Below are 204,499 nucleotides of genomic sequence, written 5' to 3'. Positions count from 1 at the left end.
GCAGCCATCAGTTACCTGAGGTTAGGCCTCTCCTCCTGATACACTTACGTCCGTGCACGCTGGCCAGGCGGCGGCCCCGGGCTCGCGCCCTCGGACGGTGCTACCCAGTGTGCTGGGCAGGGAGGGCGGCCTCTGCTTGTGAGGAGGCCCACGTGTGGCGTCCCCTCCTTCCAACACGGCAGCCACAGTAAGGCGACAGCATGACGTGTGGGCGGAGTCAGCCAGGTAACGCTGTGCGCAAGTGAACTACCTCAAGGTACGGAGTTACCTCAGCAATTACTTTCCTTTTTGTTCCCCCCACCTCTTTTTTTTTTTTTTTTAATCTTTTTTTTTTCCCCCTTGCGGCTTGCTGATATTTTATATAAAAAAGAAAAGCAAAGCAAAAGAGAAGCTGATAGTCTTGAATATTTTATTTTTTTAATGAAAAGAAAAAAATGAGAGTTATGTTTCGTAATTTCTTAATTTCTTACAACGTGAGCCAGTGCAGCCCTTTAGGAACTCCCTGGAACGGGCCCTGTGAGAATGGCCTGGGGGGCTGGCTCCTTGGGCCCTGGGAGGAGACGGGGGCTGACAGGGAAGGTCCAAGCCGGAGGCCCCAGGGTGAGGCTCTGACCTCTGACCTCGGTCTCCTGGGCACTCCTGCCTGGCGAGAGTCGGAGGGAGGCTCACCGGGCTTCTCTGGTGCCCCCTCTCTCCCCTTTGGTTAAAGGGCATCCCAGCCGGTCTTTCCCACCAGTGGTGCTGTTGAGATATTTTAAAATATTGCCTCCGTTTTATCGAGGAGAGAAATAAAACTAAAAGATATATACCCTTTAAAATTTATATTTCTCTGTCTAAAATATGGGAGCCAAGATCCTGTTGGTGGAAGAGACAAAGCGGCCCCTCGAACCCTCCGAGAGGTCCGCCTGGTCTGCTATCGCAATGCTGTCATCTCTCTTGTCTCGTTTCAGTTCCATCTTGTTATTCTTCTTGGTCTGTTTCAATGGCCCAGGAGGCAAGCAGATTCTTGGGTAACTGCTCCTCTCCGTCCCCCTATCTTTAGGTTGATCTGATGGTGGACCCAAACTTAGGGAACTCTTGACTTAGGTTGGGGGGTGTAAGGGAAGGGGCAGGGGATATGGGAACGTGATTGGGGGCAGGCTCCTGCCTCATTCGTCATGTCTTACCACTTTCTCACTGCGATGTTCCCTGTTAGCCCCGGAACTGCCTGCTCTACAGAGAGGAGGAAGCAGGGACGCATTTCGGGGAAATGTCAGGCCAGTAATAGTTAAGCTCCCCACCTGTCCTAGCCACAGCGAAGGGTCTCCCGACGACCATCTCTGGCTCTACATGCTTCATCCCAGAATGAGGCAGACAGCGTTCAGACATCGGCCACTTAGTGATTGAAGGTGAATTCCCAGCAGCAAGCATGCTTTCTGACCTGGTTCAAACTGCCGTCGGAAAAGAGGCCCCCGGCCCCCGAAATGTGGTGGTTGCAGCGCGCAGTTTCCTTGGGGGGCTGCTCCCCTCACCTTCAGCCCAGGCCCTTTTCCTTCGGCTGATTCAGCTCCTGGGAGAGGCCAGGGCGTGTGGAAGGGACCGTCCAACTTGACGAGGATGAGGCACAGCTCCACTCACTGCTGATACTTGCCCAGCAGGAAAATCGTGAAAGTCACACCACTAGGGAGCAAGGGAATGTGGTTTGGCGGTTGAGGTTTAGCGGGATGAAGGGCTTGTCTCGGTGGGTCCACCTTTGACCCCCGTAGGCCGGGTCTTGGGGCGGGTCCTCGCCCGTCTGCCCGTCACCTCCGTGTCCCCATCCTTGGTGAGATGACAAGCTAACATGAAAAGCACTCGGGAGATTTGCACGACCTGAGAAAAGCGACTTCCGTGCTCTCAGATGTGTGTGTGTGTGTGTGTGCTGCATATGTATTTGTAAGAAAGGACCATCTCTAGGATCTATTTTTTAATTCTGTGGAACATGGAAAACCAAACGGTTTGGTTCACTGACTTGGAAGCTGCATCTGACAGTTACACCCCAATGGCTTTCATCCCCGTGAGGGTCTGGTTGCCTTTTGCCATTTGGGTTGTGGGCTCGGCTCCTCGGAGGGGTGTGGGTAGTAGGGAGCCATGTCTAGGGACGGAGTTTTATCACTTCCTGCCCTTTCCTCCTCTCCTCCCGGTCCTCACGCTTCTTTCCTCTCACCGTTGGCAGAAAGACCCCATGTCACACCCAGAGAACCCGGATGAGACGCTCCAGTTGGTTCTTTGGGTCCACTTTCCTCTGTGCCAAAGACAGACAGACAGAGGCTGAGAGCCGTTTCTGAATCCAAACAACAGCCATCTTTCGACATAGACCTGGGCTGTCTGGGAAGGAGAGGGCGCCTGGACACTGTGAGCTAAAGGCAGGACCCCTCCTTTCTGAGGCTCCTGGGTGGTGTGGGGGCCACAATTGGTGCCAAGGGGTAGGGAGCTGAGGAAGGGGTCCGACGGCTCCTGGTTGCACTTTGGGGACGGAGGGGGAGTTGGGGGCCCCTCCACGGGGGACGGCTCTTTGTCCCCTGCCCCCACTGCAGAGATGGCACAGTTCCCTTCAGGCCTGGCAGACTGGCAGTGAGGAGGGGCCTCAGTTAGCTCTCAAGGGTGCCTTCCCCTCCTCCCACTCCAGACATACCCTCTGCCAAACTGGGAACTAGTGGTGCTACGTAACTACCTCACAGAGCCCCTGCCTCCCGCCCCTCCTCCAGGGGTGGGGGACTCCTTCCATCTCCCCACCCCCAAAGTGTTTATGGGGAGATCCTAGTGGCTTTGACATTCAAACCACGCAACTCTTGGGCCTGTTGGTTGAAAACTGGCAGAAGGAGAGCAGCACAGCCTGACACAGGCATTGCAGGAGGAGGGGAGGAGAATCCCCAGTGCCAGGGGACAGAAAGCCATTTCCCTCCCAGACACTCGGTGTAGACGCAGAGCATTTTCTGTTGTATTCAGACTGAGAGCAACACCAGCTGAGCACTTCAGGTTCTTTCCTTTGGATGCATCAGGCTTCTCTGTGGGGTGGGGGACAGGAGGCCTAATGACCGAAGGTGCGTTTGGAGGGTGCGGGCCACAGCCCCAACCCTGACTCGGCCCTCCTTGGGGGCAGAGTCTGATGGCACCGCTGGTGCCTTAGCATGGTGAGTCCGGACTGACAAGACAGAAGGAAGACTTTTTTTTCTTAAATGAACTGGCAGGAAGCTCCTCGGAGCATGTGTTTTGAGGCGTCACAGATGATTCTGTGCTACGAGTACAAATGGATGAACTACCTCAGTCCTTACAGTAAAGTTGGAGCCCAGGGCAGGACTCGGGCATGAGAGCTGAGGCCTGTGCCACGAACGGTGTGTCCTTGAGCAGGCAGGCCTGCCAGCACCCCCCACTCGTACCAGTTGGGTTGGGAGGGCTGACCTTTCTGCCTTCTTTGTCCTGGGGTCCCCTGTTTCCCCCCTTTCCCTCCAGCTTGTCCCTCTCACCTGCTATTTCTTTGTTGGACCAGAGGATGAGGAGAGGAGGGGGGTTGGCTGGAGGTGAGATCTGGGGTGTGGCCTGGAAGCCACCACTCAGCTGGGGAGCCGGGGACAGGGGCAGCCAGAGGAAGACCTTAGACAGGGTTTCTTTGAGATGCTCCGCCCCCTGCATGTGCTTCTCCGTCTCCACGGAGACGTGGCTGTAGAAGGGAAAGAGGTGGAGCAGGATCCTTTGTCCTGCGAGTCTGAGGGCCAGGTCCTCTGGTCGCTCAGGTGTCTGTGTAGTCTGGGGAGTTCCACTGGGCCCTCCCAGCCCCTCCCCACCCTGTAATGAATGGACCTCCTCCTAGAAGCCCCAATTTCACGTTTGTTTTATCTACCTCTTAGGAAGACAATAGAGAAAAATTAGGTAGTGGCAACTCCACTTGCTTAGATTAGGGGGGCGGGAAAAGATTTCTTTTTCCAAAGGAAAATAAAAATATTACCTTAAAAACACTTTCCAAAAGATTTTAAAAACCAAAAAAAAAAGTTAAAAAAAAAAGAGGGAGACATTTTCCAGGATCTGCTGGATTATTTTAATTCCCCAAACTTATCTTTTCCCCCATAAATAAGTTTCACTCTTTGGCAAATTTCTCCACTCGTTTAAGATGACATGCTACACTAACAGGTACAGCTTTCACGTCGGGCCCCTGGCCTGCCCCTGCCCCCACACCCCATTCCTGCCTGATACCCCCAACCCCACCAGGTGACTTCCAGTCACTCAGCAAGAACTAAGGCTTCGTGTGTGTGTGTTGGGGTGCTTAGATCTTGATTTACCGTTTTCCCCTGTGGGGGTTGGGGGGCCACTTGTAACGCTTCTGTAAGTTTTATGTAACCCACTGCAATAGAAAGGTAAGATGAATTTCAGCAGATCTTGAGTTAGCATCGTGAATAAATATCTGCCACCATTTGGAGTCTGCCCTGTCTCCAGCATCTTGATCTTGGTCCCAGGAACCAAAATAAAAGAGCCCCTCCTCTGAGGCAGAGTGAATGGTATATAGAGAGGCCTCTTACTCAGGACAGTGAAAAATGTATTGTTGTGAGTGCGATCACAGTGGGGGCTGGAGCGGGGACTCAAGTTTGTGATTACGCGACCCTCTTCTGTAAACGTGGCCACTGTGGAAATTGTACTTTGCTGGAAATTAGCCAGCTGTCACCACCCGGATTTTGATTGTACCCTTTGTCCCACCCTTTAATCTGGTATTGACTTTGTCGGGGGCGGGGGGGAGGGGGGGAGGTGGAGCAGCTGGCTCAGACTTTTTGGAGTTTGTTCTTTTGCTGGATGAGCACTCCAGTGTCAGTCACGAACCACTCTATTCCACTATCTCAATTTCAAAATAAAAGGAAACTTACATGGAAAGCTGAGTGTGTCTGTGTCTCAGAGGAGGGTTTTCTGGGCGGGGGAGCTGAGCTGCGACCTCAGGGTGAGAGCCCGGATTTCCAAGGACAAGAGTCACTCGAGTACGAAGTAGGCATTTTGTTTACATTTACAGCAACAGAGGAGTGGCTTCTACAAGGTGCCTTGTTCTTAATTCCCTTTGCATGTGAGAATAAGGCCTCCATGAAAAATGTTGAGCCCTAGCCGGTGTGGTTCAGTGGATAGAGCGTCGGCCTGCGGACTGAAGGGTCCCTGGTTCATTTCCAGTCAAGGGCACATGCCCGGGTTGCGGGCTCAATCCCCAATCGGGGGTGTGCAGGAGGCAGCCGATCAATGAGTCTCATCATTGATGTTTCTCCCTCCCTCTCTGAAGTCAATAAAAATATAGTTTAGAAAAAAGATGTTGAGATGACTGTGCAGAGGGTTGCAGTTGCTCCGGAAATGAGGGAGTATTGCTGGGTCAGGAAACAGTAAGGGTATATTGCTCTTCTGGCACCTGCCCGAGGAGAGGGAGCTCGGTCACCATTTGCTGTGGCCCTGCTCTCCTATATTTTTCCTTTTTGAGGGCTGGATTGGTGGAGAGACAGCCTCATGTGACATGACCTGGACTCCAACTTGGCACTCCTGGTTCTTGGTCCAGCCCTTTCTACTATATCACCTGTCATAAAGAGACAACAGGAGGGGACTGGCCAATGCCATGCTTAAAGGAATGTTCCAGGCCATCGAGTGAGTAGATGTGCCTGGCATGTGACGGCGTTCTGAAGTCTGGTGCACAAGGAACACACTAAGAATTGCGCCTCCCTCCCAGTTAGGTTTTATGCTTGCCCCGGCAACTGAGCAGATCAGTGAAATCTTCACTTCCACAGGGAACAGTGGGGAGAATTTTGCCTTTCTTTCCTCCTACCCACCCTCTCCCTCTGCATCTTTCTTCTTCCTTCCTTCCTTCCTTCCTTCCTTCCTTCCTTCCTTCCTTCCTTCCTTCCTTCCTTCCTTCCTTCTCCTCCTCCTCCTCCTCCTCCTCCTCCTCCTTCTTCTTCTTCTTCTTTCTCTCTCTCTCTCTCTCTCTCTCTCTCTCTCTCTCTCTCTCTCTCTCCTTTTCTTTCTACTTAATCCAATCTTGTTTGCAAAAGCTTAAAAGTGAGTCAGGGTGGGCTAAGGTTATTAGGCTGGTATCGGTGTTGCTGTTATGTTTGCTATGCCAAACAACTGGGTACAAGTCAGGATGTGATCTTTAAGTCCTGGTGGAAGCTTTGTATAGAAGGTGAATTCTTACTGTTCCTTGCCTTGTTTCAGAAATAAAGGTTTAAACATGGGAATGAAACTTTTCTAATAATGGCCAATATCTGTTGAGATACTATAAATATTGCGCTTCTTACACATCTATAAGATCTATAAGGTATTAAATCAGCGGTTCTCAACCTGTGGGTCGCGACCCCTTTGGCGGTCGAACGACCCTTTCACAGGGGTCGCCTAAGACCATCCTGCATATCAGATATTTACATGACGATTCATAACAGTAGCAACATGACAGTTATGAAGTAGCAACGGAAATAATTTTATGGTTGGGGGTCACAACATGAGGAAGTGTTGTAAAGGGCCAGAAGGTTGAGAACCACTGTAGTAAAGGTTTTACATGATGGGTTACTTACCCTCACAACATTCTTAAAATGACGACGACTCCCATTTTATAGATGAAGACATTGAAGATCAGAGAGGTCATGTTACTGACGTCATAGACATCTGATTCTGGAGTCTGTACCTTTAACGATACCGCGCATCAGAAATCTTAATTGGTGCACGTGAGACAAGATGGAAACTCAGCCCTGGCCTGTGTGGCTCAGTTGATGGAGTGTCGTCCCGTGTACCGAAAGGCAGCTAATTCTGTTCTTGGTTAGAGCACATGCCCCGGTTGTGGGTTCAATCCCCGGTCGGGGTGCCTACAGGAGGTAACTGATTGATGTTTCTCCCTCTCTGAAATCAATTTTTAAAATACATTAAAAAAAAAAAAAGATGGAAACTCATTTCAGCTGGTCAAATCCGTTAGACCTTGGCCTTGCCTTGTCACGTAGGCGTGAGCTTGACAAATTTGGTGTCCAGCCTTGGGACCCATAAGTTACAGGGCCCCTAAGACTGGCGGCTGCATGGGTCAGGTTAGGGGGTAACATGCATGTCCCAGGACCTGGTAGCACAGCCCTCACCCAAGTGGCGGGTGAGCGGGGTGGCTTTTTATCCACGGACTGTACAGATCAAGGCCAGGTTAGGGGATAGGACTTCCGGGACCTGATAGCTAATGTACCTGTTGGTAAACATTTGGAGGTCATATGGCTAGAGGTAGGGTTGGTGCCTTCAGGTGTGAGTGATTTTTAGGCTGAGTTAAGAGCCACTTAAAACCTAAAGTCAGTGCAAAGCTCAGTTTACTGACGCAAGTTGCTCCCTCAGCTTCCAGCTACTGCATTATTCCTGCAGTGTCTGTGTTAAAAGTCCTTGTCTATGTTTCTGTAAAAAAAAAAAAAAAAAAAAAAAGCCCCTAGTAGAGTTTGGGCAAGAAACTTGATGTGAAGAGAGAGGAGGAAAAAAAAAAAGATCAAGTAAACTTCACAAATGAAGGGTCCAACCCATTCATTGTATCAACTATTGCAAAAGATGTAATTGGTATTGAAATGCATCACGTTTGAATTGTGAATGTGCGTGAAGTATTAGAAAATTCCTCTGGTGTCCAAAATTTTCATTATAATGATGTCTTGTCCGGCCAAGTTAAAATCTCATTCTTAGTGGCCTTGGCTGCCTGCCAGCAGGGTGACCACAACCCGAAAGCCTCCACAAGACTCAGGGCCTGCTTGCCAAGTAAAGTGCCTCGAAACAATGGATTTCTCTGACAGTCAAGGAAAAACCGCTGTTGGTCTTTATGTTTTTGTGTTGTGTGTGCTTTTTTTTAACAAAGTAAAAAATATTCTTCAGTCAAAAAAACTTCTCATTCTTGGCAAAGTTGGCCTGTGCGTCTTGCTATAAAAAATTAATTTCCTAGGGCTGCTGTAACAAACTCCCCCAACGCTGGCGGCTTAAAACTACAGTTCTGGAGGCCACAAGGCTGAAATCCAGGCGTCAGCGGCCAGTTCCTCTTGGCGGCTCTCAGGGTCCTTCCCATGCTTTTCTCGGCTTGTAGAGGTTGACGGCACTCCATGCTCCTCTCTGTGGCTCGGTCTCTCTTTTTCTGCCTCCTGAAGACAGTCCTTGGGTTTAGGGCTTCATTCAGAATGATCTCATCCTGAGGTCCTGCGATACACATCTGCGCCAGACCCTTATTCCAATGACAGTGACAGACCTTGGTTGCAGGCACATCCCCAGTGGGGGGCGTGCAGGAGGCAGCTGATCGATGTTTCTCTCTCATGCATGTGCCTAACTGTCTATCCCTCTCCCTTCCTCTCTGTAAAAAACCAATAAAAATAAATAAATAAATAAATAAATAAATAAATAAATAAATAAATAGTGTGGCTCTTGCCCTAACCCATTTAAAAAAAAAAAAAAAGAAACAAACGGACTGTCTAGGCCAGCTGTGGGCAAACTACGGCCCGCGGGCCGGATCCGGCCCGTTCGGCTGTTCTATCCGGCCCGCGGAGCCGAAAGAGCGGAGGGGAGGGTTCTCTTGCTCTCCCCTCCGCTCCTTCACCAGCAGCAGTGTTAACATGGCAACGTCGGGAAACATGGCCACAACTCCTTCTTCTGAGTGGGCGGATTTATATCCGCCCATTCAGTAGAAGGAACAACCTCTCAATCTTCCAGAGGCTCCTTGTAATGCCCGCGGACGCGTCTCCCGACATCACCCTGGGAATGCGTGGACACGTTATCGTGGTGATGAGGGAGACACGCCCCTGGAGAGCACAGTATCAGAGCCTTTCTGAGGTGAGATTAAGAGCTCTACTCAAACACAGTTTTTTCCTGTTCCCACATTCTGTGCATCACAATGACGTGTTAATAAAACAACAAAGACTTTCAGCTGTAAAAATGCGTGCTACAGGGCATTTGTGTTAACATGCACCACTGCACATTAGCATCAACGCAAACATGATGGAAACCTGTGTACCCTGCATTAACCCTAGCTGCGCTGCATTGCAGTACTGCACCACACTGCAACGGCAGCACGGCTAGTGTGAACGGACCCTAATTCAGTGGGTTGAACAAAAAGATTGTATAGAAATGTGATGAACTAAAGATTTTATTACAAAATCGCTTAATTTCAGGGTTTCAGAAGTAATTGGACAAATGAAAAACTGAAAATCAAATGTTCATATCTAATACTTGGATGAAACCCTTTCCTGGTAATGATAGCCTGAAGTCTTGTACTTATGGACATCACCAGATGCTGGGGTTTCTCCTTTGTTATGCTCTGCCAGGCTGTCACAGTAGGGGTATATATATAAATATCCTGCCATTTCCAGCTTTTAATAAGAAAAACTGTTGCAATGGGCATTTAAAAGTGGCACTTGGTTGTTTTTATAGAGTCCAGTGGATGCAATCTGACATTGATAATGGGCTCTTTCACACTATGTGCACTGCGGCTGTTTTTTGCCAGTAACGGAAGTGCTAGTGGTAACTACTGGTTACCCATGTTTTGCACTGCCCTAGCACCTCCCATACAAGTGTGTCTGGAAGACACAGCAATGTGCAGCTATGTGTGTTACCATAAACAAAGGGCCTGTGTGAATGATACACAGGTTTCCTGTGGAGGAAAGGGGTTGTTCTCTATGGTCAGGGTGTGCCTCTGTCCCATGTCTGAACTTTTTCAGATGATTTTGTTATATATATATTTTTTAGAAGACCAAAAATGTTATAGTAGAGCAAATTTAATCACTTGTTTTTATACTTTACTATCTTATTTTAGTAAAGAATTTAGCCGAAACCGGTTTGGCTCAGTGGATAGAGCGTCGGCCTGCGGACTGAAAGGTCCCGGGTTCGATTCCGGTCAAGGGCATGTACCTGGGTTGCGGGCACATCCCCAGTGGGGGATGTGCGGGAGGCAGCTGATCAATGTTTCTCTCTCATCGATGTTTCTGACTCTCTATCTCTCTCCCTTCCTCTCTGTAAAAAATCAATAAAATATATTTTTTAAAAAAAGAATTTAATAAGAGAACGGTACTGTTGGTTTTAGCCCAATATTAAACATGAGTGGACCAAAGAAAAAGAAAGTGGACAGTGAATGCCGAGTGTTTAAGAGGGAGTGGACAACAAAATATTGCAGGACTGCAACATTTTCACCGAAGTCCGATCAATGCCGGTATGTCTGATATGCCAGGAAACACTTGCAGTCTTCAAAGAGTACAATCTCAGCCGTCACTTTGCCACAAAGCATGGCAACTATGCTAGCAAGCAGTCACCTCAAGAACGGGAGGCTACTGCACAGAGGTTGATGGCTAAATTACAGGCTCAGCAAAATGTCTTTCACAGACAAACTGCAATTCAAGAGACAACTACCAAAGCAAGTTTTATGCTATCATTCAAATTAGCAAAAGCTAGCAAACCTCTCTCTGAAGGCGAGTTTTTGAAAGAATGTATGATAGAGACAGCAGGTCTCTTGTGTCCAGAGAGCAAAGGCAAGTTTGAAAAACTCAGCTTATCGTGCAGGACAGTGACTCGTCGAGTGGAACTGATTGATGAAGACTTGGCCAGCAAATTAAATAGTAAGGCAGAGTTAAGTTTTATTCACTAGCATTGGATGAAAGTAATGATGTAAAGGACACTGCTCAGCTCTTAATTTTTATCCGAGGGATTAGTGACAATTTTGAAATTACGGAGGAGTTTTTAGCCATGGAGCCACTGAAAGGAAAAACACGGGGAGAGGACTTGTATGACCGGGCGTCTACTGTCATCGAGAAAATGAAGCTACCATGGAGTAAACTTGCTAATGTCACGACAGATGGATCTCCAAATTTAACTGGAAAAAATGTTGGACTGCTAAAAAGAATTCAGGATAAAGTGAAAGAGGAGAACCCTAACTAAGATGTTATTTTTCTTCACTGTATTATTCACCAGGAATCATTGTGCAAGTCTATATTACAACTTAATCATGTTGTTAATCCAGTCGTAAAGCTTGTTAATTTCATTCGAGCAAAGGGACTTCAGCACCGTCAGTTTATTAAGTTTCTGGAGGAAACTGATGCGGATCACCACGACTTACTTTACCACTCTCGTGTCTGCTGGTTGAGTTTGGGCAAAGTTTTCCAACGAGTGTGGGAGCTCAAAGAAGAGATTGGTGCATTTTTGAAATTAAAGGGGAAGTCTGACGAATTTATTGAGCTGAGTGACAAGAATTGGCTGTGTGACTTTGCATTTGCTATAGATATATTTTCACATTTGAATGAGCTAAATGTGAAGCTACAGGGAACAGATCAGTATGTACATGACATGTACACTAATGTGAAAGCCTTTAAATCGAAGCTGATTTTCTTTTCCAGACAAATTTCAGACAAAGTCTTCACTCATTTTGCCACACTAGCCACACAGAAGGAGACCATCCAAAACGTGAAGAAATACAGCAAATCACTGGATGACCTGCATGCAGAATTCTGTCGTCGGTTTTCTGATGTTGAAAAAATTGACCAGTCACTTCAACTGGTGGCCTGTCCTTTGTCACAAAACCCTGAAACAGCACCAGAAGAGGTGCAACTGGAACTCATCGATCTTCAGTCTGACTTTGTCCTAAAGGAGAAATTCAGCTCTCTTGAACTAAGAGACTTTTATGCTTCACTTAATGAAGCCACTTTTCCAAACATCCGGAGGATGGCACAGAAGATACTGGTGCTGTTTGGGTCAACCTATGTTTGTGAGCAGACATTTAGCGTCACGAACATCAACAAAGCCCCTCACAGATCCAGCTTCACTGACGAACACCGCAGATCTATCCTGAGAATAGCCACAACAAAACTAACTCCAGACTTTGATGCATTAGCTAAAAAAGGAGACCAACAACACTGTTCCCACTGAAGTTGATGTTTTAAAGACCAAAAACCTTTCAACCCAGTCTACATTGCCATCTACATCTACGTCCCGGGCATAACTTGGAAGTTGCACTAAAGAAAATGTTTAATTTACTGTTTACACATTTTGTTCTTTTCTATTTGTTTTAGTTTTAAATTATTTTATTATATTTAAGTTTAATTTGAAAGGCTTTTGTACCTTTCCTTTGTTAGGCAATTTTATTTTGCCTTTGCCATCTTCAATATAAGGTATGTTATTGTTCTATGATTCCTCCATTTTTTGAAGTTTCAAATTATAATAATTAGTGTTTACATTCTTCTTGTTAAAATGTTTGAAATGAATAAAACTATTGAAATAAAAAAGAAAAGAAAAGACCGTACCCTTTTATGTAATGATGTTTACTTTGAATTTATATTAGTTCACACAAACACTCCATCCATGCTTTTGTTCCGGCCCTCCGGTCCAGTTTAAGAACCCATTGTGGCCCTCGAGTCAAGAAGTTTGCCCACCCCTGGTCTAGGCTGTAGGACAACATGAGCTGGGCATTTACACCAGGAAATCCCCAAAGAGGAGATAGATGGTTTGCCCGTGAGGGAAATTCTCACAGTGAGGCCATGAGAAGGTCACAAAATTTAAAGATCTGGGCTATGGCAGCTGAAGGTGCCCGCCAGCTTAGGCATTTCCTGTAGACAAACAGGAAGACCAAGAGGACCTGGAGCCCCTGCTGAGGTCTGTGCTGTTCAGACTGGTGTAGGTTCCACGCCTTCACACCACCTCTACCCAGACATTACCTCCTTCAAGAACAAATAGGATTAGGGCAGAAGCCAAGGTCCCTTCTTCCCCAAGGAGCGCTGGAGGGTATATGCATTTGTCGAGGTCTACGGGAGACTTGATGGCAGCCAAGGTTGTCAAACTTTTGCAGTCCTTTTGGACAAGTCATGGGCATGGTTGGAAAAGGCACGCATGGGCATGGTTGGAAAAATACTGCAGCTGGATTTGAAAACAACTCTCAGATTAGATGATGGACCACTGCCACTTTATAAGTGGGTCTTTTGAGCCCATGTTCACACAAGTGGTTGTCACTTAACTTTCATGTCTCTTAATCTATGTTTCATTCCCCCCCCCCCCCCAAGTGCTTTAACTCTAGCATTCTGGAGGATTTCTTCAGATCTATCTTCCAGTTTAGAGAACCTTTTTAGCTAAATCTAAATTAATTATTTTGTTAATCTTTACCTGAGGATATTTTTCCATTGATTTTTAGAGAGAGTGGAAGGAAGGGAGAGAGACAGACAGAGAGGGAAACATAGATGTGAGAGAGACACATCAATTGGCAGCCTCCTGCATGGGTCCTGATCAGAGCCGGGAATGGAGCCTGCAACCGAGGTACACGCCCTTGACCGAATCGAACCAGGGACCCTTCAATCCACAGGCCAACTCTCTATCCACTGAGCCAAACTGGCTTGGGCAAGTCTAAATTATTTTTATCTGTCCAATTTGTTTTTATTTTGATGCTTTTTTTCTATTTACAAACCTATTTGAATCTTTTTCAGATACACCTGTTGTTTTTTTTCGTAATGTTCTGGCTTTAAGGATTCGATGTTTTCTTTATTATCTTTGAAAAATGCACACACACTCATTTTAAAGTCTACTTCAAAATGCATATTATTCCTAGTTCACAATTTGTTGCATCTGCTAACTATTTCTCATGGTGTTGGGTGTCCTACACTTAACAATTTTTATTTATGAGTTTATCTTTGGGATAATCTCTCTCTGGATTTCCTCTTGTGAAATACTCATCATTATCCTGGATTATGAATATGCCCTATTATGTTACCTTTTATAGTTGCCTCTTTTGAAGTCATACAAGATCTACTTGTTGTGAATCAGTTTTTACAGTAGTTTGTCAGCTGGAAGTTTCTGTATTGCAAACTCAGTCTGTGACATCTATAGAGAAAGGGTGAGGCTCAACAGAGGGCTCAAATTCAAACCCTTAAAGGAGACATCTCCCACCAAGGGAATGAATGCCAACTTCTCCCCTTAGGTATTATATGTGTCCCAAAGACCTAGTGGCAAAGTCTTCTCTGGGTGTGACAGGGACTGTGGGGTGCCTTCCAATATTCATTCTCTCTTCCTTCATGGCAGGATCTCAGTTTTATTCAGGCTGCCACTCAGTTCAGCTAAAAACAAACAACCCCACCACATGTTACAGCCCATCTTAAAGGTAGGGTGTTCATGTCACACAATTCTGGCCAGTGAGATGTCAGTGGAAGTCACTGGCTTCTTAATGAGGGGCTGACTCTACTGGGAGATTCAGCTTTTTGTATTTGGTCCTTCTTCCCTCCTCCAGGAATGTGGGGTTGAGTGCTCGGACCCTAGCAGTCATGGTGTAAGCATGAGGAGAAGCCTCACCTTGGGCATAGCAGAGTGGAGAGCGGGAGGGAGCTGGAGGAACCTGGGTCCCGGGTGTTGTAAAGCCTCCTTCCCAACTCTAGGTGACCTGCCTCTGGTTTCTTGTTATATAAGATACATAAAGCTTCTCCTTTGTTCAAGCCACCCTTTTTTTTTTTTTAAATTTCAAAGAGGAAGGGAGAGGGAGAGAGAGAGAAACATCAATGATGAGAGAGCCCTGACCAGTTTGGCTCAGTGGATAGAGCGTTGGCCTGCGGACTCAAGGGTCCCAGGTTCGGTTCCGGTCAAGGGCATGTACCTTGGTTGCGGGCACCTCCCCAGTGGGGAGTGTGCAGCAGGCAGCTGATCGGTGTTTCTCTCATCGATGTTTCTAACTCTCTATCCCTCTCCCTTCCTCTCTGTAAAAAATCAATAAAATGTATTTTTAAAAAAATGATGAGAGAGAATCATTGATGGGCTGCCTTCTGCATGTCCCCTACTGGGGATTGAGCCCACAACCCAGGCATGTGCCCTTGACCAGAATCGAACCCAGGACCGTTCAGTCTGCAGGTTGATGCTCTATTCACTGAGCAAAATCAGCTAGGGCGAAGCCACACTTTAAAAAAAATATGTTTTTATTTCAGATTTCAGAGAGAGGAAGGGAGAGAGAGAGAGAGAGACAGAAACATCAATGATGAGAGAATTATCGATCGGTTGCCCCTACTGGGGATCGAGCCCGCAAACCAGGCATGTGCCTTGGCCCTGGTTCTTGGATGGATACTCAACCACTGAGCCACACCTGAGGCAGGGCTTGAATTTGAGCCCTCTGTTGAGCCTCACCCTTTCTCTATAGATGTCACAGACTTGAGTTACAATGCAGGAACTTCCAGTTGGCAAACGAATGTAAAAAATGATTCAGAACAAGTAGCTCTTGTATGACTTCAAAAGAGGCAACTATAGCCCGCCCAGCATGGCTCCGAGGTTGAACGTTGACTCATGAACCATGAGGTCACGGTTCATTCCCGATCAGGGCACATGCCCGGGTTGCAGGCTCGATCTCCAGTGTGGGGTGTGCAGGAGGCAGCGATCAATGATTCCCCCTCATCACTGATGTTACCATCTCTCCCTCTCCCTTCCTCTCTGAAATCAATAAAAGTATATATTTTTTTAAAAAAAGGCAACTATTAAAGGTAACATAATAGGGCATATTCATAATCCAGGATAATAATGAAGATCCCACAAGAAGAAACACCCAAGGCAAACCACACTTTTGAGAGTCTGTTAATTGCAGAATCTCTCAATGCCTAACATATTTAGCATATCTTCTTCCTACTGCTTGGTATGTGGACAGCTTGGTTGGGCTCCAGCAGCTTTCTTGTAAGTGCCTGACTGCCAGAGGAGCTTCGGGTCCTGAGGACGTGTGTATAAGCTAAGACCAGGTATATATGACCTGGAGAATGGGACAGCTGACTCCTGCTTTGCTAATGTATCAGAAGCTCCCAGAGCTTTTCCTGTGCTGCAATCCACACACCGTGGCAAAGCTCCACTCCAGCTCACCCCCTCTGTGTGGTCCTTCTGCTACTCCCAGGCCTGGGACCTTACCACACTGCCAACAGGTACCCAGCCAGACTCTGTGGTGTCAGGTACCCCAAGGCTTACGCAGTGCCACCTGGTTGAATAAAGCACCTTTGTGAAGTGCTCACAAAGAACTTCAAACAGGCTCTACACACAAATCACCTGGCTATCTGGGTCTCCACGGAGCCTCTGAATTGACTACAGGACCAACGCAAATGGGTGGTATTCTCAGAGGAGTCAGATTATCGGCAAACAATGCAGATTATCGGCAAACAATGCCACTAGGTGTGAAGTCATTCTGTCCGTTGGCACAGCAGCGCTAGAGAAGTTGGGAGCCAGGAGTGGGGGGAGAGCACTGGGTAACGGATGAATGGTTCCAAGCACAAATGAAGCCGCCTCCGCAGCTCTGGTGGAAATTGTGACTTGTTCACCTCGTACCATGTTCCCTGTATTTGTTCTCTCTTTTATTTTATTGTTTAAAGCAGCGGTTCTCAACCTGTGGGATGCGACCCCTTTGGCGGTCAAATGACCCTTTCACAGGGGTCGCCTAAGACCATCCTGCATATCAGATATTTACATTACATTTCATAACAGTAGCAACATTACAGTGATGAAGTAGCAACGAAAATAATTTTATGTTTGGGTCACAACATGAGGAACTGTATTTAAAGGGCCGGAAGGTTGAGAACCACTGGTTTAAAGTATTACAAATAGTAGTACGTAAGTCTCCTTTTTTTTCCCCCCAATTGACCTTCCCCCAGCTGTATTTGCTCTTGAAAGAGAATGTCAGGTCCAGGTGGTAAAAAACTATCCCTAAAACATCTCTGCCCTTGCTTTCTGCCTGAGCCTGTGCCACTGGGGAGACTGGAACCATTTGAATCTCAGCTTTAAGAAACCACCGCTTTTCTTAACTTGTCTGGGGGACATGAGTAGAACTTGGAGTCAGTGGTATCTGGAGAGCTGGGGGTTTATGAATGGGTGAATATTTAACAGGTTTTCCAAACCCAGGCAATGGGACTGAAATTCACAGGCAAGATGGCATAAGGACCGTGTGGTCCCACAACACAGACCTAGGCCTGGTGAGGGAGCTGCAGGCACTGGTTAGGGCAAAATCCATCCAAACAATGAGGAAATTAGATGCAATCTTGGTGAGAGTGAAAACTTCAATATTATGCAGGGGTCTCTTTTCCACATCCAGCGCGGCTAGAGAGTGGTCCGGTTCTTTGAGTAGGGGCGGCTGGGGATTGAGAAAATGAAAGCAAGACAGACACAGAGATGGAAGAAAAAGCTGGGACCGGGTGGGACCGCTGTCCTCTCCTGATGGGGAGACAGAGACCCAGTACCTATACGGCGTGTTTATTTTATACCCCAAACACCAGGAAGTTTCACCAAAAGTCAAGACAAAAGGAGATTATTTGCATTCTTGTGTTTGGCTGGATTTACATAATAAAACCCACTCGGGGGCACCTGGGCAAAATGAAGGTCAAGCTGAGAACACGTCTGCCTTTTTGGCAAAATGCATATCCAGGATGTGGCTTTGCCTATGGCCCTGGATTCAGCTGACAATTTATTAAAGAAATGCCCATGTGCCTTCCCAGGTGCTCTCTACACAGTATATTCAAATTTAATGAAAGAATTAGATAATGATGTAGCATGTAACTCAAAGGGATAAGTCGATGAGAATTCCCCAATTATAGGATATAGATTTGCATGTCCTAGCTGGCCAATCATTTATTTAAATTTGAGAGAGTCAAGTTTTGCCTCCTTTTAAAAAAAAAATCCAGCTGATAAACAGCTCAACCTGAATCGGCACCCCTAGTCATTGCTGAGTAGAGGGAAATTGTTTTTTTAGTAATGAAGTTTATTTGAACTCCTGGAGAGTTCAGAGTTAAATATAGAGGTGGTAAAATAAATAAAACCCATTGCATGAGTACATTTTGTCACATTCAGGAATAATTTGTGTGTTAGAAAGCATTTGGGGAATTGACTCTAGACTTGTGATTTTTCAGAGTAATGTATAAGACTATGTTAAGTTTATGAATAGTGATGGGATGATTTAAGAGTACTTGAGATTGACTATGTTTTATCAATTTAATTGATTAGGTTTTCCTGGGAGATTAAAGTAATTAGAGAAGTTTGGTTTGCCAAATCAGACGAGTGAAGTACTTAAAAAAGAGGAAAAAATAAATGTGAACCTAGTGCCATTGAGAATGCAACTAGAAATGTTTTAAGGACTTTAATGAACTAAGTTTGTTATGGAAAACAGGCTATCTGACACAAAAAGGCTGGGCTCCCCTTGCACAGTGGAAAGTCCACTGGAGCTTGTTGCTAGGGTTGTTGCCAAGCATGCCCCAGGCTGCCCCTGTGGTTAGGTGGTTAGGTGGTTAGGTGACCACCTGTAATGGGGGGAAGGGAGTAGAAGTTATGTGTCCTCTCTGGGTCAGGGAGGTGAGGTATCTGCCTTGCCTTTCCCATGAGCTTTTTTCTATTTAGTGGTAACCTTAGAGGTCACAGGTTGATGACAGAGACTGTACAAGATGGAAAGAGCCAGAGTCCCTGAAGCTCCCAACCAAGAACATCCATAATGGTCTTTACATGAGCAAGAAATAAACTTTTACTGTGTTCAGTCACTAGGATTTGGGGGTTGTTTCTTAACTATTGTCCTATGCGGTCCAACCCAGTTTTGAATGAGACTGTACTGCTTGTTCTGTTTCTCCAGCCCTACCCTCCACCCATCTCTGCCTTATCCTGTGCTCTGGGAAGACACCTATAGTCAGTATGATTCATGTTCCCTTGTCTTCCTGCTTCCCGTTGGGTTCCATCAATGGGAGGAACTAGGAAGAAATTTAGAGTGGAGGAAGAAAGAGATCAGAATATTTATTCCTTAAGAGATCAACCGAAGGACTTGTATGCATGCATATAAGCATAACCAATGGACATAAGACACTGGGGGGTAGGGGAGGCCAGGGGATTGTCAAGGGCGGGGGGGGGGGGGGGAAAGGACACATATGTAATACCCTTTGTAATACTTTAAGCAATAAAATAAATAAATAAAAAGTTAAAAAAGCCGAAACCGGTTTGGCTCAGTGGATAGAGCCTCAGCCTGCGGACTGAAGGGTCCCGGGTTCGATTCCGGTCAGGGGCATGTACCTGGGTTGCGGGCACATCCCCAGTGGGAGATGTGCAGGAGGCAGCTGATCGACGTTTCTCTCTCATCGATGTTTCTAACTCTCTATCTCTCTCCCTTCCTCTCTGTAAAAAATCAATAAAATATATTTTTTTAAAAAAAAGTTAAAAAAAATAAAATTTCATTATGGTTTCTAAAAAAAAAAAAAGAATATTTATTCCTCTGGCTCACTCTCTCTGTGGCTAGGCATTGGCCGGCTTCCTCCGCCTAAGGCTACAGCTCTTGCTGAATTCAGATACTCCTCATCCCTCCTGGCAGGGTAGCTCTGTTAGTTAGAGTACTGTCCTGATATGCCAAGGTTGCCAGGTTTGATCCCAGGTCAGGGCAAAGCAACCAAGGAATGCATAAATAAGTTTCTCTCTCTAAAAAATAATTAAATCAATAAAAAAATTTTAAATTCAATGTACTTTCCCAAAGTCCTCACTCCTATAAATAATTACTTGCAAAATACCTACTTGGTACAGAGAAAGCATAATGCCAGGAGCCACAAAAAAAAATTTTTTTTTTAAATATATAAAATAAAGCATATCCCTACCACAGAGAACTTAGTACAAAATGTGTGGGTTAATCTAGAAAATAACTGAAGACAGCATATGCCTACCCTTTGCCCCTCAGCCTAAGGGTGGTAACAGCTACTGAGGACTTGATGATCCCTTGTTGGTTTCCTTGATCCTACTTCTGTAAACAGTCCCTTATTTAACTTCATTCAGTCAAACCCTTTTGAATGAACCATATGTTTTTGCCTGTGAAGTTGACATTGACTGACGCAGATGATTGTTAAGGAAATTTCAATATTAACCAAAGTTTTCTGGAATTTAGGATTAAAATTTACTGGTTTTATTATTAATAGAAAGAATCGTCTTTATAATGAATAGAAATGAAAGTCTTAGTTAACTTTTGTCACAATAGTGCTGTATAACAAACTGCTCCAGCCCTAGCTGGTTTGGCTCAGTGGACAGAGCATCGGCCTGTGGATTGAAGGATCCCAGGTTCGATTCTGATCAAGGGCACATACCCAGGTTGCAGGGCTCCGTCCCCAGTAGGGGGCATGCAGGAGGCAGCCAATCAATAATTCTCTCTCATCATTGATGTTTCTATCTCTCTCTCCCTCTCCCTTCCTCTCTGAAATCAATAAAAATATATTAACAAAAGCAAAAAACAAACCACTCCAACAATGCTTATAAGAAACATTTATTCTTGGGCTTTTGAGTCCAAAGATCAACTCTGAGTTAGCAGGTCTAGGCTGGGCTCAGCTGGACGACTCTGCCATAGCCTGCTGGTTAGCTAGGTTTGGCTCCAGGTCGTGAGTTTGGTTGCATTGTCTTGCTGGGCTGCTTCTGGCACCACAGCTGAAGGGGACAACAGCTACCTGGGGCATGTTCTTCTAATGGCAGGTCATTGGAATTCAAGGGAAAAAAGTCAATCCATGCAAAGATATTCAGCCTCTTCTAACATCCGTTTGGCTAAAACAAATGTTATGGCTAAGCCCCAGGTGCAGGGCATGGCCACCCTGAGGCCATTGTGAGAGTGTGATGTATAACTCTATTACAGGGGAGTGAAGTATTGGAAGCAATAATTCATTCCATCACAAATAAGATCTCTTCATTGAATATAGGGCTAACTTAAACCCTAGTAATCACAGAGACGTCAATGCACTAGAGCTTCCCTTCAAATAATTGCTAACACTTGCTGGGGTCTAACCCCAGCAGGTCCAGGGGTTCCCAAAGGTGTAGACGGAGTCAGCGAAGAAGGAAGGACACGGAGACAGCGTTCAGTTGGTCAGCAGCCTAGCCAGGATCTCTAGCCAGGATCTCCAGCCAAGTTCTGGTCTGGATCTCCAGCCAAGTTCTGTTCAGGATCTCCAGCAAAGTTCTGGTTAGGATCTCCAGCCAGGTTCTGTGTCCATGTTCTCTTGCTAGGTTCTCCAGCCAGGTTCTCCAGGTTCTCCAGCCAGGTTCTGTAGCCATGTTCCCTTGCTAGGTTCTCCAGCCAAGTTCAGTCACCAGGTTCTAGTCAGGTTCTCTTGCCATGTTCTATCCAGGTTCTGTCTCTAGGATCTTCAGTCAGGTTCTCTCGCTAGGTTCTGTCTCTAGGTTCTGTGGCCAGTTTCTGTCCAGGATCTTTTGCCATGTTCTCTCCAGCAAAGTTCTTCTGTCTCTAGGTTCTGTGTTGGTTCTGTGTCTAGGTTCTGTGTCTCTTGGTTCTGTCTTGTAAGTTCTGTCTCCTGTTGTCTTGTTACACCTGTATTTATACCAGTTGATTCAATCCTATCAATCTCTATTCCAAAGGTTAGGGCGTTTCTTATCTCCATTCCAGGGAGTAAAGATTATGTAGCTTAAGCATGATTGTTCGTAGTTAAAGTGATTAACTACCCGCCTGGCACTTAGTTAAGGGGTTTTATTCCCTCCCTAACTTCGGGGGGAAATCCTTACCTGGGGAAACAACCTTTCTTGGAGAGGTAACCTTGGTTAAAACACATAACGCCAAGAAGGTGAGCAAACATATTAAGAACAGTATGCCATATATGCCAGGTCCCTTGAAACAGCAAGGATGGACCGGCTCCCGGCAACACTTACTATAGGAGCATTATTTCCTAATTGTGTTTGAAGCACTGAAGTGCACTTTACATGCATTAACTCACTTAATTCTGTTACAGGGTGTGGGACTGAGCCATGGAAGGGTTACAGAAGGTTACAGAATGTGCTAAGGGGAGGAAATGAAACATGAGAAACTGAATGTGCTGGGAGGGGGGATTGACGTATAGAGAGGGATTGTCAGGGTTAGGAACCATGGAAAAAAAATTGCTAGATTGTCTTAGAAAAACAATGTGTTATGATATGCTCCAGCCAGGTGTGACTCTGTTTACCCCCCCTTTGTTCTTATGAACTTTCTGTGAACTTCTAAGGCAGCCGTGGGCAAACTACGGCCCGCGGGCCGGAATCCGGCCCGTTTGAAATGAATACAACTAAAAAAAAAAAAAGACCGTACCCTTTTATGTAATGATGTTTACTTTGAATTTATATTAGTTCACACAAACACTCCATCCATGCTTTTGTTCCGGCCCTCCGGTCCAGTTTAAGAACCCATTGTGGCCCTCGAGTCAGAAAGTTTGCCCACCCCTGTTCTAAGGTAACACTGTTTTGCTATAAAGGATCATACTGCACCCTTGATCTCTGCCAAATGCTCCGAAGCTCCCAGAGGGGGAGATAGGTGCTGTGGTCAGCTGGCCAGCTTAATAAAGGCTCTTAAATTTAAATTCTGAGTCGGTGGTCTATCTCACTGGGCCAACCCATAACAATTCTTTTTTTAGAATACATTTTTATTGATTTTAGAGAGGAAGTGAAGTGAGAGGGAGAGTGTGTGTGTAAATGTGTATGTGTTTGTCCCCCCACGTCCTGCGTGGTTTAGGGTTCAGGATCTGGAAGCTGGCCACACACAAATGAAAGAGATGAGACAAGTAATAATTTGGAAATATTGGGGGGCCAGACGGGCAAGTCCAACTCAAGGGGAAGGACTTCCACTGGTGCTCAGGCCTCACCAACCTTTTATTGGTTTGGGATACACCCATAGCCCTTAGGCAAGCAATTCCCAGTAACAGGCAGACTTGCCCTTTAGCAAGGATTTACATAATAATAAATGGGGAAGTTGCTTCAGCTATCATTGTCTGGACTAACAGTGGGTACACAGCCCTGGCCTTTGCCAGGGCTTCAAGGATCACCAGCCTTTCGGGTTCCTTGTCCACACCTCTCTGCTAGTGAAGACAATAGGTGGCTTCCCACAGAGTGATAGAAACATCAATGATGAGAGTGTCACTGATGGGCTGCCTCCTGCACACCCACTACTGGAGATCAAGCCTGCAACCTGAGCCATGTGCCCTGATGGGGAATTGAACCCAGGACCTCTTGGTTCATAGGCTGATGCTCAACCACTGAGCCACGACAGCTGGGCAACTCACTTAATTCTTTTTTAAAAAAATATATTTTATTGATTTTTTTACAGAGAGGAAGGGAGAGGGATAGAGAGTTAGAAACATCAATGAGGAAGCATCGATCAGCTGCCTCCTGCACACCCCCTACGGGGGATGTGCCTGCAACCAAAGTATATGCCCTTGACAGGAATCGAACCTGGGACTCTTCAGTCCCCAGGCCGATGCTCTATCCAGTGAGCCAAACCGGCTAGGGCCTCACTTAATTCTTAAAACAGCCAGGACCGGTTTGGCTCAGTGGATAGAGCGTGGGCCTGCGGACTGAAAGGTGCCAGGTTCGATTCCGGTCAAGGGCATGTACCTTGGTTGCGGGCACATCCCCAGTGGGGAGTGTGCAGGAGCCAGCTGATTGATGTTTCTAACTCTCTATCTCTCTCCTTTCCTCTCTGTAAAAAATCAATAAAATATGTTTAAAAAAAAAAATTCTTAAAACAACCTCATGGGATAGGTGCTATTATCATGTGCAGTTTTATAAGTGAGGAAACTGAGGCACAGAGATATTAAATAACTTAATCCGTGGTCAACACAGCAGGTAGGGGGGCAGAAGCAAAGCCAGGCTCTGGAGTTCATCTTTTTTTTTTTTTCCAAAAAAATATATTTATTGATTTTTTACAGAGAAGAAGGGAGAGGGATAGAGAGTTAGAAACATTGATGAGAGAGAAACATTGATCAGCTGCCTCCTGCACACCTCCCACTGGACAGGGCTCAGTGACACTTCTTGACTGCCAAGGTCAGGCCGAAACCAGCACTGTAGCACCCTTGACTTCTGTCCTTGCTTCATTGTTCCAGACTGGGCCCTGGTCCTTCCTGACTTTCTGTCTCTTCTGTGTCTCTCCCATATTGACTAACCTGGACCTTCCCCTACACCCAGGCACGACACTGTACTGCCTGATATAAGGGAGGTGGAGGGCTTTTCAGGGAACATGGGAAAGAGGCCACACACACACACACACACACACACACACACACACACACACGCAATTACAAACTCTGACCAGGACTGTGACCATAAAGTACTGGGACACCAAAAGAGGAATCTGACCTGGTCTAAAAGAGGCCACTTTTAGGAAGTGACATTTAACCAGAGAAGTAAAAACCAGACAAAAGCAACATGGGCATGTGAAAGAGTCTTTCTTAGAGGGAATAACATGTGAGAGCTTAAACAATCTTAACAGCTCACTGAGATCCTAATGCAATCTGCTTCCTCAAGAGCCTAACCCAGCACATCCCCATAGCTTGATTCTTATTCTCAAGCAAGTGACATCACTTCTTTTTTCCTCGAGTTTATGGCAAGCCAGGTGATGAAAGAGGTCATCAGAGGCCTGCTTGCTGACTCTCGAGCTGGACCTGGGCTCCTCACCCTGTCCTATCCTGGGAATGTATCCCCCACCCCACCATCTCACAGTGGGGGCTGTCCCAAGGACACGGCCTTAAAGGAAGTTGTTGAGACCATCTGGACACTATACACGACTGACCCTAGTTAAGGTCTCTACACGGACGGTAAGATTCTGGTGGGTGGATGCGAAGTTCTACTCACTTTGCAGCCACCCAAGACAATCCTCTCGTTAAGTCCCCTTGTTTATTAAACCTGCCACCTATGAAGCAGCAAGAGAAAAGCAGTTAGTTACTTATAAGACTGTCAGCTGATTTCTCATTAGAAACTCTGAAGTCCAGAAGGGACTGGCACAAAATATTCAAAGTGATTAAAAGCAAGGCCCTACAACCAAGGTTACTCTATTCGGCAAAGCTATCATTTAGAATCAAAAGAAAGATAATGAGCTTCATACACAAGAAAAAGTTCATCATCAAATGAGTACTACAAGAAATGTTAAAGGGTGTTCTTTAAGAAGAAGAAGAAGAAGAAGAAGAAGAAGAAGAAGAAGAAAAAGAAGAAGAAGAAGAAGAAGAAGAAGAAGAAGAAGAAGAAGAAGAAGAAGAAGAAGAAGAAGAAGAAGAAGAAGGAGAAGGAGAAAAAGATAAAAATATGAATAATAAAATGGTGGTAAATACATATCTATCAATAATTCTTTTAAATGCAAATGGATTAAATGCTCCATTCAAAAGACATACAGTGGCTGAATGGATAACAAAAGATCAAAAGATGCACACAAAGGTGAAAGGATTTAGGAAGATGTTTCATGAAAGTGGAAACAACAAAAAAAGCTGAGGTAGCAATACTTATACCAGACAAAATAGACTTTAAAACAAAGGCTATAACAAGAGACAAAAAGGACCCAGCAATTCCACTTCTGGATACTAGTATTTATCTGAAGAAACCCAAAGCATTAACTGGAAAAGATGTATTCATCCATATGTTCACTGCAGCATATTCACAACTAGTGGCCTGGTGCACAAAATTCATGCATGAGAGGGGGGGGGTGTCCCTCAGCCTGGCCTGCACCCTCTCCAATCTGAGACCCCTGTGGGATCAGGCCTAAACCAGCAGTCAGACATCCCCCTTGCAATCTGGGACCGCTGGCTCCTAACTGTTCACTTGCCTGCCTGCCTGATCACCCCTAACCACTCTGCATACCGGCCTGATTGCCCTAACTGCCCCCCTCTTCTGGTCTGAGCACCCCTAACTGTCCCTCCCTGCCAGCCTGATCACCCCCAACTGCGCCCCCCCCGGCCTCCTCTCCCCAACTGTCCCCCCACCAGCCTGCTTGCCCCCAACTGCCCCCTTCCCCCCCACCCCCCGCTGGCCTGCTTGCCCCTAACTGCCTCTATCTCAGCCCCACCACCATGGCTTTGTCCTCCTGGAAGGTCTCCTGGTCTAATTAGCATATTACCCTTTTATTAGTATAGATAGCCCAGTTGTGTGGTACATATATACAATGGAATATGATTCAGCCATAAAAACAAGCACCTTTCCCTAGCTGGTTTGGCTCAGTGGATAGAGTGTCAGCCTGTGGACTGAAGGGTCCCTGGTTCAATTCCGGTCAAGGGCACATGCCTGAGTTGCAGGTTTGATCCCTGGTGGGGGATGTGCAGGAGGCAGCTGATCAATGATTCTCTCGCATCATTGATGTTTCTGTCTCTCTTTTTGTCTCTGAAATCAATAAAGATATATTTTTAAAAAATAATAAAATAAAAACTAATATCTTGCCATCTACAACAACATGGATGGACATGGAAGGTATTGTGCTGAGTGAAATAAACCAGACAGGGAAAGACAAATGCCATATGATTTCATTTATATGTGGAATTTAAAAAACAAAAAATGGCCGAAACCGGTTTGGCTCAGTGGATAGAGCGTCGGCCTGCGGACTCAAGGGTCCCAGGTTCGATTCCGGTCAAGGGCATGTACCTGGGTTGCGGGCACATCCCCAGTGGGAGATGTGCAGGAGGCAGCTGGTCGATGTTTCTCTCTCATCAATGTTTCTAACTCTCTATCTCTCTCCCTTCCTCTCTGTAAAAAAATCAATAAAATATATATTAAAAAAAAAATGAACAAGCAGAACAGAAACAGACTCAACGTTTTGATGGTTGCCAGATGGGGGATGGGTGAAGAAGCTAAAGGGATTAAGAAGTACAAATTGGTAGTTACAGAATAGTCATGGGAATGTAAAGCACAGCATAGGGAATATAGTTAATATATTGTAATAACTATATAGGGTGTCAGATGGGTGCTGGATTTATTGGGGGTGGTCACTTTGTGTTACATAAATGTCTAATTACTATGTTGTACACCTGAAATGAATATAATATTGTATGTCAACTGTAACTGGAAAATAAAAAATATTTAAAAATAAATTGCCAGAGAAACCAAGATGGTGGCATAGGTAAACACCGGAGTTTGCTGCCTCGAACAACCACTTCAAAAATACAACTAAAAGACGGAACAATAAGAAAAAGCTAAAGGAGTTCATCACCACCAAACCAGTATTATATGAAATGCTGAAAGGTATCCTTTAAGAAGAGGAAGAAGAAGATAAAGGTAAAGATACAAATTATGAACAACAAATATGCATCTATCAACAGGTGAATCTAAAAATCAAGGGAATAAATAATCTGATGAACAGAATGAACTGGTGATTGTAATAGAATCAGGGACATAGAAAGGGAATGGACTGACTATTCTTGGGAGGAGGAAGGGGTGTGGGGGGGAGGGAAGAGATTGGACAATAATCGTGCACCTATGGATGAGGACAGTGGGTGGGGAGTGAGGGCGGAGGGTGGGGTGGGAACTGGGTGGAGGGGAGTTATGGGGGGAAAAAAGAGTAAATAATGTAATAATCTGAACAATAAAGATTTAATTAAAATAAATAAAAAATAAATTGCCTAGTTATCTTATGAATAGTATAATTATATTGTTGGATGCTGTCATCTGTGATAGAACATTAAGACAAAGTTAACTCAAAAAAAAAAAAAAAAAGGAAAAAGCCTGCCACCTGCCAGTTTGGAGTTGTCTGTCTCTTTCTTTGGTCTTTCCTCGCCCTCCAAGTACAGGGCCAGTTTGCACACCAGCACCAGTGTTTTTTGTCCCTACTTCAGTCCTCCGAGCACTTGACCCCAATCTTCTTTTTTCTTTCCACATACATTTATTGAACACCAGCAAGGACTGGATTTGAGAAGGAGGAAGGTCTAGTGACTATGTGGGCGGGAAAACAATCTCCCCACTCAATGCAATCATTCACTCAGTCAAGGAGCAGTCCTGTGTGAAGCTCTGACAATAGAAAAGTGAATAGGACATGGCCACACTCCTTTGGAGCTTGGAAGTGCCTATCAGGCACGAATTCTTTGATAGAGTATCAGAAATCATTTGACTTCCCTGAGTGCCACTCCTCTTGGCTGAGAGCACTGTTTTAATAAGACCAGGGTGCAAAGCTGGCTTAATCTATCTTTTAACTCCACCTTTCAGAAGGCTCAGATATGGCACCAGGATCTGCTCAGATATGTTCCAAGTATGCAGCTGAGTTCCCTGTGGACCACTGGAAGCTTCTCTCACAAGGAACAAGTAGACAAGAGCTCAATTGTCAAGAATAAAGAATTTGGCCTTTGGCTCAAGGACACCAGTGCCAGCTGGGAGTGGCTGGGATGATCAAAGACAGAGGAGATTCAAATTACATTAAGAACTGGCCGATTTGTCAAAGTGACAACCAGAAATGGGCCAGCAGCCCATTCACCCCAGGGAGAAGTGGAGGTCTTGTCATGGTGGAAAATAGTAACCAGCCATAGTGAAAAAGTTGAGGTCACCCACTGGAAGAGACCACCCTCAGGCTGACTCCAGATGTGAACAGGCCTGGCCACCCTCAGGGCTCTAGGTAATCTTTATTTTTTCTTTCTTTCTTTTTTTGTTTATCCTCACCCTAGGGTATTTTTCCATTGATTTCTAGGGAGAGTGAAAGAGAGACAGAAATATCGATGTGAAAGACACACATCAATTGGTTGTCTCCTGCATGAGCCCGGACCAGGGCCCTGGGCTGGGGAGGAGCCTACAACCAAGGTACGTGCCCTTGACCAGAACTGAACCTGTGGGATCCTTTGGTCTGCAGGCCGATGCTCTATCCATTGAGCCAAACCAGCTAGGGCTAGTCTTTTTAAAATTTATACTCATTGTTGTTGTTTTTTCAAGTTTGACTTGAACTTTTTTATTTTTTACATTTTTATTTATTTTTTATTTTTTAATATATTTTATTGATTTCTTACAGAGAGGAAGGGAGAGGGATAGAGAGCCAGAAACATCCATGAGAGAGAAACATGGATCAGCTGCCTCCTGCACGCCCCCCACTGGGGAGGTGCCCGCAACCAAGGTACATGCCCTTGACCGGAATCGAACCCGGGGCCCTTGAGTCCGCAGGCCGAAGCTTTATCCACTGAGCTAAACCGGTTCTGGCTATTTTTTACATTTTTTAAAAAAATATATATTTTATTGATATTTTACAGAGAGGAAGGGAGAGGGATAGAGAGTTAGAAACATCGATCAGCTGCCTCCTGCACACCCCCTACTGGGGATGTGCCCGCAACCAAGGTACATGCCCCTGACTGGAATCGAACGTGGGACCCTTGTGTCCACAGGCCGACGCTCTATCCACTGAGCCAAACCAGTCAGGGCCACTTAATTCTTTTTTTTTTTTTATACATATTTTTATTGATTTTTTACAGAGAGGAAGGGAGAGAGATAGAGAGTCAGAAACATCAATGAGAGAGAAACATCGATCAGCTGCCTCCTGCACATCTCCCACTGGGGATGTGCCCGCAACCCAGGTACATGCCCTTGACCAGAATCGAACCTGGGACCTTTCAGTCCTCAGGCTGACGCTCTATCCACTGAGCCAAACCGGTTTCGGCCATCTTTTTTTTTTTTCAAAAAAATATATTTATTGATTTTTTACAGAGAAGAAGGGAGAGGGATAGAGAGTTAGAAACATTGATGAGAGAGAAACATTGATCAGCTGCCTCCTGCACACCTCCCACTGGACAGGGCTCAGTGACACTTCTTGACTGCCAAGGTCAGGCCGAAACCAGCACTGTAGAACCCTTGACTTCTGTCCTTGCTTCATTGTTCCAGACTGGGCCCTGGTCCTTCCTGACTTTCTGTCTCTTCTGTGTCTCTCCCATATTGACTAACCTGGACCTTCCCCTACACCCAGGCAGGACACTGTAGTGCCTGATATAAGGGAGGTGGAGGGCTTTTCAGGGAACATGGGAAAGAGGCCACACACACACACACACACACACACACACACACACACATGCAATTACAAACTCTGACCAGGACTGTGACCATAAAGTACTGGGACACCAAAAGAAGAATCTGACTGTTAAGCCCAGATTTCAGGATCCTCAGTAGACCACCAGGGAGCCAGCTGAGTCCGGTGCAAAAACAGAAAGAGTCTTTATTCGAGCTAGCCCGGGCTCCCCGACCACACTCGCCGACGCAGCGGTAGGGGGCAGAGAGAGCTAGCCCTGTGGGAAGAGGGGTTTTATAGGGGGGTTGGAGTAAGGGGAGGAGAGAGGGCTGTGGGCCCTGCCGATTGGCCAGGCGCAAGTCTGGGTCTTGTTAGACAGGATGTGATTGTGTCTATGGCGCACATTTCCCTTGATTGTCATTGGTTAGTTTCCAGGAAGAAGCTCCTTGCTGAGCACATGGCTAATGGCTGCTGGCCAAAAATGGAGGATCCGGGGTAAGATGGAGGGCGTAGCCCTCACCCTTTCACTGACCTGGTCTAAAAGAGGCCACTTTTAGGAAGTGACATTTAACCAGAGGAGTAAAAACCAGACAAAAGCAACATGGGCATGTGGAAGAGTCTTTCTTAGAGGGAATAACATGTGAGAGCTTAAACAATCTTAACAGCTCACTGAGATCCTAATGCAATCTGCTTAGGACCTTCCTCCCTCGAGAGCCTAACCCAGCACATCCCCATAGCTTGATTCTTATTCTCAAGCAAGTGACATCACTTCTTTTTTCCTCGAGTATATGGCAAGCCAGGTGATGAAAGAGGTCATCAGAGGCCTGCTTGTTGACTCTTGAGCTGGACCTGGGCTCCTGACCCAGGCGGTCTGCAGACCACGATTGGACAAACATCACTTTTTAAAAGTTCCTACAAAAGATTTGATGTCCGAGAGGAGACATAAGCCAGTAGAGTGGTTACCTCTGGGAAGGGAAGCAGGAGGCCTGGGGGCACGTGAGGGCAGAAACTTGCCTCTCACTGTGTTCTCTTTTATACATTTTGAATTTTGTACCCCATGCATGTACATGTACATGTAGATGGATAACATGTATATGCATGTATGTACAAGTTAACCATCTACATAATAAATGTATATTTATTTGAGAAAATAAATTTTAAACGTTTAGAGCATTTTTCAGGTTCAAGGTCGAACACCAAACGCCCCACATAGGACCATTCCTGGTTTCTTTGGGGAGAATCGCACAGGGTGACCCAGGGACCCCCAGGAGAAGGGGACAGAGAGTCACCCAATAAACCTCTCCCGTAGGCGTGTCACCCAAGCTGGGTGAAGGGTGGCAGGTCCTGAGCTGTGACTGTTTCTCTTAGGGGAGATGCCCGAGGATGCCAGAGATGTTAAAACCAAGCAGAGCAAGACAAATCAACACCCAGTGCACAGGGAGGGGAGGGAGCAGCAGGGCCACATACCTGACGGAAACCGCCTGGAGGTGTGTGGCAATCCCAGGACTCGGTGTTCCCTGCCTCCAGTGTCAGTTCCTCCCGGCGAAGGCCATATCTCATTCATCTTGTGTGTCTAGTGCCTATGCCCAGCCCTGTTTATGAGCCAGATGCAAATGCCCAAGGAAAGAACACTTCTCACAGCCCCGCTCCGGCATCGGCGTCACTGCTGCCACCCTGTCAGGCCCCAGCTCCCAACCCGTCTTCCCTTCTCTTCCAGCGGAGCTTCCCACAGTCCTGTGAAACAAGCATGACTATTCTTTTCTTTTCTTTTTGAAAGATGTAAGTTTTTTTTAAAAAATATATTTTTATTGATTTCAGAGAGAGAAAGGGAGAGGGAGAGAGAGAAACATCAATGATGAGAGAGAATCCTCGATCGGCTGCCTCTTGCATTGAGCCCACAACACTGGCATGTGCCCTTGACCGGAATCAAACCCGGGACCCTTCAGTCCGCAGGCCGACGCTCTGAGCTAAACCGGTTCGGGCTCTAGGTAATCTTTTTTTTTTCCTTTTCTTTCTTTTTATGTTTATCCTCACCCGAGGGTATTTTTCCATTGATTTCTAGGGAGAGTGAAAGAGAGAGAGAAAGACAGAGAGAAATATCGATGTGAAAGACACACATCAATTGGTTGTCTCCAGCATGAGCCCGGACCAGGGCCCTGGGCTGGGGAGGAGCCTGCAACCAAGGTACGTGCCCTTGACCAGAACTGAACCCGTGGGATCCTTTGGTCTGCAGGCCAATGCTCTATCCATTGAGCCAAACCAGCTAGGGCTAGTCTTTTTAAAATTTATACTCATTGTTGTTGTTTTTTCAAGTTTGACTTGAACTTAATTTTATTTTTTACATTTTTTTTATTGATTTCAGAGAGGAAGGGAGAGGAGGAGAGAGAAACATCAATGATGAGAGAGAATCATTGACTGGCTGCCTCCTGCATGCTCCCTACTAGTGATCAAGCCCTCAACCCGGGCATGTGACCTTGACAAGAATCAAACCCAGGACCCTTCAATCCACCGGCCAGTGCTCTATCCACTGAGCCAAACCAGCTAGGGCTTGAACTTTATATTTTAAAAATTAAATCTTTATTGTCGGAAGTATTACATATGTCCCCTTTTTTCCCCATTGACTCCTTCTAGCCCACCCTCTCCCCCCACCCAGGCCTTCACCACACTATTGTCCTTGTCCATGGGTTCTTTGGTTAATCTCTTCCCACCCACTCACCCCCTTCCCTCTGAGATTCACCAGTCTGTTCCATATTTCAGGGCTCCAGGTAGTCTTGAGGGACCATTTCTTCTCTACCACTCAGGGCAGTAGCACAGAGGCTTCTTGGTTCTGCATCTTGACACCCAGGGACTCCAGCATGGCTGCCCTGGGGAACTGGTGTTAGCAAATCCTCACTTAGCTAACTTTCCCTTCCTTTCCTTTCCCTTTTCCTCACCCTCAGAGCAGGCAGAGGCACTCACAATCACAGAGAATTCTCCTAGGAACGGAAATCACAGGTCACAACACTTCTGTAAGGCAGAAGATAACCTCATCCCCACTTCTAAGCCACAAGAGTTTTCCCATTTTGATAAAGCTGGTGAGGCAGGGTGTACAGTGGAGCCAGCACTGACTGGCCTTAAGGACACAACTCTGGGGACAAGTCCTAGCTCCATTGCAGGCCACAAAGGTTTGAACAAGTCATGAAATCTTTCATAAGCTGGATCTTCACATCTTTTAAACAGCTCACAGTGTTATTAGGAGGGTTGAATTAAGGAGGATATTGTGGAGACAACCAAGATGGTGGTGTAGGTAAATGCTGGTACTCGCGCCGGTACTAGCACCTATCTGCCTTGCTTCACAGCTGGGCCTCGCCTCCTGCACAGCAGCTCTCCCACTTTAGCTGGTCCTCATGGCCAATTGGCCTAGAAATCAATTCCTCCCAGAGATACCAATAACAATGAAGGCTCAACTAAAAGACTGTTCAGACAGCCCACACAGGGGCCCACCTAGAGTGCCCAACTCAGGGGACTAGAGAGGCTGAGCCTCTGGCCCTATGGGACACCTACTACAAAAGGCCACTCTACCAATTCCAGGAGACATAGCAGCTCTACCTAATACATGGGAACAAACATAGGGAAGCAGCCAAAATGTGGAGACAAAGAAACATGTCACAAATAAAGAAACGGAAGCAAGCCAACTACTGGATACAGAGTTCAATACCATGGTTATAAGGTTATTCTAGGATCTTCATGAGACTTTCAAGGAACTCAGCGAGAATGTCAAAGACATGAAAAAGGACCAGTCAGAAATTAAGCATATACTAACTGAAATAAAGAACAATTAAAAAAAATTTACAGGGATTCAACAGTAGAGTAGAGGATTCTGAGAATCAAATCAATGATTTGGAATATGAGGAAGCAAAAACATCCAATCAGAAGAGCAAAAAGAAAAAAAAAATGAAGACAGTTTAAAGAGCCTCTGGGACAACTTCAAGGGTACCAACATCCGCATTATGGGGGTTCCAGAAGAAGAAGAGAGAGCCAGATATTGAAAACCTATTTGAAGAAATAATGACAGAAAACTTCCCCCACCTGGTGAAAGAAATAGACTTACAGGTCCAGGAAGCACAGAGAACCCCAAACAAGAGGAACTCAAAGAGCCCCACACCAAGACACATCATAATTAAAATGCCAAGAGCAAAAGACAAAGAGAGAATCTTAAAAGCAGCAAGAGAAAGAAACTCAGTTACCTACAAGGGAATACCCATACGACTGTCAGCTGATTTCTCAACAGAAACTTTGCAGGCCAGAAGGGAGTGGCAAGAAATATTCAAAGTGATGAATACCAAGAACCTACAACCAAGATTACTTTATCCAGCAAAGGTATCATTCAGAACAGAAGGTCAGATAAAGAGCTTCACAGATAAGGAAAAGCTAAAGGAGTTCATCACCACCAAACCAGTATTATATGAAATGCTGAAAAGTATCCTTTAAGAAGAGGAAGAAGAAGAAAAAGGTAAAGATACAAATTATGAACAACAAACATGCATCTATCAACAAGTGAATCTAAGAATCAAGTGAATAAATAATCTGGTGATCATATTAATCAGGGACATAGAAAGGGAATGGACTGACTATTCTTGGGGGGGAAAGGGGTGTGGGAGATGCGGGAAGAGACTGGACAAAAATCATGCACCTATGGATGAGGACAGTGGGTGGGGAGTGAGGGCGGAGGGTGGGGCGGGAACTGGGAAGAGGGGAGTTATGGGGGGAAAAAAGAGGAACAAATGTAATAATCTGAACAATAAAGATTTAATTTAAAAATAAAATAAAATAAAATAAAATGCCAAAGGTTAAAGACAAAGAAAGAATCTTATAGGCAGCAAGAGAAAAGCAGTTAGTTACCTATAAGGGATTGCCCATAGGACTATCAGCTGATTTCTAAACAGCAACTTGGCAGGCCAGAGGGGGGTGGCAAGAAATATTCAAAGTGATGAATAGCAAGGACCTACAACCAAGATTACTCACCCAGAAATGCTATTTAGAATTGAAGGTTAGATAAAGAGCTTCATAGACAAGAAGCCTGTATTACATGAAATGTTAAAGGATATTCAAGGAAGAGGAAGAAGGAAAGAGAAGGAGGAAGAGGAGGAGGAGGAGAAATATGAACAATAAAAAGGCAATAAATACATATATGTCAAAAATTGAATCTAGCCGAAACCGGTTTGGCTCAGTGGATAGAGCATCGGCCTGCGGACCGAAAGGTCCCGGGTTTGATTCCGGTCAAGGGCATGTACCTGGGTTGCGGGCACATCCCCACTGGGAGATGTGCAGGAGGCAGCTGATCTATGTTTCTCTCTCATCGATGTTTCTGACTCTCTATCTCTCTCCCTTCCTCTCTGTAAAAAAATCAATAAAATATATTTTTAAAAAATTGAATCTAAAAATCAAAATAAATAAGCAAGGAATCTAATAAACAAAATAAACCGATGAATAAAATAGAACCAGAGGCATGGAAACAGAGAACAGACTGATGAATCTCAGAGGGAAGGGGGGCAGGGGAGGCGGGAAGAGATTAACCAAAGAACTTATATGCATATATGCATTACCTATGTGTTGTAGAAGACCGAGGAAACCCAAGCGACGCTTAGAGAAATGGAGTTACACAGCTTTATTACACCGGCGGTCTCAGAGGAGTCGCCTCCAGAGTCTAAGCCAGTGGTTCTCAACCTTCTAGCCCTTTAAATACAGTTCCTCATGTTGTGACCCAAACATAAAATTATTTTCATTGCTACTTCATAACTGTAATGTTGCTACTGTTATGAATCGTCATGTAAATATCTGATATGCAGGATGGTCTTAGGCGACCCCTGTGAAAGGGTCGTACAACCCCCAAAGGGGTCACGACCCACAGGTTGAGAACCGCTGGTCTAAGCAAACCAATATGGTGGAAGCCCTCCTTACCCTTTGGTTTCTTTTGTCTCCCAAATATGGATGGGGACTTCCGGACCTCTCGTGGGCTTTGCAAAAAGCCCCGTGGGTTGGGATGGGGGCGTTGAGGCCATATCTAAGGGCCTGGCCTGGCGCCAGTGCTGAAAACCCCCTCTGGGGATTGTGAACTGTTACTTAATGATAGGTTATCAAGAATGATCATTAGGTTACTGGCACAGATTCAGATTGCTAGCCCCCCAAACATCAGGGTTACATGGAATTAGCCTTTTAGCTTTCTTGTATGGACATAGACAATAGGGTGGTGAAGGCCTGGGGTGGGGTGGGAACGGGGTGGAAGGAGTGAATGAGGGGGAAAGAGGGGACATCTGTAAACTCTCACAATAAGGAGTACAAAAGAAAAAGGAGGAAACTGTACATGAAATCCCTTTGTCAGCACGGAGGTCATTGTACTGCGTGGACATGGTAAGTGCGGTGCTTTGATGAGTGCTGTCCAGGAAAGCATAACACCCTTCTTGGTGCTGTTTCTAGGAAACAGTTCCCTGCAGTTGCTACTCCAGAGCTCCCCTCCCGCAGGGCTTCTCTTCTGCTGGCTGCCCAGGCCCAGAGCTGAATCTGGGCCTCTCCTACACCAAGGCTGTCCATCCTTCTGGCGTTTCTTTCTACTCACTTTCCTGAATTACTTGGTTCGATTCATTTCTCTCATTCTTTACACCACCTTTGTGCATCTCTGTCTTAAATTCTTCGGGGGACAAAGCAGGCCACAATTAAGTACACACTGTTACACATAGAAACACTATTTTGCACGCCACTGTTTTGTGTACTTAAAAAAAAAAGTCATGCTTGTGACTCCTAAGTCATAGTGAAATACAACAAAATCATAACTGAGATGACCCACAAGAAGCAGCCCAACACGCCGCCTGGCTTGTGAAAAGGGTCCCGCACATGCTAATTTCATCAGACATTCACCAGACACTTCCAGGCGCCAAGGCAGTAAGTGGCTGCTAGGGTCTGTTGCAGGGATTCAGCCTACTCCAGCTTTCTTTCCTCCGGCGTCTTTTGCCGGAGCAATTCCGGTGGGGTAAGGGGTGAACTGGAGTGCTGAGGTGGATGGAGCAAAGGCCGTTAAGCTGGTGAACCCAAGCATGAGGTGGGGAGTGGAGGGAAGGGAAAAGGCCGTGAGGCTCTGGACCTGTGAACCCGTGGGGGGGGGGGCGGGGGGGGAGGGAGACTAGAAGTGGGCACAGGGATTTTGTTCTTTTTTAAAATTGTTTTCAGAGAGGAAGGGAGAGGGGGAGAGATGTAAAAACATCAATGATGATAACCATCTTTCGGCTGCCTCCTGCACGCCCCCTACTGGGGATCGAGCCTGCAACCCGGGCATGTACCCTAGACCTGGGAGCTTTCAGTCCGCAGGCAGGCGCTCTATCCACTGAGTCGAACAGGCTAGGGCCCTAGCCGGTAGGGCTGTTGTTCTTTCAAGATGGAGAGAAAAGTCCGATTACCTGATTACCTGCCGAGAAGGAGGAAGGCCCCTGCTAGAGGCTGGGAGGTCTGAGAGCCGCGCGGGAGCCGGGCGGCAGCCGTCCTGCAGGGTGCGCCCCGGGTTCCAAGCGCGGTTCGCCCCCTGGGTCCCGCAGCCCCGGAAGGGAGAAGGGAAGTGAGGGTGCCCCCGCGCGCTCTTGTCCGAGAGGGGGCACATGGCCGTGCTCCTGTCCAGCCTCTCCCTGCCCCGGACCATCCAGAGGTTTGGGTACACGGCTGAGTCCGCGCGCTCCTCCGCAGACAGGCCCCTTCAATTAACTCGGACCTCCGACGGGGTGGAGCCTGGGGGGCTCCGCGACCGACCGAGGGGCACACATTGCTCGATTCGCCGCGCCGGCTTCCGAGTCACCCAGACGCGGGTGGAATCCCAGCTCCACTTCCCAGCTCATCATCCCCGCGTTGCCTCAGTTTCCTTTTCCTAAAAGTGGAGCTGATAACAGGACTCACCTCTTAGGGCTGTTGTGACGAATAAATGGCACCACGTCAATAAGGCGGCCAGTGCCGAGCCCGTACCTGGTATCCTCAACAGGGCTGTGGGCATTACTGGCACCCTCTCCACCTCTCCGGGGCGCGCGCCAGGGGCTGGTCTGTCCCGGTGAGGGTTGGGACTCCCCAGTCGCCGGCACGCAGGTTTGGACTTGCTGCCGCCCAGCTAGGCTCCTCGACAGACCCAGAGGTGGGCGGGGGTTGGTGGTGACGTGGACTTGGGGACCTACCCGAGCTCTCCGGGCCTCCTCCACCTGCCCTGCTTGAGGCTTTGCGGTTGGTGCCAGGCGGGGCAATCGGCGGGGAGGCTGCCGGGCTGGGCTCCAGCAGCTCGGCCGGTCCTTCCGAGGCGGCGTGATTCAGAATGACCTTGTGCGGGTGAGTGGCCCGCGAGCGCAGAGAAGCGGGAGGTGAAACTCGGCCGGGCGGGCGCGCCGTCGGAGAGCGCCAGGCGCGGGGGCTGAGAACGCCGGGGCGGGGGAGGCGCTGGTTGGTCCTCTAAATTGAGTCCAGCCCGCGCCCCCTCCCCCGCAGGTGAGGGCAGCGGGAAGGGGACGGCGCCTGGGGACGCTGTTGCTGTGAACATTTTTTTTCTGTTGAAAAATTCGACGTGGAGGCTGCCTCTCGAGGCCGGGAAGGTGGAAAGGGGCCTTCGGAGCGCAGGATTCGGGTCTCTGGGTGGAACCCGGAGGCTCTGACCCAGGAGGGCTGAGGCGTCTTTCCTGCGCCCGGAAACGACCGCCTCGGGGACTGGGGTCTCCGCGCGAGGGCCGCGGGCTCTGGACGGTCGGGGAGCGGAGGCTGCGTCCACTCCGCGGTTTCAGAAAGCACCCGAACGGGAAGGATTTGGGAAGCCCATTTCCAGCTCCATGCGCACAGCCCCTCGCCACGGAGTGAACGTCTGTGTGTGCCCCGGAGCGCTGTGGAGCCTCTGAGTAGCGTGATAATTAACGGAGAAAGGAGACTTGGAGGTTTATCAACTACTTCGAAGGATCAGAAATACAGTTTGTGCCTCTTTATCCCCAAAGTTTCTTCCCCTTGTAATTGCCCACACTGGAACAATCATTTAGTACAAGGAAGTCATCTCGTGAAAATATGGCGAGATGATGCTTGTTTTTTTATTTGCCCGCAACCAAGGTACATGCCCTTGACTGGAATCGAACCTGGGACCTTTCAGTCCGCAGGCCGACGCTCTATCCACTGAGCCAAATCGGTCAGGGCTGTTTTTTATTTTTTGCCTGGGACGGGAATGGAAAAGGAAAAGAGAAAGGCTCTGCTGGCTCCCAGGAGGGAGAGCGAGTCTAATGTTTGTTTGTTTCTTTATTGATTAAGGTATTACATCTGTGTCCTAGTCTGATGTGTTTCGAGCGTTAAAACAAAGGACAATTGATCAATCGGACAGCTGGACTCATACACAAAAGGACTGGGTTTAACTGATGTTTGCTAACTTTATCTCTCTACCATCTTAAAGCTGCAGGCTGGTGTGACCTTAGGGGAACTAGAGTTCCTCTCTCCAAAGTAACTTCTTTTATTTATTTATTTGTTAATTCTCACCCGAGGATATTTAAAAATTTTTTTTATTGATTTCAGAGAGGATGGGAGAGAGAGAGAGATAGAAACATCAATGATGAGAGGGAACCATTGATCGGCGCCTCCTGCACACCCCACACCTGCAACCCAGGCATGTGCCCCACCCGCAATCAACTGTGACTTCCTGGTTCATAGTTCGGTGTTCAACCACTGAGCTACGCCCGCTGGGCAACCCAAGGATATTTTGTCCATTGATTTTTAGAGTGTAATGGAGGGAGGACGGGGGAAGAGAGAGAGAGAGAGATTGATTGGTTGCGTCCCTCCAGCACTCGCCCGGGGCTTGGGGTCAAACCCATGACCAAGGTGTGTGCCCATGACTGGGAATCCGACCCGTGACCCTTCAGTCCATGGATGAACGCTCTAACCACTGAGCAGACCAGCCAGGGCCAAAGAAACTTCTTTTAAACTTTCCTTTGCTTCTAAGTTTACTTTTTCATTCAAAAAATGTCTGAATTTGAAATGGGTACATTTGGTGCCCATTTATTAATTGGTGTCCTGGTTGTTTTTTCTCATAAATGAACTAAGATTAGATCTTTGCTCTCGTAATAGTCCAATTACCATTTTAATTTCAGTGTTGATTTTCAATGTGCAGACATTTTTAAAAGTTCGGATGCAGACACAAAGATAAAGCCCACAGAAACCATGAGACTACCTTCCTAGGCAAAATAAAAATCGAGGCTATTGGTTAACTGGCTTCCGTGGTCTGCAGGGCCATCCCTGCTCGGGTACAGGAGTCCCTCAGGGCAATGAGGATCACCATCTTCTTACTCAGGACTAAACTGCCCTCCAGTCTCTGTATCTGGACTAGGAGAACTGCTTGGCAGCGCTAAACAGCTGCACCTGCCTGGAAGGGTCGAGTGGCCATCAGCTGACACAGATGCCTGGCTCATTTCCTTATTTCTCACTGACTTTATAAATTGGACTTTGACTCTTTATTGAATGTTTCTCAAATATGGTCCAACCAGAATATAAGACCCATACAATTATAAGTTTAACACCCCCACTTAGGCACAAAAACAGTCAGTTTTACTGGGGTAGAACGTTTGTCGTTACTGTTGATTCAGCTGTTGAACATTTTATTGGCCATCTTTATCCACATAATTCCTATTAATGACTGCTTTAAAATGCTGTCCCTAGCTGGAACCAGGTTTGATAGAAAGAACTCCAAGCCGAGGCAGATCTGATCACATGGTCAAACTTGACTAAGAGTTAAGTAAAAGTCTGTTTTTTGGCCAGTGCTTCTATAACTTGATTACCTCAAATACACCTATCTTTTTTTGAATACCACTTTGGAAAATCAGATGCTACAGAAATATATAACAAAGTAGTGAAAATTCCACCTAAATTTTTAAAAAATATATTTTATTGATTTTTTACAGAGAGGAAGGGAGAGGGATAGAGAGTTAGAAACATCCATGAGAGAGAAACATCCACCAGCTGCCTCCTGCACACCCCCTACTGGGGATGTGCCTGCAACCAAAGTACATGCCCTTGACCGGAATCGAACCTGGAACTCTTCAACCACCTAAAATTTTTGTATATATTCATTTTTTTGTTTATTCCACCCACTTATTTGCTTATTTCAGAACCAGCATCGTACTTTTAATAATTATAACTTTATAATAATTTTATTATGTAGTGGTAGCCCAGCCTGGTACACAGCCATTCCTCTTATTTGTAATATTTTCCATGTTATTCTCATGTGCTACTTCCAATACACTTTAGAAACATTCTGAAATTTAAAAAATCCTGTTGTGGTTTCATGTATGTGATTATTATATTGAATTTATAGAGTAATATAGGGTGAAGTTACACCAGTACAATATTGAGTTATTCTCATCAAGAATAAGGAATTTATCTTCATTTTATTTATATCTCCCTAAGGTAGAGGTGACTTGCTTAATGCTTAATTCTTTATTTGTTCAAAGACAGAATTAATACTTGATCACTGCAAATAAAAAAAAAAGAGAATATAGGAATATGTTGATATAAAAATATGTTGAGCCGTAGCCATTTGGCTCAGTGGATAGAGCATCGGCCTGTGGACTGAAGGATCCTGGGGGTGGAGGGGAAGGACGATGTTTATTTCATAACTAGCTACTTTTAGGCCTATAGGGTAATACAATCCTTATCAGCCATTTGTAAGTTTCCCGCCACAGGAGAACAAAAGACCAGGAAAAATTCGCTGGACACCAGGAGGTAGACCATACAAGGAGTGAAAACTGTCGTGAAGGCATCTGATTGCACACCTGCATTCCATCTCATTCCAACCCCACCAGCTCAGCCCCCAAACCCCACTAATGACAAGTTTCCCAACAGTGACTGCATGTAAGGATGAAACTCCAGCTCCTGGGTGCTGCTGTCATTGACCCAATGTCCCCTTGGCTCGGTGCTGTGCAGCTTTTCCCTTCGGATATCCCACCCTCACCCCCACCCCCACCCTTAAATAAATTCAGTTTTTCTTTTCTTTTTAAAAAAATATTTTTTTATTGATTTCAGAGAGGAAGGGAGAGGGAGAGAGATATGGAAACATCAATGATGCACACCCTCTACTGGGATCGAGCCCGAAACCTGGTCATGTGCCGCCCTTGATTGGAATCAAACCCTGGACCCTTCAGTCCGCAGGCAGACACTCTATCCACTGAGCCAAACCAATTAGGGCTGATTCAATTTTTCTTTATCCACTGAGATGGCTATTTAGCCTGCCCGCATGCACCATCCACCAGGTTCACCTTCCAGCTACTCTAAAAAAATCTTACTATGACAAGGACAGGTTGAAGAAAAAAAAAAAAGGCCGAACCGGTTTGGCTCAGTGGATAGAGCGTCGGCCTGCGGACTCAAGGGTCCCAGGTTCGATTCCGGTCAAGGGCATGTACCTTGTTTGCGGGCACATCCCCAGTGGGGGTTGTGCAGGAGGCAGCTGGTCGATCTCTCTCATCAATGTTTCTAACTCTCTAGCCCTCTCCCTTCTTCTCTGTAAAAAATCAATAAAATATATTTTTTAAAAAATCTTACTGTTTCTAATAGTTTCTCAATGAATACATTTTCATTTCCCAGTATCCTATATAATAAAGAGCTAATATGCAAATGGTTGTCATGCCCTCATGCCATCACGCTCAGACACTCAACACTGGGGAGAGAGGAATAGGGACCAGCCAGCCTTTGGCCCTGGGAGAGGGACAAGCCACCCACTCCGTGATCCTGGGTGCCAGTGGCTGCACCTGTGCCTGTGCCTGCAGCCCAGGAGAGGGACAAGCCGCCTGCCCTGCAGTCCTGGGCACCAGCACCTGCAGCTGCAGCCTGGGCAAAGCTGCCTGCCCACGGTCCCCTGTGGCTGCGGCCAGCCCAGGTGAAGCCAGCCTGGGTCCCGGGTGCCTGTGGCCGGCCAGAGGGAGGGAAGCCCGGGTCCCGAGTGCAGGGCGAGGCAGAGGTGGTTAAGGGTGATCAGGCCAGCAGGGGAGCAGTTAGGGGCAATCAGACAGGCAGAGGTGGTTAGGCGTGATCAGGCAGGCAGGCAGAGGGGTTAGGGGCGATTAGGCAGACAGGCAGGCGAGCAGTTAGGAGCCAGCAGTCCCGGATTGCGAGAGGCAGTTGGACATCCCCTGAGGGGTCCCAGATTGGAGAGGGTGCAGGCCAGTGCACGAATTTTGTGCACTGGGCCTCTAGGGCAATTACAAAAAATCATGCTTCCTATTCCATTATTGTCAGGAACAAGATAAGTATGCCCACTGCCATCACTTAACATTGTCAGGAAAGCACTAGTCAATGCAGCAAAATTAGCTGATGGAATAAATAAGATGTAACAAAAAGGGGGATGAGAGGCATAATTTTTTTACTGATGAAATAATTGCATACTACAAAACTAACACTGTATTAAATGGAGAACTGTTGGACCAGGGGCGGGGACAGAAGTCTGTATAAGTCAGCTCCCCTCTGGCTCTGGGAGCACGGTTTCCCTTTCCACCAAGACTGTTTCCCAGGCTGGAGCTGGAGCTGAAATACAATGACGTCTTGCAGGAGCAGAATGGGGCGGACCAGACCAGTGCAGGGCAGCGGGGCCCTGTGCTGTTTTCACAGCCCTGCTAGGTCACAACGGAGTGATTTGCAGTAAATAGTCTCCTTCGTCTCTACACCCCAAAATAGTTATTCCTGTGGGTGTTGATTAAATGACCATCAAGTCATTTAATAACTAATCAAGAAAAAAAGATTTTAATGAAATGTGCTTTTTTGTGCCCCAACAGCTATAACTCGCTGTGGCTCCTCAAGATGTCTACCTTCGTCTTAGGATTCGGCCTGGTTTTGTTTATGTTCAGAAGTGTGTACCTTCATGAAGAGTTCAGCCTCCACCCAGTGCTCCCTCATCCCAATCCAGTGCTCCCTCGTTCCAATCCGGCTGTCCAGATGCCAAAACTTCTACCCGAGGAACGTCTCCGGTCCCTCTTTTCCTACGATGGAATCTGGTGAGCTAGCACGCCTTTCTCTCCCACCTTGGTCTGACAGCTCCCTTGCTTACAGATGATTCCCTACCTTCCTGACCTGTGTGGGTTGTTCAAATAATTCCCTCCTGTGGGACCAGGAGAGGGCTTGGTCTCCGGGGCACAGCCTCTGTTCTCTGCAACACTCAGTCAAGTCCCTTAAAACCTTGGAGGGCCCATTTAACTGCCAGCTCTTTGTCCCTCCAGCTTCCTCTGCTGGTGAGCTGAGATGCCGCTGGCATTTCTGTGATTCTCAAGTGTAAAGAAGTTCGGTGCAGGGGATAAGTCAAGAGAGCGGCTCTTCCTCCCATTCCCCGCTCCTTCCCCTCCCTGGGTCTTGGTCAGAGGCCTCTGCTAATATTCCAGGACAGAGGGTCTGGGAAAGGCGGTTTCTCAGAGGGACACACGTGGGATAAGGTCTCAGGTTCCCCCTCACTCATCAACCCCCCTCCTCCCACCCAGTCACGTTCACAGTCTTCTTGCTTGTTTTAGGCTGTTCCCGAAAAATCAGTGCCATTGTGAAACTAAAGGCCAGGGCTACAACTTTGAGGGTGCCTATGGCCAGAAAGACCTCCCTGCAGTGAAAGCGAGGAGACAGGCGGAATTTGCACACTTTCAGAGGAGGTAATGTAGACCGCCAGGGCTCTCGATCCGAGGAGGAGCAAAAGCTCTACTTTGTCCTGAGGGTATGGGTTCAAAGAGAGAAGGAGGGAGCTGCCCCTCTTGCAAGGGTGCCTGGGAGGAACTATTAGGAATAAACCTAGAAAAGAGAATGGAGGAAATAGCCCTTAAATGAAGATTTATAAACTTTGCATGCATCAAACATCTATACTAATAAAAGCCTAGGTGGTGTCAAGCCCTCGTGCATGACATCATCACAAGATGGCCACCACAAAGATGGCCACAAGATGGCCATGTGCACAGCGGAGGCGGGGGCCCAGTGGCCACTCTACGCGGTGAGGCCTGGGGGGCCTGCAGCTCTGTGCAGCGCGGAGGAGGCCAGTCCCAGTGTCTCCGCCACCTTGCTCAGAGGAGGCAGGTCCCAGAAGAGGAGGTGGGTTGCAGCAGGGGAGGGCAGTTGGGGGCGATCAGGCCAGCAGGGGAGGGCAGTTGTGGGCAATCAGGCCGGCACAGGAGGCAGTTGGGGGTGATCGGGCCAGCAGGGAAGGGCAGTTGGGGGGATCGGGCCGAAACCAGCAGTCGGACATCCCCCAAGGGGTCCCAGATTGGAGAGGGTGCAGGCTGGGCTGAGGGACACCTCCCCCCACTGCACGAATTTTGTGCACTGGGCCTCTAGTAATAAAATAATAGCATTTGTGATTGAGGACTTTAACTTTGGAACAAGCTGGGTGCCAAGTTACTTAACCTCATAGCACTTCAGTATCTTATATGAAAAATTATAATAGATACCTCCCTCCAAAGCTTATTGTGGGGGGAGCAGGAGGTCCTAATATAAGGTCACAGAAGATTTAACTTTGGGTGATGAGCACATGGTGCAATACACAGATCTTGTAACTCAGAAACCCACACCTGAAACCTATATGTTCATGTTGACCAATGCCCCCCCCCAATCAATTTAATTAATAAATATTTTTAAGAAGCTTATTGTAAGGTGAATTGTATTAACATACAGAGAACTAGTAACTCAAAAAGGACCTGACATATAGAAGCACTGCAAAAATATTACCTACTATTATTGTTGTGATTTATTATATCATCATTCTTTTAAAAAAGTTTTTCATGTATTGATCTTAGAGAGAGAGGAATGGAGAGGAGAGAGAGAGAGAGAGAGAGAGAGAGAGAAACATTGAGTTGCTCCACTTATTGATGCATTCATTGGTTGATTCTTGTATATGCCTCAGATCGAACCTGAAACCTTGGGAGGTCAGGATGACCTTACATAGCCCTTACCTTTAAACTTTAATGAAAAGGTAGTTGTTTTTTAAAGTTGCATTTCCCTGAGTAATATTGATGCTGAGCATGTTTCATGTATTTATTTTCCATTTGCATTTCCTCTTTTGGTTGCCTCGTTAGGTCCTTTTCCATTTTTAAATGTTGTCTTTTTCACATTCCCATAAATACTCGCTCCCATAGTCTGATCTCTCTTGCAGGTAATCTGGGTGGTGGTATCTTTGGTTAAACTGGGTCCCTCAAGGCTACATTTCAGCCGTGTTACCTTAGTCCAGTGGTTCTCAACCTTCTGGCCCTTTAAATACAGATCCTCATGTTGTGACCCAACCATAAAATTATTTTCGTTGCTACTTCATAACTGTAAGGTTGCTACTGTTATGAATCGTCATGTACATATCTGATATGCAGGACGGTCTTAGGCGACCCCTGTGAAAGGGTCGTTCAACCGCCAAAGGGGTCGCGACCCACAGGTTGAGAACCGCTGCCTTAGTCCCTCAAAGAGCCCATCTCACTGGGTTGTGTTATGCACTTGCCTTTGACTGAAGGTCGTTACAACAACAAAACCATCTGAAAGTCATCACTGTGTTTGCTCTGAAAATATGGGGACGGCAACCACTCGCACACACCGTTTCCTGTGATACACTTTGTGTTCTGGTGCAGAGCCAGGGAAAGTTTGACTTCCCTCCAGGAATTGGTCTCCTCTGCCCCTTTAAGAAGACCCGAGTCCTGACCATCATTTTATACCCTGGCTACCAGGCGACTTTAAATGAAATCATTAAAACCACAGGTGACTTTGGTGCTCAGCGGCTGCAGCTGTGCTGGCCCCTACAGCCTGGTTATTTTGTTTCTTCTTTTTTGCTGGTCATGATTTTTGATTTTTGTGCGCGTTGTTGTAAACTGCTCAGTTTGTTTGTGGAGTTAAGAGTCTGGGCGACATGGAGGAGGGGAGGGCGGAGGGGAGATGGGTACAATCTACTTTCCATTTCTCCGCATTGGCCGCCCAAGGCTGGGGGCACAGGCACCACTTTAAGAACTAACCAGGGAAGGGAGTCAGGGCAGCTGTTAACAGTTCCTTTTCTCTGCAGGGAAGGGCTGCCCCGCCCACCGCCCCTGCTGGCTCCGCCCAACCTCCCCTTTGGGTACCCGGTCCACGGGGTGGAGGTGATGCCCCTGCATACGGTTCCCATCCCAGGTAGGTGCGCCCCATCCTGAGTGGACTTGGGCAACTTTCCTATTCCTTCTTAAGCAAAAGAGGGAGCAATCATTCACTGAGTACCTGCTGGGTACCAGCACCAGGCAAAAAGTTTGAAATGATTTCATTTAATGTTAATATCACTGTTTCCACCACTGGAGATCACCCTAGTAGCTGTGACCTCCCTGGGGCTATGAGATGACACCGAAGAGGACAGATATCTGTGAGCCTCAAGGAATCTTAGGACATAATTGGCTTTTTGGTGTCCTACAGCAGTGGTCGGCAAACCGCGGCTCGTGGCTCGCGAGCCACATGCGGCTCTTTGGCACCTTGAGTGTGGCTCTTCCACAAAATACCATGTGCGGGCGCACACGTACAGTGCGATTGAAACTTCGTGGCCCATGCGCAGAAGTCAGTTTTCGGAAAGGAGATAGACCAGTGACACGCGAACTCATTTTTTGGGTTGATTTTTCTTTGTTAAATGGCATTTAAATATATAAAATAAGTATCAAAAATATAAATCTTTGTTTTACTGTGGTTGCAAATATCAAAAAATTTCTATATGTGACACGGCACCAGAGTTAAGTTAGGGTCTTTCAAAATGCTGGCACGCCGAGCTCAAAAGGTTCGCCATCACTGAGATAGACGAAACAAGTATACAAGAGGAGTGTGGATGGGAGAGTTGGAAGGGGTTGACCTCAGCGAACGTAACACTATAGCTCTAAGTTTTGAAAAAAGGTTGTGTGCTCTCTCTTTGTGACAGTTTTGGGTAGGTAGGTATATTTATTGCCATCTCTCAGATGAAGCTGAGAAATTGACTAAATTGCCTATACTCTTAAATGGTAGACTTGGGATTTGAATGTAGGGGTTTCTGTTTGTTTAAACTAACTTTCAAGCCCATGATTTTCTCTCAGCGCCATTTTGTGATTAAGAAAAAATAACATCAGAAGTGTTTGTTTTTTTTTAATATATATTTTATTGATTTTTTACAGAGAGGCAGGGAGAGAGATAGAGAGTCAGAAACATCAATGAGAGAGAAACATCGATCAGCTGCCTCCCGCACATCCCCCAGTGGGGATGTGCCCGCAACCCAGGTACATGCCCTTGACCGGAATCGAACCTGGGACCTTTCAGTCCGCAGGCCGACGCTCTATCCACTGAGCCAATCCAGTTTCGGCAGAAGTGTGTTTTTTGTAGTAAGTTGGCAAAACCACACTATAGGAAGGAACCAAGGCCGAAGGAAGACTGTAAAGATGACCTCGTTGATCAGAAAGCCAAGTGAGGTTCTTTTGTTTTTGAGTAGCTTAAGCAGAATTTGTAAACCATCAGTGGCTATGAGACAGATGAGCTGACAGCTGAGGAAATATCCTGGCTGCAGTTTAAATGCTAACTGACCCCGGCCTCTGGAGGTGCAAAGTCCAAGAAAGATTCAGGGTAAGTTAGTTTAATGAACTTACTCTTTAGATCAGTGGTCGGCAAACTGCGGCTCTCGAGCCACATGCGGCTCTTTGGCCCCTTGAGTGTGGCTCTTCCTCAGCCTTAGGAGTACCCTAATTAAATTAATAACAATGTACCTACCTATATAGTTTCAGTTTAAAAAATGTGGCTCTCAAAAGACATTTCAATCGTCGTCCTGTTGATATTTGGCTCTGTTGACTAAGGAGTTTGCCGAGCGCTGTCCTACAGCATCTAGGGAGCAGGCAAAGCGCAGGCCATCTCCAGGAATTAACGCTCCTCAGCTTGAGGGCCTGGCTGATCCAGGGTGCTTACTTGGACCCCCCTTGGGGGGTGGTCTGCCCTGGTGCTCCCAGGCCCCCCTCACGCAGGGTGGAGGTGGGGAGAAGGTGCAGGGGGGTCGGCATCAGACCTGAGGAAGGAAGCGTCCATGCCGGGCCTGGCTCTCTAGGCACCTGCTGCACACACAGGGCCCCTGACATCCCCACCCTAGAGGAAGAGCTGATGGTTGAGGGGGGCTCTGGCCCCGATACAAGCAGCACTATTTTCTAGAAGCAAAGTAACTATTTGTGTTTTAAACAACTAAAAAGCTTTTACACACTCCTCTAGTCCAGCAGCACAGCCCTGTGAGGTAAATGTGATTTTGCCAATTTCCCAGATGAGCTCAGTAAGGTCCCTATGGCCACAGAGGAGGGTATGTTTGAAGGAGAGCTTGAACTAGTCATATGATAAGATGCTAAAGTAAATACACTTGGGGTTCATTGTTAGTGTTTTTGAATGGTTATTTAAAAATAATATGACCCTTTGGATGATCCATGTTTTGTTGTGGTAAAGTATGCATAACAGAATTTACTCTTTTAACCATTTTAAGTGCACAGTTCTAGTGCATTGAATACATGCACATTGTTCTGCAGCCGGCACCACCATCCATCTCTAGAACTTTTTCATCTCCCCCCTGGAACTCTGCACCTATTTAACATTACCTCCCCTCTCCCTCCCGCCCCTGGCAACCACCATTCTACTTCCTGTCTTGATGGGTTTGACTACTCTAGGTGCTCCATATATGGATGATTCATTATTCTTATTTTTTTAATGATTTCAGAGAGGAAGGGAGAAGGAGAGAGAGATAGAAACATCAATGATGAGAGAGAGTCACTGTTTGGTTGCCCCCTGCATATGCCACACTGGGGACTGAGCCCACAACCTGGGCATGTGCCCTGACCGGGATCGAACCATGACCTCCTGGTTCATAGGTCGCCGTTCAACCTCTGAGCCATGCAGACCGGGCAGGCTGGTTCATTATTAACCCATTGCTTCCTTCCCTTCAGTAACAGATACCTGGAAGGGACTGGATTAATTCACAGCACCCATCCAAAGCTGAGGGTGGCATCAGGGGTTTTAGAACCGCTGGAAGGACCTTGGAAAGCGTCTAGCAGAACCCTGGGGAGAGGGGAGTCTGCCAGCAGACACCCTGGGTAGGAGGGAACACTTGAAGGGGCTCTGGAAGGACATGGAGGCAGCCAAGAAGGTGTGAGCCTCAGAGAGCCCATGGAATCCTCCCAGATGACTTTTTGTTTTGTTTTCCTTTTCCCTGTGTCCTCCAGGTCTGCAGTTTGATGGACCCAGTGCCCCCAACTATAAGGCAAGAGCCCCCCCCTCCCAGTCCCTTTGTGCACTTGGCATCCTGTCCTTGGCTCACTGCCCACCCCCTCCCCCCAGTGGTGGCTGGTCTCGGATTTTCACGGAGCCCCCATCCAGATGAAACATCAGACGCGAGTCTGAGGTGAGGGGGAGGGGAGGGTGCCTATGCAAGGCCCACGTTTTCCAGCCGAGGGAGTGGCTGGAGTTCCAGGGAGGCCTTCCGAGACCGCGCCAAGGCACTGAGCCACGGCCAGTGCTGCTGCTTCCGCTGCGAGAGGACGCTGCTGCCACAGCCATGGCTCCGGCTCCTGCGTTGTGCTGCCTCTGCCAGGGCTAGCGCCTCTGAGATGGATGCCCTGTGCCCTGCCCGCTTTCCCCACTTAACAGAGCTCCAAATCAAGGTCTCTGCAAGTACATGCGACTGGTGGGACGTAGATCACAAGAGCCCTAACTAAAAAGGAGCCTGGGAAATGTAGTTTTCGTTTTCTCACCTCTGTATGTTAAACAGAGGTTGGAATGACTAGAAGCCTCCTCTGTCTCCACCCCCAGCTACCAGTAAGCCCTCTGCCACCTGCTTCTGTCACTTTCTCAGTTCTCTGTTACCTTCTTTTTTTAAAATATATTTTATTGATTTTTTACAGAGAGGAAGGGAGAGAGATAGTTAGAAACATCGATGAGAGAGAAACATTGATCAGCTGCCTTCTGCACATCTCCTATTGGGGAGGTGCCCGCAACCCAGGTACATGCCCCTGACCGGAATCGAACCTGGGACCTTTCAGTCCACAGGCCAACACTCTATCCACTGAGTCAAACAGGTTTCGGCCTCTGTTATCTTCTAATAGCACTTATCTGTACCTGAACTACCTCATATGCGTTGTGATATGCTTATGGCCTCTCTTCCCCAATCCTATATAATAAAAGCCTAATATGCAAATTGACCAAATAGGGGACCAACCAGTGGAATGACTGGTAGCTATGACGTGCACTGACCACCAGGGGGCAGATGCAAGCTGCTCCCAGCCCATAGGCCCCAGGCCAGCCAAGGCAGGTGCAGCGGGGTGGGCCCCCAATTGCCCCGCCAGTCACCTCACAGATCGGCCCTGATCGCCGGCCAGGCCTAGGGACCCTACCCATGCATGAATTTCATGCACCAGGCCTTTAGTAGACTATAAGTTTCTTGAAGGCAAGGAATCTGTCTTATTCACAACTTTCCCCGCTGTGCCTGTAATTTGGATCTCAGAATATATATCCATTGACTGACTGAAGTGCTTTCAGCAAGGCCCTAGCTGGTTTGGCTCCGTGGATAGTGTGTTGGCCTGCAGACCAAAGGGTCCTGGGTTTGATTCTGGTCAAGGGCAGATTGGCTGTAGGTGTGAGGGAACTGGCAGAACAGCAACGACTTCCACTTGGGGACTTGAGCAGTTGAGCGGATGAAGGTGCCATTCACGAGGCAGGGAGAGGCTTATAGAGAGAAATCAATAGTTCCATTTTGAAGATATCAGTTTGATTTGCTTGTGAAACTTCCTAGCAGGGCAACCAACCAGAGAGTTGGATCTCAGAAAGAGATGAACTGTAGACACAAATGTTGAAACCATCAGCAGAGGGGTGGTATTTAAAGCCATGGGAACGGATGAAATCTTCTAGCAAGAAGGTGTTAGAATAAGAAGGCAAAGAGTGCAGAGTCAAGCCCTGAACAGCTCCATTCTGAGTTTTATTTATTTTTGTTAATATACTTTTATTGATTTCAGAGAGGAAGAGAGGGGGAGAATGAGATAGAAACATCAGTGATGAGAGAGAGTCATTGATTTGCTGCCTCCTGCACAGCCCCCAATGGGGACGGAGCTCACAACCCAGGCATGTGCCCTTAACCAGAATCGAACCTGGGATCCTTCGGTCTGCAGGCCAACGCACTGTCCACTGAGCCAAACCAGCTAGGGCCATTTGGAGGTCTTATAGAGGAGGAGCTGGCAAACTGAAGTCAAAAGAATGGTGTTCTGCAAGCCAACAGATAAGAAGAGAAAAGGAACTGCCCTTGAATGCACCAGGCCCCAGGGCTAAATTCTCCTTTGCTGTGACCAGAGCAGGGACACATGCAGAGCCAGGCCCTAGCTTCTGGGGCACCCATGAGCTTCTCCTCTCACCCTAATACGCTCTGCCCCCTGCAGGCCATGTTGGGTATGTGCCTTTCCTTGCATTTAGCTTCTTTGTATTTCACCCACCTTAGGTCACCCTGACAGCTTCTCTGGGGACACTCAACACCCTCGCTGACCTCCCAGACAGTGTGGTGCGGGGAAGAGGCCAGAAGCAGCTGACCATTTCGACCAGTGACCGGAAGCTTTTGAATTTCGTCCTCCAGCACGTGACCTACACCAGCACGGTGTACCAGCACCACAGGGTGGATGTGGGTGAGATCCTGTCCTTGGATGGCAACATGCTGAGGGAGCCGGGAAACACCACTGGGCCCTCTCCAAGTCTTCCTCCTCCAGGAAGCCTGCCTGCATGGAAGATGCTTCCCTTGCTCCTATTTCTAACCTAGACACCTAACTTCCAAATTACTGTACCCAATACTATCCCCACGTTGCTACTGACCCCATAGAAGGGACTCCAGGCAAGGACAGGTGAAGAGCCTCCTCTCGTCTATAAGGACGGATCTTTCATGCTGTGCACCTGGAAACCTCCAGTTCTGTTCCCTATTCTCTATCGCTCTCAAAGCTGAAGACTTCAGCTGCGGTAGAGGAGGGGGCCAGTCTATGCATCCGTTTATTGTCCTGGGTATTAACCGGAAAGGGGATGTGGGGAAACTCCCAGTCCAAAGGACAGTGGCTTTGACTCCTCCTTCCCAATCAACCCCCTCCCCCAAGCTCCACCCCAGGAATTCCCTGGAGAACAATTCCTGCCATCCTCAGGGCAGCCCCGTTTCTTTCTGGATGAATCAGTCACCCCTTTCTGTCTCTCTTTTTAATTTATATATTTTTATTGATTTCAGAGAGGAAGGGAGAGGGAGAGATAGAAACAACAATGATGAGAGAGAATCCACTGATCAGCTGCCTTCTGCACTTCCCCAACTGGGGATCAAGCCCGCAACCTGGGCATGTGCCCTTGACCGGAATTGAACCTGGGTCCCTTCAGTCCTCAGGCCGACACTCTATCCACTGAGCCAAACTGGGCACCCCTTTCTCTTTTGACTAGCTACACAGAATGCATTCCCAGGACCTCAACAAAAAGAAATGAAACATGGGGCAGATGACCCGTGACCGCACACTAAAGAGCCAGTTCTCCCGGCCTTCGGGTGTTCAAACGCTTCCTTTCACAGAATGACCCTGTGAAAGAAAATAGGGCGGGTATTATTATCCTGGTCTTGTAGCTGGAGGAGACTGAGCGATTTACCCAAGGCATTTCAGATAACAATGGCAAAGTCAAAGATAATCCGGACTCTGTGACTCCACACCCTGTCCACCCCAGTAGATTCTCACAAGGGCAAGAAACGTGAGTTTGGGAGGTGCTCAGCAGGTGGCCCCAGGGACACACAGTAAATCAGGAGCCAGAAGGCCACCGACTCCATTAGGTCCTCAGTCTCACCCCAGCCAGGACACTGTCTACCAAACCTTCACTCCCGCGTTGCATGGGTTTCCCTGGGGCAGCATGGGGAGCGACCCAGACACGGTGCTGCCCGCCCTGACCTTATTTCTCCCTCCAGTGAGTCTGATGTCCAAGTCCTCAATAGCCAAGTTTCCAGTGACCATTCGCCATCCCGTCATACCCAAGTTATATGACCCTGGACCAGGTAAGGCCCTTGCCCCGGGGCTGCATGGTGGCATCCTGTAGAGCTATTGGTGAAATTCAGGTCCCCTGAGATGGAGATGAGAATGGACCAAAATAACAGTTTATTTTATTTATTTTTTTTAAAATATATTTTATTGATTTTTTACAGAGAGGAAGGGAGAGAGATAGAGAGTCAGAAACATCGATGAGAGAGAAACATCGATCAGCCGCCTCCTGCACATCGCCCACTGGGGATGTGCCCGCAACCCAGGTACATGCCCTTGACCGGAATCGAACCTGGGACCTTTCAGTCCGCAGGCTGACGCTCTATCCACTGAGCCAAACCGGTTTTGGCCAAAATAACAGTTTAGATATGATTCCTGACACGCTTGTTGGGAGGAAAACAATTCTAGGACACATTGCTCTAATATTGCTTAATTACATTTAACTTTTTATATGGTTGTGCTTATTTTGAAAAAGACCTAAGGAATGATAACATTTTAATAGGTAATAGCGCCAGCTGGCGTGGCTCTGTGGTTGAGCATTGACCTATGAAACAGGATGTCACAGTTCAATTCTGTTCCGGGCTGGATCCCTAGTAGAGGGTTTGCAAGGGGCAGCTGATCAATGATTCTCTCTCATCATTGATGTTTCTCTCTCTCTCCCTCTCCCTTCCTCTCTGAAATCAATAAAAAATATATTATATTTAAAAAAATAAGTAATAAAAACAGAATAGTACTGGAGCATGAATAGATAGATATATCAGTGGAATCAAATTGAAATCCCAGAAATAAACATGTTGGAATTTTACCAGTCTGAATCGGCTTTGTTAGCTTGCACTGGTCTGTTTATTGTTGGGCTAATTCCATTATGTTTTTTTAAAAATATTTTTATTAATTTCAGAGAGGAAGTGAAAGAGAGAGAGATAGAAACATCAGTGATGAGAGGGAATCATTGATCAGCTGCCTCCTGCACACCCCCATACTGGGAATCAAGCCCGCAACCCAGGCATGTGCCCTGACTGGGAATTGAACTGTGACCTCCTGCTTCATAGGTCGATACTCAACCACTGAGCCTTGCTGGCCAAGCTAAGTGTACACTTTGATAATACATCATCTGTGTATTGTATTGTATGTTCACCACCTAAAGTCATGTCTCCTTCCATCACCATATATTTGAACCCCTATCCCTCTGGTAACCAACATACTATTGTCTGTGTCTATGAACTTTTGCTTGTCTTGTTTGTTCATTTATTGCTTTCAGTTTTATATCCCACAAATGAGTGATATCACAAAGGGTTCCTGACTTTTTTGTCTGATTTATTTTGCTTAGCATGATACTCTCAAGATCCATCCGTGTTGTCACAAATGGCAGTATTTCGTCTTTGCTTATGGCTGACTCGTATTCCATTGTATATGACGACCACATCGTCTTTATCCACTCATCTAGTGCAGGACATCTTGGTTGTTTTCTTGTCTTAGCTACCATGAAGGAAGTCCATGTCTCTGAGACACGGACTCCCTTTAACTCAGTGCTTCAGTAAATGTAGGGATACATAAATATATTTATTTTCTAACCCGACAAACAAGCCCTTGTTAAGCACCTACTGAGGCATGAGGCCCACAAACACTGAGAGGTTGTGGCATAAAAACAATGTAAGCTAAGACAGCGAGGCTTCCCCTAACACAGTGCCCTGACATCCACCCTTTCTTGACCAGAGAGGAAGCTCAGAGACCTGGTGACCATCGCCACCAAAACGTTCCTCCGTCCCCACAAGCTCATGACCATGCTCCGGAGCGTTCGTGAGTATTATCCAGACTTGACCGTGATCGTGGCGGATGACAGCAAGGAGCCTTTGAAAATTAATGACAGCCATGTGGAGTACTACAGCATGCCCTTTGGGAAGGTATGTCCCTCCCTCCCGGATGGGAGACACCTGGGTCCTGGGACAAGAGGTCCCCAGAGTCAGGTCCCACCCTGGATGGGGCTGCTTCAGTGGCCTCCCCAAGGAAGCAGGGTCCTGGGGCGGGAAAGGGTAGGACTCTCCCCCGAGTCCCCTTGCTGACGCCAAACTCACAGAGAAGTCAGGCCACGCTCACTTTGCTGTATTAATGGGCGGTTAATCTGCCTTTCCTCACACTTGGCGTGGAGGTTGATTGAGGTCCTTCTGAGTGATTCGAGGTGTCTGACGTCCCAAGGATTCCTGACATACAGATCCAACTGGAATCATCGCTATGATTCCAGCCAAGTGGGGGCAGCTATCTCTCTCTCTGTCTCCCCACCCCCCCAGCTTCCTCCAAGGACACACAGAAAAAAATAGATACTGTACATACCAGAGTGTATGCTGGGTTGTGCTCTGCCCTTTTGACTTGGTGTTGAGTGCTTTCTGCTCCCACCAAACATCTCCTGGGCGACATAAGGGGAAATGGGAGGAGAGCCACGGAGACTCGATCGGATGGAGAACCTGTCCACATTGGCACAGGGCTGAGGAAGGGCTTCCTGGCCTTTCAATCTCGGACCCAGGAAGTCACTGTCCTTCTCCAGGTGCCTCTGAGACGTGGACTCCCTTTAACCCAGTGCTCCTCCATCTCAGCCGTATATTGGAGTCACCCTCACAAATTCTGACTTAATTCGTCTGGGGTGCAGTCTGGCTAGTGGGAACTGAGAAAGTGCCCCAAGTGATTATTCTTTTTTTAAAAAATATATTTTATTGTATTTTTACAGAGAGGAAGGGAGAGGGATAGAGAGTTAGAAACATCAATGAGAGAGAAACATCGATCAGCTGCCTCCTGCACACCTTCTGCTGGGGATGTGCCCGCAACCAAGGTACATGCCCTTGACCGGAATCAAACCTGGGACCCTTGAGTTTGCAGGCCGACGCTCTATCCACTGAGCCAAACCGGTTAGGGCCCAAGTGACTATTCTAATGGTAACCACTGATCTAACCTCATTCCACCTACAGGGCTGGTTTGCTGGCAGGAACCTCGCCATATCTCAGGTCACCACCAAATATGTTCTCTGGGTGGACGATGACTTTCTCTTCACCAACAAGACCAAGATTGAGAGGCTGGTGGACGTTCTGGAGAAAACGGAGCTGGATGTGGTAAGGGATAGTTGCCAGTTTGATCCCAGTTGCAACCCGTAGAAAGAGTCATGAGAAGGAAGGAGAGGAGAAGAGAAGAGAGGAAAGTATGTGAGAGAAGAGGAGAAAATAAAAGAAAAAAGAAAGAAAGAGGAGAGAAGAGGGAAGGAAGGTGAGGGAGAGGGGCTGATGCAAGAGATGAATAGCCAGCCCAACTCTGGGCTTGAGGGTGTCACACCAGGACTCAGGAGATGTGCTTGAATTTTGTCTCTGCCTCCATACTTACTTTTTAAAAAAAATACATTTTTATTGATTTTATTTTTTAGAGCGAGAGGAAGGTGAGGGATAGAGAGATAGAAACATCAATGGGAGAGGAACATCATCGATCTGCTGCCTCCTGCAAGCACCCCTACTGGGGATCGAGTCTGCAACCCGGGCATGTGCCCTGACTGGAATCAAACCAGCGACCTCTTGGTTCCTGGGTCGCCGCTCAAGTGCTGAGCTACACCTGTGAGCACTGGGCTTCTTTTTTTTCATACTTACTTTTTTTTGATGAAATAAAAAAAATCCACCATTGTTTCATCTTTTTTTAAAATATATATATATTTCTTTATTGATTTCAGAGAGGAAAGGAGAAGGAGAGAGAGATAGAAACATCAATGATGAGGGAGAATCATTGATTGGCTGCCTCCTGCACACCCCGTACTGGGGATCCAGCCTGCAACCCAGGCATGTGCCCTTGGCTGGCATCAAACCTGGGACCCTTCAGTCCGCAGGCTGATGCTCTATCCACTGAGCCAAGCTGGCTAGAGCTGTTTCATCTTTATTTTTATTTTTTTAAATATATTTTATTGATTTTTTACAGAGAGGAAGGGAGAGAGATAGAGAGTTAGAAACATCGATGAGAGAGAAACATCGATCAGCTGCCTCCTGCACACCTCCTACTGGGGATGTGCCTGCAACCCAGGTACATGCCCTTGACCGGAATCGAACCCGGGACCTTTCAGTCCACAGGCCGACGCTCTATCCACTGAGCCAAACCGGTTTCGGCGAGCTGTTTCATCTTTAAATGGTGTGTGTGTATACATCACTTTAACCTCCTCCCTGGAATGGTGTGATGAAAGAGAGGAGTGCTCTGGGTCTGTCACACACCATTTGAAAAAAAAAAAAAAAGTCAATGGCTGCCCTAACCGGTTTGGCTCAGTGGATAGAGCCTCGGACTCCAGGGTCCCAGGTTCAATTCCGGTCAAGAGCATGTACCTTGGTTGTGGGCACATCCCCAGTAGGGGGTGTGCAAGAGGCAGCTGATAGATGTTTCTCTTTCATTGATGTTTCTAACTATCCCTCTCCCTTCCTCTCTGTAAAAAATCAATAAAAAATATATATTTTTTAAAAAAGGTCAATGGTCCCAGGCTTTACAAGCACACATATCCTGAAGGACATTTTATTTTTTTTCTGAAGGACATTTTAAACAGAAGAAAATAATAAAACCATCAAAAGTCAATTCACATATAAAAAAGAGAAGGAAAAGGTGTTTGTAGGTAACAATATGTATTGTATTCTTGAAATTTGGGGCGAGGACAGATCTTAAATCTTTGCACCACACACAATGGTACTTAGGTTAAGGCAACTGATATGCTAATGAGCCGGATTGTGGTGATCTTTTCACAACGTAAACATATATCAAAACATCAAGCTGCATACCTTAAACATATACAATTTTAATATGTCTCAACGAAGCTATCAGAAAGAAAGAAAGAAAGAAAGGAAGGAAGGAAGGAAGGAAGGAAGGAAGGAAGGAAGGAAGGAAGGAAGGAAGGAAGGGAGGAAGGAAGGGAGAAAGAAAGAAAGAAAGAAAGAAAGAAAGAAAGAAAGAAAGAAAGAAAGAAAGAAAGAAAAAGAAAAAAGAAAGAGGTCATGACATTGTGACCAGAGTTAACTCTTACTCCGGATGGACAATCCCCAAACCATCCAAGAAATCTCTTGGCTACTTTTCTGGAGACTGAATCACAATAGCATAAACGAGAGAGAAGGTGTAGGTCCCACTCATGTCAAAATCCGAGCTGGCACTTGACTGCTTCCAAGGTCATCCTGGACCCGCTTCCTTCCCTTGTTGCTCCGTCATCCTTGTGGGCCTCAGCGGCAAGGCCAGAGTAAAAGGGGGCGCGAGGAAGTGGAGGACCATCTATCTAAATCAGTGCCATTCAGCCAGGACTTAGCCACATGGCCAGACCTTGCAAAGGAAATGGGGAAATATCTTCTTTAGCTGGATAGTGAACTGTATCTTAATCTAATCCACTTAAAAGTCCAAGCGTTCGTTTACTAAAAGGAAGAAGGGCCGAAACCGGTTTGGTTCAGTGGATAGAGCGTCGGCCTATGGACTGAAGGGTCCCAGGTTCGATTCCGGTCAAGGGCATGTACCTTGGTTGCAGTCACATCCCCGGTAGGGGGTGTGCAGGAGGCAGCATATCGATATTTCTCTCTCATCGATGTTTCTAACTCTCTATCCCTCTCCTTTCTTCTCTGTAAAAAATCAATAAGATATATTTTAAAAAAATAAAAATAAAAGGAAGAAGGAAAGCACAGGTGATGGGGGATGGTAGCAGGCTTTCCCCATGCCATCCTGGACGCTGGGTCAGGAAGAGATGTTCTGGCTGGTTCTGTTCGGCTTGGGCTCAGACATATAAATGCACGTGTCTCCCATGAGCATGTGGACAGCTGCTCAGAGAGTTGAGTGGGGAGCAGAGAATGGGAGGAAGACAGCTTGAGACAAACTGGGAAAAGCTGCGAGAAGCCTGGCCAGGGAGACTCCACATAGAGACCACTGTACGTACGCGCAGGCTGTCTCTTGCCTGCACCCAAATACTGCGCCTCCTGATGGAAGGGCGTGAGTTAGCTTCTTCTGGAAGGGGTGAGCTTGCTGTATGGTAAGCAGAGCAGGGAACTTGTCTGCCCTTTTGGCTTGGTGTTGAGTGCTTTCTGCTCCCACCAAAGAGATTTTTCTGGGGTGAGTAGGAATGAAGGATCAAAGGACCCTGCAATATATGCTGAAGGCTGTGGCCGCAATAGCAACAAGAGTAACGGAGGACAGCATGAAGGGTAGATAGAGAAAGGGTGTGATTCTTTTATATATATATATATTTCTTTTTATTGATTTCAGAGAAGAAGGGAGAAGGAGAGAGAGATAGGATGAGAGACCATCATTGATCAGCTGCCTCCTGCACGCCCCCTACTGGGGACCGAGCCCACAACCCAGGCATGTGCCCTTGGCCGGAATCGAACCTGGGACCCTTCAGTCCACAGCAGGCTGACGCTTTATCCACTGAGCCAAGTCGGCTAGGGCAAGGGTGTGATTCTTTTTTTTTTTTTTTTTTTTTTTGCCCAACAATAACTATGTTTAATTTTCTTTTTTTTTTTTTTGAAATTTAAATTAGATTATTAATTCTGTCAGTTTTAGCAGCTGTCTTGTAATTCCTTCCCACAGATCTAACACACAGTTCTGTGAATAAAGGAAACAACATATTTATTCTATGAGGCGGATAACTATGTTTAATACATGGTATACATATGAATGCAGATAAAGGCTGCTGAGTGGACACTAGGTTTAAATAATGGTATCATTATAATGTATTTTATGAATAAGAAAAAAGGCACTGTCTGAAGAGAGAGAGATTTATTTTCCTATGGATCCCCCATCCCACTCCCTGCCAACTGAGCTGACTTCCCACCATTAGTAGAAAGCGACGACCCTCTGCCAGGCAATGCAGCACGCCGCACCACCAGCCCCTGGTTCAGAGGCAAGTGTGTTTGGCCTGTTACTCTACAGGCTTTATGCTAACCTGGTGCCAGCTTCAGGAGCACACAACTCAAGCCTTTGGTCACTTGAGACCTTTAAACAGCACCAACTGGCACTCAAGCTTATTTGGACCTTAAATGCCACCAACTCTCACTAGATTCCAAATGTTATTTAAATTATGTATCAAGAATTTTTTAAAAAGACAGAGGGAACCAAAACCGGTTTGGCTCAGTGGATAGAGCGTCAGCCTGCAGACTGAAAGGTCCCAGGTTCGATTCCAGTCAAGGGCATGTACCTGGGTTGCGGGCACATCCCCAGTGGGAGATGTGCAGGAGGCAGCTGATCGATGTTTCTCTCTCATCAATGTTTCTAACTCTCTATCTCTCTCCTTTCCTCTCTGTAAAAAATCAATAAAATATTTTTTAAAAAAACAAAAAAAACCCCAAAAGACAGAGGGAGAGAAGAAGCTTATCAGAATAAGAGCATCCTAGGAATGTTCTGAAAGTCTCTATTCAGCTTTTGGCTGACATATGAAATTATAGACAATAACTATAGCCCCCTTCCCCAGGTGTGAAGCTAAACCCGCTTCTGGGGCCTGGTTACAGTGCTCATAAAGGTAAACTGCCTTCAAAGTCAGACTAATGACGCCGTGGCCCCAGTGGCCTCTCAAGTGAGGCCTTGCCATCCACTGGTAGACAAGACGCGTCGTGTCTGGCATCAGTCCCTGGCGCCCCGGCCTCCTGTCTCAGGGAGCAGCCCGTACTTCCTCTGGAGGACATCTGTAGTGTTTTCCCGGGCACAGCCTGCACGAATGATGCCAACCTTTCCAGGCACAGACAAGTCCACCACAGTTGAGCCGAGGTGACACTTGGGGCTCTTGCCATCCCCACTTGGCGCCCCATCGATTACCAAGGACAGCTGAGGCCAGAGGTCCTGGAACTCCTCCGCATTCAGAGAACTGGGCTGGGGGCTGAGGTTGGCACTGGTGAGAGCAAGTGGCCCCCCACACATCTGGGTCAAGCCCTGCATGAAGGCATGGTCAGGAATCCGGATGCCCACAAGGGGAGTGAAGGGGTTCAGGTCCTTACGGAGCTCCTCCGAGCGTTCCATCACCAGGGTCACTGGTCCTGGTAACAGGTCTTTGCGGAGCCCCCGGTACGTTCACATGACAGAACCTGGAGACGTGGACCACGCGGCCCAGGCACAGGGCCAGCGGCCCTTGAGGCGGTACACGGCGTCCAGTGCCGCCGAGCACGCCAGGCCGGACAGCATATCCGTGGGGACGGCCACCATGGCGCCAGAGCACAGCCCGCCCCCGGCGCCGGCCCCTCACTCAATCCCACGCTGGCAGCCACCGCGGCCCTCAGTCCCCTCAAGGGTGTGATTCTCGCTGAAGTTCAATCCAGTAAGGCTTTGCGGCAGAGGCAGCGTGGATGGCGAGTATGTTCTCTAATGTGGGTTTCTCCGCCCGCGGGCCAGGTAGGCGGCAGTGTGCTTGGCAACGTGTTCCAGTTCAAGCTGCTGCTGGAGCAGGGTGAGAACGGGGACTGTATCCACCGGCGGTCAGGATCTTTCCAGCCCCTGGACGGCTTCCCCAGCTGCGTAGTGACCAGTGGCGTTGTCAACTTCTTCCTGGCCCACACGGAGCGGCTGCTGAGAGTTGGCTTCGACCCCCGTCTGCAGCGAGTGGCTCATTCAGGTGGGGAGGCTGACGGGCGCGGCTGGAGCTGGGCTATGAACGGACCCTAGACGTGTGTTCTTTCAAGGGCGAGCCCCACTGATCACGGGCACTTGCCCAACAACAGTGGGTTTCCTTTCCCTTTCCCCCCAAATGAAGGAGCTCATGGTCTCTCTTGCCTCCCCATTCACCCTCTCTTTGATTTCTTGCCTCCGGTTTTATGAGATACCCTCTCCATCCTTTCCCTACAGCTCTGTCCCCTCCCTTCCCCCCACCCTGCTTCCTATTCTCATTTTCCAGAAGTCCTTTCCTGTTTAACTGCAACTGGTTAACTGCCCCCTCTCTCTTTTCTCTTATTCCCTCAGTCCGGGAGTCCACAGTTCTGTCCAGCTAGAAGGCCAATCCGTGTTTCTCTGCCTCTCTGCGCGTATCTCTGTCGAGAAATGAGCTTGTTTATGGCCTTCCAAATATGGGGCAGGTGGCTTTGCTTGGGGCTGAACCCCGCAGGGGTATAAACTGTGTTTCCTCCCCCTGACGCTCCTCCCAGATGTGGAATATGGTCCTGGATCTCGGGCCCAATCTCACATTTCTTTCTCATGTTCTTCCTGTCTTGGCAGAGTTCTTTATTGATGGGCTCGGGAGCCTGTTCGTGGGTTCGTGCCCAGACGTGATTATAGGTCACCAGGCCCATTCTCCAGAGGTGGACCTGGAGCTGGCTGCCCTGGAGAAGACCTACAGCAAGTACCGGGCCAATACCAATGCCCAGATCCAGTTCAAGCTGGCTCTCCACTACTTCAAGAACCATCTCCAATGCTCCACATAAAGGTGCCCGGGCATCGGGAAAGCGCTAGGCTGACTGGTGTGGGCATCTGGAACAGTGGAACTCGTGGTCAGGCTACCAAATCATGGACTCCTAAAAAAGATAAATATCATAATAAACCATATAGTGTGTTTGGCAAATGGGATGGGTTCAATTACTGGAAAGACCAATCAAAGGCTAGAGGTCATTAGAAGTGGGCCAATCAGGAGAAACCAAGATGGCGGCATAGGTTAACACCGGAAATTGCTGCCTCATACAACCACTTCGAAAATACAACTAAAAGACAAAACGGACGCCGAAACCAGTTTGGCTCAGTGGATAGAGCGTCGGCTTGCGGACTGAGGGGTCCCGGGTTTGATTCCGGTCAAGGACATGTACCTGGGTTGCAGGCACATCCCCAGTGGGAGATGTGCAGGAGGCAGCTGATCGATGTTTCTCTCCCATCGATGTTTCTAACTCTCTATCTCTCTCCCTTCCTCTCTGTAAAAAATCAATAAAATATATTTTAAAAAAAAAAGAATGCATTTCTTTAAAAAAAAAAAAAAAAGACAAAACGGACATCATCCAGAACCACAGGAAGGCTGGCTGAGTGGAAATTCTACAACTAGAAGGAAAGAGAAAAGCACACTGAGACTCAAGAAATATTCAAAGTGATGAATAGCAAGAACCTACAACCAAGATTACTTTACCCAGCAAAGCTATCATTCAGAATTGAAGGTCAGATAAAGAGCTTCACAGATAAGAAAATGCTAAAGGAGTTCAAACCAGTATTATATGAAATGCTGAAAGGTATTCTTTAAGAAGAGGAAGAAGAAGAAGAAGAAGAAGAAAAAGGTAAAGATACAAATTATGAACAACAAATACACATCTATCAACAAGTGAATCTAAAAATCAAGTTAATAAATAACCTGATGAACAGAATAAACTGGTGAATATAACAGAATCAGGGTCATAGAAAGGGAATTGACTGACTATTCTCAGGGAGAAAGGGGTGTGGGGGGTGCGGGAAGAGACTGGACAAAAATCGTACACCTATGGATGAGGCCAGTGCGGGGGGAGGTAAGGGCAGAGGGTGGGAACCAGGTGGAGGGGAGCTATGGGGGGAAAAAAGAGGAACAACTGTAATAATCTGAATAATAAAGATTTAATTAAAAAAAAAAGAAATGGACCAATCTCTGACCAGGGCAATGAAAACCATATCAATAATGATTATTTATTTGTATGATGCTTTACTGTTTATGAAGCATTTGCACGTACAGCAGCTCACATCATTTCCTTAGATGTCACAAGAAAGAGGGTTGGTATCTTCAGTCAAAAGAATGGCTGGCTGTTGGGTCCTTGAGTGTTATTGGGTGGCAATGTTGTGGGCTGGTCTTTTTGCTCACAGTCAGAAGCATCATCTCCAGCATCATTGCCATCCACAAATTTTTATTTGGCTCTGCCTGTGGGCTCAGTGTGAATAACCTAGGGTCCTTGTCTTGAGGCGGTTGCAGCCTGGTTCAGTTCAGTCCACTAGCATCATTGGGCAGCCAGGGCCAGAGGGTCCGAGGAGGGAGAAGTCACCCTGGCCTAGGCAGTTGAGGGAGGCTCAGTGGATAGACCAGGGGTGGGCAAACTTTTTGACTCGAGGGCCACAATGGGTTCTCAAACTGGACCGGAGGGCCGGAACAAAAGCATGGATGGAGTGTTTGTGTGAACGCATATAAATTCAAAGTAAACATCATGACATAAAAGGGTACGGTCTTTTTTTTTCAATAGTTTTATTCATTTCAAATGGGCCAGATCCAGCCCACAGGCCGTAGTTTGCCCATGGCTGAGTTAGCTTATCCGGAGTCTGGAAGATGGATGGGATTTGGGCAGTTGAAGGGAGAGAAAAGAGCATTGGGTAGTCCACTGTCTTTCATAACAAAGGTGTTCCTGGCATCAGAGTTGCTACCATAAAGACACATTCCAGAATGCCAGGCATTGAACTTGGCCCCCCACGCTAAGGTGCCATGATAAACAGTATAAGTGTGGTGGCAAGCCACTGCATTCCAGGGACTTGAGACCAGTTGCTGACTCTTCAAGACCCATGTCATCTACAGAATGGAGCATCACATGTTGAGGAAAGCCCTCTGTTATCGTCGGAGTCAGCAGATTCTATAACTGGTCTAGCCCTGCCCTTAGGGCAGAGAGTAACTCAGGGTCTCTGAAGATGTGTCTGTGAGATATTAATAAAATTTAATGAAAAATATTTTAGTGGTCAAATAATTTTCAAAAAAATTGCAAGTCACATTAGTATAGTAAAGGCTCTGAGAAGTTCTGTAGTAAAGGAATTGGTTTAAATTTAATTCAGCATTTCTCAGATATGGATATAGACTGGCAGTCATTTTTTATTCTCCCAAATTGGAAGTGAACACACCTACCTCATTCCATTGTTGTCATAAAGATTCTATTGCAAAAGCTTTTCCAGCTTTAACTAATATGCACAATCACTCGTGTAATAGTACATGCATTTTATGTACAACTAGAGGCCCAGTGCATGAAATTTGTGCACTTGGGGCGGAGGTCCCTCAGCCCGGCCTGCGCCCTCTCACAGTCTGGGAGCCCTTGGGGGATGTCTGACTGCTGGCTTAGGCCCAACTCCCCCTGGACCAGCCTACAAAAAGGCCTTCAGTCAGACATCCTTAGCGCTGCCACCAAGGCGGGAGAGGCTCCCATCACTGCCACTGCCCCCGCCAGCTGTGAGCCTGGCTCAGGGCTTCTGGCTGAGCAGCGCTTCCCTTGTGGGAGAACACTGACCACCAGGGGGCAGCTTCTGCATTGAGCGCCTGCCCCCCTGGTGGTCAGTGCGCATCATAACTACCAGTCGTTCTGCTGTTTGGTCGATTTGCATATTAGCCTTTTATTATATAGGATCATGTTAGATAGGACAAAGGTCTCAAGGTCTGAGCAGTTCTTACTAAGTGCAATTCTTGCTAAATGTTAAAATGTAGCATGGTATTTTGCAGATGCAGCTGTAACCCCATGAACTTGACCCAAATCCAACCAGATAGGTTTAGCCAACTGCACAGAAGAAATCAACATTAACATTAACCAGATAGTGTATATAAGCAATGGCTAAGCCTCCCTTCTGGGCGACAGAGCTTTGGATATGAACCCCATCTCCGGAACTACCTAATGACAATTACGTCTTGTTCTTGGCCAGAACACTCAAGTGGCGAACCCCTTGAGTCGGGTAGCAGTCACAGGTCTGGGGATGGCCACAGGAGTTAAGACTCACTGGCTATTATCAGTCAGATTTTTAAAGAAACTGAGTTTCCAATGAGACCTCAAGAACTTACAGGGTTTCTGATAACTCCAGTCAAGTTCAGACATCTTGTCTAGACATAGTCTCTGAGACTGGGAAATCCATTCCGGTAACTGCAGGCCTCTGCCTATTCTCTGGCACTCGGTTAAGCCGCCTCTGCCTGGAGGCTATTCAAAATTGGCGTCTAAGGTACAGAGAGACCGTCTATAATCTGTTTTTTGCCCCCACGTTTTTCCTCATCGTGGGCAGAAAGTGCTTTTTTTTTTTAGAAAATGTTTACAGCTTTGCAATGTTGTAGGCTGGTCTTTTTGCTCAAACTGATCTCTGGCTAAGTCTCCTGTGTCTGCTGGTGCTTTCTCTTGGGGCAGAGAATTCAGCTTTTCCAGCCCTGCAAGGCTCCCAATGATAGGACTTCCAGTAAATTCGGACTGAAAACCACTCTCAGCAAAATCATATTCTACCTGCTTTTAAATATATATATACAGGGAGACTGACTATGTAAAAATGCATTTTTTTGTTTTTCATATTTTTAAAAATTTTTTATTAAGTTATTACATATGTGTCCTTATCCCCACGTTACCCCCTATCCCCACCCCCACCCCCCCCTCCTGCCCTCACTCCCCTGTTGTCTGTGTCCATTGTTTAGGCCTATATGCTTACATATAAGTCCTTTGGTTGATCTCTAAAAATGCATTTTTTTTATTAATATATTTTTTATTGATTAAGATATTACATATGTGTCCTTGTCCCCACGTTACCCTCTACCCCCCCACCCCCCGCTCATGCCCTCACACCCCGCCCCCCCGTTGTCCGTGTCCATTGGTTAGGCCTATATGCCTGCATGTAAGTCCTTTGGTTGATCTTTCCCCCTTACCCCCACCCTCCCCTACCCTCCCTCCAAAGCCCGACAGTCCAATCAATGCCTCTCCATGTTGTTCATTATATTCCACAAATGAGTGAGATCATGTGGTATTTATCCGCTCTCCAGTTCCATCCATGCTGTGGCAAATGGTAAGAGTTCCTTTTTCTTCTTCCTCTTCTTAAAGAATCCCTTTCAGCATTTCATATAATGCTGGTTTGGTGGTGATGAACTCCTTTAGCTTTTTCTTATCCGTGAAGCTCTTTATCTGACCTTCTATTCTGAATGATAGCTTTGCTGGATAAAGTAATCTTGGTTGCAGGTTCTTGCTATTCATCACTTTGAATATTTCTTGCCACTCTCTTCTGGCCTGCATGGTTTCTGTTGAGAAATCAGCTGACAGTCGTATGGGTACTCCCTTGTAGGTAACTGACTGTCTTTCTCTTGCTGCTTTTAAGATTCTCTCTTTGTCTTTTGCTCTTGGCATTTTAATTATGATGTGTCTTGGTGTGGTCCTCTTTGGATTCCTTTTGTTTGGGGTTCTCTGTGCTTCCTGGACTTGTAAGTCTATCTCTTTCACCAGGTAGGGGAAGTTTTCTGTCATTATTTCTTCAAATAGGTTTTCAATATCTTGCCCTCTCTCTTCTTCTGGTACCCCTATAATTCTGATGTTGGTACGCTTGAAGTTGTCCCAGAGGCTCCTTACACTATCTTCATATTTTTGGAATCTCTTTTCTTTTTTCTTTTTCGGTTGGGTATTTTTTGTTTCTTTGTATTTCAAATCTTTGACTTGATTCTTGGGATCCTCTTGTCTGCTGTTGGATCTCTGTAAATTATTCTTTATTTCAGTCAGTGTATGCTTAATTTCTAGTTGGTCCTTTTTCATGTCCTCCATGGTCTCACTATACTTATTGAGGGACTCATTAAATTTATCGGCGTTTTCCATAAAATTCTTGAAAAACCTTATAAACGTGGCCTTGAACTCTATATCCAGTCGTTTGCTTTCCTCCGTTTCTGCCATTTGTGACCTGTTTCTTTGTCTCCGCATTTTGGCTGCTTCCCTGTGTTGATAGAGTGGCTTTGTGTGCTAGGTGTCCTGTAGGGCCCAGTGGCTCAGCCTCCCCAGTTACCTGAGGTGGACACTCTTGGTGCACCCCCTTGTGGGCTTTGTGCACAGTCTTGTTGTAGCTATGCCTTGGTTGTTGTAGGATCACTGGGAGGAATTGACCTCCAGGCCAATTGGCAGTGAGAATCAGCTGTGTCTGCAGTGGGAGAACTTCTGTGCTGGAGACACCCTTCTGGGGCAAGACTTGCTTCAGTGGGGCTTTGGTGCTCACTGAGACTGCACCCTGAGTGTGTCCCTTATGGATCTGAGGAGTTGTGATCTGGATGGTCCCCCTCTGACCACTGGGTACAGTGGCTCTTGGATCTAAGGAGGTGCTAATTTAGCCTCTGCCTGAGGTTACACAGCAGGAACTGCGAAGAGAACTGCAGATTCCCCTTCCCTTTTTTTGGAGTTTGGAAGTGCCCTGATGCTGCTCAGCTGTGTAGCAATGCAAGCCGCTGTGGGGCCTTGGGCCTTCTCTTGGAAGCTCTGGGTCTATCTGGCTCGGCTGCAGTTAGGTAATTACAGGTTGCAAATGGCCGGGGCATTCATATGCAAAAGCCTCTGCCGCAGCCTGGGCGGGGCGGGGTCTCAAGGAGTCAAAGGGTGGAGCAAGCAGCTATGGCGAAGCCTCAGCCCCGCCCTAAGGAGTCGCAAGTCCCAGTGTCCCAGCAATGGCTGCAGGCACCTCTGAGGGAAAGCCGCCCTCAAGATCGCCCGCTGCCAGACAGACCAGTTTCTCCCGGTATGAGTCCTGGGTCCCCAGAGACTTCCCGGAACTGGATTTCAGAGCCGTCGGGAGCTTGTGTCTCCCTCGGGATTCAAAAAGACAGCCGCGTCCTCAGGTGCCAGACCCTTTCCGCGCGCGCGCGGGCCCCTGTACCTCTGCACTCCACCTCCGCAGCTCCTCTGGCTCTCAGTGTGCTTTTCTTTCCTTCTACTTGTAGAATTTACACTCAGCCAGCCTTCCTGAAGTTCTGGATGATGTCCGTTTTGTGTTTTTGATGTAATTTTCAATTGTTGTGGGAGGCAGCAATTTCCCGGTGTTTATCTATGCCGCCATCTTAGTTTCTCCCAAAAATGCATTTTTTAAAAAGGAAATGAAACATATCAAATGTTAAAAGTGCTTGTTGGGACTGTGGTTATTTTAATTTTATTTTTTAAAATATATTTTTATTGATTTCAGAGAGGAAGGGAGAGAGAGATAGGAACATCAATGATGAGAAAGAATCATGGATTGGCTGCCTCCTGCACGCCCCTCACTGGAGATCGAGCCCACAACCTGGGCATGTGCCCTTGACCAGAATCAAACCTGGGACCCTTCAGTCCACTGAGCCAAACTGGCCAGGCTGTGGTTATTTTTAAATCTTCTCTGTGCTTTACTGTATTTTCTACATTTTCCATCATAAATGTCTTATCTTTATAATCTGAAAATATAAAATAATTCATTTTTAAAAATAAAGTGAAAACACTCAAGAAAAAGATAAAATGTGGATGCTGCTTTTTAAAAAGTAAGTGGCCAGATTCCCCCATCAGATTTTCCTGGGGAATGCCAGAGCTGCCAAGGCAAAGTGGGGATTTGTGGCAGATATCACCTAACCTGGGTGGTGAGGGTGCTGAGCAAGGCAGATTCCATCCCAGCTCACTGTGAGGGGCCTCTGCTTGGATAAAGGAAATCGATGAACCTAGCCTTGATAGTGAATATGAATATTTTTTATGTTAACTACTGTACTCAAAGCATCATTGTACCCGTTACCCCATTCATTATCCACTTATTCAGGCTCACAAAAAAATTGGGGGAATATCTTAAAAGTCTTGTATCCTGGACTTTCGCCCTCTTTTCTGAACCCCTGGCCTCACTGTACTTTCTGGGGTGCACTCTGCCAAAGGTCAGCCCTCAGATTGAACCCCACTGACCCTAACCACACCTGATCCCCCACGCTGCAGGGGCCACCTTGTGGGGGCTTATTGTGGAGTCTGTTCTCAAAGATGTCGAAGACTTCTTTGGGATGTTGTGCACCGTGGATTTATGTTAAAAGAAACTAGTGCTGCTGGGACAAGGGGATTGCATATTATCTCTGTTTTCTCTGATCTCTGAACACAAAACTGTAAAGTTGTTTCTCCCTCCTAAGGTCTCCTGGGCCCTCCAGAGGGGTGCAGTGAAGTGTTTGGTAAGGCGCTCGTCACATTCAACGAGCAGTCTGTCCTGGGCCCGGGCCCCCAGAGCGCTCACAGCCTAGCCCAGGAGGGGCGGAAAGATGGGAGAGACCGAACCATAGAACACCATGACCTATCATTCCAGCGAGTAACCTCAAAAGCTGTGAGGGAGAGGATCCTTTCATGCACTTGAGGAATGCATGAGTAGAGGGGTTTCAGCAGGGTCTCACTTGGTAAGATTTTTCTGAGGCGGAGAAAGAGGGAGGTGGGAACTGCAAAAGAACTAGGGAGTGGGAGTCCGGAGAAGTGGGAAGAGGAAGCCACTCCTTTATCCTTGTACTAGACAGAAGGAACTCTCCTATACTCTTTCAAAGGCTGTAATCATCACCTTTTAGGGTTTCTACAGTAGCTTTTGAAAATTTAATAGCAATACACTCACACACTCACAGAGCCCCTGTAAGAAGGAAACAGATGGGAAAGCTGAGGCCCAGGGACATTAAATCAATTCCATATGAAGTCGCTCCAGCCTTAACAGAGGGACCCCTCTATCTCACCAGACGAGCTCAAGGGGAGTTTGGTTCCGTCCTCAAAATGGAAAATTGGTAATGTTTCTCTCGACAATATACAAGCGTTAGAACAATTTTTTTTTTCAAGCAGCGCAGAAAAACAGGCCCTCAAAAATGTACTCCCCTGAGATAACTGTCATCAACAAGCCTTTTCCAATCTGGGCTAGGAAGGTTCTGGACTGTACGAAACAGAAACAGACTCTACGTGCCTTAAGCAGAGAAGGGGTTCATTGGACAGGGGCCAGATAATTCACAGGGAAAGCAAAGCCAGGAAAATGGGCAAGAAGGAAGGGGAACCAGGCAACCAGGAACCCAGCCAAGGTCAGGATCCCAGACAGTCCGGTTAGGATGCCACTTCTGCTGCCAGTGAACATGGAATGGCTGCCATCACTGGTCCTGTGACCCTCCACTTGTTTTAGGACAAGTTATAAAGCATCCCTGCTTCTGGGATTCTAAGTCCTGTTGGCCAGCTAAGGACACACACGTTCACTCTGGCTACCAGAAGCCTGGAGCATACATCTGTCTTGGGGGACAGTCCTGGTGTCACCCAGACCCACAATGTTGGATCCTTCAAGAAAGGGAGTCAGAGGTCACAGAGCAAATAAATGGCAACTCTTTATGACATAGGTACACAGCTTTTCTGTTTGTATACGTGAGATTTTATTATACACTAGAGGCCCGGAGCACGAAATTCATGCAAGGGGCTCTGCCCCTTGCAGCCCCGGCTTCATCTGGAAGGTCGTCTGGACAGTTGGTCTGCTGTTTGGTCTAATTAGCATATTAGCTCTTTATTATATAGGATACTAATTGGTAAGTAGATTAGTTTTTGTTTGGTTTATTTAGGCCTGTGTCTTTTTTTCATGATAATACAATAACCTATGCCTTAAATTCCTGCACAGTATTTATTGTATTGATAGTCGATATTTATTTAATCAATATTCACTTAAAGGACATTTCGCTTCTGTTCTTTATTGTTATAAACAACACAGCTGAGACCGTCCTGCACACTTGGCGCTTGTCCCAGTAGCTCCGTGGATAAAGTTCCAAAGCGAAAACGGCTGGATCGAACGGCATACAAAATTTTATCTGTCGCCCGACTGGCCTGAAGGAACAGTACCCAGTTCTGCTCTTAGTTAAACTTAGTTTCAAAAGCCCGAGGGGGACCGTCTCTTTCACTGAGCGGATGGTGACCTGCAGGTTAAAAGGAAACACCTACCAGGTACCTTTACAAGCTACACCCGGAACTGGAAGTGAAACCCTCCGTGCAGAGCTCAGCTGGGTCCAGCCGCGTGGAGCTCCAGGCACCAATTGGGGTGCACCCCCTGCTCCAAAATGCGCGCCTGGCGCGCTGGGGCCTGGAACTGTGGTCCCTCCGCGCTCAGCCAAAATATTCCCTGCAAGACACACGTGTGTAAATAAAGAAAGCAAACAAGCCGGAAGCCCAGGAGGCGGCGCGGAGCTTCCCGCTGGGGAGCTGGGAGCAGGAGCCGCCCGCCCGGCCTCCAGCCCCGCCCAGCATCCAGGGCCCCCAACCCCCATCCCACCTCCGCCCCGAGAGCGCCCCCGCCGGCTCCCCGCCCTCCGACTTCCCCCGGACGCCGGCCAGGACACCCAGGACAGCAGGGAGAGTGGCGGCTAGACAGGACACCCCGGGACCGGAACGTCCGGGACGCCGAGGCCCCCGCTGCTTCGTTCCCGCTCGCCCCTGCGACCTCGGGCTCAGCGCCCACGCCAGGTGAACCCGACATTGGCCGCGGTTCTGGAAAGACTGTTCATCCCCCAGTTATATGGTTTGAGAAGACTCATGGCCGCCTAGAGCAGCCAGCGGGTCCCATGGTGTAATGGTTAGCACTCTGGACTTTGAATCCAGCGATCCGAGTTCAAATCTCGGTGGGACCTCTCAGAACCTTTTGGTTCTCCAACTCCCGTTTTGGGGGGCTGCTGGCGGCCGCGGCCAGCTCGGTCTGCGCCGTGCCCCCGGTGACCTGCCCGGCCGCAGTTTAGGGTCCCTCCCCTTCTCTCAAGATGTTTTCTTTTCAGCGCTTGCCTGAGGGTCCCAGTGCGCATGCGTGAGAGTCGGGGCGGAAAAGTCAATGTCTGTCCCCGGGAGACCGACACACGGTTACTTAACCCGGGAGGGGACAGCGGAGGGACCTGACCCGTCCGGGGGTCCTGCTTCGGGTGGGCTGCAGCGGCCGTTTCGGGACTGGGAGACCCCCCTTCTCCCCAAAAGCTGCCGGGGATCCTTCCTCCTATTGGCCAGTGTGCAGAGTGCGATGCATTTCTGTTGTATAAACCGGGGCCAATGGGTCCCGCCAGGCGAACGGGCGCCGCCGAGCCGAGCCGAGGGGCGCGGGAAGGAACGCCGGGCTGGGGAGGGAGGCGAGGGTTTGGGCGTCCGTCCGGCTGTGAATCGGTCCGATACTGAAGTGTGTGTGTCTGTTTTGGTTGTCTGTTATTCAGGCAGTGGACAGTGAGGTTTTCTGTCGTTTTCTTTTAGATTCTTAAAAAAAAAAAAAAATTCTTTTTTCAATTACAGTTTACATTCCATTTTATTTTGTATTAGTTTCGGGTAGAGCATAGTGTTTAGACAATCATATACGTTACAGGTGTTCCTTCCTCCTGGTTTTTCCGGTACCCAAGTGGCACCATACACAGTTATTACAATATTGTTGACTATAGTTCCTATACCACACACTCTGTGTCTTTCAATCAGGAAAACAAACAAACAACAAAAACTTCCTGAGCATACCGGTTCTTCAGTCTGTCTCAGCGGGTCGGAGCATCTCTGCTATCTGTTTCTCATCTGATTTTTCCATGCATGATTTCTCCCGAGAGGGGGCTAGGGATCTCTACAGGGTTTACCAACAGGATTGAGCGAGATCTATTGACGAGTCGGTCCTGGATCCAGGTTTTCGGTGCTGACCAGGCCCCGGGTGATTTGCAGGAAAGGGTGCACTTCTGGGAGGGCAGGGGAAAGACGTGCATGTCGTGTTGTTTTCTTTGGATTGGTATCTGGGTTTTGAGAGCTGTCTGTCCCTCGGGGATAAGTGACAAGGGCCGATGACGCATGTGTGATCTCCCTGCAGGGTGATTGGCACTGTGGTTATACATTCTTGTCCCTTGGGAAAATGCCATGGTAACAGAAAGGATCCTGGCACTGCTCTGAACCTCTCCCGTGAGCTGCCTCTCTGCACCCCACCCCAACCCACCCCACGCACTCCTTAAAGATGCAAATGGCTTTGTGTGTATGAGCCATCTCAGCCTCAAAAGTACATAGGCATAAAGTGGGAGAACTTGCTCTCTCAGATAGTAAAGCTTATTGTCAACTATAAACTATAGGGATTGAGATAGTGTGATACTGGTGCAAGGTTACTGGCGCAAACATACCAATGGAACAGAAGAGAGATGCAGCCCCGCACATACTTGGACAACTGATATATGACAAAGGGAAGTGGGGGAAAGGACTGACTTTTCAATACATTATTCTGGGACAATGGGTGTCATATGGAAAAATATGAAATCAAATTCTTCCCAACTTACACTAAGCAGAGCAATACCTTCTGTGTGAACTGTAGACCTTTGAAAGGAAACGCAATAAAGCTTTTGGAAAACAATATAGGAGAATCTTTTCATGATGCCAGAGCAGGGAAAATCTTGACACAGAAGATTCTAAAATTTTGATATATGTCATCATCTGTATATATAAAAGCCTAAGCAACCATTACAACCTATGGTCACTGTGGTGTGCACTGACCACCAGGGGGCAGACACTCAATGCAGGAGCTGCCCCCTGGTGGTCAGTGCACTCCCACAGCCAACCTCCTGCAGCCAACCAACCTCCTTCAGTCCTTCTCCCAGGCCAGCTGCCTGGCTGGCTGGCCAGCCCCAATGGGGACTGGGTGAGATGGCCCCGATCACCTGCCAGGCCAAGGGACCCCACCCATGCACGAGTTCGTGCACCAGACCTCTAGAATTAATATAATATTCTATGTTCTTATCAAAGACTCCAATAAGAAAGTGAAAAGGTAAGCCATAGGCCCTAGCCAATTTGGCTCAATGGATACAGCGTTGGCCCACAGACTGAAGGGTCGTGGGTTCGATTTCTTTCAAGGGCATGTACCTAGGTTGCAGGCTCAATCCCAGGCCCTGGTCAGGGCAAGTACAGGAGGCAACCAACCCATGTGTTTCTCCCACATCGATGTTTCTCTGTATTTCCTCCTCCCTTCCATTCTCTCTAAAAAATCAATGGAAAAATATCCTCCGGTGAGGATTAACTAACTAACTAAATAAATAAAATGGATAAATAAAAAACAAAAAAGGTAAGCCACAGAGAGGGACTCAGGATAAAGATCCTTTACTCTGAGCCAGCCTGATGCATTTGGAGGATCAGGTTCCATTCCAGGCATCACACAGAGACACTGATAAATTTCATCCTGCCACTAACTTCTGGGTGCAGTTGGGTACAAAAGTTAAATGTTCAGAAGTTGTAACGTTTTTCAATGTGAGGTCATGGATGTGTTAACTAAACTTGTCATGGTAATCACTGTAATTTATACAGTCATATGTCAATTATATCTCAATAAGGCTAGAAAAAATTAAAAATAGATATTCTGAGCCTTAGCTGTAAAAGGACAGTTATGGCGCCTTTTGAATAGCGGTGTTGCAAGAATCAGCAAAATGGTAATTGAAAAGTCCTTTTCTCTGCGTCCGATCCACGGTTGGCTCAGTATTGGTATCTGCTAGAAAGACAACCAAGAGAGTGGAGACTAAGGAAGCTCAGATTCTTGAGAAAAGAACACGTTTCCATGGGGAAGAAAACACGCTTGGAGGGCTGCCACAGAGGCCGAGGAGAACTCGCGGGTGGATGTTAGAGAGGCAAGCAGGAAGAACTTTCTAACCATTTGAGCTGTCCATCAACAGAACAGGCTTGAGACATTCTGAGCTTCTGATGCCTGCAAGCCTCCTGGGGGGTCTCCACGGTCGTTGCTACTTGGGGGTGTCGGAAGATTTCTGTACGGAAGTGGAAGTTGGGGGCTCCACGGAAGTGGCCTTGCCTTCTGCTCTGAGGTTTGATTCTGCTGTGAATCCTCACGCACACGCGGCTTTTACTCACGCCCACTCAGGACCTTTCTCATCATTTATCCAGTGGCTTTCACCATTTTTTTGTTTGTTTGTTCATTTGTTTCTACCCAGATCCTCGGTAAGACACCTGTTTACACCACAATCCAGTACACACATACACAAAACTGAAACAAAAGTTTAAGAAATAAACTGACCGGCGTGGCTCAGTGGTTGAGCGTGGACCTGGGAACCAGGAGGTCACAGCTTGATTCCCCGTCAGGGCACATGCCTGGGTTGCGGGCTCGATCCCCAGTGTGGGGCGTGCAGGAAGCAGCCGATCAGTGATTCTCTCTCATCATTGATGTTTCTATCTCTCTCTCTTCCTCTCCCTTCCTCTCTGTAATCAGTAAAAAATATATTTTTTAAAACTTTAAGAAACAGTATTCACCTTTACTACATGTAAAAGTACTGTACACTCACATTCTTTTTAAAAGTTGGTTACAATCTACTGAATTGATTTCATAACTCACTAATGGTACTTAACTCGCATTTAGTAAAACACTAATGAGCTCGCCACCACCCCTCCTGCCCTCCCCCTCGACACCCCGACCTCTTGCTCCAGCCTCTGAAACCCCCTCCACATTTCCTTCTGTTCCAGCCCCAGTAGCTCAGGGTAGAACCCCTCGTCCTCCCCAACAGCAGTTCCCTTGAAGGAACTGCCCCCAAGAGCAGCATTTTCCAGAAGATGGCGCCTGCAGAACGTTGTCCCTGACCAAAGCCACCCACAGAGAGCAAAGCGCCAGGACCTCCCGAAGCAGGTCTGTCTCTTTCCTCTTCTGTGGCTGAGAGAAGGTGGAAATTCACGGACTCTCTGGGCGTCCAGGACAGGTTGTGGGGGAGGAGAGGGGCCGAGGAGGGACAGGAGGTCAGGGCGAGGGGCCCTGGGACCATCAGTTTATCACACAAGTGCCTTTCTCCTTGAAGGGGTTTTTGTCCTCAGAGATGCCTTAGAGAAGAGGGTCGTTTCCTGCGAGGGCCTCCACATAATCCTTGATTTCCTTTCCTGTCTTGGAAATCTGGGGGAAAGCAAAGCCAGGTCCCAACCTTGTTTATTGCTCCGGATCCATGACTCGGTCAGCCCCCCCCCCCAAATCGGCTCTGGACGGGGTGGAGACAGAGGCCAGAGAGGAGAACGATGAGGGGGACAGGCAGGTGTGAGAGGGGTGGCAGTTCCTTGTCCAGAACCACAAAGCCTGACTTACCTGCAAGGGATGCTGGCCCAGAGCCAGGGCTGGGCAGGCGCTGACGGTCTGTCCTGTGCCTCTCCATGGGGTCCAACCCCAGCCTCCTTACCCCCTCCCAGAGGCACCTCCTGCTCCTTCTGCTGCCCTAGAGAGGGCCCACCACCCCACTGTCCCTCACTTCCTCCTCCGAGTTCCAGCTGCAGGAGAACTAGGAGGGATGGAGCAGAGGAGCAGGGCAGGGAGAGGAGACTCACCGGAGCTCTTGGGTTCTTCACTTCCTTCAGCTGCTCCACCTCCATCCTCAGTAGCTCCTTCTCGCCGAGCTCCTGGGCCATCCCGCCCCGGAGAGGCCTGGTCCTGGAAAGGATTTTGCAGCCAGAATTGCAAATCCCCTGGGCTCCCCCAGCTCCCCCCTCTGTACTGTCTGCACCTCAACTTCTACCCTCTTCCCTGCCATGTCCCCCGGTTCAGGCCCCTCATTGCTCACCATTTCTTCACTGCATCCTCCCCACCCCACCTCTGGCATGAGTCTAGGCTCAGGGTGAAAGGATGACCCCAATCTGGTGGGGGAGGCACACTCTGTCCTCAGGTAAGGACCTGTCTATGGAGGAAACAGCAGTCAGAGAATGGGGAAGGGAGAGAAAAAGAGTTTCTTTCCTCCCTGGCTGGTTTGGCTCAGTGGACAGAGCAGCGGCCTGCGGACTGAAGGGTCCCAGGTTTGACTCCAGTCAAGGGCACATACCTGGGTTGCAGACTCGATCCCCAGTGTGGTGTGTGCCGATGGCAGCCCATCAGTGATTCTCTCTCATCATTGATATTTCTATCTCTCTCTCCCTTTCCCTTCCTCTCTGAAGTAAAATTTTAAAAAAAAGAGTCTTTTCCTGTGAGGGAGATTTGGGGAGCAAAGTGTTGTTGCACATACTACACAGGCAGAAGTTTTAAGGAGCTCCAGGTCCTGTCAGGGGAGAGGGAACCCTAGTGGTTAGGAGAAGAGCGCTGGAACCTGTTAGACTCCAGCTCTGATGCCAGCTCTGCTGCTTCCAAGCTACGAGGCCTTAGGCAAGTCACTCAACCTCCCTGAGCCTTAGTTTCCCCTTCTGCAAAATGGGTATAATAATGGTACCTACCTTATACGAGTATTGTGAGCACTAACAAATAATGCCTTTAAAATATTTTAGTACATTGCCTGGCACATAACGAACACAATACATTGATGATTATTTCTATTATCATCACCATCATCCTTACACAGTTATCAGAAAGGCCTGTCAGGTGCCTAACTTCAACAATTCCAAGACTAGATCCCAGCCCACTACAGCCCCAGCCCCTCTCACCTGCCAAGAAAGAGCGTGCACTTCGAGTCGCCTGTGCCCAACCCAGACAGGATGGTGTTCGAGCCTCCCAGCTTCTCTTCAGCGGAACGTCTTTGGACAAAGCAGATGGTTGGAAGCCCGAATCTCTGATGCCTAAGCTGATCATAGGCTCAAGGTCCTAAGCCCATCCATCGGCCTGAGCCGCCAACTCTCAGTGCCACCAGAGCAGACTCCCTGCCCCCTGCATAAGCTCCACCCCTTTGGTGGCCCCCCTGGCTTAGAACCTTTTTCCCCAGTCCTCACCCTCCGGCCCTACATGCTCCCCTTGAAGCAATAAAGCACAGTAAGATTCATCTTGGGTAAGAACGGCTGTTTGAATTTTAACCCTGCTGTTCTGGCTTCTCTACATCTGCTTGCCTAAACAATAGGGTAGTTGCCTCAGTTTCCAGATTGAGACCTGGAAACTCACATAAATCACCCCATTCTGTTGCCAGCCCACATGCCAAAGGCTGTTCTCCTGTGTCTGAGGACCAGACCCACAAAATTGCTTTCCTTAACTCAGTGGCTCCGGGAATCCTTTCTGGTGACTCGGTGGCTCCAGGAGCTGAAACTATGCATAACCTTTAAAGATTGTTAACTTTGCTCTATTCTGCTTCTGTAAAACTGCTTTCACAAGATAATTCCACATTCCAGTGTCTAGCAGGATGTGGGTTTTGCCTTGATAAGATGGCTACTGCCCTCACTCAGGTACTACAGATTTGGAGAGCATTTGCCCCCTCGTAGTCCCGGCTTTGAAAGAAATGTGGCTCCTTAATTCAACTTCTTGAGGTGTCCTTGTGTGATTCGCGGGGTACACTACAACACCCTCCCCCTGCCTCCTCTCCCAAGCCCTCCCCTCCCCTACCTCTGAGACTGCACTAAGGCGATTCTCCCCAGGGAGGCAAGTCCTAGAGCAGCTCCTAACTTTCCTCACCCAAGAAGCCTTTGTGTCCCTGACTGGAGCCCCACAATTTCACTTTATAAGCTTTTCCCCGCTCACTCGTCATTCACTCATTCAATAACGTGTTCACGTAGGGTGCTGTGTCAACTAGCGCTGGTGGCCATGGGCACCTCTAACACCCATTTCCAGGCCTCTTTGCCTCCATGCCTCCCTGAGCCTGGGTGTGGGTCTCCCTCAGCGGTCCCCCAGCATCGGGCATAGGGCACGTATCCGATCTTTCTCTTGGTCTCCTCCTAGGACCACCCAAGGTGACAGACACTGAGCTCCTGCTCAGGCGGATGCCTGTCCAATGACAAGGCAATGGAGGAGCAGATGTTAGGGGACCAACATGGTCAGTGAGCGATCCTCTTTTTCTCCTGCCTCTAGGGCAGCCGTGGGCAAACTATGGCCCGCGGGCTGGATCCGGCCCGTTTGAAATGAATAAAAATAAAAAAAAAAATAAAAAAAAATGACCGTACCCTTTTATGTAATGATGTTTACTTTGAATTTATATTAGTTCACACAAACACTCCATCCATGCTTTTGTTCCAGCCCTCCGGTCCAGTTTAAGAACCCATTGTGGCCCTCAAGTCAAAAAGTTTGCCCACCCCTGCTCTAGGGTGACAGGCTGGGTGCTCAGAGGGGCCAGGAGGAGGCCCGGGATCTATCCTAACTTTCCCTGCTCCAGGATTTCTAAGAATTTGCGACCAGGACAGGACCCTGGAGGCCATCTAGCCACCTCCCTGCTAATGCAGGAAATAGAGCACCTACCTCCGGAGGCCGGCTCAGTGTCTAGCCACCGCTGCGTCCTAAACCCGAGCAGTTCATCAGGATCTTGAACCTGGTGCTTCTCACAGCCAAGTCCTTCCTGTTGTCTAACCTGAGTCCCTCACACGACACCTGGTCCATTTCACCTCATCCTGCCTCCATCGAGCACAGAGCATGCGCACCACATCGTCATCCCATGGAGCCCTGCAGAGGCTCGTACACACTTCCTAGGGGACTCTGGCTGTATCTTCCTGCTGCCCCGTCTGATCCTTCTTACTGTTGCATTGTCTGTCTTTCGTTGTTGCTGCTCCGCCACCCTACAGGCCCCCGGCAGGACTGGTCTCCATATCCTCCCCACCCTCCACTGCTGTCCCTGGTGACTCATCCCTGAGCTTCCCAAGGAAGCCCCCACCCTCTGCCCTTTCCTCCCTATCCATGAGTGGAAAATCTGTCTCCACGGCCCCCCCTCCCCGCAGGCCACCCCCCTTCCTCCGCAATCAACCCCCCCCCCCCACCCAACAGTTTCCTCTCCAGGCCCAGGGAGCAATCACAGACGCCCCGACCTTGACTTCCTCTGCGGGGAGAGGTTGGGAGGCTGGGCCTGCAAAGGGACCATTGGCTGTCCCCTTCCTCTGGGCAGGGGACAGAACGGCGCAGGCACTGACTTCCTCTTGTCCCGGAATGAGCATGCCTGCCCTTTGCAAGCAGGTTTCGGTCTCTCACGAAGAGGAAACCAAAAGCGGTGAGAGCGGGGAGGCAGAGCGACCAATCACGGGAGGGGTGAGGCACAAAACCAGTCGCTCCCACGGAGCCGGCAGAGCCGGGGCGATGGCAGAGCTGCAGCAACTGCAGGAGTTCGAGATCCCCACGGGCCGGGAGGCTCTGCGGGGCAACCACAGCGCCCTGTTGCGAGTCGCCGATTACTGCGAAGACAACTACGCACAGGTAGGGCGGGCAGCGGCCCGACACCCAGTCCCTCGAGGGGCCCTAGGCAAGGCCATCCCCCGGGCCAGGCCCTGGGGACCATCCTGACAGGTGCTTGTCCGGGGCTTTGGCTGAGAACTCCTCCCGCTCCAGGCCTCAGCTTCAACCCAGTCCCCCAAACTTTAACCGTGACCCTGTGCTGCCCAAGCCCCCGCTGTGCCCCTTTTCTCTCCCCAAGCCTCAGATGTGTGGGTGCACTACGCCGTCATTCTCAGCCTCCCAGCCTCTCACTCAGATCCACAGGCCCAAAGGCTTGTCCTCACACACACATTGGCGCCATCTGTCCTTGTCAGGCTGGCTCTAGGTGAGACTTCCAAAGGACTTCCTGAGACTTGAGATGGGCCAGGGAGAGCGAGGGAGCACGGAGATGAGGCCGGGCTCAAGAGAGGGGTCTGGCCCTGACTGGTTTGGCTCAGTGGATAGAGCGTCGGCCTGTGGACCCAAGGGTCCCAGGTTCGATTCCAGTCAAGGGCATGTACCTTGGTTGCGGGCACATCCCCAGTGGGGGGTGTGCAGGAGGCAGCTGATCGATGTTTCTGACTCTCTATACTTCTCCCTTCCTCTCTGTAAAAAATCAATAAAATATATTAAAAAAAGAGAAGAGGAAGGAGAAAGACTTAGTGACTGAGCACCTCTGTTATTTCATGAATCCTGGTGACCACCTTGCGAGACAGCAGTGCAGGGAGGCCAGGGGACCCGCTGAAGGTCACGCCACCTGGAAGCAGTAGAGCCGGGCATCAGCCCAGGCCTCCTGATTCTGAAGCCGAGCTCCCCACCTCCCCGCCTGCCTGACATGCTGTATGACTTTAAGACGATTTATCCGCACTCTCTGTCCTCGGTTTCCTCCGCTCCCTTAAGGGCTACAGACTAATCCTCTTATCCCGTCAGCAAAACTTCATTCTTCTAACCTGTTCTGATCAAACTGTGAGAGGAGGCACGGGGACTCCCAGGTTGATAAGAGCATTGAAAAATAATCATCCTAAAAGGAGCAAGTGCTTATGGGAAAGAGAGAGTCAATGAGCCTGGCCAGTGTGGCTGAATGGTTGAGCATCCACCCATGAGCCAAGAGGTCACTGGTTGGATTTCCGGTCAGGGCACATGCCCGGGTTCCAGGCTCGATCCCCAGTGAGGGATGGATGTGCAAGAGGCAGCCGACTGATGATGTTTCTCATCAATGTTTCCATCTCCCTGTCCTTTCCCTTCCTCTTTCTAAAAATCAATAAAACATATTTTTGAAAAAGAGAGAGAGAGAGTCAATGATAATAATAGTTAAAACCTTAGGCCTCCTTACTTTGGGGAAGTGGGCTGCTTCCTTTAGTCCTCACCCCGGTCCTGTGAGGGGAGAACCACTCCCACTTCGCAACCAGAGGCCTTGGTCCAGAAAGGTTAACTCACTTTCCCAAGGTTTTCAAGATAGTGGCAGAACCTGGATTCAAACCCGTACCTCCGACTCCAGATGTCATTTCTGACTGCGTGGGTGTTGACTGGCCTGCACACCAGCTCTGTTCTCCTAGCGCTGCAGGCGCGCGCCTCCTGATGACTGGGTGGAAGTATTCCTCCCCATTCCTTCAATCAGTTCTGCACAACGCAAAGCACTTTCCGTGGGCTCTCATTTGCCCACAGTGTGCACCCAGGATTTGAGGGCACAAAGGCCTGAGTCCAATTTCCAACTCTGCCAACTACCAACTATAGGACCTGTGGCAACTTTCCCCTTAATTCAGTACAATGTGATAATGTATTGGAGCATTTAGCCCAGTGCCTGCCCCTTAAACAGGCCAGGATACATGGCAGCTGTTATTATTATTATTATCACCATCATCATCCTCTTATTCATCAGAAGGATGAGAGGGACAGGTAGATAACTAGTCAAGTCTAGTGAGGTGGAGCAGCCCTTGCAAAACACTCCGGGGATAGGAAGCTCTGGCCCCGGTCGGCATTCCCGGACTCCTGCTTCGGGCAGAACACTAACCGTGAGACCGCAGAACCAATTCCCTTTTCTGGCCTCTCTGAAGATTTTTGTCTGGAGAGCAAATGCCTGAGAAAGGTATGGATGACTTCTTAGAACTGCTTTTTAACAAGGCCTGGTTCCTAGGCTTTCTGTCCTCTCCCAGCCCCCTCCCTCTACCACAAGCAGGTGTCAGGAAACCCTTGGGGAATGAGGTCAACTGCAGAGTTCTCTGTCAGGGTCTGGGGAGTTTACAGATGGGGTAATTTGCATAATAAATAAGCAGTCAGTCATGAAGATAGGTCCCAAACCCTTGACCTCCAGACCTGACTTTGGTCTAAGACCCAGGGGTTAGTAGGCACCCAGGCTCTAGCCTGCCAGAATTGGGGCCAAGCAGACATTTTTCCTATTTAGGATGATAGAAGAAATCCAGTGATAAATTCTACACGCCAGTCCAGGGAGGGAACAGTACAGGAGAGTTGAGCTAACAAATTTGGGTGGAGACCAAAGGAATGGTCCCTGATCCCTCTGGGCCTTCATTTCCTCACCTATTAAAGGGAGGTCTTGAACTAGAACAAGACCTGTAATTCTTTCTGGTTTTAACTTCCTGGGTTAGCCTGGCCAGTGTGGCTCAGTTGGTTGAAGAGTCATCCTATACACCAAAAGGTAGCAGGTTTGATCCCTGGTCAGGCACATACCTGGTTGCAGATCTCTCTCTCTCTCTCTCTCTCTCTCTCTCTCTCTCTCTCTCTCTCTCTCTCTCTCTCTCTCCCCCCTCAGTAAAAACTTATCTTTGGTTAAGGATTTAAAAAAAACAAACACAAAAAAAATCCTAATTGCTTTGCTTTGTCAAGGCACTTGGTTGCATATGCTAATGAATGTACATTGCTTGCAAATGAGCATCTCCTAACTGGTGTGGAACAGAAAGGCAGGAAGGGACCCCTGAGAGGAGTGACACAGGAGGGGCAGCTCAGAAGATTCTGGGTCTGCCCTTTGGCTCCAGCCTAACTCAAGCTACTTTGGAGGCACCCAGATCTCTCTGAGCACCCTGCTCTGATAGGCTCCAGGTGTGTTCTCCACTGACGGGCCTTGAGGAGCACCTCAGTGCTGAGACCCCATGGTGCAGCCTTGTCTGCCCTGGACTTACCTCCCCATCCCCACAACGGTACAGGCTAGAATGCAGCAACTCCATGATCCAACCAAACATGAGGAAGCTGCCTGGGGAACCACAGAAGTTTTGTCCCAATCACCACAGTGGGATTTGGGACTGAAAAAAATCCCTCTTCTGTCTTAAGCCACTCCTTGCCCACCCCTTCACCACTGACTGGCAGTGTGACCCTGCTCAGCCCCTGGCACAGTGCCTGGAAGACAGTGGGAAGATGCCCAGCAAGTATTTAGGTTTACATGAAATCCATTAATTAATTCACAAATGCATATTTATTATCATCTGCGTCAGGGACACTATACCAAGATGGGATAGAGAATAAAACAGAAAAGCTCCTTGCCCTCACTGTGCTTACATTTTAGTGTGTATGTGTGTGTGTGTGTGCATCTGTGTAGTAGATATAAAGTAAATCTATACTAATAAAAGGGTAATATGCTAATTAGACCAGGTCAACTGAACATCTTCTGGTCATCCTGCCTTCCTTCCGGACAAAGCCACGGTGGCGGGGGCCAAGGCAGAGGCGGTTAGGGGCGATCAGGCTGGCAGGGGAGAGCAGTTAGGGGCGATCAGGCAGGCAGGCAGGTGAGAGGTTAGGAGCCAGGGGTCCCGGATTGTGAGAGGGATGTCTAACATCCCCCAAGGGGTCCTGGATTGGAGAGGGTACAGGCTGGGCTGAGGGACCCTCCTACCCCCTGCACGAATTTTGTGCACCAGGCCTCTAGTAGATAAATAATTGCTGATAGTGATAATTGCTTTGAAGAAAAGAGAACAGGGTAAATATGTTCATCGATACAGAAGTGGGCTGGGGAAAATCATAGGGTGGTGGGGGAGGTGTCTCTGAGGAGCTGAGACTTAACAATAAGAAGTTTTCTAGAAATAAGTACAAGTGCAAAGACCTGAGGTAGAAACAATCTTAGCTTGATCAGGAACAGAAACCCATGGCCAATGTGGCTGGAGGGGAGTAAGTGAGAGAGGGAGTGGTAGGGGATGAGGGTAGGGGATGTGGGGATCCTATAAAGGCCATAGTTAGTTAGTAGTTTGGATTTCATCTTCCATGTGCTGGAAGCTATTGGAAGGAAGGAATGAATGAGGTAACTATCTTTGGGCCTCAATTTTCTTATCGATAAAATGGACCAAGTCAGCCAAAACCGGTTTGGCTCAGTGGATAGAGCGTCGGCCTGCGGACTGAAAGGTCCCAGGTTCGATTCCGGTCAAGGGCATGTACCTGGGTTGCGGGCACATCCCCAGTGGGAGATGTGCAGGAGGCAGCTGATCGATGTTTCTCTCTCATCGATGTTTCTAACTCTCTATCTCTCTCCCTTCCTCTCTGTAAAAAATCAATAAAATATATTAAAAAAAAAAAAAAATGGACCAAGTCATTATTCCCCAAATACCCACCTGCAAACTGGAGCTAAACAAAGAGCACAAGAGTCCCCTGTGGAGCTTTTAAAGGCACAGACTACTCAGCCTCACTCCCACAGGATCCTGGTTAGAAGGTCTGGGATGAGGGCCTGACCTTCCCAGAAGGTCAGGTGGGTCTTAAGTTTGAGATCTCCTTCAATCAGTATTGCCTTTCCCTCTCATTTCTATTATTTACCCTTTACCCCCACCTCCCAAGAGGTCCTCAAAAAGGTGGTAGAGTTAATCCTCAGCTTGACTATTTGAGAAGGGGCATCTTTCTCTTTCCTGGCCTCCATTCCCTGGGGCTACAGACTTGCTTTTCTGATGTCCTGAGTCCACCTACTGTCACATCATTCTTATGGAAAACACTGGTAAAACACCTAAGGGCTGTTGCTTTTCCCAATCCAAGCCCCGCCTTCCCTAGACCCTCTCCCATCCCAGCTGTCCAGCAAAGAATCAGTGGAAGGTGCTGGCCTCCGACCAGGACTGTGTGTATTTCAGGCCACAGACAAGCGGAAGGCACTGGAGGAGACCATGGCCTTTACCACCCAGGCGCTGGCCAGCGTGGCCTACCAGGTGGGCAACCTGGCCGGGAACACCGTGCGCATGCTGGACCTGCAGGCAGTCGCTCTGCGGCAGGTGGAAGCCGGCGTAAGCACGCTGGGCCAGGTGAGGAATGTGGGGCGGCTTCTTGCATCATCCCCCTAGTCTTCAGCCCCACGAGGGCATTTTCTGTAGTAATGTTTCTTTGCTGCCTTTTTCCAAATCTCTGACTTTGTCACAGAAGCTTGGCAATTCCCAATTGAACCTCCTTGTCTTTGTGGCTGTGTCAGTGCTGGGCCTTGCTGCCCCATCAGACTAGGTACTCCCTGAAGGCAAAGCTCTTTCCTTCTCTGACTTCTACCCTGCGTAGTAGCAGGAAGCAGGTTCTACCCATCACGTGGCTGCGTAGTCCAGGAAAGAGGCAAAATGGACCCTGTTTCCATCTAAACATGGGCAATCTATATAATAAAAGCCTAAGCGACCGTTATGGCCGAACGACCAGAATGACCGGTTGCTATGATGTGCACTGACCACCAGGGGGCAGATGCTCAACACAGGAGCTGCCCCCTGGTGGTCAGTGCGCTCCCACAGGGGGAGTGCCACTCAGCCAGAAGCTGGGCTCACGGCTGGCGAGCACAGTGGCGGTGGCAGGAGCCTCTCCCGCCTCTGTGGCAGCGCTAACAGCAGTGAGCCAAGCGGTAAGGAGCAGAGAGCAGGCAGGCGGTAAGGAGTGAGGGGTCCCGGACTGCGAGGGCGCGGGCCAGGCTGAGGGACCCTCCCCCCCCTCCAGTGCACGAATTTCGTGCACTGGGCCTCTAGTAACTTAATAAATATCCTAGACCCAGAGTGCTTGCTTGGCAAGGTCATGCTCAGCTCTGGAAGCACTGCCACCACCCTAGTGTCCCCTGCCCACCTATCACCCCCCCTCCTTCCTTCCTGGATCCTTGGCTGAGGAGTTAATTGCCCCATAATCCACACCCAGATCCAATTACACATCAGCCTGGCCTGTGCAGCAGCCCCGTGTTCAGTGTGGGGGTGCCTTCCTCTCATCCCGGCAGAGGGGAGTTCCTACCCTCTCAGTGCTGTAGGTTTCTCCACAAAACATCCCAAGAGAAATTAATTCACTTATTTGTCCCTCAAAAGGGAGAGCTGACCCTGCCACAACTCTCAGCCACCTCCGCGTTCTCCCTCTTTGCTCCCAAGCCACCCCGCTCTCTCCCCGACATCCCCAGGGATGCAGTTTTCTCTTTTCCTCTGGTTCCTGCTCAGCTAATAATAACCCCCATTCTCTTCCACCAGGAAGTTGCTCCAAAGGGGCTCCATCCTCCCAGGGCAACTCTTTCCAAATGCTGTGTGTCCTTGGGGACAAAGCTCACTCTTTCTCTGGACCTCCCCACTTCCCTACCCCCACCCCAAAGTCGCTAGCCTCTTCCTCCCTTAAGGGGAAGGGTGCTGTAGAGCCTCCCCTCGCTGTCACCTCAAACCCTGTCACACAGATGGTGAACATGCATATGGAGAAGGTGGCCCGGAGGGAGATCGGCACCCTAGCCACTGTCCAGCGGCTGCACCCCAGCCAGAAAGTCATCGCCCCCAAGAGCCTACCTCCCCTGACGCCCTACTTCAGGAAACCCCTCAACTTCGGTTGCCTGGATGACATTGGCCATGGGATCAAGGTAGAGATAGGGCCCCTCCTCTTTCTCCACCACCTCCCCCCCCTCACTTTCTCTTCCACATCCATGTTCCTGTCCCCGCTTCCTGAAGCCAACCCCCTCCTTAAAAACCTCCATGACCGGCCTTCACCCTGTGCCCAGATGATCTGCTGAGACTGACATTTGAGCCGGGGTCCTGGCGTGTGTGAAGGGCAAGAGGAGGAAGGGCGGTTGTCAGGGTGTGCATGAGAATGGCTCCCCGGCCGCATGAGAACAGCAACTTCCTCTGTCTGGAGGTTTGAGGTCACAGCACTGAGAAGTCACCCCAGAGCTACTGTGGGGCGAGAAGGGGCAGGCATGCAGCCACTCTAAGGGGACATGGTGAAGGCAGGGGAGCAGGACGCTGGCATTTTCTTCTGGGCCCATCTACTGAGAGGGGGGCGAGGACACCCCTCCCTCCCCACCCCATTCGATCAATTCCTGGCCCCACACTCCAGCGTTCCAGGTTAGATGAAAGCCCCTCTGTATCTAAACGGCCCCTCCTCCTCCTCCCATATCCTTACCATACCTTTCCCTCAAAAAGGGGGGAACGAAATCTCCCCTGCAGGCACCAGGCCTCCCACCTGTGAGTCCTTCCCGCTGTCCAGCTTAAATGCTTTAGGATTCGGCTAAGTCCCTGCGTCTTGACCCCAGTGAGGAAGAGAAGAGGAAGTGACTTCCTGTGGCCCCTCTCCTGGGGAAATCCTATCATCACAGAGGGGCTCTCTTGCGCGGGCTTGCACCTTGTCATGGGTACACCCCACTCTATGGTGTATGTTCTGCTCCTCTCTGCCCTGAACCCCCCAGAGCCAGGGCCACAGGCCTGCCAGGTGGGACTTTCCTAAGCGTGACGGCCCCCTGCTTTCCCACGCCTTCCTCAGCGCCACGCCGAGGCTGGGGTCGGAGTTAGGAGCCACCAGGCTGGGCGCTGAGACGCTGTGGAGGGGGGGGGAGGGCCCCCCCACCCCCCCGCAGCCGCGGAGGCCGTGCAGAGGAAGTGGCCTTCAGACTGTCTGTGCTCTGAGGTTTCCGCGGGGCCGCGGCAGACTTGGCGCCCAGGCTGTGAGCAAGACGGGGTGGGGTGGGCGGAGGGGCTGGGAAGTGGAAGTGGGAACTTAGGGCCTCGCTCTTCCTCCCAGTCCCTGTCCGCCCCTCCCCCCTTCTCCTGTCTCCCCGGTGGGATGGGGGAGCTGGAGGGGGGCGGGGGACTCAGCGTCAGCCCAGCCCCGTCTCCCCGCAGGACCTGAGCACGCAGCTGTCGAGGACCGGGACCCTGTCTCGAAAGAGCATCAAGGCGCCCGCCACACCCACCTCTGCGACTCTGGGGTGAGGCCACGCCCGCCGAGACCCAAGCCGGCCTCACGTGATCCCTTCCCCTGCCCTCCCCTCCCCTCCCACTTCCTCCTCCGCCGCCGCCCCCTCCTCCCCGCACCTGACCGCACCCTCCCCCCTCCTACCCCCAGGCGCGCGCCCAGGATCCCGGAGCCCGTGCAGCTCCCCGTGGTGCCCGACGGCAAACTCTCCGCAGCCTCTTCTGCCTCTTCCCTGGCCTCGGCTGGGTGAGCCCCCCAAGCCCAAGCCGGGAGTGGCTGTGGTGGGAGTTGAGGGGCCTCCTGCCAGCTGTCACGATGGGTCATAGGGGCGGGGCCCGTTGGGGAAGGGGTCCCCCAAACTAAACGCCCCTGCTTCCCCTGACCTCCAGCAGTGCCGAAGGTGTCGGTGGGGCCTCCACGACCAAGGGGCAGGCAGCACCCCCGCCCCCTCCTCTTCCCAGCTCCATGGCCCCACCCCCTCCGCCAGCCTCGGACATCGACCTGCTGCCCCCTCCGCTGGAGGAACTGTCCCTGCCCCCTCCAGGTAAGGGACTCCGCCCTCTCCTCCTAGCTCCACTGTGGGGTCCGTCTCACCCCCAATACCCCTCCCCAGCCCTCTTGGATCTAACCCGCCCACCTCAGTGAAAGGAGAAAGGAGGCGAACTAACAACTTAGGGCCTGCTTTATACCAGGCGGTGGGGTCGAAGCTTCTCATCCATTTTCCAGCTTAAATCTAACCCTAAGAGGATCTTCACACCCCCATTTAACAGATGAAAGGTTAGGTCACGTGCCCAATGGTTACCCAGCTAAGCGGCAGTCTGACTACCCTACATTGTCCAAAGGTTCAGTGTTTACTGGGCACCTACTCCGCGCTGGCGGCATTGTGGGAGGACCAGGCTGGGCAAGGGCTGGAGGAAGATTTCATAAAATGGGCAGATCCGGTGCCCTCCTCTTGAACAGCAGTTTCCTGGGGTGAGTGGACGGGGTTCCCTGTGCACAGGGCAGACTTTGTTTTCCCTCCCAGCCCCAGAGCTGCCCCCGCCCCTGGACCTGCCCCCTCCTCCAATCCTGGATGTAGATGAATTGGAGCTACCACCTCCACCTCCACCAGGCTTTGGGCCAGAAGAGCCCAGCTGGGTCCCTGCTTCATACTTGGAGAAAGGTAGGCACCTTTCCGGGCCTGAAGGACCCCAGGTCCCACCACCAGGGTTCCCATTCCACCCCAGATGCATTCTGGGCCTACTGTCAACCCCCGCCCCACCCCCCATTTCCTGGTGAACTGAGCAAATGTTTACCCAGTCCTTCAGATCCAAGCTGGGAAGACAGCAGCTGGCCTGCGATTGTTTAACTGAGCTGGGGAAGGGTTCGGTCCCCAGGGCTTGGGAGAAGGCACCTCTTGCCCCACAGCTTGCACCCTTTCTCCCCTACGTGCTCCCCAGAATCATGCAGGCCCCTGTATCGCCATGGCTGGGCAGGAGGCTCTTCTCATGGCGCCCTCTCCTCCGCCCTGCAGTGGTGACACTGTACCCGTACACCGGCCAGAAGGACAACGAGCTCTCCTTCTCCGAGGGCACCGTCATCTGCATCACCCGCCGCCACTCCGATGGCTGGTGTGAGGGTGTCACCGCGGAGGGGGCGGGATTCTTCCCGGGTAACTACGTGGCCCCCGGCTGCTGACAGACGACCTGGGGCTCTTCCCTGCGTGAACCTCGAGGCCCAGGCAAAAGCCAGTTCCAAGATCAAGCAAGACTTGGACTAGAGGAGGTACCCAGAGGTCTGCTTCAGACCGGAAAGAACTGGAAGCCGAGGAGTTGTCCACACAGAGGACCCCTATCCCATGGAGGGTGGGGTCTCCAGCTGCAAGTGGCAACTTTGAATAAAACTCTGATGAACTCCTGATGGCTGCCCTGGAGGGCTGGGCTGGGGGAGGAGGCAGAGAGAACGGACTAAAAGGCATTTCAGTTCTAAGGCTCCTAGTTATTGAGCCCCCTCTGCCTGCTCCTAGCAAGTCTGTCTCACATCTCCACCTTCATTAAGGGCCCTCTCTACTGGCGCCCCTGGTGCCCTCTGCCATCCTGTTCTTTTGCCTGCTGTGTATTCAGTCTTGGTGCCTCAAGCTGGGCCCTCCGCGAAAAGTGGGGACCAATCCCTCACATAAGTGGGGCTCCCTAAGAGCAGAGACCACCTTACCCTCACCCTCACCCCTCCGATGGCAGCACCAGAGACCTGTCCACTCTTCCCCCTTCACCTGCTTTAATAGTTCTAAAACACCAAGGGGGAGGGGCTTGGGGTTCGCTGGCTCTGCTTTAAAACATCATGGCTTTCTGTTCCATAGGAGAGGAGGGGGCCGCAGAGGGCCCAGCCCACGGGGGTGACTTTGGTTGTCCCTGGTCTTGTTGCATAGACGAGGCTGGGGTACGAGAAGACACCGAGGCACCGCTGCGAGGTTCCTGGCTGGTCCGACCCAAGCCAGACAGTGTGCTACCTCGTTCCACCACCAGGAGGCGACTGTTCCGTCTGGCTTTTCTTCCTTTGGGGTTGCTGGCCGGATGGGCGGGGAAGGGAGGCCAGAAAAGGGATGTAGTGTGGCATCGCGGTAGGTGAAGCGAAATCTAGGCCTGGGGCTGTGCGCAGAAAGCTTCCTCTCTCCGCGGGGCGTCGATGCGGGAGGATTCCTCCCTGACCTAAGCCTGGAAGAAGGGAAGTTACGGGCCAGGCAGCAGTTAAAGTTCTCTCGCGCACAAGGGCACCTCTTCCTCCCAGTTCAGAGGACGAGCTTTTAGGAAACGCTGCTGCCTTCCCAGGAATGCGCGTCACCCGGGTTGGGCCACCGTCCAGAATGTAACTGTTTGCTGTGGCTCTGAGGGGGGCGGCCGCGCTGGTTTAACTGCATGGATAGTTCGGATTGGCTCTGAACTCCCTCCTTCAGCCCCCGCATGGACGGGCCTGGAATTCTAGAAATTCCACACCAAAGGGGGACATACCAAAGCGAAAGGGAAAGGAAGTTAAAAAACTAGACTGTCTTTCCCGATCTCCCTTCCTCACTCCTGGTCGGGGCGCCCCCTGCTGGCCGCCGTCTCAGCACGCCTTCAGCACCTGCTGCAGATGGAGGCGCACGTCGTGGGCGGTCTCCCAGGGCACCACGGTGGCGCGGAACGAGCTGGGCTCGGCCTTCTGCGCCTCCTGGATCAGGCGGTGCATGGGGTAGCCGCGGCGCGGGAAGGCCACGTCGCCGCCGGCCAGCAGCCCCATGGGGCAGAAGTCATTGGCGCCGTCGCCCACGTAGAAGAGGCGCTCGAAGTGCACGCCGTCCTGGGCCCGCTCGCGCAGGTAGTCGCTGAGCACCTTGTGCTTGCACATGTTGCTGGGGCACCGCGCGCAGCTGTGCGCGTGGAAGGGCCGCAGCGCCAGCAGCCCCCGCGCGTCGGGCCCCGACGGGTTGCTGAGGATGCGGCGGAACAGGCCCAGGTGGCCGGCGGCGCGCAGCGCGCTCTCCACGCCGAAGGTGTTGGCATCGGAGATGAGGATCACCTCGAAGCAGGCTCCCTGCTTGGCCACGAACTGCAGCAGGTCGCCCATGCCCGGGGACAGGGGGATGGCCTCGTAGACGGCGCGCAGGTCCCGCGGCCGCACGCCCTGCTCGCCCAGGTACTTGAAGACCCGCTGCATGTACTCGTTGTAGAAGCCCTCGCGGTAGGTGGCGCGCAGGCTCTCCGGCAGCCGCTGGCCCGGCGCGGCGCGCACGATCGAGTCGTCGCTGTTTTCGTCCACGATGGTCTCGTCAAAGTCGAAGGTCAGGAGGAAGCGCGGCGCGCCCTGCACCGCCATCCCGCCGTCCTGGGAGCAGGGGGAGGAAGAGCAGCAGGAGGAGGGAGCAAGCGAGAGCGGGCGCGGCGGGCGCCGACCCGGGAGAGGCTGGTTAGCGGGCCGCGGCCAGAGGCGCTGGCACATCCAAGACCTGAGGAGGACCCAAGGCTGGTTAAGCCGGGGAGCACCCAACGCCGCGGCCCCCACCCCAGCTCCCTGCCCGCCCCCTGGGCACCTCTCAGCTGACCGCGCTGGGATTTATCCTCAGAGGACCAGCCTCCTCCTGAGCCGGGGAGGGCTTCCTTGGCACCTCTTGCTGCTACTCTCATCCGGGGCCATTGGGACTTAACATGGGGCAGCGGAAAGGAGGGGACACCCTTTGGGGACGTTTCTGGACTAGACTTTCTAGAAACTTCTGACCCCAGTTGATGGTGTGGATACAGGGAGGGTGGAGGGGACTCCACTCCTTTCCAGCGACAGGGAAACCACCCATTCACTCAAAGGGAACACCTCCACAATGCCCCTGGGCGATGGCTGTGGACGGTCGTGGACAATAAGGAGCTTGTCTCTAGGGCAGACGAGTTGACACTATGCAAAGCACGTGGACCATGAGTGCCAGACCTCAGGCCTGGAGAGTAGGTGCTGGGCCTGGGCACAGGCCAGGGAGCTGGGTTTGAGCTCAGAATAACCCGCTTGGTAGAGGCTCAAGGCCCAGGGAGGCTCTCTGGGAGCCGCTTCCAGCCAGATGGCTCTGGGCAGGGGTCCAGGGATGGGACTCAGCTTTTCCAGGGAGTTTTAGGGGCCTGTGCTGACAGCTCATCACTAGTCACTTGCCAATTCCCCAGAAGGACCGTGTCAGCGGGTGGGGCTCGTGCCAGAGTCCGAAGCGAGCGAGCAGCCGAAGCAATGGGGCTTGGGGAGGTAGGAGCCTCCCGCGCCAGGCCACGGCATACCTGAGGCAGGTAAGGGAGAGGAAAGAGAGCAGCAGTGGCTGAAAAGGTGAAGAAGGTAGTGGGGACGGGGACGGTATGAGGCAGCGGTGGGGGAAGAGGGCCTAGGGGGAAGTAATGATGGGGGAGCGTGGAGACAGACTGGACGGGAAGACAGAGTGGGGGTGAGGAGCTCCAGGAAGTGGAGACCTTGGAGGGAATGGAGACAACAGGGCAAGTGTGAGGCACAAAGAAAGGCAAGCAAACGGAGGCAGAAGCCCTCGGCAGCCAGTCCCTGCCGCCTCTGCCTGCCAACCGCTGGATGGATGGAGGGGCAGGGTGAGCAAGTCATGCAAAGCTCACTACGCACTGCATTGCCTGCCTCCCTCCCCCCTTCCAGCCTCCACCCAATTAGTCCAGACGAAAGCTCTCCTCTTTCTGGTGTCTTCCGAACGCCCTCATATTTCTGTGATGTTTATGGCCTGGCATACCTTGTGAAACAGCAGTCCAGGCTCCTAACTTCAGAGCTGGGATTTGAACTTGGCCTTCTGCCTCCCTAACGTTAACTGTCCCTTGGACCTCATCCTAGACCAGTGGTTCTCAACCTTCCCAATGCCGCGACCCTTTAATGCAGTTCCTCATGTTGTGGTGACCCCCAATTTCATTGTTACAAATTGAACATAATTAAAGCATAGTGATTAATCACAAAACAATATGTAATTATATATGTGTTTTCTGATGGTCTTAGATGACCCCTGTGAAAAGGTCGTTCGACCCCCAAAGGGGTCGTGACCCACAGGTTGAGAACCGCTGCCCTAGAGTCACCCACTGGTCTCAGCACCATCCACCCGGGAGTCTCCGTGGCCCAGGCTCTCTGAAGTTGAGGATGTAAAGCATTAGGACCCTCACCTGGGATGGAAGCTTCTAGGGATTAGAGGCCCAGTAGAGGTGAGGGCAAGCCTAAAAGGGGCTAGATAGGGTCCCTGCCACCCCAGGGTGGAAACATGGAAGTTGAGGCCTTACCCTAAGAGACCACTAGAGGGACCCACTTACCCTAGACAGGCATCGGAGGCCAGCAACCGGAAAACACCCGCTCATTGTTGGTGCACCACCCCAGCACCACCTGTAGGGACTGCTGGGCTCTAGCCGTCGTCCAGAGCTCCTGACAACCACACAAGGTCCGTTGGAGGGCGCCCAGTCAGCTGGCTTTGTTCCCACCGCTGATGCTACCAGGCCTTAGCCCCGCTGCTGGGCCCCAGGAACCACTCCCAGGAGCTCAGTAAGAACAACCCCTCAGCTGGGCAGTGCTTGCAGCGCACAAAGCCCTGGGTAGGCATCCTCTTAGCGATCCACTAGGATGCTGGAGGGGTTACAGATGATAGAGTTGGAGACCCAGAGAGGGGAACTGACTTGCTCAAAGGTCACCACTGTAAACGCAGACAGATTCAAAACCAGATCTGAGCCCTCGCTGGTGTGGCTCCGTGGTTAGAGCATCAGCACCCCACACCAAAGGTTCAAGGGTTCGATTCACGGCGAAGGGCATGCACCTGGATTGCAGGTTCCATCCCTGGCCCTGGTCAGAGCGAGGGTGGGAGGCAGCAGATTATGTCTGTCTCTCTCTCTCCCTCCCTTCCACACTCTAAAAAAAATCAATGGGAAAAATATCCTCAGGTGAGGATTATCAACAGCACCAAGAAACAGATCTGACTCTGAGACCAGTGCTTTTCTCTCTAGTATAATCATTGTCCCTCTCTGTGTAGTTTACAGATCACCTTCATTCATATTCTCTCCCTGCTCATCAGTTTCATGAATTCAGCAGATGAGAAAGGCTCAGAGAGGTGAAATAACTTGCCCATGGCCTTGCTGTTCCCGCAGGCAGACCCTGGATCATGAGCACCAGGCCGCAGCCTTGCCTGCCCTCTGTCCTCGCAAGGGTAGGGGAAGGTGATCAGGCTCATTGTACCACAGCTGCGGGGCAGGGACCCCCCAGCACCACAGGTGATCTGGGACTGGAGAGTCAGATTGACATTTCTGCTGGACTTTGCTATGTGGCTTTGGGGACAGGCCTTTGCCAACGCGGCTATAAAGGACACCACCTGCGGCTCCCAGTGCCCTTCTCTACCCCTGGCCCCCTCCACCCTGGGGTTGAATAAGAGACCAGAGGCATCTGGGGCAGATCTGGAAAGACATTGAGAGCCAGGAAGACTAGACAAGGAGCAAAGGGCTGGCTGGCTGCTGCCCTCTGGTGGCGACAATGAGTGACACTGGAAACACCTGACTGTCAAGGTGACACTCTCCCCAGACCAGTGGTCGGCAAACTCATTAGTCAACAGAGCCAAATATCAACAGCACAACGATTGAAATTTCTTTTGAGAGCCAAATTTTTTAAACTGAAACTATACAGGTAGGTACATTGTTATTAATTTAATTAGGGTACTCCTAAGGCTTAGGAAGAGCCACACTCAAGGGGCCAAAGAGCCGCATGTGGCTCGCGAGCCGCAGTTTGCCGACCACGGCCCCAGACCATCCCAGGATAGCAGGGAGAAGCTATTTCCCCCCAAAACACAGACTGGGACATCCCAGGAGCAGGGCTCCGCTCAGAAGGCAGGCCCCCCATCCCTCTCCACTAGACCACACATGCATGAAACCCTTTCGGTCAAGAAGGGACGTGGGTATCAGCCTTTTCTCTAAGAACTTTTCATCTAGGAATTGGGAGAAGCAGTGGGCAAAAGAGGGAGGGGGTCATAGAGGAGACAAGGTGGAGGAGATGATGGGAGAGAAGGGGAGGGAGGTACAGGGACAAGGAACTGACAGGTTTTAGAGGGTGGGAGGGCTCTCCTAGGCCTTATCTGGAGGGAGTTCCGGCTTCCAGAATCCCGGCTAATACTTTTATCCCATAGAAAAGGGTCTCCTTACTTTGCCTTCATTTCTTTATCGTTTGCTAGTTTGGTGGAGCATGCTACTGATCTAATCATCCTCAAATCTCTTACAGAAAAAGACAGTTACTTTTTTGCATATACGAATAATAGTATTTAGGGAAATCGGTTAAAAATGTATTATTTCTGTCCTTGTTTCTTTTAGTCCCCATAGCAGAAAGCCAGGCTCCTGGGTTTCCTCCCCTGGAAATGGAGAAAACCACACTGTGGCCCCCCGCCCCTAGCCCGGCCCCACAGTAGTCAGAGGGGCCCCACTGCAACCTGGTTCCCATGATGTTCACAAATGACTCACCTCTAGAGCAGTTTTGTCCTGAATGATCAAATCATTGTGTGTCGTCCAAAAGAGTTCCTCAAATAAAAGGGGCAAGGATCTCTGAGCTTCGCCGGCAGGCTAGAACAGAGAGAGGAGAGAAAGGTTTCTTCGGGGTGACAGGAAGTCCATAACTAGTCCCAGCTAAAAGTGGTGCCTGGCCCTAGCTGATTTGGCTCAGTGGATAGAGCGGCCTGCGGACTGAAGGGTCCCAGGCTTGATTCCCGTCAAGGGTGCAAAAGGCAGCCGATCAATGGTTCTCTCTCATCACTGAAGTTTCTATCTCTCCCCCTCTCCCTTCCTCTCTGAAACCAATAAAAAAAATATATTTTTTAAAAATGGAGCCCTATCTGGTTTGGCTAGCGGATAGAGCGTTGGCCTGCGGACCTAAGGGTCCCAGGTTCGATTCCTCTCAAAGACACGTACCTTAGTTGCAGGCTCCTCCCTGGCACCCTGGTCGGGGCTTGTGCAGGAGGCAACCAGTCGACGTGTTCCTCTCACATCGATATTTCTCTCTGTCTTTCCATCTCTCTTCCACTCTCCTTAAAAACCAATGGAGACATATCCTCAGGTGAGGATTAACAACAACAAAGATCAGGTCTCCTTGTATCAATCACTAGAAATCAGATTCAGGCACTAGGCGGGATTCTTTTCCTCCCCCCGACAGCACTCCCAACCTCACTGCCACCAGCAGCAAATGGGAAAAACAGAGGCCAAAGGGGTCAAGCGAACATCTGGGGCCACACAGAATCAGAATCAGGATTGGAACTCAGGGTCTCTGGTGCCACTTGCATTTAAAATTGCCGGATTTAAAACTGTCAGGCCCTAGCCGGTTTGGCTCAGTGGATGGAGCACAGGCCTGGGGACTGAAGGTTCCCGGTTGGATTCTGGTCAAGGGCACGTGCCTCAGTTGCCCATGTGGGAGGCAACCAATCAGTGTGTCTCTCTCACATCGATGTTTCTCTCACTGTGCCTCTCCCCCTCCCACTGTCTAAAAATCCTTGGGTGAGGATGAACAACAACAACAAAATCGCAGCCTGATGCCGGGCTAGTGTGGCTCAGTGGTTGAGCGCACACCCATGCACCAAAAGATCACTGGTTAGATTCCTGAGCCCGAGACATGCCTGGGTTGTCCGCTGGATCCCCAGTAGGGGGCGTGCAGAAGGCAGCCAATAGATGATGTTTCTCACTGATGTTTCTGTTGATCCCTCTCCCTTCCTCTCTAAACATCAATAGAAGTCACATATATTAAAATTGCAGCCAGAGCTTCCCTGGTTGCCCTGGAGCCCCCCCTGGGCTCGGAGCTTCCTGCCCTACTGGCTGCAGGCGCTGACCCGGGCCCTGGTGCCGGTGAAGACGCGGGACCTGGAATCACCTCTGGGCTTGCCCTGCGGGAGGGATCCTCCTTGGGCAGGGAGGTGGCAGCTGCGGGTGGAAGGAGGGGGGGTAGATATTTTTAGAGGTGGCTGCAAGGCAGGCACTCTGGCACCCCCCCAGCTGGCGGGCTTTTCCCTCCAATGCGGGGCGGAGGGTGCGCAGCTCAGGGAGCTGAGGGGGCCAGCGGATGGCGGGGAGCAAGGGGGCACCGAGTCTTTCGCTTTGACCGAGTCGGGACGGCGGATACACGCGGGCATCACCGCCCGTTCCTGGGGCAGGAGGCAGGGGGACGCGTTCCTCTGTTCCAGGGGCTCCCCCACTGACACCCGCGTGCAGGAGCGCCCTCAAACTCTACACAGCCCCCACTCCGCCCTCGGACCCCAGCCCTCCCCGATCGCGGGGAACCCAGGACTCACGTGCGGAGCAGCGGCGGCGGCGGAAGTCTGTCCCGGCTGAGTTTGAAGCGCAGAGAGTGGAGAGAGGGGCTCGTGGCGGTATTGGGGCGCAGGATGGAGCTGGGGGTGCTTGCGGGAGCTGGAGGGGACGCGGTGTCTCGTCCACCCTCGGGTTTCTGGGCTGCGGCTCACGAGTGCCTCCGGTCCGGAGGGGCCGTGGGTGATGTGCGTCTGGGCCGTCCCCTCCACCTGCCTTCCATCCCCCCAGCCCGGGCCGCCGCGCGTCCCCTTTAAATGCCCGGGAGCCGGAGCCCGAGCCGCGCTGGCTCTGCGGCTGCCGCAGCGCCCGGGCCACCGCAGTCCCCGCACGTCACAAGCGGCCGTCCAATCACCGCGGCGCCGGCGCACATGAAAAGGGGCGGGCCACGCCCCGCGGCTGCCCCGGAGGCTCCGGGAGCGCCCGCTCGGGTGGGATTGGGTGCCGCGGGGAAGGGTAGGGACGTGGGTGGGGGCACCCTCGTGGGAGTGGACGCACGGTCCTGCGTAAGCCCCGCCCCCATGCCCTGGGGTGCCAAGGCTGCGGGCTTGCTACTCCGCCCAGGGCGGGGATCCCGGAGATGTGCAGGGACGCACCCCCACCTCCAGCTCCGCAGCTCCCGTGTTCCTCTCCCACGTGCGCGCAGCGAGCGGCCCTCTGCCCCCGGGCGGAGTCACGGCGCCCCATCCCGGCCCTGGGGACCCTTCCCCGGCTGCAGGCTACGGAGAGGGGGGCCTGCGGACCGAATAGCGTGCCCTTGGCCAGGGCTGCTGCACCCGAAATACCCACCTTCTTTGCTTCCTTAGAGTCTGCTCCCAGCCGCCTCCCCCACCCGCCTTCTGCCCTCCCAGCCGGGTGGCGAGGAGCGAAGATCCTGTTTCGAGAGGAAAGGGGTGAAGCTTATAGTTATTGCGAACGTCCTGCGAACAGGGCACCGGACTTGGTCGCCGCACTCGTGGCTGAACGTTCACAACCCTCAGGGGAAACCTTTGCCTGCGTTCAAGTCCATGCACACCTGACTCATGGGAACACAAAGGGGCTGTGTGAGTGGGGGGCACGCAGGTGCCCCCAGCCCGGTTCTACCGTCAGTCCTCCCTCCGTCTCCCCTGCTCCACTCCTTGAAGACAGCCAGCAAAGTTAAAGGCCCCAAGCGACCTGAAAGCCATGGGCCTGGAAACCAGAGGAAGTGAGGGTCTGCAGGGAGTTGCCCTAATCTCCGTGCCAGGGGCGGGGGCTACGGTCATGAACAGGGCACATGTGTGTCATAGTTCTGTTGCTGGAAAGGGTACCTGGCCCTGAGCGGGTCTGCCTAGGGCCAGACGGTCGTGTGTGGGTTCTTGACTTCGTGCAGGAAACATTTCTTAGCGCGAGTCTGGGTGACTCTAGAGGACAGTTATTAAAGCTGGGGGCAGCGAGACAAGGAAGGCTGGGAAATGGTTCTAGGCTGGTCTGCGTTGACTCGCCAAAACGAGAAAAGGGGGCCTTGGGGACAAGTTGGGGGGGGTTCTCATGGGATGAACTGCCGCTGCCCATTGCAGCCCTGATTGCAAGGCTGCTGGGACTATTAGAGTTAGTAGATGCATGCCTGCCGGGAGGGGTCGGGGAGGAGGAGGGGGAGGGGGAGGGGGAGGAGGAGGAGGTGCTGGCGTGCCCCTGGAAGGTAGAGCTCGAGGCAAGACCCTCTTTTTGAGGGGTTTTAAAGGCTGGGCGTTCAGGGAAGGTCTTAAGGAGCATCTCTACAGAATGGTCACCAGCTTTATGCCGATGTTCATTCTCTTCATCTGTCCTTGGGTGTGGTTGGCAGTATCGCTACTTGGATTTCTGCCGTCTCCTCTGGGTTCAGGGAAGATAGGATTTACTAATCTGTCTTGTTTCCACACACACAAAGGGGAACAAGTGCTTTAAAGCTGCCAACCTGATCCTTCAAACCCTTGACAGCAACTCCAGGGTCCCAGCCGCTGAAACACTTGCTGGTTCACTTCCTCTGAGCCCTGTCTTTACCCCTCACCCTTTCCCTCCAGCTCCCAGCACACCCTGCTCTCTCCCGGGGACCACCCTCTTCAGAACGTGCCTGTCCCATTTGCTGGTGTCGCTGAGCCTCGACATCATCTCTTGCCCAGTTATCCCACAGCTCCTTTTAGTGCACTCGTCATGTGTGTGCTGCCAGAGCACATGGTAGGTGCTATACATACGGTATTTTCCCATGTTTCCACTCATGTAATCCTCACATCCTATGACTTGGGTGTATGGCTCATTTTATTGTTGAGAAATGAAGGCACAGAAAATTGAGGTGACTCAGGGTCACCCCGCTGGTAAATGATAGAGCTGGGCTTCCAAGCTGGTTGCCTCCACTGTTACCTACACCATCCCTCACAATCAATGTCACCCCTACTAGGGTGTAAGCAACACGAGGGTGGAGAGTGTGTTTTATTTATTGATTTTTAAATTAATTTTTTTTTATTCATTTCAGAGAGGAAGGGAGGGGGGGGGAGAGAGAGAGAGAGAGAGAGAGAGAGAGAGAGAGAGAGAGAGAGAGAGAAATATCAGTGGTGAGAGAGAATCATTGATTGGCTGCCTCCTGCACACCCCCACTGGGGATTGAGCCCACAACCCAGGCATGGGTCCTGACGGGGAATCAAACCACGACCTCCGGGTTCATAGGTCGACACTCAACCACTGAGCCATGCTGGCCAGGCTTATTGATTTTGAGAGAGAGAGGAAGGGTTTTTAGAAAGAGAGGAAGGGAGAGGGAAAGAGAAAGATGGCTGTGAGAGCAGAACATCGAATCGGTAACTTCTCGGTGTCCTGTGCAACCATCACACCGGCTGGGGTGTTTTATTTATTAATGTCCTCCTAGTCCCTAGCATATAGACCCTGCACACAGTAGGTCTTGGATATTTGTTGTTGAATAATAATAATAATAAAAAAATCTGCTGCTTTCCATTTCATCTTCACACTAATGAGTCACTCCCCGTACCATTCGTTTTACAACAGGGAAATGAGATTCAGATCAAATGACTTGCCCAGGGTCATCCTCTCCCCCCCCCCCCGCCCCCTCCCCAGATTCAAATGCTGAGGCTTGGATGCAATTAGCAGCCATTTTCACCTTGTTTCCAAAGTCGCTGATCGCTGATCGCTGATCGGGTGGGGAACGGGTGTGGCACGGGTGTGGCCGATGACTGTGTTGCCACCCATAGTGAGTGAGTTCTTACTGCTCAACTCTGCCTCCAGCGATGGGAACACTGAAGTCCTCAGGAACTGTAGGGAAAGGCTTCTGTGGGAGTACCCTCTGTTCTTCCAGGACACAATCCTATGTGTGCCGCGCCAGCACGGCCAAGGGTGAACCTGAGGAGGGGCGGTGAAGGATTAAAGAAGACAGACAAAGAGAATACAGCTGGGGCTCGGTGGATCTCCCATGCCTGGATGAGGACACAGAAGACCCAGCCTGCAAGCAGATGCTTTATTTTATTTTATTTTTTAAAAATATATTTTATTGATTTTTTACTGAGAGGAAGGGAGAGGGATAGTGAGTTAGAAACATCGGTCAGCTTTCTCCTGCACACCCCCTACTGGGGAGGTACCTGCAACTAAGGTCCATGCCCTTAACCGGAATCGAACCTGGGACCCTTCAGTCCCCAGGCTGACGCTCTATCTATCCACTGAGCCAAACTAGTTAGGGCAGATGCTTTATTTTATAGTCTGATTAAAACAAGGGTAGATTAGCATGTATACAAAGGTTCTTGTTTTGGCAACACTTGCTGCACCTCCCACAGCCCATTAGCTACTTAGGAAGGAATTAGGGAGGGCTACAAGGTCAGGCTGAATTATGCAAGGAGGGCTCTGCCCTCCAGGCTGGGACTGGACTGTGGCCCTGCCACAGGTCAGCCACTTGACCCTAGCCACTCCCTACCCCTATCTATCTTCACACATCCCCCTTTCACTGTGCCAGTGAGGAAGTTGAATGATCAGCCACATGCCTAAAGATGGGGACAGAAATGGGGTGGGGATCCCACCTCCCACCCCATCCCAGCCCCCAGCAGGCGGAGGCCTTTGCCTAGTGCTCAGGCTGCCCATGTCTGCTCCTGTGGGGGTCACTTTAGGACTCAGGTCAGTCACTCTGGCAGGGAGCTGTGACAGGGACAGAAGTTCCTGCCGAACCCTGACTCGGGCAGCCAGGGATGGGGCTCTCAGGCTGGTCTTCACAGAAGGTGTGACTCTGGTTCAAGGTTTGGGTTAGAGCCAGGGAGGCCAGGACCCCAGGAATGTGGTGGCTCTTGCTCTCCAATCAGCTTGGTGGTGATGGGCAGGGCAAGGGTGAGAGGGAGGGGCAGGTCTGCACACATCTGTCCACTGGAGGAAGGACCAACCGGGTGCCCAGCACACAGTCCCCACAACAACCCTAGTGGGTGGGTTTTGGTGTTTCTGTTTTTACAAGTGAGAAAGCAGAAGCTTGGGGACATTGAGAAAGCAGCTTGCCCAAGGGCGCTGTGTAGCAAGTGGCAGTCAGCCCAGATGTTGAAGTCTCCACTTCTGTCTGCAGAAGACAAAGGGCCTTCGGTGACCCGGTGGCTGGTGTGGGTAGGCCCAGTGGAGAAGGCCACGGGGTGGGGTGGGGTGGGGTCTGCTTTTAGGTCTGCTGTAGGGTGCTCTGGGTGTAAGGCATTGTGTGGAGGCCAAGGCTGAACAAATCCCTTTCCAGGTGTCTGTCTCCTTCCTAGACTGCAGTCACTAACACTGACGGAGCACCTCCCCAGTGCCAGGCAGTGTTCCAAAAGGCTCCGCTCTCTTCATTCTCAGTAATCCTGCGATCGATTAGTTCTCCCATTTTACAGATGAGAATAATGAGGCACAAGGTGGCAATGTGATTGGTACAAGATCCCAGAGCTAGGAAGTTGCAGAGCTCCTCCCCCCACCCCTTTTTTCAACATTGTTTTTTTTTTTTTTAACACACCTACAATTTTAATCAGATCATCACATGTCCTGCCTTTGAAATGTCCAGATTTTTTTTTTAATCCAAAATATGTCATCTTGAGCCAGGGTGCTTTTAGTGCTGCTTCCCCCTGAGGAGCATCCTCTCCTGTAGGGCTCACACAGGACAGTGGGGACAACCTCACCGGCGTCTGTCCCTCCCTGCTGTCCCCAGTCCCAGCCCTGTCCCATACAACAGACTTCCGCGGCCATAGCTGTTAAAGAGAAAACCGCAGGCCCCAAAATGACCTCACACCGGACCTAATCGCAGTTCCAACCTTTCCCAGAAATGTAATCGTCATCAGCCAGTCTGGAATTTCCTGGACAGGCGCCAGGAAGGTAATCTGTCACCTGAGTCCCCTCCATCCTCCACAGAAAGAAGAGGCAATCCGCAGGACGAAAACCCTTCCCTTTCTCTTCCCCACAAGAAAAAGAGGTTCCAACCAGAAGATAATCCTTTCTCTTCTTTTGCTAAAACAGCGGTTCTCAACCTGTGGGTCGCGACCCCTTTGGGGGTCGAACGACCCTTTCACAGGGGTCGCCTAAGACCATCGGAAAACACATATATAATTACATATTGTTTTTGTGATTAATCACTATGCTTTATTTTTTTTAATTAAATCTTTATTGTTCAGATTATTACATTTGTTCCTCTTTTTTTTCCCCCCATAACTCCCCTCCTCCCAGTTCCCGCCCCACCCTCCGCCCTCACTCCCCACCCACTGTCCTCATCCATAGGTGCACGATTTTTGTCCAGTCTCTTCCCACATCTCCCACACCCCTTTCCCCCCCAAGAATAGTCAGTCCATTCCCTTTCTATGTCCCTGATTCTATTATAATCACCAGTTCATTCTGTTCATCAGATTATTTATTCACTTGATTCTTAGATTCACTTGTTGATAGATGCATATTTGTTGTTCATAATTTGTATCTTTACTATGCTTTAATTATGTTCAATTTGTAACAATGAAAATACATCCTGCATATCAGATACTTACATGACGATTCATCACAGTAGCAACATTACAGTTACGACGTAGCCACGAAAATAATTTTCTGGTTGGGGGTCACCACCACGTGAGGAACTGTATGAGAGGGTCGCGGCATGAGGAAGGTTGAGAACCGCTGTGCTAAAAGCTCCCTTGCCCCACCCTTCTTCTTGTAAACCCTCCCTCTGTACAAGCGCTGGGAGTGCCCTTCTAGTTGCTAGGTGGGAAGCTGCCTGCTTCATGAATCAGCTAGAAAGCCAATTAGACGTTCAAAAATGTACTTGGTTGAATTTTGTGTTTGAACAGAGCTGTCCACTGTTCTCCCTCACCAAGCGGCAGGGATGAGGAGTAACAGGGCAGAGGGAGGGGGACAGAGAAGAGAATGAGCAAACAAACAAACAACCCCCTTTCTGCAGGCACAAGTGAAATGGAGAAGGCAAGCCCGCGGCCTCGCGTCTGGGCCAGCAAGTCCTTTCTCTCTGACTCCAACCCACTTGCTGGGCTATTTGCTCTCTTTGGCTTCTGAGTGTCCAAAGAATTAAATAAGAGCCTGGCCCGGCCTGCGTGGCTCGGGGCTTGGGCATCGGCCTGTGAACCAAGAGGTCACTGGTTCAGTTCCGGTCAGGGCACATGCCTGGGTTGAGGGCTCAATCCCCAGTAGGGGACGTGCAGAGGCAGCCGATCAATGATTCTCTCTCATCATTGCTGTTTCTATCTCTCTGTCTCCCTTCCTCTCTGAAATCAATAAAAATATATTAAAAACAAACACAAAACAAAGCCTGGAGGCTTTGTTCCAAAGAAGAAAAGAAGGCTGAGTTCTCACAGTAAAAAGCACGTTCTTTGAGGAGAATCAGACTTCACTCTCACCCTCTGGATGACCAGCGATCTGGATAATGGGTGCCAGGTGGTCTGGATACCTAAACCTGCTTTCCTTCGTCCTTCATCGGGGTAACCAGAGGGTCACCTGGAGAGGTGATGCAAATCCAGGCACTGACAGGACTGAAAAGATAAAAAATTAAAATTTCCAGTTAAAACAAGAACAGAATCCTGTCCTCATGCCTCAACTTACTTGGTGTTAGTAATTCGGCAGCTTGACGGTAGCGACTCAATTTTCTGTCTTCACCCTGTTCCGCATGAGGCCTCTCCTTCAGAGGTTTGAAATCTGCCACTCCAGTTCGCCGTCTTTGCAAATGTCACATGAGAGAGAACGGGGCGAGTTAGCCTCTGCCTGCCACGTATCGTATCCCTGGTTACTTCTCCGACTGCGTCTCACAGCCCGCGCCTTCTCACCCTGCTGTGTGCTGGGTCAGACACCGTGACATGCTCTGTCCACAGTGCTTCCCGCTCCACCCGTGGCCTCTCTGAGCTCAGGGTTAAGCTCATACGTCACTTCTAAAGGGAATTTGTCCTGTGCCTCCCCCACCCCGCGCCCCCGCCCCCCATATCAGAACCTCCCATGACACATGTGCCTGCACAGTGCCCTGTATTTCTTCTGGGTGGTTGATATCTGTTTTCCATCAGACTGTCAGCTCCGAGGGAATAGGGGCCACAGTGGGTTTACTCCCATGGTAACCCCAGCACCTAGCACAGGCCTTGACCTAGAATAGCTGCTCAATTTGCTGCCTGAATGATTGCAGGCTCCGCAGTCTAGTCCACTTGTGTAGGCTGTGGCCTTAGGCCTGGAATGAGCCTGGAGCCAGCCTTCCGAGCCTTGGTTGTGTGGTAACTTGGCCAACTGACTGTGGACAGGCTAAGGAAAGCCCTGGCCGCTCAGCTTGCTCTTACCTTCCTCTGAGCACACTGCCCCACCCGGAACCTCCCCGTCCGTCCGTCCGTCCGTCCATCCGTCTGTCTGTAAGGCAGGTCTGCGCTGAGGGAGAGCCTAGAGGGCAGGTGGGTAGGAGGATTCCATTACTTTTGCCAATCCAGATACTGCACGCACAGAGTAAGAGGCCTTCTTGTTTTGAGCACTTCAGTAGGCTTTGTAGCTTGCAAAACACTCTCTGTAATTCACATTCATTTCCTGATGAGGCAAATGAGGCTGAGAGAGGTTGGGTGACAAGTGCAAGGTCATATAGTTAGTAAGGCGGGTAAGGCAAAACTTGAATGCAGTTCTTTTGAATCCAGCCAGTGTTTTGGGAGGCAATTATACAAGTGGAGAAGGTGTGCTGCTAACCAGCAAGAATTCCAGGATTCTGGCTTTTTTTGGCAGTTATGTGATTCTTTCATTCTTTTTTAATTCATTCCTTCATGCGTGCATTCATTCATTTGTTCCGGAGACACAAGCCCCAGTCATTGCCTTTCAGGAGCCACAGTCCAGTGCTAGCATTTGGAAGCGATGGTCCGTCATGGATGTCCTGAGCTTATTACATGTACTTCGTGTGTGTGTGTGTTTATGTACAAATTTGCACTTTTCATGTAAACTTTCAAAAGGTTCCATGACTCCGGTTCCCCTCCCCTCCCAGCCCTGCAAAAAGTTTAAGAACCATTAGTGTAACACCTACTGTTCAGAGTAAAAGGACGCAGCCCCAGTGCCCATCAGTCTCTCCCGCCTGTCTGGGTGACTGAGGCCTCAGCACGTGACCATCTCGGGCCCAAGTGATAAGCCCGGTGTCTGGACCACGTGGCCGACCTTGGACAGCTCCTCTCAGCCTCGGCTCGTGGAAAACCACACAGAGAAACACGCATCCACACACATTTACACCAACACCCACACGGCACTGCGCCCGAGGACCGCTTTGGAGGGCTTGTGTGTGTCAACATTGTGACACGTAAACGCTCATCTCTCTCATCCCCACAGCAGGCCTGTGAGTTTGGGAACTTGCCCAAGTTCACACAGCTGGAAAGAGGCGGAGCTGGCTTATAAGAGGGCGTCGTGGGGCTGGGGAAAGCTGGCCGTGCTCTGATCCTTCAGGGATGAGGCAGTGGTCAGGGCTACTAGTTCCTCGTGGGTACTGGAACCCACACCAGACATTCTGCTGAGAGCATTCCTTCTTTCCTCCCACAGCTATTTCGTGAGATCTTCTTTTTTTAAAAAAAAATGTTTTTATAGATTTTAGAGAGAGGAAGGAAGAGGGAGAGAGAGAGAAACATAGATGTGATAGAGAAATGTCCATCAGCTGCCTCCTTCATGCACCCCAACTGGGTACCAAACCCAAAACCTGGGCATGTGCCCTGACTGGGAATCGAATCAGAGACCTTTTGGTGCACAGGAAGATGCTCAACCCATTGAGCCACCCCGGCCAGGGCTGGAGCATCTCCTAGGTGTGTGCTGGGGGCTGTGGTGGCCAGCCTCCAAGATGGCCTCAGGGTCTGTGCCTGGTGTCTACACCTCCGTGCAGTCCCTCCCCAGGGTGGGTCTGCGTGAGGGCGGCATGCCAAGGTACTTCTCCGATGTAGGTGATAGGACGGCGCCTTCTGCCCTGGGTGCTCTCTCACTCTCCTGCCGCCTCCGTTTTAAATCACTTGCTCTAGCGCAGCGGTTCTCAACCTTCCTAATGCCGCGACCCTTTAATACAGTTCCTCATGTTGTGGTGACCCCCAACCATGAAATTATTTCCGTTGCTACTTCATCACTGTAAGGTTGCTACTGTTATGAATCGTAATGTAAATATCTGATGTGCAGGATGTATTTAGGCGACCCCTGTGAAAGGGTCGTTTGACCGCCAACGGGGTCGAGACCCACAGGTTGAGAACTGCTGCTCTGGGGGAAGCAAGATGCCATGTTGGGGGCAGCCCTGTAGGGAGGCCCACAGGGAACGGAACTGAACCCCCAGCCAGCAGCCTGCAGACGTGAGGCCCACACCATACCAACAAGCAAGCTTTGATGCAGACCCTCCAGCCCCTGTCAGGCCTTAAGATGACTGCAACTCAGGAGGGTTCCTGGCCCGCAGGAACCGTGGAAGATAACAGGTGCTTGTTTTAAGAAATGTTTCAATACCACTGGCCAGTGTTTAGCTGTTGCTGGGAAGAAGCAAGCTGGAGAGCCCAGGAAGGCTAAGAAAAGGGACTCTAGGCTCCCCAAGAGGCAGCTGTACCCTGACCTTGCTGCCACACCCTTGTGCTTTGAAGAGAGGGCTTGGGCTAGGTGTGCATCCAAGCCTCTCACACGCATTTCAGTGTCCGCAGAGGGTGCACCGGGAAGAAACAACAGACCTTCTGCTCCCAGGAGTGAGCATTTTCTGCAGCTCCTTGGCTGGCCTACCTCGGGAGGGCTCCACCCCACCCATGTACAGGGTGGGGCAAAAGTAGCTTTACAGTTGGTCGTAGGAAAGAGTCATACAATAATTAATACAAAATAATACAAGCATGAACTCTGTGCTTCGCACACACCTTCGACTGCAGATCTATGCCATCTGCTTTATCGCGGCTCTTTATTTTTTGAAAGGAAACATCTTTGGTGACCAGCATTCCACGTCAAAATTGAGATTGTGTGACCAAGGGGGCCTGGGACTTGGGGAATTCTGGCCAACATCAGTCTCTGCCAGATTATTTTCCCAGGATCCCAGGTACTAATTGTGTCAGTCATCTTCTCATAAACTCTATGACTTCCAGCCACCAACCAAATAAAGTCCAACGCAGGCGTCTGCAGATCTAGCACTACGATCGGACCCCAATGCAGTGCGACACGACCGGGAATTAGTGCAGACTCTACAGGCTCAGAGCACTGTCCCCAGCAAGACTGCCCTCACGTCAGACACCAGCCACAGTTTTTTAAAAATATTTTTTTACTGATTTCAGAGAAGAAGGGAGAGGGAGGGAGAAATAGAAGCATCAATGATGCTGCCCTAGGGAGCAAAGTCATGGAAAACCTAAGAGCACAGGATCCTTCTGAGGTCTGGACCATGCCGACCAGTGAAACTGGCGTTGAGACCTGTCCTTCTGATGCTACAGTGAAGATTCTCATGACCACAGAGCCACCCAGTCTCCGAACACTGGGCCCAGAACTCCATTTGGACCTCCAGGTGTTGCAGAGGGCCTTAGCAGCCATCCGACACGCTCACTGGTGTCAAGAAAATGCTTCTCAGTCCACAGTTAATTTCCAAGATTTCCAAAAGTTCCTACACCTGTCCTGTTTTACCCCCAAAATTCCTGTTTTAACAAGAAGATGGCCATCTGCAGGCCAGGAAGAGAGATCCGCATTATTAACCGCTAAATATTCATTTAAAAATCCACATTAACCGGTAAATATTCACTTAAAAATCCACATTAACCGGTAAATATTCATTTAAAAATCTGCACTACTAACCGGTAAGTATTTATTTTAAAATCCGCACTATTAATCAGTAAATATTTATTTTAAATATGTTTTAAAAATCTGCACTACTAACTGGTAAATATTTATCTTAAAAAACCGCACTACTAACCGGTAAATATTTTTTTAAAAATCCGCTTTATTAGCCAGCATGACTATTAGCAGGTGTACCGGTTAATAATATGAATTTTTCCATAATATGTGCCGGTTAATAATGCGGATTTTTTCAATGAAATATATACTGGTATATTTATAAAAAGACTCACTTTAATCCTTCCCTAACGTATCTCACATAAAGACACAGCCCAGAGACTGATTTATTTCTACTCTGTTGGGAAACATCATGACACCAGCTCCTGGGAGCCGTGTGGAAGCCCCACTCTTTTCATCCTGGGAGGAGGCTGTCTCTCCCCCTTTCCACTCCGAGGCATCTTCTCCCTGGTTCCTCGTCTATTTCCAGCCACTGTTCAAACCCGAGTGCAAAATCTTTCTTAAGCTGCTAAAATTTTCGGGTAATCCATTATATATATTTATTTTTTAAAAATATATATTTTATTGATTTTAGAGAGGAAGGGATAGGGAGAGATAGAAACATCAACAATGAGAGATCGACTGCCTCCTGCATGCCCCCTCCTGGGGATCGAGCCTGCAACCTGGGCATGTGCAGGAATCAAACCTGGGACCCTTCAGTCTGCAGGCAGACGCTCTATCCACTGAGCCACACCAGCTAGGGGCAGGCTAATCTATTAGAGAGTAAGAGAGAAGTAAGCCAGAGTTACGTCTGTAAACACAATTGCTGTGGTTCTTCCGGTACATTCTATGGAAAAGAGGCAGACAATGGAAGGAAAAAGTAAGGGAGGGAAGGATGGGGAGGAAGAACCCAGTGTGTCAGATGGCAGTAAGTGCTCTGGAGAACAACCACACAGGGAAATGGGGTGGGAGTGAGGGAGGTCAATTTCAATAGGTGACCAGGGAAGGTCTGCCTGAGCGGGGGCCGATTACACGAAGGCCTGAGGGAGTGAGCCTTATAGAAATCCGAGGGGAACAGCATCCAGGCGGAGGAACAGCAAGTGCAAAGGCCTTGAGGTGAGAGTATGTCTGGGTCATGTGACCCGTCCAGAGCGTGCACTTTGTATATAGTTGCCACTAGATTGGTTGTCCTCACCAGGGCTGGCTCTGGCCACCTCGTGATGGGGCCTCCAGGAGCGTGGGGGCAGGGTGCCGAGCCCCCACTGCTCTCCTGTTCCCTCTCTAAAAGGCCTGGGCCCCAGACCCTGGCTTCATGGCTGTGTCCTAGCGGTGGGCCTCATGGTCTCAGGAGGTGGAAACAGACGCAGTGACCATATTCTCCCAGCCTCCAGCCGCTCTGGGATACATCTAAGTGAAACGGCAGGGCGACAGAAATGACACAGGAAGTGCACGCCGGATGCGGAAAGACTAAAAGTTGCAGAAGTCCTCCACTATTTACAGGGACGACGGGCGGAGGACTGGAACCCCAGCCTCGTTGCTGTGGTTGTAGGTTATTCTTTGCCGTCTCCCCTCTGGAGCCAGCAAAATACACAGCGGATCTCGGTGTCACAGCAGAAAGTGCCCAAACCACCTGCCCTGCCCACTGGGCATGCACACCGACCGCCCTGCCTCTCGGGAACAGATTGGTGGCCCGTGAGCGACTCATGGCCTGAGGACTCCCTTTTCCTGTGCTCTCCTCCCTCTCAACGCAGAGATGCCCTGCTGTTTGCAGTTCATCCTCAGAGCTCTTGGGGCTCCCGCCAGCCGGCTCAGGGCCATAGCAACCCTATTTTCCAGATCAGATGGACGGACAGTGCGACAGACCTGATGTTAGAGGACAAAGGGACGGAACACTGAAGCCAAGGCTTTCTGGGGAAAAGCAGCGAACACCCTCCCCCCACAAGAGACCCACTCATCCCGGAGGGGCAGAGCAGTCATGCATTTATTCCTCCCTGAGCGCTTTCAACAAATCTCTCTTGAACACCTACCGTATGTCAGGCCTGGGCTGGGCTGGGTGCTGGAGAGACGACGTGAGCAGAGTTCCTGTCCTGGAACGTTCGTAGTCAGCTAGAGAGACGGACAGGTGCACAGGCGAGGGCCTGGTGCCCCCGGTGACCCTGGGAGGGACACTCATCCCAGGCCAAGGGGAGGACCAGGGAGAGCGTGTCTGCGCGGCGATGTCAGGGGAAGGCTCCACGAGAAGTGACTTCTACGCCAAGACCTGCAGGATGAGTAGGAGTTAGACCAGGGGTGGGCAAACTTTTTGACTCGAGGGCCACAATGGGTTCTTAAACTGGACCGGAGGGCCGGAACAAAAGCATGGATGGAGTGTTTGTGTGAACTCATATAAATTCAAAGTAAACATCATGACATAAAAGGGTACGGTCTTTTTTTTCAACAGTTTTATTCATTTCAAACGGGCCGGATCCGGCCCGAGGGCCGTAGTTTGCCCACGGCTGAGTTAGACGAAGAGGAGAGCTGTGTCCGGGCACAGGGAAGGCTTGTGCAAAGGTCCTGAGGCGAGAGACGTGTCGGGAGGGCAGAGGAGGAGGGTCCTGTGAGCTTCATCCCTAAGGGCCATGGGGAACCACAGAAAGTTGGGAGCTAGAGAGAGACGCAGTCACATTTGCATCTTAGAAACATCACTTTTGTTGCTGCTGTTGATCCCCCCTCCATGCTTGTCATGGCCCTGTGGCTGAGCATGCCTCGCTGAGCTAGAGGCCTGTGGGGAGACTGTGACCCAGCCTGACCCAGTCCCCAGGGCGCTGCGGGGGTAATGACAGGCTCTCCTCTATCCTGCAGCCCAGCCCACCCCAGCAGGCTCAGGGTCAGGCTCTGAGGGCTGCTATACTGGGCCCGTGGGTGAGGGTTTCACCCCGCCGCTGCCCACATCTGGCCGGCTTTCCCCCCAGGATTGAAGAGTCATTTGTATCTCCAGGGTGGCAGGGCCTCCTCCCCAGAGCCACGGCGCCCAAGATAACAGGGCAGCCTGGGAGCTGTTGATGAAAAGGCTGCCAGGCAGCGGGTGGGCAGGGCCCTCGGACCCGTGAGTGCTGCCACAGATAGCAACTGGGGCGGGGAAGGCTGGCTAATTACAGCTCCCAGAATAGAGGGGCCAGAGGCGTGGCGGGGCACCCTACCAAGGAGCACTGGCCGCCGGCCAGGCACGTCCCGGCTCCAGTCCCTGCCACAGGCAGAGGCGGGTGACCGCACGCCAGCGGGGCCATGGGGATGCCATTCATCCTTGGCCAAGGCAGCTGGCAGCTGCGAGGTGGGGTCAGGTGGTGGCAGGGAGGCTCCTGGGGGTTGGGAGAGAGAACCAGCCCAGTGTGACCTGGCAGGGGTGAGGGTGGTGAGGGGAGGGAAAGGCTGAGCTAAAGGGGGGGGGGGCATCTTGCCTGACCCCAGAGGAGACGCTCCCTTCACATGGCTCTGGATATATCGCATAAGGTGTGTGAGATACCGTAAAAATAACAAGAACGAAAGGCAAATATTAGCAGCCATGTGCCAGGCACTGCTCTATGCGACAATATACATCACTTCAGTGCACCCTCACTGTTATGCCCACTTTATAGATGAGGAAACCGAGGCCCATAGAGGTCCAGTACATGACAAGCAGAGCCCACGAGTGGTAAACCTAGCACGACTCCCAAACCTGGGTTCCTGAGTCCGGGAAGCTGTGAGAGGCCCTCGCGGCGCCCGTTTTCTCAGCCACAGCCCAGGCCAGGCTCTTGCGCTGCATCAACCCCCCGGAGCTGTTGCGGGGACCCCATGGGGACAGCGTGCTGTGCAGGGAAAAGCTTCAGATCCGAGGCCTGGCTGAGCTGCGCGCCTCACCCACCCCAGGCCTCTGCTTTCTCATCTGCAGGACGGGGGTCATTATAGGCACCTCCTCGTGTCCTCCGAGAGCGGGATGTGCCCCAGGTCAAGAGATAATTATGTGGAAGCTGATATCCATAAAGGCTATGTTTGCAGTTGACGAGGAGCGCTCACGCACGCACAGCGTACCCCAGGAGCAGCCTTCTTTAAAACCGGGAATGGTTGCCCTGGCTGGGCACCGTCCTGTGCCCCGAAAGGTTGCTGGTTCGACTCTCGGTCAGGGCACACGCCCGGGTTGTGGGCTCGAGCCCCAGGAGGAGGCAGCTGATCGATGCTTCCCGCTCACATTTATGTTTCCCTCTCTCTAAAAAAATATTTTTAAAATGAGGAATGACTCCCCCCTTTTTATCCTCAGTAAATATTTGATTTTCTTATAAATAGTGACTTAAAGCAAGTCACACCTGAATCAATTTTCTGTGAGGATTTGCTGCCTTGAAACTGTTTTTTCTTCAGTTGCTTGTACTGAGGTGCTGATTTTCAGCTCAGGATGGGGACCCCCCCGGCCCCCCAAGTTCCCAGCACCAGCTGTTTCCCAGGCTGGGGCTCCCCACACAGAGCTGCAAGCTGGGACGGCTGTGTGACCCTTGCCCCAGGCTGTAGGCTTTTGGAGCCTCCTGCCCTCCTATGGGTGTTTCTTAATGCCGCGCAAGATCCTCGGTCCGACCCAGGGGAAGTGTTGCAATGAACCCCCGGGGCTGGAACTCGCTGACTCATCTGCGGAGCCAAGGGCAGGTTAAGGGCACTGAGGTTGGGGCACTGAGGTCTGACGCTCCCAACATGCATGACCATCTCCTCCCTGCCTGGTCCCTGGTTCAGTGTCTGTGGTGACCGAGCACATGCAGGGAGCAGGGGACCGCACCTGCCACCTGCTCCGCCCAAACTCTATGTCAGTCCCTCTCCAAGGCCCGTCTTCCCCTCTCCCCGTAGGAGCTGGCTCAACTGGGCGCCCGTACCTTCGGTGAGGTTTCTAATGATCCTATGATGACTGCTCGTGGCACGGTGACATCGCACCACGTGCTGGCTCCCACTGTTGTCCACAAAGGCGAAGCTGCTGGCCACCATGAGTACCCCTCTCCGTCCTAGGGAGGAATCGGAGGAGAGGGAGTCTACTAAGAGGGAGCCACTCACCCAGCTGGTGGGGCTCAGTGATTGAGTGTCAACCTATGAACCAGGAGATCATGGTTCGATTCCTGGTCAGGGCGCATGGCCAGGTTGCAGGCTCAATCCCCAGTGGGAGGTGTGCAGGAAGCAGCCGATCAATGATTCTCTCTCATCATTGATGTTTCTCTCTCTCCTTCTCCCTTCCTCTCTGAAATCAATAAAAATATATTTAAACAAAAGAAGATTTATGGAGAGGGGATGGAGGTTTTTGCTGTGGAGATCTTCCTAAACTCTAACTCGAGTCCCTCAAGCCAGTCAGTCGAATTAAGCTGGGGGCAGGGTTCAGGTCCCTCTTTGCCTGAACCACACCTCCAGAGGCAGTGGCCCAGCGTCCCCGGAAGGCATGTCTCCTGCAGCGTCTTTCTGCCTTCCCTGGCCCTCCCCCCCCACCCCCCCCCCCCCGCCTTCTCCGCCCCAGGCATCCGGAGATGACCTACCTGCCTTTACCTGCCTTTACCTGCCTAATGTCCCATCTGTTCTTTTTTTTTATTTTATTTTTTAATATATTGGTTGGAATCGAACCTGGGACCCTTCAGTCCACAGGCCGATGCTCTAGCCACGGAGCTAAACTGGCTAGGGCCTATCTGTTCTTTTCATATCTTCTCTCTCCAGCTATAATGAGCGCCATGGGAGGAAGGGACTACTTTAAAACTGCTTGGAGTTTATTGCGCTGGGCAGTGACTGCCCGAGGTCTCCATAACTGCTCGTGGATTGACAAGACGTGGATGCTCAAAGGAGGCCACCTCTCTTCCTGGGGGCACAGGGCTCCAAACAGCGTTCTCTGTACCACAGCCCGCCGTGGGATTCGAGGAGACCTGGCTTTACGAGGCACGGCGTGAAGTGGGGGTGGGGTGGGGGTGAGGCGGGGGTGAGGTGGAGGTGGGGGTGGTGACCCAGGGCTCACATCCAGAGAGCTGAGCAGGAACCTCTGGGTCCCTCCTCCCACCTTGGACTTGGCCATTTGAATACCAGGCTCCTGTTCCCTTAGGATGTCACCTAAGATGAGACTCCAGTCTTTTCGCCCCAAGTTGGCTCCCTGAGTTCCTACCCCCCACCCCCCACCCCCCAGCCCCGCCCTCCCTACTTCCACAGGAGGAGGGGCTCTGCTTTTATTCCACATGTGTTTACGGGGGTGATTTCATTTCAAAAATGGATTTGTTTCTAAGGACACACACAGTCTGCAAAATCCTGGTGCAGCGGAAAGCGTTGAAAAGTCTGTTTCTAGACCTGGCATGATTCGGCCGGGCCTGGCCTCAGTCTCCTCACCTAGAAATAGGAACAAATGGAAATAGCTTTCCAACCACAGGGTGAGAGCTGTCAGTTCTTCAAAGCTGCGCTCGCCAGCCTTCAGGCGGCCCCTGGGGAGCAGACACTGGTGATTCTGCCAGGAGGTCTGCAGACCACGACTGGACAAACATCACTTTTTAAAAGTTCCTACAAAAGAAGCTTTGATGTCCGAGAGGAGACACAAGCCGGTAGAGTGGTTACCTCTGGGGAAGGGAAGCAGGAGGCCTGGGGGCACATGAGGGCAGAGACTTGCCTTTCTGTGTTCTCTTTTATACCTTTTGAATGTTGTACCCCATGCATGTGCATGTACATGTAGATGGATAACATGTATATGCATGTATGTACAAGTTAACCATCTACATAATAAATGTACATTTATTTGAGAAAATAAATTTTAAACGTTTAGAGCATTTTTCGGGTTCAAGGTCGAACACCAAACGCCCCACATAGGACCATTCCTGGTTTCTTTGGGGAGAATCACACAGGGTGACCCAGGGACCCCCAGGAGAAGGGGACGGAGAGTCACCCAATAAACCTCTCCCGTAGGCGTGTCACCCAAGCTGGGTGAAGGGTGGCAGGTCCTGAGCTGTGACTGTTTCTCTTAGGGGAGATGCCCGAGGATGCCAGAGATGTTAAAACCAAGCAGAGCAAGACAAATCAACACCCAGTGCACAGGGAGGGGAGGGAGCAGCAGGGCCACATACCTGACGGAAACCGCCTGGAGGTGTGTGGCAATCCCAGGACTCGGTGTTCCCTGCCTCCAGTGTCAGTTCCTCCCGGCGAAGGCCGTATCTCATTCATCTTGTGTGTCTGGTGCCTATGCCCAGCCCTGTTTATGAGCCAGATGCAAATGCCCAAGGAAAGAACACTTCTCACAGCCCCGCGCCCGGCATCGGCGTCACTGCTGCCACCCCGTCAGGCCCCAGCTCCCAAACCGCCTTCCCTTCTCTTCCAGCGGAGCTTCCCACAGTCCTGTGAAACAGGCATGACTATTCTTTTCTTTTTGAAAGATGTAAACTTTAAAAATATATATATTTTTATTGACTTCAGAGAGAGAAAGGGAGAGGGAGAGAAACATCAATGATGAGAAAGAATCATTGATCGGCTGCCTCCTGCATGTCCCCCCACGGGGGATCGAGCCCACAACCCCGGCATGTGCCCTTGACCGGAATCGAACCCGGGACCCTTCGGTCTGCAGGCCAACGCTCTATCCACTGAGCCAAACCGGCCAGGGCTCTTATTTTCAATGAACCCATGAGGGAACGGTCTTGCGTGTACCACCTCGTGTTTTGTGGTGAGCTCTTGGCCAAGTCAGTTCACTTCGTTGGTATTTGTCATCTGTAAAATGGGAGCCGCTGTTGCTGATATATCCACAGGCCAGGGAACCAGAAGAATGGCAAGGTTCAAAAAGGTGACTGGCCAGAGGCAGCACGGGAGGGGCAGAGATCAAATTCAAACGCAGCTTCCCAACAAAAATCTTTTTGCTCCCCCCAGCCTCGGAGGCGGAGGCGGCTCCTCATGGGGCCAGGTGGTGCAGAGCGCCTTGGGAAGGGTGGGTAAGCCCACTTACTTTTCTCTTCTTGCTTTTGGTCATCATTAGGAATATGCGAGGAGAAAGGGGTCAGGCAAAGGCATACCTTCATACTTACTTAATAACCTTTTTTGGTTGTTGTTTGCTTAATATATTTTTATTGATTTCAGAGAGGAAGGGAGAAGGAGAGAGAGAGAGATGGAAGCATCAATGATGAGAGAGAATCACTGACTGGCTGCCTCCTGCACGCCCCCTAGGGGATTGAGCCCACAACTTGGGCATGTGCCCTTGATCCGAGTCAAACCGGGAACCTTCAGTCCCCAGGCTGACGACACTCTCCAGGGTTGGGCAAACTTTTTGACTGAGGGCCACAATGGGTTCTTAAACTGGACCGGAGGGCCGGAACAAAAGCATGGATGGAGTGTTTGTGTGAACTAATATAAATTCAAAGTAAACATCATTACATAAAAGGGTACGGTCTTTTTTTTTTTTTTTTTTTTAGTTTTATTCATTTCAAGCGGCTGTAGTTTGCCCACGGCTGCATCCACTGAGCCAAACCAGCAAGGGCTATTACTATTATTTTTTACTTGTTAGTATATGTGCTACCAAAGCAAGCACAGATTTCTCTTATTGTTGTTAGTTATATCTCTCGATGTGCTTTTGGCCAACTGACTACACCCCTCAGTTTTGCCATCTGTAAAATGGGGCCATTGTCCCTGCCGCCTCGCCGGCCGGGGCAGAATTAAAGGCTACAAGGAAAGAGAGCAGGGGCGAGGCTATTTGTGCCTGGCTTTTCCTACAAACAGACTTCTCCCTCCTCCCCCAGGATCTGTCCCAAAGAGGCATCTGGAAAGTCAACAGAGCCAGCCGGTCTGGGACTAAACAATCAGCAGCCGACGCGGCGTCCGCGGGGACAGAACAGCTATTCAGACGGTGGGGGCGGCGAGCGGGGGCCCAGCCGCGAAATGTGGAGAAAGAAGCGCCTCGCACGCGTCCGCTCCGGGCCCACGCCGGTTGCCATGGCCGCCCCGCCCCGGGCCGCGCGCGGAATCCCGGCCTCGCGGGGCCTCGGCGCCGCCGGGCGTCCCGGCTTCCTGGTCCGGTCACGTCCAGGAAGGACGAGGGGCACGTGGCGCGGACCGGCGTCCCGCGGGCAGCAGCCCCGCCCCGCGTCTGCCGGCGCCGCGTCCGGGACACGCGACACCCCGCGGGGCGGGCAAGGGGAGCCCCGCGACTGGGACGGGAGCCCAGGTCCCTGCCCCGCCCGCCGCACCCGCGTCCCGCCGCGCCCCGGACTCGGAGCTCCGCGTCCCTGCCACGCCCGTGACCCAGTGGCCGCGGGTCCAGTGGGGCAGGAGGGACCAGCCCTGTGCGGGGAAGAATCCCTGACCCAGGGTCCGCGTCTGGCTCGCAGTCGGGGTGCACGGCCTCCCACTGACCTCCTTTTCCAGCTCCGGACACTTGCTCAACGGAGAGTTCACCACCTGGGCCTGAAGCAGGGAGGCGGCCCAAACCACCGGCCGGGGTCCGAGAGCGGTTCCCCTGCGCTCGGCTAGCGCTCCGGCCCCAGCCCGGGTAGGAGCCAATGGAGGAGCCATGGGAGGGCAGCCTCTGCGGGAGGAGGGTGCAGAGCACCTAGGAGGCACCTGTGCGTTTTCCTGATGAAGGAACCTTGGCGCAGAGGGAGGGAGAGGGGGCTGACTGGTTCAGGGTCAAGGTCCCACTGTAAGTTACAGCACCGCCGGGCCTGGAGCCCACGTTTCTGTCCGCCCAGCCCAATGCCCTTTGTCCACACTCCCATCCCCCGCCCGCCTGGAATGAAATCACATCCCCCTGGGGCTAAGGACAGCCAGACTGTTTGCCAGCGGTGGTTTGGCTAGCGTAGGGACATGCCAGAGAAATGGAAGGTTTCTAATAAAAGCTGCCTCCACAGGCCCGGAGTGTTATAAGGCGCTGGCCCACCGGCTCCACAAACCACCTGCACAGCCTTCCCCAACATTGGCAGCCTGGCAGCTCCAGGGGGACAGGCCTCCCCCCAGCGCTCCAACCCCACCCTGTGGTGTTTTCCCTTCTGGCACCCGGGAGGGGCAGACATGTCCGGAGCCCGGTTTGACCTCCACAGCTGGGGTTTTTCCCTCCCTTCTCTACCTGGGTGGCGCTCGGGGCTGGGACAGGGGGATGGGTGGTGGATTTGATTTTCCTGCTATCTTATACCTCTAGGTGAGGTTCTTCCATGCGACCCACAGGCAGTTCTCAAACGGTGTCCCATGGTTATACTTAGACATCCTTCATTCCCAGCCTTCTTGGAGGGCTAATGCAGACGTTATCCAAACACACAATGACAGTGTTTGAAACCACACCGAGGAGGAGCCTCTGCTTAAAAGTCCCACATCACACGTAGCTTTGCCTAGATGCCGGCCCTGCCCCCCAACAGTTCAGAGAGAACGCGGCCAGCTGCGGCTCCTGTGGTAGATTGCAGACCTCCGCCCGCCCGGCCCAGGCTTTCTTCGGTCAGGAGAACCCAGAGGCGGAGCCGAGGCCAGCTGAGAAGATGGATCGCCCTCCACCTGTGTGGGCTGTAATCGGACTTATTGGGAGGGAAATAGGGGTGTTAGTCCTTGCCTCCTCTGCCACCCAGACCCCTCTAGAGATGCTTTGCCCCCGTCCCCAGTCCCTGGGAGAACCACCCCATCTTCTCACCTGCTGGAGAAGCACCATCTCCAGGGACCACTAGGTTGGGACACGCGTGGTTTGGGGATTTAGGGATCCTGGGACTGTCACTTCTCTGTGCCTCTCAGGCAGTAGGGCCCGATGCTGCAAGTGAGATTGAGGTTATCACAGACTCTTAAATAAGGAAGCCACCTTCAAGATCAGCCAGCCTGGCCCTCTCACTTTGGTGTGATTCCATAATTACTTATTTGTATACTAGAGGCCTGGTGCATGAAAATTTGTGCACTGGAGGGGGGGTCCCGGCCCCCTCTCACAGTCTGGGAGCCCTCAGGGGATGTCCTACTGACGGCTTAGGCCCGCTGCTGCCACTGCCGGCCGCCTGCTCTCCTTGGCCCTCACAGCTGCTTTGGCTTTGCCCGGAAGGATGTCCAGAAGACATCCGGTCTATCGGGTCTAATTAGCATATTATCCTTTTATTAGTATAGATGGAGTACCTGCCATGTGCTAGAGCTAGAAATATGAAATGGTCAAGACCATTCTCTTCCCTCGAGGGCCAGAAATAGGACGAAGAGACAAGCAGGTCTGCCAGTAATTAGAAACACTGTGATAAGAACGGTGACCGTTCTGTACAGAGTGCAGGAGGGACCAGCCCTGTGCGGGGAAGAATCACATACACAGAGCAGGTGGTGGCTGAGCTGAGTTGTGAAGAAAGGTGGGTGAGGATAGAGGCTGAATGAGGACTAAAACCCCAATGTCTAGGCTGGTGCTCTTTCCCTACAGGGTCACTGTTCCTATCACCTGGAGATGACTTACTGAGGAGGCTGGAGACCTGAGTTCCCAGCTGCCTGCGGTGAGGCACCCAGAGCAGCATGCCTTGACTCAGCATCCATCAGCAGGACGGGATCTGCCTGGGCAGTAGGGGGAGGAACTGAGAGACAGCCCTCCAGGCAGACAGCAATGAAGATGCAAATCCTTCAAAACCTTAGGTTGGCTGGGAGGGACAACAGGGCCCAGTGGTTCCATTTGTCCTAGGCACAATGCCTGGTCCCTGGGATGCTCAGAGGGTGCAAATGTCTTCGCACAAGACAAACCCAACTCAGAATGACAACTTGCCGCATGAAGCATGCAGTTAATTACAGAGTGACTATCCAGTAAAGATGAAGTTGGAAAAAAATAAGTGAAGTTGAAACCTATTGCTCTTTTTCTTTATTAATCTCTATATTGATAATCCCTCCTTTAAAATATGAATGAATCAGCATTTTTATACTCGTCTGGGTGACTGAAATAAGAGAAATAAGAACAGGCAGGCGAAAGGCTGAGAAAGGAGTGCTACAGGGAGGTACTGGGATTGCTTGAGTTCCGCCGTGACCTTGCCATGGGGCCTTCCGTGGCCCCCTCTCTCCCGGAGTCAGTTTCCTCACCTGTACAATGAAGGCTGGGACACCAAGGCACGTGCACGTCGAGTTTTAACTTGGAGACTTTTGACTCTTGAACCTAACACCTCAGACCATGACTGTATCCCTGCCGCCGGTGAGGTGGAAAACAGTATCTCCTGGTGATCATCTTGCACGTCACTTGAGGGAAGGAACATAGCCAGGGTGGAGGAGAAGCATATGCCCAGGGCTCAGGCCTGGGGGAGCATGCGGGGATGGGCTCAGGGGCCGGAGCGGGGTCGTGTGGTGGTGAGAGGGCTGGTCTGGAGGAAAACAAGGGCGGCAGAAGGGGCTGTGGCTAGTTTTGCCAGTTACTGGTCAGGTGGCCTTGAGCGAGCCTGCTCTCCTGCTCTCCATTCCCCCAACCTGTGGTTTAATTTGGGGGGAGGGGGACAGCTCTCGGGATTCACTGGGGTGGTCCCTGAGCTGGATGGAGGTTACAGACACTCCACCATTGGTCTCCTAAGCTGAAGTCCCCAGCTGTCTCCTTCACCGCTTCCTAGGGTCTGGAAACTTGGATCATACAGATGTGGAAAAAAACAAATCCTTTGAAAAGGGCCCTGTTCTTTCATTTGAGACAGCGGGTGTGAGTCCCAATAGGCCCGACCCAAACATGGCCTAACACCTAATTCTATTTAGTCTCCTTGCGGTAGCAACCTGGGCAGAGAGATGTGGCTCCCCGAGGGCAAGGAAGGTAAATAAAAGAGTCTTAATTTGTAGCTAGCTCATGTTTGAAGTTCTAATTTTGTAGCTTTCCAGGGTGAGCCCTATTTTGTGGTCTCAGATGGTCTGGGGTATTATTTGCTAACCCAAGCCACCCTCATCCACCTCAGCCTGCCTGCATTCCTCTTCTTTAAAACTGCTGCTGCTCCCGGCCTGCGCTGGGCTGGCACCTTCCCACCGAGCCGGCTCAGTAATGACTATCCTCTCACCTGGGCCCAGCACGGGCCCAAATAAAAACCCAGCTGCGAAACCGATGCAGCAGTCACACAGCCGTGGCTTCCTACGCTGATTTTTGCCAAGTCACCACCAGAAAGCAAGAAGAGTCGTCTCCGCACGCTGAGTACTGACTGTTCTCATTTTCAGTTCAATATTCCTGACTCCAGGGAGGCATCCCTCCTGCCTCCGACTGGCTGGTCTATCCATCCTCTGCTTCTGACCCCTTTCGGGGCTTGGTCTGGCCACCTCGCGCTTGAGGGACTGGTAGGGGACTGTGCTTCTGCATCCAACCTACAAGGACCCCCAAACCCCACCCCCCACATCAACATTTGTCCATTTCCTCAAGGGGGAGATTTCTCAGCAAAAGTCTTCTTTGGATCAGTCTGTACCCGCCCACTCGGGCTGGCCACACTCTGTAGCTACCATTCCTGTCACCCATTGACAACATTACACAGTGTGATTTACCACCATCTGTGGTTATTAACACGGCCGTGGGCAGCACAGAGGACCAGCCCCAAGAGCTGTGGTCCTGAATAGCTTTCTTACGTCCTGGGATTGTCTTTAACGTCAATTCCAGGTTAATGAATGCCACACACACCACAGGTGCCTAGGACAAGGCGTGGCCTTAAGTGGGGTTCCCTGGAAACTGGTGATTTGGGAGTGGGAGACATTACTGCCTGTTCCCACTCCTCTTTTTTTTTTTTTTTTACATTTTTTTAAAATTAATTGTTCAGATTATTACATTTGTTCCTCTTTTTTCCCCCCCATAACTCCCCTCCTCCCAGTTCCCACCCCACCCTCCGTCCTCACTCCCCACCCACTGTCCTCATCCATAGGTACACGATTTTTGTCCAGTCTCTTCCCGAATCTCCCACACCCCTTTCCCCCCCAAGAATAGTTAGTCCATTCCCTTTCTATGTCCCTGATTCTATTATAATCACCAGTTCATTCTGTTCATCAGATTATTTATTCACTTGATTCTTAGATTCACTTGTTGATAGATGCATATTTGTTGTTCATAATTTGTATCTTTACCTTTTTCTTCCTCTTCCTCTTCTTAAAGGATACCTTTCAGCATTTCATATAATCCTGGTTTGGTGGTGATGAACTCCTTTAGCTTTTCCTTATCTGTGAAGCTCTTTATCTGACCTTCAATTCTGAATGATAGCTTTGCTGGATAAAGTAATCTTGGTTGTAGGTTCTTGGTATTCATCACTTTGAATATTTCTTGCCACTCCCTTCTGGCCTGCAAAGTTTCTGTTGAGAAATCAGCTGACAGTCGTATGGGTATTCCCTTGTAGGTAACTGAGTTACTTTCTCTTGCTGTTTTTAAGATTCTCTCTTTATCTTTTGCTCTTGGCATTTTAATTATGATGTGTCTTGGTGTGGTCCTCTTTGGATTCCTTTTGTTTGGGGTTCTCCGCGCTTCTTGGACCTGTAAGTCCATTTCTTTCACCAGGTGGGGGAAGTTTTCTGTCATTATTTCTTCAAATAGGTTTTCAATATCTTGGTCTCTCTCATCTTCTGGCACCCCTATAATTCTGATGTTGGTACGCTTGAAGCTGTCCCAGAGGCTCCTTACACTATCCTCGCATTTTTGGATTCTTTTTTCATTTTGCTTTTCCGGTTGGGTGTTTTTTGCTTCCTCGCATTTCAAATCATTGACTTGATTCTTGCGCTCCTCTGGTTTGCTGTCGGGAGTCTGTATAATATTCGTTATTTCAGTCCGTGTATGCTTAATTTCTAGTAGGTTCCCCAATATAACATCGAGGGTCTCATTAGTTTTCTTGTAGATCTCATTAAGTTTATCGGCGGCTTCTAAACAGTTCTTGAGAGACCTTAAAAGTGTGGTTCTGAACTCTATATCTTCCATTGACAATTTTGTCCTGTTTCTTTGTCTCCGCATTTTGTTATGCTTCCTTGGTGCACCCCCTAGTGGTCTTTGTTCACAGTCTTATAGTTAAACCTTGATTGTTGTAGCTAATCCCAGGGAGGGTTTGACCTCCAGGCCAAGTGGCTATGAGAATCAGCTGTGTCAGCAGTGAGAGAACTTCTGTTCTCTAGGGAGGTGCTAATCTAGCCTTTGCCTGAGGCTATCCGGCAAATGCCTCTGTGCAGGGCGTGGGTAGGGCGGGTTGCACAGGATCAACAGGGTGGGCCGGGGAGAGCAGTTATGGCGGCTCTCAGTCCTGTCCCCAGGGGCTCTGCCTCTCTGAGTCCCAGCACCCGCTGCAAAGCTCGGAGAGAAAGCTGCACTCGCTCTGACCGAAGCCAGACAGTCCGCTTCTCCCGTTTGAGCCTGGGTCCCTAAAGACTCGCCTGTGTCTGGAGCTCTGAGTCTGCGACTCCTTCCCGATTGAAAACGCCAAGGCGCCCTCCGCCGCCAGCCTGCTCCGCGCATTCCGCACCTCAGAATTTGACTTCAGCACTGCGCCTCCTCTGAGTGTCCGTATGCGTTTCTCTTTCCTCCTAGTTGTAGGACTTCCACTCAGCCAGTGTTCCTGTGGTTCTGGGTGATGTCCGTTCCGTCTTTTAGTTTCACTTTTTTTTTTTTTTTTAAATATATTTTATTGACTTTTTACAGAGAGGAAGGGAGAGCGATAGAGAGTCAGAAACATCGATGAGAGAGAAACATCGATCAGCTGCCTCCTGCACATCTCCCACTGGGGATGTGCCCGCAACCAAGGTACATGCCCCTGACCGGAATCGAACCCGGGACCTCTCAGTCTGCAGGCCGACGCTCTATCCACTGAGCCAAACCGGTTTCGGCATAGTTTCACTTTTGAAGTAGTTGTTCAAAGCAGCAAACTCCGGCGTTAACCTATGCCGCCATCTTGGTTCTCTCCCCACTCCTCTTTTTTGAAAATAAGCCCCCAGATAGTGATGCTGGCACAGGCCCTATGTCAGGCAGCACTCCCCCAGAGAAACAGAATCAGTAGGTGATGTGTGTGAGTTTTATATATACTTTTTAATATACAGGTTAGTTTTAGATGTAGATAGACATTCTTTTTTTAAAAAATATATTTTATTGATATTTTACAGAGAGGAAGGGAGAGGGATAGAGAGTTAGAAATATCAGTGAGAGAGAAACATTGATCAGCTGCCTCCTGCACACTCCCTACTGGGGATATGCCCACAACCAAGGTACATGCCCTTGACCGGAATCGAACCTGGGACCCTTGAATCCGCAGGCTGACCCTCTATCCACTGAGCCAAACCGGTTTGGGCTAGCTAGACATTCTTTTTTTTTTTCTTTCTTTCTTTTTTTTTTTTAATTAAATCTTTATTGTTCAGATTATTACATTTGTTCCTTTTTTTCCCCCCCCCATAACTCCCCTCCTCCCAGTTCCCACCCCACCCTCCGCCCTCACTCCCCACCCACTGTCCTCATCCATAGGTGCATGATTTTTGTCCAGTCTCTTCCCACATCTCCCACACCCCTTTCCCCCCCAAGAATAGTCAGTCCATTCCCTTTCTATGTCCCTGATTCTATTATAATCAACAGTTCATTCTGTTCATCAGATTATTTATTCACTTGATTCTTAGATTCACTTGTTGATAGATGCATATTTGTTGTTCATAATTTGTATCTTTACCTTTTTCTTCCTCTTCCTCTTCTTAAAGGATACCTTTCAGCATTTCATATAATCCTGGTTTGGTGGTGATGAACTCCTTTAGCTTTTCCTTATCTGTGAAGCTCTTTATCTGACCTTCAATTCTGAATGATAGCTTTGCTGGATAAAGTAATCTTGGTTGTAGGTTCTTGGTATTCATCACTTTGAATATTTCTTGCCACTCCCTTCTGGCCTGCAAAGTTTCTGTTGAGAAATCAGCTGACAGTCGTATGGGTATTCCCTTGTAGGTAACTGAGTTTCTTTCTCTTGCTGTTTTTAAGATTCTCTCTTTATCTTTTGCTCTTGGCATTTTAATTATGATGTGTCTTGGTGTGGTCCTCTTTGGATTCCTTTTGTTTGGGGTTCTCCGCGCTTCTTGGACCTGTAAGTCCATTTCTTTCACCAGGTGGGGGAAGTTTTCTGTCATTATTTCTTCAAATAGGTTTTCAATATCTTGCTCTCTCTCATCTTCTGGCACCCCTATAATTCTGATGTTGGTATGCTTGAAGCTGTCCCAGAGGCTCCTTACACTGTCCTCGCATTTTTGGATTCTTTTTTCATTTTGCTTTTCCCGTTGGATGTTTTTTGCTTCCTCGCAATTCAAATCATTGACTTGATTCTTGCGCTCCTCTGGTCTGCTGTCGGGCGTCTGTATAATATTCGTTATTTCAGTCCGTGTGTGCTTAATTTCTAGTTGGTTCCCCAATATAAGATCGAGGGTCTTATTAGTTTTCGTGTAGATCTCATTAAGTTTATCGGCAGCTTCTAAACAGTTCTTGAGAGACCTTAAAAGTGTGGTTCTGAACTCTATTTCTTCCATTGACAATTTTGTCCTGTTTCTTTGTCTCCGCATTTTGTTATGCTTCCTTGGTGCACCCCCTAGTGGTCTTTGTTCGCAGTCTTATAGATAAATCTTGATTGCTGTAGCTAATTCCAGGGAGGGTTTGACCTCCAGGCCAAGTGGCTATGAGAATCAGCTGTGTCAGCAGTGAGAGAACTTCTGTCCTCTAGGGAGGTGCTAATCTAGCCTTTGCCTGAGGCTATCCGGCAAATGCCTCTGTGCAGGGCTTGGGCGGGGCGGGTCGCACAGGATCAACAGGGTGGGCCGGAGAGAGCAGTTATGGCGGCTCTCAGTCCTGTCCCCAGGGGCTCTGCCTCTCTGAGTCCCAGCACCCGCTGCAAAGCTCGGAGAGAAAGCTGCACTCGCTCTGACCGAAGCCAGACAGTCCGCTTCTCCCGTTTGAGCCTGGGTCCCTAAAGACTCGCCTGTATCTGGAGCTCAGTGTCTGCGACTCCCTCCCGATTGAAAACAACAACCGCGCCCTCCGCCGCCAGCCTGCTCCGCGCACTCCGCACCTCAGAATTTGACTTCAGCACTGCGCCTCCTCTGAGTGTCCGTATGCGTTTCTCTTTCCTCCTAGTTGTAGGACTTCCACTCAGCCAGCGTTCCTGTGGTTCTGGGTGATGTCCCTTCCGTGTTTTAGTTTCACTTTTGAAGTAGTTGTTCAAAGCAGCAAACTCCGGTGTTAACCTATGCCGCCATCTTGGTTCTCTCTAGCTAGACATTCTTGAGTTATTACAAGGAACTACATAATTGTGGGGGGCTGGCTAGATGAGTCCAAAATCTATTAGGCAGGTGGCAGGCTGGAACTCTCAGGTAGGAGCTGCGGCTGTGGTCCACCGTGGAATTTCTTCTTTCTCCATGCTGACTCTGAGGATTTTCAATGGATTAGATGAGGCCCATCCAAATCATCCAGGACAATCTCCTTAAAGTCAAAGGACTATCGATCTTAAATACCATCACCGCAACACCTATATCTGTGTTTGAATGAATAGGGTACTATTGCCTGGCCAAGCTGACACAGAATGAATCATCATAGGCCTTGCAGCAGGAAAAGCGAACCCATCCCCCAAACATGTGTTGATTCCAGTCAAGAGGAATTGTTACCAGAGCGGAAGGGTCCTAATGCAGTCAACTTTTCTTTAAATGGCTAGTTGTGGCCGGTGTGGCTCAGTGGTTGAGAGTCGACCCATGAACCAAGAGGTCACCAGTTTGATTCCCGGTCAGGCCACAGGCCCAGGTTGTGGGCTTGATCCCTAGCAGGAGGCAGCCAATGTTCTCTCTCATTGATGTTTCCATCTCTCTCTCTCTCTCTCCTTTCCTCACTCAAATCAATTAAATATATAGATTTTAATATATTTTCATTAATTTCAGAGAGAGAAACATCAATGATGAGAGAGAATCATTGATTGGCTGCCTCCTGCACGCCCCCTACTGGGGATCGAGCCTACAACCCAAATATGTACCCTGACCAGGAATCGAGCTGTGACCTCAACCACTTAGCCACACTGGCTGGGCCCACCTTGGTCTTTCTATCTCTGCACCAACCAGTCTGGATGTGGGCTGCCCCTGGGGAGGGCAGGAGGTGTGATTTGGGGAGGGGGCTCTCTCTAGCTGAGAGCTGTTGGCACAAACACTCCGGAGCAGCTGGGAGAGTGAGTACCTCCACTCTGAAGGGGGAGAACCTGGGGGGCACACCACAGCAGCCACTCGATGACTGTTTTCTGCATCTCCTGTGAGTGCCTATTTGTACTTTGTAGTACTTGTCTACTGCTGCACGATAAATTGCCCCCAAGCTTAGTAGCTTCAAATAACAAACATTTATTATCCCATAACTTCTGTTGGTCGTGAACCTGCGCTCAGCTGAGGCAGTGTCTCTGGCTCAGAGTCGCTCATGAGGTTGTCACAAGCTACTGGCTTGGACTACAGACACCTCAAGACTCTCCTGGGCCGGGAGAGCCCACTGCCAAGCTCATCCACGAGGCTGTTGGCCGGCCCCAGATCCACGTTCAAGTTCACTTACGTGGTTGTTGGCAGGCTTCCGTTCCTGGTCATGCTCGCCTTAGGCTGCCTAAGTGTTCCGGTGACCCGGCGGCTGGTTGATGGGAGAGCGAGAGACCAGGCCCAACTAATCTTGGAAGTGACATCGCATCACTTCTGTCATATTCTATTCCTTGGAAGCAAGTCACGGTGTCCAGCCTAAAGAAAGGGGAGAGGATGCACAAGGGGGTGAATACCGGGGGGTGAAGGTCAGGGGCCATCTTGGAGCTGCCTGTCCCAAGTACTGACAGACACCGAGCTGCGCATTTCACCGGCATTGCTGTATTTAACTCTCACCGTGACCTTCAGAGAGTTGCTATTAATACCCTCTTTTGCAGATGTAGAAACAGGCTCAGTGTGGATAAATAACCTGCTCATAGCCTCACTGATTACTGTGTAGGAGAGAGAAGACTGAGCCCAGGTTTGTCTGAACCACCTGTGTGCTTCTAACTCCTTTATTGTACTGTCTCCCTCAACAACACCTTGGGAAGGCTCGAAGTGGCTGCAGAATACTGACGCTAACCAGGGCTCTGCCGTGCTTTAGGTGCAGGGACTGAGGGACCTGTCGGAGACTCTCAAACCAGGCGTTTCCCAGCTCAGGAAGTTCAGGAATAAAGCTACACACAGAAGAGTGAGCAGGCCAGAAGACTGGGTGGAGAGGAATTCTGAAAAGGTTGGGTTATTGGTGAGATCACGAAATCCTCCTTCCTTTCCCGTTCATAGTTGCTAAGTCTGGATTGGAAATCTAGAAACAAATGATCTATAATTATGACTGAGGTATAGTCCAAAAGCTAAGCTTCGTGCAGAAGGGACTGTGCAAAGGTATAAGCTCTTAGTAACGGTTAGACCGAAATTCGAGGGCTGTTCCAAGGTGTCTATTGCTGTGTAGCAAACCAGCCCTATCTTAGTGGCTTAGAGCAGTAATTTGTTTTTCGTGATTCTTTGGGTGGGCTCGGCAGTTGCTCTGCATTTAGCTGGAGGGTCAGCTGAGCTGCAGGGTCTGAGGTGCCCTCACCCACACGTCTGGATCACCGGCAGAACAGTTGGGAGCCCTCCATGCGGTCCCTCATCATTCAGTGGTCGCCTGCCCTTCTCCTCTTGGCAGTCATGTGCCAGGAGAATGAAGGCAGACACTGCAAGACATCTTGAGGCACAGGCTCCAGAACTTGACATTATTTTTTGAAACTATTTTTTAAAAAAATGTTTTTATTGATTTTGAGAGAGAGGAAGGGAGAGGGAGAGAAAGAAACATCAATAATGAGAGAATCGTGGCTCGGCTGCCTCCCACACGCCCCCTACTGGGGATCAAGCCTGCAATCTGGGCATGTGCCCTGACCCGGAATGGAACCAGAGACCTCTTGGGTAATGAGTCAATGGACAACCACTGAGCCACACCATCTGGGTGGAACTTAAACATTATTTCTGGCCCTAACCGGTTTGGCTCAGTGGATAGAGCGTCGGCCTGCGGACTGAAGGGCCCCAGGTTCGATTCCGGTCAAGGGCATGTACCTTGGTTGCGGGCACATCCCCAGTGGGGGTGTGCAGGAGGCAGCTGATCGATGTTTCTCTCTCATGGATGTTTCTAACTCTCTATCCCTCTCCCTTCCTCTCTGTAAAAAAATCAATAAATATATTTAAAAAAAAACACATTATTTCTGCCACCTTCTCTGGTCAGAGAAATCACAAGACCAGCCCAGATTCTAGGGAACTGAGAATGGCCACACCTTTTATTGGGAACTTCATGGAGAAGAGTGGGTGTGGACACACGGCGGTGTGACTCATTGGGGATCATTGTCATTATCATTTACCAGGGAAAATTGTGAAAAGGGAGTTTATGCTTAAGTTGCAAGGAAGCAGCTCTCGTTACCTCGGCACCGGCCGTGGGCTGCAGGCCCATGAGAAAGGGCTGCCATGGGCCTGAGATTCGAAGCGTCGCCTCCGCAGGCCCTCGGTGCAGGCTGGTCTGTGCCGGGCAGGGCGCTGCGGAGCTCGGACCGTCAGCAGCAGAAACACAGGAGACGTCAGATGTTGGAAAGCGCACGTCACATCACCCGACTGGACACAGAACTGCGTTCAGGCCGCTGTTGGAACGCCATGCACCTCTGCCCTGCTTCAATGTTAAGTGTCAACGTGTAGCACAAAGGTATTTTCTTGAATTTTTAATTCACTTCCAGAAATAGGCTCATGTATCGGCCTATCAGAGGAACGCCTATCTGACTACGGGTCATGGTCCAAGTCTGAAAGCCGCTGACTGCATACGTGCTGGGGTGGGCGGAGTGCCCACTGGATAGCCATGAAGAAGAATGTGTTAACATCAGTATCCAGTCAGAGCTGCACGATAATAAGAGAAGGAGAATGGTAATTCTGCGACTCGGGCAGTTTCCTTCCGTTCTAAGAGGTTTGAAACAAAGGGAACCTTGAACAATATGATTTCCTTTGAATGGCTCAGCGCCCTCGTTGGAATCCTTAGACGGAACCAAACAGGGCGGGTCCGGAGCGGGAAAGACTTGGGACAGAAAGCAGTGGGTCTTCCAGCTGGCTCCAGCAACAGCCCTGACCTCACCACCTGACACTGGATCCCATCACTATTTGTTTACTGTCAGTTTCTGCCACTGGAACATATGCGCCCTGAGAGCAGGACTCTCTCTGGCTCACTGCGAGTCCCCGTGGCTCCCTCGGTGCCCTGCACATAGTAGGTGCTCAATAAACATTTGTGGGACAAACGGGGAAGCGGAGGGACGGATGGGGAGGGGTGGGAAGAGGAACCTCATCCTAACAGCCGTGTTTTACAGTCCCTGCTTTTCACGGGGTGTACTTGAAACGCTGTCTCCATCTGTGCTTATTTTTCTTCAAACCGGTTCAGAACCCAATCATGATCTTTTTTTCCCAAGTACTGGTTTTTCTTTTCTTTTTTTAAGGTTTTTATAAACATTGATTTTTAGAGAGTGAGGAAGGGAGAGGGAGAGAAACATTGATGTGGGAGTGATACATGGATCGGCTGCCTCCTGCACGCCCCTTAATGGGGATGGAGCCCGTAACCCGGGCATGTGCCCTGACTGGGAATCAAATCGGCAACCTTTTGGTGCCTGGATCGACACCCAATCATCTGAGCCACACTAGCCAGGGCCCAAATACTGTTTTCTAGGATATGTTCGGATTGCTGCTCCGCTGGTCAGAGTAGTGTTACTGAAACCAATCAGCACGGAGCCAGACAGCATGGAGGGAAGAGAACTAATCACTCTAACTTTGGCTGGCAGCCTTGAGGACACATTATCTCTCAAAAGGAGGTCTGCAGGGTGTGTGGTCTGGGCAGCCTATTACCAGGACTAGAGACAACTGATAGTAGCAGATAAGGATTGTTCATTTTACCGAAAAACAAAAACAATTCATTGAGCAAGGAGACCTCAAAATGTTGTCAATGGAGGATGAGGAAGGATTAAGCAAAGACAGACACACAAAGGATATGGCTACTTTTTTTTTTTTTTTTTTACTTTGAACATTAGCATTAGGTTGGTTCCCGTACACATCCAAAGGCCCAGCATCTCGGAGTATGAAGTGGCACACCTTGTACCAGAGTCTCACAAGAATAAAATAGACAATGCTACATCAAGTGGTTAAAATACACAAAAAGTAGTTTTAACAGTCTATAAATTTTATATACTTAAAATCATGATTGAGTTGAAATAAAAAAGTGCATTTCAATTGCTAAAAAAAATAATATTGGTATAGTTAACACAAGGGGGGGGGGAGGGATCAGTACATTGAGGGATCTGACAGGATGCTGGGAAAAGATGGCTCCGGGAAGCTAAGCTAGTTTGGAGACTCAGGAGGAGAGCCCTGTCCACCTCCCTGCGGCCCCCTGGGGCCCACCAGCTCTCCTCTCCCCTGTGTCTGTCCCATCTTCAGAGATCCCGTCCTACCTACTGTCACATCCCCAACCAAAACTCTTCTAAACTCCTTTGCAGCATGAGAAGTACCTGCCCTACACGAGTCAACTTGACCTTCAATCGCATCTTGGCAGAGGTAGGAGGGGGACACTGCCCCCTTCTGGACTTAACACAAGTACCCCGGCCACATGGCCTTCATCCTTACGACCTCGCAGGCAGAACAGGGACCGAGCAGCTTCTGTTTTGTCAAACTCCTTTGGACAAATGTTCAACATTCAACAACAAGCTTTGTAAACCCAACACTAAACAATTTCTGGCAAGCAAACTGGATTTTCTTTTCTCTAAGAAGTGAGGAAAAGTGCAAGTGATTTCAGTACTGTCAGGGAAAACACAAAACAAACAAACAAGTTACACCTGGCCACCTGTTTTCTAAACCGATCACAGCTTCAGTTTCATTTTTTTTGTCCTCAAGTGTTGGAGTTATGAGTGGACACCTCTATTGGCCGGGGGTGGGAGGTGGGGAGGGGCAGGGAAGGGGGAAGGAGACAGCAATGCCTGAGGCAGGCCATGCCAGGGGCAGATGCCTGCTGGCCCTACAGGGAAAATGGTCAGGGTCTCGTGTTTCCCCTTCGCTGATGACCGACCTGCTTACAGTGCAGAGGCTGCTGCAAGGAGCACGAATGACACTCGTGGCCAGAGAGCTGATGAGGGTTCGGAGCCCTAAGACAAGAGGCAGAGAGGGAACACACACTGAATTCCAACCCGAGGGTGGCTGCTGCAGGCGCCTCCCTGGCCCTGGGGCGGCTCCTGGTCTGACAGACATCCGTTTGGAGCAGAACAGGTGAGAAGTACTTCCTCGCTCATACTCCAGAGTTCCCTCCGCCGCTCTTGTCCCTCTCAGAGATGTGTTGGTCCTGCACTGGTGGTGGGATTTGGAAGAAGGAGGGTCGCCTTCCTGCTTTAGCCCAGAACTCGTCTCCCTGGCTTTCAACCTTGGGCACCGTTATTTTAAAAGGCTAATTAAGATGCCTGGCCCGCAAGGAACTCTGACCCACACCTCAACCTTTGTTTGCATCATGAAGGCTGAGCAACTACTGGACGCAGTAATAAGGGACAATGTCTTAAGAACCAAGATCTATAAATAAGCATTGAGTCAGGAGAGGATGTTCCCAGGAGAGCTGAAAGCAGGCCCTTTAGAAGGCTCAGAATAAATAAGCTAAAGTACTTTGCTGCCCCCTTGTGGACAAAGCCGGTACTGCGGATGAAAGAACCATAGTTCATGTCAAGAAATAAACACGCATTTGAAGGACTCATCTGGCTTTCAGAGGCCATGTATATATATATATACCCTTGGGGGTGCAACTTCAGAAATAAACAGCAAAATTATGCCACAAAGTTTTTGTTTTTTACTTTTGAAAAGCCTAATGAGTTGAATAATTAAGCACAGATATTTCTGGGAAGGTTAGAGATTCTAAGAGTATTTCCCACCAACTTGCAAATGCAATTAAACAGAGCCTTTGCCCTCTGCAGGTCATGAGTGGGCATCTCTGATCACATGGTCCCCTTCACCTGTAAAAGACAGGTAGGGGGGAAGCTGGGTTCCTTCAGAGGAGCTGGATATTAAGGAACAACTTGATTTTTGGCACATCCGGTACAGACATGGCTCTTTGATCAAAACCAACAATGCAAGTATCAGATTTCCTTCTGACTTGAAGCAAAACTCAGCTCCTGCCCCTTCCTGCCCCATCCCACTCCCCTCATGTCCCCTCATCGTTTCTAAGGAACCTGCAGCATCCCCCGTCTCACCAGAGGAAACTTGTGTAAAGGGGCCTGGACCTGGGAGCGGCGGGGACACGTCTCAGGGCCCACCCGGTGCTGCCCGCACCCATCACAGACGACGGGAAACGAGCCACACGGTCTCTGGGATGTGGCCCCTGCACGTGCGGGCCCACCCGGCTCTCCGCTGGTCCTGCCTGTGCCTCCGGAGGGAAAAGCCACACGCTTCAAAGTGGTCACTGTAGGTAGCCAGTTGTGACCAAAGAGAGGCCAGCTTCTAGATCAGTAACGGGCTGTCAAGGCAAATTAAAGCGAAAGGAATTTAAAACAAGGTACCCTGGCTACCTGTTTCTGTAGAAAGTGACCTCTTGCACTCTGTAAACTCGCCATCCCCTTCCAAACAGCCAGTGCAGACTTCCAACATCTTACCTGAACTCACTATCAAACACAAACCAATTCGCGCCATTGGGCACCGTCCCACCAAAACATACTGTCGCCGGACAAAGAGGACTCCGTTCACTCACAGCTGCCTCGAGTCCCGCTGCATGTGGTCATCGGTCTGGGAAACCTGACTGAGCATGAGCATCATTAATTTGCAGGAAGGAGGCATGACACTTTACGTCAAAAGGAAAGATCGTAACTAAGGCCCAACTACTCAACTGACTAGCTTTCATCCACTTAAAAAAAACCCAACTCACTCCCATTTCCTCATTTGAAGGAGTTTTTAGTTTTGGGGAGAACTGAAAGGGAGCAAGGGCCCCGTGGGCAGCACAGACTCCAGTTCCGACGGACAGATTGGCCAGTTGCTCACATGTTTTATTAATAAGGTGCTCATATCACACAGAGAACACACTGCAACCCCCTTTTTATGACATCCTTCATATATTATCTATCAACCATATTTAAAAAATTAATTAGATGAGAACAAGTAGAACGTTATTGAGGAGGATGAGAGAGGCAGGGCAAAAGCCCATCAAGGACTTAGGATAAACCCAGAGAGCACCTTTAAATGATGCGATTAAAGTACAAGTAGGGGCACAACCTTGCAAAATATTTCTGGGAGAGAAAGGGCACACAGGAATAGGGTATCGCAACAGCAGCATTCAGGATCCCTTAGCAACAGGAGGCCGTCAGGAGGACGAGGAAAAGATGTTCAAAAGAGATACTCAGCGACCTTTCCTCCTAAAAGAACATCTGGTTTCTGGTGAAAGGAAAGAACGAGTAAGAGAGACAAGGATAAAATGTTTCATCATTAGAGATGCGGTATGTGAAGAAATAAGATATAAATAAAAGTTAAAAATGCAATCTAACCATGACGTGGGGAACAGAACAAATACGTTCAAAATTCTCGTCCACGGTGTTAGCCGTTTTGTAGAGCCAAACCCACTGGAACAGGGTGAATTTCAAATCTCCTGGAGAATGAAATAAGCAGAGGTAGGATTTAAACCAGGAAAAGAATGTTCCAGGATGCTGGCTGTTTGAAGGCACTCAGGAACAGTGCGAGGATCAGATAATGGAGGATCAGAGAGACGTGTATAGTCATGTATCTGCCGCATGGAAAGAAAAATTCCAGAAACGTTGCGACAATACACGTATCACCGAGTAATACACAGAGTAACAAGGTAGAAATCCACTTTGTAAGTAGCTCCTTATAATAAATAGTACAGCGTCTACTTAGGGGAAAGAAAAGTTTGCTTTCTGAATAGGCAACTCTGCAAAGTAGTTTTGACTTAAATGAAGAATTTGATAAACGGTACATTATCTGGTTCTTTATTTAAATGTACTGAGCCTCAAGCTTCAAAGTTGGGACAACCAAGGAGTTTTTCTTTTGAATCTTGCAAAACCTATCCTCTGAGACAAAAAGATCTCATCATAAAGTCTATACAAAGTCTAGAGTGTATAAAAGCAGAGAAGTAGGAAAGTGGGGATGTTGATGGCGACTCTTATGGCTTCCATAGAAGGTGTAGAGAGGATCCCTGGTTTGCTTTAACGAGGTAGTGCCCAGGGTTGGAAGGTCATCGGTACCTGTTATAAACGCTACCGTTGACAGAAGCAGGTTAGGTAGGCGCTGGTATTGCATAATAATGCCACTATCTCTAATGGCCAATGACCTCTCATTCCTGAAAAAATGACCTTTTGGGAAATTTTTTATCTTGGTTTAGGCAAAGGAAAATGAAAACCCAATATTTACTTGCTCTCAGTAAATTTTACAGTCTGAAGGGTTTTACAGTCTGAAGAGTTCCAAGTGAGTTTATTTTTGTAATGGTACATAGCTGATAAAATTCTTCAATGTAATCTAACCCCCTTTTCATTAAGTACTTCCCACACAGGCTAGAACAGCATCGAAATGTCCATCATGTGGATCAACAATGTAATCAAAGCTGTCTCTTCTATACAGTAGCTCAAACAGAAAGGTTTCTCTGACTTTAGTTTTCTTTCTTTTTTCTTACAATAAAACCCCACCACCATCTGTGTTTCACTAATGGAAATCGGCAAGATGGGGTAAACATACATACATCTGCAATGGATTTCTATTTCTGCTTGATCTCAAAATTTAAAACTTCCAGTGAAATAAAAATTAAACTAACCACATATGTCCACTCACGAACATAAACACTGAAAAATGTTCAAGAAGTAGAACATTCAAAGTTCACAAGCATCTCTTCAGAGTATTTTGCCTCCAGTTAGTACACTAAAGACAATCAGATTATAAGGAACGTCAGTCATTAATAGAGAACAGTTCGTGTAAGTGGTAGACTGGAAAAGCATATGTAACCATAAAGTTTTATGTGGTGACCCCCCTGCTTGCTAAAAATAAGAATCGAATCGGAAATGAAGCCACATACCTTTCAACTGTCCATCTTATATCCTCCAAATTAAAAAACGTAGCTTGGTATGAGCAGACCTGACTTGATATGAGAAAGCAGCAAGCAGCCCTTCAATAGGCTAAGAAAGAGTTTATATTTGAATGATAAATCTATGAGGAAAAAATGTTAAAAAAAGCAGTATCAACTCAAGAAAGTCCTTGGGACTTTTCCTCAAGTCAGTCTTGACCCTAGCAATGGTACAAGGCTTTAAAGACAATCAAGTTAAGTAGTGAAAAACAGCCTCCATTTGGTATCTGTGTAATGCTGACATGTGGCCACTGTTACCTTTAAAAAACAGATTTAAGTACAGATAATGGCTGAGAACTCAAACTCCTCCACAGTTCCCCTTTCCATAAACAGAGAGCAAGTAGGAATCAGTTTTTAAAAATCACGGGTGCTGTGCTGTACGTGGGAGAACACACGTACTGCAACTTTTATCTTCATTAAGGACCCAATCAAGTTTTCGACCCTGAGTCTGCGTCTCAAGCATGTTAAACCTGATGTGCACATATGTTTAAGGCTTAATCCTGCAGTTCTCATGTTCAGAAGCATTCGAGTTGTGACTATTCTTAATGCGTTTCATCACTCCTATGTCATATGCCACTGACGAAGAGTCGTTATATTTTGGGCAATTTTCCTGAAGACCACAGATCCTGCCGGGAAAGGAATACTTACACAGTGGGAGGAAATTGGAACTTTCCAGATTGTTCCACAATACATCTCACTAAGAACTGTATTGCGTGACGTGCTGATTTAAAAAATCTGCTTCTGTTAAGGGTGGGGGTGATTATTTGCTTAATACCGGCTTTCCTGTGTAGCAGATACTTTCTTATGGCTATATTCACTCGAATAAAGAAATCAAAGATGACTACCTGAATTTTCCAGTGTATACTCGTAGTACACCTCATAAAACGGTTGCTTCAATGGTCTCAAGTATAGAATTCAGAATTGCTGCCCTTTACGTTTATTTAGAATAAAATAAGGTATAGCCAATGAACTAGGCTGCAATTTACATCTCTAATAAAAAGTGATTTGAATATCGTAGGCTTGGCCATGAGATAATGATGTCTACATAAAGGTGCAGACCCAAAGCTTGCCATGGAATTCCCAGGAGACTGTGGGAGCGACAGCAGGTGGCCACCAAAGGTGGAACAAACAGGGAATTAACTGTCCTTTTTCGGTTGGGTACCTGGGTGTTCAAAGGATGTATACAAATATTTAAAGTAGCAAAAGTAGCATTCTTTAGAAATTAGATCCAAAACCAGGAAGAAAAGTGTGTTTTGAGATACTTTTCTGCCTCGTTCCAAAATTTGTCTATGCTCATTATAGAAGACAAAGGCGACAATCACAATGGGGGTGGGGGAGGGGGTGGGCATATTAAACCAAAAAGCGAATAGAGAATGCAGTATTTTTAAAATAGGACTTAACCTCAATGGAAAAAGTTCAACTTTCCCCTCATCAGAGCTAATCAGCCAGAAAGGTGCTTACAGTATGTCTGCTGATTTACTACTAAAAATAAATAAAAGCCGGGGTTCTGACTCGGGCAATGACTTATCAGCCGGAGGAAAGAGAAACGAAGACATTTCAGGATTAACAAAATCAAGAGAGCGCCCTTCAGCAGCACCTGGGCTGCCAGGACCGGTCCGAGAGGATTTGCTGCCTCGCACAGGGACGACACGCAAACTCAGGAAGCGTCTATATATTTTTAAATAAACAAATTTTCAAAAACCAAAAGAGGAGGAGAGAGAAAGTAAGGAGACTCCTAGCTTTGGAACTCAGTTCTCTGAGATGAAAAAGGACAAAAGTTTTAGTTGTACTGAATCTGGATAAATTTGATCCATAAGTACATTGACAGTTAGCCCTTCTGTGCAGCCTTGCCTACAATAAGCTGCTGATTGATTGTGCTTTCAAAGCTCTCCAAACTTAAAAAGGAACCTGCCGCAAGGTCTCAGAGAGGCCGCCCTCCGCATCACCCACGCGCGCTGCGACCCCAGGCCTGCAGAACACAGGCCGGGCCGCAGTTCACGGTGGGAACGGCTCCCGGCCGTGGATCTGTGCAGTGACACCGGCACGGCAACTCCAGCTCTGTGTTCCCACCCACACTGCTCAGCCCTCTGCACCGCCATGCTTGTGATCTGGTGTGCTGTTCTGCCTTTTCCTGACGATTCCAGAAAAATAAAGCGACCTCAAAATGAGAAGTGTACTGAGACTTCACGTCACGGTTCCGAGGGAAGTGAGAAACAGACGTGACTGGGATGAGGCCATCCCCACTACTTCCTCCTCTGGACAGTGAGCAGCTTCCCTGGAAAAGGCCCCACACTCTGCAAACCGTCCACCTAATGCACGGACCGAACCAACGAAGCCTGGAGGACAGGAGCATGTCAGTGAGCCCAAAGACACCGAGTACTAAGCAGAGATTAAAAACTGCCCAGGGCTGACGCCAAGTCTGAAAGCAAAAACCTCGCTTCTGCAGGGGCACGGTCGGGAGGCCCTCTCACACAACTGGCCTCTGAAGCACCTCTGAGTTGTACGGATGGAAGAATAGTAACTTTGAACTATAGAAGTTATATGCATCTTTAAGAATCACATTTTGATGATTATAAATTTTTTTTTCTATTTTACACCATAGGTCCAGCGACACTGAAAAAATTACACCGCTTATTGAAATACATTTCATTTTAGAAACAGACTACTAAAGAAGTCTATACAAAAACTCTAAAATAATTTCTGTAGTAAAATAAAGAGTGTGTTAGGAGAGCTACACAAAGAAGAAAATTTCCATCTTTCTCTATAATGCTTGATATACTGTGAAAACGTGGCTAGCTCAACTGGGCAGCCAGCACCAAAAGCTGAAAAGAATTCATTACGATACACAGTGATACAATTAATGCTCTGGATTAACCTCACAGTCTTCCCGATTAGTACAAAGGAAACCAGGCCTGTCCCCTCTTGGAGGAGACGTCCGGGGTAAAAAAGCAAGCATACCTCATCAGCTGATATGAAATTATAAAATTCCACAGTCCGAGTGTCTGACATTTATAAAAGTCACCAGAAAATGCAAGCTCAGTGGGCTTCAGTGTGGTGGCTCCCCTGGTTCGGATGACAGGCCCCTCCAGGACGCCAGGTGCTCCTGTTCGTCCCCTCGATGTGCTGATTCACCAAGACAGTGACGAGCTCCTGGCGGGCTGAGCGGACAGGGCGGCCATGCCCCCGCTGGCCAGCTGCCTGTGGGCACGCGGCGCGGAGCACGCCCTGGAGACGGTGTTAATGGTGCTGCGCCGCACTGTTCTTCTCGGCCAGGTGCCGCAGGAAGGAGTCCTCGCCCTGGCCCTGGCCGCGGTGGTTTAAGGGCTCGCTCTTGAAGAGAGCGGGAGGGGGGGGCAGGTGAGGGACGGGCGGGATGGGGAGGTGGTGCGGGTGGTGCGGGTGCGGGTGGATGTGCAGGTGTGAGAACGGGTGGGGGATGGGCCGCGGGGGGAGAGCGGTGACAGGGTTCATGTTGATGGGAGGGGCCGGGGTTGTGGGTGTGTTCACCACGGAAGGAACGGGGGCGGCGGGGGAAGTCGTCAGTGGGATCTGGACAGCAGGCGGCACGTTCACAGGGCTGGTCACCCGGAAGCACTTCTCCTTGTGGGCCTTCAGCATGTTGGAGAAGCGGAACCGCTGGCCGCACACATCGCACGGGTAGGGCTTCTCGCCCGTGTGAGTTCTGCGGTGCCTCTTCATGTTGGGGCGGCTGGTGAAGCTCTTGCCACAGATTTCACAGATAAAGGGTTTCTCTCCTGAGATGAACAGACACACAAAAATGATCAGCTACTCGGCGTAATTATGTGCTCGCCATTCCTTAGATTAAGAAAGGAGATTGCCACTCCTCTCCCTTATGGCATATTACATTCTAATAGCAAAACACGAGTCTCCCAGGGCGGGGCTTTAGAACTGATACGAGTAAAACGAACAGACAACCCGCATCTGGGCTTGGTTTACAAACACGGCACCTACAGTAGCGCTCGTTCGCGGCCTGCGGGAGAACTGCTCACACAATGCCCGGGGCCCCAGGAATCCAGGAACCAACACCACAGACCAATCCCCGCCTCCAATCCAGGCAGCTGGTCTGCAGGCGGACCCGGCATTCCAGCCACAGTGGGACTCTGCTGAAAACGTCCCGTGGAGCGAGCCCCTTGGTGGCCACTCGGGCATCACCCCCAGCCTGGGGCTGGCTCACTGGTACTGGACGTGGAAAGGGGCTGGACGCAGCCTTCTGTGTGAATTTCACGCTGCGGTGTTTCTGCACGGGAGCTACTGGCGCTTCTGCAGGCGGCCCTTCATCACGGGGGAATCCACACGCCTGAAGGGCACGCGGCATTCCTGGTGCCAGCTTCCTAAATGCCCGAGATTTTTATAATGAAAAAATGTCCCCACACCATTTCCGAATGTCCATGGGCATGTGGAGCGCTGAGAGGGTGGATGTCTTCCTGAGAAGCAGGGAGTTGTGGTAAAGCAAACCCAATGGAACCTGAAGAGCACTGAGGGTATTTATTCTATTTAAAGCCGTCAGCGTCTTCCAGCTTTTAAAGGCCCAGAACCCTTTCCTTAGAAAAAATACACACCAAACAAGTTTCATACTATTTCAGGAGACCCCACGCCCCGAGTAAAGAATCCACTTTCTTGAAGGAACCTGAAGTTAAAAGGCACTAACAAGTAATCCTTTATAAAATAGAGCTATGAAAGCCTAATCATTCAGTATTATAAGTCTGTATTTTTATTTAAAGTGAAATTTCCACTCGGCACGAAAATTGGTGTTTACAGTTTGAAATAAACAGACTCACAGGTGATCAGCAAGTACCTGAGACCGAGCCGTGCCTTCCCCAAGGAGCCCTTACCAGTGTGCGTCTTCATGTGCTCGTCGAAGTACTGCTTCATGTTGAAGTCCTTGCCGCACCACTGGCACATGAACTGCTTGTGCCCGATGTGGATGCTCATGTGGGAGCGCAGCTGGTACTTGTACTGGAACCTCTCGTCGCAGTTCTGCAGGGACACGGGAGACTCTGGACGCCGAGCACAACAGCCTTCCTGGCCCGAGCCCACCCCCTACACCTGAGAGGCTTGCTTTTCCTACTCAACACAGGCCTGCTTTTGTCAACTATTAGGCTCTGCTATAATTCTGCAGCTGAGTTATTCATAAAAGGGGAATTTCTCAGATAATGATTACTGATTTACTAAAAGAAAAATAACTCATGTGTCAGTTCAAAATTTAACAATGTGTTAAAAAAAGACATTTCTCGTCCTGGCCGGTGTGGCGAAGTGGTTAGAGCATCCGCCGTGCACCAAAGGGTCTGTGTTTGATTCCAGGTCAAGGGCACGTACCTCGGCTGCAGGTTTGATCCCCAGCCTTGACTGGGGCGTGTGTGGGAGGCAACCAATCCATGTCTCTCTCTCTCTCTCTCTCACATTGATGTTTCTCTCTCTTTCTCTCGCTCCCCCTCTATCCCTCCCTTCCACTCTCTCTAAAAAGCAATGGAAAAAATATCTTGGGTAAGGACGAACAAAAACAAAAAACAGCCGAAACCGATTTGGCTCGGTGGATAGAGCGTCGGCTTGTGGACTGAAAGGTCCCAGGTTCGATTCCGGTCAGGGGCATGTATCTGGGTTGCGGGGACATCCCTGGTGGGAGATGTGCAGGAGGCAGCTGATCGATGTTCCTCTCTCATCGATGTTTCTAACTCTCTATCTCTCTCCCTTCTTCTCTGTAAAAAATCAATAAAATATATTTAAAACAAAAAACAAAAAAAAAACACAACAAAAAACACACAAAAAGGGTATTTCTCTACTGAGCAGTGAGATAACACGATGCTCAGAGCACCTGTCTCAGGCTCTGTGGCCTCGCGGCCTGGCGCCCTGCACCTCGGAACCGCCTCTTGCGGCTGCACCACACGGACGAACGCTACTCCAGCCCCGAGGCCTGCGCCTGGCGGTGGCACCTTCCTTACCTCACATCTGAAGGGCTTCTCTCCAGAATGCTGCAAGGAGTGCACCTTGAGTGACATACTGCGTTTGAACGATTTCCCACAGGTTTCACATGTAAAAGGCATGTCTTTCGTGTGCGCTGCAACACAGAATGCACTTTAATCAAAATAAGTTCGCCCAAAAGCTCCAACTGAAAAAGGTCGGTGTCCTACTGTAAGGCCATCACACCACCTTCATCTCCCACACGCTAACATGGGAGGCTTTAATAGCAATGTTCTGAAGAGGAAATAAATAGCAACGGTGAAAAGAAACCTGGGTGTGGGAGCCTGGACCATTCAATTTGGTGATGCTTCCTGACGACATGTTGCATTTAATTCCAACCAGTCCGAAGGGACTAACGTGAGGCAGTGCCTCGTATCCTGCCCCATAAAGAGCATGAAACACACCAAAGCACAAGAGAAAATTGTAGGTGAGAGAAGAGAAGCCGACAGAACTTACCGACCATGTGTTTCCTCACGTGAGCCATGGTGTAGAATTTCTTCTCACAGATCTCACAGGAGAATTTCTTTTCTGCATATCCATGGACGATCTTGATATGTTCATGAAGGGACCAGAGCTTCTTGAATGACTTGTTACAGGAAACACACTGGGCAGGACAAGCAGAAATCATCTTACTTACAGGGGCTGCGGAAAGCCAGACCTGCCTGCTGGCAGGTGACACGGTGTGCTAGGGTCCTGGCGCAAGGCCAGAATCCAAACACGTGCTATCCGGCCATGCAGTCCAGGTCCAACACCAATATCTGTGTGTCCTATTTTCCAAGATGCATCTTTCAGACACACTTTGGGAGTATGAAAACAATGGCAAAAAATAAGACAGGAAGAAATGGAAAGTCCCACTAATATCAAAGAAGTGACTGCTTTTATCAAATTTGTGTTGTACCTATAAAAAGAACCTGCCAGCTTTTAAAAAATATATGCATTACCAAAAGCGGCTGCCTCCTACACACGGGTCACATAGGTGTTTACCAGAAAATACAAACTAATTTCAAATTAACATAAAAAAAGAAGAAAAAACAAAATACACATTAATGGTTATAGATCTGCAGAAGTATAACAATATTTTTGTACCTTAGAGAGTGTATTTGGAACCTTCGTTAACACAAATTACTGAGATTTTATTATATTTTTCCAAATCTAATTTGCTCTATTAAACATTTCCCTCTGGCAGAATTTAACATAAGCTCCAACCGGTTAGTATCTTTCTCCCTTTTCCCTTATAGCCCAGCTCCAGATGCCTCATGTAAGTCCCTACGGCAGCGATTTTCAGTGGGTGTGTCACAGAGTTTTTAAAACATGCAATACCTGACTATTCAGTTAGGGGCACTGACCCCTTAGATCAGTGGTTCTCAACCTTCTGGCCCTTTAAATACAGTTCCTCATGTTGTGACCCAACCATAAAATTATTTTCGTGGCTACTTCATAACTGTAATGTTGCTACTGTTATGAATCGTCATGTAAATATCTGGTATGCAGGATGGTCTTAGGCTACTCCTGTGAAATGATCGTTCGACCGCCAAAGGGGTCGCGACCCACAGGTTGAGAACCGCTGCCTTAGATTGTCAAATAAAATATTACAACAGCCAACATGATAGCCATCCAGTGTGAATGAACAAAAATTATGCCTATATTTTTGTCAGATAGGCAGGAAATGTATTTCTTGATGTGCCGCAGAATTTTGGTAATTAGTTTATGTGCCACGAGATGAAAAAGGTTGAACATCGCCGACCTATAGAATGCAACACTGCTTAGCTCCTTGTGTTATGAATCATTAACGGTCTAGACCAGTGGTTCTCAACTTGTGGGTCGCATCCCCTTTGGGGGTCGAACGACCCTTTCACAGGGGTCGCCTAAGACCATTGGAAAACACATATATAATTACATATTGTTTTGTGATTAATCACTATGCTTTAATTATGTTCAATTTGTAACAATGAAATTGGGGGTCACCACAGCATGAGGAACTGTATTAAAGGGTCGCGGCATTAGGAAGGTTGAGAACCACTGGTCTAGACGATCAGGCATAAAGCGTATGAAAATAAAGTGCTTCTGGTTAAATCAAAACAATACTAGAAAGCTCTAGGTAACAATCAGACTCTGACATACTTAAGGAAACACGATGGAATTCACTGTAAATAAAGATCTCTTAACATCACTGTCACTTCAGGAAACAAAGACTCTGGGAAGGGTTAAAAAGATAAGCCGCTGACGAATACGGCTCGAGAGAAGGACAGACAACGCCTATAAGCCATTTTGAGGGACAGGCTTTAATTTCTACTTGCGGCTAGGTCGTCATGATCACGAGGATCCATACTGAGGAGCAAAGCAGTGTTCCTGCCGAATGCAGAGTTCGCTCAGCAGCACCCAAGAACCTACACGCATGCTTACACGCGTGACGGTGAGAACAGTGAGGAAAGGCACAAAAGAAGATTCATCAAATGCTTCCTTTTCTGTAACTTAATAAAGTAAATTTAAGTTTAAAAAAACCGTATAAAGGTCTTCAAGTTCAAGATACGCCTTTTTAGCAACGAACGCACAGACCTAGTGAGACCCCTAGGGTGCAGCACCACTTCACTCCCTGCAGCCTGAACGCTGGCAACCAATTCAGCCCCCAGCCAGGACTCTGTTTTCTCTTATTTACCCAGCATTTGGGAGATCAAATCACAACTGATGAATCAAAAAGCAGTGAAATTTTAGCAAATATAATTTATGTATATATATATATATATATATATATATATATATATATATATATATATATATACATATTTTAAAAAAAATGGATTTCAGAGAGAGGAAGAGAGAGGGATAGAAACATCAATGATGAGAGAGAATCATTGACTGGCTGCCTCCTACATGCCCCCCACTGGGGATAATGCCAGCAACCCCAGCAAGTGCCCTGACCAGGAATCAAACCCTGACCTCCTGGTTCATGGGTCGACACTCAACCACTGAGCCACACTGGCCGGGCTATACTTGATATATTTAAAACTCTCTTTAAAGTAAAGCAATGATCTCAGTTGTTGATTAAAAGCAAGAGGAAATGTGAAAAATAAGGAGCACTTCAGGAAACAAACCAAAACGAAACAATTGCATCTTTTAAAAGAAATTTAGTGTAAATATGGTACAAAATATGTCTATTTTACATATCTTATGTAGGCATTAATAGACTTACCTTCATAAGTATTCATTGATATGCATTCGCATGTGTTAACCAATATAGCTCAGCACAGTAATATTATTCACTTGACAAAACATAATTAGCACAACTTTTACCCTATGGCAACACAGTCCTCTCAAGGCACCAGCCTGGTTTGAGTACCATGTTTTGTTACCTTAACCATATGGTACAGTAGCATTACATAGCCCTACTGCCAGGCGGGCAACATTTGCAACCAGCCCAGCCTCTGTTTAAAGTTTGCATATTCCCATGGGCTCAGCCTCTTGACAAATTTAGTGTTGTCATCTCTCCACTGGTGAAAGCAAACTCCCTCCTGGAGATCTTCCGTTTCCACGGGTCTGAGTCATTACGGCTTTTGTCCCCATCGGCTGCACTAGAACCTGGCATCCTTTCAAGCCTAGAAAGGGACCGCTCTCTATTCCCGCACTTTGCCCAGTATTTCCCACCTCGACAGAGAAGATGCCAGAAGGAATGATAACAACTCTGAATCTCAGTGCAAAGTCGGCGTTGACTTCACCTACGGGGCAATCCCCTACAACAGATCCCCCTTCCAAGTACCTGGGTTCCCGCTAGTCCAGCGTCAGTTAAATTTAATGCTTTTGAAATAAAACGTTAAGCCAGGGTTTGGCAAAGGCCAGAGCAGGAGCTGTTAAAGAGCTAAACTGGCGAAATCTGTCCCTTCAGCCTCTATTGTACTTATTCTCTTGGGCAGATACCGGGTGAGTCTGAACAGCCAGGCTCTATGCTGGGAAGCGTGCCCTCTCGGTGATGAGACAGACCTACCTGGATATTTTTCTCACAGTCTGTTTGCTGGTGAAGGGACAGCTCACTTTCCAGGACAAACTTCTTGCCACACTTATCACAAATCTGCATGCGCCTGTGAGTAACGTTCATGTGCTTCTCCAGGTACCAGCGCGTATTAAACACCCTGGGGCACTTCTCACAGGTCAGGGTCTCCTTCTCTTCACACTTAGCTTTCTGGGCCGAGGCTCTGGGCTCCTTGGCGGCCCGCTTCTTCCGCTTCGGCGGCTCTACACTCTTCCTGCGACCGCGGGTAGCTCTGGGAGCAGGGGAAGCGGGCGCTGCGGCCACAGAGGCAGCCCTCCTCGTCCTCCTTTGTGCGACGCCGACTTTCTCCGCGGCCTTCTCCTTTTTCTTCTGCCTCGCGTTCTCCCCATAGTCACTGCTGTTGTCCGTGGCCTCCTCCTCACTCTCGTCGTCGTCGTCCTCGCTGCTCGTCTTAACGACAGGAGTCTCTTTGGACTGAGAAGAGACACCCTTCTCCCCTTTAGACACATTTAACGTTTGATTATTAAGGTTTACCTCCACGATGATCTGCTCCCTTTTGTAAGAGACCTCCTCCTCCTCCTCCATGTCATCAGAATTCTCCCGGTCTTCTTTAACAGCATGCACGTCGGAGCCGGCTCTGGTCTCCCTGAAATACGGCTGTTCCTCTGTCTCGTGGAGATGCGGTTTGCTCACCTTGGTGTCCACTAACACGGAGTACGGACTTCCCGACTCCCTCTTGTACACTTTGGTGGACAGGTCCAGTTCTTGGTTGGCACCATGATAGAAGGCAGATGGCACCTGCGCACGACGGCCGTCTTCCTGCGCCATCCCTGCCACATGCGCAGCGCAGTTTTCAACCAGCTCCTGACAGGAGCCGGCTGTGTGGCTCATTGGTAAGTGGCCCGATTTATGAAACAGTTCAGACTATAAAGAAATAGCTTTAAAACAGCGTAATTATCAAGACTCAAATCTTTTTCCATCCACAAAGAATCACTCAAAAAAAAAAAAAAAAAAAGAAAGGTATTCCTGGAACCCGTGAGCAATTCTCCCAGTGATGCAGCACCAAAGCGTAAGTCAAAGGTTTGGTATTATGGCAAGAGCAGAGCTAGTGATTTTTCTTTTGAAGATCAGCTGCAAGTGACTTGGAGCATCTTATCTACAAAGAAAAGCAAAGAAGAAAAAAGTCAGATACCACTATTTCCTTTGTATAACATGCACTTACACCATACAGCAAACACAGCCTAAAACGATCAAACTCTCTCTATATACAGTTCTTTCTTCTGCTTTTAAATGGTTCAGCGTGGGCCATTATTTTACTGGGTTACATGAATTCAACAAACATTTTATTAGAATTGGATTCTAAGTAAATTCTAAGGTAGCAGGAGTCACTGTCCCTTCACTGAGATATCTTTAGAGCTTAGCACAATGCCTAGCACTTAGTAGGTGTTCAGTATACGTTTGATGACTAAATGAATAGCTGCTCCTGCATAGCACTCATTATCCTAGATGCTATGAGGCATACTGATACGGCAAAATATATCTGTCTACAATTTAGCCTGGTTATATAAATGTGTCGTACATGGAACACACAAGAGCATTCTGCTGCTGGCTTTCTTTTCAATATCAGACACCACTGTCCACCACCCTGAGGGCTCACGGACAAAGGTGGTCGTGGGCTAGGCACTGCAGGCCAGGAAATAAACCTGCTACTTGACATAACTACTGAAAAGAGAAAATGTCCCTGGCTTTAAACAATTTAAATCTAGATATAGATTATTACTTTAGGTACTATTGTTTTTAGGTTTATCAGAATAACTTCAAAATTGCCAAGTATTTTTAAATTTGTTCTACGCATAGTTCACTAGATCCACTCAGTAACTGGGTGATTCTTCACGTGTCAGTTGCAGAAATCTAAATTCTAAGAAACAGTAACCATCAAGTTGATATGGTTCCAAGAAAAATAAAACCATCACTTAAAAAAAAAAAAAAAGATCAGAGAGGCATGTAATTTGCTTTGTGACATACCTCACATTGCTGTTTAGCCAACCACCTAACCTCTGAGTCATATGAAATGACTGCAAACACATACCCTGTCTAGTTGACAAAAGAAGAAAACCAGTATTTACTGAATGCCTGCTACGTGCACAGGCACTGTGAGGGTGCTTATTATCTATTATTTCTATTTAATAACCACTGCAAAACTTTGGGGTTGATTTTTACATTATTCTTCTCTTCCATTTTCTTTCTCTGTATGGATTTGTTCTTTAAAAATTATTTTACTTTCATGTTAGTGGAATTTCAGAAAGGAGTGGTGATAAATGCTACTATATTTTACTTGACATCTGCATAGATATATTTACTTTTTTGTATTTATTAATGAGAAAAATTATGCCTCTGAGAGGCTAACTAATTTGTCTAAGATCACATATCTATTCAATGACAAAAGCAGTGTCTGATCCTAGGTCTGCCCGACTCCAAAGCTCATAGTCTATCTCTACTGTGACAAGTGACACTCCAAAAAATAACTTAAAATTAATTATTCCTCTAATCACAGACCTTTTTGGAATAAACAGTTTCACACTTCATATTTTAAGTAGGAAAATCTCAGTAACTTTATTTCACATGTACCAAAACTTCTGACCCTAGAAATAATGTAAACGACTACAAGTACTGTTATATAAACTTACATTGATCTCAAATTAAGCAAGGGAAGAGAAACAATAAAATTCATCTAACCAGCAAACGCTAAGAGTTAAATAAAAGTCAGGAAGACAAAAAATAAGTAACGGAAGGAAGGAAGGAGGGAGGGAAGGAAGAAAAAGCCTCTGTGGTCGGCCACTAATACTTTCTTCCCAAATACTCTGGGCACAGGGTAGGACTGCACTTTCCAGCCCTGCCCCTGCCCTGCAGCACATCGGGAGTGGACGTGACACCCAGGCCAGGGCATCTTCTAACCAAGACGAGAGCCTCCAGACCTCGTCCCCTCTGCCGCAGGGGCCGGCGATCGTCAAGGTGACGACGGCTATCTTTGCTATCAGCTGGGGTCCCTGAGGGACTAAAAGTACTTACAGGATATATGCACAGTGCAGTGGATTTTTTTAAATTTACTTTTCCACAGAGTGTGTTTTTCAAGCCACTGGGATTTTGTGTTGTTTATGCCTACAGCATAACCTGGCCCATCCCAGCGTATACAAGTGGAATCTGGAAGTGGGTTGCTGCTTCATCAAAATACCCAAAATACATAAAAAAGGTTTAGGAAGCTGGGAGGAGGCAAGGAAACTGCTACTGGAGGCTAAAAGGATATGATGCAGTGCTGAAATGATTGGTGAAACTCACCTAATTACTTCATGAGATAGATAACATGCCACAGAGCTGAAAGCTCTAGGGGGGGAATGGGACTATAGGACTATTAAGAGAGAGTGCTGGTTACTGTTGGTTGTATTTGAGATATTACTTCATGCAAAGGGTAAATTCACATTTCCATATCTAGAATAAGAAGAGCACAATATGCTAATTAGACTGGACAGCCAAACGACCTTCCGGACATCATTCCAGATGTCTGTCCGGATGAAGCTGTGGTGGAAGGGAGGCAGAGGCGGTTAGGGGCAATCAGGCAGGCAGGTGAGAGGTTAGGGGCGATCAGGCAGGCAGGTAAGCAGTTAGGGGCCATCAGGCAGGCAGGTAAGCAGTTAAGGGCGATCAGGCAGGCAGGCAGAGTGGTTAGGGGCCATCAGGCAGGCAGGCAGGCGAGCGATTAAGGAGCTAGGAGTCCCGGATTACAAGAGGGATGTCCAACTGCCAGTTTAGGCCATATCCCGCAGGGGTCCCGGATTAGGAGAGGGTGCAGGCCGGGCTGAGCCCCTCTCTCCTCCCATGCACGAATTTCATGCACTGGGCCTCTAGTAAGACAATAAAAACCAATGTGCATTATTCATCACAGTTGCTAAAGCTACCTTAACTTTCACCAATAACCCCCTAGGGCCAAACAAGAAATTAAATACTAAGGAGGCTACACTTCAGGACCTGATGATCACAATGTATATTTATAACATCTTTCCACTGTTCAATTCCATTCACAAACATCATCGAAAGGAGAATATAATTTCACCAAAGAGTTTTTTTTTTTTTACTTTTTAAAAATATGTTTTTATTGATTTGAGAGAGAGACGAAGGCAGAGGGAGAAACATCAATTGGCTGCCTCCTGCACTCCCGTTACTGGGGATTGAACCCACAACCCGGGCAGGTGTCCTGACAGGAATCGAACCACAGACCTCTGGTGCATGCGCTCAACCAACTAAGCAACACAGGTCAAGGCAACAAAGGAATTATTTTTAAAAGAAGGGTAAGAGTTTTATTTTTATTTTATTTATTTTTTAAATATTTTTATTGATTTCAGAGAGAACGGGAGAGGGAGGGAGAGACAGAAATATCAATGATGAGAGGGAACCATTGATTGGCTGCCTCCTGCATGCCCCCCAATGGGGATCAAGCCCGCAACCCTAGCATGTGCTCTTGACTAGAATTGAACCCGGGACCCTTCAGTCCACAGGCTGACGTTCTATCCATTGAGCCAAACCAGCTAGGGCAGGTAAGAATTTTATATTACTGTTAGCTTTTCCATTAAAATCTGACCAAGTCCTGGCTACATGAACATGCAAATAAAATCCAGTGCCCTAAAAACAACCAGGAGAACATATCCACAATATATATAATCTCGGAAGGTCTCAGTTTAGCCTGACCAAATGTTGTTTTATGGAACACAATTATTTTAATGCACTAGTCCATTTTTAAAATGCTGTCAAGGTATCTTGATAATTATTAACTGAAATCCCGCCTCTTAGCTTTATTAAGGAAAATAAGAGACTTAAAAGACCTTGAATCTTCCTTTTCTTAAACTCCTACAAGGAACACCTCAGGTTAGACGGAGATATATTTAGCAGGATGTTCACACTATGGCTACCTGTAATGTAAGCCATTATGAGAGGCCTATGTACGTGTCCATTTGACTAGATCATTGTGAACTTGAATTAAAAACTCATTAAGAAAATGAAAATAAGTGAAGTGCCCTTATTACATTCCTATATTTTACAAAAATTTAAATCACAAACATTTTAGGTGCTTAACAACATCAGGAAATTATGGAATTTAATGTATATACTTGACCTACCAAAAGGAATGTTATTGTTTTTTCATTAACAAAAATTAACACTTAGAAAAGAAGCTTAAATGAACTAATCTTAAACCAAGGGGTATATACAAATAGTCTAAGGCAAAAATATTTGAAACCAGATGGGAAGGTTTAACCCAAACCACAACATACCCGGAACATGGCCAATGGAAAAAGACAAATTGCTAATATATCACCTGCCCTTGCCTTCCCATAAGTCTGTATGTTCCTCTCCTTAGCAGCAACTCTTAAACTCTGGAGAATCTTTAGAAAAGCACAAATCTTCTCTTTATAAAAATGAACAGACAAAATTTTGCATGTAATATCAAGGAGTTTGCCCTTTTCTAGAACCCCATCCATGGATCTCCTAGGGATCCAAAACCCCCTATCTAAGAACTCCTGCTAAAGAGCAGATTTAACTTTTTCATATTTGAAATGTACGTTTAGATTATGCTTGTAAATTAAATTCTTCTTTGCCTCCTTTGCTCTTCTCCCTACCTTTTTCTTCTAATCTCTCCAGCATAACTATCATCATTAATGAAGTAAATGAAAAAAATCTTTAAAACTAGAAATAAGAGATCTTAGTATGAACCCCAATATGCCACTTCACCAGGTATATCACCTTGGACAAGCCAACTAATCTTACTCAATCTCAATGTGTTCCTTGTAAAGCTAGAATAACAATACCCACACCTATTTAATCTGATGACACAGGCAAAGTTCTCAGTACATGTGGATTTCAGTACTGGCTCCTTTCTCATTCCTATTTGAGAAGATCTTTCTTTCTTTTTTAAAATATATTTTTATTGATTTCAGAGAGAGGAAAGGAGAGAGAGAAACATCAATGATGAGAATCAGATGGAGCCCACAACCCTGACCACTTGGTTCATGGGTGGATGCTCAACCTCTGAGCCCCACGGGCTGGGCAAGAAGATCTTTCTTAAAGAAGTTGTAGATTACAGATGGCAGAGCAGAGATTTATGTAATTTTAGAATTGGGTACGTGCATTTTTCCATAGTGTACATGAGGGAGTGAAGATGAGAAAAAGGAAAAGATTGTGAAGAGAAATTAAGCTTAAAGAATGAACAGGCTACAAGCAAAGAAAGAATAAAACTGAAGTTTATAAAATTAAAAACTTTTGTGTCAAAGGACACGATCAAGAAAGTAAAGAGATGGCCCGGCCAGTGTGATCAGTGATCAGAGCACCAGTCTGCGCACTGAAGGGTCCTGGGTTCAGTTCCTGGTCAAGGGCACATGCTTGGGTTGCGGGTTTGCTTGTGGGAGGCAATCTATTGATGTGTCTCTCTCACATCAATGTTTCTCTCTCTCTCTCTCTTCTTCCTCCTCCTCCTCCCTACCTTCCTACCATTCCTTCTGAAAAGCAATGGAAAAAATATCCTCATGTGAGGATTAATAACAACAACAACAAAAAAATAGTAAAGAGACAACCCAGAGAATGGGAAAAAATATTTGTAAAACTAGATCTGATAAGCATCTAGTATCCAGAATATAGGGAAAAAACTCCTACAATTCAACAAGAAGAAGACAAATGCCCAGTTTTAAAATCAGCAAAGCATTTGCCGAAACCGGTTTGGCTCAGTGGATAGAGCGTCGCCCTGCGGACTCAAGGGTCCCAGGTTCGATTCCGGTCAAGGGCATGTACCTGGGTTGCGGGCACATCCCCAGTGGGAGATGTGCAGGAGGCAGCTGATCGATGTTTCTCTCGCATCGATGTTTCTAACTCTCTATCTCTCTCCCTTCCTCTCTGTAAAAAATCAATAAAATATATTTAAAAAATAAATAAATAAAATAAAATAAAATCGGCAAAGCATTTGAATAGACTTAAAAACATATACAAATGGCCAATATGTACAGGAAAATAATGCTCATAATCTTTTGTCATTAGAAAAATGCAAATCAAAACCACAATAAGATACTACTCTATACCTAGGAGGATGGTTATCAGAAGCTGGGAAAGAGCTGGTGTTGGCTGGGACGTGGGAAACTGAAGCCTCACACGTCACTGATGGAATATCAACAGGTACAGCCACTTCTGTCTGGAAACAGTTTGGCAGTTCCTCAAACTGTTTAACAGGGAGTTACCATATGACCCAGCAATCCCACTCCCAGGCATATACTCAAGAGAACTGAAAATATACAGTCAAACAAAAACTTGTGTATAAATGTTCACAGCAGCATTATTCATAACCACCAAAAAGTAGAAACAATCCAAATATACACCAACTGATGAATCCATAAATAAAATACATATCCACACAGTGGAATATTACTAGTCATAAAAAGGAATGAAGCACTGATAGATGAATCCTGAAAACGTTGTGCTAAGTGAAAGAAGCCACACACAAAAGGCTATACATTGTATGATTCCATTTATACGAAATAATCAGAATAAGCCAATCTATGGGAAGTAAATTAGTGACTGATAAGAGTTAGGGGTAGGAAGGTTCCAGGTTTCTTCTTGGGATGATGAAAATATCTTGGAAATAGATATTGGTAATGGTTGCATAGCCTTCTGAAAATACTAAAAACCAATGGATTGAACACTTACAAATGGTAAATTATATGGGAAATGAATTATACCTCAATTAAAAATAATAAATACAAAAATGAAATAGGCCGAAACCGGTTTGGCTCAGTGGATAAAGTGTGGATTGAAGGGTCCCGGGTTCGATTCCGGTCGGGGGCATGTACCTGGGTTGCGGGCGCATCCCCAGTGGATGTGCAGGAGGCAGCTGATCGATGTTTCTCTCTCATTGATGTTTCTAACTATCTCTCTCCCTTCCTCTCTGTAAAAAGTCAATAAAATATATTTTTTAAAAAATGAAATAGGCTATCTGGATGCTAACAGCCCAAAGGTGGTAGAACAGTAATTTCTGAAAACAATGATATTTTATCTAAAATGACTTTACTGACTTACTGGATAGGCCATACACTACAAACGGGGCTCTAACAGCCGTGATGCAATGAGACTGAGCAGACAACCAGAACTTCCGCGGGGCTGAGAGTCAGAGGGTCTGGGCGGCTCTATTTGGCTCGTCCATACTCCTGGGCCGGTGACTTCACCTTTGGAGCCCCCAGTTTTCTCCACTATACACGTAAGGGGTTCCCTCCCACCACTGACATTTACTGTTTGTGCTGACGATTTGTTTCCATTTTCCTGCCTAATGCACCTGGTTGCCTACAGCCACACAGTGATTCCCACCCTTTTCAACATTAAGGGCTACCGTGTACTCCAGTATCCACCCTCCCACCCCACTGCCATGTTCCCATAGAGCATTGTTTTAAAAAATTGTAAGACTCTGCATTCAGGTCGCACCTTTTTATTTTTTACTAACCAAATACAAGAATTGCCTATCATAACTTTTTGGCTAGACTATCTAGTTTTGCCATAATTTCCATTTGACTTTCAAACACAAAAATTAGCTTATGTGTCTCAGGTTGGGGATGCCTGGGTTAAGGGGCTGTATTATCTACCGTCTTGAAATAGGTCTGACACTCAATGGGATTGAACCACAACCTAAACCTGGTGTAAGTAAGTTTCTCCAAAGGGTGGAAAGAGACATCACCACATTCAACACTGTTCCCTGGGTGATTCCTTTCAATCCTATGCCTTCAGCAGGAAGCACTGAGGCCCTGGCCGGTGGGACTCAGTTGGTTGGGTGCTGTCCCATGCATGGAAAGGGTGCCGGTTTGATTCCCGGTCAGGGTACATGCGTGGGTTGCAGGATTGTAGAGTGCATGATTGATGTTTCTTGAGAGAGAGAGAGAGAGAGAGAGAGAGAGAGAGAGAGAGAGAGAGAGAGAAAGAAACATTGTTGTGAGAGAGACATCAATCGATTGCCTCCTGCACTCACCTGGGCCAGGGCTGGGGATCGAACCTGCAACCCTTCAGTGTGCAGGCCGACACTCTAACCACTTAACAACACTGGCCCGGGCAAGAAATAGTATTTTTTTTAAAGGTGCCATATAATTATTTAAAAGGACAAGAAAGATGTAGAATGGATAGGCTGTGGAAGGTCCTGTGCAGAGCATGAGATGTGACCTAGGTGCTGAGGGGTGGGGGGATCTGAAAAGGCAGAGAGGAAATTAAAGACAGGCTGAGGAGAAGGCTACGTGAGTAAAGCTTCACCAAGAATAAGTGCAATGTATCCAGGGGGTGATGAAGACACAGCCTCGCCCACGGCATCTCACAGGGGATTCAGTTTAATGTAAAGAGAAGGGACAGAAATCAGGGGGCTGAGGAATACAGGCATCACCGAAGGTGGCAGAGAGCCAAGAGGGGGGGAGGTCAACAACATCTGCTCATTAGATGCAAAGGATAAAGAAAGAAAATGATCAAAGATGATTTCGGCAATTTAAATTCCCATTCCTATTTGATAAAGCCACAAGCTTAAGCTCCACAGTTCAGAACATATCAACCACAAGAAAAAAGATACATAACAAAAGATAGCAATAGTAAATGAAAAATGACTAATTTTCTCTTCGTTATACGATAAAGATGATTCTAATATAAAAACACAAACTCAAAGTACTAAACCACAAAAGCCCAGATACTTTAAAAGACAAGGAAATCTATACCACAGCTACCTAAAACCATTTGGAATACCTTCCCAAAACACTTTCCGTCACCCATATGTTCTCAAACCTGAAGTATTGTTTCCCTTTGGTCTTACTGAAGAAATAGGTTTTAAAGAGATAAATAGGTTTTGGGAGATAAAGCTTTCTATAAACTCGTGTATAGCCACCACATAAGAAAATATTAAAATATGTTCATGTTCACTTCAGGAAACTCTAAAATTTAAAACCACTCCAAAATATGACCACTTCAAAGAAAAGGGGATAATTTCAAAGTCAAGACCAAAACAGCTTCTGATACAAACGGCATGTTTCAGAAACCCAGTTTCATTTTGAGTCTTGTGTGTTTGTTGCCCTCAAGGGATCTGCAACTTTCGAGCAAGATTTTTTCATTAAATGGCAGGTAACAGGTAAAGCAAAGGGGAAAAATCAATACATCTTCACGCTACAACACACCTCAGCTCTTCAGTTTAATGAAAGAAAAGCACAGTCCTTATGAACACACACACACACACACACACACACACACAAATACATGTATCATATGGACAGCATTTGTTAGTTACTGTGACATCACACTAAAATATTAGCTCAAAGCTAAACTAAAGGCATGCAGGAGGCAGCCAATCAATGTTTTTCTCTCATCCATGTTTCTATCGCTCTCCCTCTCCCTCTCTTTCTAAAATCAATAAAACCATTTTTTTAAAAGAAAAAAAGCAGAAGGACATGTGGCCATGTAACACTCTGCTTGTGCGGAGAGAAAACCCCTCAGTGTCACAGAAAATCCTCTTGGCTATTTGTTCTCGGGCATAACAACGTGTCAGTAATAACCTCAGCAGGCGAAGCTGATGTTCAAATATGCCATTTTTCCCACATAGAATTCTTAATCACCCTTTTCCAAATCATGGTTCTCTGTATTGAACTGTGAACGACAGTGCTTATTTCAGTAAGACAAAAATACCAAACCACCGTATTTCTGAATGAACAACCTGAGGCAAAACACTACCTCCTCATAAACTCCAGAGAAGTTACTTTTAGGGTAACAATACACACTTTAGACATTTTTCACCCGCACTGGAACGCCTAAAAAACGAGCCTATGAACAGCAAAGGCATCGAGCCCAAGGGAAGTGAACAGACTCCTGGCTTGCAGACAAATGAGTAGGTGGAGAAAACATTTACGTGGGGAGATAAATTGTATATAATGGCCCCCCCCCCCGTTTTTTTTTTTAGTGCTGGGAAAGGGATGGGAAAGAGGGAGAGGGGTGGGCAGCTGGGAGGGGGAGGCCAGGAAGGCGGGAGAGAGGGAGAGTGTGGGGGAGAAGGGAGCCGAGGCAGAAGTCCTACATAATTCTTTTAAAAAACGTTATTGAACTTATTGGGGTGACACTAGTTAATAAAATTATATAGATTTTAGATGTACAATTCTGTAACACATCGTCTGTATGGGCATCTGGGCTGCCTTAGAATCTTGGCTATTGTAAATAATGTTGCGATGAACTATATTCCTTCGAATCAATGTCTCAGGTTTCTTCAGATATATTTTCGGAAGTGGAATTGCTGGGTCATAAGGCAGTTCCATTTTTAATTTTTTGAGACACTCCATACTGTTTCCCAAGGTGGCTGCACCAATCTGTACTTCCACTGACAGTGCACGAGGGTTCCCTTTTGTACGCATCCTTGACAACCCGTTTGCTGACTCATCGCTGATAGCCATTCTGGCAGGTGTGAGGTGACATCTCATTGTGGCTGTAATTTGTATTTCTCTGATTGGTGAAGTAGAGCATCTTTTCATATGTCTATTGGCCATCTGCATGTCCCCTATGGAAAAGTGTCTTTTCAGGCCCTTTACCCATTTTTTAATTGGATTGTTTTTTAGGTGTTGAGTTATACAAGTTCTTTATAAATTTTAGATATTAACCCCTTTTCAGATGTATCATTGGAGAATATGTTCTCCCATTCAGTGGGTTTTCATTTTGTTGTTTTTTTGTTGTGCAAAAACTTTTTAGTTTGATGTAGTCCCATTTGTGTTTCCCTTGCCTGAGAAGACATATCAGAAAAAAGATTGCTATAAGCAATGTCTGAGATTTTACTGCCTATGTTTTTTCCTACGATTTTTATAGTTTTGAGTCTTACATTTAAGTCTGTAACCCATTTTGAGTTTATTCTTGTGCGTGGTGTAAGAAAGTGGTCTAATTTCATTTTTTTGGGCATATATCTGTCCCATTTTCCCAATGCCACTTATTGAACAGATTATGTTTACTCCACTGTATGTTCTTGCCCTTGTCAAATATTAACTGACCATAAAAATGTGAGCTTATTTCTGGCCTCTATTCTGGTTCCATTGATTTGTATGTCTGTTTTTTATGCCAGTACCACGCTGTTTTGATTACTATAGCCTTGTGGTATAGTTTGATATCAGGTAGCGTGATTCCTCCAACTTTGTTCTTCTTTTTCAAGATTGCTGTGGCTATCCAGTGTTTTTTGTGGTTCCATATAAATTTTTGGAACATTTGTTCTAGTTCTGTAAAATATGCCTTTGGTATCTTGAAAAAAATCGCATTCAATCTATATATTGCTTTGCGTAGTATGAACATTTTAATTATGTTAATTCTCCCTATCTATGAATACAGTATATGCTTCCATTTATTTGTATCTTCTTCAATGTCTTATGATTTTCTGAGGATAGGTCTTTTACACATCCTTGAGTAAATTTATTCCAAGGTATTTTTAAATGCAATTTTAAATGGAATTATTTTCTTAGTTTCCCTTTCTGATAGTTCATTATTGGTGTATAAAAATGTAACTGATTTCTAGAAATTTATTTTGTATCTTGCTAGTTCATTGAATTCATTTATAAACAGTTCTAGTGTTTTGGGGGAATCTTTAGGGTACTCTATATACAGTATCATGTCATCTGCAAACAATGACAGTTTTACTTCTTTTCAATTTGGGTGCCTTTTACAATGCTTTTCTTAATCTAAAAAAACAACACAGCTCTTCACAACATATATGCTATAAACAGTAAAAAATCCCGAATAAATATTAGTTTGCGTGCTTGTTATTTTGTTTTGTAAATCATTTCTGTCATTGCCCAAATCCAATGAGTGGTCAAGATAACCAAAGCCAACATGACCAAACAGATTTCCCAGACCAGTCAGTAGCCTGGGAATGTATGACTAAGTCTAATTTCCCTTCATCTATGTATGTTGAAGAAAAGATTTTAACTAGGAATGTGGGTTTTTATTGTAATATCTTTAAATGTATTTCCCTTACCAAAGTCAAAGAATTTTCACACTTTTTCTTTTCTTTTCTTTTTTTTTTTTAAAATATATACTTTTTATTGATTTCAGAAAGGAAGGGAGAGGGAGAGAGAGAGAGAAACATCAAGGATAAGAGAGAATCATCAATTGGCTGCCTACTTCACATCCCACACTGGGTTCCAGCCCGCAACCTGGGCATGTGCCTGACCAGGAATCAAACCGTAACCTCCTGGTTCATAGGTTGACAATCAACCACTGAGCCACACTGGCCGGGCTACACTTTTTCTATCAGCACTTTGGCAACGTCTTTAAGAAATGTGGATAGAAAAACCACAGATAGTTTTGACCATAGAAACATTGTCCAAGGAATCACTCCGCCCCCCCCCAGCTCCTCCCCGACAAAAAACACCAACAGAAACAAAATACTACATTTATCTAAGCATCACACAGTCCCTATCAAATAAGTATTTGTCTCTTTCATAAAGGGAGGAAATTAGGGCCCACTGACTAACAGGTGGGTCACAGGGGCTCTTGAGAGCAAAAGCTGGATGAGTATATAATCACAATTCCCTTTTCCTCCTTAAAATGAAATCCAACCAGAGGACAGATGACGCTGAGGGGGGAGGGGGAGGGTAAGGAAGACTATCTAGATTTTCTAATGTGCCTACAATGAACATCAATTATTTCTGTAATAAACAAAACCACTAATCCTAAACTTGAAAAAATGAATGAACTCATCAAACCCATTCAAATTCACGTTTAAGATCATTTAGATGCAAGTGTGGATGAAAGAAAAATTTTTAAAAGTACAAACATAATGTAACCAAGCATGAAAACACTTAAAATGTACACTAAACCTCAAAATATCATTAGACTTTCATGAACGTCAACACATACATTCATTCATTCATTCATTCATTCATTTATTTATTTATTTATTTATGGTTGCTTCCTGATTGCACCCTGATCGGGGCTTGGGGATCAAACCTGAAAGCCAGGTATGTGCCCTTAACTGGGATTCGAACCCACAATCCCCTGGTTTGCGATTGAGGGCAGATGCTCTAACCACTGAGCCACTGGCCAGCGCTCAACACATTTATTGATCATCTATTACGTGTGAGATCTTCTAAACCAGCAGTGGTCAACCTTTCGGGCCTAGCGGACCACCAGTGGTCTGCGGACCACCGGTTGGCGACCACTGTTAAACTGTATTTTCCTAAAGAATTCGGATCATGTAACTCCCTAGCTACAAACTCTTTATTGGTTTCTACAGCCTTGGAATAAAGTACAAACTGCTAGCAAAGCATTACAAACCCTGCACCATCTGAGCCCAACTGACTTTTCAGTCCTTGCTCCCAAAGTCCTCCTCTCCCACCGACATCCTCATGCTATTTCTCAAATGCACCTTGAACTTTCTCCACCACTGACCCTTTGATTATGCCATTCTCTCCTTCTGCCTAGAACACTCCACCACCCATGGTAAAATCCTAGCCATCTTTCAACATCTAGCTCAAATGCATCTCCTTGAAGCTTTTCTTGACCACTATTTTTCTTTTCCTAGAATGCTTCAGAGAATTTTTTTCTAAGAAAAACGTGGTATGCTAATGGAAGAAACACTCAAGAGTTCCACTGAAGCTGGGAGGAAAGTGATTTTTAAAAATTCGTATCTACTTGGTGTTGCCAATTTCTTTCTCCTCTCCCTAAACTGTTTCAAGGAATGGTTCAAATTAATACAGTGAGTTTGGACAGCAAGGTTTCAGAAGGAATTCTTTGCATTAGCAAATGTAGAGTAAAAGACACCCAAGTACTACCCTACCTATAATGGTATTTTGCTTCAAGGCCAGCCCCTTTTTCTTCTTCAAGAATCACTTAATACTTACATTCTTTCACAGCAAGACATTACAGACAGAGAAACCATCTGGCAAAGTATACTCCTGACGATTACTTTCAATTAACAGACAAGTTAATTTCCTAGTGAACGAAAGGTGGCTATTTCCTACATGCTCCTGGCGACAGGGACTTGTAACTGCATGGGCCAGAGCTACACTCACCCATGTCATAAATCACGTTTCTGCAAGTTTTCCACGCTGCCCTAAAATGGCCTTGGGCAGAACTGCCTGTAAACGTCAAAAGATAACTTTTAAAGATATCAATGTTGAAGGTAACTGTTTAAATAAATACAGAGATCCAGATACATTATATATGGTACATACATATGACTAAAAAAAATCTATGAGCAGATAGTCAAGCTTATTGAAGTAGAGTTTAAGTAGAGTTTATTGTAAACTATAATCCTAGAAAACTAAGATATAGCTATATTATAAAACATCGACATTAGACTATAGATTGTTAACTACAATATTACCTATGTAATTTTAACTTATAGATATGATACAGACCATCACTGTATTATTATGTTTAGTTCCAAAGCACAAACTGTAGCTGTAAATCAAGTTATTTCATATGGATTCGATATATAATTATGAAACAGTTCTAGATCTGGAACTGTCCAAGCCTGCAACAGTTGGTGTTTGTGGACATGTCTTTCAGCACTCAGAGTACCACCTGGCCCAAAAGACATAAATCATCTTTAAAGAAAAGAAAAAAACTAACTTTCAATTTGAGGTGACGAAAAGGTTGAGGAGAGACTGGAAGGCAGAACAGACTATCTTTTGGATTTTGTGATAATACCAGACAAGTTAGAATAGATGCAGAAATGTATATATATTCTTTACCCAAATGAAACAGGAAGAAATTGCCATTTGAAATTAGATCTTTTTCTACTATGTATGTATTTTCCAAATTTAAGTTAAACATCTTCGCACTTAGCAATATTAAGTGTTTTTAAGGTTACCATATGATGTGAACTTCAAAAATATTTTATGTCAAACAGCTATATAAGTAAAAATGTATCTGCTTTTGAAAAAACCTATACCTCTAAAAGTTTTTGCTGTGTAGTATATATAAAGATTATTCTTTTTCTCTTTGTGAATAACCTTTTAGATAACAGCTATATTCTAAGATAATCTGGCTTTACCCACCAAGAAACTATAAATAGCCTATTAAGAAAAAGATGACTTGTCCACTAAAACTTATATTAAGATCAGTCTTCATATTTAAAACTCTATTATTATTTAGAAAATTATCTAGCTTATTTTCTTCTCTAGACTAGATAAACTAAGTGTGAGTTTCATATGCTAAGTCTAACGAAGTGCTCACATCCTACCTGCCTAATAGCATCAGTTTAATTAGCTGCTTCACAGAAGGGTTTCTCAACCCTCAACCTCAGCACAGTTCACATTTTAGACCAGAGAATTCTTTGCTAGAATATTTAACAACATAACTGGCCTCTACCCACTAGATGCCAATAGCACACACACGCCTGGTCCCACTCGTGACAAAGATGTGTCCAAACATTGTCAAATGTCCCCTGGAGGCAAAACTGGCTTTGGATGAGAACCACGGCTTTACATATTTATACTTTAATTATTATTCCCATGTTTGGGCGAAAAGAAGGAGAAATGGTATTACTGCAATTAAAGCAAAAAATCTGATCAAATGCAGTCTTTAATAGAAATGATGAGGCCTCAGCAGTTATTAAAGTGCAGTGTACATATAATTATATGCCAGCACCGACTCATTGATAGGTCTACCTAATTTCTAAATATTCAAAACTAGGTTACCTATACTTAAGTTTTTCATGTTGCTATTTGTTTAAAACCCTGGATTTCCAAAGAGTTTAAATATTTGGCAGTTATTAAAATTACATTAAGTAAAAATATTTTTAATAATTAGCAATTCACAAAGGATTGTGACTTCAATATTATGAAATGAGATAGTAAAATAAATATTTAGCAGTTACAAAAACAAATCCTGCAAGAGCTGTAATTATTTTTAAGACATTTTTCCATCATACTTAACTCCTTTAAGGATAAAAGAATACAGAGTTTTCTCCCAAGTTTGGCTTGGGAACTCTCTTAATATTGTGAAAATACAAGCCAGGTCTTTGAGAATGTAAAAAGAAATGGCTTGAAATTATTTTGCCCCTCTAAGTATCTTAATATTTAATTTTAAATAGGACATTACAATTTTCCTATGGATCAATTAGGGGACACTTTTATTTTTTTAAAATCTTCATCTGAGGACATGTTAACTGATGTTTAGAGAGTGGGAGGGAGGAGAGAGAGAGAGAAACATAGACGTGAGAGAGAAACATTGATTGGCTGCCTCCCACACGTGCCTGGACAGAGATTGAACCACAACCTAGGGATGTGTCCTGACCAGGAATTGAACAGACAACTTTTTGGTGTAGAGGAAGACGCTCCAACTGACTGAGCTACTTGGCTAGGGAGGGGGCACTTAAAAAAAAAAAAATAGCCCTAGCTGGTTTGACTCAGTGGATAGAGCATTGGCCTGTGGGCTGAAGGGTCCTGGGTTTGAGTCCCGGTCAAGGACACATACCAGTTGGGGGCATGTAGGAGGAAACCAATCGATGTATCTCTTTCACATCGATGTTTCTCTCTCTGTCTCTCCCGCCCACTTCCACTCTCAAAAAAATCAATGGAAAAAATATCCTCAGGTGAGGATTAAAAATATATACATATATATTTAATAGGTATACATTCACATGAATCAAAAGTCTTAAGAACAGAAGAACATGTAATAAATTGAGCATCATTACTCATGCTAGCCAAAACCAGAAATAATCTGAATGTTCATCAATGGTAGTATGAACAAATAAATGATAATATACTAGAGGCCCGATGCATGAAATTCGTGCAAGGGGCTCGGCGCTCCCCACCCCCCCTTCATCCAGAAGGATGTCTGGTCTAATTAGCATATTACCCTTTTATTATTATAGCTAGCATATAATGGAGTATTACATGAGAATAAACTATTGTTATATACAATATGGGTAGGCTATTCTCATTTCCTTCCTTCAGTACATAGTACAAATGAGTCCATACTGTATTCCACTTATAAGAAGCTCAAAAACAACAAAAACCAGCAAAACTAACCTATGATGATAGAACTCAGAATAGGGGCAACCTTTGGGAGAGCAGTCACTGGGAGGGACAAGAGAGGCTGCTTCTGGTTCTATAAATAACCTATGTAATCTGCTGACTATACAGAAGAGTCTATGATTCTTCTGTGTATACCTATGAATTCCCTACCGTTCTATGTTACTGTCTACTTTAATTAAAATTTTACTTAAAAAAAAATACAGCGAAGCATCTCCCTCCAACCCAGCTGCCTCAGTCGTCCAGTTCACTCTCCCAGCTGACAACCAATACAAGTTTCTGATAAACACATTGTTTCTTAGAGTTATTCTGTGCTATGTAGGGAAATCCCCACCCAACTTTTTTACAATCAGTAACACATTCTGTGCACTGTTATATGCCTTGTTATTTTCATTAACAATACAGCTTAAAGATTTCCACAGCAATATATAGTTTCTTCATTCTTTTTGCAGCTATATAAAACCTGTTCTATTTCATGAATATACCCTAATTTACTTAACCAATTCTACACTGATGGGCATTTAGTTTTTTCTAAACTTTTGCTGAGTTAATTTAACTGATTTTACATACAAAGGAAGGAAGGAACAAAGGAAGGAAGAAAAAAAAAAGGAAGGAAGGAGGGAAGGAAGGAAAGAAGGAAGGAAGAGAAAATTGTAAGGCTCTCTAATAGTACATGAATACAGGAAAGTCCCTGGGCATCGGGGTTACAGTCTTAAGAGGAACTGAAAAGAATACAGATTTGTCCATATCATTGAGATCACCAACACTCTACTTGCCACCTCCTCAAACAAACACACTTTACTATGTGTTTCAATGTTCACAGGCCACTGATATTACTCTAGATATATTAAAATGACACATCCAAAAGGGTGAAAACAATTCATAAGGGTCTAGTTATAAATCTCATTTTATAAGTAACAGAGTGACTTAAGAAGTTATGTCCCATTGATTAATTAAGAAGTTATGTCCCATTGAATCCCCCAAATGAAATAAAATATTTAAAGCTGAAAAGTATAACTATAATAAAGACTATATTCTTCCCTAGCATTAAAGACAAACGGAGCTACCCAATGCTGATACCTCTGTGAAATCCAGGTAAGAGTCATAACCCTCTGATGCCACAATGCATAGTAAAGACCAAAAAATTCAGCTACAGTCATTCTTTGCATCATTCCTATTTGTTCTCTTCCAACAATCCCTTCTCACCACACACTGACTGGTTTATCTAGAAACTGACAGAAGCATCTAGTTATCTACTAGGCCATTTTACTCTAGGTAAACCAGAAAAAATAGTTAAAAAAATAGCACCCCTCCTTCCCAAGAAAAAGTTTACTTAAAAAATATAGTATAGCCCTAGCTGGTTTGGCTCAGTGGATAGAGCATCCACCCACAGACTGAAGGGTCCAGGGTTCGATTCCAGTCAAGGGCATGTACCTCAGTTGCAGGCTCGATCCCAGGCCCTGGTCAGATGCGTGAGGGAGACACCAATTGATGTGTCTCTCTTACATCGATAGTTCTTTGTGTCTCTCCTCCTCACTTCTGCACTCTCTAAAAATCAATGGAAAAATATCTTCAGGTAAGGATTAACTAAAAAAAAAAAAAAAAAAGGTATTATAATTGAGAAAAAGATACATAACTCAATCATCTAAATTGTATTTGTTTAGTCAGTCTGGGTTCACATAGCATAAGTGCTATTATTAAACATCCTGGCCAAGATTAAGTTTTTTCAAGTGTTCTGCAAAATCAAGGTGAGAGAGGCTAAGATCATTGTTTGCCAATCCGTCTTTATCAGCAATCCAATACCAGTGACTGATTCCACTGATGGGCAAGCCCCTAGAGCTGGCTCAAAAATAAATGAAAATAAAGATTATCAGATTCCCTTGAGGTAATCCTGATGTGTCTACCTTATGTGAAAAGTCTCTAGGTAACTCATGGGCTCACAGACTTATCACAATAATATCCTGCAAAAGTGACAGACTAAGAAATCCTATTTTAAAAGCTCTATGCACTGAATAAAACTCTAATCATGCCCTTGAATCTACTTTTCAAAGTAATCAATCTCTTAAATTGTTTAAAAAAAGGTCATAGTTTACCCTAAAACTCCCCTTTTGGTTAAAAACAAGGCTGGGAACTACACACAATCTGTAGGAACAGGCCCGAAGTGGAGAGCTGGTCCAATCTGACAGGTAAAGCGACCTTATCTTTGTTTCCTTCTCCCACCAAAGCAAAAATGCCGAAGGCACTCGAACCTCTAGCTAGCTCTAATAGCAGTTTATAACTGACCCTCGGAAGAGCAAGAGGAATCTTTCAGAGAAAATGTTCATAAATGTTTGTAAAAATCAAAGATACCTGCTATATAAATAAACAGATTGACTAAAACCAGCATCTGATGTCGTCACTGATGCTAGCAAGCACTCTGTGGCTCTCATTAACCATGAAAATTTACACAAGGCTTTGCACGTGATTCAACTGTGGACACAGAACATCGAGATACATTAATGTCTTAAAACACCCCTTTTACCATATAAGCTTGAATAGGCTTAAAACACGCACAGCCTGTGGGGAACACTAGAACTAGGAGCCAAGTTTTATTGTCTACCAAGTTCAGCCAGCCATACAGCAACATATCAAAGTTCCAATAAGCACGCTGCACCTGCAAGACTGAGGTATGCTCCAAGACAAATATTTGCAATTTTTTCATCCCAAATCTGCACAAATGAAAGTATGCAGATTGCAGCACCAGACTTCTACATCTTGGAAGCCAAAACAATCTGTAGTTACACTCCACATCAACGGTGCCTTACCATTTACTGAGTCCTTAATACTCCCTCAATACTAGTGCTAGGAACTGTGCGAGAGGTTTCATGTATTATCTCCAACCCTCACAGCAAATTCCAATCTGCTGATGAGGAAACTGAGACCAGCGAGGTCAGGGTGACTTGCCCAAGGCCATGAAGCCAGTAAGTGGTGGAGCTGGGACTCAAACCCAGTTCGGCCTGGCTCCAAAGAAGCACTTCCCTGCTCCCCCTCCAGCTAGCCTCTGCTGGAGTCACTCACTGCAGAACCAGGGCACCTCTATCAAAGTAGATTCAGTGCTAACTGCTGGACACGAGGGCAAACAGCTGAGAAAAACATCACACCTCAAACCGAAGCACAAGACCCAAGAGTTCCCAGCAAGGAAATGCAGTCACCTCCTTGAGGATAACTAGTTCCAAAGGCTACGGTTCAAAATGCAAGAGAATCCACAGGCCTTGTAAATAGTGCTGTTGGCTGTCTCTCAACTGACTTTTTAGAACAAGGGAAATGAAACTCGAGAGTATTTTTGGTCAAATTATCTAAAACCCTTTAGAAAAGGGCTTTTTAAAACAGTTTGTTTTTACAATTCACTTCAATAGGCTTCAGACAAGCAAGGACAAAATCACATCAGGAGCACTACTATTCAACTTTCTCTCTACAGACTTGAAAAGTATTTTCTTACCACACTACAAGGTGGCTTCCCATACTGAGAGCAGAAATGGAAACAGCTCTGGGCGTCACGAATCAGATCTTGAGGCCACAGTTGCAGAAAGTAGGTGCTGTCTCCCTCGAGTAGGGGCTGCTGATCTGAAACCTCCTACGGGAAGGGTGTCGAAGAAGAGTGTTGAAGAAACTACAGCGGGCTGTTTGCATCAATGAGGGCGCTGCTGGCACCACTACTCCTGGTGTTTCACTGCCATGCAATTGTTTTCCAGCTTCCCAGCCCTGAATCTGGCAGAGAGCGTGCTGTTCTCACAGCCGCATGTGCTATAGGATCAGCTGCTCTGTGCCATGTGGGTGTTTAACTAGGTAAGTGACTGGTCAGAAGAGGTTCTGCAATATTAAAAACCAAGGGAAGCACCCTGTCCCAAGATTTTAATGATCTGTCACTATACTATGCTGACAAAGCAAAGTGACACACTAATATTTGCAACTTTGAAATGGTTTGGGTTCAGGACAGGCAAATAATTTCCGACAGTAAAATTTCAGGCATGACACGAACAAAAAACATAACCTGTAATATAAACCACTTCAAGCATGTTTATTAGACAATAAAAAATGTGATATTTGCAATCTCAGCATTCTTCCAAACTTCTTAGGGCACACTACATAATTTAGTAGAATACGTGCTACTCTTCAGCTATGTGGAACAGGTTCTATGCAAGATTCCAAGGCTCCCTTGCCTTTCCCAAAGCTGTTAAGACAATGAATTCCCTAGCCCCGTGGTCGGCAAACTGCGGCTCGCGAGCCACATGCGGCTCTTTGGCCCCTTGAGTGTGGCTCTTCCTAAGCCTTAGGAGTACCCTAATTAAGTTAATAACAATGTACCTACCTATATAGTTTAAAAAATTTGGCTCTCAAAAGAAATTTCAATCGTTGTGCTGTTGATATTTGGCTCTGTTGACTAATGAGTTTGCCGACCACTGCCCTAGCCTCTCAAACCCCCAAAATGCAAAAAAATTTAAGGTCTCAAAGGATTCTTTAAGTGGAAAATATTGTCAGAATTGGAAGCTCCTGGAGAGCTGGAGACTGTGCTTCTTTAATGTCACTGCCCATCACGACACTTTCGCGAAGCTGGAATGAAATATGATCAAAATGCAGAGTGATTTAAAGACTAGCTGACGGCTGCCCCCTGCTTATTGACAGGCTGGTGCAATGTTCATCCCCGGTTCTAGATTTTAAAACATGGAGACTAAACTCCCTAACTACAATTAAAATCCTTCCATTATAACAAAATTTAAAAATGGATGCTTTTGATGGCAACTTGTCACCTGGAATAAAGATATGCAATAATATTTAATAAAGTTGAAAAAAATCTTCCTCATGGAGCAGGTGCTCTACTAGGGGAAAGATAAAGTCTTGTAAGAGATCAGGTCAACCTCAACCAACAAATAAAGGTTCTGGACAGGCATCATAAAACAGACCACTGACTTTGCGGCTGAAATTAGAATTCAGTGCAAGGAACATACATTACCAAGCGGTCAAATGTAGACAAATTATTTTGGCTCCAGTTTTAACTTTGTGAAACTCTCACATACATGCTTTTTATAGGAAGACAGGGAAATGATACCTGACAAATATCTAACTCACGGCAATAAAAATAACAAAACACAAGGAAGAATACATGTACAATCTGTTTTGTTGCTTATTGCTTAGGAGCAAAGTAATGTCAAGCCTTAAGAAAAACAAAAACAAATCCCCCCACCCCACGCAAAACTTAAGTTCCTTTCACTTTTTCATAATATAGATCTTATCCTGAGGTCCCAAAACCAGCTTCAAGATGACTGTAATTACACACAAAACCATGTCTATTTCACCAAGAGCACCCAAAAAGGCTTCAGTGACCTCAAAGAAAGGTTAAGAACCCCTGAAGTAGGCATTTCCAGATACACTGAAACTCAGCAGTGAACATTGTAAACAAAATTATACCAACGGCAGCGTCTACCAGTGGTTCTCCACCTTCTGGCCCTTTAAATACAGTTCCTCATGTTGTGACCCAACCATAAAATTATTTTTTTGCTACTTCATCACTGTAATGTTGCTACTGTTATGAATCGTCATGTAAATATCTGATATGCAGGACGGTCTTAGGCGACCCCTGTGAAAGGGTCGTTCAACCGCCAAAGGGGTCGCGACCCACAGGTTGAGAACCGCTGGCTCTAGCTAAACACATGTGCACAGTTCTGATGCCAACAACCAAGCTCTGCCTGCCGGCTCCCGGGATCCACGCAGCTTCACATGGGAACATCACCTGCATTCTGCACACACACACACACACACACACACACGCCAGCCACAGCAGCTCTGCACTCCCTAGGCACACACATGTTGTCAACAAAGCATGTGTGTGCTTGTGGCCATTTCCAGAACAATACCGGCCTGACCATCTGGGGGTGGGCCCATACCATCTTCCCAAAATATTGCCTTATTTACTACTCCTTGAGGATAGATGTTAAACATGACAGCCAAAGAAGAAGAAATTTCCCCTACACCATAGGTGTCTAAATAACCGGGCAAAAGCATCACTCAGGCTATTACTGAGGGTCCCCTGGAGACGCACAGGAGGGAGACACTGTAATAACGCTGCTCGAGCAGGAGGACAATCAAAGACAGGCTCAGGGAGGCACATCCCGAGAACATGGTGTGGCAAGCACCCTTCTCCCAAGGCAAAAGCACATTCCTGGGATTGGGACAAGCCATTCCTGACAATGGATCGCGATGACAGTGGCTGCTCAGCAATCAGGAAGTGTGCGTGTGTGTGGTGGGGGAGGGATGAACTAGATGTGATCAGAGATTGGCCCTCTTCAAAGAAGAGCATATGGGATCTTAAATTGTGAAGGCAGACTTGGAGGGTGAGGCAGGGGCGGTTAGCTTTTCTACGGGAGACATCCTTCGACAATGAACACGTTATGCGCCCAGGGAACAGGGGTGTCACTGCCTCCAGTGTCTCGCATCTAGGAGTCTTCAGCAGAGCTGGGTTGGAGGGGAGGCGGAGGGGGGTGGAGAAAGGTCGGCATTGCCCCCCGGGGTGAGTGTGGGGAGGCTGCACGCGAGATGCATTTGATTTCGGGCGGCACAATACTCCGGGGGTGGGAGGTCTGGGCGCCACCGCTGGGCGGGGGAGGCAGCGGGTGCAAGCCGCCAGCTGCAGGGCAGCACGTTCGTCGGGGACGGATGCAAACCTCCCCTTGGCCCGCGAACCCGTGCAGACCCGGCCCCCCCAGCCTCGGGGCCAGCGGACTCTGCACAACTGAAGCCCAGCCCGGATCCGGGAGCTGAGGCGGGCGCCCCCGGCCCAAGCGCGGGGCCAGAGGAGCACAGCGCCCGGGGCCTCCCAGCCGGATGGGGGCTGCTCCGGCCTAGTGCACGCAGCTGCCTCGGCGAAGGGTTACCCCGGCGCCCGGAGCCCCGGCCGGCCAGGCGGACCGCTGCACGGGGCGCAGCCGCCTCGGCGGCGTGTGCGTGGGGGGGGGGGGGGGGCTGGGGTCCCTACTCACCCGGGCCGGCCGCCTCCGCCTCCGCCGCCCCGACCGCCGCCTCGGCGGTCCATCCTGCGGCGGGGCCCTGTAGCCGCGGTGCTCGAGTAACAACCGCCGGCCGGGCCGGCCCCTCCCCCCTGCCCAACGTCCGTCCTCAGGGCCGCTCCGCAAACCCGGCCTCGGCCGCCGCCGCCGCCGCCGCCGCAGCGCTACGTGGCCGCCGCTCCGACGTCTCGCGACTCCCTTCCGAGCGCGCGAGGGCGAGCGGGGCCGGCGGGGCGGGCGGCGCGCGGGGAGGGAGGCAGGGGAGGGGGTGTGCGCGTGTGGATGTGTGTGCGGAGCGGGGGGCGGGGAGGAGGGGAGCGCGGCGGCGAGAGCGCGCGCGCGCCCGCGGCCCCGTCCCTCGCCGGCCCCCCCCACCCCCCCGCCCAACAGGGATCCCGACACCTCCCTCCGCCCGGCCCCCTGGCATCCCGGCCGCTGGGCGCGGCGGCGCGCATGCGCAGCCCTGGGGCCGGCCCGAGTGCACCTTTTCTCCCTCCCGCCACCGCGTGAGCGCTCCGCCGCCCAGATAACCGCCGGCTCCCGCTCCACCCCCGCCCGCGCCCACTCCGCCCACTCCCGGGCGCCCAGGTAAGGCGCGCACTGCGCGTGCGCAGCGCCCTCCCGGGGGCTGGGGGCGTGGCTGCGGAAAGGAAGCCCAGACGCGGGGGGGCGGGAGCTGGGGGCGGGGGGTGCGGGACCGCACGAGACAGGACAGGGGGCGGGTGAGGATTAGGCGGAGGCGAAGTGAAGAAAGCGGGGGCCAAAGTTGAAAAGTGGGCCCAAATGAGACTTAGAAGTAGAAGAGCCTTTGGCTTATGAGATAAAGTGAAAAAAAAGGAAAAAATCTTGACCGTGGCCTCCTTGTGACAGGAAGGGCGATGTGAGTGACAGAAGACAGACATAAAGGAGGCAAGCTAATACGCAGTGTGATCACTGGCCAGATGAATGAGAAAAACCAGTAAAAAGTGGAGACATTTAGAGATTGCCAGAATGGTGGGAAAAACAGTTTGAGAGCGGCGCTCGCCCGTTCCGGGGCCAGGAATAGGGAAGGGGATGTGTGTGGGCTTGAGACATAGAGCTGCTGCAAGAAAGGAAGCCTACATTGTAAGCATTACAGCATTATGACTAATTAGCTATTAATCATTAATATAATTAATGCTACTATTAGCTAACAAGTTAGCACTTATCCCAGTTGAGAGCCAAGAGAGGGTATCCGTAATGGAAGGTGCTTGGAGTACAGAGAAGGGAAATGAAGGAGGCAAGGGTGGAGAAGCCCTAAGACAGCAACTTGAAGGATCTTGACCTTTTCTCACCATAATCCAAACTTCCTTGATGTTTTTCTTTTTAAAATACTTTTTATTTATTTTTTATTGATTTCAGAGAAGAAGGAAGAGGGAGAGAGAGATAGAAACATCAATGATGAAAATCATTGATTGGCTGCCTCCTGCACGCCCCCTACTGGGGATCGACCCGGAAACCCAGGCATGTGCCCTTGACCGGAATTGAAGCCGGGACCCTTCAGTCCTCAGGCCAATGCTCTATCCACTGAGCCAAAACGGCTGGGGCTTGATGTTTTTCAAATCTTATCCTAATTACATAATTCTCCTATTATTTTTAAAATATATATATATATTTTTATTTTGGAGGGAGAAGTGCGAGGGAGAGAGAAACATTGATCAGTTGCCTTCCATACACGCCCCAACCAGGGATGGAACCTGCAACCCAGGCATGTGCCCTGACCGGGAATTGAACCGGCAGCCTTTCAGTGCACAGGACAACACTCAACCAACTCAGCCGTTCTGGCTGGGCCTCCTATTATTAAAAGCACACTTAATAAATTTTCTTGCACTAAGGCTGACATCTCCACACAGTTTTAATACAGATGCAGCCACTTCTCCCCAAAATAGCATCATATATATATATATATATATATATATATATATATATATATATATATATATAAATGACCTGAATCTGGGATAAGGTTAGGGGGAAGACATTGAAACTTCATAAATAAAGGGGTTCTTCAAGGTCCCTTCCAAAAGCAGATGCTTGGTGTTTATTACACTTTGACTCGAGACCCCAGGAATGGTAATTTGGCAACTTTGGGTCATGTTCTTCAATAGTGGATAGACACTAACAATGATGTCCTGTTTCAGCAGGTAGAGAAATCTGTGGGTAGAACAGGAAGAAATAAGCTTGAAGAAGTAAAAGGAAAGACTTAGATCCAATGCAAGAAAGGACTTGGCATGTGTGGGGGCTGGTGAGCCCAGAACATCTCGCTTTGCCTTCTGGGACACTTGATCCCTTCCCCACCCTCCCCCTGTCAGGGCAGTCCTGCCTGGAAGAGATGGGGTGCAGAGTGACGGCTAAAGAAACAAGGTGACCTTCCATTCTCTAGAACTCTCCACCCACAGGCCAACGCTCTGACGGGCTCCCGGTAATTAGAACAGTAATATTCTTCCCTTCTGTGTGAGGAGTGCTTTATGGTGTTTTTTCAGGGAGGTTGGGTTCATTATCTCATCAGATCTTCCAGAAACCCTGTGAGGCAGGCAGGGCAGGTATTGTTCCCAATGAAGGATATTCAAGCCAAGGAATGTTTAATAGCGCAGCCGAAGCCACCCAGCCCAGTACACAATGGAGCCAGAACAAGACCCAGGTTCATCACTTTCTGTTCTTTCAGAGGGTTTAACAGGCCCGTTCTGAAAAACAGCTACGTATTCCTGTGGAGTAAAAACAGGCAGCCTTGGCATTTGGTGGAGAGTCATTCTAATATTCCGTTCAACATCCACATCTCCCTTATCCAATGCCCGCCTCCCCCTTCTTTCTCTCTCTAGGACCCTGGGACTTGCCTCCGTGTATCTGAACCCTTGGTGATTGGTGCTTTGGAAGGCCTTGGGCCTCAGGGCTAGCAAGGAGATTCTATTTCCTTTGCTCTCTCTTAACTTCTCCCCTTCACACACCTACCAAGAGAAGGGGGCTGCCAACCAGTGTCATCACTTGACATGTCACAAGAAGAGGGCATTTGCTCTTAGTCAGACTACTAATTTCAGTGCCTCCCTTCTTCAGCGCTGGCACTGCAGCTTAGCAGTCATGGCAGACAACCCACCCCTGGCACTGTTGGGAGATCAAACTTCTGTCAGCTGGTTTTCTGGCCATGGGTAGAATTCTTCACTAACATTCTCATGAAGGCAGTGGTCAGAAACCAGCAGAACCCATTTTTTTTTTATTATTAAAAAGTTTTAGGAAAAAGTTCTGCACACGTTGACAGTCCTGAAAACCTTCAGAGATTTCATTTAAAGCGTAACAGGGCTGCCTGGCCAGTGTGGCTCAGTGGTTGAGTGTCGACCTATGAACCAGGAGGTCACAGTTCGATTCCTGGTCAGGGCACATGCCTGGATTTCAGGCTCGATCCGCAGTGTGGGGTGTGCAGGAGGCAGCTGATCAATGATTCTGTCTCATCATTGATGTTTCTATCTCTCTCTCACTCTCCCTTCCTCTCTGAGATCACTAAAAATATATTTTAAAATAAAATAGAGAGCAACAGAGCTATCTGGTTTCTGTAACGTGAACTGGATGGCTTGGTACAAGTCCCCTGTTCACTGTATTTCTTTGCTCCCCAAGTTTCCAGGGATGTTCCCCTAGTCAGTTATAGTTCTTACCACCTGTACTTACAGAGGGGCCAGTGCGAGCCTGCCCACGCATTAACTACATGGCCCCATCCTACCGCACCCAGACTTGGAGCCAGACCAGAGCCCTGGCCATGGTCTCCTAGGCTCTCATACTTGAGTGCTGTGACCTTTGCTCAATCACTTTACTTTTAAGCTTTGTGAAAAGAGGGGATTGTATGGTTCTTACAGTCTTCCAGATTGGGTGCCTAGGGTTCTACTCTAGAAAGCTGACCGTGTTCATTAATACCTTGTAATTCCATTCCTTTCCTAAGAATTACTACTCGATTCTCATCCCTGAGCCTTTCTCACAGGGAACTGCTCCTTTTACACAATGGAGAAAGCTGTCCTGGACTCCCCCTTTTCATTCACCTTTTCCCAGAGCTCTAAGGGACAGTGTTGAGAGACAGCGCAGCAAGCTGGGCTTTTGGCTTTTCTATCATGGGGTTTGGATGCATACGCGCACGCATGCACTCATATGCATGTAAATTAGAGGGGTATGGGCCCTGGGCCTCTGTGTTGTTCCCACTATTTGTTTTGAACAGATGAGGTCTGGATTTGAAGGGTCACATGACCAGAACTATAAAACCTGGGTCTTCAGGTTGCAGGTTCCCCACCCGGGGTCAGGGTCAGGGTCAGGGTTAGGGTTAGGGCTACCATTCCATGTGTCCCTCTCACCTCACCTCACTCTGTGCCCCTCACCGCCCACCACCCCTACTTGAATTCTAGTGAAAAGTTAAAATAAATGCCAGAACACCCTAGAAGAAAAAGGAAGGATGCAGTAAAAGGCCGGCCGTGTGACGCAGCTGTTCCGCCCTGGGGATAGACATGAGCGAGGCTATTGGGACAGCCAGTGTCGCCTGGGCCTCAAGCTTGTTTTAACTGCAACATGCATGGCCTGGGCTGTCGTGGGGTTCACAGCTACCGTTTCTTTATATCAGCTTCTCGTTTGAAGCATCCCAGAGTTTGGATTTTGATTACTCTGGTGAACTTATCATCAAAATGCTTTTTTTTTTCTTTTAGAGAAAAATTTTATGAGTTTATTTGAGCCAAACTGACAACATGTGCTGGGGAATGAGATCTCAAATGTTCCTCAAAATGCATTTGATAATTTTTTAAAAACCATATTTATATGACAATTTCTACAAATCTTCCTTTTGCATTACCCCATTTAATCCTTCCCTCCACAGGAAGTAGGAAGGGCAGAAAAATGTTGTTCCCGCTATTTTTTTTTTTCAACAGATGGGGTCTGGATTTGAAGGGTCACAGGACCAGAACTAAACCCTGGGTCTCCAGGTTGCAGGTTCCCCACCCCAGGTCAGGGTTAGGATTAGGGCTAGGGCTACCAGTTGATGTGTCTCTCTCACATTGATGTTTTTTTTTCTCTCTCTCCCCACTCCTCTCTCTCTTCCATCTCTCTCTTCCCCTCCTCCCTCCCTTCTACTCTCTCCAGAAATCAATGGAAAAAAATACCCTAGGGTGAGGATTAAAAAAAAAAAAGAAAAGAAACATCTTCAACCATTTTCCTAATTCAAACCACTGCGAAACCATCAGGTAACCCTGCATATACCATCTTTACTGATAGAAAGAAAGATCAACTCAGTCCCTGTCTTATTGTTCCAGGGCCTGGATTCATCTTTATTCATGCAAGATGGCCAGTGAGGACAGTGGGGAGGTGGGCTTTGGAATCTGAGGGACATTGATACTAGTGAAGTGAGGCCACCACCCCACCTGCAACAGCTTAGCTTTCTGGGTATTGAGGCAAAGACCTAGAGAAACCCTGGGTTAGGGTGTGGGCAGCTGAGGGCAGGTGCCTAGCAGAGCATCCTAAGTGTACCGCTGCAGCCCAATTCCTGGGGTGTGTGGGGGGGTGTGTGAGGGGGTAGAAGAGGGGGTAGATCCTGCCTCAGGCTCTGTCTGCACCAGACTGCTCTAAGGTCGTCAGGCCCGAATTGTGTTTGAGTCTTTAAAGAGGCTCACCGATTCTTTACAGCAGCACGCTTAATTGTTGTCTGTAATTGAGGTGACATGTGCCCCAGAGGCATGTACTGAGGTCCAATGGAAGAGATGGTTTTGTAAAAATTGGTGTTAATTAATTAAAGAAGGCAGTTGCACGGGGCTGTGAGTTAGTGCCAGACTTCGTAACCCTAAACCAGCCAACCCACCCAACCGGCCTCACCACCTAAGGAACAATCCCCAAGTTCACCAAGGTGGGGTGGGAGACCTGGGAAGCGGGGACTGAAAGGGAGAAAGGTGGAGCGCAGGGAACCCTCTCTTAGTTTTCATGACGCCCCCAAAAGGCTTGGCTCCTGAGAACTGTTTGGCCACCACCCTAAGACGTGTTGCGGGGGCTAGGAAACTGCAGGAAAGAGAAGGCAAAATCAAAGGAGGGAGGTGAGATTGTGGGCGAGGGGCAACGAAGGGAGGAGAAAGGTGCAGAGCTGGGGTCCGGGCTGGGAGGGGGAGCTGTTGGCAGGAGTGAAGCATGATGGAGCCACTCAGGTAGAAACTGGGCAGATTCCAGGGTGGAAAGGACCCTGTGGGCGGAGTTCAGGGGAGGTAGGATGCGGATGTGGGGGCGGCAACATGGTGCCTGGGGCCTCTGGCATTCAGTGGAAGTATTAATTAAACCCCTGACCTGAGGTCTTTAGCGGAGCTGTGGCAGCCTTTCATAGGAGCTGGGCTGAGAACAATCACAACAATAATAATAACAATTAACCATAATGAGACCTTATCTGCAGTAAGTTGTTTCTAGGGCTTTGTAGGCATTAAGTCATTAGTTCCCCAGGCCCCGGAGGGCCACCTTTTTTCTAGAAGTCTTGGAGGTGTGAGAGGATTCAGTTCGGCCTGCTGCCATTGGCTGGGCGGGTGCGTCCACTGACAGAGCCGTACAACCCAGGGTTTCTTAGGGCTTCATGAACTGTTATAATCTTTTGCATTTAGAAAATAGTGCGTAAGAGGGATAAGTTCAGAAATGTGGACGTCGGCCACCACCAGTATCTACACAACTTTGATGTGAACACTCAGGTCCTGCCTGAGAGCACCAGACGGAGCCACGTGCTGCATCAGAGTGGCCCGGAGATGACCATGAAGTGACCATGTTTGTGAAGCTCTAGCTGGAAGGACTGAGCCTGGCCTGAAAATAGGGTACATGGAAGGACCTCAGGTCTCCATCCCCACCTCCTACCGCCTCCTCACCCCCCGACCAAGAAGGGAAATTTAGAAGGAGGGGTTCAGGGAAATAAAAAGAGGAAGGTCATTCTAGAATGGGAGTCACATGGGATGGAGCCTGGGAGCCAAAGTCTCCCGCGAACCCCAGTGCCAACAGTTACTAGCCTTGCAGATTTCAACTGTTCTTGTGTTTGTGTTTCCTGTAACAGTGGTTACTGCAAACTTTACACATTCGATTCAAAATCACACCGTCACCTGCATCTCAAAAATGATGAAAGTCTTCACCATCATCCCTAGTCAAGATCAAAGACAACATTGTATAGCACCTTTAAAAAAAAAAAAAAAGATTTCAGTGTACTTAAACAGATGGGCAGGTGAGATCCAGAGCAGGAACTGAGCTTGTCCGAATCTTAGAGTTGGGCAGCAGAAAGATCTCTGTCAGGGCTGAAGAGCCATCACCATTCATGACAGTGAAATAAGAGGGACCAGTCCTCATCGTTCTGAAACCCGCCATCTCTCTAGAGCCAGCGCCTGCCTTCCTTCCCTGGGTTACTACTGTGCAAAGAAAGTTACCTGTAAGAAGGTACTGGGATTTTCAGGGCTTGAATACCAGTCAACCTTGTAGATTGCATCAAAGAGTAATCTGGTTAACAAAGTAGTACTAAAAATATCGTAACATTTGAGACAGACTCAAGTTATTCATGGTTTATCTGAAATTCTAATTTAACTGGATGTCTTGTATTTTATCTGGCAACGATACCTGCAGGTAAAACCACCAGGAGATTCATCCTAACTCCTCTGGAGTTTCTTAGATAAAGATGCAATAGGAAGGCCGAAACCGGTTTGGCTCAGTGGATAGAGCGTCGGCCTGCGGACTGAAGGGTCCCAGGTTCGATTCCGGTCAAGGGCATGTGCCTGGGTTGCGGGCACATCCCCAGTGGGGGATGTGCAGGAGGCAGCTGGTCGTTGTTTCTCTCTCATCGATGTTTCTGACTCTCTCTCTCTCCCTTCCTCTCTGTGGAAAATCAATAAAATATATTAAAAAAAAAAGATGCAATAGGAAGGAGAGAAATACTTTGATCGCTTCCAGTTCCTTGGTACTGGGAATGGGAGACAGAGAAGATGACCAACGATGTGTTAGGGAAGCAAGAGCCCCAGACCCAGGTGCCCACCGACACTGGTAGGCGCACTCATGCCCACCCTGGGTACGTGGGTCACCAGGTCTTTAACTGGCTCCCTGGCGGATACATAGCTGCTTCAGAGGCTCCAGAGAGAACAGCACCTGCCCACACCCTGATTTGAAACTTCTGACCCCCAGAACTGTTAGAGAAGAAGTCCGTGTTGCTTTAAGCCACTAAATTGGTGGTAATTTTTTACAGCACCATCAGGAAACCAAATCCTTATTGCCTAAAGGGAAAGCTGAACTGCTTTGCAAGGCATTCAAGGGCCTTCTGTTAGCTGCCTAACTGCCCCCTCCCCTCTACCCCACCCCAACCTTTACCCACAGAACTTCTCCAGGATCCTCAACAGGTCACGCCCTCTCTTATTCCCATGCCTTTGTTTGTGCTATTTCTTCCACCTGAACACCCTCTGCTCACGTGTTTGTCTGGCAAATTCCTCATCCTTTCTACAGCTCAGCTCAAATAATACCTCCTCTGTGAAGTCTTTCCTGCTTTTCCCTCGAGGAACTTAGGGCTCCTTTCCTGCTCCTCTGCGGCACTTCAATCGCACTCCTGTTAAAGCAGGTCCATGTGATAAGGGCCCAACTGTTCCTTCCTGGGACAATAAGCCATTTGAGGGCATGGAGCCTGTCTTTAGACCTTGCGTCTCCCTTAGCACTAGCACAGTCCCTGGTACATCAAATAAAGGTCCCCAGCCCTGACTGGTTTGGCTCGGTGGATGGAGCGTCGGCCTGTGGACTGAGGGGTCCCAGGTTCGATTCCGGTCAAGGGCATGTGCCTTGGTTGCGGGCACATCCCCAGTGGGGAGTGTGCAGGAGGCAGCTGATCGATGTTTCTCTCTCATCAATGTTTCTGACTCTCTGTCCCTCTCCCTTCCTCTCTGTAGAAAATCAATAATATATATATAAATAAAGGTCCCCAGAGACTACAGCTCTTATCCCGACTGTCAGCAGGCCCTGGACCAGTGACGCAGCCCCTCCAGCCCAATTCTCCGTCCATAACAAGCACCGGGGAAACCATCCCTTCCCTTCCCCAGGGAGAGATGATGACAAAGGCAATCCGACATGGAAGTGTTTCAAGGCCAAAGAAAGAAAAAGGCGCCAGTCAGAGTTTGGTAATGTTCCAGCTGTACCCACGGTACGTCACACTTCCTCTCCAAGTCTCAGTTCTTCAACGGGGCAGGCGCCACGTCCGCCTCCCACCCCATTGCACCCCCCCACATCTACACTGCTTTTCAGGGTGAATCCTCTGGTGGATGAAGATCTTGGGGGAGGCTTTCCCACATCCTTCAGACTCGTGGGCTCTCTCTCACGTGCACACACCGATGTGGAGATCATCGTGACGGGAGGCTCCCCCACAGCCACTGCACTCACGTAATCGAGTTCCATGACCCTGAGTCAGGTATACCTTCCCAGCTTCCAACTCGCCCGAGGGCTCTCCCACGGACACCTCAGGTGCAGGCATGGGGTTCTTTCCAGCAGGAATTATTATCTGATGTTGTATAAGATGGTTACTCCACCCAAATGAAGGCTTATTCACGTTTATTACACTTACGAATTTTGTTTTCTGTGTGAATTCTCTGATGTCTCCTGGGAAGTGAAAGGCAATGAAGGTCTCTATAAAGGCCCCTGGTGTTCCCAGCTCTGTGTCCAGTGTGCGGAGGGACTCTGGCCTCTGGCCTCTGAAAGTTCACAACCTGGTTGAGGAGACAACACGCATGCACTCGGAACCGCTGGGGAACACGAGACATTGCGTAATCACACCTTGCCCCAGAGTTTAATGGAATTCAGAGATTGACTAGATGGGAAGGGCTGCGCGAAAGGCGTTAGACGGTAGCTCAGCTTGGAAAAGAGGGTGGAATTGAGGCTGGAAAAGAGAAGAGAAAGGCGTTCAGGAGGTGGCTTTAGAGCAGGGACAAAGACATCCTTCTGTAGGGACTCGCTGTTTTTAGGTTCTGGAGAGAGAGACTGGGGGGGGGGGGTGTGGAGAGGGAGGAAGGAAGGAAAGGAAGAAAGGAGGTTGGAGGGAGGAAGAGACAGAGAGAGAGACAGAAAGAAAAAGAGAGAGAAATTCTGTCTGACGCAATGATTTGTCCCTTGATTTAGGAAACTCCCACAAACCTAGGGCAGCAGCCTTTGAAAATTTTGTTTCTCTAATGCTGCTCTCATTTTACAGCTCAAGCCACTTTCTCTTTTACCTAAAAAGGAACCTAAAAAGGCAGCTACGAAGGAACGTTTTCCCCCTGCACTTCGGGAGCACAGGCCAGTTCCAGGGCCCATTCCAGGTCCAGGACTATGAATGGCACCCCAGGTGACAGAGGCCCCCGGTGGGGAGAGAAGCCCACCAGGAGAGGGCCCAGGAGGCCGCGTTCAGGCACGCTGGAGCGCTCTCTCCCTCTCTCCCTTGTATCACATGCTCTAAACAATTTCCACCCGGGATGTTGACATTTAGAGAGAATGAGGGGCATCCGATCCAGAGGCCTTTCCATTTCCGTTTTGTGGAGTCTTTCAGGAGCATTCGGAGTAGGGAATATTGGTAACGTTCCCGCAGAGGGCGGCGGGCGAGCAGGAGGGTGGGATGTGCAGATCCCGTCTCGTCAGACAGTGGGGAGACGTTTCTACCAATTATAGTGGTTAAGCGCTGACTCAACATCCAGCAGCGGCCTGAGGTGTCAGCCTTCATCCACGGACAAGTTTCAAAGTGAGACACGGGAGGACACATGATCTGCCCTGGGCAATGCCGTCAGAGGACAGAGGAGAGGACTTCACGCCCAACAGGGCGGCTGCAGCTGGCGAGGTTGCGAGCCCTGTCATTTCCAACGTGGGGAAACGGGGAGGCGCCCAAAGCGTTTGTTTGCATGTGGAATTCTTAGGTTCCTTTAAATATGATTTAAAATTTTTTTTTTAATTTTAAAGAGAGAGGAATGGAGAAGGAGAGAGAGAGAGAAACATTGATGAGAGAGAAACATCTCTTGGCTGCCTCCTGCACGCCCCCTACTGGGGATCGAGCCCACAACTGGAGCATGTGCCCTGACCGGGAATCAAACCGTGACCTCCTGGTTCATGGGTCCACGCTCCACCGCTGAGCCACGCCGGCCCGGCTGGGTGGACTTCTGAGGCTCTTCGTCCGGTGCCACTTCCCTAGGAGGCTGAGTTTGGGGAGGGAGGGGCCTCGCCCAGGGAGAACAGATTGGGGGCTGGTGCCTTTTGGGTGGACATCCTGTTGGAACGTTCTCTGTTCCTCCCAGCGAGGCACGCTTGGCTCTGTGAAGAACGCAGGCAGGAAGTGAAAGAGGTCTATGTGGCTTTTCATGGGAGTGCCCAGCCTCTCAGGGACCCCGATGGTCATCCAGTCTGACCACGCAACCCATTCCATTTTCATTATTAGCATGTGTCCCGCCTGCTGGTGCACGGGCTCCCGCGGGGCAGGTGGCATGTCTGTTTTGGTCGCCAGCAGAGCTGTCTTAGTACCTGTCATGGCGCCTGGGACGCAGCAGCTGTTCATGAAATATCGGTGGAATAAGTCAGCTGTAAATGTGGAAGTGATCCCCTCAACAGAGCTCTTCCCCTTGGTCAGATGCACAGTTACGTTATGAATGCTGGGATCCCAGGGATGGGGAGGGACACTGTGGGGTAGTCATAACAATCAGAGCTAGAAACGTGCTGGGAGGGCCCTGGAAAATAGGCCAAAAGTTCAAATGGCATCTGATCAGCAACAGGGAGCCACGGCAGGCTCTCGGGGTCACCAGTAAGAGAAGGCAGACGGGCGGGGTCGCTGAGGACCAGTGCGTCTTGGCGTGGCCTAATCACAGGGGTAAGCTCCAGAGGTGCCTTTGGGGCTGAACATCAAGATAGCAGCAGGAATTCTAGTGAGTGTTGCTTCTGGGTGAATTCAGAGAGCCGGCGGCGGGAACAGAGGCAGGGGCCAGTGCAGTCAGGGCCGAACACGTCTGCCTCGGGAGGTGGTATGCTGTGTGGAGCCAGGCGAAACCGAAAGGGAAAGTTGGCTTTTCTCCAGAGAGTGCCCCCCGAGGGCAGAGACCATGTCTTATGCACCTACACCCACAGCTCCAGGCAGACTGCCTTGCATATAGTAGCTGCTTCGTAAAAGCTTCATAAATGAATGCTTGGCTGGCGGGCAGGCTCTGGGAGGCACTGAGGATGTGAGAGCTTACGGGGGCCTCTGAGAAGCTCTGTTTACTGTTTTGTCTGCTCCGGCTTCCTCAGCCTACCCTTCCGTGTTGTCCCACCTCTGTTTCCTGCCGGAAGACGTTCCTGAAGATTGCTGCTCTCTGGGTGGACACAGTAGTGGGGAAGGTGACTCGGGCAATCACAGGCTGGGTCTCAGCCTGCACCCTGTCGGGCCACCGCCCCCCCTTTCTCCTTGGGCTTCCCACTGCCAGAGAGGAGTATGTTTTGCAGGATTCCACTGAGCCCCCCACCCAGCCACCAGGTTGTTGTTCACCTTTCCTTCTGGTCTTTGATCTCATCTCGGCAGGCAGGGACATGTCACCGCTGGAAGCCTGGAGTTAGCAATTGCACGCACACAGAAACACACGCACACACCATTCCCTGCCTCTGAGCCATTGCCTGGCCCGCTGTCCCTGGGCCTGGCCCATCTCTGCAAGACCCGGTCTGTGGCCTCTGATGCAAGAGAGCTTTGCACTTTGCACGTCTGCAGCGTTGGCCTCCCTCGGGGGCTGGAGGAAGCCCCCCCAGAAGGCAGGACCTCCCAGAGAGACGCACAACCAGGAGCCTGACCTCATGATGCCCACAGCAGCTGGTAGGAAAGGAGGGTACCAGCTCTGCTGTCCTGGCTCCAGCCCAGTTCTCTCTTCTAGATTCTACCCCTTCCCTGGCTCCCCTCCAGGCTGACAAGATCTGCCCCAATTGGGGAAGGATAGGCATGGCATGGCGAATAGAGGATGGCAGGGGAGGGAGGAGTCTCTCCCAGGACCTTGCTCAGATCATTCCCTGGCTCGGTGCCTCCGTTTCCCCCTTGAGAAATTATGCCCATGCTTCCAGGCTTAGGAAGGTGCTCAGCACCTGGAAGTTTCCTGAGCAAACTAGGGAAGCAACCCAGTCGCGTTGAGTTCCCTTGTGGTCAGAAGCTGTCGGCCCCGCCCCACCCCAGGAGGCCTTGCTAGTAGTTAAAGCCGGGCCAGCAAGGCAGGGTCCTGCAGGATGAAAGCTCAGCGAAGCCGGAGCGGGAATAATAATGATAATCATCAGCCTCGGCGTCCTAACCATCCAGGAATGCAAGGCCCCACGCCCTGGGCCTCACACCCCAGGACACTCCACAGGCTCCTCTCCCTTCCTTTTATTGCTTCGATCCCACACTCTGCCATTCCCAGCCCAACCCGTCTGGGTTCCCAAGCACTGCAGCCCGTCCACCACCCAGTTCCATGGGAAGTTTCAGCCCAACCAGGCCCAAGCCGGCCGCAGGGCAGGACGTCCTCGGACTTGGAAACTGGGGCTCTGGGCTTTCCCAGAGAAGCCGTCTGCCCGCCCCTGGCCTGGGGCGCTTTCCCAGGACCAGTCTCTGCCTGGCCAGTGTGCGGTCCAGGAGCCTGCCTGTGCCAGTACAAATCCGAATTCAGGTCCTGGCTGGGCCACAGACGAACGCATCACCTGGCCCTGCGTGAGTTTTGTTTTGATTTGCTCGGGGTTCACTGCCTCACCTGCCCCACACTTTCCAAGGCTCCTCATCCCTCGCTGAAGATAAACTCTGGACCCCGTAGTTTCTTTTCTTTCTTTTTAAAAAAATGTCTATGTTTTCATTGATTTGGGAGAGGGAGAGAGAAAGAGAGAGAGAGAAACATCAACAATGAGAGAGAATCATTGATTGGCAACCCCAGGCATGTGCCCCAATGGGGAATCGAACTGTGACCTCCTGGTTCATAGGTTGACACTCAACCACTGAGCCACGCTGGCCGGGCAAGTCCTTTCTAGCCCACCTTTCCGAGCCCACTCCTCTTGTTCACCTTCTGGATGCCAGCTGGGAGTGTTTCTCCCTGATGGTCATACACCTCCCATGCTTTTCCAGGCTGGGGCTTTGATCCTTCTCTGGGAGGCCATTGCCTCCCTCTCCACCTGGCCAGGCTCTCCCGCCCTCAGGGCCCAGGCCAGAGGTCAGCACCTCCATGACTGTGCCTGACCCTCGTCCTTGGAATGTCGGCGTCTCTTTGTCTGGATCTCTCAAGCCCACATGCGGTGCCTATGTGCGTAGTTCACCTTGCCCACGGCACCACCAGCGTGCCCCCAGGTCTTGTTCATGGCTGTCTCCATGGTGACTCATATAGCACCTGTACACAGGGCACGTGCTCAGTAAATTCGTGTTGGACCTCCTATTAACTTCTCCACATACATGTGCTTTGACAAAGTAAAAATAATAATAATAATTTTTTAATTATTTCCAATTCTTTTTTTTTTTGGTTAATCCTCACCTGAGGATATTTTTTCCATTGATTTTTTTTTTTTAGAGAGAGAGTGGAAGAGAGAGGGAAAGACAGAGAGAAACATCGATGTGAGAGAAACACATCAATTGGTTGCCTCCTGCACCCACCTGGGCCAGGGAGGAGCCTGCAACCAAGGTACTTATCCTTGACCAGAACTGAACCTGGGACCTGTTGGTCTGCAGGCTCATGCTCTACCCATTGAGCCAAACCGGCTAGGCCAAAAAAATAATTATTTTAATGTAAAATGTTATGTGTGTGTGTTCTCCCCAGCTTCTGCGGTGGCGGGTGAAGATGGCAAAGTCTCCGGTGAGGCGTGGCTCCTGGGCTGACACGTGGAGTGCTCTCACTAGTCACTGGTCCAGTCTGATCTTGGGCTCTGAATAGCAGGAGCTGCGCTCTGTCCTCCTCAGAGCATGGCAGTCCCACTCTTGGGGGCTTCAGTTTGTTTAAGGTCCGGCAGCCTCCATGCCCCATAGGACGCGTCCCCCAGAGGGCCGTTGGGTTCCTGTGGTAGCAGAGATGAGTGGTGGATGTGTTTAGAACCTCTCACCTGGCTCCTTGTGAGAACCCCATGGAGTGGCATTCTCCACCGCTGCCTTATAGTGTTTGTAATAATCGTAACAATAACGTTGGCAACACCTGGTATTTACTTAATACTTTTCTCCAGGGAGCTCAGCTCGCCATTCCCTCATCCCAGGAGGAAGAGAAGGACCAAGGCGATGAAAGAGCGCCATCGCGGCCACGCTCTAGAATACAAGCACCCTTTGTTCTAGGAGGTAACTGCAATACATGGCATTTCAGATGCAGAGGCCTGATAAAGGAGGAAACCAGTTCCTTCCCTGGGACCCAAAGCCTGTGACTAAAGAATTTTTGCCCAAATCAAATCCCGTGGGAGATGAGAGCTCCCACACTGAGCAGTTACATAGCATCAGTAATAAAAGTTGAGCAGGCCCCCTTAATATATGCTCAATTATTTACAAACTGCCTGCATGGGCTACTGTCATTAGTATCTCAAGCACAGGGTACACTCTGGGTGAGGTTTGCTTTTTAAGAATGATGGGAGTGCAAGTTCACGTTTCAGATAGTCGCCTTGGCCATTACAAATGACAAAAAAAAAAAAAAAAAGGTTGTGGCCATCATCATGTGAGACCTGATCAGATGGCCACTGTTTAGACCTCAGGGTGGGGCTGATGAAGAGCTCATGTGAGAAGCTAGAGCCGGAATTGCCCTTTTCTCATGAACTAATGCTTGCTGAATTTGGGTGACCTTTAATCTGCAGTTTTCTATGCAGGAATTTTCATACATATACATATACATACACACACACACATACCAGTACATCTATATATATATAAAAGCCAAGCGACCAGAATGACAGAACAACCAGAACGACTGATCACTATGACGCATACTGTAGCAGCCAACCGGCCCAATCGCCGCCCGCCCCAACATCCCACAGCACCTCTCCCCAGCCAGCCTGGCCCCCTGATTGCCCCCACCCTACAACTGGGGGTGGGGCTGGCCAGCCAACCTCCCACGGCCCCTTCCCACAGCCAACCCGGCCCCTGATCACCTCCCATCAGGGCAGGCCAGCTGGACCCCACCCGTGCATGAATTCGTGCATCATTGGTCAGCTGCCTCCTGCACGCCCCCTACCAGGGATCAAGCCCACAACCTGGAATGTGCCCTTGACTGGAATCGAACCTAGAACCCTTCAGTCTGCAGGCTGATGCTCTATCTACTGAGCCAAACCAGGTAGGGCATGCAGGAATATTCTTAACCCCATTATGCATTTTGTGAAGGTGAATTTAGGTCAAGTTAGATAATATCCTCTATAATAAAAGTGTAGTATGCAAATTGACCCCTCAACCAAAAGTTGTCTGGGAGTTCAACCAGGGGTGGGGCTGTCCGGGAGAAGGGAGGGAGGCCCTGGCTGGCAGCAGCGGCAGGCGGCTGAGGGAAGGGAGGGAGGCCCCGGCCAGCACCGCTAGGGACCCTTCCAGTGCATGAATTTCATGCACTGGGCCTCTAGTCCTATATAATAGAAGGCTAATATGCAAATCAACTGGACAGCAGAACAACCGTTTGCTCTGAAGCACACTGACCACCAGGGGGCAGACGCTCAATGCAGGAGCTGCCCTCTGGTGGTTAGTGCGCTCCACAGGGGGAGTGCTGCTCAGCCAGAAGCAGGGCTCACGGCTGGCAAGCACAGCGGCGGTGAGAACCTCTCCAGCCTCCATGGCAGGCAAACATCTCCCAAGTGGTCCCGGACTGTGAGAGGGTACAGGCTGGGCTGAGGGACCCCTCCTCCCAGTGCATGAATGTCGTGCACCGGGCCTCTGGTAGTCCATAATGTCATTGTACTAGGCAATGTATATTGTGACACTGCGATTTTCTAGCCATAAACAGAAGAGTGACGGAGCCCTGTCCACCCCTCTGGGGCACGTCCAGGGGTCCCTCCGGAACATTCCACGTCACACATGGCCCACGTCTCAGTGTCCATCCACAAGTTAAAACGAGAGGAAGCTTTCTTGACTCATCCAAAGGGAATCCTCATTTCTGTCACTGTACCTACCATTTCTAACATCTTCAGGGCCCTCCTGGCTCTCTCAGCCAGCTCACCTCTCCTCTAAAACCCTCTTTATAAAGTCCACTTACCTCCCTCCATTCTCTGTTTCCACGAAAGACACCACTAAATGCTCCATTACTCAGACTGGAAGCCACAGAGTCTGTCGCGCTCCTTCCTCCTCGTCATTTTCCCAAATGAGTCCACTTTCTAAGGGTCCCCCCTGGCCCTGACCACTGCCGGGCCATTGGCTCCCTGCCGCCAAGCTCTTCCGATCTCATTTCCTCTCCACATTTTCCAGAGAAATCTTCCAAGTACACAAGTCTGATTGGGTTTCCCATTCCTAGTCTCTCCGTTGGCCTCATGCCTACAGGACAGAGCGAGAACTGTTGGCAGTGCTTGCAAGGCCGGCCCGACTCGCCTTTCCCAAGGGTCACCCTCAGCCAACCCCCCGGAGCCACCACCTCGGTACCACGCTCCCTCATGCGAGGACAGCTCTCTTCTGTGGTTTCTCTTCTCGGCCTGCTGAATCCCGTGACAACCTCTAAGCCCAGTTTCGCTGGCGCCTTCCAAGCTCTGAGGGCAGAGAAAGTGGCTCCATCCCTCTGCACCCTAGCGCTGGGTAGGGAACTCTCCCCCGTTACGCTGACATGGGATTGTTTAGTTGTTGGGATCCTCCTTAAGATACTGGTCCCTGAACACTTGAGCCGGTGTTTTATTTCTCTCTATACCCTCCTTCCTCCGTGCCCTCCTAACCTGGGGGTAGGAGGGGGAGGGGTGTGGGGGAGGGGGGCAGGCTCTCTGTGAAGGGCTGTTGGTTGACATGAGGTGTTAGGAACTTCTTTCCCACCCACCACCTGCCCTGCCCCCTGCTCCACCCCCATAGCAAACACTTAAAAAGCTACGAGCTAACCGCTACTGGATATAGTCACTCACTTAATCTTCACCACAAGGCCGTGAGCTCAGCGCTGCTGGCGTCTCCTCTGCTTTACAGATGAGGAAACTGAGGCACAGGGGAGTCACGTGATGGTCCAAGGTCAGGCAGCTAGTAAGGGACAGAGTCAGGAGTCACACTTGGCATCTAGGACCCAGAGCTCGGATCCTAACCTCCATGACAGGGTCAGTGCTGTGCGCCCTCACTCAGCCTTCCCGCTGCTCTCCCTTCCACCCCGAGGTGGCTGCTGTTCCCAAGACCAGCTGAAACCTGCCACCCGGCCCAGGGCTGAGGGTCTGCTGGCTTAGGAACCCCTCCTCCCCCCATCTCCCCCATCTCCCCCGCAAGAGAGAATGACAGGCATGCAGGCTCCCTTCTGGTCACCCACACCCTACCTCCTAGAGCAGCGGTTCTCAACCTGTGGGTCGCGACCCCTTTGGCGGTCGAACGGCCCTTTCACAGGGGTCGCCTAAGACCATCCTGCATATCAGATGTTTACATGACGATTCATAACAGTAGCAAACATGACAGTTATGAAGTAGCAACGAAAATAACTTTATGGTTGGGTCACCACATGAGGAGCTGTATTTCAAGGGCCAGAAGGTTGAGAACCACTGTCCTAGAGGGAAGCCCTCTGACGGTCCACTGCATTCCAAGAGGGATCGAGGGGATGGGACTCCTGGTCTCAGTGGCCCGAGTCATTTCTCTGGGAGGGGCCGCCTGAATCATGCCCATGACCCCACTCCCTGCCGGCAGCCCCCAGGCACCTGGAGGCCGCTCCCTGCCTGGTCTACCTGCGCAGCTTCCGGCCATGGCTAACATCTCCCTCTCAGAGGCTCTTTGTCTAGTCTGCCTTGCCTCCCCACACTTCCTTCCTGTTCTTTCTCTTTACACCCAACTGGGTATTTTTAACCTGAGGTTTCCACTCCTCTCGCTGTCCAGTTGGTCCTGGGTGGGGCTGCTTGTGTGCTGGAAGGGCTGGGAGCGTTTGGCCAGCCTCGGAGGCCACAATTTGTGTCTCTCGCTGCCAGGCCCAGCCTGGCCCTCCCCCTTACCCGTCTCTGTTAAGCTGTCCCTTCTCTGCTTCTGGAATAAATGCCCTAAAGCAGCTGTGGGCTGACGCTTTAGAAACTGCACGTAGGGAGCCGAAGTCCCTCACCCCCCTCACCCCCGACAGGTGATGCGGCGGAGGTTGGACCTGGAACCGGGTGAAAATCAAGGAGTCCCTGGACCAGCCCCAGGGCCATCTCTCATCACTGATGCCCTCCGACATTAGGGGCGTCCAGGGCTGCTGCTTCCTGGTCTGCAGTCTCCTCTCGGCTTCGGAGCTGGGCACTGCCTCCCGCCCTCCTTACCTTCCCGGAGGTCTCTGCTGCCAGGGCCTCCTCTGCACCGGCCTCCTCCCCGAGCCTGGCCCACCGGCTCCACTCCACCCTCACCTGCTGCTCTCACCTCCCCGAGGCTCAGCTTTCCCGCAGCCCCGGTGCTTAGCGGAGAAACCTGTGCTTGAAGCTGCAGACGGGGCTTTTACAGCTTCGGGGTTCTGGTTGTTTGTGTTTAAGTTTGTTTGTTTTGTGCCCAGCTTTCTGAACAGTAGCAACTAAACAAGTTGATAGCAGAGATTTTTCTTTTTCCAGCAACTGGCAGTGACTCAGGGCGGCTGCTGGGCCCAGGGCTAATGTTCCCTAAAGTCATTGATGATCCTAATGATTGCCCCAGGCAGGGAGGGCGGGCCTGCTGCGCTGAGTCACCGCAGAGGATTAAATATGCTCAGCGCTGTTTTTTATGTTGACTGTGTTTTAAAAAAATTTAATTCCTTACAAAACAGGCGCCCGTGTATAATGTGTTTAGTAATTAACTGATCGGAAAGCAGGGACCTTCCGGACGTGTTCACCAGACAGAATATTTGCAGCTCTCACCTCCAGCCTCCGCCCCGGCCGCACCTCGGCCTCACACCTGTAACTGTGCCCACCACTCCCTCCTGGTTCAGCTGCCCCTGGTCCCAAGTAGCAAGCCTTCTGGCCCCACCGTGAGCTGTGACTGCAGCCCTGTCCGTCTCCCGTGCCCCCTGGCACTCCTGGTAGAGTTGGTCAGCCCTTCAGTCGACAGACTTGTATTGGGTGTTCCCAGGAGCGGAGAGCAGCCTGCGGGGTGGGCACTGGCTCAGGGAGAAACGTCTCCCGCCACAGACCCCCAGAGAGCGGCTCCTACAGCTTCAGAGCTCCGTCTCAGAACCGAAGGAGGAAGGGCCCCACCCGGGGTGGGGTTTATCAGAACAGGTCCCCCCCCACCCCCCCCAGGAGAGACCTGGGCCTCCCTTTGCTTGTCCAGCTGGGCACATAGGGGCAGAGAGCTGGGGAGTCTGCCCTGGGTGGGGCCCCAGAATTCCCCCGCCACCTCTGCCAGGAAGCTGCCTTGTGAATCCTGGGCTAACTGGGCGCCAAGGCGGGGGGGACCAGCCCCAGCAAGGAGGAAGTGGACTGGCTTCCTGTTTGTTTGTAAATCTCAGAGCAGCATCGTGTGGCCATGAACACCAGCTAATCAGAGCAGCCTTGGTCTGAGGCAAGAGCCTCAGAGAGCCCGTCCGCCCACCAACCCAGTGAGCCCTCAACCAGCTGGGAGGTACAGGGACTCCAGCCCAGGGCAGCCACGCTGGGGTGGCTAGCCTGGGGGAAGCCATGCCAGTGTGGCAGGGACAGGAGGTGGAGTAATGACTTCCGCCAAGAAGTCAGAGTCACACATTCACCGTAGGGAGCCTCCGGGCAGCTCTGGGGGCTCAGGCATTGCCATCTCCCCACCGCGAGGGCTGTTTCCTAGGCCCCTGGGGTCCGCTGGTTGGCCTGGGAGGGAAATCTGGTGCAGAGATCGCTGGGCCCCTTTAACCATCGGGCAGCATGCATTGTGGTTTTGTTTGCAACAGCGAAGCACATGAAAACCACCAACAGGTTTGCAGAAGCCTACTGGTGACAACAAAACATGATCGAGCCATCCCAGGGAAAGGGTGTAACCATAAAAAGGATGGGGTGGGCCCGCCGGCGTGGCTCAGTGGTTGAACCAGGAGGTCACCATTAGATTCCTGGTCAGGGCACATGTGCGGGTTGCAGGCTTGATCCCCAATATGGGGTGTGAAGGAGTCAGCCGATCAATGATTCTCTCTCATCCTTGATGTTTCTAACTCTTTCCCTCTCCCTTCCTCGCTGAAATCAATAAAAATATAGTTATAAAAAAAGTGGGAGGCCCTGGCCGGTACGGCTCAGTTGGTGGAGTGTTGTCCCATGCACCAAGAGGTTGTCGGTTTGATTCCTAGCCATGGCGCATGCCCGGTTGCAGGCTCCATCCCCAGTAGGGGGTGCATTCATGTTTCTCTCTCTATATCCTTCTCCCTTCCTCTCTCACTAAAACTCAATAAAAATATTTTTAAAGAAGGGGGTGGATTTGTATGTGCTATTGTGGTGACATGACCAAGCTATTGTGATCAGTGAAAACAGCAAGGTGCAGAACAGCGCAATCCCTTTTGTGTCAATAATCCGGAGAGCGGAGGAATGTTCTCTGAGGCATAGAGATGCACGTACTGTGGAATGCCTCACTTTTTTCTGGAAGGAAATTTACGCAACCGAACAGTAGCTCCTCTGGGGGAGAGGAACTGTGGGAGAAAAGCGTGAGAAGGCTTTCACTTTTCATTGTTTATCTTTCTGCACTATTTGCATTTTTTAGTGATGTTTACATACTTAAAAAAAATATTACCTGGGGGCAATGGCATTATGATTCACTCTGTTCTATTCTTCACATGTCCCTATTACTTACAAGAGAGAAGTATTAGATCACTGAGTGTTATTTTTAAGGCTTAAAGAATCAGGCAGCGCGCATTTGCAGAATGAAACGGGGTAGAGAGAGGCTCACACCTTCTCCAGGAAAACTGAGGGGAGGAGACGGGGAAAAGGCTTGGCTTTGAGGCCTGTACACCTCGGTAACAGACGGAATAGCCAGTTCTACACTCCACTTTGCGGACTCCTGATGGCGAGCGTTTGCGCTGTCTCTGGCTTCCTTCCAACCACGCCTTTCTCTGTCTCTCTCCCCACTTTCATAGTCTCGTCATTTACGTTTAGACTTGAACCAAACCATGAGGAGCAGAAATCTGAAGGAAGAAGGAAAACATAATGCACCTCAGTGCACAGGACCTGATCCCCTGGCATTTGGACTACGATGTTTTGGCCTCTTTATAAAGGACCTGCGTCGGGTTCATCTTCCAATCGCCTGAAGTACATAGCCCAGGACTGCACACAGCAGGGACTCAATCATCTACCACTGGGGGAATGAATGGACCAACTTGCTTACACAACACTTGTCTTTTTAGGTCTGTTCACTCATCGAGAACGTCCACAAGATGCCCACCGGCGTTGCTCGGTGGTTGAGCATCAACCTTTGAACCAGGAAGTTGAGGTGCGGTTCCCAGTCAGGACACATGCCTGGCTTGCAGGCTCCATCCCCAATGGGGGGCATGTAGGAAGCAGCTGGTCAGTGATTCTTCTCATCATTGATGTTTCTATCTCTCTCTCCCTCTTCCTTCCTCCCTGAAATCAATTAAAAAAAAAAAAAAAGATGTTTCTTTCTCTCCCTCTCCCTTCCTTTCTGAAATCAATATATATATATATATACTTTTTTAAAAAAGAGACTTCACAAGATGCAAGGCCAAGCCTCCCCCAACTGCCTGGCAGCCTCTTACATTTAATTTTGCTCCTCCTAAATGTTTTAAAGAAATTAGAAGAAAACTCGTGGGGCTTTAGAAAGAGAATCTGAAGTCCCCTCTGCGTCTTATGAATTCATTAACAAACGGGGAGCTCCACAAACTGACCTCAGGTCTGCCAAAGCCGAGCACCCAGCGCCCTGGGGTAAGGAGGCGGTAAAGCTACACTGGGGGGCACTCCCCCTGGCAAAGCGAGGGGGAGCACCAGTTTGGCTGGTGCTTGGGACAGGACAGCGGTGTGTTTACAGCCACCGGCGCCCAAGGGGTTCTGCATCAGGAAGTCACCCGGACCGTGATCCGCACCCTGGCTGCCAACCTCCCCCAGGCCCTTCTCTGGGAGCTTGTTCCGAACATCCCGTGCTTGTTGACGGGCCTGGCACCCGCAGCGGCAGGCAGGCTGCTGCCACCTGGTGGAGAAGCGAGGCACAGCCTTGCGGGGCTCAGTCCGAGACTTGAGAGAGAACAGGAGCCTTTGAGCACAGCTCCCAGGACAGCGGATTTCAAACGTTTGCAGCCATGCAACCCTTGCTTCCAATGACAGCTGTGACCCAGGTCCTCACGTAAGACGGACACACTCCCCGCTGCTCTGGCTGTAGCGGGGGAGGGAGGGACTCCCCGCTGGACCTGTTCCCCGGTCATTACTCCTCCGAGATCAACTGGCAAAGAGCTGATAGGCCTACCCCCTCCATGTAAGGATGGGGAGCTGGGGAGCTGGAGAGGTAAAGGGACCCGTGTAAACAGTGACCTAACAAAGGCTAATGCACAAACCCCTTGTACAAAAAGCCACTCTGGAGTTTGCGCGGCCAATCGGCACCCTCGAGCTCAAATAATGACTGAACACAGCTCACGGAATGCCAGGTCAAGCTACCTCCCTCGAGACATCGGGGCTCCTGGGGAGGGGACCCAGAGCACAACCCCTCCTGCATCTTCTCGTATGAGTCAGACCAGGTTCGGACCCTTGGCGGGCCTTATGTCCCTTCTCAATCGCTGGCATGTTGTCAGGGGCACACAGATGCCCTCTGCCATCTCAGGGTTCCCGAGGACTTTCCTGGTCCCTGACACTGGGGAGAGGCAGGCCACTCCTGGGACATAATAGGGAAGAGAGTGAGGATATTGGAGCATCTCCGTGCTAAGCCCCATGCTAAGCATTTTCACATCTGTCCTCTCATTCGCTCCTCAGCAACACTGTGGCGTGGGTATTCACGTCCTTAGTTTTTTTGAGAAGAAAAAAAAGATGTTTGAAGTATTCAAGGAATTTACCCAAGATCTCCCAAGCAGGGTCAGAATCCAAACCCAAATCTTTCTAACTCTAGAACCCATATTCTGGCTACTAAATCAGCGGTTCTCAACCTGTGGGTCGCGACCCCTCTGGGGGTCGAACAATCCTTTCACAGGGGTCGCCTAAGACCATCGGAAAACACAGATATAATTACATATTGTTTTTGTGATGAATCACGATGCTTTAATTATGTTCAATTTGTAACAATAAAATTGGGGGTCACCACAACATGAGGAGCTGTATTAAAGGGTCGCGGCATGAGGAAGGTTGAGAACCACTGCACGAAACGGAATTGCTTTATGGAGCGAGAAATACTGGACGTCCTTCCCAACTCGGTGCTGCACAAGGTCAGCAGGGAGTGCTGTTGTCCTGGTTCATAGGTCGGTGCCCAACCTCTGAGCCATGCCGGCCGGGGCTTATTCCTCTTTAGATATTTTCCCAACCGTTTAAAAGGGTAGAAACCATTGTCAGCTTGTGAGCTGTATGGAAACGAGTGGAGGGATGTGCTTGGCCTACAGCTCACATAGCTGGCCAATCCCTGACCTAAGTGTTTGCAGCTCATTCAGCCAAACGCAGACAGTTTTCTCCCAACTGTGGACTGGTTTCCCCAGGCCCAGTACGTTTCCGTCCTTTCTCTCTCCAGCTCCGTGCATCTGGGCCTTGCCAAAGCGCCCAGCCTCCACCGTCCCGGGCAGGCCTCACCACTCCTTTTCTGTTCAGTTCTCAGGCCCCGTGTTGCCAGAGTTCCAGCGCCAATGTCCTTTTTACAAAGGGAGACTTACAGGCACGGAGAGCTAGCAAGAGGTCAGCCAGAGGTAATTCCTGGAGAAGAGGGATTCTAAGTGGGGCCTGGGACAGGGATTGAAAAGGGGAGGAGAGATTGTAACAACGATGATGGTGCCAGGTGGGTACTGGACTTATCGGGGGGATCACCTTGTAAGGCAGACAGATGTCTAATCACGATGCTGTATACCTGAAACTAACACAATGTTGGATGTCAACTATAACTGAAAAAATTTTTTTAAAGACGGGGAGGAGAGCCCTGGCCTGGGTGGCTCAGTTGGTTGGAGCGTTGTCCGGTGCCCTGCAAGGTCTCCGGTTCGATTCCTGGTCAGGGAACACACACAGGTTGCGGGTTTGATCCTCGGGGGAGGTGCACGCCAGAGGCAAGCGATTGATGTTTCTCTCTCACATTGATGTCCCCCCCCCCTTACTCTCTCTCTCAAATCAATAAAAATATATGTATTTTAAAAGTGTGTGTGTGGGTGGGCGAGTGGTGTTTCAGGCAGAAGCAGGAGAGGCTGAGCTGTGGGCAGGTGACCGTGAGGGGACAGTACACACAGAGCCCATATGAAGGGAGAGAGTGATGAGACTGGGGTCAGGGTGGGGCTTCAGTGGAGGGTTGGCCTGCCAGACCCTGAGGACCCAGATTCAGAGTAGGTTGCGGTAACTTCATGTGATGGTGTGACAGGGGAACGCCAGGGCCTTAACTTCCAGCCCTCATTTGTAACCTCGGTCCTGTACTCGCTGTTCCTTCATCTATGCATTCGCCAAACATTCAGTAATTCCCATCAAGAGCCAGGCGAGTTTGGCTTGTTAAGGGAAAGCAGAGAAAAGGGGAATGAGTGTGGAATCACATACGGGTCCTGCACTCCGGAAATGTAGAGCAGGGGAGAGAACACACACATACCTACCACCCAAAGAAGATAGCGCCGACTGCCTTGTGGGACTGTGGTCACGGAGCTCGGGCACGGGAGGAGCAATGGATGGGGAGCAGGGGACACCAGGGGAAGTTCTGTGGAAGAGAAAGGACTTGAGCTAGGACTGCAAGGGGAGGGGACATCTGAGTCTGTGCAACCTGGGGGAAGGGCTGTCCGGGATGAAGTGACAATGAGCAAAGGGGGTGCAGACAAGGGCAAGGCACTCATTTTGGTGCTTGCTTTCAATGAGGGTGTTACTGGCATTATTGGGGGGCGGTTTTTCATTGTATGAGTCCGCCCCATACAAAAAGGAGGTCTTTCAGCATCCCCGCCACCTCCCGACCCTCAACTAATGGACCCTCAACTAATGCCGGTAGCCACAGCCCCTTTCCACTTGCATTTTCCAGCAACGCTCCCCACTCTGCGGGAAACGCTAGATAGGTTTGTGAAGACGGGCAGTGAGATGGAAAGCTGGACTGGAAAATTAGCAGCCGAGCACGGAGGGCCTCACGTGCCAGGACAAGACACTTGCGCTTTGTTAAGCAAGGAGTGTCCGAGGAGGGAGGGAACGCGATCTGCTTTAGAAAACGAAGTTTGGAGCAGGATGAACGGGAGGCCTCCAGCAACCTCCCACCCAGGTCACTTTCAATCAGGGCGGGCTGCTGGCGGATGGCAAAGGTCAAGGGAGGTGCTATCTGCACAGCCCTGCGGATTGCTGGAATGTCCTATTAGAACTGTATTTGCTACATTGGGATTTGACTAATATTTCCTTGTCTCTCCGTGTCTTTTGGATCAAGCCACTTGGCAGTGACCACAATACAACTCCCCCCGCTCCACCCCCACCATTAGTCCACACAGGGAGAATTTATGTAAAACAAGAAGGAAAAGGGCAACCCTTTGAGGGTTCTCTTTTCCTCCCTGTCCAGGGTCCACCGCCTGCTTAGGAAGGACCCCTTGGTGCCTGAACAAGGGGACTATTCAGCCTGACCCCAGGAGAGAGGAGACCTCCCTGCCTGCCCCTCCCCTGGCCAGGGCAGGACATGGATTTTGATCCACGGCCCAGAGGATCCCAAGCTGATAAAGGCTCATTGTGGCAGCTTCTGGAGAAACCCAGAGGCCATCAGGGGACTCTGGGGCTGAGCAGCCCGTTAACCGCCCTTGAACATTTGTGAAAAGAATCACTACTTGGCGGAAGCCGAAGCAGAATGAGGCCCCTGGGCTGCCGCTGGCACCACCCATGGCAAGGAGACTAACAGCAAAAGCAGCAGGAGCCGGGCCTGACCCTGACCCTGCCTGACGGAGAAGAGGCCACCGGAGGCAGAAGAAACCCAGAAGCTGCGGAGGGCTCCCCTGCCGACACCTGCGGCCTGAAACCTGATCGCCCCTGTCAAATGCAAGAAACACAACTGCTCTCTTAAAACGGTCCGGGGGAGGAGAGGAGCCTCCTGCCCGCCCCTCCCTCCTCCAAGAGCATCCGAGGCCATAAAGGGCAGGAAAGGAGGCTGTGGAATGGGAGTCGGCCTGGATCCGCTTGAGGAATTATGCTCTCTCTGCTCCAGTCTTGAACGTGTTTTCGAGTCCAGGCACCTTATCATTCGCAGGCCTCGCTGTTCTTACAGCAAAAACACGAAAGTAAGAAGGAAGATCCTGAGATAAATGACGCCGGGGAGGTGGCAGGGAGGTGGGCCGGATGGGAGGCTGGTGGGAGTATCAGCAGAATGCGGCTTTGGTGGGAGGTGTGAGGTTCAGCCGAGGGTCAGCAGCCCAGAGCACACTTGTCGTTGGGGGGTGCCTGGGAAGGGTTTCAATCCCTGCTGAGAGGCCCAGGGAGGGGAGCGGGGTGCAAGGATGGGAACACTCGGTCCCTAGAGCTACCTCTGTGCATTGTCTCCGCCTTCCTCAGCTGACAGCTGGCCCTGTCCCGTGGGAGGGAAATGCAGAATTGAGGTCAGAGACCCTGGCCTTGGCCAGGTGCAGGACCTGGGGTTAAAGTGAGAGCAGAGGTTCAAGCAGTCAGTGCGCGCGCCCACAGCACGTCCTCGCTTCCGCTTTATTCCTGAGAGGACTGGCACGGCTCATCCCTCAGTCTAGCTCTGCTTTCCCTCCCCGCCACCCCCAATGCAAAAACGTGGCCTCGTAAATGCCATTTCTACATCAAAGCACAGCAGAACAAGCCATCTCCACTCACAGCAGAGCCCCCGAAGCCACCTCGTGTACATAGAAACCAAACCAGGGCAGAGGGCTCACACTCACGGATTTTATGTCCCGTCAGGGGACTGATGCTGACAGTGCCGGGCGGGCCCACAACTCCCAGTTCACAGTGGTTCCAAAGCCTCAGAGGAGAGTCGACGGCCCTACACTCACCGGTACCTGAGAGCCCATCTCATGACAAGCCTCACCTAACACCAGACATTCACTTCCGGTTGAGGATGGATCTAGAACACCGCAGTTTACTGAAACTTGAGCATTTTCTGCCTTGCTGGAGATTTCGTCCCCGCTGGCCATGCAAACATGTGCACACAGAAACTGCAGGAACATTCTGTTCAGATCCCACAGCTCCCAGACAGAAAAACAAGCCCAGAAGACAGAGCTGCGAGGTCTGGGTGCCATTTTATTGACAGCAGTTTACACACATTGGCTTTCTCCCCAAGGCCATTCCTTCAGAGCGCAGGCACAGCGCCGAGGAGGGCAGAGCCAGGAGCGCAGAGCGCACGTCCCTGGCAGGCACGCCCAGCCCACAGGATGCAATCCTTCACGATGGAATTCCGCCGGGCATTTGAGACCGAGGTGGGGGTGGAGAGGAAGTCTCCCACGGACTCACATCTCAGTCCAGGCCTCCTCTGCCACTAGCCAAGTCCATCTCAGCTCAGGAGCCCCGGGGGGCAGCAAATTCAGCCCACCCACCTGCACAGGGCAGATCCTCCATCCATGCCGTGTGCACACACCTGCTTCCGCCGGCCCCAGAGAGAATCAGCCTGATGGTAAGAGTCAGACCGCTTCCTCTCTGACCCGCCCGGCACCTCTTCAGCTGGGTCTGCGCAGGAACTGCTGGAAAACGGAGGCCTGCGTGCTCGGTCCAGCCGTGCGGCGTCTGCAAATCCTGGTAGCCGGAGGGCTGCAGGCTACCGGTTTACTCAGGCTGACCACTGCGCTTCCCCAGCCCATCACACACGCGACCCGCCGTTCTTGTGCCAACTGCCTCGGCCTAGGCTAGAGCTCCCGCGGGCCTCCAACTGGGACAGGAGTCAAGCTGGTCTGCATAGGCACTTGGCAGTTTTGGGTAGGGAGGTGGGTCAAGAAAGTGGGTGGAAATGAGAACAAAAGAGTTTCATCTGATAAGAGTGATTAGAGAGCTGAAGTGATTTTACTTTTATTTCCTTCACGTTAAGCCAATCATGAAATTTCACAGTGATTCTGGGGCAGAAGGAACGTGATGCTCAGAGTCCTCGGGGCTGTGGCCCCCGGGGCCCGAGCCGGTGCGGGCAGGGCCGGCCTCACTGGGGGAGCTGCAGGAGCACCGACTGCCCGGCCGGCAGGTAGGTGATGTTCCGAGAGCGGGAGAGCTGGTAGGCGATGTCCTCCGCGGCTTCCAGCTTGCGCAGCTCGATCAGGCCGTCGCCCGCAGTAGCCAGCGAGTTTGCGATCAGCTCGGCGGCTTTGGAGTCGCCCTCAGCGGAGATGATGGCTGCCTTCTTCTGCTGCTCGGCCTAAGGCGGGGACGTGGGGAGACACCGAGACCACACCTCAGGGCGCTGGAGGGCAGGCCATAGCCTCGCAGGCCCGGGCCGGGCACCCTCACTGCCTCCCCAAGGAACTCTGGGTATCTGCCGCCTCCCCCTCCGGATGGGGTCCCCAAGCACTGGGTGCCACCGATCCTCTCCTTCCTGGACCACCCACTTCTCATCACGTTAGGGATACATTCTGTCGGCTGCATAAACGGCTGTCTTGTTCCAAAGTCTTAATATTAACAGCAATCTAGTCCGGCCACACTACTCTGAGCCAGAGCATCCCAGGCCAAGGAAAACAGAGCGAGAAAAGCAGAATCACTGCTCAGGCTCCTCTTTCCCTCCAGTCCCAGGTCAAAGTGACTTTCACCAAAGCCAGCGTTGCTAAGCCGGAGAAGCAGGCGTGTGTGGCGCTCCCTGGAGCTGCCAGGCACCCAGGATGAGGTCTCCTAGGCTTGCCATACTCCTACCAATAGGACCTCTATCTGCAATGCATGACCAATAAAATGAATACAACTTGGAAATTCTTAGGCTCTGTGACTATTCACTCAACAAATGTTTACCGAGCACCTAGTTGCTCCAGGCACATGTCTAAGGCTCTGGAGATAGGCAGTTTACATAAAGAGAGAAAAAGAAGTTCCTGCTCAGAGAGTTTACATTCTCTAACATTAAATGCTCGCCACCCACATGTCCCTCTTTTCCCTCATTTCAAGGACTAAGGGATGTTGGATTAGAACGATATTCAGCCTTTTTCATCTCATGACACACATAAACTAACCACTAAAATTCTATGGCACACCTTACTTTTTGGTGATCTGACAAAAAAAATAGGTATAATTTTGATTCATTCACACCAGGTGGCGACTGTGCTGGCTGTCGTCATTTTCTTATTTGACACTCTAAGGGAAAAGAGGTCAGGGCCCTGACTGAATAGCCAGGCATTGCGTGCGTTAGGCTCTGCAGTACACCGCTCGGAAATCGCTGGATTAGAATGCCAATGCCAATGCCAATGCCAATGCCAGAGAACGAGTGGTGGGAAGGAATAAACACACCTTTGCAGAGACCGGGAAGACCGGGCTGCTATGCAAATACACTGTGTCCCTCACACGCTGACACATCTGGATGGGCTTAGCGTTTGAACAAACCCAGTGACGACAGAGCATCTGGTGCAACATTTGATCCCTTTCGCTGTCAGCTTTCACTGTGTAACTACGGTTAAAAATGACCTCTCAGCGAAGCTGAAAATATGCCAGGAGAAAAACATTTTTATTTGTAGAAAGTGTTTTTGATCTTAGGGAAGTGGAGGGAAAAAAAATGGCCCTTCAGTGACTGGGGAACGTAACTTCACATAATCCCTGACTAGCCCCCAAAGACTCTGGAACCAGTTGCAGGAGTACGGTCCCTTCCATCCCCTTCCAATGATCCCGGAAGGAGAGATGACAGATGATGAATTTCCAGGCCACCCAGCAAACGGGGAGGCCGAGCGCAGGAGAAAGGGGAGAGGGGCTCTGCCATCTGGCCGAACGCTCACCTTTTCCACCACAAATCTGGCCCTTTCCGCTTCCTGCTGGGCCACCTGCTTGGCTTCTACTGCTTCTGTGAACTCCTTCCCGAAGGTCAGATGCGTCTGAAGGGAGAGAGCGAGCGCAAGATGAGGCGGTGTAATTGCTCAGGCAGCGTGGCT

General features: G+C 49.0%; 7 protein-coding genes, 6 long non-coding RNA genes, 1 other non-coding gene and 1 pseudogene across 25 annotated transcripts in view; 7 read left to right on the top strand and 8 right to left on the bottom strand.

Annotated features, from left to right (window-relative positions):
- The first annotated feature begins 37,812 nt into the window (after positions 1 to 37,812).
- Positions 37,813 to 63,284, top strand: B4GALNT2 (beta-1,4-N-acetyl-galactosaminyltransferase 2). The gene is made up of 11 exons (XM_059670696.1): positions 37,813 to 37,969; positions 43,423 to 43,641; positions 44,149 to 44,280; positions 46,653 to 46,759; positions 49,819 to 49,856; positions 52,080 to 52,260; positions 53,553 to 53,639; positions 55,336 to 55,523; positions 56,580 to 56,720; positions 61,975 to 62,194; positions 62,791 to 63,284. Exons 1-11 carry the CDS (start codon positions 37,956 to 37,958, stop codon positions 62,994 to 62,996), a joined length of 1,533 nt encoding a protein of 510 aa, XP_059526679.1. The 5' UTR covers positions 37,813 to 37,955; the 3' UTR covers positions 62,997 to 63,284.
- On the bottom strand, positions 61,213 to 61,797 carry LOC132218495 (threonylcarbamoyl-AMP synthase-like; annotated as a pseudogene).
- Positions 63,285 to 72,375: 9,091 nt separating the features above from the next.
- LOC132218874 (uncharacterized) lies at positions 72,376 to 78,646 on the top strand. 2 transcript variants are annotated; one of them, XR_009449302.1, is made up of 3 exons: positions 72,376 to 72,704; positions 76,692 to 76,851; positions 78,530 to 78,646. It is a non-coding gene; the product is annotated as an uncharacterized LOC132218874 (long non-coding RNA). The 2 variants fall into 2 exon arrangements; XR_009449301.1 differs by lacking the exon at positions 78,530 to 78,646 and adding an exon at positions 77,018 to 77,300.
- On the top strand, positions 72,797 to 72,868 carry TRNAQ-UUG (transfer RNA glutamine (anticodon UUG)). Its single transcript has one exon. It is a non-coding gene; the product is annotated as a tRNA-Gln (tRNA).
- GNGT2 (G protein subunit gamma transducin 2) lies at positions 76,845 to 78,692 on the bottom strand. Its single transcript, XM_059670713.1, is given in 3 exon segments — positions 76,845 to 77,109; positions 77,532 to 77,634; positions 78,612 to 78,692. Coding segments are annotated over 2 exon segments (207 nt in total). The 5' UTR covers positions 77,613 to 77,634; positions 78,612 to 78,692; the 3' UTR covers positions 76,845 to 76,983.
- A 2,189-nt stretch (positions 78,693 to 80,881) lies between these two features.
- On the top strand, positions 80,882 to 91,275 carry ABI3 (ABI family member 3). Its single transcript, XM_059670708.1, has 8 exons — positions 80,882 to 81,282; positions 86,334 to 86,501; positions 87,872 to 88,048; positions 89,304 to 89,389; positions 89,527 to 89,622; positions 89,769 to 89,920; positions 90,401 to 90,538; positions 90,890 to 91,275. Exons 1-8 carry the CDS (start codon positions 81,019 to 81,021, stop codon positions 91,051 to 91,053), a joined length of 1,245 nt encoding a protein of 414 aa, XP_059526691.1. The 5' UTR covers positions 80,882 to 81,018; the 3' UTR covers positions 91,054 to 91,275.
- A 333-nt stretch (positions 91,276 to 91,608) lies between these two features.
- On the bottom strand, positions 91,609 to 99,597 carry PHOSPHO1 (phosphoethanolamine/phosphocholine phosphatase 1). Of its 4 annotated transcripts, XM_059670711.1 has the most exons (5): positions 99,152 to 99,595; positions 97,785 to 97,900; positions 97,341 to 97,439; positions 95,166 to 95,274; positions 91,609 to 93,334 (listed from the first exon to the last, which is right to left on the bottom strand). In XM_059670711.1, the coding sequence occupies exon 5, from the start codon at positions 93,325 to 93,327 to the stop codon at positions 92,455 to 92,457; it is 873 nt and encodes a 290-aa protein (XP_059526694.1). In that variant the 5' UTR covers positions 93,328 to 93,334; positions 95,166 to 95,274; positions 97,341 to 97,439; positions 97,785 to 97,900; positions 99,152 to 99,595; the 3' UTR covers positions 91,609 to 92,454. The 4 variants fall into 4 exon arrangements, with proteins under 4 accessions (XP_059526694.1, XP_059526692.1, XP_059526695.1 ...); XM_059670709.1 differs by lacking the exon at positions 97,785 to 97,900; XM_059670712.1 differs by lacking the exon at positions 97,785 to 97,900 and having other exon boundaries at positions 91,609 to 93,213; positions 99,152 to 99,578.
- Positions 99,598 to 110,499: 10,902 nt separating this feature from the next.
- On the bottom strand, positions 110,500 to 117,729 carry LOC132218859 (uncharacterized). The gene is made up of 3 exons (XR_009449295.1): positions 117,419 to 117,729; positions 115,220 to 115,345; positions 110,500 to 112,608 (listed from the first exon to the last, which is right to left on the bottom strand). It is a non-coding gene; the product is annotated as an uncharacterized LOC132218859 (long non-coding RNA).
- Positions 117,730 to 117,783: 54 nt separating this feature from the next.
- LOC132219319 (collagen alpha-1(I) chain-like) lies at positions 117,784 to 119,634 on the top strand. The gene is made up of 4 exons (XM_059671682.1): positions 117,784 to 118,125; positions 118,209 to 118,270; positions 119,072 to 119,591; positions 119,626 to 119,634. The coding sequence occupies exons 1-4, from the start codon at positions 118,060 to 118,062 to the stop codon at positions 119,632 to 119,634; spliced, it is 657 nt and encodes a 218-aa protein (XP_059527665.1). The 5' UTR covers positions 117,784 to 118,059.
- A 10-nt stretch (positions 119,635 to 119,644) lies between these two features.
- LOC132218860 (uncharacterized) lies at positions 119,645 to 131,778 on the bottom strand. 2 transcript variants are annotated; one of them, XR_009449297.1, is made up of 4 exons: positions 131,650 to 131,778; positions 129,766 to 129,941; positions 120,946 to 121,059; positions 119,645 to 120,821 (listed from the first exon to the last, which is right to left on the bottom strand). It is a non-coding gene; the product is annotated as an uncharacterized LOC132218860 (long non-coding RNA). The 2 variants fall into 2 exon arrangements; XR_009449296.1 differs by lacking the exons at positions 119,645 to 120,821; positions 120,946 to 121,059 and adding an exon at positions 128,463 to 128,612.
- Positions 131,779 to 134,119: 2,341 nt separating this feature from the next.
- On the bottom strand, positions 134,120 to 173,698 carry ZNF652 (zinc finger protein 652). 3 transcript variants are annotated; one of them, XM_059670693.1, is made up of 7 exons: positions 173,364 to 173,687; positions 169,829 to 169,963; positions 148,298 to 149,459; positions 144,775 to 144,922; positions 144,300 to 144,415; positions 143,193 to 143,337; positions 134,120 to 142,094 (listed from the first exon to the last, which is right to left on the bottom strand). In XM_059670693.1, the coding sequence occupies exons 3-7, from the start codon at positions 149,192 to 149,194 to the stop codon at positions 141,577 to 141,579; spliced, it is 1,824 nt and encodes a 607-aa protein (XP_059526676.1). In that variant the 5' UTR covers positions 149,195 to 149,459; positions 169,829 to 169,963; positions 173,364 to 173,687; the 3' UTR covers positions 134,120 to 141,576. The 3 variants fall into 3 exon arrangements, with proteins under 3 accessions (XP_059526676.1, XP_059526675.1, XP_059526677.1); XM_059670692.1 differs by lacking the exon at positions 169,829 to 169,963; XM_059670694.1 differs by lacking the exons at positions 143,193 to 143,337; positions 144,300 to 144,415; positions 169,829 to 169,963 and having other exon boundaries at positions 173,364 to 173,698.
- Positions 173,699 to 173,777: 79 nt separating this feature from the next.
- On the top strand, positions 173,778 to 181,055 carry LOC132218857 (uncharacterized). 3 transcript variants are annotated; one of them, XR_009449293.1, is made up of 5 exons: positions 173,778 to 173,978; positions 175,550 to 175,772; positions 178,512 to 178,612; positions 180,002 to 180,224; positions 180,439 to 181,055. It is a non-coding gene; the product is annotated as an uncharacterized LOC132218857 (long non-coding RNA). The 3 variants fall into 3 exon arrangements; XR_009449291.1 differs by having other exon boundaries at positions 180,002 to 181,055; XR_009449292.1 differs by lacking the exon at positions 173,778 to 173,978 and adding an exon at positions 174,119 to 174,494 and having other exon boundaries at positions 180,002 to 181,055.
- A 227-nt stretch (positions 181,056 to 181,282) lies between these two features.
- On the top strand, positions 181,283 to 182,963 carry LOC132218858 (uncharacterized). The gene is made up of 2 exons (XR_009449294.1): positions 181,283 to 182,097; positions 182,325 to 182,963. It is a non-coding gene; the product is annotated as an uncharacterized LOC132218858 (long non-coding RNA).
- A 3,987-nt stretch (positions 182,964 to 186,950) lies between these two features.
- Positions 186,951 to 193,062, bottom strand: LOC132218856 (uncharacterized). The gene is made up of 3 exons (XR_009449290.1): positions 192,723 to 193,062; positions 191,370 to 191,478; positions 186,951 to 188,372 (listed from the first exon to the last, which is right to left on the bottom strand). It is a non-coding gene; the product is annotated as an uncharacterized LOC132218856 (long non-coding RNA).
- Positions 193,063 to 202,435: 9,373 nt separating this feature from the next.
- PHB1 (prohibitin 1) overlaps positions 202,436 to 204,499 on the bottom strand; it is a 10,730-nt gene continuing 8,666 nt past the window's right edge. For 2 of the 3 annotated variants that reach the window (XM_059670688.1, XM_059670690.1), the window contains exons 6-7: positions 204,347 to 204,442; positions 202,436 to 202,797 (exon numbers count right to left, since the gene is read on the bottom strand). In XM_059670688.1, coding sequence (XP_059526671.1) covers positions 202,585 to 202,797; positions 204,347 to 204,442 — 309 coding nt within the window. In that variant the 3' untranslated portion in view covers positions 202,436 to 202,584. The remainder of the gene's footprint in view (positions 202,798 to 204,346; positions 204,443 to 204,499) is intronic. The other variant, XM_059670691.1, reaches the window with a different exon arrangement.

This window comes from Myotis daubentonii, chromosome 16 (genome assembly GCF_963259705.1).
Source record: "Myotis daubentonii chromosome 16, mMyoDau2.1, whole genome shotgun sequence".
Taxonomy (NCBI): Eukaryota; Metazoa; Chordata; class Mammalia; order Chiroptera; family Vespertilionidae; genus Myotis; species Myotis daubentonii.
This window is presented reverse-complemented; position numbering and strand designations above follow the sequence as displayed.

Excerpts from the sequence above, each read along its gene's own strand:
- B4GALNT2 (XM_059670696.1), top strand. Across the intron at positions 53,640-55,335 it reads GTTATATGACCCTGGACCAG|AGAGGAAGCTCAGAGACCTG; the intron begins GTAAGGCCCTTG and ends TTTCTTGACCAG. Across the intron at positions 55,524-56,579 it reads ACAGCATGCCCTTTGGGAAG|GGCTGGTTTGCTGGCAGGAA; the intron begins GTATGTCCCTCC and ends TTCCACCTACAG.
- PHOSPHO1 (XM_059670710.1), bottom strand. The coding sequence starts at position 93,327 with ATGTGCCAGCGCCTCTGGCCGCGGCCCGCTAACCAGCCTCTCCCGGGT.
- ABI3 (XM_059670708.1), top strand. The coding sequence starts at position 81,019 with ATGAGCATGCCTGCCCTTTGCAAGCAGGTTTCGGTCTCTCACGAAGAG. Across the intron at positions 86,502-87,871 it reads GCGTAAGCACGCTGGGCCAG|ATGGTGAACATGCATATGGA; the intron begins GTGAGGAATGTG and ends CCTGTCACACAG. Across the intron at positions 89,623-89,768 it reads TCTTCCCTGGCCTCGGCTGG|TGCCGAAGGTGTCGGTGGGG; the intron begins GTGAGCCCCCCA and ends GACCTCCAGCAG.
- LOC132219319 (XM_059671682.1), top strand. The coding sequence starts at position 118,060 with ATGGGAGCCGCTGTTGCTGATATATCCACAGGCCAGGGAACCAGAAGA. Across the intron at positions 118,126-118,208 it reads GAATGGCAAGGTTCAAAAAG|CCTCGGAGGCGGAGGCGGCT; the intron begins GTGACTGGCCAG and ends TGCTCCCCCCAG. Across the intron at positions 118,271-119,071 it reads GAGCGCCTTGGGAAGGGTGG|GATCTGTCCCAAAGAGGCAT; the intron begins GTAAGCCCACTT and ends CTCCTCCCCCAG.
- ZNF652 (XM_059670693.1), bottom strand. The coding sequence starts at position 149,194 with ATGAGCCACACAGCCGGCTCCTGTCAGGAGCTGGTTGAAAACTGCGCT. Across the intron at positions 143,338-144,299 it reads AGAAGCCCTTCAGATGTGAG|AACTGCGACGAGAGGTTCCA; the intron begins GTAAGGAAGGTG and ends GTGTCCCTGCAG. Across the intron at positions 142,095-143,192 it reads GCACATGAAGACGCACACTG|GAGAGAAACCCTTTATCTGT; the intron begins GTAAGGGCTCCT and ends TGTTCATCTCAG.